Here is a 206,169-nt window from a genome sequence, read left to right as displayed (position 1 = left end):
AATTAATCGGAATACGCTTTACATCTTATTACAATCGATTGATTAATCATTTTATGGTTTGATTTGCTTTAGTATTCAGTGGGAAATATTTCATTCATTTCAATGATATCCTGACCCCGCACAAATCTCCACTTAGACATCTTTGTGCCAAAGGAGTACTAGGTCCGGTAAGGGCCTATTTTGGCCCCAAATTTCAGTTTCATCTAACGAGATATTTAGGACACTTTTTAAACACTTAAGTGTCTATTTCAATTGATTCGATTAGTTTATGTAAAAGATTTTAACTGATTCAGTCATTAAAAACGCTCCGATTGAAGCTTAAATATGAAAAATCTATCAAATATGCCAAAAAACGTCACTTTTCAGATGGTTTTCGTCAAAAATGAAAGTGGCCGCATCCGTGTTCATCCTCAACCTTTATATATGTTATGTATTATCATCAAATACAACTTACATTTCAATATTATGAATGAACACGAATGCGGCCACTTTCATTTAAGACGGAAACTGTCTAAAATTTAACTAAAATGCTATAATTGTGAAGATTTCAGTAATTTAGCATGACTTTATGATGCTAGTACACGATATATGTGCATTGTATTGTCAAAAACAGCACATATTTATGTAGCAGAAGCATTCTACTTTCCAAAAAATAGCTAAAAGATTACATTTTCACAATTTTGCAAAACTGTTTAATTTTGGGGCCAAAAAGGGGTCTTACTAAATCTACTCTTTTCTCCTCATATTGACGTCCTCATCTGGTGCAATTCGAATGGCCCTGGTACAGCTTTCAGATTCTCAGATGCTAACAGAAAGGTTTTTCTACAATATCTTCTTTCAACACTTCATCATCAAGGATTCTCGCTCTTGAATAGTAGTCTTCACAAACGATTTAGCGTTTGTGATGTCCTTTTTCGTTGTCCAAACTAAATCGTTTGCCGTCTTTTTAATTGTCCTACCAACACCATGGGGCGCCCCTTTACCCTGCCAACTTTCATGAAAATTCAAGATAGCATTTAATCTTCGTCTCGACAATATAGACAACATACAATAATGATCCGGGATTTAAGGGGACACAAACCGTTAGATTTAAGGTATTTTTGAATATGCCATGCACTGACTGTAGTATGCTACAATCTTAATATTATTGGTGCAGCTGTTTGTTGATTTCCTAATTTAAGACTCGCTTTCATGTTTGAAATTCATTACATGTATATACATGTAGTTCCCTGTAATGTGATTAGTCTGTCATGATTCGAAAAAAATGAATGTATTTCAAGTAAACTCTCATCACCGTGCATGTACATTGTATATTACTTTTGTAAACGCTAAAATGCATTTCTTAAGGTACATATAAGTAGCATTCAAATTGTATATCAAAGCAGGATTTTGTTATCGCTGGATTAGAAACAAGTTAACATGATGTGAATTTGGGAATAAGTGACTCCTGTTTTCACAAGTTCGCAGTCTATTTCAGCTAGTGCCGATGCTAATACTACATGTATGTATTCAATTTAAAACAACAAAAACAAGATACGATTTGTTTTCCATATTTTTTGTAGATTTTGTTAATGGTTCTCGTCTTAAATTATATTTATACAACTTCTTGAAACGACGCAAAACACAACTTTAAGGATTTCCACCGAACACTTAGGCAACAAAACATTTACAGTTGGATTTTGTGTGCTGCCAGTTTATGTTTTTGTTAAGTTACCTAGAAGATAGTTAAGAAGCGAATATAATTGTCATAGAGTTTTAGTTTTAGTGTACGTACTGGTTCCCAGATATGATCCCTATGTTTCATCTCATAGTGACATAACTTGGGAATGTTACCAGTATAAATGCATATGGTAGGCGGTGGAAATGCATTCCGAGTAAGACATAAAGTAAAGGGAGTGGTAGTGCAGAATTTAGTATAGTAAGTTTAAACTATTAGAAGTTCAGTGCATATAAATTTTGAAAATATGCCAGTGATGTGGCGGGGTTAAACATGTTAGCGGGATCCCAACCAAGGTACAACTTCAAATTGCAGATAATAGACCACGAACTTTACCAACAGACTTAATAAGCAAATTATTTCTATAAAACAATAAAAGAAAATGCAATTCATATTACTACTGGTAGATAAAGACCTGTACAAGAAATTTCCAAGTTGCAGTATGTAAATACATGTATGTATATCCATCACTCCTTTCCGAAAATAAGAAGACCATTTACCAGAGTATGATTATCCATTTTGAAAGTCAGCGCCAATGAATATTTACTTTCTTCAAATGCTTGAGTTCTCTTTTATTCATTTGGTGTCAAAGAAATGTTCTATTCTAAATTTTAAACATTTATCAATGTTTTGTTAACGATTGTCCATGAGATGTTTTGGCGAGTTGTTCTTTGCTATTTATTGAATCTTGTATACACACTTAAGTATTCGGAAAGTTTAAGACTATAAAAACCCTTTTTATTTAATACATTTTAATTTTTCAGTTTCTTTCGACAGTATATTCAGACAAACAATTACTAAAACTGTAAAATGCGTTTTAGAAAGTATCCGTAAACAACAAAAGCAAATATTTGCTATATCAAACAATATATGCTGCAAAAGAGCAAACACTCTGCTAACAGAATTTCAATAGGAAGTCAGAAATATTATATTTAGTAATGCAAGGTATTTTGTATTCCCTAAAGTAATTATTTAAGGCTTTGTGCTGTTTTGTACAGTATATTGATGACTTTCTGTGTTGCTTGTTTGGAATAACCATAGATATAATAGCCTATTATATCTAAGGGATAACTGAGTGACGGCATAAATAAACGTCCCTTTGAATGTTACAAGCAAAATTTTAATACTTTTTCCTTTTCGTAGATATATTAATACGTGATATATTAAATGGGGATATCACATTCCAATGGAAATTGGAAATTAAATAAGAAAACATACAAATGGGTTGTAATGAATTATTTTCACAAATTAAACATTTCACGAATAAAAGAGGAAATCATGTGTCTCCTGTGGACTCCAAATAAAATAAGCTAGCAGAAATGGCAGACTTTGGTAAAGAAAACTCTATGTTTTTGGTATTGGAAATCCCAAAAATTATATTAAAAAGCTGTTGGACAACGTCAATCATGCATGCATGCAGGTTGGGGTTAAATCTGCAGTTTCTATGGAGTTGTGAATTACAAAATGTTCCTTTAAATGAGACGCAGGCGACGACGGAAAAAGTGATCCATATGTGTTGCTAGCAACAAATGAGGTCGTAGGCAAATTAATCATAAGCACTACATTTTGCCTGTAGATCTAGTTCTACAAAAAATATCCTATTTTCTCATTTTATGTAGATTTGCACGTAAGTAATATAAACCTTTTACAGGTCGTCCTGAATTTGCATGAAAAACTTGTCACTGGTATTCATCAGTGCATTAATAAATTAATTATACACCACTTGCATTTTGAGAATCCAGTATATCTTTGTTAAATCTCACCAAATACTTGTATAAAAATAATGCATTAGGTATGCATGATTGCCGATGACACACCTATCCATCAAAGTTTAAATAAGGTACATGTAAACAATTGTAGAAAACTGCCCGGCCTTCAAACAATGAGAACAATCTTGAGAAAGTGCTGTAGGTGGCACAGTAGTATTTGCATTCCAGAATTTAGGTTGCTCTTTTGTGTACCCTACGTAGGTTAATGTATCTAAACAGTGTGAATGGACAAAAAATACAGTATCAACTGAACATACTTTCCCAACTGAGGGATGAATCAGGTGTAGAAAAATATGAATTAATTTTACATACAGATGAAAATGATTTTTTTAAATTTTTTTTAAATTTTTTATTCACTGCACCATAAAAGCCCTAAAAGTACTAGTGGCCTTAGGTTTTTAAAAATAGCAAAAAAAAGTAAACGGTCATGATACATATTCAAATTCATTTCTGAATAGTAAAATGAAAGTACTTCAGTTAACTGTGAATGTAGAATTTTTTGCAGTTTTAGAAAGTGGTGAAAATTCTAAAAAGGCTATCATTATCCCTTATGGGCCAGGAAATACTACCGTGCCACCTGTAACAGTACAACATAAACCCAGCCAATATCCTTTGTTTTTCTATATAATTAAAATCAGTTGTAAATGGCTCAACTCATCAGATCGATACAATCAGAAAAACAACAACACAGACCAAAAGGTGGACATTTTGCTCTGTGTAAACATGTAGTGTCAATGAACATTACTTTATATCAGTGGAAAGCCGATTTTTGAAAAATGTAAATATAGTAAGAACAAAAGGATGGCGGTGTTCAGAAAATTATCAATTGCTTAAAATATCGTTTCATTCGATTTTTCTTTCTATTTCTATTACTTTTCTAAAATAAAGTCATTGATATAAAAGTTAATAACAATCTTTGATTTGTCATATAAATATTGACTATATGAATAACCATGCTTTAACGATGTTATTTTGAATCAAATTGCTTTTATGTTCTTTGTAATATCTTGGATCTTTGTAAGAAGAAATGTTTAACATCATTGATATTTCAATTAAGATTGTTACAGTTTTATGGTTAGAACAATAGTAAATATTTATTTAATCTTGTACCCTTTTGTTCTCGGAACATATTTGCAAAATTACATTGATGGATAATCAATTATTTTTTCTATGAACATTCTTTTTCCCACTTTAGTTCTTCGTGCATTAAAAGAATGCTTTTAATATCTTTACTTAAAAAAAAATATAGACCCCTTTATGTGAGGAATAACAGGGTGCTTAATGTCCTATCATATTAACCCCTTATTTAATGACTGCATATGAATAATAGGCTGCGTAAATGCTTAATGTCCCTATCTGAAAAACGGACTATGGGCCCTTTTATGTGATGAATGTATAAGGGACGACATCAAAAGATCGATGTAGGATAAAAAAAAAAAAAACTTAAATCAAATAGTTTGAAACATTGCTGCAAGTTTGGTTAATCAAAAATCGATTTTATAATATTCCCAAATTAAGTTAAGAAAGGGGGGGTCAGTGAAGAAACTATGTGAATTAAGTTTTCTATCCTACATTGAACTTTTGATGTCGTCCCTAAACAAAATTATCTTTCAATACTAGAAAGTACAGTGCATCTAAAAAAAACAAACATTTCTGATGGTATAGAAAAGAGAATCCTAATTTCTGAATTCTAAAATATCACATCGAATAGCAAGTTATAAAAGGGCCACAAAAATGGTTACTAGTAGTATAAAACCATTCAGACAGGAAAACTAACGGTCTAATTTATATATAAAAAAAACGAAGAACCATCTGAACCATAGTAACAAACAACAACCACTGCACATAAAAAAGTGCAGCGGGTTTAAACATTTTAAAAGGTACCAACCTAAACCTTAACCTGAAACAATAGTGTAATATCACAACATAGAAAGACACACTATGAAATATAAATTTGATCTATGACACAATGTAAATACAAAAAGAAAGAGTTAGAAAGAATAGAAATTTAGTATATTTTAATATCCACAATACCTTTATTGTGTGCTGTGTGTCAGGCAACTTGAAATGCTGATGTCATGGCATTTTTGTAAAACTTCACGGAAAAATTTGTGTACAATTAACCTGTAATTAATAAAAACGTACAACAATTTGATGATATTAATGGAACAGGTTATAACCACATTTTCATCTTTTTTTTTATTATATGATGCTGTTATTTATGTCGTCCAATGAGAAAACTTACAATTTCTTAAAGTTGTTGTCGGTCATGGACGTTTGTATCTAAAAGTCTCTTTGGTTCGGTTTCAATATTAGAATAGAATATTGAGATTAATTCTTTAATCGGGAATTTTGAATTATTTCAATAAAATGTAAATCAGTTTCAAAGTAGAGTAGAAAAAGGAACATTTTAGTTATTTATATAAAAAAAAACCTATTATAACATTGTTATGCATGACCATTGTTATCTACCGCTAATCTTAGACCTACATGTAACAATGTCACCAGCTGCAGATAAATTCCATATACACTGGGGTAAATGTGATCTCCGTAACTGCAGTTACGCATATCCCAAGATGGCGGACGATGATATACTTGTACATAAAAACTGAAGAGACATCTAGGAGGAACAAAAACATGCAGACCAAAAGTTCCCGTTTGAATGGTTTTACACTTCTCATTTTGTGGGCCCTTTATAGCTTGCTGTTCGGTGTGAGCCAAGGCTCCATGTTGAAGACATCACTGCCTCCTATAATGGTTTACTTTTACAAAAAGTAAAATCACAAAAATACTGAACTTAGAGGAAGATCAATTGGGAAAGTCCATAATCACATGGCAAAATCAAATAACAAAACTCATCAAAAACGAATGGACAAAAACTGTCATATTCCTGACTTGGTACAGGCATTTTCAAATGTAGAAAATGGTGGATTAAACCTGGTTCTATAGCGCTAACCCTCTCACTTTAATGACAGTCTCATCAATTTCCGATATTTTTACATTGATGCGTTAAATAAACAGACACAATAAATATAATAGTCAAATTATTTATTACAAATTATTACTTGGATGAAGAGTTGTCTCATTGGCACTCATACCACATCTTCTTATATTTATCTACGAACAGCATTTCCAGTTGAACAAGTTTGTCTGTAATCATTTGAAAATTGTGTCAAATGTCATGCTGATAAACTTCGCACGGAAACTCTACTAATTTTGACACCTTCAAATGATTGCCCGATTAATTTGATTTCCTTTTCCCAGTAATTGCTTCTTCACCATTTCTTAACCAAAACACAGAATTATTAAAAAAGCTATTGTGGTATTCTAAGAATACAATAAATCCATGTCACAGTAAAAGAGCAATGTTATAAATCGAAGTTATTTCATCAAGTACCAATTTTCTTATTGTTACCTCAATATTATTAGAAATCCGTATAATTAGTACTTGTTTACCCATAAATTGATTTCAAAATTAATGTTACATTATCTTGATGTAACCAGTATGATGTTGTCAATATTTAATATATTTGCAATAGTGAACAGAGAAGTTATAGACAGTGCTGTGCGTAGGTTTTGGGTGTTGTGTTTTATCAAAGTATTTATGTAACATCGTGGCATGCAGTGAAATGACCATGGACTTCGTCCTTGCATTGTTTCTTAATGTAGTACTTTTTATGTTTTCTGCTCGAAGAACATGTGCTGGGGCACCATACGGAAGTGCAATATATATTCAATTACAAAGAGACGGTAATTTTGAACATAAAATTTCAAATACATTACCATTAAAATCTACAAAACCTGTGAGTTTAATAAAATGTGCAAGAGATTGTTTGCAAACAGAAAATTGTGAATCCGTATTTTTTCACAACGCTGATAAAGTTTGTAATATGTATTTATCAAGGATGGCAGCAGTTTATAGTGTTTCGAGTGAAAATGGATGGAGATTTTACCATAAAGGCCAAAGTAAGTTTTCTGTTAAAATGAACATTTTTAAATTTATGTTTTCAACATTTCTCTGACAGACGGGTGGCATACATGTGAAGCAGGATCTGTTACCTCCAAGAGCATCTGAGAGCACACATCTATTTTGTGGGTTTCATGGTACTCAACATCAGCCTTTAGTTTTCTATGTAGTAGACTAGTTTGTTTTTTCGTCGTTATTCGTTTCTATAAAGAAATTGTCATTTCTTCTACGAGTCTTGCATGTTCCCTTTTTATCTTCCTCCTCTTTTAACACACAAAAGCAAAGGCTTCAGACAATTACAAGGGGAACAATTGATCGAAAATAGACACACCTTTGAATATTATGATTGTTTAGATCTATTTTGAATATGTTTCATTGACTACGATTGTCATTTTTTCTAGCGAAGGTCAGTGGTTTCTCCGTGCACTCTGACTTCCTCCACCAATAAAAACCGCCTAGAACTTAAGCCTATAGTGCTGAAAGTGGCATTAAACACCATCAATCAATCTGACAGAAAAGTATACTGGTTTTGCAATTGTGAAGCGGGTTATCGATTAATTCGCCACCAGGCTAATTAGCTTAAGGGCTTTAGGTTCGTACGTGAAAGTTGGAACGCGGAAAATGTATATAAATGAAGTTGAATATCATTTAATAAAACGTTATACGCCTTAGATTGGTTGCATCGATCTCATTTCTATCAAACAACAACTGCATAAAACTCAAGTCACGATTAAAAGTAAAAACCAACGCGTTGAAAGTAAAAACCAACGCGTTGAAAGTAAAAACCAACGCCAACGCGTTGAAAGTATAAAACCAACGCGTTGAAAGTATAAAACCAAAGCGTTGAAAGTATAAAACCAACGCGTTGAAAAATGCATACGGTATTTTCATACCACCAATGACACGAACAGCCACTCAGAAAGGAGTCCGTAAATTTTGAAATCATTCAACACGAATTAATCGTCTATATGAAAAGTAAAGATGTTGAATATACATGTATGTCAATGAAATAGAAATCTAAATTGACACAACTATTGATAATAAGCTTTATGAATATTTGGATCTGAGTGTTCCTGTTCAATGAAAATACAGAACAACGATTTGGACGTACGAAATAAATAAAATGACTCTCATTTTGGTTAATTTGGCAAAAAGTGTAAAGACATGATAAATAAAAAGAAGAGGCATCATCTATCATAATTTTAAGGATTTTGTATGTGTATTGTATTCTTGGTCCTTCGAGTAGTGTTTGAAATAACCCTTGATACTGATAATTTAAATATTCTAAGCTCTGTTACATTTGGCAAAAATGTGTTGTCATCTATTGCAAATGTTTTATGTTCATGACTTAAAGTTTGTACATATGTGAACTCGTTCTTGATTCTAGTATGTTGTTTCAAAAGTAATTGTATGTTTATGTATTTTTTTCCTAATTCCAAAGCTCATTGAAACATCATAACAATATGTCAGATTTATATTTATTATATCGAAGCCAGCACATACCCTACAGTGACAGTAGGGCGTATTGCATTTCCGCTAATTTTTCAAAGTCCCAATGCTACGTTTCCGCAAATTTAAAGTATACGTTTCCGCAATTTGCATTTATTACTTTTCCGGAAATATACCTGGTAAATTATAAATAATTGAATATATATTGACTTGAAAAATGTTGCTATGTCCTTATACAGAGACAGGCGAAAGCAGTTTCCAAAATTACCTAAATGTAGATTAGAAATTCACGAGACATTAAGACAAATAGATTTGAACACTAACAGAATTGAAACTTATTTTAACTTTTAAATAGTCAATGATTTTGATTCGGGAATCGTTATACTTTCATGTTTCACCAACTTGGTATGTCTATGTAATGAAATGACTGATATTTTCATAGATGGCACATTTAAATCCTGTCCGAAATTCTTCTACCAACTCAGTTTATTCGATACATGGATGTAAAAATGGTAACTACATTCGTCTTGTATTTGCGTTACTTCCACTTAAATCCGAGGAATGTTACACGAATATGTTGGATCGGCTTATTGATGTGCGCACTACCCGAAGAATAACTTCCCGAGGTAGTTCATAATGACTTTGAATGTGTAATGCATACTGCTGTTACGAAAACACGAATAGTGCCGAGTCTTTTCATGCCCACTTGAACGAGCAGTTTTACGCTAGCCATCCTAACATTTCTGTTTGTTTTTATCGATGTGTTATTGAAACTGCAAACAACATCTTACATAAAGATGAGAACTCTAACTGTAAAAGCACCCGTTTGGAAATATGAAAAGGAGAAGATGAACTTCCTTAAGTTGTTGAACAAAATACAAAACTTGTAAACGGTGAATGTACTACTGTGGACTTTGTGCGGCGTGTTGGCTATAAATATTCTGCCAGAACTGACTTATGAACTCATATCAAGATATTTCTGATTAGTGCTGACTTTTGAACATACGTTTTCATAGATTTAAATGATGAAGTTTACTTGCATGTTATGATGACCTTTGACTTACTTAATATTTATTTTATATTATGGCTTTGCTTTCGATCAACAGGTATTCCTCAATTATTTGCGGAAATGCAATAATTTATTTTTTCGGAATAGTTACTTTTTTTCCGGAAAAGTAAGATATTTATTTGCGGAAACGTAAACTTTTTTTTGCGGAAACGTCATCTTTTTTTTCCGGAAAAGTAATGCCAATTTGCGGAAACGTAAAACGCCGGACAATATATGCCTGTCCGGATAATAACCTTTTACTACAATTTTGAAATTTAACACACTGTATGACATCGGGAAAACAATATAGGTCAACTTATTATTATTCGGGTTTCGAAGATAACGATAATACCACGTGCCTAAATCTTTGTAAACGTGAACACTTTGTCATTGCCAATAAAGTACTGGTCAGTTCGATTTGGATGGTTTTGACATTAGCTCTTTTTAGCTTAAGAGTTTTTTGTTAAAGAGGTATGCCCCGTACTCTAAAATGTATTTTGATATTTCCTGTTGATAGATTAAATATCACTTAACTAAATCTTTTGAGTACAGACAAAAATATGAAGAACAACAAAAAGACAAACAAAATATCACAAAACTTTACAGAGGAACCTTTTGATGACTATGAGATACATGTAACATCAGAAGCAAAATTAGCATGGTTTTCAGTGTTTGACCGATAGATGGGCTTAAGTTGAATACAGTCATGTCGATGTAGTAAGACATTAAACATTTTTAAATCTTCGTGGAATTTAAAAAACACTAACATCAGCTTCTTCGTGATAAAAGAAGGATTTGATTTTTAGTAGCCGATCTTTCAATGAAAATATCAAAATGGACAATTCGTGTATTTTTTTTTAACCACACAGGTGGAGTATCAAATCAAAATCAATTTTACAATCATTAAAAAAAATTTAAACCTTGAAAATATTCAAATACATTTTAATGTGTTTACATACATGGATGTGCCTGATATTTTTTAGGGTAAACAATATAAATCTTTCAATACGCAAAATACATTCTAAACTTGAAAAAAAAATCAAGTGTTTACACATACCTAGAACTATAGCCGAATATGACGCTTCAATATTATTTAGTGTCTACATTTAACTTAATCTGTTCATCCTTTTGAAAAAAAAAGTTATTGAAACAGAAAGCTTTTACACAAAAGTAATATTTGAATGGAATTAAATTTTGCGAAAATGTACAAATACTTAACTTTTAGTTTACCTTAAACTGATTTTGTTTAATTTGATTTTGTTTTTATCGACATTGTATCACTGAATTGCTGGGTCTGATTTAAAATTCTATTGACATTAATGATTTTGAATAAATGTAGTCTCGATTATCCAGACTATTATATATATTATCATATATGTATATGGAGAGTATGACGTTATTGTTCGCAACAAGTAAAGCTTTTAAAAAAAGGCTAGCCGTCTCTTAGCTGATGGAAATGGAAAGTGTTCTCGCTTTGTAGGTTAATTCATTCGGAATCAGTCAGGATTCTACTTCGTCAAAATTATCTTCCCACTACGCCAGTTAATTTTCACAATCGTAGAAATGGAAGCCATTGTAGGGATGACGCGCTGCCAATTTTGCTCTTGAAAACCGATAAATTATCCGCATAGCACCATTACGATCCTTATATGTTAGTTGTATTTTAAAAGACAAATGTATCTACTAGCTAATGAGCATCAGTTAATGATCTTGTCTGCATTGATTCAACTTAGAATTATTGTCTAATACTTTGCCAGGTGGAATTTTTGAAAATTCATAAATATTTAAATAAATTCTAATTTTAAATATTTCGTCGAAGGGCAGACAAAAATTTTTAGTTGTCTTCCCACACAAAAAAATTATAAGTTTTCGAAGATATGCATTTTCATCATCCAACTTGAAAGACTGTCGTCAAGTACTTTTGGTAAAAAAAAAACAGCTATTCGAACACACCTACTCTGTTTTTATGATTCATCAGATAGGTATTTCACTTGACCCATATATTTCATCTTTTAGTACCGTGATTTTTTTAGGTTATAAAGTCAACCTGTAGCTTTGATATTTAAAAATGATAGAATCTGAAGCGAGATGATGTACAGCCCGTAACAGAGAACAAACTTAATTGAGTAGTGACCGAACTATTGGTACTTTAACGTTAAAGAGATTGACAATGCTGACAAACTTTCATGTGTCGATAATCAAGTTTAATACCAATAATATTGAAAATAATTGTAATAATATGAAACAAAATATGTCCATGCACCATTTCGATTGGGCGACAAGTAGTCATTTCTTCAAAGTCAGAACAGAAAAAAAAGATTTATGGAAGGACGTCTTGATATAGTATTATTTCCTTTACAATTTTACCCAAAACTAAAAGAAATATACTGGTAAACAATTAAAAAGGTGTTTGATAGGAATGAAGTCCTTTATTTTTTCGGACTACAATGTGTACCGTATGTTCGATGTACACTTTTTAGTAGTACATAGATGTGCAATAATTCAGCTTCCTGTACCTGTTCATGAAGTTCTAAATTTTGAATGTTGATTTCTTTAAAAAAAAAAAATACCATTTTTTACAATAAAAATCTCAAAATGTCCGTTAACAATGAAAAAGTTTGACCATGAGAAATCACATATCTAAGAAAAGCAGTCGTTTAATTGATTATAAGAAAGTTTCAGTATATCATGTCAAATTTCTTTAATTTGAGAGTTTTCCTTTAGTTACAAATGTAGCTCCATGTCTGATGGTTAAATAAAAATGAATGTCACAGAAAGTGGTGAATTTTTTTCTTGAGTCACATAACAGAAGGGCAGAGACGAATAGACAGAGAACTTATAGATTGATATGTTCTCCGTCCGTGGTATTTTTTTCCAAAAAATCGGAGGTTATGCATTTTTTATATCCAACTTGATAGATACCCATGTCGTCGACTTGATATCTAATTATTGTTCTGCTTACCTATGTAATAGATAACTTGAAACCTTATGCAAATGCGCGTTTATAAAATAGAACACTTCGTAATTGAGAAGAAAATTGTCATTTTATTTGTTTCTATTAACTTTATTTTTTTGTTACTATAGTAAACATTACAGTAAGCATTTATCGCCTTCTCTAACAAAGAGCTTCGATTCGTTTGTTCTATTTCAACCGGGTTTCCGCCTGGAATAGCCTTGCATATCAATCAACAAATTTTACCACACACGTGAGGTCACACTTTATGAAGTAGTATATCGTTTACAAAACTCGAGGAGATTCGGCTATTTATAGATAAAAATGACCTGTTTACCAATATGCACGATTAATGACCAGGCAAAATATAATTTCTAAAATAGAGAGGATAAATCCGATACTCTACGGGATTGAAAGACATTTACTAGGTTTTGATTGTCCCAACCAATCAACGAACTTAAATTATTCACGTCTGGAGTAATATCTTCCTATCAGGTAGTAAGAAGCATTCAGCACGCAGACTGTCCATCGTTCAATTCTTAATAACGAGGAGACGTTGATGAGGAGACGTTGATAAGAACGATAACTCTGGTGCAACAAGACAAGAATAAAATGTTGCTTTTTAAAACCACCATAGCCATCGTTGCGGGTGAATATAAGGCAAATTCAGAGTAAAAATAGGCACATAAGAGATAATAACATGAACATAAACATTCGTTCAATCTTTAAATGTTGGGAACCCGGCATTGACTTGTTCATTTAAATACGGTAACTATTTCTTCAACATGTCTTGGAAAAATTAATAATGACTTTACAAAATCAACATAAATAATAGAAATTATAGTTTAATATTAACTCCTATCATATAGCTAAACAAATCAACAGTTATAATGGTAACGACATCAATAAGCGCGGAAACTTCACAACAAACACAAAACAGAAGCATCAACAACAAAACCACCCCTGGCAGCAGCAACAACAGCGACAGAAAAAAAAAAAACAACAGCAAAACATCATTAGTAGATATTTAATATATATAAGTATATGTTTTTCTAATATTTTCATTTCTGTTTTAGATTTGTGCTCCTTGACAAATGGCTACAAGTATGATGCTAATTTGGATCGGTGTATCAAGGCATACAAGACAGTAAAAACTCACTTGGCATCTTCTAATGCTTGTCAAGCTGATAATGCTGCTTTGGTTAGAATTGATAGTAATGACATGTGGACATTTGTTAAAAATGAATTAGGTTTGTAAATTTTGTAAGATTTTTTTTTTAAAGTTAACAAATGGAGAAACATGTGTTTGCATGTTTAGATTGATTGATCCGGCATTGATTGCTGTTTTTTACTTTATTTCCCCACCAAGTCTGTACATTTTTTATAACCAGCTATTGCGTGGCACCTTTTGGTCATAGCTTGGGGACAACTGTGGTTCCAGTAGGAACCTTAATAATCCAGACTTTGTAAAGAGACTACATTTTATTGATGTTCACTATTCAAGTCAAATATCAAAACTGAGCTGCATTATACATGACAACACGTGCAAGATTACAACTACGGGAAAATCCTGACATATTCATATTGCACATGGTTAAAATAAACAAGATACCGGATACAGAAATACTTGCGGTCAAGCCGCTGACAAGCTTTAATTATAGATCCAAATTTATGAATTAGTAAACGTATTCTTTATCTTTAATCTATCAACATGTGATATTTATTTTACATGAAATAGATGATCGTAACACCAGCAAACTTAAATCTCAAATACCAACGAGAATCTCCTGTTGTTGGTTCCTGAAATTTATCCGTGACTGGGTTTTTGGCAGCTATTAAAGTGTATTTTTTTATGAATCAGGGAACACATATATATCAGATATTCTGAATTGTCTGTTAACTGCAGAAGCGTATTTATACTGCACTCATTCTATTTGAGCAGTCAACATGCGTTGACTGTATATTTCTATGTCATATACAGTCACTGACCTGATATCCCTTTTCCTCATGAATATTTAAAAAGTAGAGCCAGAACCATATAGACAATAACTATTTAGTGTCTTTAAATATCAGCTGTATTTGTACGAGGCTAGGAAACAGGTGTAATGCGAGCTTTAGCGAGCTATTACTCCTATTTTGAGCCGAGTACAGCAGTTATTTAAAGACACTAAACAGTTATTGTCTTTATCCTGCAATTAATTCTTTATTTTGTTTGTGTTTTTTGAAAAACATTTTTAGCATTCATTTTCGATTTGAAATCCATTGAGGCTCGCGTAGTAATAATATAATCACAGATTCAGCTGAAGACGGTTTCGCAAAACAAAAATCTCGAATCGTCAACAATAATACATCGCTCAAGGTGAATAATTATCTATTTTAACATAACAACTAATTTCAACAGTAAAAACAAATAATAAAACATTGTCCAATTTGAAATAGAAGTGTACGAGTTGTCCTACGCTTCATACTTGACATTTTACTAAACACGCATATGCTGAAACTGACATGGTTGATTTTGATACACTCATACATTCAAGTTTTGAAATCGATAATTGTCATCGTAGAAAAGACTGCTGTTCATGTGTGTATGTTATCAGAAAATTTGTGTCATTCTTATTCATGTTATAACTTTAAAGAAATATTTGAAAAAAAAACAGAGCGTATAAATGTTATCGTTAATTCGCATAAGGTCAAACAATACGTCATTGGAACGCGATTGCAATACACATTCTGATGTCACGCAGGTTCATACAATACTAAATCCGGCAGTGGGCGGAGCTTTAACGCGATATATGTATAGTAAACAGATGCAGCATATCGATATAGTAGGATAAATTTAAATATTCATAATGATCTCTTCAACCTCTCCTTGTTTCTAATGTATACAACGAAGCGTAGAATGACTCAAGCTGATTTCTTTTAGAATGGTTTGAAAAACATATTTCACTTGTTAATATTTTTTGTTTAAAACCTATGAATCATTATGTTTTGTGTTTATTGGTGATGTTTTTTTTTAGTCCATACTCAAACGCATTCGTTCACCATGCATCGACTGGTTTCCACAGGGAATGTACATTTCATTATGTTCATTGTGATTTATACTGCACTCGTTCTATTTGAGCAGTCAAAATGCGTTGACCGTATATTTCTATGTCATATACAGTCACTGACCTGATATCACTTTTCCTCATGAATATTTAATTAGAAATTTCCGAAATTTTAATTAATTATTCATACGACCTATTCAACCTGTTCTTGTTTCCAATGTATACAACGACTCAAACTTATTTCTTTTGCATATTTCACTTGTTAATATTTTTGGTTTGCAAACTATAAATTATTATGTTTTATGGTTATTGCTGATATTTTAGTTCATCCTCAAACAAATTCGGTCACCATGTACATTTCATCGTGTTGTATATTTCACCGCCTGCATGATAAGAGGCCTTTTTATAAAAGGGAGAAGTTTCCAATATTTAAGCAAATAATAACATTAACACATGAAACAACAATTGAAAATGTTTTTTTTAAATTGCAGTATTAAGACAATAATAGTGTATTTACTTGACATATCAACGATATAAGAATTCGGCACGAAATGGGGAAAAAGCTCGGCAGATCCTCGTATTTCCCCGTTTCTAAGCCTCAGCCTTATATCGTTGACATGTCAAGTCAATGCACTATTATTGTCTATAGTTATCAAAAGTACCAGGATTATAATTTTATACGCCAGACGCGCGTTTCGTCTACACAAGACTCATCAGTGACGCTCATATCAAAATAGTTTAAAAAAAGCCAAATAAATACAAAGTTGAAGAGCATTGAGGACCCAAAATTCCAAAAAGTTGTGCCAAATATGGCTAAGGTAATCTACTCCTGGGGTAAGAAAATCCTTAGTTTTTCGAAAAATTCAAAGTTTTGTAAACAGAAAATTTATAGAAAAAAAAGACCATATAATTGATATTCATGTCAACACCGAAGTGCTGACTACAGGGCTGGTGATACCCTCGGGGACGAAACGTCCACCAGCAGTCTATGTCTGATTACTGTAGTAAGGTCTGTCTGTTTTCAGTAGTAAGGTCGAGATAATTTTTGTGTTGATTTTGTTTCCTTATGAGGTTTTGAATTATTTTAAAAGTTTCTATTATAAGCTTCAAAGTTACTTCAGTCGGAAATAGTAAATATGTACCGTGTCAAAATAGTTGCTAGCCAAATCTTAATTTATAAAAAAACCCAGATATATCGTAACTCGCTATCTGTTATGAGCATAGACATATTTTAGACCAATAGTGTCACTGTTCTGAGCATATAGATATTTTTCTTAATTCATATTATCCTTTTCATTGACTATTTGATTCTGGATTTTGTATTGCCAAACCATTATGTCACCGTCATTCCCTTTTCGTATAAGATTGTCTGTATACCTGTCTTTGTGGCTATTCATTTACATCGTCTGTAGCCATGGCTTAACCTGCATATTCGAATATGATTTAGTTGAATTTCGTGGAAATCAATTTCTCTAATTTTTTGTACTATTTGTTCTATTTTTTGTGCTATTTTCACATTTTCTGATATTTCTCATCAATAGTAGAAATCTGTTCTAAGCAAATGATTGCTTAAAATTATTACGTTAGATTTTCTTGATTTCTCTTGAATTTCCTCCTGTGGCGTTCTGACAAAAGGCAACCTGATGACGTCCCACTATAACTCGTGTACTTTAGTATTTCTCCACTAGCTCTCAACAGTTATGTTTTTGCAGTAATGGATTATATTATGCAAGACATTCATTCGTCACTATTAAGAAGATTCTAATATTCAGAAAGCATATATTAAATAAAGGAAACAGTAGTATACCGCTGTTCCAAATTCATAAATCGATAGACAAAATCCAATCCGAGTAACAAACTAAAGCTGAAGGAAACGCATCAAATATAAGAAAACTACGATACAACAGAAACACAACATTAAAATGTAACACACACAGAAACGAACTATGATATAACAATGGCCATTTCCCTGACTTGGTACAGGGCATTTTAAGATAAAAATGGTGGGTTGAACCTGGTTTTGTGGCATGCCAAACCTCCCGCATTAATGACAATGTTAATTATAACATTACAAAGACAACATTGCATGACAGGACTACAATAAAAATAAATGAGAGAAAATACAGGATAGAGAAACAAACGATTAATAGCCAACAAAAGGTACTTTGTTAAAAATTTAATACACCATTTAGATATTCTGTAGCATTACCTGATAACAATCTAATAATGAATACTTCTAGAATTGCAAAGATTTCGAAGCCAATTCAATAGTTTATTCTAATAAGCTGAAAATTTCAGTTCAATGATATAGATTGTATTCAGAAACGTTGTCGTTTTTGTTACTTATAGCTGATTAAATTACTCAATATGTGTATGCACTTAAAACTCATTAATGATACATGGACTCTAATTTCGTTCTTCAGACTTGTGTTTTGTCCACAAAAAAAACAGACTGATACTTTTGTTTTATCCTGTACGTTAAGTTAATTTGAAACAAAGATTGATTTTTTGATACCACAAAACAATATAAATTAAAATGTCCATTAGCGATATAATAATTAAATTCAGCGATGTAATTTTGCTCATATGATAATTTTGATGAATTTAAGATGCATTGCTATGCTGTATATGTGTATCTTAATTTATGTGTCTTCTGAAACGCTCATGAATCCTTAGTGACACATCAGTGCCTTGTCGCCTGTATCACACTGATAATCTGCAACTCCTGAAACGGTAACCCATTATTCATCAATCATACAAGGTCATGATTTTTAGACTATTTGTGACGTTTTGAAACTAAATCTGTTGGATATGTGTACTCATAGATACTTTAGCCTGGTAGATATGTTTAATGCAATAGTACTCTTAGGTCGATACTTCGTGTGTTTTTATGTTGGTGTGTTGGTTTGTTGGTTTAGTGGTTCGTAGTTTGTTCTATTGTTGTTGCGTTACACCTGTTGGAGAATAGAGCGCTCACAAAAATGTATAACCCCGCCAAATTCTTTATCTGCCTGTCCAAAACAGGAGCCTGTAATTAAGTTGTTGTCGTTAGTAAATGACTGTCATACTTTAGGTTTATGTCCTCACCGTAGCGTTACCCATGTTCGTCCCGTCTGTCCGTACGTCCAAAAAAAACTTGGTTTCCATTCTTTTCCTTGAGTTTGCCTCAAACAAATGTTGTGAAACTTAAACACAAATCCACAAAAAAAAACCCCAGATCAGGTTCGACATCCCGATCGATTATTGAAAAGATATCTTTGTATTCAAGAAAATATATACTATTCTCCAGAAGTCTTTTGGTGTTTTTTGTCGTTCGATAGCTTTCTAATTGACGTTTTACCCGCATCCTTAAAGCTTAAAGTAAAAAAAATAAAAAAGATAACACTTGGACAAAAACAGAAACGATGTAAAGATAAATAATAGTCAACCAAACAAAACACAGAAAACTAAAGTTTGAGAAACATCCACCCTGCCAAAAAACTTGGTTAATAATGAAGGGTGATCAGTTCGCGCTCCACGAGTCACACTCTCCGTGTCACTACTGATAAAATGTTAAGCTGATAAATGATTTATAGTGATAAGGAATCTAACAATTGCAGACTGTCCAATGCACAGTCTAACCCTAAAACTTCACCAAACGAATGCTTATGAAAACATATTTAATCAAATGTCCAAATACTACACGTGGTAACTTAAATTGTTGTATAGAATAAGAGAAAACATTCAGGTTTTTTTTTTTGCATTTTTGCGCCTGTCCCAAGTCAGGAGCCTCTGGCCTTTGTTTGTCTTGTATTATTTTTATTTTTAGTTTCTTGTGTATAATTTGGAGTTTAGTATGGCGTTCATTATCACTGAACTAGTATATATATTTGTTTAGGGATCAGCTGAAGGACGCTTCCGGGTGCGGGAATTTCTCGCTGCATTGAAGACCTATTGGTGACCTTCTGCTGTTGTCTGTTCTATGGTCGGGTTGTTGTCTCTTTGACACATTCCCCATGCATTTCCATTCACAATTTTAGTTTCAATCATGTTTCTGTCATATTAAGGCCGAATCGTCGCATACAAGATTTGAGTGGCATTTACCAAAAGAATGAATGATTCTACCCATTCCAAAAGGAAAGACTGTATATAATTCGCTAGTCCAAATAATCATGACGTCTTGCAAGTCTTTTTTTTTCTGGATCGCATTTGTATAAGCGTAGGAAGGCGATCTAGAAAATTTTTTAAAAAGCCTTGCAAGACGTCATAATTATTTGGTCTTTTAAGTCGCAAGACACTTGTTATTTTGTAGGGAAAAAATCATGTGTTATATTAGGGTTTATATGATTTTTGTTTCGCAGACAAACATGCCTCTGATCTCATGTCTGTAACTTTTATTATTTTGAATAGATTCAAACCCGGCTTACTATACACAGTATCTTGCTATGTCATACATACATATTCAAGTCTCGAACAAGTCCTAAATATTAAACAACTATTATAATAATATGATTTTGTAATGATGTTGCATCTTTGGAACGTCAATGCGTTTGAAGCTCTGGTTGCTCAAGACGCATTTTACCTAAGAATGGATGTCATAATTTGCGAGATCAAAAGATTTATTTCTGAAAAGGTTTAATTTTCCAAAATATAAAATTTAATGGTTCATAGTAACATCGTACAATATCAATGACTACTAGAAAGAAGATGTTAATCGGATATATAATAATTTTTTTAAATCATACATATTATAATTCCTAGGATAACTTTCATTGACTGATATTATCAATTTATCGAATCACATATTATGAAAGTATAAAAACTGTATAATCAATACTGAATTAGTATGGTTCATGTTATCTTTTTTTAATCTCGGGATACTTGTTCTCGATTATTTCCTTCTTTGCCAATATTTAGTCTTTTTTCTCTTCCTGTTATTTTTATTTGTAGAATTAATACTTCTTTTATATACTTATAATCTGACTTTCTGCTGTCACTTATTTTTAATCTGATCGATGATCGTGTTCATACTGCTCTTGTTGTTGATAGAGACATATTGGATCTTTAATAGCACATGTGTTAAGGGGGATGGATCCTTTGTTTTGTTGCGGTTAAATTTGTGTGGAAAATATTCTTTAAAATATCCCCTCATTTTCATCTGTTTGCTGTATCCTTTAATTTATCGATATTACAATAGAAATAATATGCGCATGTGTGCACAGCAATTACCTAGATACACTCGAAACCAAAAAATAAAAAAATATAAAACGTTCAAGAGCAAAAAGTAAAATCACAAAGATACTAAACTCCGAGGAAAATGTAAGACGGAAAGTCCCTAATCAAATGGCAATATAATCCTGACTTGGTGCATGCATTTTTTTTTATGTAGAAATGGTGGATTAAACCTGGTTTTATATCTAGCTAAACTTCTCACGTGTTTGACAGTCGCATTAAATTCCATTATATTGACAACGATGGGTGAACAAAACAAACAGAAATAATAGGTAAAAAATTTAAAAAAAGAAAAGACCTTCACAATTGATACCGTTTAGGTTCTACTTTTCATGCATGATATGCTATCTTGGGTTTTACTCTATTACATATTAATTTACAAACAAGATGTACTACGTTGTATCTAAAGTGTGGAAATAATAAGCACTGGCTATATAAGCACTGATATTCCTCACTGCAAATGTACCAATGAATCTATTTGTAGTTAAAAATCACCTTTTTTCAAAAAAACTTTCAGATAGTAGATTCGGGATCAAAAACCAAAATTTTAAATCGACAAAGAACATAAACACCCAAATGGCCTAAACCGTTTAAAGGGGGAAATTATGTGTAGTCTGATAACGTAGTTTCATAAACTGGTAATTTACGGGGGGGGGGGGGATACATCATTTACATCATTCATATACAAAAGCAGTGGCTACTGAGTGGACTATTCAATAAGAACTGAACATTCAACACCAGCGACACAGACACAGTGGTACAATGTAGTTTTCTGTGTTTCTGAAATAAACATCTCCACTTAGATTTTGTAAGTCGAAATTTATTTTGATACGCTACTTCCAGAAGAATAGGGGCTGGCTTGCTGAAATATTTGGCTACTAATTGCATAACTATTTAGTTTATTAAAATGTAGTTTTACTAATCTTACCAAATTAGAGATCCTATCTAAGTTTCAAAGCTGGAAATCATTGCATATTGTGGTACATGTATTTTGATTTTCATTTTTCATGAGCATCAAGACATGAGTTTTCGACGAAGCCAGACGTTTTTAACCCTCAAGAGTACACGAGTACACCCCGCATTTTGTCGTGGTTCGTGTTGCAGTGTAGTGCTTTAAGGTGTGCAATTTGTCATTAAGCCTTTTTATACGGCTATCAATGACGGCGTATCATGGGATACATATCGTCCGGCGTAAAAATGTAACACACTCACTTAAGTATGCATTTCTTCAAACCTTTGCATGTATTTAACATTGTGTTTTGGGAAATTTGGTCCGTTTCTGTATGTGTTACATTTTAGTGTTGTGTCGTCGTCCTCCTCTTACATTTAATGCGTTTCCCTCGGTTTTAGTTTGTTACCCCGATTTTGTTTTTTGTCCATGGATTTATGAGTTTTGAACAGCGGTATACTACTGTTGCCTTTATTTACTTTATTTATATTTCATTGTTTCCGTATCCATGTTATGTACTGATAACCAAATAAATGAATTCCTTTTGCATCAAACCTAGAAGAACTGTAAAATAACATCACATGACCCCTTTAAATAAAAGATGTGAAAAACTAGCACAATTTTGTTTTAAAGAATTCGAAAATGTTCTTTAATTAACAGTCTCTTTGCATGTGCATATTAAATTTAACATATCTAGAGAGAACAGAATATGAAAAAAAATTGTACATTGTGTGAGATGAACCTTTTTTTACATTTGCCATTTTATTTAAATATAGCTTGCGACATGTATATAAGCTGATCAAAGATGCGGTATGTTTACTAATTGCTACGTCATTTGGGCTCTGGTGGTGAGCTGTCTTATTGGCAATCGTACCACATCTTCTATTTTTTCAAAACTTGAAATAATACAATACTTTTTGTTTTTCAGCTGCTAAGAATATAGTAGACACTTATGTACAAGGCACAAAAGACGGGCAAGGCATATGGAGGTACGACGATGGTTCACAAATTACATTTATACAATGGGGAGCCAACCAACCTGGAAATGGCGCCTCTGATATACATTTAAATCTTTGGAAAAATCATGGATATCGCTTCCATGACGTAACAGGAAACAACCAATATTGCTTTGTTTGTGAAATAAACATGAAGTAGATTAGTTTATTATATGACTAAGTTTGTGAGTGTTTATTTACGTTCCTCATTCAAAATCTGTAAATGATGATTTCAGATGACCTTTGACATTTTGTTTGCTGCTCGGCTAAGCTAATATATTTGATTATATTTACAAGTGTGGACACAGATGAGTGTGGATAGTATGTTTGGATGTTTGACAGTGTTTTATGATAAATGTAGTTCTATGATTTTTCTATATGTGTTATTAACTGTGTTGCGCGATGACAACCAACCTGAGCATTAGGAGTGTTGTTTATTTTATATTTAGTTTAGTTTTTATGTTCAAGACGGGCATGGAAGAGACACTAATTGCATTAGTTACCAAATGATAATGATAGAATATGTTCCACATCTTTGATTTTGGATACATTTTATAGCTAGGAGAGCAACACATAATAGGTTCAATTTTTCGTGATTTTTTTAAATTGGGAGATGATATCTGAGAACATGATATAAGGAGCCTGTAATTCAGTGGTTGTCGTTTGTTTATGTGTTACATATTCGTTTTTTCTTTATTTTTTGTACATAAATAAGCCTGTTATTTTTCTCCTTTGAATTGTTTTACATTGTCATTTCGAGACCTTTTATAGCTGACTATGCTGTATTAGCTTTGCTCATTGTTGAAGGTTGTGCGGTGACCTGTAATTGTTAATTTCTATGTCATTTTGGTCTGTTGTGGAGAATTGTCTCATTGGCAATCATATCACATCTTTTTTAGCTCACCTGGCCCGAAGGGCCAAGTGAGCTTTTCCCATCACTTGGCGTCCGTCGTCCGTCGTCGTTAACTTTTACAAAAATCTTCTCCTCTGAAATTTTCGGCCAAATTAAACCAAACTTGGCCACAATCATCATTGGGGTATCTAGTTTAAAAAATGTGTGGCGTGACCCGGCCAACCAACCAAGATGGCCGCCATGGCTAAAAATAGAACATAGGGGTAAAATGCAGTTTTTGGCTTATAACTCCAAAACCAAAGCATTTAGAGCAAATCTGACGGGGTAAAATTGTTTATCAGGTCAAGATCTATCTGCCCTCAAATTTTCAGATGAATCGGACAACCCGTTATTGGGTTGCTGCCCCTGAACTGGTAATTTGAGGGAATTTTTGCTGTTTTTGGCTATTATCTTGAATATTATTATAGATAGAGATAAACTGTAAAAAGCAATAATGTTCAGCAAAGTAAGATTTACAAATAAGTCAACGTGACCAAAATGGTCAGTTGACCCCTTTAGGAGTTATTGACCTTTATAGTCCATTTTAAACCATTTTTCGTAAATCTTAGTAATCTTTTACAAAAATCTTCTCCTCTGAAACTACTGGGCTAAATTAATCCAAACTTGGCCACAATCATCTTTGGGATATCTAGTTTAAAAAATGTGTGGCGTGACCCGGCCAACCAACCAAGATGGCCGCCATGGTTAAAAATAGAACATCGGGGTAAAATGCAGTTTTTGGCTTACAACTCAAAAACCAAAGCATTTAGAGCAAATCTGACGCGGTAAAAGTGTTTATCAGGTGAAGATCTATCTGTCCTGAAATTTTCAGATGAATCAGACAACCTGTTGTTGGATTGCTGCCCCTGAATTGGTAATTTTAAGGAAATTTTGCCGTTTTTTGTTATTATCTTGAATATTATTATAGATAGAGATAAACTGTATACAGCAATAATGTTCAGCAAAATAAGATCTACAAATAAGTTTACATGACCAAAATAGTCAATTGACCCCTTAAGGAGTTATTGCCCTTTATAGTTAATTTTTAACATTTTTCATAAATTTTTGTAAATTTTTAGAAAATATTTTCCACTGTAATTACTGGGCCAAGTTCATTATAGATAGAGATAATTGTAGCAACAAGAATGTTCAGTAAAGTAAGATCTACAAACACATCACTATCACCAAAACACAATTATATCATGAATTTATCCGTGTCCATTGTTTAATATGCACAAGACCAAGGTGAGCGACACAGGCACTTTAGAGCCTCTAGTTTATATATCTTTGTGGTAGCTTGTCAGTATCATTAGTAAAACACTTTAAAATGTTGAATTGATCCTCAGATTAGAAGACATTTATTGGTTTATAGTAATGACAATGCCTAACATGATGCTTGGGCCTGATGAGCTAGAAAGTAAGCTTCTGTGCTGTTTTCTATCAATTCTTTGATAATATCTCCTTCAAAGCTGGTGAAAGCAAAACAAAATTTGACCAATATGAAAATGATATCACCGAAAGAACTTTCGTGAGCATGCTTCAAAGACTCATAACTGCTCCAAAAGTTATCTGAAAGAATTTCAAGCAATAATGCTTGTCAAGTGGATATTTTAAACATTTACTTAATATGTCCAAATATCTAAAACGTTATAGTATTCAATATGAAAATGGTATTGCAAAATTATTCTCTTTTCATTTTTTTTTGTTAATATGTGGATACAAATATAAATGATACCAATACAGTATTTGTTGTGGTATGAAAGTGTTACTGTTGTAATTAACATTTACTGTTACAATGTTAATTCACACAAAATAGGCCTTATAAATTTTGGTCTAATTTTTAATATAATTGAATGACCATTTACACTTTACAGGACCGAGTCATCAGTAGGCATTACAGATGTATTAATACAACCTAGCATCATTTTGCTAGTAGCGGGAGTAGCATTGTTGTGTAAATTTGTTCTTTTTTTTTTAAAGTTTGGTCAATGGACAAATAATGTTTGGTTCAAACAAAAAATAAAATGCTTTTATCTCCCTGTTGCTTACATTGTACATAGAAATATTAATAATTTGAGAAATCCTTGTACATGAGAGTTGTCTGTCAAATCTTTATTTCACAAAGAATGAATTGCATAACAATGAACCGAGCTCAAAGCAAAGCACTTTAATAATACACTTAGACAGAGAGCTCAATCCAGGTCCTTCATGAACATCCATCAACCAGAACTATATCTTAATAACATGCCATACTACATGGTTGGATCAGAAGTCCTGAAAAAGACATGATTTTTTTTATCATATTTAAAGTATATATGCATAGGTTAAAACTTTCACAAATTTGTGGTATAATCATTCAGTGTCTGGCAACTATCAATCACTTCATGCACAAATTGATATAGGTTGAGCGTGATTTTTGTCAACTGATGAAGAAACATTCAAAACTATAAAATGTTATCTAAGACTTGTCAGTGTCTATATATAGCTATTCACCATCGCCACTGAATCAGTGATAAATGTACACATATATACATGTAAGACTAAAATTAAAGTACATATATAAGACTAAAACTGACATTCAGCTTTACCTTCATTCCCCAAGTCGTGTTCAAATCTGATTCATGATAAAATAAAATTCCAAAATTACAACCATTGCAATCAAAGGCGATTTACGACCCCCCCCCCCTTGTCTGAAAAAAATGGTTGATTATTTAGAGAACCACTGGAGCATGACCGGAGCGGGCCCTCTCTTAGGCAGTCAGTGGGCCCCCACTTATGAAAATTTCTGGATTCGCCACTGGAAATATCCCTCTAATAGACTAGCGTTAAAATCCCAGTTTTCTAATATGGTAGCTAGGTGGAACCTAAAACTAAAAACTTTGAAAAAAATATTTTAAATATTTCAAATGCATGTACATGTGATAATATAAATTCTCCAAATTTCACTGTATTTTCCCTTTTGATGTTTTTCAACTACAGCCAGTTTGGTGTGGGTTGATGTTTGATGTTTGATTGTTGTACATGTTATATATCGACATAAGATTTGTTTATATAAATAATACTTATTTCCCTAAATTCAAATAAAATAGATGTGAGAAATTAAAGGAAACCATATGCAAATATTAACCAGATGCTATGCAGGGCGCAGCTTTATACGACCGCAGAGGTTGAACCCTGAATGGTTGGGGCAAGTATGGACACAACATTCAAGCTGGATTCAGCTCTAAATTTGGATTGTGATTAAATAGTTGACACAGCATAGGTTTCTGACACAGAATGAATGTGGTCTAATGAACTTAAAATATTTTTTTTGCCTTTGAGCAATTCACTATGCTGTTGAAAATTAATCCCCTCAAAAAAATGTTTGAAGAAATTTTCTTTTTATTTATGAAATCTGAAATGAGAAAAATTTACCCCCCCCCTTTTTTTCACATGCCTCTTTCCCTTTTTCCAAAACTGATCTCAATTCAAATTTCTAATGGAGTTTGCAACAATAACTACTCATTTAAATACATCAAAAAATATTAAAATGTAAATAAAGTGCTTGTTATCACTGAATGGTAAAGATTGTTTTAATTTATCAGTTGGTAGTAAAAGTGAATATACATTGTATATTGTATAAAACAATGATTTAAGTTGATTCAACTACTATTCTGGACAAAGAAAGATAACTCCAATTGAAAATTTCTTGCTATTGCACAATATTGTGCAATTAGATATTTCTTGCTATTGCGCAATTGAAAATATTTGCTATTGCACAATATTGTGCAATTGAAGATTTCTTGCTATTGCGCAATACTGTGCGACTGAAAATTTCTTGCTATTGCACAATACTGTGCAATTGAAGATTTCTTGCTATTGCTGAATACTGTGCAATTGAAAATTTCTTGCTATTGCACAATACTTAATACAATAATTTTGGATCCTGATTTTATTTGATTATATTTAATATATAAGACTAAATTGTCAACTTTTATTTGGAGTCTATTTGATGAAATAACAAGGGAATGTAAGAGGTAGCTTACCTCCGATACATTTCTAGGAATATGATTCTTTAAAAGCAACCGCGTGGAGACCATGTATATTTCATATAGGGTTTGTAGGCGGGTCTTATTTCAATACACAGTTAGTAGTGGTTTCATGTCCCTTTATAAAAACAACACGGTGAGATTTCAACAGAAGAAGAAATTGAGGATGAACAAGTGAAATAATGCTTTACATAGTGTGCTAGTGACCTAATGCAATATATAATTCACCATAATGAAAAAAAACATCACTGAAATCCTGTACTAATCATGTGAAATTCTGAAATTTTGTGTAATGCAATTTTTGCAATTAAAATGAATATTCACCTTAAGTGAAGAATGTTGTTACTATAAACGAATCGGCAGTAATCGTTATTGAAAATACTCAGAACAGTCTGTTTCTCCACAAGAACTATAAGACAATATGCTTATTTCATGGAATTTGAAGAACAATTGGACCTGCCCGAGTGACGCTCAATTGAATAATATCATACAGTGAAGTGAACACTTAATTAATTTATTGATACTGTTCGGGAAAAGTTGTCAATTCCGCTGCGTGTAAAACTTGACACATTGATTTTCGTTTTAACAGAAAATTAAATTATGTACTAAAATGCGGATGTTGTCTAATATAAAATCAGATGTGGTATGATTGCCACTGAGACAAGTCTCCACAACAGACCAAATGACACAGAAATTAACAACAGTTACTATAGATCACCGTACGGCCTTCAACAATGAGCAAAGCCAATACGGCATAGTTAGCTATAAAAGTCCCTGAAATGACAAATGTTAAATAATTCAAACGCAAAAACCAACGGCCTAATTTGTGTACAAAATAATGAACGAAAAACAAATATGTAATACAACAAAAAACGACAACCAAGGAATTACAGGTTCCTGACTTTGGATGCGCAGAAAAAGAATATGGCGGGGGTTAAACTATAATAATAAAATTGCTATTATAAATGAGGGAATATGTCAAAGAGATAACTAACCGACCAAAGAACAGAAAACAACAGAAGGCCAACATTGGATCGCCAACACAGCGAAAAAAAATCCCGCAACCGGAGGCGAGCTAAATCAGTTGACCCCCTAACTGAAAATGTGTACTAGTTCAATGAAAATGGACGCCATACTAAACTCGAAAACATATAAATATCAAATATAGTTTGAAGGTGCTAACCTTCTCCTAACCTGTGACAGTTATAACGGTACAATATAAGAGCTTATTGCATCAAAAAGAAATAAAATTTCCCTGAATGAAAACTACTTCACAAATCATCAATTGTTATGAGCTAAGATAGTACTCAATAATAATTAGATAGACTGGAGGAAAGATGTAAAAAAAAAAAAGTGAACAAATCTTCATATCAAACCTAAATGAATAATGTTATAATCTAATCGATTTACGGGAAATGTAGAGAATACGGTTAGAGTGACATCATCCAAACACACGAACACGTCAAAATACATTAAGACGACAACATGCAGTCTTCAATTAGACAAATGTGTATACAATTTTTAAAACTTGTCCCTTGTCTGAAAAATGTATTAAAAAAAACAATATAAAAATTATGTCATTCCCACCAAATAAAGATATAAAGAAAAATTGGACAATCACTTACAAAGTTCCTGGCTTGAAAAAAAGCTGGTTGATATACATGCAAGTAGTCTATAGAGTAAGCTCTCCCGTTTTAACTTTGATCAAAACCCGATACAAAAAGAGGGTCTAATAATCAGCTAAAAATCATGTGCATGCATTATTGGTAAAATATAATTGCTTGCTGTGCGTCCAGTGGCAAGTATTTAATGTATTTTCAATTAATTCAATCAGTACGTTATGCAACATTAAAACGACCGGTCTGAGATACGGGCTATTCGGACTGTTGCTGGAAAATGAGAGCATGTTGGATTGGGTAGAACTTTTGCTTTGCAACAGTACACGTACAGAATAATAGTTGTCATTAAGCTCTTTAAGTGTAATTTAACAACAATACCTAACTCCGACAAATCAAAAGCTTAAACGTGCAGTAGAGAGATTGGTACTCTAACTTAACATATAAACTGAATTACGGTCACTTATTCATTGGGACGTGGCTATGTATAACATGCCGCAGATCGGTAAGCATACATCAATCAATCTTGTAAGTGGGAGTTTTCAAATTGTCAAAGCTTCAGTTTCAGCTAAAATAATAGTAAACTATTTCTTTTCTGTTTTTAGTGACTTTCGGTTTGTGTTAGGCTCTAGATCAATTGATGTTCTGTGTAAAATATTAGTGTAGAAATTATTCTATATGTTACTTGCATCATCTTAAGGTGGTACCTAACACTACAGGGAGATAACTCTGTAAAATCAGCTAAACGTTTTAATTACGTTACATGTTGTTAAGGGAATATTAAGTTTCTCAATGATCAAAATACGTGTTTGTCAAACTGCTATATAACCTATGCAATTTTTCTGATAAAACGGTTGGTTCAAATTTTTTTAAATTTTTACATTTTTGTCAAAGGGTCAAAGTAAATACTTTGTCAAAATTTCAAGAAAATTAAACGAGCCAAATTAATTTTAGTTAAAGTGTTGGGTACCACCTTAATAATTAATTTGCAGATTATATAATTGATTGAAAACTTGGAGATTGAATTATAGATATCTTGTCATTTGATCTATGGATAGGTAGCTAAGCAGCGGTTTGATATCTGAAGACTGATTGTTTGAATACATTTGAAAGCGCTTGAATTTGTTTCATTACTATTTTTGTTATGGAAACTCATTATTAATTATCGATTCGTTGTTGGATGGTAATGCAAAACATCCAAAGGCAACTTGTTTGTAATTATTAAAGATGAAAACAAATGAAACATTAATTTAAATAAGTTCTGCTAATTCTGACAAGAGGGAACTTCTGATTTGATATGACAGACAGACAATTCCCCTTAAAATTATTTACTTACGGACCCCTAATAATCGGTGTTGTACGTGCAGCGTGCACGACACGCTTTCAACATAAAAGCCGCCTATGTGTTGATGGTGATGTTACATTTTTCTTCTCTACCCATTTGTCCATACAATTCTTTTACCAAACAAAGTTCATTCCTTTTGAAACCGCCCACCTCTTGTGGATTTCATGTTCATTTTGCACTATTCATCTCATGTTCATTGTCTCAAGATACAGTTTTGTTGTGCAGCAGAAGCACCAACAATCCATAATATGTCGATATTTTTTTTTTATTAATTTCCCATTGCAACTAATTCAGACAAAGTTGACCTTAGGTGAATTAGGCTATCATTGGTATGTTCTTTTTGATAAAAAAAAAAAAAAAACCTCTGTGATATCTAAATATGTGTGCATCCTTGGCTTTCAAAGCTTCAGGTTTGAGCGTTACTAATCGAGTTAAATCCAGAAAAAAGGGCCTGGCACGCATTAAATTCATAAAGTGTTATTTGATTTTTTTGGCGAAGTGTTCGAACTGTTTGGCGGTATTCAGGATTTTTAGTAAATAAGTATAAAAAAGAAGATGTGGTACGATTTCCAATGAGACAACTGTCCACAAGAGACAAAAATAACACAGACATTAACAACTATAGGTCACTGTACGGCCTTCAAAAATGAGCAAAGGACCTTATTGAACTGCGAAAAATAAGAAATGCTCGTTTGGCTTAGCGGTATGTTTAAACAAGAGCAACGTCTAATTGGAAAGGGATGCTCAACCCGATTTCTCATATAAGGAACAAATAAATTATGCTCTCCTACAAGTATCAAACCCTCTCGCCAGTCTTTTGGGGATCGTAGGGGGCAGTTTCTTACTAAATGTCATATCCTTCCTATTCTTGTTATTCTAATAGTTTTCCAAATGCTGCACAATGAAAAATATTCATGTATAATATTATATAGCCTTTGACACAGGAAATACAATAATTCTTTTTCAAATAATATTCAAATTTTCAGCTCAGTACGTTTTGTTATGAAAACGATGTGACGTAAGTGAAACCACAAATTAAAAGGGAACGCCTAAAATAGTTATATCCTTTTAATTTTTTCTTTAGAATTTGTAATGTTATAAAATTATATCTACACCCTAATTTTTATGATCTTTTATTTTAAATGTAATATACTAGAAGATTTCACCTTTTCATGTGCTATAATTAATGTTTTGCGGTTGGCTGAACAACAAACATCTCTACCGTTTAACTATATTGACATGAATCAGCTGACTTGCTATACTATTTAATACTATATATCCGTAATGTAACGCTTGAGTGAATACATGTATGAAATACTATAAACGGTATCTAAATGTAGGATAGATGAGGGAAACTGCATATGGAAATGCTGCCGCTAGAGTATCTTTCTAAAGCTCTAAGGACTAAATTGAATCAGAATGAACTGCCGAATTTGAAAAACGGTTAGATAGAAATTGCTAAGCACGTAAAGGGGATGCTGCTTCCGGGATATTGAACATATTCATATTTCTGTCGAGATGTGCCAAAACTGTGCTCACCTTGCTGACTTGGATGCTCCTCCTTGGATGTGTGAGCCAGGAATGAAAAGAATAAAGAAGGAATCTGGTGATAAAGTGAACTGTCAAACATGTGTTCTGGCTGTAAGTAGTTTATCCTGTAGAATATCATGTATATATTACATATATACATATTACATATATACATAGGAATTTTGCTATCAGCTTTGTTTATTCTTTTACTTCCAATTTCTATCATCAAGTAATACATTTGCAAAGGAGACGACGAGATATACCCATGGGACATTTAAACTCGAAAACAAGCTGACAATGCCATGAAAAAAAATGGAGCGACAAAAAAGACACATAACAGTATACAAAACACAATATAGAAAATTTAAATAAATTACCAACGCACATCCAATCAAAAGATTGCAAGTGATCTCAAGTTCTTTAAAAGGGTTAGAAAATCCCGCTGTAGCCCTCTTCACAAAAAATCTTAAGTGTAAAATTTATCGTAAGTCTAAAATATTCCTTAACAATTCAACTAAATAATTTGGAAAAAAAACACCAATCACCGTATCAGTCTATGTTGTCTTATTTTATATTTAATCAAAGACCTGTTTGATTTCCATGATCTATTATAACATTTTGCATCCTAATTTTATAAGGCTTTATAAATATTTTGATATGGGCGTCACTGATGAGTCTTAATTAGACGAAACGCTCGTCTGGCGTACTAAATTATAATCCTGGTACCTTTGATAACTATTAAAAGATATATCTGATTTAAGGTTAGAAACAATATTCTGCGATTTTTACAAAAGTCTACAGAATATATTGAGTAATTTAACTAATTTCAGTTATTGTCCTCGGCAATTTGTAAAATGAATGAGTTTATATTGAGAAATATAAACATTTTGACCACAATATACAAAATATACATATTTTATCTGGAGGTGATTATACATTTCACAATGACAGGTTGAACCTTTGATCTGCATCGTACGTACATATTTGGCCCTGTATCAAATATTTAATGATAATATTTCTTTTTGTTAATCTTCAAAGATATTGCTATTTTTATTATAATAATAGTAAGAACCCCCCCCCCCCCCTAATTCAACATGATTTTTATTCATATTTCATGTCTTTGATTATAATAAGAAATTTAGGTGTCATTTAAAACAAAACAACAAGACAACATATTAAGTCTGAATATATTTCTATAAATTCTAGTAAAAATTGAGAGATTTTCTTTTCTTTTCTGATCTTATGAATGATTAAAACAAATCAATTCTAAGGGAGCAACCATTTAACTTCAAATAGGGGAGGGGGTATGTTTTTTTTTTTTTTGTCTGAATCAGATTGTTTTTTTTTTAGTTTTTCGACGTTGTCAATCAAATTATTTATCATTTTTTTTTAAATTTAACACAATATGTATATATATATATTTTTTTTTTATCAAATTGGGTATCAGAATATTTTATATCCTTTTAAAATTCAATGGTCATTTCCTATAAATGTAAAATTAACAGAATTCTAACAGAAACAGTTCATATTTATCTCCCTTTTATCATCAGTAGGATTGTATATTACGAGCTAGATAAATCGCTATTTATAACTTCATGACGACTCATTTAATAAAATACTGTCGCGTCAGTTTTTGTTACTTTAATAATAACGAATCAAATTACATAATCTGTAAATCATTTTTCACAAGACGGGATATTTATTGCATATATTATGATATAATTCGTCTAAATAACAGCCCAAAAATGTTGATCTGTAAATTTGCGGAAGCAAATTTTTGTTCTTCCCCGGCCAGGATTCGAACTTATACTACTGACATATCGTTGCACCAAATCGCCTTGCACTTTGCTCAGCGCGCAAGATAACTCGAAAATTTAGGATGGACAAAAATCAAGCTTTCGCTGACCGGGTGTAACCTTTCCTCGTAAGTTTTAATCGAAAGCTTGATTTTTGTCGAACCTAGGTGGTCGAGTGGTCTAGCGCGATAAATGATATCTTGCGTTAAACTAGGTTTTTAGTTTTTTCCCTCCCCCTCCAACCCCTCCAAATGAACATACCGACCCTCACTCTTGACTTTTCCGTCGGTTTTGTAACGCTTCAAGAATAATATCTCAAAATTTTAGAACATAATCAACGGTAGATTTCAGTTCAACGTTTGTGTTATTTTTATTTCAAGTATTGAAGCATGCACGTTCGTGTTTTCACCTGAAATATGCCAGAATCAAATTAAAATATATAAAAAAAATCTTGATGTGTATAGTTTTTCTTTACATTTTTTGAAAGTGCATATATACGCATCAACGCAAGATATTATTAGAATGAAATTCAAAACAGTGTGGCTGTGGCCATTGATTGACACATTAAATTCATCCATTGACTGGGACAATTTACGTGACCGTTTGCCTGTAACGACCACTGTTCACGACGTACCTACGATAGACATTTAAACTGTGTCTCCAAAGGTTTCTTAACGCCTTTAATTATAAAATAATTCGAAAAATTAATCAGGAATAACCTTTATGTTTTGATTTATATAATTGATATAAATCAAAACATCGTGTTATTTCTGATTAATTTTTCGAATTACTTTATTAAGGTGTTGAGAACCTTTGGTGACCCCATAGTTTAAGTGTCTTTAAAAAGTACATAGTGAGCAGTGGTCGTTACATACAAACGTTCACCTAAATTGTCCCAGTCAATGGATGAATTTAATGTGTCAAGCAATGGCCACAGCCACACTGTTTTGAATTTCATTCTATCTCTGTCAAAACGTAAAAGCTAAACTTACTTGCAGAATGTCAACCTGTCATTTAAGTAAAAACAGTAGTCTTAATATTTTATTTCAAAAACTTTTATGATGTGAGGTAATAATAATAACAAAAATTGCAAACAACTGACAGAAAAGAGACTAAAAAATATTAAAGCAGTAATTTTGTTTTCAGAATTTAAAGCTTTCGGACCATGTTTTCATAAACGACATTATCAAAACTCACAACGTCTACAGAAGGAAGCATTCGTCGCCACCTTTACGGCATGCTGCTGATTTGACTGCGCACGCTCAGTGGTGGGCGTTGCATTTAGCAGAAAATGACGAATTCCAACACAGTAAATGCATTCTTAAGAACCAGAGAATTGGCGAAAACTTGGCAGTTAAGTTTACCAATGGAGATACATTTTCTGGTATGCTTAGCCTATGATATTAAATATAATGTTTATATCATTAAACTTAAAGAGACTTACATATCCTTTAGTCCGTCAAAAGAGATTCATCTTTTGGAAATTCCACTACTATTTTATATTGAAACATCGTTTTAATCAAAATTGTACCGAGCTATTGCTTGTTCAAATTGAAGATTTTTGTAAATTGATTAGAGAAATGTCTGCAATTTCTTGTAGAAGAAAAAAAATATATTTATGATTTATATTTTAGAGAAATCACTCTTCCCTAGATTGAATTTATATTTGTTTGGCTAATATTTAGAGAATGCCGCTCTTCTCGCACTTAAAAATATCCTTTCAACATCATCTGTTAAGATAACTTAAAGGCTCATTCCGACACTATCCATCTCGACATAACGAAAAAAGAATACCGATGTTGTGCTTCTTTCTGTACCCTTTAGGCTTTATGATACCATTTCCATATTAAGTTTATTTAAGCTGTTTGTGGTAAAACATTTTAATTGAAATGTTCATTTCATTTTGCAACCAGAGAAACATTATAACTCGATACACAGATCACTTTACAACTGGGTGAATTTATTTTCCAAATGCACTTGAGGTAACTTTTGGGATAGTATTTCCTAAGTAAGATTTGGTGGTTGTTGTTTACTTATCGTCCTTTGACAAATATTTAATGACTATCGATGGTGTGATCAAACTTAGAAAAAAACTTTGGCACAGTGTGCTCAGAAATGGGTTGATCGGGTTGAAATGCAAGGACGTTACGCGCGATGTTCGTACATACAAGTGTAACACGACGTCGCGACTTTTTCAGTAAACAAGCTTATCTTTTAAAAAAGTTAAACTTTTCAAGTTACGTTTATGTTATTGACAAATGATTAATGCGTGTTTGTTTATTTGACTGCCTGTGGAAATGAATGGTATTCTGTATGTAACTTTGCGATAGGGTACCTGCGGATCCGCAAAAAGTTCTGCTAGGGTTTTTTAAAAATGTAAATGTACGTTCAGAGCATGCGATATTTAATTTGATTTCCGACATTACGTTGATAAGTATGTAATACTATACATCCCACACACATAACATGGGTTTTACTCCTACATTTGAAAACAATGTTAACCTTCGATGAAATGTTGTTCATAATGTATATTTTACGTGTTTGGCGTTCCTGTTATACTTTAGTCCAAACAAACGATTCAAAAACAACAATTCGAGATCAAAATATCTATATTTGTGTTATATGACATCGTATCGATGCACAGAGAAAAAGGATAATGTAAATTTGAACTCAAATATGTTGACTTCAACATTATAACGTTTTAATATGATAAATGTTCTACTCACTGAGACTTTTTCCAAAAAAAGGGGGACGAAAGATACCAAAGGGACAGTCAAACTCATAAATCTAAAACAAACTGACAACTCCATGGCTAAAAATGAAAAAGACAAACAGAAAAACAATAGTACACACGACACAACATAGAAAACTAAAGAATAAACAACACGAACCCCACCAAAAACTAGGGGTGATCTCAGGTGCTCCGGAAGGGTAAGCAGATCCTGCTCCAACTGTTTTCCCATGTTTTTCTTATATTGTGTTGTTTCATGATTCTGTGGGAGTTGATTGGGTCCTTAACAACAAGCCGTTTAAGTCCGATATATTCTTTATGCGACTATTTTAAGTCATTGATAGTCTGTAATTCGGTGGTTGTCGGTGGATGCTTTCTGTCACATTTGTGTTTTTCGTTTATTGTTTTAGTACCAAGACTAATATAGTTTATGATGTTGGTCTTGTTCATTGTTGAAGGCAGCCTGAGTACATTAATCTATAGTTGCTTACGTAGTTGTCTCATTGACAAACATACCTACCTCCTCGTTTTTCAATACGTTTTGACACAAAGACATCTTTTCACTTTTGTTTTGTTTACGTTTTTAGATGAACAATGCATATGTCAAAATATTACACAACAAACATACATCGACATTACTGACATGGACCAAAACATACATATTATATTATTTAAGGGGGTTCGCGGGTCTAAATCATTTACATAGGATTTCTCTATATTTTTCTATTAATGAACTTTATCTTATAGTTAATAGAAAAATAAAATAAATAAATGGGGTCACCGTTCATCTGCGCTCACAATCTGCCTTCGAAAGAAGCATACATCTTTGTAAAAGTGTTTTTTTTTCTGTTGAACTAATAGGAGAAATAAAGGTAATATCGAAATAAAAAAAAAGAAAGTTATTACAGAAATCGCTCAAATTTTACAATAATTTAGTTTAAGTGCAGCATATATCGAAATTATATTAAAAAATATAGGTCACCGATGAGTTAAAAGAGATATTTCAATTTTAAAGCCAAAAAATGGCAATTTTCCACCAAAGGGAGATAATTTGGAACTTTTTCAATGATGTTTACATTTTAAAACTCATCTGGGGCCAACACGAATTAATTGTTTTGAATGTTTTTTGTACCATATGATAAAGTAACAACTACAAAAGGTAATAAATAAAATTTGTAATGAAAAACAAATGTTTAATTTTTTTCTGAAATTTTTATACCCTCGAGCCTCTTTAACAGTAAATTCTTGAAATATATAATAAGATAAGTGAGTAGTTAAGCCACCAGTGAAGCAGAAAACCACTACTTGACTTCCGTATAAGTCGGAAAATGACACATAACATTATGATTTGTTAGTTTTAATGTTGATATCCAATTTGACGAAAGCTGTACTAGTGTGGTTTTATAAATACTTTTTAGTTTAGTTGTTCTTTGAAATATAATACACACATAAATATATACCCGTTTAAGGAAAAGAAGTCACTGATGATTGGTATAGCGAAATCAACATGCATAGATATGGAAGAGAAACTGACAATTCAAGGACAGGTATGTAATTTAATTAATAAATGGTGTCTCAACTATAAATTAAAATTTTAACCGGTGTATAAAGTAAATCTGTCGCAACTTCTTACGGACCCTAAATTATAAGTGATACATTTTACCAAATATATTTAAGACCTTAATCTTAATACGTAAAAAGGATTTGTTCTACATTTCAGTTTCCTGTTTCCTTTTTCTGTGACAAATATGGAAGAAATTAATGTTTTCCCCTTCACTCATTATCTTGACTTTCATTCATGTTGAGATTTATACAGGTAGAATCGTTTGCACCGCGCTGAAGTACGTCCATTATTCATAGTTCATTATTCATTATTCAATAATGAATAATGAAATAGTTCACTATTCATTATTCAATATTAAAAAATGAATAATGAATAATGAAATAGTTTCTGTTTCATTATTCAAATTGAAGCGATGAATAGTGAAATAAATATAAAAAAAATTGACTGTTGACACTAAAGCTATATTTTGATTCGCAATGACCATAAGAGGGTTTACGGAGGACCTAAATGCCACAACATGCGTAAAAATGAGAAAATATAAAAAAGAAGATGTGGTATGATTGCCAATGAAACAACTATCCACAAAAGACCAAAATGAGACAGACATTAACAACTATAGGTCACCGTACGGCCATCAACAATGAGCAAAGCCCATACCGCATAGTCAGCTATAAAAGGCCCCAATAAGACAATGTTAAACAATTCAAACAAGAAACCTAACGGCCTTATTTATGTAAAAAATGAACGAAAAACAAATATGTAGCACATAAACAACATAAACAAACTACAACCACTAAATTACAGGCTCCTGACTTGGGACAGACACATACATAAATAATGTGGCGGGGTTAAACATGTTAGCAAATTTTGAATAATGAAATGGATATTTTGAATAATGGAATGGACTGGCAGGACCCTTCAGCCTCTTATTACAGATATAAATTATACATCGATCGAAAGCTTATTAAGAGGGGAACAAAAGTTATATAGTCAATATGTTCCGCAACGCATATTAGAGGAGTAACAAATGACTTAAATATCGAAATACGCCTGAACATTGAGAAATAGCCAATTTTGAATAAAGAAATGGATATTTTGAATAATGGAATAGACTGACAGGACCCTTCAGCCCCTAATTTCAGATATATATTTTACCTCGATTGAAAGCTTATTAAGAGAGGAACAAAAGGTATACAGTCAATATGTTCCGCAACGGATATTACAGGAGTAACGAAGGACTTAAATATCGAATTACGCGTGAACATTGAGAAACAGCCAATTTTGAATAATGAAATGGATATTTTGAATAATGGAATGGACTGGTAGGACCCTTCAGCCCCTAACTACAGATATATATTATACATCAATCGAAAGCTTATTGAGAGAGGGACAAAAGGTATATAGTCAGTATGTTCCGCAACGAATATTAGAAGACCTAAATGCTAAAATACGCGTGAAAATTAAGAAATATCCAATTTTGAATAATGAAATGGATATTTTGAATAATGGAATGGACTGCTGCGACCCTTTGGCCCCTAATTATAGATACACATTATACCTCATTCGAAAGCTGATTACAAGAGGAACAAAATGTATGTAGTCAATATGTTCCGCAACGAATATTAGAAGACCTAAATGCCAAAATACGCGTGAAAATTAAGAAATAGCCAATTTTGAATAATGAAATGGATATTTTGAATAATGGAATGGACTGCTGCGACCCTTTAGCCCCTAATTATAGATAAACCTTATACCTCATTCGAAAGCCGATGACAAGAGAAACAAAATGTATATTGTCAATATGTTCCGCAACGAATATTAGAAGACCTAAATGCCAAAATACGCGTGAAAATGAAGAAATAGCCAATTTTGAATAATGAAATGGATATTTTGAATAATGGAATGGACTGCGGCGACCCTTTAACCCCTAATTATAGATAAACCTTCTACCTCATTTAAAAGCTCATTACAAGAGGAACAAAATGTATATAGTCAATATGTTCCGCAACGAATATTAGAAGACCTAAATGCCAAAATACGCGTGAAAATTAAGAAATAGCCAATTTTGAATAATGAAATGGATATTTTGAATAATGGAATGGACTACAGCGACCCTTTAGCCCCTAATTATAGATAAACCTTATACCTCATTCGAAAGCTGATTACAAGAGGAACAAAATATATGTAGTCAATATGTTCCGCAACGAATATTAGAAGACCTAAATGCCAAAATACGCGTGAAAATTAAGAAATAGCCAATTTTGAATAATGAAATGGATATTTTGAATAATGGAATGGACTGCTGCGACCCTTTAGCCCCTAATTATAGATAAACCTTATACCTCATTCGAAAGCTGATTACAAGAGGAACAAAATGTATATAGTCAATATGTTCAGCAACAAATATTTTAAGACCTAAATGCCAAAATACGCGTGAAAATTAAGAAATAGCCAATTTTGAATAATGAAATGGATATTTTGAATAATGGAATGGACTGCGGCGACCCTTTAGCCTCTAATTATAGATAAACTTTGTACCTCATTCGAAAGCTTATTTCGAGAGGAACAAAATGTTTATAGTCAACAAGTTCAGCAACCATATTAGAGAAGTAACGAACGACCTAAATATCGAAATACGCTTGAACATTAAGAAATAGCTTATTTTGAATAATGGAATGGACTACTACAGCCCTTCAGTCCCTAATAAAGGCAAATTTTATACACCAAATTAAAGCTTATTGATAGAGTAATAGACTGAGTATAAACGATATGTGCTGCAATGACCATTAGAGGGGTTACGGGGGACGTAACTGTCAAAATACGCGTGAAAAATAAGAAACAGTCAATTTTGAATAATGAAATGGATATTTTGAATAATGGAATGGATTGCTGCGACCCTTTGGCCCCTAATTATAGATACACATTATACCTCATTCGAAAGCTGATTACAAGAGGAACAAAATGTATGTAGACAATATGTTCCGCAACGAATATTAGAAGACCTAAATGCCAAAATACGCGTGAAAATTAAGAAATAGCCAATTTTGAATAATGAAATGGATATTTTGAATAATGGAATGGACTGCTGCGACCCTTTAGCCCCTAATTATAGATAAACCTTATACCTCATTCGAAAGCCGATGACAAGAGAAACAAAATGTATATTGTCAATATGTTCCGCAACGAATATTAGAAGACCTAAATGCCAAAATACGCGTGAAAATGAAGAAATAGCCAATTTTGAATAATGAAATGGATATTTTGAATAATGGAATGGACTGCGGCGACCCTTTAACCCCTAATTATAGATAAACCTTCTACCTCATTTAAAAGCTCATTACAAGAGGAACAAAATGTATATAGTCAATATGTTCCGCAACGAATATTAGAAGACCTAAATGCCAAAATACGAGTGAAAATTAAGAAATAGCCAATTTTGAATAATGAAATGGATATTTTGAATAATGGAATGGACTACAGCGACCCTTTAGCCCCTAATTATAGATAAACCTTATACCTCATTCGAAAGCTGATTACAAGAGGAACAAAATATATGTAGTCAATATGTTCCGCAACGAATATTAGAAGACCTAAATGCCAAAATACGCGTGAAAATTAAGAAATAGCCAATTTTGAATAATGAAATGGATATTTTGAATAATGGAATGGACTGCTGCGACCCTTTAGCCCCTAATTATAGATAAACCTTATACCTCATTCGAAAGCTGATTACAAGAGGAACAAAATGTATATAGTCAATATGTTCAGCAACAAATATTTTAAGACCTAAATGCCAAAATACGCGTGAAAATTAAGAAATAGCCAATTTTGAATAATGAAATGGATATTTTGAATAATGGAATGTACTGCGGCGACCCTTTAGCCTCTAATTATAGATAAACTTTGTACCTCATTCGAAAGCTTATTTCGAGAGGAACAAAATGTTTATAGTCAACAAGTTCCGCAACCATATTAGAGAAGTAACGAACGACCTAAATATCGAAATACGCTTGAACATTAAGAAATAGCTTATTTTGAATAATGGAATGGACTACTACAGCCCTTCAGTCCCTAATAAAGGCAAATTTTATACACCAAATTAAAGCTTATTGATAGAGGAATCAACTGAGTATACACGATATGTGCCACACTGACCATTAGAGGGGTTACGGAGGACCTAAATGCCAAAATACGCGTGAAAATTAAGAAATAGCCAATTTTGAATAATGAAATGGATATTTTGAATAATGGAATGGACTGCGGCGACCCTTTAGCCTCTAATTATAGATAAACTTTGTACCTCATTCGAAAGCTTATTTCGAGAGGAACAAAATGTTTATAGTCAACAAGTTCAGCAACCATATTAGAGAAGTAACGAACGACCTAAATATCGAAATACGCTTGAACATTAAGAAATAGCTTATTTTGAATAATGGAATGGACTACTACAGCCCTTCAGTCCCTAATAAAGGCAAATTTTATACACCAAATTAAAGCTTATTGATAGAGTAATAGACTGAGTATAAACGATATGTGCTGCAATGACCATTAGAGGGGTTACGGGGGACGTAACTGTCAAAATACGCGTGAAAAATAAGAAACAGTCAATTTTGAATAATGAAATGGATATTTTGAATAATGGAATGGATTGCTGCGACCCTTTGGCCCCTAATTATAGATACACATTATACCTCATTCGAAAGCTGATTACAAGAGGAACAAAATGTATGTAGACAATATGTTCCGCAACGAATATTAGAAGACCTAAATGCCAAAATACGCGTGAAAATTAAGAAATAGCCAATTTTGAATAATGAAATGGATATTTTGAATAATGGAATGGACTGCTGCGACCCTTTAGCCCCTAATTATAGATAAACCTTATACCTCATTCGAAAGCCGATGACAAGAGAAACAAAATGTATATTGTCAATATGTTCCGCAACGAATATTAGAAGACCTAAATGCCAAAATACGCGTGAAAATGAAGAAATAGCCAATTTTGAATAATGAAATGGATATTTTGAATAATGGAATGGACTGCGGCGACCCTTTAACCCCTAATTATAGATAAACCTTCTACCTCATTTAAAAGCTCATTACAAGAGGAACAAAATGTATATAGTCAATATGTTCCGCAACGAATATTAGAAGACCTAAATGCCAAAATACGAGTGAAAATTAAGAAATAGCCAATTTTGAATAATGAAATGGATATTTTGAATAATGGAATGGACTACAGCGACCCTTTAGCCCCTAATTATAGATAAACCTTATACCTCATTCGAAAGCTGATTACAAGAGGAACAAAATATATGTAGTCAATATGTTCCGCAACGAATATTAGAAGACCTAAATGCCAAAATACGCGTGAAAATTAAGAAATAGCCAATTTTGAATAATGAAATGGATATTTTGAATAATGGAATGGACTGCTGCGACCCTTTAGCCCCTAATTATAGATAAACCTTATACCTCATTCGAAAGCTGATTACAAGAGGAACAAAATGTATATAGTCAATATGTTCAGCAACAAATATTTTAAGACCTAAATGCCAAAATACGCGTGAAAATTAAGAAATAGCCAATTTTGAATAATGAAATGGATATTTTGAATAATGGAATGTACTGCGGCGACCCTTTAGCCTCTAATTATAGATAAACTTTGTACCTCATTCGAAAGCTTATTTCGAGAGGAACAAAATGTTTATAGTCAACAAGTTCCGCAACCATATTAGAGAAGTAACGAACGACCTAAATATCGAAATACGCTTGAACATTAAGAAATAGCTTATTTTGAATAATGGAATGGACTACTACAGCCCTTCAGTCCCTAATAAAGGCAAATTTTATACACCAAATTAAAGCTTATTGATAGAGGAATCAACTGAGTATACACGATATGTGCCACACTGACCATTAGAGGGGTTACGGAGGACCTAAATGCCAAAATACGCGTGAAAATTAAGAAATAGCCAATTTTGAATAATGAAATGGATATTTTGAATAATGGAATGGACTGCGGCGACCCTTTAGCCTCTAATTATAGATAAACTTTGTACCTCATTCGAAAGCTTATTTCGAGAGGAACTAAATGTATATAGTCAATATGTTCCGCAAACGAATATTAGAAGACCTAAATGCCAAAATACGCGTGAAAATTAAGTAATAGCCAATTTTGAATAATGAAATGGATATTTTGAATAATGGAATGGACTGCGGCGACCCTTTAGCCTCTAATTATAGATAAACTTTGTACCTCATTCAAAAGCTTATTTCGAGAGCAACAAAATGTTTATAGTCAACAAGTTCCGCAACCATATTAGAGAAGTAACGAACGACCTAAATATCGAAATACGCTTGAACATTAAGAAATAGCTTATTTTGAATAATGGAATGGACTACTACAGCCCTTCAGTCCCTAATAAAGGCAAATTTTATATTCCAAATTTAAGCTTATTGATAGAGGAATAAACTGAGTATAAACAATATGTGCCGCAATGACCATTAGAGGGGTTACGGAGGACCTAAATGCCAAAATACGCATGAAAATTAAGAAATAGCCAATTTTGAATAATGGAATGGACTGCTGCGACCCTTTAGCCCCTTATTATAGATAAACCTTATACCTCATTCTAAAGCTTATTACGAGAGGAAAAGCTGTGTATAGTCAACAAGTTCCGCAACGCATATTAGAGAAGTAACGAACGACCTAAATATCGAAATACGCTTGAACAATAAGAAATAGCTTATGTTGAATAATAGAATGGACTACTGCAACCCTACAGTCCCTAATAAAGGCAAAATTTATACACCAAATAAAAGCTTATTGATAGAGTAATAGACTGAGTATAAACGATATGTGCTGCAATGACCATTAGAGGGGTTACGGGGGACGTAACTGTCAAAATACGCGTGAAAAATAAGAAACAGTCAATTTTGAATAATGAAATGGATATTTTGAATAATGGAATGGACTGCCAGGACCCTTCAGCCCTTAATTACAGACCTACCTTTTACCTCTTTCGAAGCTTATAAAAAGAGGAACAAATGGTATATAGTCAATTTATTCCGCGCAGTAACAAGGGACTAAAAATCGAAATACGCGTGAACATTTTGAGGGTAATTTCTGCTGGGACCGCACCTAAAAATCCGAAAATCTTGCACGCTCGTTGACGAGGTTAAAAGGGCAAAACGTTGTTGGTTGGGTTTGAAGGGGGAAAGTCGGGGTTGGGATCGTGGGGAAATTAATTTTGTGGAAAAAAGAAAATACACCAAAACAAATCAACAGATAGAATAAACACAATGGATTGTAAGATTACAAATATGTCTGATCAGAGAGTTAATGGCGCAAGAGGTAGAAATTTTGGAAAATACTGATGAGGAAACCCTCAAATGGCGAGAAGTAGGTCAGGACTCACCCTGGACTGTCAAAGACATTTAAATTAAAAAAAAACATTAAAAAAAACAGGCGCACAGGGTATGATTACCACGACTTTTATATTTTTGATAAAAATGGTATGATTGGAAGTGTGAGAATATGTTGTTTAGGCCTGAAATTCGGGTTTAAACCATTGAATTAGGGATGGTGGGAAAAACCTAAAAGGAACATTTTGACAGATCCTCGCTGAAACTGGACATGGGTTGCTGCATCTGATCTTTATGGTCGTAGTAGTTTTTGAGGCAAACTCATCATCGATCTGTTCATCATCAGCTAAAGCAGAGCTGACACATTGTACAACCAAGGACTTTTTGGACTGGGCCAATCGCAAAGTATGGTGGTGTTTCTTTTTCTTTTTGGTTACATGCCTAGAAATTAGTGTGAGATCCATTACGGTGGTAGCATTCAAGCAAGATAGAAATCCCAAAGGAAACGTGGCTATAACACCTGTGCCGGTCAAAGCTGAACCCAGGGTACTGCTGTTTAACACCAAACTACCCACAGAACAAGCACCCAGTGTTACAGATACAGCTTTGTCCAGACGTACATAGGCGTTAAAGGTAGTTTGATACCTTCAATTTCTGTATCGAGTTGATTCTACACACATTCGACTATAGTCGCCGGTACCCAGAATCTAAATCGTTCATTTATTTTATAGGAGCATACCGAGGAGGGGAATGTTTTTGAAGAGGCTGTTAGCATCCAAATATAAGATCAGACCAGCTCCGTCGTGGAATTGCTGACCACGCTTCAAGTAGAGTCCATACCCATAGGTAATCCGGGCGTTTGAGATTTGAGATAGAGACCGTTGACACTGGGATTCACTGCGCAAACGCATCCACCACGCTCCAGGTACAATCCAGACCTTAAGACCTTGTTGACGGCTTCACCACCTAAACCGCTCAAGGCTCCAACACCCAAGGCTGGTAGAATGGTCTTTTGCTATCATGGGGAGTGCCCTTATTGCCAGCCCTGCCAACATGGGTAGATATCCACCTACTTGTTTCTTTTACCTTCATTTGGGTGGTACCCAGCTTCCGATTCATTCCACCAGTACCTTTTTGGGAGAGGCTTGGTAATCTTTTGAACCTTCAGAGAGGTGAGCCAGCTTTGCATGTGACAAACGAATGAAGACTTGGCAGCCCGTTGTAGTTTATTATGTTGACCTTTTGTCAAGTTCAAACCATGTTCGTGATAAGTCATTTATTCATACCTCTCGATCGATTTGCCTACCGTCTTAGTCGTTGAGGTATGTTTGCATGCGATTGCTGGTTCGCAAGATCACTGGAAAGTAAACTAGGTTCTTGGGGGTTTGAATGATTTTCATACCAAGACCGTCTGCGGGAAAAAAAGCTGTAGATGGAAGACTGCTGTAATACCATTTACATAACTTCCATGGTTGATATAGTACGGCGGCTTTGTAAAAAATTGGGCACATCCTGCTACAAGCATGAAATTTGGCACAGACCTTCCTAAACTATTTCTCTTTTATTTCAGATAGTGAGGCATTTGAAAAAAATGTCTCACTTCCGGTAAAATCCAAAATGGCGGACATCATACTTTAATTAGCCCAATACCGAAGGCTAGTATGTGAAAAGACGTTATGAACATGCTACTATCATGAAATTTGATACAAACCTTTGTTATGTACTTCTTTGGATATATGATATATATTAGACGTCTTCAAAAAACCTACTTCCCGTAAAATCCAACATGGTGGACATTGTACTAAAATAAGCTTACTTTTAGGAAGGTACTTGAAATGTATTTTAAACTATTGCTACTATCAATATATTGTGCAGGAACCTTTCTTTTCTGCTTGTCATGGATACAATGTATAAGACATATTTCTTTAAAACCCTACTTCCGGATATATCCAATATGGCGGACATAGAAATATTGATAGTATTTCATTTTAATATTTAACTTTTTTCCAAATGTAAAGAAATTTTTTTTTTAGCTGGTCACTAAATTTTTGGCTTTAAGTCATCCTCAAAACCACTAATTTTATTCAGCTTTAATATATGTTTAAATACAAAGTTAACACTTCCGGGGAAAAAACCAATATGGCGTAAATTACAAAGATGAGTACTCAATCCATATCTTCGATGAAGAGTTTTGGATAGATTGATTAAAACAGAATAAAATCACTAAAGTTCTTAAACATCTTAAAAATGACTATTTTATGGTCGCAAATACATGTTTATTCACAATCGGAGAGCTTATTTTCCAAATTTACAAAGATCGTGGTATTTTTTTCTTACATCTATAATGTACAAGCTCCTGATCAGATAAAGAGGCCTCACAAAGAGTTGTCCAAAAGGGTTCCCATGGATCATGTTTTTCCCTTCGCCATTCATAAGCGTCTCGACTAGCATAGAAACAAATACAAAGTTTGTTACTCATTCGCACCCGCCATGGTATAATGCACGTTTTATACTTGGTGAAAAAGACTAGACCAAGTCGTGGGAATAGCCTCCATAAGTATTTCCTATTCCAAAAACACATGTTTTCTTGCTTCGTTAACCCCATCTAATAAGTTTGTTCGATCTTACAACAAAACCACGGATCTTTCTATCAACGACATTGTTAAATCCATATCTGGAGACATTGGGTATAAATTATCATTTTAAATGAGAGAGTCACATCTTCAAAAATCATCCATGTCCCAAACGCAGTTCCTTCTCCAGCAAACTGTAATCTCTCAATGCCTAGTGTATTTGAAAGGTCATGGATAGATATTTATCTGAAGCTTTTCTCACTTCCAAATTCAAGCTAAAGTTCGTCTGCCCCTATTTCACTGAATAGCGAAACAGCAATGACAGCAACATCAGTATCGACTGTTCGAGCCATGACTCAGTTAAAGTCTGTGTTTCACTGCATCAGACACATGCATCTTGATTCAAGTGTCAGCCTCTTCGTGTGAACATGGTGCTAAGCTTGAAACATCATCATGTGGTGGATAACACAAAACATCCTGAGTAAGTGTTGCTACAACTACCTTTTCCTCAAAATCGTTTGAGCAATCTGTTGCGAATGAAAACTTAAAAGTTCTTTCTTATTGTCGTCATCTTTCAGAACACTTTGCCAATTTTCAGGATTTTGTTTGGACTCTGGGTTCGTCTGTGTATTCCCCTTCCCCTAAATGTAGCTCTTGCTTCTTATAAAAAATGCTCCTGATATTATATCTTATCTACCTCGTGATGTATTTCAAGTTTATCACCATGTTCACATTAAGAGGCTGCGATTGAATCATGTTGCATGTGTCTGATGTGATGAAACACGAACTTGCACGAGTCATGATTCGAATAATCGTTTCTGATGATGCTGTCATTACTGTTTCGCTATTCCGTGACAGGGGTAGACGAACTATGGGTTGTGGTTTGGAGGGCAAAAAGCTTTTGATAAATATATATCAATGACCTTTCAAATGCACCTGGCAATGAGTGATTACAAACACTTATTGTGATCCATGTCTATACCGGTTGTGATATAGTTTTCTGATTGCTTGAAAAGGAAAAAAAATGTGGGCGACATTGATGGCAATTTGAAGATGTGAATTTAACATAAAGAATGATGATTGATCAGCATAAATCACCGAGGTTTAACTGTAAGATCACACAAACATATCAGATGAGGTCAACATGGTTAACGATTCAAGAAACTAACTATTTGCGCAAAAGGGAAGACTAATTGAGGGTATTCCCTCAACTTGGTCTAGACTTTTCCAGCATGTAAAACGTGCAATATACTAAGACAGGTGTTTAGGGGGACGAGCTTGGAATTGGCTCTTATGCTACCCAGTTCAGGCGCTAATGGATGGCGAAGGGACAAAAAGGATCACTTATTAATAACTCTTTCTAAGGCCTCATCATTTTGGCAGAAGCTTGTACATTGTGGATGTACTGGGGAATGCGGTTCAATGCAAAAGATTATACACCCTAAGCATCAGAAACAAAAGCCATACAATCTACAGTTTAAGTGGACACATACTTCAACAAGTCAAGCATGACCCGTACCTAGGCCTAAATATTTCGGAAGACCTCAAATGGACCACTCACATAATAAACGTGGCAAAGAAAGGGGAAATTCAATTCAACATTAGGCTTTCAAAGAAGAAACTTGTAATACTGCCAACAAGATTGCAAAAAAAAAAAACAGCTAACATTTCGCTCGTCAGATCAACGATGGAATATGGAGCCATAATATGGGACCCATACACGGTAACAAATATAAATAAGCTAGAAAGGATACAACGTAAAGCGGCAAGATTCATCACCATCTATTACAAGTCAAGAGAGGACGGTTGTGTCTTCAATATGATTGCCAAACTGGAACTACAAGACCTCTTTACAATTGCAAGACGAACAAGCTAGAAGTTGATGTTTATGTACAAAGTGGTTCAGGGGCTGATTCCCGTTATTGAACCAGACGAATTTCTAAAAAAAAAAGCACATCCTAAGAGAAACATAACTGTCAAGAAGTTCGAAGAATACCACGCAACAAATATTGTGGAAAACAAGTTAGAATCACTCTAAGTGTTTTGACATTCCACTTAACAAAACACCACAATACTCAAACTCACTCTTTGAAAAGACAGTGATCGCGTCGAATCAGCTACACAACACTGTAGACTAAGTGCGCGCATCAAGCGTAGAGAGCATCAAATCTGCTCCTAATGCTCGTCAATATATCTGCGCGCTCTCTCAAACCGTTATATTAAATCCAGAATTGGTATCGACAATGTATTCATTTTTTATGGAAATATTCTTTATAAAGCACAAAGGTGTCAGTATTCACCTCAGAAACTAACAAAACCCTTGAATAGACTTATTAAGAAGGGATATAGTTACGATACTGTTGTCAGGTCATTAAAGATTGCATATTTGGCGTTAATATTGATTCACTTGTATGGTCTTTGCATCGGAACTAAGCACATTTATCAAAAAACAGTTGTTGGCATGACACGGGTTATGTTCTTCTCATATATGTAATGATGGTATGATACTAAACCCCTAACGGGAAGGATTGTGCCTGATGTTCATATTATGAAATCATAATCTTTCAGTCAGTTTAATTGAAGATTGGAGCTGGCATGTCAGTTAACTGCTAGTAGTCTGTTGTTATTTCTGTATTATTGTCATTTTGTTCATTTTCTTTGGTTACATCGTCTGATATCAGACTCGAATTTCTCTTGAGCTGAATTTAAATGTGCGTATTGTTATGCGTTTACTTTTCTACATTGGCTCGAGGTATAGGTGTTAGGCTTGTATTATTTTAATTTTAGTTTCTTGTGTACAATTTGGAAATTAGTATGGCGTTCATTATCACTGAACTAGAGTATGTATTTGTTTAGGGGCCAGCTGAAAGACGCCTCCGGGTACAGGAATTTCTCACTACATTGGGGACTTGTTGGTGACCTTCTGCTGTTGTTTTTTCGGTCGGGTTGTTGTCTCTTTGACACATTCCCCATTTCAATTCTCAATTTTATATACAGATACAAATACAGAGGATGTCGCGGTCGTTGTTAATGTGGAAAATCGGGTCTCCTCTGCACTGCTTTGTTTTCATGTGGTGGTGACAATGAATGAATATGTTTTTTTAGCCAAATAGTAGTAATTTGATTTTTTTTTAGTGTTTTAGTAATTTTATTTTGTTTTAATCAATCTATCTAAAACTCTAATTCAAAGATGTGGATTGATGACTCATTTCCTAAATCTACGCCATATGTTTTTTTTTACCGGAAGTGTTATTTAAAAATTTAGATCAGAATAATTTAGTGGTTTTGAGGACAACTAGAAAACAAAGTTTAATGACAAGCAACAAAACCCACAACAAAAGCATTTTCTTTTTATTTTGAAAAAAGTTGAATATTAAAATAGAAAATAAATATTTCTATGTCCGCCATTTTAGATATTACCGGAAGTAAGGTTTTTAAAGAGATATGTCTTATACATTGTATCCACGAGAAGCACAAAAGAAAGGTTTGCTGCACAATGTAATGATAGTAGCAATACATTAAAACACATTTCATTTACCCTCCCTAAAAATAAGCTTATTCTAGTAGTATGTGCGCCATGTTGGACTATACCGGAAGTAGGGTTTTTGAAGACAATTAATCTCTATCATATAGCCAAAGGTAGTAGATAACAAAGGTTGGTACTTAATATTATGTTAGTAGCATGATAATAACACCTTTTCACATATTAGCCTTCGATATAGAGCTGATTTAAGTATGATAACCGCCGTTTTGGATTTTACCGGAAGTGAGACATTTTTTGCAGATGTCTCCGTTTCTGAAATGAAACAGTAATAGTTGAGGAAGGTCTATGCCAAATGTCATGCTTGTAGCAGGATGTGTACAAATCGTCTGAAATATACGTGTAGCCGCCGCACTATTATCACTATTCCCAAGAATGCTGTTGATTCTGATGATATTTACAATGTGCTCCCCTTCTTGTATAGCCGTTTGTGATCAAACCGAACGTGTAGATCTTCATTTTGTGTTTGTTGAGCCGTAGCTGCCGCTGGATTTCATTGTTGATGTCTTTAATGTCATAGTAACATGTGCTCAGTGCGATGGAAAACCAGTTGGTACCATCGCCGGGAGAGTAGCAGAAGGAATTGTTACCTGTATGCATATGAATGTTAGGGATGGAGTTATTGGTTTCCAGGTTCACCAATGCCATCTCGTAGGTCTTGGATTCCTTGAGTTGCAGTGGGGTTGAACCGGGTAAGGATTTGGCTATCGTTTCTAGAAACGATGAAAGAAAACCCATGCTTGGGGTTGGTGTTTTTATCAATTTGCTTGAACCATGTGTTATCGATTTATTTATGGTACACCATTGTCACATACATGTATATTTGCTTCCACTCTTCGATACCGTCATACTTCTAAGTTGTTTAATTACCTTCACCACGATTGCATATACTTCGGCAGGGCGGCTGGTAAAGAGGAGTTATTTGAAGGTGAATTTTATCCATTTTTTTTTTAACTTTTGTACACGACATTCATCTTCTGACCATCGGATTCAAACTGCAGGATTCTGTCGGAAATCACAAGTGCAAATACCTCAGTGTTTGCAGGTACTTTGCGCTCGAACTCGATCAGGATCTGAATGTCAACGCTCGACTCTTTCAACCGCTCGTACTGGTGACTCACATCAATGACAAGAAGTGGGTACAGTTCGACGAAATCGGAGAGGTTAATGTTGAAGTAGTTTTTTAAGAACTCTGCGACTTTCTTGTACACTCTGGCGATCTTTGTTTGTGTGAAACTCGCATTGAAGTCTACCGCCGGGTAGCGTTCTGCGATGAGAGTGACGTAGATAGTTCGCAACTGGCAGTGGTCGAACACGATTGCATTTTGAGTCTGATCGTACTACGATGATGTATCTCGGTTTCTCCCGACCGCTCTTGGCAGATAAACGCCATGGAACTGTAAGTTTGGGGTAACACTTGTAGAATCACACTGTCGTATTCGGAAACCACAATCGATTTTACTCTTGCTCTGGATGGTCTTGTACAACCGCAGTTTTTTTTCATCGGAAGGAAGGAAGGACGTGAGGAACAAACCAAGAGATCTTACTCATGTTGATTTTCGCCACGTCCACAGGTTGATTTTCGCCACGTCGTTGACGGCAGTAGCAGGATGGCATTGTCGTCCGAGTCGCGTACGAGTGACAATTCGTGCTTCGGTAGATGGTTCTTTGTACCAAAGCTAGTTGAATCCTTGGAATTTGGAGAAATTGTTGGGATAAATCAACATTCCCAGCATGATGATGGCAACGACTGGGATCTTCGATCTGCTAGCTTGAGAGCTTGCATTAATTGTAACTGATGGTCTTGAAGAGATACATGATCCCATTAAGAATGAGAGACACTAGATCTGCATAAGCAGATGCACTACCGTCGTTATTGTACAGTCACCCCTCTACCAAGAGATAATTTTCAGCGGGATGGAGGAACAAGTCTTGGGTTTCGATGTTGATTCGGATCTCACCTGGATTATTCAGGTTTGCACCAGCTTGAGGTTCGTATTCGTGACCCTGATATTCTCGGAGACTTTCGTCGAAGGCCAACCCTTCGGTGGTTATAAGGATGTTGGACATTATGTATTTATTTAAAGCGCTGCACGAAGTCGTGGATGGTACCAATGCCAGAACCGGAGATCAGGTTGTTCAACTTGGTTTGATGCGGTTTGCTGCGTTGAACACTGGACTGTTGAGTGGACATTCTGCGGTTACGGGGGCGGGTAACTTTATCAACCACATAGTCGACGGCTTTGGGGTCCCTTTTGCTACACCTTTCAAGGCTGCATTGGTGTTTGCACTCACGGCCTTACTTCCTGTGGTTTTGGTGGCAGATGAAGTAAACATGTGTCCAGCCAAACTGGCGATTGTTTCAAACAGTCCTCTACCACCGTATGCGTACTTTCAGGCGTAACCTTTCTTGATTTGCAACATTTACTTATAGGATGCTATGATGAAGCGCCATATATTCTTCGATGCTGATATGTACTCTTTTTCATAGCATGGAAAATCGATACAATTTCGTTGCGCACACCATTATTTCCTGCTCGGTAAGCTGCAGCACACAGTTCCAAGCGATCGAGAAGCTGCTTGAAGTTGAAAAAAAGCACAGTTTGCAGCTCAATGCTAAACTTATACTTCTGGTAGATGTGGGACACGATTCCCTTCCACTTGTAATTCTTATTCGTCTTCGGGGTTCTTGAAAGGATGGAATTGCCTTTATACATAGTACCGGAACTTTTAAGGATCTCTGCATAGTCATCAGGGTAGTCGAGCTCGAACGATTATGGTTTCTTTTTCACCATGACTTCCCAGAAGCCAAGGGTTCCTTTGTACATGTACTTCACTCTATCCATAAAAACATTATCACCGGCAAAAGTATCTAGTGAGCTTCCGATGAAAATACCAACGTTTTCAGATTGCAATCCAAAGGCGTGGTCGGCGGAAAAAGTCATACTGAGCTGCAAATGCTGCTGTGCTCGAGCTCCGAGGACGGTGTCTGTAGGTGGTGCAATGAGTAGTGGGTCGGCAAACTCTGGCGGTGGTGAAGGGATGGCTGGCTGGCACTGTTGCAGGAAGGTCTGCCATATTTTCTGTGATCTGTGAAGCTGCCTCTCGCTGAGCCTCAACCACAGGCTTGAACACCTTTTAAAGGTCCCGGCTAAGTTCAGTCTTGTCGAGACGATGCTGCATATAACTGGCTTGAATCTTCCGTTTGGTGTCTTGCAACTTACGTCATTCATCTAATAGATCGAATACTGTTGCACACCCCTAAGCGTTTGTGTGAACGCCCTAATTTATGAGTTGCACATGAAGGTATTACACAGATGATACGGATCCCTTTTCGTCGATAGATTCACGTGTCATGGGTATGTGCACTGGTGGCCTCAAATCGTTTTGGCAGGGCATTGGGATTGAGAAAATTGCTCCACCTTACCATAATGGTGGAGGTCCATGCGTTGAAATCACCTCCACCGCTTTAGATCGGGTGAAGGATCACACAACCGCATTTTCAACATATGCTCCTCATATCGACTGGAATCCACTCAAAATTGCATTTGCAGGGCCATTCGAACTTGCAGGGCTGGGTTCCTCTGTGTCCAGATATTCATCATACTTAAAGAAATATTCGAGCTGATCCATTCTTTATCTTATACCGCATAGAACTCATTTAATTTGCATCGATATTTTCCATTTGCCTTGCACCAGCAATGCTTACACAGAGCGTCAAACTGTTTCTTGGTGAGATCGTTGCAGTGATTGCGTCGGATATGGTCGATATTCTTAGCGTTCTGCTGGAAGAGACAGGAGAAGTAGGCATTCTCCCGGATCGACTGGGAAGAAGTTCTGGCACAGGTAGAAACAATCGTCGTTGTCTTCACACGTGTTCTGTTTTTTCAACATCGTCGAACACCATGAGGTTCTTGCGGCTGGGGTCAAGTTCTTGGGGGTTTAGTACATCGCTTCCTTGCTCGAAGAAAAAAGTGTCGATACTCGGGTGTCGTGGTGGTAGTAAGGTGTTGACCATATCGATCAACGAGTAGGGTGACTTGCCCTTGCACTGTAGGAGGTCTCGGATATCTTCTTTGGGGAAGCTTTATTCCAGCGCTTGCTCCAACAGCTGGTAGATAGGTTGGTGAATGGATTATCCGAAGACGAACAATTGATTGTAGTCGGAGCCATCCATCGCGCAGGAATAGGTTGTTTAGCTGCGTCGTCTTACCACAGTCCGACTTCCCAATGATCGACCGTCTTATCGATCATTGAAGTAGGAGGTAGTGATTACTCCTCGTGTGGGCGTTGTCACTGTATGAAATGTCCTTAATTTTCATTTATTAAAATAAAATAGCGATGATTTTCTGTGTGAAAGTAGTAGGAAGACGGACACAGTTAACACCAGCGAGGTAATGACCAGCAACGGGCGACGGTGAAAGGTTGGCAACTGCAAGGTGTGCGATGCCAAGATGTCTCAGTTTGTTGCTACAACCGGTACAGGGTTCATGAACAATCTAATCAACCGACTATCCATGGAAATGCATCTACCCGGACACAACTTCACCAGGCCAGGGACTTAACTTAGAAAGCGACTACTTCCCGACGGCCCCCTGAAGGCTTGGTCAAAACCCATTAATCAAGTTGACGAGGCAGCATATCACCACGATCTTTTTTATGCCCAGTACAAGGATTCATCCGCACACAAGTCCATCGTTCACGAAGCTATGCTACAATGTAGCCTCGCTTAACACTTGGACTGCAGCATCGTCGGACCCATCATCGGTACCAAAGTTGGATTCGGTATGGGTGTTAAAAAAAATGTTTGCTGGACCGATGAGCTAGCTGAGGGGTTCACCAGTTCGATGCTAGTCTCATAAACGCTGTGTAGCGGTGGGTGGTGTGGATGAGACCTGGGCGGACGACCTTTTTGATATGAGTGACTTCTCCAGGGACAACAAGGGAAATAAATTTATCCTGAGCATTATCGATGTATTTTCCAAATATGGCTGGATGATACCACTCAAGAAAAAGAAGGGGTGACGGTGCGGGATGCATTCCAAGCGGTATGCCCAAGCAGCTATCGACAGACAAAGGCACTGAATTTTACAACAAACACGTAAATCAGCTGCTTCAAAAGCATGGTATCGATATCTACTCCACCGGGAACGAAGAGAATTCGAGTATTGTCAAACGTTGGAGCCGCACCATGAAAGATAAAATGTTCAAATACTCTTCAGCCAACTCCACACGCACCTATATCGATGTCCGGGACGATCTTGTTCGCCAGTACAATACCACCAAGCACCGCTATCAAGATGGCCCATGTTGCCGCAAGTCATAAGGAACATGAACCTTTCCCTCCCATACAACCACCGCGAATTTCCGAAGAAAAAAGGTACAATCGAGAAGGGATACACCCCCGCTGGACCGAGGAAGTATTCACCGTTTCCCTTGGTTTGTCAAAGGTCCACTGCGCCTTCTACGATCTTTTCATCCATCTCCTCAAGGGTTTCAACAAAGTCCGTGGCCGCGGTGAAAATCTAGCTTCCCGAGTGAAAGTATCCCTCGTTCTCATCATCCGCTTTACCTGTTGGATTAATATTTACAAAGGTACATACAGTGCATGATCACATTGTTTTGCCCCTTAAAACGCCCAATCGTCTATAACTTCCATCCGTGACATCAGAGAGACCTTAAGGGAGGTGTATGCACGTCCATGCCAATAAGCGGGGTCATATTCCAGGTAGTAAATAAATCTTTAAACGTTTTTTTTCGGCGAATGTACCTCAATTTTATCCGCAATGGCTTTCCTATCTTCCAAAATCTTTTCATGCACCTTCTTTAGCAGTCGATCTATCAACAGCCTGCTAACCCCTTTCAACCCAAGTTGTTTTGCCTGGGTGACAATCTCCTCGTGTGGGGTTTGGGACGACGATGAATTTTAAGATTTGTCTTCGTTTCTATCAACTCTCAACCAACTGATCTTTCCTCAACCGGGATTACCCTCGAAGGTGGTTCATTTTGGCTATACCCCTCAGGGCTTTGACGTTTTCAACTACTAACTCCATGTTCACTATTGGATCAATGTCTTTATCCTAACAAAACAAATCAATTTAGGTCACCCCAAAACCACCATTCCCAATTTACTGGTTTTTAGACCCAGTTTTCGGGCCTACAAAACATATATATTCGAACACTTTCGATCCTACAATCCTTATAAAAAATAAGAAAGTCGTGAAACGTACGCGGTGCGTCATGATTTTTCATCCCATAGCTCACAATTTGCACAGCTCCATCGGTTCTCTCTTTGCCAAGACGGTAGTCAGCTGCTTATTTAATCTCTCACATCCCCATGTGCGAATAGTTTCCGCTTTCCAGCACAAGGTTATAATTTTGCAGTCCTTTACTTCGTGTCGAAGTCTTTAATGTCTTTGACAATCTAGGGTGAGTCCTGCCCTACTTTTCGCAATTTGATAATTTCCTCATCATTGCAGCGCTGTTCTCGATTGGCCTTAACAGCGGCCAGTTTTTTTCAGAATTTCTACCTCTTGCGCCGTATTCTATCTCTGACCAGACATATTTGTAATCTTAAAGTCCATTGTGTTTATTATATCTGTGAATTTCTATTTTTGTGTGTGTGTGTTTATTTCATCCACAAAGAAAAATTTTCCCTCGGATCCAACCTCAAAATGGGGGTGTGGCAGAACTCTCATAATCATGCTACTGTTCATCTCTTAGTAAGCTTACAATTGAGGTATAAGGTATATCTGTAATAAGGGGTCAACGGGTCACATCAGTCCATTCTGTAAGACAAGTGTTCTGTAATTCAAAATATCCATTTCATTATTCAAAATTGACTATTTCTTAATTTTCATGCGTATTTTGGCATTTAGGTCCTCCTTAACCCCTCTAATGGTCATTGCGGCACATATCATTTATACTCAAGTTATTCCTCTATCAATAAGCTTTAATTTGGTATATAAAATTTGCCTTTATAATGGACTGAAGGGCTGTAGTAGTCATTGCCATTATTCAAAATAAGCTATTTCTTAATGTTCAAGCGTATTTCGATATTTAGGTCGTTCGTTACTTCTCTAATATGCGTTGCGGAACTTGTTAACTATATACATATTGTTCCTCTCGTAATAAGCTTTCGAATGAGGTATAAGGTTTATCTATAATTAGGGGATAAAGGGTCGCAGCAGTCCATTCCATTATTCAAAATATCCATTTCATTATTCAAAATTGACTATTTCTTAATTTTCACGCGTATTTTGGCATTTAGGTCTTCTAATATTCGTTGCAGAACATATTGACTATAAACATTTTGCTCCTCTTGTAATCAGCTTTCGAATGAGGTTTAAGGTTTATCTATAATTAAGGGCTAAAGGGTCGCAGCAGTCCATTCCATTATTCAAAATATCCATTTCATTATCCAAAATTGGCTATTTCTTAATTTTCACGCGTATTTCGGCATTTAGGTCTTCTAATATTCGTTGCGGAACATATTGACTATATACATTTTGATCCTCTTGTAATCAGCTTTCGAATGAGGTATAATGTTTATCTATAATTAGGGGCTAAAGGGTCGCAGCAGTCCATTCCATTATTCAAAATATCCATTTTATTATTCAAAATTGGCTATTTCTTCATTTTCACGCGTATTTTGGCATTTAGGTCTTCTAATATTCATTGCAGAACATATTGACAATATACATTTTGTTCCTCTTGTAATCAGCTTTCGAATGAGGTAAAAGGTTTATCTATAATTAGGGGCTAAAGGGTCGCAGCAGTCCATTCCATTATTCAAAATATCCATTTCATTATTCAAAATTGGCTATTTCTTAATTTTTACGCGTATTTTGGCATTTAGGTCTTCTAATAATCGTTGCAGAACATATTGACTACATACATTTTGTTCCTCTTGTAATCAGCTTTCAAATGAGGTATAAGGTTTATCTATAATTAGGGGCTAAAGGGTCGCCGCAGTCGGGTCCATTATTCAAAATATCCATTTCATTATTCAAAATTGGCTATTTCTTAGTTTTCACGCGTATTTTGGCATTTAGGCCTACTAATATTCGTTGCGGAACATATTGACTATCTACATTTTGTTCCTCTTGTAATCAGCTTTCGAATGAGGTATCAGGTTTATCTATAATTAGGGGCTAAAGGGTCGCCGCAGTCCATTCCATTATTCAAAATATCCATTTCATTATTCAAAATTGGCTATTTCTTAATTTTCACGCGTATTTTGGCATTTAGGTCTTCTAATATTCGTTGCGGAACATATTGACTATATTCATGTTGTTCCTCTTGTAATCAGCTTTCGAATGAGGTATAAGGTTTATCTATAATTAGGGGCTAAAGGGTCGCCGCAGTCCATTCCATTATTCAAAATATCCATTTCACTATTCAAAATTGGCTATTTCTTAATTTTCAAGCGTATTTTGGCATTTGGGTCTTCTAATATTCGTTGCGGAAAATATTGACTATATACATTTTGTTCCTCTTGTAATCAGTTTTCGAATGAGGTATAAGGTTTATCTATAATTAGGGGCTAAAGGGTCGCTGCAGTCCATTCCATTATTCAAAATATCCATTTCATTATTAAAAATTGGCTATTTCTTAATTTTCATGCGTATTTTGGCATTTAGGCCTTCTAATATTCGTTGCGGAACATATTGACTATATACATTTTGTTCCTCTTGTAATCAGCTTTCGAATGAGGCATAAGGTTTATCTATAATTAGGGGCCAAAGGGTCGCAGCAGTCCATTCCATTATTCAAAATATCCATTTCATTATTCAAAATTGGCTATTTCTTAATTTTCACGCGTATTTTGGCATTTAGGTCTTCTAATAATCGTTGCGGAACATATTGACTATATACATTTTGTTCCTCTTGTAACCAGCATTCGAATGAGGTAGAATGTTTATCTATAATTAGAGTCTAAAGGGTCGCAGCAGTCCATTCCATTATTCAAAATATCCATTTCATTATTCAAAATTGGCTATTTCTTAATTTTCACGCGTATTTTGGCATTTAGGTCTTCTAATATTCGTTGCGGAACATATTGACTATATACATTTTGTTCTTCTTGTAATCAGCTTTCGAATGAGGCATAAGGTTTATCTATAATTAGGGGCTAAAGGATCGCCGCAGTCCATTCCATTATTCAAAATATCCATTTCATTATTCAAAATTGGCTATTTCTTAATTTTCACGCGTATTTTGGCATTTAAGTCTTCTAATATTCGTTGCGGAACATATTGACTATATACATTTTGTTCCTCTTGTAATCAGCTTTCGAATGAGGTATAAGGTTTATCTATAATTAGGGGCTAAAGGGTCGCCGCAGGGCATTCCATTATTCAAAATATCCATTTCATTATTCCAAATTGGCTATTTCTTAATTTTCACGCGTATTTTGGCTTTTAGGTCTTCTAATATTCGTTGCGGAACATATTCACTATATTCATGTTATTCCTCTTGTAATCAGCTTTCGAATGAGGTATAAGGTTTATCTATAATTAGGGGCTAAAGGGTCGCCGCAGTCCATTCCATTATTCAAAATATCCATTTCATTATTCAAAATTGGCTATTTCTTAATTTTCACGCGTATTTTGGCATTTGGGTCTTCTAATATTCGTTGCGGAACATATTGACTATATACATTTTGTTCCTCTTGTAATCAGTTTTCGAATGAGGTATAAGGTTTATCTATAATTAGGGGCTAAAGGGTCGCCGCAGTCCATTCCATTATTCAAAATATCCATTTCATTATTAAAAATTGGCTATTTCTTAATTTTCATGCGTATTTTGGCATTTAGGCCTTCTAATATTCGTTGCGGAACATATTGACTATATACATTTTGTTCCTCTTGTAATCAGCTTTCGAATGAGGTATAAGGTTTATCTATAATTAGGGACCAAAGGGTCGCAGCAGTCCAATCCATTATTCAAAATATCCATTTCATTATTCAAAATTGGCTATTTCTTAATTTTCACGCGTATTTTGGCATTTAGGTCTTCTAATAATCGTTGCGGAACATATTGACTATCTACATTTTGTTCCTCTTGTAATCAGCTTTCGAATGAGGTATAAGGTTTATCTATAATTAGGGGCTAAAGGGTCGCAGCAGTCCATTCCATTATTCAAAATATCCATTTCATTATTCAAAATTGGCTATTTCTTAATTTTCACGCGTATTTTGGCATTTAGGTCTTCTAATATTCGTTGCAGAACATATTGACTATAAACATTTTGTTCCTCTTGTAATCAGCTTTCGAATGAGGCATAAGGTTTATCTATAATTAGGGACTAAAGGGTCGCCGCAGTCCATTCCATTATTCAAAATATCCATTTCATTATTCAAAATTGGCTATTTCTTAAATTTCACGCGTATTTTGGCATTTAAGTCTTCTAATATTCGTTGCGGAACATATTGACTATATACATTTTGTTCCTCTTGTAATCAGCTTTCGAATGAGGTATAAGGTTTATCTATAATTAGGGGCTAAAGGGTCGCCGCAGGCCATTCCATTATTCAAAATATCCATTTCATTATTCAAAATTGGCTATTTCTTAATTTTCAGGCGTATTTTGGCATTTAGGTCTTCTAATATTCGTTGCGGAACATATTGACTATATTCATGTTGTTCCTCTTGTAATCAGCTTTCGAATGAGGTATAAGGTTTATCTATAATTAGGGGCTAAAGGGTCGCCGCAGTCCATTCCATTATTCAAAATATCCATTTCACTATTCAAAATTGGCTATTTCTTAATTTTCAAGCGTATTTTGGCATTTGGGTCTTCTAATATTCGTTGCGGAAAATATTGACTATATACATTTTGTTCCTCTTGTAATCAGTTTTCGAATGAGGTATAAGGTTTATCTATAATTAGGGGCTAAAGGGTCGCTGCAGTCCATTCCATTATTCAAAATATCCATTTCATTATTAAAAATTGGCTATTTCTTAATTTTCACGCGTATTTTGGCATTTGGGTCTTCTAATATTCGTTGCGGAACATATTGACTATATACATTTTGTTCCTCTTGTAATCAGTTTTCGAATGAGGTATAAGGTTTATCTATAATTAGGGGCTAAAGGGTCGCCGCAGTCCATTCCATTATTCAAAATATCCATTTCATTATTAAAAATTGGCTATTTCTTAATTTTCATGCGTATTTTGGCATTTAGGCCTTCTAATATTCGTTGTGGAACATATTGACTATATACATTTTGTTCCTCTTGTAATCAGCTTTCGAATGAGGTATAAGGTTTATCTATAATTAGGGACCAAAGGGTCGCAGCAGTCCAATCCATTATTCAAAATATCCATTTCATTATTCAAAATTGGCTATTTCTTAATTTTCACGCGTATTTTGGCATTTAGGTCTTCTAATAATCGTTGCGGAACATATTGACTATCTACATTTTGTTCCTCTTGTAATCAGCTTTCGAATGAGGTATAAGGTTTATCTATAATTAGGGGCTAAAGGGTCGCAGCAGTCCATTCCATTATTCAAAATATCCATTTCATTATTCAAAATTGGCTATTTCTTAATTTTCACGCGTATTTTGGCATTTAGGTCTTCTAATATTCGTTGCAGAACATATTGACTATAAACATTTTGTTCCTCTTGTAATCAGCTTTCGAATGAGGCATAAGGTTTATCTATAATTAGGGGCTAAAGGGTCGCCGCAGTCCATTCCATTATTCAAAATATCCATTTCATTATTCAAACTTGGCTATTTCTTAATTTTCACGCGTATTTTGGCATTTAAGTCTTCTAATATTCGTTGCGGAACATATTGACTATATACATTTTGTTCCTCTTGTAATCAGCTTTCGAATGAGGTATAAGGTTTATCTATAATTAGGGGCTAAAGGGTCGCCGCAGGCCATTCCATTATTCAAAATATCCATTTCATTATTCAAAATTGGCTATTTCTTAATTTTCACGCGTATTTTGGCATTTAGGTCTTCTAATATTCGTTGCGGAACATATTGATTATATTCATGTTGTTCCTCTTGTAATCAGCTTTCGAATGAGGTATAAGGTTTATCTATAATTAGGGGCTAAAGGGTCGCCGCAGTCCATTCCATTATTCAAAATATCCATTTCACTATTCAAAATTGGCTATTTCTTAATTTTCACGCGTATTTTGGCATTTGGGTCGTCTAATATTCGTTGCGGAACATATTGACTATATACATTTTGTTCCTTTTGTAATCAGTTTTCGAATGAGGTATAAGGTTTATCTATAATTAGGGGCTAAAGGGTCGCCGCAGTCCATTCCATTATTCAAAATATCCATTTCATTATTAAAAATTGGCTATTTCTTAATTTTCATGCGTATTTTGGCATTTAGGCCTTCTAATATTCGTTGCGGAACATATTGACTATATACATTTTGTTCCTCTTGTAATCAGCTTTCGAATGTGGTATAAGGTTTATCTATAATTAGGGGCCAAGGGGTCGCAGCAGTCCATTCCATTATTCAAAATATCCATTTCATTATTCAAAATTGGCTATTTCTTAATTTTCACGCGTATTTTGGCATTTAGGTCTTCTAATAATCGTTGCGGAACATATTGACTATATACATTTTGTTCCTCTTGTAACCAGCTTTCGAATGAGGTATAAGGTTTATCTATAATTAGGGTCTAAAGGGTCGCAGCAGTCCATTCCATTATTCAAAATATCCATTTCATTATTCAAAATTGGCTATTTCTTAATTTTCACGCGTATTTTGGCATTTAGGTCTTCTAATAATCGTTGCGGAACATATTGACTATATACATTTTGTTCCTCTTGTAACCAGCTTTCGAATGAGGTATAAGGTTTATCTATAATTAGGGTCTAAAGGGTCGCAGCAGTCCATTCCATTATTCAAAATATCCATTTCATTATTCAAAATTGGCTATTTCTTAATTTTCACGCGTATTTTGGCATTTAGGTCTTCTAATATTCGTTGCGGAACATATTGACTATATACATTTTGTTCCTCTTGTAATCAGCTTTCGAATGAGGCATAAGGTTTATCTATAATTAGGGGCTAAAGGGTCGCCGCAGTCCATTCCATTATTCAAAATATCCATTTCATTATTCAAAATTGGTTATTTCTTAATTTTCACGCGTATTTTGGCATTTAAGTCTTCTAATATTCGTTGCGGAACATATTGACTATATACATTTTGTTCCTCTTGTAATCAGCTTTCGAATGAGGTATAAGGTTTATCTATAATTAGGTGCTAAAGGGTCGCCGCAGTCCATTCCATTATTCAAAATATCCATTTCATTATTCAAAATTGGCTATTTCTTAATTTTCACGCGTATTTTGGCTTTTAGGTCTTCTAATATTCGTTGCGGAACATATTGACTATATTCATGTTGTTCCTCTTGTAATCAGCTTTCGAATGAGGTATAAGGTTTATCTATAATTAGGGGCTAAAGGTTCGCCGCAGTCCATTCCATTATTCAAAATATCCATTTCACTATTCAAAATTGGCTATTTCTTAATTTTCACGCGTATTTTGGCATTTGGGTCTTCTAATATTCGTTGCGGAACATATTGACTATATACATTTTGTTCCTCTTGTAATCAGTTTTCGAATGAGGTATAAGGTTTATCTATAATTAGGGGCTAAAGGGTCGCCGCAGTCCATTCCATTATTCAAAATATCCATTTCATTATTAAAAAGAAGCTATTTCTTCATTTTCACGCGTATTTTGGCATTTAGGCCTTCTAATATTCGTTGCAGAACATATTGACTATATAAATTGTGTTCCTCTTGTAATCAGCTTTAGCATGAGGTATAAGGTTTATCTATCATTAGGGGCTAAAGGGTCGCAGCAGTCCATTCCATTATTCAAAATATTCTTTTCATTATTCAAAATTCGCTATTTCTTAATTTTCACGCGTATTTTGGCATTTAGGCCTTCTAATATTCGTTGCGGAACATATTGACTATCTACATTTTGTTCCTTTTTTAATCAGCTTTCGAATGAGGTATCAAGTTTATCTATAATTAAGGGCTAAAGGGTCGCAGCAGTCCATTCCATTTTTCAAAATATCCATTTCATTATTCAAAATTGGTTATTTCTTCATTTTCACGCGTATTTTGGCATTTAGGTCTTCTAATATTCATTGCAGAACATATTGACAATATACATTTTGTTCCTCTTGTAATCAGCTTTCGAATGAGGTATAAGGTTTATCTATAATTAGGGGCTTAAGGGTCGCCGCAGTCCATTCCATTATTCAAAATATCCATTTCATTATTCAAAATTGGCTATTTCTTAATTTTCATGCGTATTTTGGCATTTAGGCCTTCTAATATTCGTTGCGGAACATATTGACTATCTACATTTTGTTCCTCTTGTAATCAGCTTTCGAATGAGGTATAAGGTTTATCTATAATGAAGGGCTAAAGGGTCGCAGCAGTCCATTCCATTATTCAAAATATCCATTTCATTATTCAAAATATGCTATTTCTTAATTTTCACGCGTATTTTGACATTTAGGTCTTCTAATATTCGTTGCAGAACATATTGACTATATACATTTTGTTCCTCTTGCAATCAGCTTTCGAATGAGGCATAAGGTTTATCTATAATTAGGGGCTAAAGGGTCGCCACAGTCCATTCCATTGTTCAAAATATCCATTTCATTATTCAAAATTGGCTATTTCTTAATTTTCACGCGTATTTTGGCATTTAGGTCTTCTAATATTCGTTGTGGAACATATTGACTATATACATTTTGTTCCTCTTGTAATCAGCTTTCGAATGAGGCATAAGGTTTATCTATAATTAGGGGCTAAAGGGTCGCCGCAGTCCATTCCATTATTCAAAATATCCATTTCATTATTCAAAATTGGCTATTTCTTAATTTTCACGCGTATTTTGGCATTTAAGTCTTCTAATATTCGTTGCGGAATATATTGACTATATACATTTTGTTCCTCTTGTAATCAGCTTTCGAATGAGGTATAAGGTTTATCTATAATTAGAGGCTAAAGGGTCGCTGCAGGCCATTCCATTATTCAAAATATCCATTTCATTATTCAAAATTGGCTATTTCTTAATTTTCACGCGTATTTTGGCATTTAGGTCTTCTAATATTCGTTGCGGAACATATTGACTATATACATTTTGTTCCTCTTGTAATCAGCTTTCGAATGACGTATAAGGTTTATCTATAATTAGGGGCTAAAGGGTCGCCGCAGTCCTTTCCATTATACAAAATATCCATTTCATTATTCAAAATTGGCTATTTCTTAATTTTCATGCGTATTTTGGCATTTAGGCCTTCTAATATTCGTTGCGGAACATATTGACTATATACATTTTGTTCCTCTTGTAATCAGCTTTCGAATGAGGTATAAGGTTTATCTATAATTTGGGGCCAAAGGGTCACAGCAGTCCATTCCATTATTCAAAATATCCATTTCATTCAAAATTGGCTATTTCTTAATTTTCACGCGTATTTTGGCATTTAGGTCTTCTAATATTCGTTGCGGAACATATTGACTATATACATTTTGTTCCTCTTGTAATCAGCTTTCGAATGAGGTATAAGGTTTATCTATAATTAGGGTCTAAAGGGTCGCCGCAGTCCATTCCATTATTCAAAATATCCATTTCATTATTCAAAATTGGCTATTTCTCAATGTTCAGGCGTATTTCGATATGTAAGTCCTTCGTTACTCCTGTAATATGCGTAGCAGAACATACTGACTATATACATTTTGTCCCTCTCTCAATAAGCTTTCGATTGATGTATAATATATATCTGTAGTTAGGGACTGAAGGGTCCTGCCAGTCCTTTCCATTATTCAAAATATCCATTTCATTATTCAAAATTGGCTATTTCTCAATGTTCACGCGTAATTCGATATTTAAGTCCTTCGTTACTCCTGTAATTTCCGTTGCGGAACATATTGACTGTATACCCTTTGTTCCTCTCTTAATAAGCTTTCGATCGAGGTAAAATATATATCTGAAATTACGGGCTGAAGGGTCCTGTCAGTCTATTCCATTATTCAAAATATCCATTTCATTATTCAAAATTGGCTATTTCTCAATGTTCAGGCGTATTTCGATATTTAAGTCATTCGTTACTCCTCTAATATGCGTTGCGGAACATATTGACTATATAACTTTTTTTCTTCTCTTAATAAGCTTTCGATCGATGTATAATATATATCTGTAATAAGAGGCTGAAGGGTCCTGTCAGTCTATTCCATTATTCAAAATATCCATTTCATTATTCAAAATTTGCTAACATGTTTAACCCCGCCACATTATTTATGTATGTGTCTGTCCCAAGTCAGGAGCCTGTAATTTAGTGGTTGTAGTTTGTTTATGTTGTTTATGTGCTACATATTTGTTTTTCGTTCATTTTTTACATAAATAAGGTCGTTAGGTTTCTTGTTTGAATTTTTTTACATTGTCTTATTGGGGCCTTTTATAGCTGACTATGCGGTATGGGCTTTGCTCATTGTTGAAGGCCGTACGGTGACATATAGTTGTTAATGTCTGTGTCATTTTGGTCCTTTGTGGATAGTTGTTTCATTGGCAATCATACCACATCTTCTTTTTTATATTTCCTCATTTTTACGCATGTTGTGGCATTTAGGTCCTCCGTAAACCCTCTTATGGTCATTGCGAATCAAAATATAGCTTTAGTGTCAACAGTCATTTTTTTTTATATTTAATTTGAATAATGAAACATAAACTATTTCATTATTCATTATTCATTTTTTAATATTGAATAATGAATAGTGAACTATTTCATTATTCATTATTGATTAATGAATAATGAACTATGAATAATGGACGATAATCGGTACTTATCAGGTGTGATTTACCAGTCAAACAATCGTTTTGTATTTATAGCAAACTAAAAATATCGATTCAAATGTATTACTATTTATATCATACCATATTATGTTTATATAATATATTTGACAAGTCAAAGTAAAGTCAACATAAAATTTAAAAAAAGATCATTTGAAAAACAGCAAATTACAAAGTTGTTTTTAAAAATCAATGATGTTTTTATTTGTGTTTGTTCATACATTACATAATTCGATACATTTGTCTTAGTATACAATGTTTTTGTTACTTTATAGACCTTGTAATGGATTTCATTTAAAATACTTTATTAAAATACGTTATTTCCCTTTGTACAGATGTTATAGATCTATTTAGAAGTTTCCTAGTTATACAAATTGAAATATAACAAAACAATTTGATAAGCATTCGACGACATGAATGATGAAATATCACTTGCATAACATATACATGCATTATTAACGTTTTGAAAAAAATACTGCAGATTGGTCCTTCTATAACGCAGTTCTTGTTTCGGTTTTACATGGGTACGAAAACAAATTGTAAAAGCCTATTTACACCCTACATCTTAGTGCATGGGTTGTATCTTTTTTTTTGTTAGCTTTACCGTTGTCAATTTTATAAAGGGTTAAGTCCTGATGTATTTTGCTAATACAAATGCACATCGAATTAGGTTTTATTGCTAAGCCAGTTTAAGATTTTATCTGTATATTGCTAGGACATTTCAGTCAGGTTGTATGGAAGGAGTCCAGAGAAGTTGGAGTAGGGAGAGCAAGGACGAACGATGGGAAGGTGGTGGTTGTTACAAACTACAGACCTGCTGGAAACAGACCTGGGGCTTACTCAACTAATGTTCTTCCACCCTCGGACACATCAAAATATGAACAAACAGGTACATATAGATATACATATTTTCCTGCATTGTCAAAGGTAGAGCAGTTCTAGTAAGCGATCGAATTCGTTAACTACTGCGTCCGTCGATCAGTCCGTTCGAAAGAAACATTTCAAAGATTTATTGGCTTCTATAAAAGGAACCATTGCTCAAAATGTACATGGATATATGCCATTTCAGAGTGTTCATCGAAAAATTTATTGACTAAGCAATACCCGGAATTTAACAATGTATAAAGTAAATCACAAAAATACTGAACTCCTAGGAAAATCAAAAACGGAAAGTCCCTAATCAAATGGCAAACTCAAAAGCTAAAAAACATCAAACGAATGGACAACGGCCATATTCCTGACTTGGTACAGGCATTTTCCTGTGTATAAAATGTTGTATTAAACCTGGTTTTAAAGCTAGCTAAACCTCTCACTTGTATGACAGTGGCGTATTTTACATCAAAGTCCATTTTGTTAAAAAATTTTAAAAGATTTCCTTCAAAGCAAAATATCACGGAAACATGTTGAATTTGAAAATGTGTCTTCAAACACAATGTATGAAAATAAGAGTCAATAGTAGTGTACCGGTGTTCATATCTCGTTAATCCATATAAATATACAAATCAAGAAAGATAATTAAGGAAATTGCAATAACTCCTAACAGAGCAAAACATATGCGTCGACATTGTAAACGTTCCTTGGTACAATTTAGGACACACATCCGCAATGCCATTCCTAACTTTGTTGAAATTTTAAAATAGGTGGTAAATTTGCAGATCTGATGATTGTTCCTATATCTTAAGATCTATGAACACGAGAGTATGTCTCTCGTAAGTAATCATTGACCATTGTATTGGTCAACCAAGTTAATTTGTTAAATATATTTTTAAACTGTATAAACTCTCACATACATATATATTTTAATCTGATTTAATTGCGTTTTGATTTTTTATAAGTCATATATAGACTGAGAAGACAAGCTTTTAGTTATCTCACTGACTTATTAATTGCACTCGTTTATGTTGTCCCTCTCAAATTATTTGTATGTCAAGACATTTTGATCATAAGGAAACTGGAAATAAAAAATGTTAATATCAGGTACTAATTCCTGTCTTACAGTATGATCTGATTTCCCTCTTCTAAAAGTCATGACCAATCTTAGATAATACTTAAAATAAGTTTTCACTGGAATTATTTGGTAATTTTAGAAAGTGTTATTTTGATATGTAAATATTTGGTCCCAAGGTACAAAGCAAAATTTAAAAAGAGGATAAAAAAGAAATAATATGTCTTCCTATACTACCCTATGGAACACTTTTTTTGAATATATATAGTCACTCATGTTAACCTTACCTCTAAAAATCTTGCAGCGCTAGCATATCATAAAGTCAATAGTAGTTATCGCACCGAATCAAATACATTCTTTGTAACTCATATTGTTTTTTTTTATGAGTCTTTTTCAAAAGAAAGTAATTTTATCAATAAGTGCGCAATGGATGGGAATATTAATAGTCCCAGGCAATGGCAAAGAAGTTTCCAAAGATTGACGACTCGGTCATATGATATCGTTCAAGGTAACAATCTTGGCACAGTTGACTAAAAGATGTAAACTTTCTTTCTTTTTTTTTTGCACTTCAATGTTTCAGTTGTTTCGTTGTTCTTCTCTTATAGTTGATGTGTTTACCTCAGTTTTAGTTTGTAACCCGGATTTGTGTTCTTTCAATAGATTTGTGACTTTCGAACAGCGTTGCCTTTATTTAAGGTGTTCTTCTTGATGCTTAGTATTTCTCTTTTTAGTCGACCACAGGTTTTTGTTGGCATTCGTGTTTTAAGAGATGTGATTTTCTTTTAATGTTTGTCTTTTCGTCGGTTTTCTTCGACTGATGTTCTCTGATTGCTTACTTGTAACCTTTCGTCATTTCGGTTTGATTTAATTTCATTTCCATGCTTTGAAATCTCAGTACCTTTTTAAGTATCACTAGCATAGAAACTTTTTTTTATCTTTCACATTAACAACTGCATGTATATTTTGAAAATGAGACGTTGCAAAATAGATTTTTCATTATTGCCTTTTCCCCCTACAAATTAAGTTATAAACTGATCAAATATGACCTTTGCATCATCTAAACATAATTAAAAACAATTATTGTTAGAGATAAACTCGATTGTTCTTTGAAATTTCTGTTAATCGAAGTAAAACGCTATTTTCATGCATTCATGTATGTATTTCTAGATTAACATTAAGCTTACAGGAACGCTGAGAGTCATCTTCTGTTTTCAGCCTTATGCTTAAATATGAAAAAAAAACTATTGTTTTGAAGAGAAATAAAATAAAATTCAAACGTATACACATACTAGTTTACAAAAAATAATATTATGTACATCTTCGTGTGTTCAAGTGCTTACTTTATTAAGATTTCCGGTTTCCTATTTAGCATGGTTAAATGTGTATATTAATAGATGAACTTTTATTATTCCACCATATTTAAATAATGTAACTATTAACCCGACACACATATTAGGTGTGCAAATATTTACGTATTTGATTATGTGCCATAAAAGAAAAATCTTCATAAATGGTAGAATTCACAGTGTCACATTTACAGTATCACTGTAACGTAATCGGAGTAAATGGTTAATGAGGATTATACCCTGTTTTATAATGTGTCAAACAAATGAAAAGTAACCCGTCCAAATACTAGTAGACAATTGTAAAGGAAACTAAGGTTAATTTGCTGCATAGTATAAACTTGTGTGTGTAAATTATTCGACATGGCCTCCAAACCTAAGAAATCAAGGTCCAAAAGACGTCACTCCGATGATGAAAGTGATCAGATTACAGGGGCTAAGAAAAAGAAAATTGAAGAAGATACATCGATCTTAGGTGGTATAAGTTCAATCATGGCCTCCATTGGTGAGTTTCTTCTGTTAATACAACTATAAAGTTGAAATTAAGTCGCCTTGAGCACTGAAAGAGATTTTGGTCGCCTTATGTCTTAGAAACAGAATAGCGTGCTTAAACGCCGTTTAAAAAAAAGGTTAAATATTAGGCGGAACAAAGAAAAAGAACAGTCAGATGCTATCTAGATAGAACACGCATTTGCTTAGACTTAATTGAAGTACGTGTCTACTTTTCATATGACAAATATTTACCGATTTTATTTTGTAAATTTGGTAAAAAGTACGATAAACAATTCTGTACATAATGCATGCGCTCCATCCAATAGTAAATGAAACTTGGTCTTAAACGGCAATTTTGTTCTAACATCATCTTGATAGTATAAACCTAAAAACGTTAAGCCTTGGTTTGGAGTTAAATATTTTTTTCATGGTTGTTTCAGTACTGTTCAGATGTTTTGCTTACAGGTCTATATTGATTATAAGCGATTTGTCTAAAAAAAAAAAGTAAAATTATAAAAATACTGAACTCCGAACACAACGGAACAGAATTTAATATACCGCAGTAGATAAATCTAAAATAAGAGATACACTTTGACAACAACAATGATCGGGTAGTCAAATTCTACTAAAACAACTTAAAAACCTAAAATCGGTTGTAAACTTTTTATATGAGTTATTGCATTAGAAACGATATCCTTTTGAATTTTTGACAAAAACTAAAGTTAATGGAGATAATTTTTAAACAGCCAGAATGATCAGCAAGACACGATCTGCAGCTATCTGAACATGACAGAAATCAACAGTCGGCCATGAAATGACAACTTTCAAACATTTTCCAGTTTTTTTTGCTATTTTCTTAAAAACGATAAAAGTTATAAAAAAAAATACCAAGTCAGGAATTGTTTTCATTCGTTCCGTTGATTGACATAGTGTAACGTTTGATTTCGTCATGTTTTGTGGGATTTCCATTTTTGAATTTCGATTTTCGTTATACTTTTTCGTTTACCATATTTTATAGATATCCGAACATTTTCTCTTTTATTTTATGGGAATAAAAAGAAAACTTCTGTTGCCCATAACATTATTTTTATTTTATAGAATTAAGAAGTTTTTCGGCCTTTAGAAGTTTCATTTTATAGGAATATATTAAACGAAAAAAATCTGTTGCAAATAGCAAAGCCGATTTAGGATAAATGACACTCTTTTCCTCATTATCATGTCGAATTTTGATGAATATGTAACTAATTAGCTATAAACTAAAATAAAATTCTAATTAAATAATGTATATGCTATTTGAATTCCAATGATAAAAAAAACATAAAACCGATCTGATAACAACTAAATGGAGGAAACTGAACGTGAAAAAACATATGGGCAAGTTTATGTTTTTATGTAACGGAAAAATCTAATTCAAACGACATATGCTTTGGTTTCTATCAAAATTCAAACGTTTTAATAATTCGTATTAAATCGTATATACGATTAAAAAAAGATAAATGTATAAAAATTTCTTCCGTTGGGTACAATGTTTTGACCCGGCTTGTCAGTCCGCCAGTCCTGTTTTTGTCTTCACAAATCCTCTGAAACCGAACAACAGTATTTTATTATACATACTATGTAAATTATCACGATTCAACTTTTTTATATTATGAGTTAAGCCCATTTGAACTAAGAGTTCATGCATAGATCTACTACAAAAACAGTTTTTCATCGCAACTCATCTGAAAAAGTTAAATAACAAAAATATCGAACTCCAAGGAAAATTCTAATTGGAAAGTCCCTAAATGGCAAAATCAAAAGCACAAACACATCAAACGAATTGAAAACAACGTTCATATTCCTGACTTGGTACAGACATTTTCTTATTTAGAAAATGGTGAATTAATCATGTTTTCATACCTAGCTTAACATCTTACTTGTATGACAGTTACATAAAACTTCATTATTTAGACAACCATGTGACCATGTTAACAAAAACAAACAGACTTGAAGTAAAAGTGTAAAAAAAGGGGAACAGAAGTCAACATGTAGAATCCACTCAACAAAATATCATATCACTTTGTAGATAATAAGGACTTACTACGTAGATGTGCAGTTCAACAGTAAATTATTCTTCAATTTATTCTAGAAATTATTCCCCTTTGAAGTTAGAACTTATGACTAGTTAAACTGTTGCAACCGTTTGTTATCGCATCTCCTCTGAAACCACTAAATGTAATTTCAAGAATCTTTGTAGATAATATGGACAAAATATGTAGATATGCATATCCACAATAAATCACTTTTGTAGTCTTTGAACTTAGGAATTTGGTGAGATTTTTTGGCACAGTGACATTGTGTGACTGTGGGATATGTGAACGTACTTATTTAGGTTCTTTAATTTTGAATAAAACGAGGAATTATTATTTGGTCTTTTAAACTTTTGGTCAGATAACGTCTAATGACTCTACAAAAACTTACGAAAGTTGATAAAAAGATGTGAGAATTTGAAATCAACGATAAGGTATACGATATGGTCATTATTATGGTCTCGTGAAATCAAAAGGCACGACGTTTAAAAGTTCTACAATAGAGATACGAAATAGCATACAAACATGTTCAATATATATCAGTCGGTCAGAATGAATATTACATTCGTAATTCATATTTGCCTAACCTTTTTCAATCCGGCAAATCCACACGGTGTCTTATTTTCATACATGTATGAGTGATAATGCTAAAACTTACATCTGGGAATGTTGGAAAGTTGTCATTTTTTTCGAGCAAACTTTACAAATGATCATTCTTGCCAATGTAATCATCTTCATCATTTCCGGTGATTTTAAACATGCCGTGGAAGACCCTCATGGGAAGTCATTGTCGTTAAAACTAATCTCCGTCTTGTTCCGATAATCTTAATTATGAAAAGTCTAGTTAATATACGATCTTGTTTACAAAACAGAAGAATTACACGTCATCAACGCGATTCTGCGATCAGTGGCAATTCCTTGTGGTACATGTGGTACTAACTATTTTCGAAACAGAATGTGACCTACTCAATTAGACCATTTACCGGGTTTGTACAGCATCAGCAACCAGACGGGTACTTAATTTTGAGAAGGATCTGCTTAAGCACCTGAGTTTTTTTTGGTGGGGTTCTTGTTGCTCAGTCTTTAGTTTCTGTGTTTTATTTTATGAACTGATGACTGATGAGTTTGGATGTCCCTTAGGTATCTGTCGCCTCTCGTTTTGAAAAAAATTATTTAAAATTGCATTTTTGGGGGGAATGTATTGCAGAAGCTGTGGTTGGACATCACTAGCGTTTTACTGTTTTAGAATTATTGTTCTGTTTAATTCATTTGGTCAAACACAATCTATGGTGTATTTCTCAGAAAGTTTATATTGTTGCTTGAGCAAGTAACAATCAGTCAGTCAACGTGACTGAGACAGTCAGTCTTAGATTTGTTGAAGCTTTCATTGGATTTATCGTGAGCCATCTTAACTCAACTGTAGTTTAATGTCTTTCCTCATTGTGCTGAGGTCTACAATAATTTCATAATTGTCAGCACGATTTGAAAGGAAAAAAACCTATGGTTAAATTTAAACACATTTTTGGTAATCTTTAATATACTGGTAAACTATAAGTACTTGAATTAAAGTATGATACTTTAAAATTGATTTTCTCAAATATATATCATATTATGAAATGTAATTAAAATATACAATGACGTTAATTTTCGATTACCAATAAGTAATGGTTTGGTGACGTGTTTGTTGTTTGTATTTACCGTGTATTGTAATATTTCAAATAATTGATAAAAAGAATTACCTATCCATCCCATGAGATATAATTGTACATAGAAATGCGTTGGTGTTGTTAGATGTTACCCGGAATTTAACTGTTTGTATTTAAATCGCCAGTGATCATAATTTATTGGCCTTTAGTATTACATTTGGTCACTGTACGCAAGTTGGTAAGTTCATGTAATATTTTTTTTCTTTCAACGCCTCAATTCATTGGCGTATTTTTTTTACCAGCTTCAATTGTCCAGGCTAATTTACTTAGTATGGTCATACGTTTAGGTTGAAAACTTCACTTTTTTATTATTATTATTAAAATTGAAAATTGAGATGGATAAAGTGTCAAAGAGACAACACCTCGACCAAATTTAAAATTTTTAAGACTTGGTTAACCTCAAAGTTAGCGTTATACAATGGAAAATGTATATAAGCAATTGTTGCATTATTTTTCATTGATATATCAAGATGAGAATTGTCAAAATGGTTTATTTCGCAATGCTTTAAATCATTATCATGAAAATATACTGACAACAATATAAACGTTGCAACACATTGTTACATTAGGACGGGAATGGATACATTTATTCAGTACTTTGTTTCGAGCATTTTTTTTTTAAGAAGTATTATTACAATGAGATCTGCATTCAAATTTTATGCGTAAATGAATGGTATTTGTTTAAACATGATACAAGAAACAGAAAATTCAGATACCTTAGAAAAGTTAACTAAATGGGTAATGACAGCCCCGAGCAGTGACGCGTACCTCACAAAAGTAGTACTGCCTTTTATTTTACTTTTGATAATAATTGAAAAGTTTAATACATTTTTTTAATGTGTATTTTTAGCAATTGATTTATATCCGTTTTATAAATATAATTTTCGACATTTAAATATATGAGGGCATTTCATTGACCAAATAAAAAAATATATAAGATCATTCACGAATATGAAAAGGGACAATTTGATAGAATATTATACTTGTTAACCGAAGAAATTAAAATTTGAATACATTTTGTAAATTTCAATTAATTCGTTTTTCATTGTAAATACAACTTGCATGTAGATAACGGTTTACCTAAACGACATCAAAATATAAAATTAATCAAACAAAAGCTGTATTTTTCAATGAAGTCAATATTCCATTGTAAATAGGAGTTGATGGTATGTAGTGTATTGACCATATAGTATTTCTCCAAAGATCAATAGATAATAATTATTACCTGTAATATACATATAACCTGACCATACGTGATATTGTCGTAAATATTGTCTTCTCCATTGTGTACCCGCAACGATTTTATTAGCTATTGAAATATTTGATCACTTAAGAATCGGATTTTATGACCTTAAAAATATATTTTTAAATTCGACGTTGGTCAGGTGAGTTAAAATAGAAGAAATATATTATGAAACCTTTTGGAGAACAAAATAATTTAAAAAATGTTAACCTATTAAGCGAAATTAAAATGTTAATGAGAAGTTGTTTTTAAGCCTTTTTCACTTCATGTCGTTACGTTGAAAGTTTTAATCCTGAAATATCATAAACTATAAATTTGTACTTACCATATGTTGAAACAAACGTTAAAAAACGTTCTTTGTTTGGATGTACATATATCATAACAACTTTATGGCGAAATACAAGTATGACGATTTAGGTGGTACTCAAAGAACATGCTGGTCATATCCAAGGGTTTTCAATTCAGATTTGTGTTTTATCCGTTTATTTTTATACGCCAGTCAAAATTTTGACGGGACGTATTATGGTATACAAATGTCCGGTGTCCGTCCGTCCGTCCGTCCGTCTTTCTGTCCGTCTGTCCGGCGTAAACATGTCGCGCCGTTTCTTGAGAACGACTTATCTAAATTTCATGAAACTTAATATAGTTGTTTTTTATGATGGTCAAATGATCTGTATACTTTTTGGTGAAAATAAGATTTAAACTTTTTGAGTTACGGCACTTTGTAACTAAAACAGGGGTGTGTTTTTTTTCACATGTCGCACTGTATCTCAAAAACGATTCTTGATTATTGCTTAAAACTTTACACACTTCTTAGTTATATTAATCTTAATTTCTGTATACTTTTTGATGATGATTCAAAATTTCATTTTTGAGTTATTGAGTATTTTGTAAAAAAGGGGGAGGGTTTTTTTACATGTCGCGCCGTATCTCAAAAACGATTTATGATTATTGCTTAAAACTTTACACACTTCTTTGTTATATTAATCTTAATATCTGTCTACTTTTTGGTGATGATTCAAAATTTCATTTTTGAGTTATTGAGTATTTTGTAAAAAAGGGGGAGGGTTTTTTACATGTCGCGCCGTATCTCAAAAACGATTTATGATTATTGCTTAAAACTTTACACACTTCTTTGTTATATTAATCCAAAGATCACATGTCCCGCCGTGTCTCAAAAGCAAGAAATGGTACTTGCTTAAAACTTTCTCAGAAACTGTTTATGATTATTGCATAAAACTTCCACACAAGACGTCGGGCGTATCATGCGCTCATGGCGCAGCTGTTTATTTACTTTCCTCTGTGTTCTGTCTCTATTTTTCCATTTCGTTGTAATTTATCTCGATAATTCATGTGTGTTGTGTTTCTTTTGTTTCATTGTTCTCCTCTTGTATTTGATGGTCCGAGAACACAATTAATTCGTAGTGCATTTCTTTTAGAACATAAATGAAAATTAAAAAAATCCCACCTGCGCTTTCTCAATGAAATTTTTACAGTGTGTTGTACTACTTTTGGGACAAGTTATATCAAAATTATAGAAAACTTCATCGCCTCTAACTCAAAATATGGACAATTTTGTGTTTAGGGTGTCTTGAAATCTTTTGACAGCTTCCGAAGTGCTAATTTTTAACCTTTTTCAGCTGGACCAAATCACTACTTTCCTGTAAAATTCTGGACCCAAATATTTTTACAGTGTAATTTCACCCCACTACTTACAATTTGAGGCATTAAACATGGAGAAATAAATTTGGAAGGGGTTTAAAAATTATTGGCAAGTAACCCACTGTTAACAATAGGGACTATATTCGTGAACAACGAAAATCAAGGGACGACAATTGTGGTCTCGGACCTAATAGGATAGAAAGAGTTGACAAATCTTAAAAAAACTTGGTATGACCAAAGCTTAATAAATTATAACACTGCTTGCAAAGTTTCATAACAATAGGATATATATTATAGACAATATGTTAAATTCTATACTCATCTTTGCGTGTTAAATTTTGACGTTAAAATTGAATAATTTCAACTATCAACATTTTGGGCTTTGAAAATTAAAATATTGCCAAAAAATACTTTTTAAATGCTCTAATATATCATTTATTATGTACTTAAAGCAATAGAGTACTCATTTGATTTATCAGACTTAGCATAATTATTCAAAAGTCAAATTTATATTAGCCTGGGCCTAAAAATTGAGGTTTTTCAATGAAAGGGGGCCTTACATGAAGATGTAATTTTTTCCAGCAATTTTAAATTTGTGAAGCTTTTTGGTTATAAATAATCCTTACATATGTATTGAATGTACTTTAAATGGAAAGAAAAGTCACAAATAACACATCATATTAGTTTAAAAGGGTCTTAAGCCAAGTAAGACTGGAAAAAAATAAGGGTCAATTTAGGCCGTGCCACATATTTACATTAAAAAATGCATATTGAGGCTATAAGAAATAAAAAATTGTGTCTTTTTTATCATTTCTATACTCATGTGACATGATACAACAAATCTGAGCACAGAAAGACTCTTGCAATTAACTTTTCTTACAGACAGTATGGTCTGATACAAAGAATTTTGCCTTTTTAATGAAAAACTTGAATGCAATTTTAGTCTCAACAGGCTTATATTTAAACCACTTGCTATCCTACAGAAGAAAAGAAAGATATTATGTGAGATGGAACAGGTACAATAGACATTGTAAAGTGCTTTTGATACAAATTTAGTGAGATCTTGATTGTGGACTTCAAATTTTATGTACCAAGAACCCCACTTTTGACTTCATCTAAACAGGGCGTTAGACAAGGGTCATTTATACAACACATTTTGTACATATTGTCTGAGATAATCTTCTTTTCTGTAGATTCTGAGTTCATAAACAAGTAAAAGAACTAGATAAAGGCATAGAAACACAAGTATTGACATATGAAAACCTTTCAGATAGAAAGTCAGGATGCCATGTTTGCATCAATATTGAAAAAGCCTTAAAATGCCTATTTTGACCATAAAATGCTAAAATTGGTCATTTTTGCAGAAATTCTATAAAATAAAAGTTTAAATCCTTTAGTTTCATGCTATTTGACAAATTGACACCACCAAATCATTTAGGGAAGTTGCCAAAGTACAGATTCTATATTTACAGACTTCACCTCTTAGGTCCGAGAACACAATTAATTCGTAGTGCATTTCTTTTAGAACATAAATGAAAATTAAAAAAATCCCACCTGCGCTTTCTCAATGAAATTTTTACAGTGTGTTGTACTACTTTTGGGACAAGTTATATCAAAATTATAGAAAACTTCATCGCCTCTAACTCAAAATATGGACAATTTTGTGTTTAGGGTGTCTTGAAATCTTTTGACAGCTTCCGAAGTGCTAATTTTTAACCTTTTTCAGCTGGACCAAATCACTACTTTCCTGTAAAATTCTGGACCCAAATATTTTTACAGTGTAATTTCACCCCACTACTTACAATTTGAGGCATTAAACATGGAGAAATAAATTTGGAAGGGGTTTAAAAATTATTGGCAAGTAACCCACTGTTAACAATAGGGACTATATTCGTGAACAACGAAAATCAAGGGACGACAATTGTGGTCTCGGACCTGATGTGTTTCCCTCAGTTTTGGTTTGTAACCCGGATTTGTTTCCTTCTCAGTCGATTTATGAATTTCGAACAGCGGTATACTACTGTCGCCTTTATTTAGTTACATTCGTCATAACCAAAAAGGCACATATTATCGCCTATTTGGTCGTTTTCCAGACTCTTAGAATTTGGAAGGAATTATGAAACAATTTTCTTTTTTTATTAAATAGTTTTAATAACGTCCGGTTTTTGATTGATGTAAGTGACACACGCTCAAACACAATTGTAAAAAGGATTTATAAGTATCACATTTTAGTGGTACTGTAAACAAGGACGAATTTAAGTGTCATCTTCTGTATCACATGATAGTTTTATGCAATGCAGAAGTATTTTAAGATCCACCCAAAGTCATATATTTCCCTATAAAGATATTTACTGATATCATTTGCAGGTATGTACATGAACATTTTTTTCAAGTGAAATCTGATCCATTTAGATGATAAAATATGGTATATCAAATTTTACCATCTTTGTGAATCTGTAATATAAAAATATAAAGTAATAGTTAATTTCCGTGACTTAATAAAAGTAGGTGATTTTCGAACAGGAAAAACTGTTTTCCTTGTACTTAAGTATTGGTACTGTATTTATTAAATGTACAAATAAACTTAAATTTATATTCTATAAGTGCTAAATGTTTCTTTATTAAGGCAAACGATTAAATATGTTTGGAAGAAGCGGAGGTGGAGGTGAATCTAGGTCTACTAAAACATTCACAGAAACAACAGGCTCAGGTGCAAACAAAGTAACAAAAACAGTGGTCGAAGAAACAATCATAAAAGCCGATGGCAGTAAAACAACAAACCGGAAAGAAACCATAACACATGGCGGTTCATCAAACTCTTCGACACCAGCATTACAAAGTTCAAGTTTTCCATCTCATGATGACTCCAAAAAGAAGGAAAAGGACAAAGGAGGCGTATTGGGGGTAGGTCAATTTTTTGGGGGTAAAATTAGAAAAAAAGTCTGGCATAGTAACTATAACAAAAGTACAGATTTAAATCGGCGTAGAATAATGATAAGCAATGCTGACAGGAAAGAAAGATTAAGTACCAGGAAAGCGTAAGAATCTTCAGTAAAAAAGCGTTAACTTATTTGACGTTGTGTTAATTCTTTTATTAATGTTTATAAAAATGAGCTGGTAATTACTTAGGAATTCAGTAGGAAACTAGATGAAGTACACATGATAAAGAATAATCAATTTTGTTCAATAGCATTGTATACTCATCTTGTGACTTTGTTTAAAAGTTATGTTTTTGCATAGGTTTTTATCTATATGTTCTTTACTTAAGTATTTCTCTGTCTTGGACATGGGATACCTGTTTTTCAAGGGATAACCTATGGTGTGTGTTTCACTTTCTGCAATTGTATGCTGAGGCTTTTTGTGGATTCCTTTTACTTCTTTTGCAGCAACAATCATGCAAAAAACACTTCAATACCAGGCTCATAACCATGTACGCCGGATGCGCGTTTTGTCGTCAAAAGACACACCATATTATATTGTCCTCGTTTCCTTTTCACCAGCATGTCATTATTTTCTCTTGTGTGTCGCTTGTAACACACATCCTTCTTCTTAATCTAGCCTCTTCGTTTTCATGCTGTTTTTTCTCCAAAGCTCACAGTTCATCCATTCAAGTCTTTTATTTTATGTTGTCTAAGCAATTATTAGCCTTATAACATATTCCTTGATTGATCTTTTTAATTCTGAAAAAAATAATAGATGATAAGTTTGGAAATGAATAGAAAACAAATCTTGTGACATTTTATGATTTGTCACATACAAACAAGTTACTTCATAGTCACGAGTCATCTATGTCTCATCAGCATTACATTTGTACTTGTTTTAAAAATCTCATCAAAGGATACAAGGATTGTAATTTTGTACGACACTCAAATCAAAACGGCTAAAAAAGCAACATAAAGCCAAAATTGAAGTGCATTAAGGATCTTAAATTAAGTTAAGTAGTCTTCTTTGATGTATTTTTTCTTTCTTTTGGAAGGTCTACGCCTTAAGTAATATAAAGATGATACTTGTGTGCTATTTCTAAATAGTAGTACATGTATATATGAATAAACCTGTGTATTACTGGATGAGATAATGCGATACATTCACTGTGTTAATTATGAAGTGTGCAGTAAATTAATAATGTCTACGGACAATATAGATTTCCCAGAGCAGCATACGCACTGTATAACATGGTAATATGATCAATATCAAATGGTATTAGGGAGAAAAGTAGAATACAAAAAATAATAAATAAAATGGTATACGCAAAATAAATGAAAATATCGGTGATGTGATATAAAGCTGCTATATGCTATAAATAAAGGCATCAGTAGTATACCGCTGTTTAAAAGTCATATTCGATTTAACTACAACAAATTCAGGTCACAAACCAAATCTAAATGAAACACCAACTTTAAGAGAAAAACACCAGAAAAATAGAATCACTGAACTGCTATAAAAAAAACAAACGTCAACATACATAAAAACGTACTTCTTTAGTATTTGATAACAACTGCCATATTCCTGAATTGGTGCAGGTTATTTTAAGAAACATGCATGTTTTCAGATGGGACAAATTCATATTCATTCACCTACTCATATACATTAAAATGGAAAACTCTGTAAAACACATACAAGAACAGTGTCTACCATTTACTCTGGTAGGCTTTCATATATTATTCGAAAACAATTCCTGTTCTAACTCTCATTATATAACTTAATGCCCGCTTTTACTCGATATAACAGATATATTATGTATATCGGCAAGTGTATGCCAATATTCTCAACCTTTCAACCGTTTGCATTCTACGACGCTACCTTCTGCAAAATTGAGTTTGTACTTAATTTTGAATGGGGATTGATTGATTGATTGATTGTTGGTGTTTTAACACCACTTATAAGAGCCACTATTGTGCTTTTTCGTGGCGGTTAGTTTTTGTGGGTGAGGAAACCGGAGTGCCCGGAAAAAACACCGACTTTCGATAGAAATCCTAGTCAATTAAGATTGGAGTCGAGTGTACCCGCACGAGTGGGGTTCGAACTCACAATCTCAGTGTTGGCTAGAGAATACAAGAGCAGAACTACTTACACCACCTGGCAACAAAGCCCCTCGAATGGGGAAATTAAGAACATAACATATTGCATATACAACTGTTGTTTGTGGTTACCTTTATTTTGGACACGTAGATGTCGTTTGGTTACTGTTGCGGTGTAAATGGTACATAAGCTACAGATATGCCAACTGAGTGCAGCAAAATTGGTTGATTTCACTTCGAATTGTAATACTAAGTATACCCCATTCCTTGTTTGCCTCTGGCATGGATGAATTTAAACGTATTTGGTACCTTTGATAATTATTTGGGTGTCGAAATGTACTTATGTATTGTTGATATATGTATTTCTCTATCCTGAAAGTTCTTGTATTTATTTACACTGTAGTCATGTCATGTAATGTTGACATGTTAGTGTTATATTTATCATTGCCATATAAGGGCGAGGTTTGGTAAGCCACAAAACCAGATTCAACCCACCATTTTTTTTCTTAAAATGTCCTGTACCAAGTCAGGAAAATGGCAGTTGTTATCTTACAGTTCGTTTCTGTGTCTATTCCATTGTCATTTGTTTATTGTTGCATTTCAGTGTTTCTGTTGTTTCGTTGTTCACCTCTTATAGTTGAGGTGTTTCCCTCGGTTTTAGTATGTAACCCGAATTTGTTTTCGCTCAATCGATTTATGACTTTCGAACAGCGGTATACTACTGTTGCCTTTATTTTGACAGCTCTTTGGACATGTTTGTTTTAGAGGCTGTTCACCTTCGTTCGTGATATGTTAGTTGTTCAAACTATTTAGATTTGAACAGAACGGATAATTCGTGTATAGACGAGGCAAGCATTTGGTTTTCTTATAGGATTTATCATATAAATTAAAAAAAAATATAAGCGACAAAACATATAGACAAACTAAAGCAGGAAATGCTCTAGATGAGAAATACTACAGGCAGTTTAGCGCAGACTCACAAACAAATGCATCAATATATAAATACAGGTAAAATGAACAATATCAAACAAACTAAGGGAGCAACAATTTAACTTCGAAAAGGGGGGAATGGGAGGTATCACGGCTTTTTTTAAGGGTAAGAATATTTCTTTAAGTTTTTCGACGCTATCAACAAATTATTTTTTTCAAAGAAACACTATTAGGTAGGAGGAATCTGAATTCATAATATGTTTTTGTCATCTGCTTGACTATAATATTTCTTTTCATCAAAAAAACATAACAAGAGCTGGAATTATTCATAAAATACCTAATGTACACGTTTGGTCAGATCATATATTTTTACAATTTATTTTATTTTATCCGGATGTAAGTTGAGGTAACTAGGCTAGGATTCTTTAAATTGGCTGACATAACATAGTTGCAATGTATCTGTCGTGTCTGGACTAATCTACCCACGCAAACATTTTATGTTTACCAAGAATAAATAAATAAAATCCTTTTATTTTGATTATTGTTCTGTTAGTTAGGTTCAGTAGAATACTATTGAACGTAAACCCATTCTGACCATAACACTATCTGATTAAATTGATCCATAGATAACCTAAATTGGGTAAATGAAATTCGCAAGGAGAAGATAAAAGCATTAACGTGCCATTTATAAACTGATGTTAAAACAGCAAATGTTTGAACATATTTTATAGTCCAATTTACTGCCCCGGTCAGTTGATCTATTGTGTTAGATGAGGATATTTACTTAGTGGTACACCCAAGGTTTATCATCTTAAAATCAATACGTGTTTGATTTGAGGGTTGTTGTAAATACGTTTAGGTTGTGATGAATATTTGGGACACGTATTGCAATAAAACTGATGTATATCTCTTGTAATTTGCAAGATTAGTTCCATCAAAACGTTTACTTTAATCTTATTATAAAATATGTTTAATTTTTTCAATGTTTAAATTTTTGTCGCTTAAATTTAACATTATTTTTAAATAATTATAGATTGTTAACAAATAGCTTCTAACTATTGTTACAAAATTATCCACATTATAGAAAAAAAGAACTGTTACAAAATTATCCATTGTGTAGAAAAAAATGCTCAAATGATCGATTCCATCAAATGTGCATGTAGTTAATAAATATATACGTGTATGACTGTCTGAAATCGATATAACACAAGTTAAATTAAAAAAAATGAAATGTAATTATATTCTATTTTCTCTTACTAAACATGCATGAACTATTTGCAACTGGACATTAAGCAAGCAACAATTAATCAATCGAGTTGTAATAAGTTGTTAAGCATATACAAACTCATTGAAACTCGTGCGTCCGAACTATGTTTATTATATTTTTCGAGAATGTAATTTGTTATTATGTCATCAATACAACAAATATTTTAATAGTCTTTTGGAAAGTTTAATTAAAAAATGGACTGTCATCTGCCGACATTCAGTCATATTGAATTCCAAAGATCGAATTCAGCTGATATTATCAGATATTGACAAATTAACGCCCACTTAACAAACCTGTCAACAAGTTTTATATAACTGATAACATAACTCAACGAGGTCTTAGAAGGTCGGATTTTGATTTTATAACTTTCAATGACATTGTAAATACACCTTCTTGAACGAAAACGAAATTGACAAGTGCTGTCGTGCCATAAATTAATAAATCTTACATTTCATTAATGGTATTAAATAACCCTGTTGTAAAACAGGTTTAAAGTTCATAACAAATATGTGTTTTTAATAAAAAGGATATTACAATACATTGGGCAACTGTGTTAAATAAGAAGGAGTAAGACATTTTAAAACATAGCTCTTAATGTTTCTACGTTTGACTTTAAAATATGTTTTAGGGGCCAGCTGAAGGACGCCTCCGGGTGCGGGAATTTCTCGCTACATTGAAGACCTGTTGGCGACCTGAACGCTTCTGCTGTTGTTTTTTTTTCTATGGTCGGGTTGTTGTCTCTTTGGCACATTCCCCATTTCCATTCTCAATTTTATTTGTCGATTGGACATGGATCCCATTTATATTATGATTAATATGACTTGAAATGGAAACAAAAAATCGGGATTCCTCAAAATAAGTCAGAAACAACTCATATCAAAAACAATCATCAAGTTACACACGTATGCACTAAACAGAAATAAAATAATAAGCTCAGAAAATGATCAAAACTATTCAGCAATTCAAACAACTGAATTTTCTTTTCTGAATACAAGACGGTAACAATTATTTGTCAAGATATAACACCCAACTCCTGAATAGGGTGGGGGTATACTTCAATCACCATGTCCATCTGTCCGTCCGTTTGTCCAATAACTTATTTTCACAAAATTACTTCAATGATTTAGTCAGATGCTTGACAGTGATTAATAATAACGTGTGATAGCTTTTCAAATATGTAGAACATATACGCCTTGCTTGCCAGTATTTTGAATGTGTTGAATGAGTTTAATTTCAATGTTCAACATTCAACAAGAATGACTGTTACTATAAACCTGACAGTGACGCCCTTCGGATCTGTCAAATACTTACTATCTGCATTTCCGATACTTTGAATCATGCGCGCGACGTTTTTGATAGAATATATTTTCAAAGTGTAATCTACATCTTTACCTTGAAACAATTACAGACATCATTAATTTCAGAATAAATTTAAAATGATGTTTGAAATAGTATACATGTTGTAATATGCCTAATAAATAAAACTTTTGATCGACATATGATAACAATCTTTATATAAGTTACTTCAAGTGAGTGTTTTATCAATTTGCTCTAGGTATCAATAGTTCACACGCCATTTTTTAAACAAAAATTACGTAATATAATTGAATGATGACAATCGCGTCTGTGAAATGGATTTCATCGTCTGCATGTTCAGCTACTGTCGCGTTCTCATGCTGATTAGTTTCAAGCATCACTTTCGACAATATAAAGATTTCAAGTTTTGAAATATTTTGTAAATATCTCATTAAAAACTCTAACAAAGATACATATCTTTTATACAGTTTCCCGTTGCTTTGAAGGTCCAGGTCATAAAAAAAATCTTTTGAATTTAATTCGATAGTACTATGCATTGACAAAAAGTTTCTCAAGAGTCATTATCCGTATGTTGTATTAATTACCCTAAGTGTGGCAACAATTAGAGAAGTATATTATGTCTAATTGAGAGTGCAGTATGTGCAACTAAGTAATGGGTTTAACATACAACTCCTACAAATAATGTCCTCAAGATGCAGATAATAATTCGACTTATCTGGTTGCATTTTTACGTCATTTTTACCTCTTTCATGATATCATCAGCAGCTGAATGAAATCTTTCAACATCACATAGTTTTGATCTATGTTGCACATCTTTAATAATATATATCAGTCATCTAATGGAAACAAATGTTTTTGATAACACCATCGATCGAAACGCTGATGATTTTGTCAAAGCCTAATTCACTACGCTATTTTGCCGATAAGACAGTTAAATTGCCATTTTGCACTTTTTGGATATTACTAGTAGCAGATATATTACTCACAGTGAGAGAAATTATATAAACTTGTGGTATACATTTATTAAATTACAAAATTTAATTACGTTTATGCGGGCAGGAAACATATATCAACTTTTACATAGTTGATCGATTCAAAAAATTAACATATGCGGAACGGTTATGACATTTTCCAACATATGTTACATTATTATTGTGTTATGAATGGTGGTTTGATCTAGTTTATATATATTTTACATTTTTATAAAAACAATCATGGGTTGTTGTTGTTCACAGTTTTTCGGCAAAGGAAAGGATAAAAGAAGCAGTTCATCCGACTCATCACCAGAAACATCTAGAAAGCCACAAAATTTAAAAGCATTTATAGATGACGCTGTTAAAACTCACAATGACTTGCGTAAAAAGCACGGTGTTCCTTCAGTGAAACATGCAAAAGACCTCAGCGACTATGCTCAGAAATGGGCAGAACACATGGCGGCAACATCATCGTTCGGACACAGCTCATGTACTTTGAAATCGGACCGACTAGGAGAAAATATTGCATGTAGGTCTGGATCCGGGACTGTAGATTATACAGGTAAGACATTTCTTTTTAATATGAATATAATGGGAGATAGTCAGTAGTACATATCATTTATTCGACTGAAAAGTGGTAGCACAAAGAAGTTCTTAACTTTATAAAGATAGCAAACATTAGATATAAGACGACGCCTTTTGGAAAAAATCTAACTTGGAGATCAAATTAAGAGTGGAGCGGTACAAAATGAAGTATTGGGAACTCAAAAAGTTTCAATGCTATCCATTTATCTGAAGGTCCGAATAACAATATAATGTCCGGTTGAAATGAAGACTTTTGAAGTCCTTTATTGGGTTAAAAGATATGTTAATGGTAAAAGCTGACTGAAAGGTGTATGATCTATTGCAATTGAAATTGTCTGCTCAAACACTTTATTTAAGGCTCTTTATTTAAAGCCCCGGTCGTTACAGAATACAGGATGTAAATACAAGCACGTATTACTGGTGTTGTTAACGTTCTGACGATGCAAGAAATATTTGCAAATGGACATTAAGACACAAAATTATTGATATCATTTAGCATCAACGTAAAAACTCAGTCATACTTTAAGTTTTGTAATTTGTGCAATCTGTTGTTGACGGTATATCTTTGATAGCCTTTGTTAAATTTATATATAGTATTCCAACCTGAATTTTTTTAAAGATCGGGATAATTAGGTGATGGGCATCACCTGTCTTTTGTCTAAGATCGTATGTTGAACTGATTCTTCCAACCAGCTTTTATCACTCTGTGGATAACCTTTGCTAACGTTGTTCAAAGCATGATATGTTAACGAGATTAATCTTTTGACTATTTGAACATTTTTATCATTTTACACATACATCAAACATATATATCTTTAATTGTTATTTCTTAAAGAGTTCACCAATCCATCAGTTTGGCATAACAACTGTGTTGTGAAAATTCTAATGTCAAACATGTTATTCATTTTAATTTATGAACCTAATTAATAGAAAATATTTCAAACAACCCTATGCTAATTAGATCTAAGTAATATTTACAATGTTGTAGTAATATTGTGTTTATGCATCGTAATATCGATGTTTTTTTTCCATTCGTGATACTGACAAATTTAGAGAAATAACCCGACAGAAAAATACCTTAAGAAATATTCAGCGTTCATAACTGGATATCGACCCATATCTTTTAGCTTATATCTATAGGATGGACATTAAATGCAACATAACTGCACATTGATTTTCTAATATTTAGTGCCATCATCCTAATATTCGTTGTAACCCGGAGATACATGTGTATAAATTTAGCATAGTTAACTGTACTCCTTTCGACTGAACATGATGCATAAATATGCAGTCACGCCTGTTTAGAAGGATATTGTTAAATGCAAAAGTGCAATAAAAAGACGCTATAAAATATCAATAGAAATGCTTAACTGAATCAAAAGACATATTAACAAAAAAGGTGAACATCCACGGAACGAAGAAATTTGATCTATGACACAATTAATAAAACAAGGGGGTTAGATGTAAAACAATATAAGCTTTATTCACGTTTACTCATGGTCTCTAAAATGAAATCTTTACGTGGTCCATAAGTAGCCTGTTGCAATGCAGATTATTTGTCCGCCATGTCAAATATATCCTCATTTTCTAGTGGTTATTTAAAGGAGTAGGTTCACTAAGACCCCTTTTTGGCCCCGAAATATAGCAGTTTTAGAAAATTGTGAAAATGTAATCTTTAAGCTATATTTTGGAAAGTAAAATGCTTCTGCTACATAAATATGAGCTGTTTTTGACGATAAAATGCACAAATATCGCGTTCTAGCATCATTAAGTCATGCTAAATTACTGAAATCTTCAAAATTTTAGCATTTTGGTCAATTTTTAGACGCTTTCTGTCTAAAATGAAAGTGGCCGCATTCGTGTTCATTCATAATATTGAAATGTAAGTTGTATTTGATGATAATACAAAACATATATAAAGGTTGAGGATGAACACGGATGCGGCCACATTCATTTTTGACAAAAACAATCTAAAAAGTGACGTTTTTTGGCATATTTGATAGATTTTTCATATTTAAGCTTGAATCAGAGCGTTTTTAATGACTAAATCAGTTAAAATCTTTCACATAAACTAATCGAATCAATTGAAATAGACACTGACGTGTTTAAAAAGTGTCCAAAAACGTTCGTTAGATGAACCTGAAATTTGAGGCCAAAATCGGCCCTTACCGGACCTACTCCTTTCCCGTCTATCCTCCCAGTTGTTCCACCTATGAAATTAATTGTTGTTTGAAAGTCGTCCTGAATATATATGCATCACATATTTGAAAACTAGTTTTAGAAATTTAGATCATGAAGATTGAATCAATAAATTCATGTTAATGTTCAGTGGCAAATACTACATACAGGATAGTCGGAACAAATTTCAATTAATGAATGGCTATTATTTATTTTGAATTTATTGAACCATAAAACTAATTTTTGACTCTTCACATTGAATAATCCGCGAAGCGAAGCGGATTATGTAAAATGTGAAGAGTCAAAAATAAGTTTTATGGTTCAATAAAATCAAAATAAATTATTGCCATTCATTATAAATAAATTTCTATCAAAAATAAGGCTCAAAGAACTTTTTATATTATATATATATTAACAATAACAACGTACACACATGTTGTCGTATGAATACACAACGTCAGAGTGGGCGTGTCGCCATAAAAATTGACAACATTGAAAATAAAACTAATAATTTTAACCAATCAGAAGACACCAAATTTATTTATTTGGATATGAAGGATATGAAGAAATACGCAGATTTGTAAATAGGGTGCTACGCAGAACAAGACCGTTGGTTTTCCTGTTTGAATTGTTTAACTTGTAACTTTTGGACCCTTTGTTATTTACAGCTTGCTTATTGTTGTGAGCAAACAAAGGCTCCGTGTTTTAATGGCGGTACTTTGGTCTAGAATTGTTCACTTTTTATACAATGTGACTCGGATGAAGAATTTTTCATTGGCACTCATGCCACGTCTTCTTATTCATATATGCATGTTTTTGCTAACATAAAAGTCCCCGTAAAATATAACGGTTTTATATTCCCTTTGGAACTTTTCTTTTCGTACTTTGAGATTACTAGTAATAACAGTATTCACCTGTGACATACTTTTTATATTTTAGGTAAAGAAGTATCAGACTACTGGTATAGTGAAATCAAAGATCATACTTTTGGAACAGAGCCCAGAACTACTGGAACAGGTGGGTTAATTAAAACTTGCATTGCTTTCGATAATTGACAACCTTAGTCCGGCGATAACATCGGTATTAAAAAAAAATGAAAAACAACACGTTAAAAATTGCATGCATCTGGATTTATCTGCATTAAGAACGCTTAAAGCCAAATGTTTGAAAGCCAATATACGAATGAATATAGACATTATAGCGTTTTGCTTTATTCAAAAACTTGTCTTGTAGATGATAAAAGAAAGTTACGATAAAAGCAGTTTTCTGGCTTCTACAATTGTCAAAACATAGGAACTAATATTCAATCCATTCAAATGTATTCAAATTTTATTAAATGATTTAATCTTGTCACTTTATTTTGAGGGAGAAATTCATATATGATAGATTACTAAAACATTATTACATGTGAATCATAAAGGCCAAAAAAGAGGCAAACGATACCAATGATACATTCAAACTCATTAGCCGAAAACAATTATAGCCGACAATGACAATGGCAAAAAAAAAAAAAATAGACAAACATCAGAATAAAAAACACAACAATAAAAAAAATAGCTAAAGACTGGGCAACAACAAATCTACCAAAATTGCGGTGATCTCAGGTGCTGCTGAAGGGTAAACAAATCCTGCTCCACGTGTGTCGTGTTGCTCATGTATACGCAAAAAATAGCCTTCTGACTCTTGTCCGAAGTTAAAGTATTGAACATATTTTTGTTTGAGGTTACACATGAATTCAACTTGCTTGTCTTGGTACACGTATCTACATATTTTGATTGTCCAATGTGGGTTTTTTTTTAAACCAAGAAACAGATGGCAGTCAAAATAATGAATACCATGTCCTTTCTTTCATGTTGTTCACATTTTTAATCCAACGCGTCGAGATACAAATAAAAAAAATGTTAGAATCTACTGAAACGAATGCTGTGTTTTGATATCTATCAATACACAATATTTTTTAAATGGGGATGTTGCAAAACTGCTCATCATGATTGTCAAGGGCGTAATATTATTCTGAAAGAGCTGTTGTGGTATTTTGCAAGTTGCCCGTATTGATTTCGGGGAATTTTTTTTTTATTTAAACAGCCGCTCAAAATTATTATAAAATGTATCAACGATTTTACAAATAAGAAGTGTTGTTTATATTTATTTTCTAATTCAGGTCATTTCACACAAGTAGTATGGAAGGAAACAAAAGAAGTAGGGTTTGGAAAAGCCAAAAGTTCAGGAGGTCGCGTGTTTGTTGTCGGTAGCTACAGACCAGCGGGCAATATGGTCGGAAACTATAAAGACAACGTACCAGCTCCAAAGAAGTGAAGTGCTCTTTATTTATCTTCAAATGGAACTATTTTTTATGACAAATAAGTTACATTCCAATCTGTCGCCACTTCCCTAGTGAATAATTTTACATTCTGCGAAAAGTTCGGAAACTTTTATGTTTGGCATTCCAATTTTATCACATCTATAGACGCATTTCCAAACCGCATTAATTGTTTGTTTTTACTAAAAAAAAATGATTGTGTTCTCTTGAAATATTTCAAATGCAATTTCAAAATGAATATTGTTTTCATTGTATGTTTAAACTATGCGACATGTATGTTGTTAATCAATTTTTAACCTCTTTATGACTTGATTCAATTGTACCCGTTAAAATGTAGAGAAATTGAGTTTATAGCAATTAAGATTGTATGATTTATGCATGTATAAACGTCCTTCATTTTAATGCAAATCATGTGAAATTGATGACAATCCTAGCACGTGTACCTGTTAATGTATCAGATGTGTTTATTATGTTTTTTTATTTTATTTTCGATGTTTATGTGCCATAGATATCATCAAACTCCGAAACAGTGGTTAAACCGTTAATGCTACGCTACAAAGCAACGTCCCCTCGGAAATTGAGATATTACATGACTGATAGTTCAGTGTTATATGAAAGTGCAAATTTATAACATATAGTGAAATATATATAAAATAAAAAATCAATAAAAATCAATAATATTCACATTTATTTACTTTCTTGAAATCGTTCTGAACCAATCAGAATAGGAATACTTCACTGCTCTATTCTATATATTATAATAGATTCTAATATGACATGCTTCTTTCGCTTTATGAATAAACCCATGCTCTAAATCCAATATTTTTTTTTTGCACACGCGTATATTGACTACTACAGAATAATGAATTTTATCAAATTGACATGCATTTAATACCGCAGTCCCACTAGGCCACGATCGCACTACGATCTGTGAAAAAAATGCAAATTTTGATGATCGTGGTACGATCGTGTAGGTCGCAGTAAGGTCGTACCACGGTCGTGGTGAGGTCTTCAAGATCGTGAAGAGCGTGGCCAACTTTGAACATGTTCAAAACAATCGTGGTGCGGTCGTGCCGAAATTAGGTCGTAGTAGAAGCGTAGTGAGAGCGCACTAAGATCGTAGTAAGATCGCAAAGGTCGCTGTACAATCGTAGCGAGAGCGTAGCGAAAGCGTGATTCTATTCGGAGAGATTGCGCTACGATCTCACAGCGACGTTATCACGACCTTACTACGACCATCACGTTCTCACCGCGACCCAACTACGTTTCCACTACGACTTTACCACGCTCTTCACGACCATAGTACGATTCTAGCACGCCCTTGCCGTCCTCATCACGCTCTTCTCACGACCTTACTACGTTCACTCTACGACCATCATTTTTATTGTCATTTTCACATAAAATATATAAAAAAAACTCCCTAGATTTTGTTTGTCTGAATGTATTTATCCATTTGCTCTAACGGCTCAACCATGCTTCTCGTTTTTATATAGAATAGACCGTTGGTTTTTCCCGTTTAAATGGTTTAAAATTAGTTTTTTGGGGGCCCTTTATAGCGTGCTGTTCGGTGTGAGCCAAGGCTCCGTATTGAAGGCCGTACCTTGGCCTATAATGGTTTACTTTTATAGATATTTACGTTGATGGAGAGTTGTCTCATTGGCACTCATACCACATCTTTCTACATATATTGACACATCTGTGTCATCTCTGCTATCGTTCTCTAAAATATCGTCATTTGAGCTTTATGGACCAGAAATAGGTTGTAATTTAGGTTTGATTGGTCGTTCCGACATCTCTTGATGACAAGTATTATACTACTTATGTGTATAGTATCAGTTTAATTGAAGTCTGGAGCTGGCATGTCCGTTAACTGCTAGTAGTCTGTTGTTATTTATGTATTATTGTCATTTTGTTTATTTTCTTTAGTCACATCTTCTGACATCAGACTCGCTCTTCTCTTGAACTGAATTTTAATGTGCGTATTATTCTGCGTTTACTTTTCTTCATTGGCTAGAGGTATAGGGGGAGGGTTGAGATCTCACAAACATGTTTAACCCCACTATTTTTGCGCCTGTCCCAAGTCAAGAGACTATGGTCTTTGTTAGTGTTGTACTATTTTTGATTTTAGTTTCTTGTGTACTATTTGGAGTTTAGTATGGCGTTCATACTTTGCTCCCTCTGCCTCTACATCAACCCCTACCACCACGCCCACGTGTTCTAGTAGATTTTGGTGGCATGAATGTATTGTTTCCGAGAAATCTCCGTTTTAATCAGAAAACTATATTGATATGAAACACGATATTGACGGTATTGTTGAGAACGGAGTAAGATCGTGGTTTGAACGTAGTATAATCGTTAATGCTGAGAACGTAGTTATATCGCGGTATGAACGTAGTATAATCGTGGTAAGAACGTGCTATAATCGCAGTAGAAGCGTGGTAAGATCGTGTTGCAATCGGATAACTCGTGGTATGGTCGTAGTGAGAACGTGATGAGCGTAGAACGACCTTGAAAAGCGTAGTAAGATCGCAGAATAAGCGCGGTGAGAACGCGATATAATCGTAGCGGGATTGTTGTAGAAGCGTAATGAGGACCTAGATGCATCGTGAAAGCAACGAAAATTTACATTTTCATGTCGCTCATACCGCGACCTCACCACGATCTGAATTTATTTTAGATCGCGGTGAGCGTGGTGCGATCGTGGTCTAGTGGGACTGGGGCTTAATATATTTCATTAACTTAAACTCTTAAATGATGCACATGTTGTTACTATTAATTTATTTATTATGACTGTAATGTGTTACATTCCGAAATTGACATATTTGACCTAGATATGACAACCGTTCATGCTGGCTGTTCAAAAACTCCACCCTCTGATTAATCACAGTGCCAGCTGTTTGCTTCTTTACAAACAAAAAACGGAGGTTCATGGAAGAGCCTACACAATCGCTTTACCCTTATACGGTCTTATACACATCGCACATAGAAATTACCTTAATTGTCAAAATCAGAATCGAAATAATTGATGCAAGCTATACTTTATTGTAGTTTTAACATGGATAGGCATTATATTCGTGTTATTTTCGCCATCACTATCGCTCAGGCAAAAATAATCATGAATATAATTTCTACCCACGTTAAACTACAATAAAGTATAGCTTGCATCAATTATTTCTTAAACCGACAATGGACATTTTAGCGAAATTACAAGAGCGATAAAAAAAAGTTTAGGACCTTTCAGCGACGAGAACGTTTTGATGAAAATTTAAAAAAGCATCTTCCTCCAAGTCAATTTTTTTTAAAGTAAACTATTATAGTACGGTCTCCAACAAGGAGCATTGGCTCACACCATGGAGAAAGCTATAAAGGGCCCCAAAGATGACAAGTGTAAACCCACTCAAACAGGAAAACCAACTGTCTAATCTAAATATAAAAAAAAAAACGAGAAACGAGAAACACTTATGAACCACATCGACAAACGATTTATGTATAAAAGAATAAAAAAAAAAGGACAAATTTGAGCTACTCATGTATTCCCACATACAAAACATAGTATTTGAAAAGGATTTTTGCGAATCACAAGCCAATCGGGGGACTTACCTTGTTTATTGTGGATACCTAAGCTTCACAAAATTCCGTATAAACAACGGTTCATTGCCGGATCATCTGTATGTTAGACGAAATAATTGTTCATTAGATTGACAAAATGTATGTCCTTAATGAAAGAGAGTCTTCAGAAATACTGTGAAACTGTTCAATCGCGCAGTGATATTAACCATATCTCGATTCTAAAAAAAACACTCTATAAAGAACTTCTGTATATTTCTAAATCTCTATCGTTCTCTGAAAAAGTTTCTACCAAAACTTTTGATTTTTTTCAAACCTGTATATCACCATTCTCCATGTGAAATTGAAAAATCGTCTGACAGAAATAATCCGTAATGCTTTTAAACATAAAAATGGTATCATAAACTATAATTAAATGTATTACTTTGAGATGTCATACAGCTTATTTTGTTTAAATAGTGAACAGAAAGGTAAAACATGTTATACAGAGGAACAAGTGATCATTATGCTGGAATTTCTTATTGACAACATATTTGTTGAATTTGCTGGTAGAATTTTTTAACAAATTGTCGGCATTCCTATGGGAGCAAATTGTGTGCCTCTTCTTATTTTTATATGATTCGGCGTTCCTTTAGACATTTGTCAAAAACAAGAAGACCAAAGATTCCAAAGATTCAAAATCATTTATGTTTAGACTTATTCCCCGAATTTGATACAAACGGCCATCTCAGTACCATTATCTATGACAATCGAGACAATTTTAATTTTGAAATTATCGATTTTCACAACCGTACGCGTAGTAGAAATATACCATTTCACCTGCATATGGTGCATACATTTCCCAATTCATTCGGTATCCAAGAGCTCGTAGCTGCTACTAAGACTTCGTAAAACATCACCAGTGTCTTTCTCTAAAAAAGTTCATCTAAATATATCATGAACTTGTTGGTAAATCTTCCGTATCAACTTCACAAATAATATACGATGGTCTTTAAGTATAGCTTCTAGGTACTGATGATGTATATCATCTTAATTGGTCCGAGACCACAATTGTCGTCCCTCGAATATAGTTCCTAGTGTTGACAGTGGGTTACTTGCCAATTTTTTTAATACCCCTTCCAAATTTATTTCACCATGTGGTATGCCTCAAATTGCAAGAAAGGGGCTGAAATTTCACTGTTAACAATATTTGGGTCCAGAATTTTAAAGGAAAATAGTGATTTGGTCCAGCTAAAAAAGGTTAAAAATTAGCACTTCGGAAGCTGTCAAAAGATTTCAAGACCCCCTAAACACAAAGTTGTCCATATTTTTAGTTAGAGACGATGAAGTTTTCTATAGTTTTGATATAATTTGTCCCAAAGTAGTACAACACACTGTAAACATTTTATTGAAAAAGCGCAGGTGGGATTTTTTTAATTTTCATTTATGTTCTAAAAGAAATGCACTACGAAATAATTGTGGTCTCGGACCAATTACATCAAATTAATCTTTTACTTTTCTAGTCTGTGTTGGTAATATACATTTGACGTGGCTCGGTACTTATACATCTCGTCATGTGTTTATGTGCTTTATGGTAAATTTTTGTGTTCTTTTCTTTTGTTTTTTTTTTTTTTGCTGATTTGATTTGTCTGTATATCTTTTTGTTTTTTTCTGTTTTGACATATGTGTTTGGTGTTGTAGTGATTAAGCTTTTATTTCGACCAGTAAACATATGTAAATAATTTTGTACGTAATGAAAAAAAAACTGTCTTGCATTAAAAGCAGCCACATCGTCGATTATAGACATCTTAACTGAAATAAACTCGTCATAGATACTAGGATTGAAATGTTTAATTTGCAACAGACGCCCGTTTTGTCAACAAAATTAGAAAGATCATATCATTGGGAACATGTGTATTAAGTTTCAAGTTGATAGGACTTCAACTTCATCAAAAACTACCTTAACCAAAAACTTTAACATGAAGCGGGACGAACGGAGGAACGAACGGACCCACAGACCAGAAAACATAATGCGCCTCTACTATCGTAGGTGGGCATAAAAAGGACAAATAAAGTACGAAGTTTAAGAGCATTCCGAACCAACAATTCCCATTTTTCTCCAAAAACAGCTAAATGTGACATTCAAATTGACGGGATTATATTTTTATCGAAATAGCTGCTCTCCTTTATCCGGGCATGCATGGAATGGCAACGCCAAAGTTATTCTTTTATAGAAGTCTATGAAACAAAACCAGTCTACCGAAGACAATTAACTAGTTGAGGGAATTTATAACTCTGCCAAAAAACAAACTTTGGTCTTGAAATTCAGCAGCCTAGACCAATTAATGGACATAATTGATTACTATATGGTACAGGAATGAATCTTTGCACAGCATAAGAAATGATGCTAATACACTTTTTTTTACATAGAGCCACGAAAAGAAATCCAAAGGACTGCCAAATTAAAGATTGCCAACATAAGGTATTGGAAACACACACCATACATTTGATGGTGTCTGCCAATATACAAGTTTAGTAAAAGTTTAATTATGGTATCAAATGAAAGCCCAGTACCTTTATGTCGGACAATTTTTTTTTTTTTCATGGCTCTATATCTGAAAGCCAAAGTCATTTAATCTTTCACTGTGCCAAGTTTCAACCTTTAAACATAAATTGATCATTTATTTGGATATCCGCATGACTTTTGTAGAGATCGCTTGTCCTACGTTGTTTTTACTTCTTCATTATAGATTATAAAATTGTCCTTTTCTATCTCCTTTCATGAACAAACAGACGGTGCATTAGTTCTTAGTTTTACATACATGGTATCATATATTTTCATCAATGTAGGCATAAAAAAAAATATAGACCGGTGTGATTCATATATAATGAGAGCGAAAGCCATCTGGTCCATTTGAAAACATTTTTTTTTCAGCTGTACCCTGATATAATTGTTTTTACATACCCTCACATTTTAATCTAACATTATTCTTACAAACCTGTGCACGAAGGTTGGTACTTGTTTTAAAAAAATGAACCAAACAATATCACGTGCCATTTTCTGGATAAACATTATAATAACTGAACAGTGATAAGCAATCAAACAGCATATATTGACATTATAAAATTATTAAATGGTATGTTAAAAACGTATTTCTAAATTAACTTCAGTTCGGAAAACAAATTCAAAGCCAAAGTTTGGGAAATCCAAGGAGTAAAAATATAGTTTTCTTTATTAGTAATGGCTTTACTGAGTGAACAAAAACAGAAACCGTACTACACATCAGTAAGCGAGAAGATTGCTGGCTGTCTCGTCACGTTAAATGGTACTGATGTTTAGTTTGAAAAAAAGACGGAATATATTATAGGAACATTCAAAACTCGTCAGTTGAAGAGATCCAAAACTGACAACACCATGACATACAAAACCAAACTGAAAACATAACATTCCACCGAATAGAAAATGAAGACGACTCCTGGATTAATTAGCATCATATGCTATCTATCCCATATATACTAATTGCTTATTTGATACATTGTTTGTTACGTATATATATATGCAGACATATAGCTGTTTATGTTGGCAAAAGAGGTGCTAATTAATAAGAAAAATCAACAGATAACCAAAATAAGTTACCAGATTTATCAAATCTAGTCGACAAACAAGAAGTTACATGCATAATTAGGTAATTAGGATGGTTCAAACTTGCTGGTACGTTAAAAGACTATTTTACCCAAATCGGTCTATCATGTTTCATGATTAAGATATTTTGTATGAAATGAAAATCTCTACTCAAAGGTAGCAAAATAAATAAACCAGTATCGAAGTAAAAATTTATGTTCAAAATGAATAAAAACAAATTAAAAATGTCCTTACTTAATATGTAAATATAAACATATGTGTCTCCTATATCATCCAGCTATATCTATTGTACTATTAGAGTTCCTTTCCCGCGCTCAAGGACAATGTCAAAGTTGGCAATGTCAATACAGTCAGTGGCATTGTTGGTGTGACAATAATGTTGTGTTTGTATTATAAGATCCTTCTTGTCCGATGAACAGATATAACAAGAATCGTTGTTTCCGAGATAAGTATCGCCAGCAAAATACATCTGAGTCACGAGACTTTTATGTCCACGTCTTCCAAACACTTTAAAATGCAAATGAGCAGGACGATATAGTATTTCATCGACACCGATTGAATATCGTCCAGGGTGAATGGTAGAAACTTCATAGTAACCATGTTTGTCTGTTTTGAAATGTCCTCTGCAATCTGTGGACATCATATAATTTCCATCATGATCTGCTTGCCAGATTTCTATTCTCACGTGAGGAATCGGAGTTTTACAGTCCTGTTTGTACACGTGACCATGAACAAGAAGCGTCTTCAAGCGATCCTTTTCCGGATCTCCGGTACAAAATTGTTGTAGTTTTGGAGGTTTTGGAAAATAGTATGGTCCAATAATATCTGGAGGTGTTGGCTTGCATTCATCACTAGAAACCAATGTAGTTATTCCAATTAGACAAACAAACTTGATGATAAAATGGAAATTCATTGTGCAGTTCAATCAATATTTTGTACAAAAACTAAGAGATCTTGCTTTTTTTCAAACTTCCAAAACAAAACCAATGTCCATTCGGAATATGTTTATTCTTGAGAGTCTATTCTGTACATGTTTTACTTGAGAATGTTAGACAAAAACAAAACAGTTCCCACAACATGTGGATTATTATTAACAATTTTTATTAATCTGTTAACCGTGTATTTTATTTGGAATCTTTTCAAAGAACGGTGCGAGATGAAATCAGATAACCTTGTTACGTCAGAAGTCGCTGACCTTGAACCCAGATTAAAATGCGCTGAATCAATTATCAAAGACCGCTTCTAGAAACTATGAGTCTAAATGATATTTGCATCTTCAAAATACATAAAAGAAGTTCACCAAAATTTAAATAAGGTGTCCAAATAATACTCGGATTTCACAGATTATCATTGCCCCCACCCCCGCCGCAATAAAAAAAATTCCCACACACATGGAAAAAACAAAATAAAAAAACATATTTGAATACATATAGCGCTCATAAACTTGTCTTCAAATAACACCTTGCATTTATGAAATAAATATAAAAAATAGCAGTCAATAAAACAGCAAACACTTCCCTACTTCTGCTATTTAGTAGACATTAAAATGAATGTAGGATACATTACTAGTAGTTGAACCTTGATTACCAAAACAATCACGAACAATCGACTACTCCGGAAAAAAAGACTAACTTAATTGGTAGCACAAAAGACTTTATACGATATTATGTCGTAAAGGTAAAACGAAGAATAAAAAACACCGCCTATTCCTTGTTTCCAACGGGATGACCAGTAACTGTATAATACGGAAATTAAATACAGCACATAGTTTGTAAGTAGGTTCCTCTATTTCTGTATTCTTCATGATTTTAGAGAAGTTTTCTCTATTCATTATATGTTTTACCAATTATCCTCTTTTGTTTATAAACTAGCGCCGCATTATTCTCTAATTTTATGGAGTTTTTTTACCCAATTATTCTCTATTTGTTTTGGCTGATTATTCTGTACATTAACCCATTATTCTTTTTTTCTGTTTACTCCATCATAAGAACCCAAAGGGGGGGGGGGGGGGGGGGCTGGGGGGCCAGGGCCCACCTTTCGTGGGAAAAATTTGGTTGATTATATAGGGAATCACTGAAGCATGACTGGAGCGGGCCCCCTCCTTAGGTCAGTCAGCGGGCCCCCCTTAGGGAAAGTTCTGGATCCGCTACTGGGACCTTGTACCGTCTGTACCGATAATAAATGCAATATTAAAAACATCTTTTTCTATATGAATAAAATTCCGCTTTGTAAATAAGGGACTTATCATTTTTTTTACCTGGTCATTTTGAAATCAAACATACAAATTTCTTGATCCCCCCATAATATTTCACTATTTTTATTTGATCCCCCTGGTAAAAACATTAAAAACATTCATTTTGACCCCCCCCCCCCCCCCCCCTCTAGTAAACATGCCAAACTTTAGCATGCAAACACTTATCATGTTATTTCACGAAAATGTTAAAAATGAAATATTTTCAGTGAATTTAGTCCAAAAACATATTTAAGGAAAAATTGTCTTGAAATAGGGCTCTTCCATGAATATACGTAAGCCAGTGCTTTGAGTACATAGATTTCCTTTTAATTTATACTTTATTTCCCTCAAACTTTTAAGCTGATTAACAGAAGATTTGGCAGTAATGCTTGTTGATTTAGTGATCAAAGTGAGTGAAATACATGTATAACCACTGAATTATTCGGATTATGAAGCACGTATGCAGCTACCTACATCACCAAAGTCTTGTGATTTCTTAACTAATTGTATATGAATGGGGTTAAAAATATGTTTCGATTTGACTGTTGTAATGTTCTTCTTGATATTTTGTCTCTTGAATATGGGAAATTTTCCACATACAGAAAAAAAACTTGATCCCCCCTGTATTTTGACAAGCCCCTCAGACCCCTAAGTTCCTAACGTCAATAACAAAATGTGGTCAAGTATGATTTGCTCTTCCAGAACATGCATCAATGTTAAATGTTGGTAGCTTTTTGCACTCTCCTTTTTGTTTTAATTGTGAAGTACATTGCTATGTTTTGCTGATTAGATGCACACAATTGCATGCAATGAAGGTTAATGCTTGTTATGCTTTTTATTACTGTATCTATGCAATTCCTGAACTTAAACTATGAGCTTAAAATCATCGTTTGTTGATTGATTGTTGTTTGCTAAACATCCAGTGGCAAATATCTCACGCATATTAAAGAAGATACACCTTGTATGGCAAGCGAGAGTACTAAATGTATTTATCACCTTTTTGCTTAATTGGTTTGTATACTTGGTTACATCTTGATATTTGAATAAGTTACTTTTCATGACAATGATTTGGAATGTCAGTTTGGAACGTGGACGGGCTGGAGGAGTGCATTGAATATGTTCACAAGAAATAAAAAATGAAAAGCTAGAACTATTTCGAAGGGTTGTAATAGCCTTAATTTCGGTAAAATATATCACATCAGTCATTCAGAAAAGTTAACCATATATGCTTAGTTTGTTGTTTTCTCCCACGTTTGTTATTTTTGGCTTTCCAAAGTTGTGTTGTCGAGCCCACCTATGAAGATTACTTGAAGCAACATGTGTTTTGTGGACGGAAACCAAAAACATTTTTCTCTGTTTCAACGATTAAAATAATGCATTAAAGTAGTTTAACATTAATTGATTAAACGTGTAGACTTGATATCACTACATTAATGATAAATTCAAATGTTAAGGAAATCAACAATTATGCAACAAAGTTTTGAATAAAATGTTAACTTTAATTTTAATATTATATTGTTGTATGCATGAAAAGCCACCAAATCGACTTTAGAGTCATTCCAATGTGTATTTATGTATCGGATTTGATAGACTGCATCAAGATAAGTCTAGAAAATCTAAAAGTTGTTCAAGAAGAAGATTTGTTTGGTGTAGGAAATTTAATACATGTATTACAAATTTTCTGTAGGACCGGGGTTTGTATGCAGCGATTGACAAAACCACGAAATAAAATATCCAAGAAATTGCTAGTTTTACTCAATGTACGAAAATGTGACTCACGAGGTATAAGGGGAGGGCTGAGAGCTTACAAACATGTTAACCCCTGCTGCATTTTTGTGCCCGTCCCAAGCCAGGAACCTCAGGTCTTTGTTAGTCTTGTATGTTGTTGTTTTTTTGTGTTGTTCCTTTAAAGGATTATATTTTTTTAACGTGTTATCCATTATTGTTGAACTATAATACATGTTTGTTTAAAGGATAGCTGAAGCCCGCATCAGGGTGCTAGATGTTTTTGTCGTGTTGTAGACCCATTGGTGGCGTTGGGTTGTTTTCTGCTCTGTGGTCGGGTTGTGGTCTCTTTGACACGTTTCCACACTCTAATTCAACAACAGTATCGAATGCCGCTGTATTGGCAAGGAGCCAGTTGTTTTATATATTAAAAATTCAATTACACACTATTTACAAAGAGAGACTTTGCTGACAATAAATTTTATTACAAGTCTTTTATTGATGTCCTTTTACTCTTCAGCTGAAAGAAAAAAGAAATACAATTAATAAAGAAAACCGAGTGTAAGTAAACACAACCAATATAAATTGTAAGCACCAGTTTCGTTAGAATAAAATTAAAAAGAATGGTACTTAGGATGCATTTGTGAAAAACGTAATAAACAACAAACATAAATCATGTCATATGCACTTAACTATAGTACATATTTTTATTTAGGGATCAGCTGAAGCCCACCTCAGGGTGTGGAATTTTCTTGCTGCTTTGGAGACCCATTGGTGGACTTTAGCTGTTATCTGCTCTTTGATCGAGTCGTTGTCTCTTTAACATATTCCCCATTTCCATTCTCAATGTAATGTTGTCACAATGAAATTTTAAAAAAAATCCCACAGTTGTTATTCTTACGCTCATGTTAAATTTTATAAAAAAAATATTTACAAAGTTGAAACATTAGGTACACTTAAAATAGGTTTAACAGATCTGAAATCCAAATAGGCGCGCATGAAAAGAAACGCGCTAAAGAAATTTACGATAGTTGTTCGACGTATTGTATTACATACCATTTTTTCGTTCCACAAGGCCTGCATACTTGTATCTTTAGCCTACATCTGGCTGTTTCGGTATCGAAGGTTAAAAATTTAGGACAACGTTTGATGTAGGTTTTATCCTTTTTACAGTAGAAAAATTGTTGACAACTTCCGCCTTGAAGTGGATAAAACCCTTCCGGTTTACCTTCACAGCCTGGTTTCATTCCACCGTCTTTCTGAGGAACATCAAATACATTCTTACATCCCTCTTTTGTAGCGATCTTTTTACCATTTTTATCGGATCCACAAAATCCTGTTTTCACAAGATGTTCGTCTTTGCATACCATATACCACGGAGATCGCGGTCTTTTAAGATGTGGTTGAAACCCATTTGACTTCTTTTCACAGCTTGGATATGCCATCTCACAAGACGTAAAAAGGGATTTCATCGTTTTGTATCTGTTATATTGACCTGTATAGGAAATTGTTATTTAATAACATAATTGTCATTCAATAAAAAGTCTCATTTCAGAGGCTGTGGAATCATTTCATTTTCGTACGTATCAAATTTCATGGATTGACTTCTTTTCACAGCTTGGATAATGCCATCTCACAAGATGTAAAAGGGGATTTCATCGTTTTGTATCTGTTATATTGACCTGTATAGGAAATTGTTATTAAATAACATTCAATAAAAAGTTTCATTTCAGAGAGTGGAATCATTTCATTTTCGTACGTATCAATTTTCATGGATTGATGAATTCTTGGTTCTCCTGTAGCAACGAAATCCATGCACAAAAATTGGTATCAAACGAATAATGATTACTCCATAAGTAGAAAAAAGGGAAAAATTGTTTGACAAAATTAAATTTCAGTTTTAGTTAATAACTATAAAAGGGTCAATTCAATATACTTTTAATGTTAAGTTTGTGTTTGAGGTTTGAATTTTGTATTTAATCAGTACTTGTCGAGAAAAAAATCCGTTTAAGTATCCTTATTTAGTTCTATGCTCTATCAATATATTTATGTACGTGGCGGAAGAATTTTATCGTATGATAATTCTATTGATATACAAATAGAATTGTAACCGGTTTGATGAACCTGAGTGTATTTAAATAAGGTGGACTCGATTTGAAATTATCGATAAGGCGTTGACCATTTGCATGTACACACGCAGTTTTTGTTAGTTATACTTAAGCACATATATATTCGAAAACAGTATTAAATACTTTTTGTCACATATTTTGTTTGTTTTTTGTAGAATGTTGAGTGCAACCTTTTTTTAGTTTATTTAAACAAAGGATTATCACGGGTGTCATTCGGTTTATCGAGAGAAATGATCGTGAAAGAATATCTAACGGCGGTCAAGTATTGAGAGACGATCGTGAAAGTTCTGGTAACGGATCGTGAAAGACATTTAATCGAGAGGACATATGAAAGATCAGTAAATATTCTAATTTAATTAATTACACAGACAAATTAACGACACAATAAAACTGTCTGTCAATATGTCGATTTTAAGAGTAATTTATACGGAGATCTATTATGTGAATATTTGATTAATTCAAGTTGTTGTATATTAAATGGACGAAATTGTGTTAAAAATAACTATACGTATGTCTCTCAGCTTGGTTCATCTGTGGTGGATTACTGCATCGTTCCTTATGAATCTCTTAATCTGTTTGAAAGTTTTGAAGTTATTACTATGTCAGAATTATTAGAAAAGCACAAATTATTAGAATATGCCGATCCACGCGTGTCGAAACCGGACCACTCAATGTTGATATGGAATATAAATATTGATAAAATGGTGCGAGGAAATATGAATGAAGAAATTAATACTTGTGAATATAAAAAGTACGATCTTAATAATATTCCCAGCTCATTCTTAGCAACACATTTACATAAAATAGAAGATTTAATTTCATCATTGGAAGTGCAAAGTGCAAATTGTTCTGAAATTGATCAAATTTATAGTGATTTTGTGAATTTATTGAAAGTCGAAATGACGGAAAATTTAAGCTATAAAGTGTTTAAAATGTCATCCGGGTTATTAAGCAACAAAAGACGACGAATTAAAAAACCGTGGTGGACAGATAAACTCACACAACTATGGAATAATGTCTGTGTCGCAGAGAAAGCCATGCTTGGGAGTAAATCTGATTCAAGAAAGCGTCAGTGTCGAATTGAATTCATTGATAAAAGGAAAACATTCGACCGTGAAGCACAGAGGGCGAAACGAACACATTGGAGAAAACAAATGGTTGAAATAGACGACATGGAAACGACTAATCATAGCGAATTTTGGAAAAAAAATCGGACGTATTGGTGTTGGTACAGAACGAAGAAAACTTATACCTATGTCGGTTCAATTGCCGGACGGAACCATAGCCCATGGTCGTGAAGCAGTGGTTTCGGAATGGAAACGTGCGTATTGTAGTTTGCTAAACCCAGAAACTGTCAATTCAGAATACGTAATGGACCAAAGACTTGATACCGAGATTGAAATGAATAATGAAATCACAAGTTTTGAAGTAGTGAACGCTGTGCGTAGCCTAAAGCGTAACAAAGCCGTTGGCGTGGACGAAATACCGGCAGAAATCCTTAAAGTCCCAAGTTTACTGAACTTTTTACACAAACTTTTTAACAAGTGTTTTTCGAGTGGAATTATCCCTACAACGTGGACAAAGGGAATTATAAACCCAATCCCGAAATCGTCAACATCAAATCCGAAAGACCCAATGAGCTACCGAGGTATAACGTTGGTACCAGTGTGCTATAAACTATACTGTCATATACTTAATAACAGGCTAGTAAAATGGGAGAACGAAAATGACATTCTTCATGACAGTCAAAACGGATTCCGGAAAGGGCGCAGTACAATTGATCACATTAAATCGTTAACATCAATAATCGAGACTAGGAAATTGAAACGTTTATCGACTTTCGTGGCTTTTATTGATTTTCGTAAGGCATATGACGGGATAAATCGAGCGATGTTATTCCAGAAACTATTCGACCTTGGTATATGTGGGAATATTTATAACGCTATTTTGTCTCTGTATAAGTTCGTGGAATGCTGTGTTCGCATTAATGGACATCAGACAGATTGGTTTAACGTTCAATGTGGTCTTAAACAAGGCTGTTTATTGTCGCCATTATTTTTCAACTTGTATATAAACGGATTAGCTACGTATATTGATTCACTAGATATTGGCATTGACATCGATGGGGAAAAGGTGTCCATGTTACTTTATGCCGATGATTTAGTGTTTTTATCAAACACAGAAACAGAGCTACAAACACTACTTGATGCATTGGATTTATGGTGTACCGATAACAAGATGACAATAAACGACAATAAGTCAAATATAGTCCACTTTCGGCCAAATTCGTTCCCGAGAAGTCAAACAATCTTTCACTGCGGAAACCACATTTTACAGACAGTAGAACGTTACACATATTTAGGCTTAGTTTTTACAGAACACTTGGACTATAACGTCATGGCAAAATACGTTGCAGCAGCAGCTAGTCGAGCACTTGGACTTGTAATATCGAAATACAAGGGACTGGGAGGTTTACCTTTTGGAACTTTTACAAAGCTGTACGACTCTATGGTTTGGAGTACTATTAGTTACGGTGCGGCAGTATGGGGAGATATGTCATTCTCGTGTATAAATGCAGTTCAAAACAAAGCAATCCGTTTTTTCATGGGAGTTGTTCGTTATACCCCAAACGTTGCAGTAAATGGAGATTCGGGATGGACACCACCGTTTGTGAAACAATGGCGGGTAATCATAAACTATTGGAATCGGCTACGATATATGGATGAGAATAGAATAAATAAGAAAATAGACAATTGGGCAGAGCAGAATTTCAGACGTCATCGAGTGTGCAAAAATTCAAACTTTAGAATTTATAGTCTATTCGAATCATGTGGTATAGCGAACTTGTTTAATGACACTGATATTGATAAACAGCAAGTTAACAATGCTATACATGTAAAACTTATGTCCGACTTTAAACAGAAATGGAATGAAGATTTGCATAAAGACACTACCAGACGAAATGGACCAGGAGGTAACAAACTACGTACATATAGAACATTTAAACAGGATGTATATACAGAACTTTACCTAGATAAACTTATAATACCGTCGCACAGAAGAGCATACTCTCAGTTTCGCTGTGGTGTTGCCCCAATACGTGTGGAGACGGGACGCTACGAGAGTCTTCCAATAGATCAAAGAACTTGTTTTGTTTGTGACGATAAAATTGAAAACGAGGAGCATGTATTGACTGAATGTCCGTTATACGACGATCTTAGAGACGAACTGTATAAGTTTTTAAACTTTGAAAACGAAAATTTTAGTCTATTGCCGAATTCTTTGAAACTTTCATTTATTTTAGCGAGTGATAATATTAATGTGATACAAAAATGTGCCAAAACCTGCAAGCTTATTTTAGACCGTAGACGACGTTTTTTATACCGATAATTGATGTAAATATGTTTTATGATTTAACTTTTGTTTTATAATTGCTTTTTGAAAATTTGTAAATACTAGTTCCTTTTAATCCGTCTCTCATAATTCTTTTAGAATGGCATTAATAATTTTAAAAAGGTTTACTTTTATAATGTGAAATGTGTATAATGTATTATTGATGGTGAGACGTTAATAAATTATTATTGTATTGTATTGTATTGTCAAAATGGTTTAACATTATGATCAGTATGTGAGAATATCCAATTTCAAAAGTACATAGTTTTTACAAAACAACAAAAGGCAGATTGCTTCTCGACATTTCTTTTTTTTATTTTTATTCAACAACAAATTGCACTTTCTGCTGTTAACAATATACCTCACCAGTCCAGCATACCAGTGAAGAGTCCCTGTTTGTTAATACCAGAAATCCAGGGTTGTTTTCTGGTAAGCATCAATATATTAAATCAACATTGGTATTATAATCTAACAGCTAAGTTATAAAATAATCAGCAATGAAATAATAAACAAGTAAATATCAGCGAGATTTATTTGTTTACCTATACATATAAATAGGAAAAAATACTATTTGGATATCATCTAGCAATATAAATGATTTTTGAGTATAGTTTCCGGAAACTTTCCATATTTTCTCCGTTAACGTGTGCATTGTTTTTCTATCGAATAACTTCCTGGTTTGAAACAAAATTGTCACACCGGTTTATGCGACTTTAAAAATAGAACAAACAGATGTGATATAGCATTATAACAGGTATGTCTAAATCAAAATTTATCAATAGTGTAAAGAAGATCAAGAGTAAGACTGGTTTCTTTTTCAAATCTTCTTTTTGTAACGGTAAATTGATATAAATAGCCTCGATATTAATCTTAACATGTGGCGGTGAACAGTAAAATTTATATTACTTCATCAGTTCCTGATGTGTAATTTTAAAAATTTATATCTTTAATTAAGTTCTTTCATTTATTTTTGCTAGATCATATATTTCTCAAACAAACAAAAAATTATTTCAACAATTTGAAAGCTTTTTCTAGGAAACAATTACAATGTGTAGTCTTACATTTTGCCTGTAATTTGTAACTATACATAAATTCTGCTTTAAATACAGCATAAACATTTATAGCTTCTGTTTTCTGTTCAGACATGTAGTAAGCTTTATATATACAAAACATTATTAATGTAATCAAATAATTTATTTCATAATATTGTTCATCATTAATTTTATAACCAAATACTAGATTTTTCAATGTTAGAATATTATTATCAATATTCAGTTTTCCAAAAAGATTTTTAATTTTACTAAAGAAGTCATCAAGAAAATGACATTTCAGAAACATGTGATCATAATCTTCAGTGGTATTGCAAAAATTACAATTTGAAGTATTGCAGATATTCCACTGTTTTAATAAAGTTTTACAAGGTAGAATAAAGTGTAACAATTTCCAACGAAACACTTTATACTTATTTTCTTTCAAATAATGGTGAACAAATTTCAATATATTACAGACTGAACTCTTAATATACTCAATATTTAACACTGTTTTCCATCGGTTAAAACCAACAGGAATTTGAATCTCATTCTGAATGAATGTGTTATAAATTTTTTTTGTTTCTAACTTGTCTAATGTTTCTGTATAATTACAATTTCTCTTAATAAATAAAACATAATCTGTTTTTACTTGAGTTTTCTTTGAATTTTCTTGTCTTAAAATGTTTATCCATTCTTTTGGTAAAGCTTTCTTCAATTGAGAAAATTCTGACAACCAATTACATTTAATATTGAGTTTTTGTAAAATATATTTCTCTGATATGTTACCATTTTCATCTATAATGTCATTTACATATATGATTTTGCTATTTATCCAGTTTTGAAATATAAGGCTTTTTTTTTTAATCTTGATAAATTGATTTCCCCAGATTACTTGTTGTCGAATAGTTCTAAAGTTTTCTGGTTGCTCTATTTTTTTTGTTTTTTACCCATGCTTTTAATATATTCAAATAAAATTCTGGCAGCTTATTTAAACCAGGAATTGAGTTAATACCATCAATGTTCATATGAAAGATAAGGAAATTCTTGCCAAATTTATTAAAATAAAATAATGGTATTACTTTCCAGTTGGCAAAATCTCCATATATTAATCTTTTAATCCACCCAATTTTTAAAGATTCTATGTATTTATCTATGTCAATCATTTTTAAACCACCATCTAGCAATTCATAGCTTAATACATTACGTTTAACTTTTTCTGTTTTGCTTTTCCATAAGAATTGAAATACAATTTTTTTAAATTTATCAATATATTCTTTTTCTATGTGAGAAACAGATGCTAAAAAAGTAATATTGGGTAAAATCAGTGATTTAATAACTGTTATTTTTCCCAATAAGGTTAGATTTCTTTTCTCCCAGTTTTTAATTATCTTCTCAGATTTTTCTAATTGTTTTTCAGCATTGAGCTTTTGACAATCATTTTTATTACAACCAAAAAAAACTCCTAAACATTTTACTGGTTTGTTTGTAAAGTTAATGTTTTCATATTTTTCTTTACAATGTTTGTGTTTTCCTAACCATATGCCTTCTGTTTTTGATCTGTTTAATTTAAGTCCTGATAATGTGCCAAAGATTTCAATCATATTTAAAACTTTTGAAATGTCTTTTTGTGATTTTAGAAAAAGTGTTGTATCGTCTGCAAGTTGGCTGACTTTTAATGAATGTGTTTTCCCATCTATCTTAATTTCAAAGCCTTTAATGTTATGGTCTTGCCTTATGTTACAGGCTAATATCTCTACTGCAATAACAAAAATTAATGCACTGCACGGACACCCTTGTCGTATACCGCGTTGAATGTTTATTGGTTCAGATATCCATCCATTATTTATTACTGAGCTTTTTATATCTGTATATAAAGTTTTAATCCATTTAAGCATAGAGTTTTGGAATCCAAATTTTTTTAAAGCTGAAAACATAAAATCCCATTCTAAAGAGTCAAATGCTTTAGAGAAATCTAAAAAAAGTAGTGCCCCCTCTATGTTAAATCTTTCTGCATAATCAATTATATCTTGGATTTGTCTAATATTATAACCTATATATCTATTTTTAACATAACCATTTTGATCCTTATGTATAATATTTGGAAGTATATTTTTAATGCGTTGAGCCAATGAATATGCAATTAATTTTGTATCAATATTTAATAAAGTTATGGGTCTATAATTATTTAAGCAAAGTGGATCATTCTTTTTATGTATTAGAGAAATAACTCCTAGTTTTTGAGAACTTGTTAACTCCCCTTTTTTATATGAATAATTAAATGTAGATACAGCAAATTCTTTTAAATCATTCCAAAAAGTCCTATAGAACTCAACACTAAGTCCATCAATTCCAGGTGATTTATTAAGTTTCATCTTGAATAACGAACTAGTACATTCTTCAATGGTTAACGTACCTTCCATTATCTCACTCTCTTGTTTATTTAATTTATGATCAATATTTATATCATTAATATATTTATCTATGGATTTTACATTTGGACATGTGCTATTATAAATATTTTGATAGAATTCTTTTTCTATTTGTAAAATTTTAGAAGACTCTGTATGTATATCTCCTTTTTCATCTTTTAAAGCAGTTATAGTCTTTCTGGTCTGTCTAGCTTTTTCTAGTCCCAAAAAAAATTTAGTATTTTTCTCTCCTTCTTCTACCCATTTAATCCTTGACCTTATTTGAGCTCCTTTACTTTTTATTTCATAAATTTTTCTTAGTTTACATTCATTATAAGTTAATTCTTCTTGATAATGTTTAATAACATCATCTTTACAGTTTCTGTTTATATTTTCATTTAATTTTTTTATCTTATTTTCCAATATATGTATTTCACTTTTATTTTTATTTGCATTTCTTTTACAGTATGCAACAGTATGTTCTCGAACTTCAATTTTGAACAGATCCCATTGATGGCCTATTTTATCAGTAAGTTTTGTTTTATTTTTATATTTCATGATAAGACCTTTTATTATATTTTTATACTCTGTATTATCTAAGATACTGTTATTAATTTTAAAATAACCTTTCCCTTTTGATTGTGATCTCCCTTTTACCTTTAAAGATATAGCTTGGTGATCTGTATGTGAAATAAGTGCAGGTCTTATATCTGTTGAATAAATATGTGACCTTATTTCTGGACAAACAAGAAAGTAGTCTATGCGTGAAGCTTCGTTTATCTTATTTTTCCGTCTCCATGTAAATTGTATATTATTTCTATGTATGTCTCTCCAAATATCTATCAGTTTGTGTGTTTTGATTAACCCCTTTAAACTGTTGACTGGTTTTTGTTTTCTTTTATTATTTCTGTTGTTTTTTTTGTTGTCAATATTAGATAATGTATCATTCATATCTCCCCCTACTATGACCATACCTAAACTGTTTTTCTGTATCATGTCATTTACTTTTTTGAAGAAAACATTCCTATTTTTAGGTAGATTTGGTGCATAAATATTAACTAGAGTATATATACTTTCTGAAATTTCTATGTTAATCAAAATTACGCGTCCCTCCTCATCTTGAAATTTATCAATTAATTGATAATCAGTGTGATCACTTATAAAAATAGATACCCCTCTTGATTGAGAATTTCCATAACTGTGGTATGTATCACCTTTGAATTCATTTTTAAATTTTTCCTCTAAAGTAGAAGTAAAATGACTCTCTTGTACAAATAAAATATTACAATTCTGATACTTCATCCACATATGAAGCCTTTGTCTTTTATCTTTTGAACCAAGACCTTGGCAGTTTAATGAACATATATGTATTGTTTCACTCATTGTTTACCATAGATTTCTAGTTAAAAAAAGTAAAGTTTCTTATATATAATATAACCATAATTTGTTTACAACATGGTATATACAGCTAGTATTAATATTAATATACACATTGTACATAACATTGCCAATAGTGCTTACAGTAATATTGCAAATAATCATTTTAACATTTATAGTATGATAACTACATTGTTTACTTTTTATTTCATTGTCTATTTTCAGACCGCATATGGCCTTGACATTACTCAGACACTGACCCAGATTCTGATTAGCAAATTGAAGTGGTATGTCTGAACACCAGATGTTATTAAAAGAAAAGTTAAACAATTTCAGTGATGGTTTTGTGATATACCATATTCCAAATATTAGCCAGAATAGAAATGTATCATTATTGGATTTACCTGTGAATGTTATAAAAACGTGGATGGCTATACATTTAGTGTCATGTTCTAAAAATAGATTTGGATTTTCCTTTTCTATACATTGAAAACAAGTGTGAAGAATATTACCACTCTGGATTATAAACGTGGCATAAATGACTGATGGATTTTTTTTCACATGGAGAAAAAAAATGTTGGATATAGATATGTGTATTTCTTGCAATTTCAATATCAATGATGTGGTTTTTACCAAAGATACATTCAAATTCTAATGTTCTATTTATAGCGTACCATACTAACAGGTGATTGTTTGAAACATAAACATTTTTTATGATAAACATATATTTGACATTCAAATAGTCATAATCTTTTGAAAGTATGCAATCTTGCATTGCATCACAATCATTTTTTGTTTTTTTTTAATTAATAAAATAAAAATAATAAATTCTATGTACATATATTTATATTTGAGCATTGTAGTGTTTTAATTATTTAACAATTGCATTGTAATGGATTTACATATCGTACTGGCCCTACGGTTTAAATGTCTTTTGTGCAGGACCTGTACGTTCTTGATACTCTTCTGTTGGGGTTGTTGCATTTCTCTTATCGGTTTTATTTCTTGGAGTTTGGTTCGTTCCTTGGAAATATTGGCTTATATCTCCTAGTGTTTTCTTCTGATTATTAGTCAGTTTTTTTTTCTTCTTTTTTTTGTGCGAACCATCTATTGGAGTGTTGGTGTTTATAGCTTCCAATCCTGAGTCATGATTGTTCATGTATGTTTTGTTGTTGTCTGCACTTTTGTTGGTAGAAGTGTCTGTTTGATCATTACTGAGTGGAGCTATAGCTGATACTGTTTGACTGTCATTGGGGATTGGTTGCAGTATTGATTGTGATGTCTGCACCGAGTCTTCTGTTTCTGACTTATCCTCATCTGAATTGTCGTCTTCTGTGTCGTCACTTTCACTTAGATGCGAATTACACTCTGCTTGTCTGTGTCCTTGTTTGTTACAATGAAGACAAACCCAGTCATTTGGACACTGCGAAAATTTGTGACCTTTCTTTAGGCATTTATTGCATGAGATTTCAGCTTGATTGTGGTTTTCTTGTCCTTGGTGAATAACTGTTGCTCTGTATTTACCAATAAGGACAGATCTCGGTAAAGCTTTACTTAAAGGAGCTACCATTGCGATTCTGTCTCCAGTTTGGCAATTTGATAACAGGCCATCTACTCGCAATCGTTCTCTGTACATTTTAATAACCTCGCATCCGTGGTATTCTAAGCTTCGTTCAATCTGTCCGTCCTCAGCGGAACAGGGCACATTTTTTACACGTACTTTCAGGTAAGTTGGTCTTTCATTAACAATTATCCTTGGGTTTCTACTGTAAACCTGGATATATTTATTCCGAATTGTTATGCCAGACGTAATGAGGGATTCTCTGTCGATATCAGAATCAAAATAGATTCTCCACAAACCTCGAACACGCTGCAACCCTTTGAGATGACTGGCTGGGCATATTGTAGCGTCAATGGTTTTGTACAGTTCTATGTGTGTTAGAAACTGGTCTCTGCTTGGTTTAGTGTTGCCAAACAAGTCAGTTTCTAATATGAAAACTGGTTTTACATCCTCAACATCATAATTGTTTTTTGTGTTTTGTTTTTGCAATATAGAAGAGTAAGTCTCGATGGTGTCCGCCATATTGTTTTTGTCATTGGTTTGGTTTACCTCTGAATTTTCAATGACATAAAAAATGTAAACAAACACGATTTTTTTCACAAATTCGACTAGATAAACTACTTTTATCCGAGTAAGGGCATTCTATTTGAATTAATCAAATGGTTCTCATAGTTATTTTGTATAAATATAATCTGAAACTTGGTAAATAAAGAACTATTTACACAAAATTGATTTTTCGGATCGTGAAAGATGACGTACCGCATTTTTGAAAATCGTGCAAACGAAGACGTTCAAATTAGTCTTCAATTATATGATAAAATAATATTTGTTAATGGTATTGAGAAAAGCTAGATAGGTCAACATCCTCAATAGGTTTAAGCATTTCAAAGTATTAATATTTTCAGAAAATGAAAAGAAAAAGAAATAACAATACGGCAATAATAAAAGACAATGGGTGACAAAACGCCGAAAAAACAATCCAGTGTTGTTGTTATGATTGTAAGGTGTACATTTTCGACTTCTGCAAGGTTTCAACTAACATCGAACTCATTATCATGCATCATTCGGCAATGGTTGTTTTATGTTGTTTGTCCTTTTGGATATATACCTGAATGCTATAGCGCCAAGGTATTTCGTGTATGGTATACATGTCTATCTGCATGTTTCATATATGACAATGGTGATGTCAATTATATTTGATATATTGAATGATAGTAAGATGTTTATGTCTGGCTGTCGGTCAGGGTTCATATACGTTTGACCTTATGTTCCGAATTAATTGGCCAAGCATAACTTTTACATTTGTCAGTTTCTAAGGCACTGTAAGGATCGGAACACATTTATTTGGTGTACGGGATATTTGAAGAGATCTGTATGGCATGGTTCATCTGACCTTGACCTCTTTTTATGAACCAATGACAATCTTAAGCGCATTTGACACTTCTAGTAAAACCCTTGATATTATAGACGTTAAAAAAATATACTATCATAAGTAAAGCAGACATTACAGCATTTGCGATCTGGTATTCTACAGTCTGTAGTATATAGTTAAAGCAATCCACATCTGCGTTGTGTAAAAAGAACTTAAAAAAGTACTGTTGCACAAAATGTTGGTTATCGTTCAATCTCAAATTACACATGAAAGATGCCGTTTTTGCTGTAATTTTTTGTTTGATGGATAACATTTTGGTTAAACGTTGCATATCCTTATTATTGGCTAAATAGTGTCGGTCGGCCTGAATTGCACTAGATCGATTCACAGAGCTGAATCTTTCACACTTATTTAGACACGGTTTTTTTTAACTTTCGAGGTAAAGTGTTGAATAGAAAAAAAAAATTAATAGCTTTAATGTTCATCCTTATCAAAATAGTTACAGGCTTCAACCAGATGTAAGTTTATCAAATGGTAAAAGAAATACTGATTTCTGATTACTAGTATTAAGTCTGGTCACGCATTTTCTTTCACGATCACAATAATACGTTGCCTGATCTTTCACGATCAAGTTTGATGGAAATTCAACAAATTCAAGGTTTTCATAAACAAATTAACGCTTTTAAGGGAAGAACATACTTTAATTTTACTGTACTATCAGATACACCAAAGAACAAATTTCAAATATATCATGATATTCTGAAATATGACCATTATAGGTACAAAAAGTGTGTTATTTGTAATTAATTTCATAGACACGTATTGCGCCTTTTGTGTTTTTTCAAAAAGTACTTCATATTTTCTTTATCTTCTTTCACAGTTATGTTGAGGAAGTTAAACCATTTTGACAGACATATTTTATTGTTCGGATTTTTTCCGTGTTTTGAAAATTAAGCGATTTTTTCAAAGATTCTGAACTAGAATGTACATTAAATGTCTTTCACGATCCGTTACCAGAACTTTCACGATCGTCTCTCAATACTTGACCGCCGTTAGATATTCTTTCACGATCATTTCTCTCGATAAACCGAATGACACCCGTGATTATTCTGTGATGTGGACTGAATTTAGACAATTACAAACTTTTGTAATTTGTTTTCATTGGATAAACATGTATTGCAATTATCTGATATTATATATATAAAAAAAAAAGAATGGTCATCGTGCCTGACAAGTTCTAAAACTAGTGTTTTAGTTATTTATATTATGAATGAGATAAGAAACAGATTGGGCCGAGGTATATAGAAATTATATAGTCTAGTATATAAATAATTTATGTTCGTTTGAACGGAGAATTTAGAAAATAAAAAAGATTACAAATGTAAATGACCTCCATGGCTTTAACAACTTTTCTTTGCATTCTATCATACACGTGAACTTTCTTTTTACGATATTTCTTTTGTCCAGCTACAAGTGGTTAATTTATGCATTGCAAAACTTTCTTAATTAGAAAGAAGTCATTCTATGTTGACTCTGGAAGACTAACAGAATAAGACTCATGAACGATATATCACACAAAGTAATGGGAATAATCATTGGTGTTTGGTAAAGTGTATCCCCTATAGTTTGTCATCTTTTTGCTATTTTTTGGGGGGTCCTTAGCAAGGCAAAATGTCTATGCCTATCCAATAAACTTTCGTGTTCTAGTGGCAGTCCATATTTCCCCAACCTTTATTCTGAATGCCATCTTACGGTACAGGAACTACCTATTGTAATTTTTGATATTTTTTGTTCGTTCTAAACATGCATGAAATATTTGCCACTGGACGTTAAGCAAACGTCAATTAATCAATCAATTAATCAACGATCGAGATGTAAAATTACCATACTTACATTTAGACTTGAGATTTTTTCTGTTGCCACATTTAACCGTATGAAAGTCTTCACACGACTGTTTTTCAACATCAAACTGTAAAGGATAGCTGCATTCTTTTTTCACTGGTTCCCCCGTCTTGTCACCACAGTCGAAGTAAGTCTGGCAGTACTCTTTATCAGGAAGTCGAGTAAATTTAGGTGACACAGCACAAAGTTCTACTGGTGATGGCACTGCAAAATGATTCAAATGAAAAAGATGGAGTAAAATTGTGCCGTAAAAATAATTTGATAAAGTAATTGCGTTTGTTCAAAGTCAAAGTCTATCCAACCTTATCGGAAGCATACTGTAAATAGAAATTTCATTAGTATGTTTGTTGAACGTCCAAATCAGATTTTAAATAAAAATACAGAAAACTGAAATATGCGAGCCATGTCGGAATTGTCGATCAGATGAAGAGGCTGTTGTCTGATGGGTTACAAATTACTGGAACTATACCCATTTGATACTGGAATTAATTGCAAGTTATTTTATCGCAAAATGTTATGACGGCGTTGTTTTCAAATCCATAAAAAGCGTTTTGTCCACATTCTGTTCAGGAGAGTTCACTGGACCCATAACATTTTCAGCATGAATGTGTAGCTCATTTTATACATCTTTTACAAAAGAAAACTAGTATCATTATATTGTAAATGGAATTTTTTTATATGTAGGTATTTAGAAAAAAAATCTGGTTATGCTTACCTATTTCACAGTATCTGCCTGTATATGGCACCTGGCACTGACAGTCAAATTCTTTTGGTTTGGTTCCTGGCACGCATGTCCCACCATGCCTGCACGGATTTCTACTAAGTCCACACGTTTCTGGAATTAAAGATAAAACATTTTAACTTGAACAACAATACATGTACGGAAAAAGACTGTGCCATGATTTTAAAAGCAAAGACATCGGCAGATCTAACAAAGAGTGATTCCGGCAACTCGAAACAGTCTTTGATAAGTCATAACCAGAAGTCCATTTCGTTTATCCTTATCCTGGTATGATATATGAATCTATTATTGTTCTCGTTGTATATATACCTGTCTGTACCAAAAAAAAAAACAGAAACCTCGTCAGTTGCTGAGCCTTATAGAGAATGGTGAAAAATAAAAAAACTGATATAAAATCCTCTTAAACTAACCGAAATAGTTATTGAAGTTCCAAATTATAATTATATATTCAAACATAACTTATTTACTAGAACATTGTAGAACTTTAAGGTCGAAATACTTGAAGCTTCTTTTCATGGTATATGCAATCAGTGTATTCAAAATACAACTCAAAACACTCACTCTTTACATGCTTAACTGTGCAAATGTTTAGTGAAGAACCCTCGGGAACACATCGTGCACCTCTCCCTACAACGGATCCTTCTGGGCAATCTGTAAGTTTCATTGCAGACATTCCTGGTCTTCGACACATCCATACTGTTCTACAATCATCACTAATAACTATCCTATAGGCATTTTTACTGTTACAATTTGGCGATCCGTTAATTAATGAAAAGAAACTAAGAAAAAACACAAAAATAATTTTAAGAGAATCCATTTTGATTTTCCTCTTCACGTCCGCTTCAGCCCCTATAGATTTTTTTTTGGAATGGAAAACATATTGTTTGTCCTTTTGGAAACACGTCAGAAGGAAATTCGAAACTACCTGTGTAACATTTGGTGTAACTTAATATGATGTCGTATACAACAATATTTTCTGAAATTACGTAGAATTTTTCAATGTATGGAATTATGGTTGTAGTTTTGATTTTATAATTTGGATATATGTTGAGAATGTTATAAATCAAATATGATAATTTGAGTCAAATTGGTAACCATGAATTTGACAGCCAATGTTTCTTCAACACAGGATAAATTCCTCTTAGAAATAGATAGCATTCTTTAGTTAGCTTGTCGTTTGTAGAGTTAATTCTTCAATTATATATTTCAATCATTGAAATATTCGTCGAAACTAACACTAAAGTTTGAGACTAGTATTACTTAGCTTCAAGTCATCACAACACTAATTTGAATTCATTAATGACTTGCTCTTCTTCTTCCAAATACTGCCCACATTCAACATGATGAATATTCTAACAAATTACGCATGATTAAAAACAGGATAAAAGCAAATTGTTCTCTTGATTTAGTTAGTGGTTTTGTCCTGTTCCGGCGGTTTGAGCTTCTTGTTGGTTTTTGTAGATATTTATTCTTGTCCATGGATCTGTTTAAAATGATGAAGGTTGTTTATGTCCTTATAACTTTTTGTACTTGCTAATCGACAGAACGGGACAATCCACCAATTTTATCTCGGCACCTGGATGTTGCTTAAATTTTCTTTCGTATTATCTTAATATGGTATTTACAGTTTTACTCATTGGCCTTGAAATTTTACTCAGATATGACTCAGTAGAAACAAAATATTTGGTATTTTTACCATTAATCAAGTGTGATATTCTATTTATTTAGGAAATGTATTGGACTATGAAGTATGTTTACTTAAATAATTTTTTTTAATGTATGACAAGTGTACAGAAAACGCAGTTTTGAAAAACGGAATGTCAAGAAAAGTCCGTCGTTGACTCGAAAATTTGTGTCACCAGGTTACTTCCGGATCCACTTTCACTTTGACGAAAAACATCAACAACATTTTCATCACTTTAGCACGACATGGTAACCTTATTCAAGTTTATTTTACCCGAATTTACTATTTTTGTGTTGAGTAACTGCGCGAGTAAGCAAATAGTAAAACGGGCTCCGGATTCGAAGATTAGATCAATATAATTTGAACAAAATTATTCAAATTTGGTTCGTTTGATAAATTATTTACGAGACAATTTTTACAACGTATTATAAACGATCGGAATATTCTACTGATTGATGTAAAAGACCACTTTCGAATTAACTTTTGTCCTTCACCTGAAAAAAAATCGTCAATTAAGCGCATTTTTATGAAGTCATTTAGCAAATGGAGGGGATCGCCTGCATCCTTGCTCTATAAACGTACTTCAAGCGTCTCATCGTGATCTCATTGTGCAGGATAACCTGAAAATAATATTTGTCCTGTGGGTACTTAATCAAAATTCCCTAATGATAGAAGTGCTGATTGTCAATTGTAAGAATTTAATTTACAGAATAATTGGTGCGTAATTATCATGATTATAGCATCATATTTTTCTAACCACACGCTCAACTTTGGAATAGTCCTATGATCATGATGATATAAGACTTCTGAGGTTCATAACATTTACATTGAATGTTTTTTATCAGATATTTTATTTTACTATTAATCATGTTAATGTTGAACCCCAGCATGCCCAGTTGATGGCCTTCAACAGTTGCCTGCTCTTGTTGTCTCTTTGACACATTCCCCATTTCCATTCTCAATTTTATATAAAACATCTGGGGAGCACTGAGAAATGCATATTTATAGATTTGGTTTCTTCCATCATTTGTCCATAGATAATGAAAATAATCATGACTACATGTGTTTATTAATATGACTATAAATCCGGTTCATTCAAGGATAGAGTTGAGATAATGTATTATAAGATTGTTAGAATCAGAAATATTTGAGTAACTGGACTCGGAACTCATCATTTCAAAGAAATCAATAAAATTCCTAAGACACATCCTAAAAATATCTCAGTATTGAAAATAAAGAACCCTGCAAACATTATATTATTGATCAGTTGATAAAATAATACTTTCATATACATGATATATATCATGTATATACAAAGTGGAAACCATATTTCAGTTACTTTATCAACAGAAATTATGCCAGGATTATTTTTTTTTTGCAGTTTAATTTTTTTATAAATTTTCATGATGATTGCATTTTAGAATAATGGGGAAAGATGTAACAGAAAAATTGAAAAAATACATTAAAGAAGATCGACCTGGCAAATTCAAGTCATATGTGAGAAAACACAGAGTAGATGTTTGTGAAATACGTCTTGCTAAAGATCAGTCTTTGTTGCATTACAGCTGTAAATATGGACAAGATGTAATATTCAGGTGAGACTTTTGATTATAAAATAGAAGATGTGGTATGATATAGGTCACTGTACAGCCTTCAACAATGAGCAAAGCCCATACTGTATAGTCAGCTATAAAAGGCCCCAAAATGAGCATAGTTTACACAATTCCTTGCATATCATTTAAATGTGTACAATATCCTTGGACTATTCAATGCTATATCACAGAAATGAAGGTTCATAATTCAGCAGATTGGCACATGCTATATGTATAAAATATAGTTGCATAGATTAATGTTAAACATAATGTTGTTATTCTAAAAAGGTACACTGTAACTATATAATCAATTAAACACCCTGTTCTTGCTTTTAACACACTGAAATGGTAAGATTTTTATAATTCAGGCAAAAGTTTTTGTTTTTTCGTTTGAAGCCAATTGAAATAAAGTTTTGTTTATTGCCTCAACTGCGACAAAAGTCACAGAAAGCAAGATATATAGGAACTGCCTTTCCAGCAATGGCAGTGTCATCCATGTCATCAATTGTTTAGTTTTCTCATTAAATTAGTTTAATAGGAAGTACTTGTTATAGATCAATTATATTTTGTGCGAAGTTACAGTACTCTCAGTTCATTTCAGTTTGATGACAATTTTGAGGCTCTACCCCATGGTCATGGCCATGACGGCCATGGTCATGGCCATGACGGCCATGGTCATGGCCATGGTCCAGTGATTTAAATCTATTTGAAAAAAAAATTTGTCATTTTCTATACTTTTGATGTAATCCCATACATATATGAAAGTATGTACAAAATATATCTTTGAAAAGGTAAGTGGATGCACATAGGTCTGTAAAAACCAAGTTAAGGGAGAAAGAAGGAGCTAAATTTAAAAAAAAGAGGAAAAGACTACTACACAGAAAACTACCAATTAAACAACATAAACCCCACCATAAACACAAAGTCCTTAGATGAATAAATCTTTATCACTATAACAAGTCATTTAGAATAAACTTGGCTCCAGTAGCAATTAGCAATGACCATTGTATGGTGGTTTTTTTTTTATCCATATGGTAATGGTATAAGTGTTGATACATGTACATGTATACATACTTATTGTTATTTGCATTTCAAAATTATTTTTACACTTCTATTTTTCGTTGCCAGATACTTAATTACAAAGGACATAGATGTGACACTACAGGACATTAATGGAAATACAGCTTTACACTTAGCCTTAAAACGTGCTTTGAAATCAACAGCAAATACAGGTATAATATATACATCCCAGTGTTAACAGCTAAAAAAGAGAGGCAAAAGATACCAATTCAACAAGACATTCAAACTCATGCATATAAGTGGAAAATACACTGACGAGGCCATGTGTAATCAAGGAAAAAGATCGACAGACAAACAACAGTACACAAAACACAACAAAGAAAACTAAAGACTGAGCAACATTAACCCCATCTAAAACTGTGGGTGATATCAGGTGCTCTGGAAGGGTAAGCTGATCCTGCTTCATATGTGGCACCTGTTGTGTTAGTATAAACCTGATAATAAGTCTTATTGCGGTAGGTCACATATGGGGTTAAGGAGACTGGATTGTAGTTATGACAAATGAAACGTATCAACTATCATATGTGAAAGGGGATATTTCATATTGGTCAACCAACTCGTGATGGCATCCGTAAAAGTTACATAGGGATTATTTCTACTTCATGACTTGCAACTCTTTATTTAATATAAAGCTTCCTTGTAAAGCATGTTCTGGTAATGCAAAATATTTTTAAAGTAGATATTTATGATTTCAAATTTGTGTCCAGAAAATTTCTGGACCTTAAATTGAACAAAACAAATTAACAAAATCTTTTGAAAAAAACCCCACAAGGAATAAATGATCACAATAACTGAAAGAAAATAAGTTTCATAGAAGTTTTTTCCATGTACATGTAATTATTTATAATTTCAGTGTATACCTCTATTATTTTACCACTGATTGAAAAATGTCCAAGTTTATTGGAAGTAGAAAATGAAGATGGGATATCATGTAGATCTTTGTTGGACAATCTTGTAAAGAAAAAGCAGCATCATGAACAAGAGGATCAGGTTTGATATTTTTTCACCATTTTTCTTTGTAAAAAATTTCTTGTTCAACAAAAAAGAAACATGCTTACTTTAGTTCTTGGGGTAAAAATTGCAGTAACTGTAATGAAAACCCTTATGTGGTTTTTAATTTCAAATTTCAAAACATGTGTATTGTGCATTGATCATAATATTCTTTACATTCTATCCATGAATTTTTCTAGAAAATTGTTGATGAAATTATACTATAACCATACTTGTCCATGAAGCTTGAATATCAATAATGTTCTTATTGAGGTAAAATTGGAGTTATCTTCCTTTGTTCATAACTGCTGTTGAACCACTTGCAATTATTGTTTTGACATCCATTATGTCCAATGCTTTATACAATACAATGTTTATTTTTTTGTTTCCACTGCTAAATTTAAACAGTTTTCACCCTTCTTTACTTACAAGCACATTAATTATTTGTTTGCAAATGAACAAAACTGTTTGATAAGTTGATATAATCCTCCCCAAACACATAATACATACATGGCCACTGATAAAATAAATAAAAAGGATTACAGTCAGAACCAAATATGTTTGGTGAGTACAACAGATCATACTCAACCACTAACAATACATTTATTTGAAAAAAGAACAAGTAAAGACAAACAACTATGGACAACAGATAGATTGATTTGGTACAGGGACAAACTGCTTAGGGTTCAACCAGTTTTTTTCTGCATACAACTTACCAGCCTAACCAAGGGATAGGATTGATTAAATTATAATTATATTGCAAAAATAGTTGATTAAATTGCCATTACAATTACACCATTTTTAGCAACATATTCAACACTTTTGTTTATTTGCAAATAATTGTTTTGAAAATATTTTTTTTTCAGTTACAGTTACATTTTGAAAATTACTTTATTTATCATGTTCATTTCAGTTATTTACAAGATACTTGTTCTATTTCGAACAGTATTACTTCTCTGAAATTACTACTGTAAATTCAGAAATTATTGTTTGAATTTATTATTGTGATTTTGAAAGAATGGACATCAATGCAGGATTAATTATTGCTATTTCAACCTGCATACAGATATTGGGGCATTGACTTTCCTTCATATTGTTTGTTTTCATTTGTCACACAAAAATCCAAAAACCCTTTTGCTATTCGGAAAATCAGTCCCCCTTGACCCGAGAATCTGTCCCGCTTGAACTTTTTACGTCATACAACAATCACTTTTCTATTGTGGCATCAGATATTTTCTATTATGACATCAAAATTTGATTGGAACTTTTGTGATTTCAAGTCATGGCGGACAAATAGCAATAAGGTGTATTAAAAGAATTATTTGTAGATCCTAGATATTTTATTGTTTAACTAGAGAAGTTTAATCACAAAGCTTACAATCATATACTTGATTTCTTAAAATTACATTGCAAATTTTGTAGCCATCATTTTACAAATCAGAGGACGAGAATGAGGCTGACGACTGGGAAGATAAACTAGCAGACGAACTAAGAAATGAACATGATGACTTTTCAGGCAGATATCACAGTGGTATGTAATATTTCAGATTGAGATTTGTTTTTTGTAGACACTGTTCAAATTTATAAACAAAAGTTATCTCCCTTATTGTTAAATTCAGAAATGGTCTTAATTTATTGTTTTCATTAACTACTTTAAAAATATCTGGGTAATCAATGTGGTACATAACACTTGAGGGAGATAACTCTGTAAATATCAGCTGAAGGTTTCAATTAAGGAAATATTAAGCTTCTCAACGATTAAAATAAGTGTTTGTCAAACTGCTAAATATCCAGTGAAATTTTTCTGGTAAAGTGTGTGGTTCAAGTCTTTTGAAATTTTTATGTATTTGTCCAAGGCGCAAAGTAAACATTTTGTTAATTTTTTATAAAGATTAAACCAGACAAATTAGTTTTATTTAAGGTGTTCAGTACCACCTAAGTTAGGAAAAAACCTATTTTCATTGTTTTTGACATTTTGTTTAAAAAATCAATTTACCCTCCTGGTTTGTGATGCAATTTTAGTAATTCTAGGCATCATGCAATCATAAATAAATAGTTCAAAATGGTGTCTACATTTCAAGGAAGCAATTAATTTGCAGTTTCTTTATCAGAAGGACTATTGATCAGTTGATAGTTTCATTGTTAATCATAACCGAAATGAAAATAAAAATCACACCATTGATAGAATTTCCATTGTTTATGATATTATTAACCTATCGTAATATTTAAGTGTATGCTTTTGAAATATTACCCAGAGGGCATAAGATTCTGAAACAACACATTCAGTATTTACTAATATCAGACCTCTATGCTAGTAACTTTATTAGGATGCAATATTTGTATCTGACTATATATAAGAACATGGAGAATTCACTAAGGTGTTACCACAAAGGAAAATATATTTTAGTATACTAATTGTATTTTAATCATCAAATGGTATTGATAGAATTGCAATTTGAAACAGAAATAATAGAAAGACAAGTCTGTTCAATTTTTTTTGTTTTGAAATAAAATATACAGAAAATGTTTGAAAAATGTGCATTTTTTGTTCTCTGTTCTGTTCTGACATAGAATTTTGATATAACTTAATGCAATGTAGATCTTTTCTTTGGAGGTGTCACTTTTACCATTCTAGAGTAATGCTCCTTAACAAATTTAAGATTTGTATCGTTTTTGTTCTCTAACTTTAGTTTGCCACAACCAAATGCACTTATGCACAATGCCAAGTACCACAAAACAAGTATGAATTGGGGTAGTGTCACTTTGAAGGTCTTAAGGTATGTCCCTTTATAATGTTGTATGAAAACAGAGGTATCATCTGTGTCCAATCAACACATTCTCAATTCATTTTTAATCTAATATCCATGACATCAATTCCGTATGAAAGACAGGAGCATTCTTATTTTATGTACTTCAATTGAAAAAAAGATAGATATCAAAGATTCAAAATTTTATGTACAATTATTTCTTATTGATAATATCCAATTAAATTTTGTATATGATATTTTTTTCATAGATAAAAATGAAGACTCTTATGCAGAAGGTTATGATGACTGGGCAGACAGACTAAGACATGAATATCACATGAAGCATAGATATGGTGGACATCATCCTAAAAAACAAAGGGAGGCAACTTCATCCAGTCAATCCAAAGAACAAAAAGATAGTAAAGAAAAGCTTGAAGATATTAGAAAGAAAATGAGACAAAAATATGAAGAAAATCAGAAAAGAGATAGAGAGAACAGATTATTAATTAAAAGTAAAAACTACCTGAAAAATATCACAGGTATAGAACTGATGTCAAATGAAGGTGAAATAAAGTTTAATGATGTGCCCTGGCCTTTCAACAGTGATGTTAAAGAGATAAAAAATGTCATGTTTCATTCCGCATTATCGTCAGGTGATAAATATAAGAAACGTTTACGTGAGGAACAAGTTCGATGGCATCCAGATAAATTTCTACAGAAACATGGTAAAAAATTACATGAAAAAGACAAAAATAAAATCATGGAAAGAGTGAAGGAAATATCCCAGGAACTTAATAGACTTATTGCTTTATTATGATTTAAGATGGTGGAAATCTATAGACAAAAAGTAAATTGATACCTGATGTTTTCCAAGTGAGAGGGCAGAACGATTGTTTTACTTTTTACCTTAAGCTCAAAGGAGTATGTTCGATAAGGTCCTAAAATGGCCTACTTTTTTAGCGTAAATTTCAAATTTGGATTTATTGACCAATATCACGATAAATTATAGCTAATACATTGACTAGATAGGATATAAGCCATTTTGCTTAAAATTTTACGTTTCTGCGTTTCATTATGACGTCACAAGTTGTACTCATATTGATTTTTCACGAAAAAATCAATGAAAATGGGTAAATTTCAAAAGATTATTTGACAGGAAACATAGAGCCAATACGTCGACAACAAAGATCTTTTAAAATAATGTTTGTGAAGACATTTAAAATGTCTTATTTGAATATTAAGCTTGTCGACGCCTGCGCTCTATGTTTCCTGGTCCTTTATTTGGTTGAAATCCCGCTGATTTTGTCAAATTTCACCAAAATCCCTTATCTTGACCGTTTTGGAATGTAAAACTCGTTGTGTTAGAATTAAACTTTGACAAAAACAGCTCTGTTTAACTTTTTCACATGTCTTTAAGGCAACTTAAAACAATTATTGTCTTGTAACCATGAACTTTATAATTGGGGCCAAATATGGCACTTATCGAACTTACTCCTTTGAAAAATATCTGTTTGAAAACTATAGATATTATATTATGCATATTGTGACCGTTAAAATGATTTAAAATCTACTAATCTGAACAGTGAAATTGCAAGTCAGGACAGTGCATACAATCCCATTGAAAGTCTAGTAATTATGTAGTTAAAAACATCAATGTTTTTGATTATTTGGAAACTTGTTACAGTTAACCCACAATATCTTTTGAAAGTTGATGGTAAAATAAAACCATTTTTTAAATGAAATTACCTATGGGATGTGTTAAGAAAAATAAATAGAACATATAACAAAATTAAAGTTGACAGTTGGCTTTTTTTTAATAAAATGAAAGAATTTGATCATACTTTACAATCTCTTAGTATGTATTGTGATATCAATCTGTTAAAAAATATAACAAAAAGTGATAAGTCTCCATCTTTTATTGAAACTATGGGTTGTGGAAAAATGACAATTTTTGTATGAATTATATTTGAAAAACATCATTATGTGAATAGAATTGAGAAATGAAATAATAAAAAATAGCTCTTAAATAATTATTTCAGAATATCTAACATTTTTATCTAAAAAGATAAATTGATCAAATTGTTAGCAGTACAATATCTGTTAATCCTGAAAATTTCAGAAAATTTTGTCAACTTATTCTCCCTGTAAATATCATTTTCCACATTTTGTAGCTGTTATTGTGAAAACTAAAGTAACTATGTTAAAGATGTAAACTGCAAAAATTGTCAGCATGACAAGAAATATCTCTTTCATATTTTTGACAACCTGTTTTTGATTCATTGACCCTGAAATGTAAATTTTATTGGCTTTTTTTGGCATTTTGTTTGGAAAAAAAAAATATGATTTAATTTTAAATGAGACACTTCTCTACCAGACACCAAATGACTTTAAAGTTTACAACTATAAGCCACTGTATGGTCTCCAATAATGAGAAAAATCTGTACCACAAGGCACATAGTAAGCTAGGAACTTAACAGACTTAACAATTTAATCTAACTATAGATAGTAGAAATCTAGACAAGGAAGTTAATTGATACCTAATGTTTTCAAAGTGAAAGGGCAGAACCCCTGTTTTACTTTTACCTTAAGCTCAAATTTGAAAATAAGATCTGTTGTAAACTATATCTATTATATTGAGACAATTAAAATGATTTAAAACCTGCTTATCATTACAGTGAAATTTTTAAGTCTGTACAATGCATAAAATCATAATGAAAGTCTAGAAATTATGTAGTTAAAACATTGTTTTCAATTATTTGGAATCATGTAAGTTTGCACTACACTATTTTTTAAAGGTGATGGTAAAATATGTCAAAATTTTTTAAATAAAATTACCTATTGGATGTGTTCAGACAAATCAATTGAACATATCAAAGTGAAAGATGACCGGTTTTTTTAATAAGATGATAGAATATGACCATACTTTGCAACAATTTGTATATATATTATTATTGTGATCTGTTAAAAAAATATTATCAAAATGATAGATCTTCAAGCTACATGTAGTGAAAAGATGATTAATTATTATGTTTGGATTATATTAAAAAAACATCATTTTGTGAATAAAAGGTAAACTAAATAAAAGAAATCAAAAATCAGAAAAGAGAAGATAGCTCTTACAGAATTCTTTCAGTATATCAGAAGAATAGATAAAATGAACCAATTATTACAAGATCTATTTAATCTGAAAATTTTGTTTATAACTTATTTTCCTTGAAATTACCATTTTCCCCATTTTTCGCTGTTATTGAAAAAAACTAAAGTTTAAAAGTGTGAACAGCAAAAATTATCAGCATAAGGGACGACATCAAAAGTTCAATGAAGGATAAAAAACTTAATTCAAATAGTTTTTTCACTGACCCCCCTACCCCCCTATTAACTTAATTTGGGAAAAATTGATTGACCCATATGGATATATGTAAAAATCAATGTCGGATAACCAAATCTTGCAGCAGTTCAACCCCCCCACCCCCAAACTATTTGAATTAAGTTTTTTATCTTACATTGATCTTTTGATGTCGTCCCTAACAAGACATTTCAGCTTTCTTATTTTTGACAACCTTTTTTTTAGATTTATTGACCTTGAAATGTTAACTTTATTGTGTTTTTGTTGCAGTATGTTTGAAAATAAGATTTCATATGATTTCAAATAAGACACCTCTCTACCAAAGACCAAATGACTTAAAAATTTATAACCATAAGCCACTTTATGAACTCCAACAATGAGAAAAATCTTATAACGTTTTTCTGCCAGTTAACATTACATTCACTCTGTGGTTAAAGTTTTTGAAATTTAATAGTATCAAGAAGCAGTTTTTCATAAATGTAACCTACCTAATTAGACTTATAAAGGGGTTTTTACTAGCATGAGCAACCTGACAGGTGTCACATGTAAAGCACAATCTGCTTACTCTTCCAGAGCACTTGAGATCACCCCCAGTTTTCTTGTGTCTCATCTTGCTTAGCCTTCAGTTTTCTAGGTTATGTTTTGTGTACTATTGTTTGTCTGGTGGTCTTTTTATGTCCCACCTAGGGGCATTATGGTCTGTGCATCAACTTTTCCATTCGTTTGTCTGTCTGGCCTGCTTCAGGTTTAATTTGTTAAAACTTTTGGTCAAGGTAATTTTTTATGAAGTTGAAGTCTAATCAACTAAAAACATAGTACACATATTCCCTATGATATGATCTTTCTAATTTGAATGCCAAATTAGAGTGTGACCCAAATTTCATGGTCATCTGAGTAAATGATAGTGCGAGTGGGGCATCATTCTTGTTCTATTTTAGCCATGGCTATGTAAGTTTATAATCTCTAATGAGTTTGAATGTCCCTCTGGTGTCTGTCGCCTTTCTATTTCAAGGGTCAGTCACTTTTTTTCACAATTCATATCGTTTGTTCGCTACCTTGAAATGATATATCCTATTGTGTGCATTGAATCATGCATGAATATGCATGATATAATTGTCACTGGAAGATAAACAAACAATAATAAACTATCAATGAATAGCGTTTCAGACGCACCGAGTTTAAACACTCTGTTATTTTAACTATCCTTAACTAAATCGATACTATTGAGATTTCCAAAGAGTTTATCAAAGAGTTTTTATTTATCACTTTGACAGCATACAATGTAATAGGAAGCAAATATAACATATCAATGATATATTATAGATAATTTTTCATTAAAGATAATTTGAAGTTTGAAGTAAAATTTATGTACATTCTAGTATAGTAGTTGCACTTGTCCAGAGTTAAATGAACGTGTATAAGATTTGATAGAACGTATGTACAAATTTAGCCATTGGGGTTTATGATGTAAGTAAACACTCCGTTCAAAATATTGAATGACCTTGTTGCGCAAACCCCATTATACATATTAGGAGGTAAAGAGTTAAAATAAGGGTTACACAGCAGTCACTTCAAAGATTCGAAATTAAAGTACCGACTTTAATTACTTTATTTGATTAATGGGATAATTTCTCCGGGTACTGTTAAGTTGGTGTACTATTTGTGTATTCAAACAGAACATAACTTTGTGTTTTTAGCTCACTTTTATAAAGGAAATGTGAGCTTTGGATATCACTTGGCGTCCGTCGTCGTTGTCGTCGTCCGTCCAGTGTAAACTATTCCAAACATATTCTCTGAAACTACTTAACCAATTTCAACCCACACTTTAGCTGAATGATCCTAAGGGTATCTAGAACAAAGTTTGTGTTTTATTTCCTGTCTCGTAAAAAAAAACATGGCCGCCATGGCTAAAAATGGAACATATGAGTCAAATGCAGTTTTTGGCTCAAATCTGACGTGGGGTAAAAGTATTCATTAGGTCAAGTTCTATCAGCCCTGAAATTTTCTTTTCAGATGAATCTAACAACACATTATGGATTGCTGTCACTAAATTGCATGGTAGTTTCAAGGAAATTTTGCAGTTTTTAATTAAATATTGTCTTGAATATTATTTAAGATAAAGATAAAACCATGTTCCATCATCTAAGTGAAAAATCTACAAATAACTTTATATGACCAAAATTGTCCATGGCCCCTCAATGAGGCGCACTACGTTTGAGCGCATTAGTTATAATTAGGTATAACTACCATTTAAGGACAAATTTACACAATTTGTTTATCATGTTGTCTAACTTTAAAATATCTTCTCCGCTGAAACTGCTGAATCAATTCCAGCCAAAATTGGACTGAATGAGTTTTAGAGTATCTAGTATGAATTGTATTTCCTTATGCGTCATGAAACATAGCCACTATGGCTAAAATTGAACATACATGTATGGATAGAATGCAATAATTGCTTTTGAAGAAAATATCAAAGATTTAAAGTAATTTTAAATGGAATTTTTTTAAGCCACTCATTCATGTATATTGAAAAGCAAAAAAAATATTATTGTTGAAATTTTTAAGCAAAATTAAACAGGTGAGGATGCATGCTCTTGAGAGCCTCTTGTTCTGTTAAAGGATAATTTCAGAAACACCAATAGTATATGATATAAGTCACAAGAACGAAAGTTACAAAAGTCACTTGGGATCTTCGTTCACCTAAGTCTTCATCCAACCTCTCACTAAACCAAGTCAAGTCGAGCCATACCCAAACAACACCAACAAGTTCAATTACAATGTTGATAGATACGAACATGAATATTAATCTTCAAAGTACAACTAAATTCTTAAAATTACGACTAATCTTAAAAGTACAACTAATATTAAAAGTAGAACTCATCAAGTAAAAATAATCTTTCTAGTTCAACTGTTCATAAAGTACAACTATAATAACGTACAACTATTCACAAAGTACAACTAATCTTAAAAGTTAAACAATCTTTATATTATCGTTTGTACACATGTACTTAGTATGTATACATGAACTAGCTTCAAGCCAATCTGAACTATACATGTTAGCTTAAGCTGATTGACATTATCACTTACAAAGATCGAACAATGAACCAAACAGATTTTCACCTGACAGGAAATATTGTGTACGGATATAACTGGCATAAGAGTTCAACATTCTAAAGAAGACAAATTTTACAGTAGGTTACAGCTTAACATTATATAGCATGGTATTTTGCTATTCAGAAAGATTATACCTTATTACAAGGGTATTAGACAAATCATGGGCGGATTCAATCATTTCTAAAAGGGGTAACCCAACAGAGGATTAAAATGGGGAGGGGAATTCCAACGATATGTCACTATTTACATGAGTTAGCCATGGAAAAAGGGAGGTTCCAACACTCGGTACTCCCCCCTCTTTTTTGGGATCCGCGACTTGGTATTGAGGTCAATAATTTGTGTATTCAATTTATTACACATCTTACTGAATACACAAAATCTCGACAGGACCGCGTAGTTGTACAATCAGTGTTATAATTAATCATCTGATATAAGCTGGTAATGAAGGTCTATCTGAGTTACAGTTATCCATAATAACTTTGTTGAAGCAATTTTATTTCACTTTTACTGTTAACAATTAAATATGTTTACACTAACCAGACGACGGTACGCCTGGCCACCTAAATTTTTTTTTTAAAGTTTCACTGAACTCCGAAATTAATGATGTAATTTAGGCTATTGGATATTTAAAGCTACACTAAAATGAAAAGAAATCTTAATTGATGAGGTAAGCACATTTTTTGTTTCACACATTATGTATACTACTTCTTTTGTTGTTTTTTTTATGTTGAAAAAGACTTTCAGGTCTTCTGAAATGCAATTCCACTGGCTGTTCAAGTTTAAACAAAGACCATTTCCAATTACTCAGAACCAGAGTGAGAAGAGACCCATTTCTGAAACAACCAGAGATGGCATGGTGATGCATGCTCACTTAAATGCACCAACACCGGAAAACAACCCTATCACATCAAAGGGAGAAGATTAAAGAGACAGAAAACAGCAACTCAGTCATATCCAACAAAGGTCAATGAAGGTGAATCCAAATGTCCATCTGGACCTACACAACCGCATCAGAGTACATCCCATGTCTTCACAATACAAATTTGAATCCAATCCAAATAACAACCCAGGAGAAAAATGTAGTTCCGACTCCAAATATGGTTCAAGAATCCAAGAACTGTTTATTTTTATATCACGCTCAAATCCATCAAGACTCTCCAGACAGAACATTACTTGACCTAGAAAATTAGTCTCCCACAATAGCAACATGCACTATTGAAGGGGTCAAATCAAACAGTAATTTAAATACCTTAACGACCATGTAAAAAGTTTGATATCATATGCCTTCAGGAATATTGGCTCTATACCTTCCAACAACATGAACAAGACCAATATCTACCAAAAAACACTCAACTGCTCGTAGTGATGACTCTGTTAATGATGTTTCATCTATAAATCTACCTATATGTAAAGGAGGGGTCTCAATATCATGGTCTACAAATGTCTCAATATCATGGCCTACAAATATCTCACATCTAGTAGAGAAGTTAAATGATGGAAATGAAAGTCGTGTAGCTATTGAAATGAATACAGAAACAAAACTCTTCATCATCTGTACCTACTTTTCATCTCACAATCCCTCAGTACACTTCATTGGTGAGTGTTCAAACTGCCTTTATATTCTTTTCAACATCATATTTGAATTATCGATACACATACAATTAATATCGCAGGAGACTTTAATGCCACACTACTATCCTCTAGGTCATACAACAAGCATGATGAACAATTTTTAACTGAAATCCACTATAGGAATAACAGTCTACTTTTTATCCATCACAATGGTAACTCTCAGTCTTAAATCGACTACATCTTATCAACCCCAAGTGAAATCTTTGATCAATATGAAATGGATCCGGTCAACACATCCAGTCACACTTGTGTCAGTGCAAATATAAAAATCAATTTTCAAAGGGAACATACCATCTCCCAAAAAAGTGGCAAAATATAAAAAAAAAAAAAGAAAAAAAACAGTGGTCAAATGTCAATACCCAAGCATACCAACATGAACTTTTCAATTTAAAAGCTGATCTAACAACATCAATGTATGTTAAAAAAAAGCAGACGCTACTACTGTTCCAGCAAAAATGATAAATTACAGGGCCTTTAGTGGAAGGCTTCTTCATCTGTACCCCCTAATAAAAGCAACTAAAACAAAACATAAGGAATGGGTCGATAAAGGAAAACCAAATGATATTTCCAAAACATCAATTATAAAAGCTCAAGAGAACTCAGAAAACAGATGATAAAAGAAAAAATATGAAGATCGACAAAAAAATATATTCAGAAATTATGCACAACCCGTTAATGAAGAGATTTTATCAAATTATCAATAGAAATATAGGCCAATCCAAAACCTCAACAACCTCAATTAGAAAAGGAACCAATTGTGATATTTCTGATCTGAAAAAAAAACCAAGCTACACGCTTTTCACAATATATGGAAGACCTATTTGTACCAAAAGATAACAGTTACAAGAATACATTTCTAGAATTAAGTACTGTCAGAACAAACGCCATTGACCTTATATATGAAAATATGAACATTGAATTAGAACCACTATCAGAAACTGAAATTTTTGAAGCTATAGGAAAACTAAACACGGGCATAGCAGATTTATTACACATTAAGCTACAATATTAAAGGGGCATTAGCTGTCAAATTCATGTTCACCGATTCTAATCAAATTCTCATATTTGATTTATAACAATGAAAAACATTTATCATAACTATTAAAAGTCTAAATAAAACAATAAACAAGGCACAGGCATGAAAATACGTAGCTTCGTTTCGTGTGTAATTGAGTCTAGACGCTATCTAATTATTTATCGAGTTGACCTCTATAGTCATCCGATGACCATATAAGCGATGTAAACATAAATATAGATATAAATAGATAAAGCAAACACGTGCTGTTGAATTATTCTAGGTCTATTTAATTTCATATTACAGATAAAAGATAAATGTTTATCATCGTTTTTACCTGTATTAGAAAGTTTATTTGTGGATCGAATCAGTCAATCAAATGATTTACCTGTGTTTCACTTTCAATGTTGACATTCTCTTCCTTTAAATAACTTAACACATAAATGTGTTATCCATCTCAAGCTGAGGGGTTAAATTAAAGTACACATGAATACGGATTCAATGAGGTCGAATTATTCACTTGCAGGTGAATAATTCATAATCAATGTTTTATGCTTATTTTGACAAAATTGAACCTTATTGGCTACTAAAAAGGAATCACTATTTCACTATTTGTATTTCATTAATGTTTGAGCCAAAAAAATAATATATTAGTTTTTTTCATATATCTCGTAGATAGTGTCCCTTTAAACTGATTGCACTGATATTAAGATTTATACTGCACTCGTACCTCTATTTGAGCAGTCAAAATACGTTGAATGTATATTTCTATATCATATACAGTCACTGACCCGATACCACTTTTTCTCATGAATATTTAAATAGAAGTTGCCGAAATTATATTTAATTATTCATACGACCTCTTCAACCTTTTCTTGTTTCCAATGTATATTTCTCCGCCTGCATGATATGAGGACTCTTTAAAGGGGTATTCATCACAATATTTAAATCAAATACATAAAATTAACAGTTGAACAACAATTGAAAATGTTTTTTTCTTAGATTGCAGTATAAAGACAATATATCAACGATATAAGAATTCAGCCCGAAAAGTGAAAAAAGCTAAGCAGATGATCGCATTTCCCCGTTTCTAAGCCTCATCTTAATATCGTTGATATGTCAAGTCAATGCACTATTATTGTCTATAAATATGTGTTACCGGTTAAGATTTATATATTATACCCGTGACTTGAACCTTTAGTAGATATCGTTTAGATTTATCTTAAGGTGACCCATTCACATAGATGAATAAATTAAACAAGCAAATACATAGAAGTACTTAAAAAGTTAAACGTGCATCAAACGACTTCGATCATTCGTTGATACAATATTTCTGTATATACTTCCATTCATGTATTTTCAAAACATTAATTTAACGCTAAGGTGATACCAAATACCTTGACTAAAACTGATTTGGCTCGTTTAACCTTTGATAAAAAATTATAAAATCTTAAAACGTGAATCATTTGGTGAGAGGAAGTGTTCTGAAATAAACTTGATTTAACCGTTGTGGTACCTTTCCAAGATTTTGTCCTTTATTTTGTTTTTTAAATGCTTACACAGATTTTTTTTCTGATTGCATATGTATCAAAAGAGGGACGAAAGATACCTAAGGGACAGTCAAACTCATAAATCTAAAACAAACTGACAACGCCATGGCTAAATATGAATAAGACAAACAAAAAAACAATAGTACACATGACACAACATAGAAAACTAAAGAATAAACAACACGAACCCCACCAAAAACTAGGGGTGATCTCAGGTGCTCCGGAAGGGTAAGCAGATCCTGCTCCACATGTGGCACCCGTCGTGTTGCTTATGTGATTACAAATCCGGTAAATAGTCTAATTCGGTAGGTCACATTCATGAAAGGGAAGGGGATTGTAGTTACGACGTAAGGAACATATCCGATATCATTTGTGAAACGGTTATTCCATAACGGTCAACCAACTCGTGATGGCGTCCGTAAAATTTACGGAGGGATGATTTCAACTTCACCATTTGGAACTCTTGGTTTAATAGCTTCCTTGTGAGCAGCAACCCTCTATCAAGAAAATCATGATAGGAAACGCAAGCACGGGAATATCGTATCAATTGGGAGATATATACCCAAATAAAGGCAACAGAAGTATACTGCTTTTCAAAAGACAAAAATAAAGGCAGCAGTAGTATACCGCTGTTCAAAACTCGTAAATCGATGGACAAAACACAAAATCGGGGTAACAAACTAAAACTGAGGGAAACGCATTAAATATAAGAGGAGAACAACGACACAACATTAAAATGTAACACACACAGAAACGGACTTAGCATTAGACAAAATCCTATGAGAATAACAAATATAACATCAAAACCAAATACATGAATTTGGGATAGAAAAGTCCGTGACACGTCTTATAGTAATGTGAATTCACACTCAAATATAAGAGAAAACAAACGACACAACGTTAAAATGTATCACACACAGAAAAGAACTCATAAATCGATTCAGAGAAACTATTTTCGGGTTATAAACTAAAACCTAGGGAAACACATAAATGTTAAGAGGGAAACAACGAACAAACGACAATGCAACATAAATAGAAAATAAATATTAGATAAGAATTGCAATATTCCTGACTTGGTACAGGACATTTAAAAAAATGGTAGGTTGACCTGGTTTTGTGGCTAGCCAAACCTCTGCGCTTAATGCCAATTTAAAACACACCGCTAAAATGACAACATTGCCTGACGGGAATTTAAATCGTTTAAATCAATGCAAGAACGCCAAAAAAAGTATTTTACACACGGTTTATGTAAAGTTAAATTTAAAGTTATTTTGAGGATTTTAACACTGGTTAAAATTCAGATAAATTACACGACGAAAAGCGCAAATGTAATACCGTTTGTTAAAGCAATACTAAAAAAAATGTGTATTTTCATTAAACTAAATAGTATACATATACCTTATTTTCAAGTTTTCTATATAGAAATCACAAATACACGGTGACTTACGATATCAGTGTATATGTTCATACGACAAACATTTTAAAAAACCAGGTTGAATCCACCGTGTTCTACTTTAGATGCATGCACTAAGTCAGGAATATGACATTTGTCGTCGTTTGATGTGTTAGAGTTTTTGATTTTGCCATTTAAGTAACTTTCCGTTTTAAATTTTCCTCGGAGTCCAGTTTTGTTTTGTAATTTTAATGTTTGTTATGTTATATCCTATATATGAAACAAATGTTTCTTGCTTAAGGGGAACTTTGCCTAATAGAATATCATAAAATGAATAGAATCATAAAATCCTGAAATTGATTATAAGCCTGGTACTTTACTATTTACTTCGAACTGTTGACAAAAATATAGAATAATAGAATATAAAATGAATAGAAATCATAAAATCCTGAAAATTATTATAAGCCTAGTACTTTACTATTTACTTCGAACTGTTGACAAAAATATCAAAATTTCACGAAATTTGAACCGCACAATTTACAGGAATAATTTCATTTGATACAAAGCATTTTGACGAAGGCTTATTTTGATCATTGAGAAAACTTGATTTCTCTTTACTAACAGTATATATGTGATTATGAAAGAGTTAACCTCTTATGTGCTCTGTACACCCATTTACGAGGAAACAGTTTGGTTAACAAATGTATCAATGTTCCTTGGAATGCTATTGTCTTCAACTGATTGATAATTAATTATTAACAGGCTTCCTTCCCGTATTAACTAAACAAGAACATACAAATAATATAAAGTTAAATGATTGGAAATATGATAGCATTCTAACTATAAATATATTATTTTTACTTCAGAATCCTAATTTGAGATGAGTCTTGATAATAACCTTGAGAGTAAATATGACGATCCCTACCAGGTTCCAATTATGGTAGCAAACGAGAAAAATTTAAAAGGTTATGGAACAATCGTGACAGATTTTGAAAAAGAAAAGGTTGAAATTGCTCCATGGCCAGTTAGTGGAAAGCGAAAGTTACATCCCGGTACTGGGTCACTAGGCGGAACAAGAAGCGGCGAATTCATTTGTAAATGGGAGGGAGACGCCTGTCAAGCTATTAACAAAGGTGTTGACGATACTGTATATATCACCGGTCGTTTGCCAACTGGTATCCAAATTCAGAACCGCACGCATCTGTTGGTTCGGGAAGCCAATTACCATCCAGATGGAGGTCAGGTGTTCTTCCCACGTGATAAAGACCCATTCATCGCCTTGTTGGCACTTCCTGGTGACGATGTTAAGCCAGAGGATTTTGTTGCATTTTATTTTGACGGATCATTTGGAATACAAATGTATACACATATTTGGCATCAAGCTGTTATTCCAATAAATGACCGATCTGTATTTTTAACAAAACAAGCTGCTAGTTACGCATGCGTTGATGTAGATACAATTGATAAATTTGGGAAATATTTGTCAGTTCCAATGAAATTGTAGCTCAAATTCTTATGTACGAATTTTCTGCTTAACATTATGTTAAACTTTTGTATTTACTTATATCTTTGTGTGACCTTATAGGTTAAGACATTTTTAAGAAAGACAGCCTCTGTGAGTGCTATTTAAAAATATATGATCATATATATATAGTAAAAATACAACATTATCGCTTTGTCTAAAGTGTACCGGCAAAAATAGTATCAAATACCCGGTACTGCGAGACACCACTAACGACAAATGTAGTATTTCTATTAATTTATTTATTATTTGTATGTACATGTAATTGAGGAATTAAAATACACATAACAGCATTTTCAATTTAGAGATGTTATATTGTCGATATCCGTAAATAGTTATTAAAAATACCAGACTTATAATTTAATACGCCAGACGCGCGTTTCGTCTACATAAGACTCGTCAGTGACGCTCAGATCAAAATAGTTATAAAGCAAAACAAGTTCAAAGTCGAAGAGCATTGAGGACCCAAAATTCAAAAAAGTTGTACCAGATACGGATAAGGTAATCTATATGCCTGGGATAAGAAATCCTTCGTATTTCGAAAAATTCATACTTATGTAAACGGGAAATCTAAAAAAAAATACCATTTAATTGATATTCATGTCAAAATCAAAGCGCTGACTTCTGGGCTGGTGATAACATCGAGGACGAAACGTCCGCCAGCAGTGGCATCGACTTGTTGGTGGAATAGTTATCAAAGGTACCTGGCTTATAATTCAATACGATATACCTATTACTGAATTTTGCTTACGTTTTGTCTGCTTGTTTTGTTCACACATCGTTGTCAATATAATAGAATGCTGTGCGACTGTCTACAAGTGAGAGGTTTGGCTGGCTATAAAATCAAATTAGATCCACAACTATCTTAATAAGAAAATGCCTATGCCAAGTCAGTAATTGATTTTATGATTTTATTAAGCATTTAAGTTTTGTCAGTCTCCAAGTTAACGACACATTGTATGTACTTAAATATATTAATCAACAAAAGTAACGATAAAGTAGCTTGAACTCCATTTTATTACTTCATATATATTATTTATATGGAGGACTGTTAAATTATCAAATGAAAATATTTCTTTGCAAAGCGAATGCATTTGATTCAGAAAAACTTTCCATGTTAGCAATTAAATGAGAAAATAATGTGTTAAAGAACACAGGTGGCAAATTTATTTTGAATAAAATGCCAAACCAATATGACTTTTAATTGATTTTAAAAATGAATAAACTACTTTCGAAATCAATTGGAATAAATGCATATCGCAGTTATTCAAGAAAACTCAAATCTTTAAATATATAAGATTTGCATTTTTCACATTGGTACCACGTACCTATTTGATTATAAACGGAAACTCTGTGATGAGAAGGGAAATCAGTTTTTACTTTTTTTGTTTTATTTTCAGAAGAGCTCGTTATTTTATGTAACTGAACTTAAAATTAAATCAAAGCGCTGTAAGCGCTGAAGGCAGTTAACCAAAAACCAAGGCAACCGTAATTATGAAAACTGTGGCAATGTTGCCTCAACATTAAACATTCATATATAGTACATTCATGTTTATCTAATGATTTATTTATTAAGGCAAATAATTTATATGTTATCATGGTTTCAAAAGCAATGTATATATCAATGTATATTTTTTATGGTGAGTCTGCAGTGGTACAAGTTCCCAATGATTGCAGTTGTTCTACTTGGTAGTTAACCTTGGTTTTATTTGACTGCTAGAAGTTCAATTTGACGTAGTATGAACATGTAATAGTATGAATGGACTGGTTTCCCTGGAAAGAAAACTGAGTGTGTGTTCTATAGTACAAAAGTTATGAGACACGAATCAGACAAATGTTCACTACAACAGGGATCAAAGATGAGGTCTGACTGACTTGCCCATAGTAAATGTAAATGATTTGTTATTTTGTCCCATACATATGAATATATATAATTTAGGGGTAGGGATCTCAACGGTTTTCAAGTTCTCAAACAGGTTGGGGTAGGCAGAGGATTTAGGGGGCAGGGGGCCCGCCCCCCCCCCCTTTTTGGGAAAAAATTTGGTTGCTTATATAGGTAATCACTGAAGCATGACTGGAGCGAGCCCCTCTTAGGTCAGTCAGTGGGCCCCACTTATGAATATTTCTGGATCCGCCACTGGGGGTAGGGTGACCCTAGGGACTTCCCCTACATTTCATTTTATTTGTTATATTGTCCCATACATGAATATATATGGTTTAGGGGTGGGGATCTCATTGGTTTCCAAGTTCTCAAACAGGAAGGGTAGGGTGACCCAAGGCACTCCCTCTATATTTCATTTAATTAGTTATATTGATCCATACATGAATATATATTGTTTTGGTGTGGGGATCTCGACCGTTTCCAAGTTCTCAAACAGGAGGGTTGGGATGACCACAGGGACTTCCCTTATATTTCATTTGATTTGTTATATTGTCCCATACATGAGTATATATGGTTTAGGGGTAAGGATCTTGACCATTTCCAAGTTCTCAAACAGGAGCGTGAACAGTGACCTCAGGGACTCCCCCTATCTTTCATCTGATTTGTTATATTGTTATACATGAATATATATGGTTTAGGGATGGGGATCTCGACCATTTTTAAATTCTAAAACAGGAGGGGTGGGGTGACCCCTAGCGACTCTTCCTATATTTCATTTGATTTTTCATATTGTCACAAACATGAATATATATGGTTAAGGGGTGTGGATCTCGACCGTTTCCAAGTTCTCAAACAGGGAGGGTGGGGTAACTCCAGGGACTTCCCCTATATTTCATTTTTTATTTATTATATTTTCCTATACTTGAATATATGCAGGGGCGGATTTAGACGGGGGAGGGTTGCGGGCTTGCACCCCCCTTAAATTTGCAAAGCATGGGTTGTTTCTCAGCTTAATAAAGAAAATTCCGATAATTTTACCTCAATTTTTTTTTAGCCTCGCTCTGCTCAGCAAAAATTTAAGTTGCGCCCCTCCTAACCTAAAATCCTGTATCTGCCCCACATATGGTTTAGGGGTGGGGAGCTCGACCGTTTCCACAGTGGCAGATCCAGGGGGGGTTCCGGGGGTTGGAACCCCTCCCTTTTTTTGGCCGATCAATGCATTTGAATGGGAGCATATAGTTGGAACCCCCCCCCCCCCCTTTTTAAAATGGCTGGATCCGCCATTGTTCCAAATTATCAAACAGGAGAGGGTAGAGTGGCCTAAAGAATGCCATCATATGATTTACTTACATTAAGGTATATATAATATAGTTGCATTATTTGTGAAAATAAAGAATGAAACTTTCAGCTACCTTAATTGACCCTTCAAAATTGAGAAAAAACAAATAGCCCCTCGAAATTGCAGTAATATGTTTACACTTTAAAAGCATCTCACATGCATTATCATGATTTATCATTTATAAAGAAAATTTAGACTGTAACCATGAACATGTATATTGTTAGATATACTGTTCCCAGCTGTCACGTTGTATTGGATTTTTAAATTAAAATTTATCAAAAAGTAATTTTTAGTTTTTGAATAAAATATGTTTCTGCTGTTTCTTTCTTTTACATATATCTTTTGGTTTACAATACTAGTGTTAATATTCATTTACCATGCATAGATGTATTTTTTCACCTGCTTGGATTTATTTTGTAAATGATCGTCAAACCCGGAATTACCCTTATCCGCTTCCGGAATCGGATCCGATTTTGTAAAATTTTGTCTTCACGGCCGCCATTGTTATGTGTTTACAATGTTGTTTTTGTCAATCAGATACGATTTTACTCGAATTTATACAATATTTGTCGGTAATTTTCTGTATAAAGCTAGCGGTTGATCAAAATAAACATCGCCGTCATGAATAATAATGATAAAAATAAGTTTTTAGCTCGTTTAATTGGAGACTTTGGTGAACATGGTGAAAAGGTTTGCAAAGTAATGTCTTATTTTCTTTCAAATGTAAGGCGATTACGTCGGGCGTAGCTAGAAACCAACTATCCTAGTCGAAATTCCGCTTGCAAAAGTGGAAGGTCTCGGACCACCGCTAGTTTGCACACCTGCCTCCAAATTGAAAAGCTACGAAAATTTCTTTTTCTAATTTGAAATTGCCGCCAACAGCATGAACAGTTGAATTATATAATAGACTACTGACGTAGTTGTACTACGTATTGATGACAAACAATATTCCTACGACTTTTGTCATTTAGGAAATCTAAACTGCTTGTCTTAAGAAATTTTCGGCGATTAAATATTTCATACAATTGTTCTTTGACATCTTAGCTAAAAGCACAAGTCATAATGAACTACACAAGGATTTTTAATAAGCACTACTTCCTATGTGTAACTTTAAAACTTTTGGATAAATCGACGATCATTTAAAGGGAAACTTCGCAAAAAAATCAAAAATTGATATTATGTTTATTCTGTATAAAAATGCTCAAATTCATAGGTATTAAAGTTTTATTCTACTAGATAAGAGATCACCATCGATTTTAAATTTAGAGTATCAATTCTCTCCGGTCGGCCATTTTGTCACCTTGTCCGATTTGCAGTCGCGATATGTCTAAGGACCAGAACTACAGTAACCCGATGTAGTCGTAATTGCGTGTCGATATCTCGTCAATCGTACATTTGTTTTATCCGACTAGTTAACTTGATACGGAAAATTTTCTTTTTTTTTTAATAACCATGATCTGTTATTTTAAGACTGATAATATAGGAATTAGTGAAAAAGTCAAAATTTCAAATCATAAATAAGTCTTCCGTGAAACTTGAATTGTTTTCGGCAATCTAATTAGTTCATAATTCTTTTATGTAATAAACTTTATTCAAATAAATTAGGATCTTCGCTCCACTGATCACCCGCATGGCTAAAGGTATTACTCCCAAAGGTATTGTAGGGGGTGTGAGGTGACACGTCCAGGTATTCAAGCGATTTCCTGTCGAGTTTGCAAATTCATGCATCGTTTCACTTCTTAGTGTATTGATAAGTGTACACGGCCGATAACTTATAACTTTCCATTTTGAACTATAAGGTGTATAATATACATCTCTATCTTGCGTGTCCGAAAGTGATATAATATATATAGTCATTACTAAACATATACGCTTGTTTATGAATAAGTTAACATTTCTGGTTAAAAGAAAATTATTTATAAAAATATAAATAATACCAAAAAAAACAACAGATGTGATGAAATAAAAAAAAAAATCCAAGAGTAAATTTGGTAAAATGTAATATATACTCGTTGTCAATGGTGAAGGACAGATTGGAACATACCAGAAATATATTGATTTTAAAAAAGGTACGCACTTGTCGACCATTCGTATATACGCCTGGATTATAAGTTACGGAACTATAGCGCAAATTAAAATATATACATTTATACATAGAACATAAGAAAGAATAATATATTTTGCGTAAATTAGGGTAAAAGTTTTGTAAAATGAAAAGTCCACATATGCCAACAGTAAGTAATCATCAAATGTCGATAGATTATTGTATACCAAACGAAGAAGGAGAAGAAGAAGAGATTTAAACACAGGTCGATATATAACTTTATTTGGCTCATCGAAGTTATGGACATTTATAATTCAATTAGATTGTTCTCGAAAAAAGGACGAAATTCGTCTTCGTCACAATTGTTCCAAAATGCATGTAATATATACGCCACTGGAAGTACACTTATACCGAGGGATGTGAATATTTGAATGTAGGACAGAGAGTCACAGGACAAAAAGTCACAGACAAAAAGTCACGGACAAAAAGTCACAATTCATTTTTTCTGATTATTTTCTTTGAAGAAAAACCGCTTATTTCTACAAAAATATTTTTGTATTTTTCTTGAACTATTGTATATAAACCAACTTTGTAAACAAAATTTATCAAAAAAATATCTAAGATGATAAAATAATTGTTAAAAAAACAAAATGTCAAAGTGGCTTGGCACTTAAATGGCTTCATGATGCCAAGAAATATATCTTTTGCATGATTAAAATTAAATAAATCTTGATTTTTCAAGTACAATGACACATTTCCTAAACTTTGATATGAATATATGTATTAAATAGTAGATATTTCAAGATATTTCTCTTATATATTCAAACAATTGTCAACAAATTATTTGTGACTTTTTGTCCTGTGACTTTTTGTCCTACCAAATTTGTGACTTTATGTCCTGTGACTTTTTGTCCTGTGACTTTCTGTCCGTTTACCGAATATTTTCCGGGAAAACTATAGAGTATCAAAGTTTCAAATCAATTTCGGGATGTATTTTCTCTCTAGATATTCAATGACAGCAATTTAAAGAAACTGCTTGTCCGCTTTAGTGGTATTCTTGCCAGTTGAAACAGACTTATAATTACATTAAAAAATAGGGAAGGATGACATTAAATTCGTTGTCTTTTTTTATACATCGTTGGTCAAATAGCTAAAGTATTATATAGTTACGGTGTGAGACGAAGAGTATTTTAAGAAGGACATATTCCCGATTATGTATAAATTTTGTTGATGTTTTTCACACTTGAAAAGCATATCTGTTCGTAATTTGTCGATTCCATTCCAATTAGATCCTTTAATTTCCTGTCAATTTTTTTAAACATTTTTCTTTTTAAATATCTGAAGTCTTCATGTGTTGTCAAAATTCAAATTATAGATTTATCAGCAGTTTGAATCGTGTAATATTAGTGACTGGTATAATGACACGAACATTCACAAAACTACGGTGTTAGCGAAAATAGAAGATAAACTTTTAACCGATTTTAGAAATAAGTGGACGGAAGATCTACATGGAGTTTCTGCAAGACCAAGGATTTGTATTGTATATACAAATCCTTGGCAAGACGTATGGATGGTGGTAGTAACAAATTAAGGACATATAGAACATTTAAAACCGAAATTAGTTGTGAACTTTATTTAAAAACACTATTATCTCCTGCTAAACGTAGAGCATATTAGCAATTCAGATGTGGGGTTGCACCCATACGAATCGAAACCGGGCGCTTCGAACGTTTACCAATGCATGAACGGACTTGCTTTATGTGTGAAACTAAAACTGAAACTGAGGAACATGTTATAATTGAATGTCCACTTTATGACGATTTAAGGAACGAACTTTATGAATATATAAACAGTGTAGATGAGAACTTTAACATGTTTGACGAACCGTGAGAAACTGTCTTTTGTGTTGGGATGCCAAAACGTTAATGTTATTTACAAATGTGCCAAAACCTGCAAATCTATTTTAGACAGAAGGAGACGTTTTTTATATCGATAAATTTTTTTAGACTGTTAAATTTTTGTAATTTGTTTTAGAAATTTGAATAAGTGCATGTACATAGTTTTATAAAGTCCTTTTATTGTTTGATGAAATTTTACTTTTTGTCTCTCATAATTCTTTTAAGAATGGCATTAATATATATTTATGTTTTATTTATGTTTTATGATATATGTAAATATTGTATTGTGTATATTAATGGTGAGACGTTAATAAACTATCTATCTATCTATCTGTCAGATTTAAAATATTTTGATGAGCACATTAATTTCTAAATAGGTAATTAAAGATCACTTTGGATGGACTAAAATATATAATTGCAACTGTTAATGATCTGTTTGAAATATTTAAGGCTGCCGATCCTTATTTGAAATAGTACAATTTTTAGTTCATAAACTCGTGTTTAGAAGGCTATTTTTATTTATAAATTCTTCAATTAAAATAATTCAGTGTTTTATCGTTACTAAAGTAATCAAAAGTCATAATTCATTAAAAAGTGATCTTATGCAAAATATAAAAATATACAACAGCTATCCAGTTATTGTGCGATCTTATTATTCCCGTTAATTAATTTTAATTTATTTTTTTACATTCATGTGTCTGAAATTTTGTCGGAGTCCCGTTTACAATTATGTTGTTCACACCTGAATGCCAGTGAACCGTGACGCCAAGATTTCACTGAATGAGGATCAAAGGATTAGACATAATGCTAATCTTTTAATTACCTTGAGTTAACCTACGCATTCAACATTCTTTAGGTGTCACAAAACAATACACATTTTATTTCCACCGTACAAGCAAGTGAAAATGTTTGCTGTAATGAAGCAAAAACGTCAGAATACAAACATGTATTTTTAATACACTATTGATCATGTCAATTTCATATGTTTGTTTAAAGTATTTGTACAAAACAAATCATAAAAATGTTCTATGTATGAATTAATTTTATTATTAAAATTCGTTTTAAAATATCCACACGATCTAATTTTAAAAGTTGCATGGCTATCACTTATTTTTCGTTGGTTAATAGCTACACCAAAAGTCGTCGATGCGCTTTAAATCGCGTAATTAGATTGTTAACGAACAAGACTTAAATGAGATATTTTCACTCCCGGCATGCATCAAAGACTTAAACTACGTCACATAAGTCAGGAAGCTTCAAGAAATAAAATTAATAATTCCCAATTTTCTTCTTTATTAGATTTCATATCAAAATAAAACTTGGTGAATATGTTTTTTATGGTATTATGAACATAATAAGATGAAAAGTGAAAAATCGCGAATTATCCCTTTAAGGTTTTTCTGGTCAATTTTTTTTTGTAATCCAGAATAAAAAGTATTAAAAAAGTGTACAATTAGTTATATATAACATAGTAACAAGCTAGATAATAACAATGGCAAGTATTTCAGGATTTATTGGGTAGAACACAAATCTAGGGTGCTCGCATAATGCAGCTTAACTGCATAAAAAAACGTTTTATTATAATTGTTTAATATTTTTTTAAATGTTATTGAAGGTATTAATGCAGACAAAAAGAACATATAGCATACGATTATTGTTGTGAAATGTATCATAGCATTTATATTCAAACATCAGCTAATTTCACTACTTGTCCATTTAGTTCGCCAGTCTCCGATTTATACTGTACTTACATATGATAAATAGACTAATCAATAATCAAATATACCAACTTCACCTGCATTAGGGATATATATTTTTTTTACTGTTAAGTGCTTTTAGGTGATATCCATTTGACATGGCTCTGTACTTATGCATCACGTCATTGTGTTATTGTTCTATGATAATTTTTGTATTCTTGTCTGTCATGTTTGCTAATACAATGTGTTTGGTCTATGTGCCTTTTTGTGTTTCTTTGTTACATATGACGTGTCTCTGTTCATCACGTCATTGTGTTATTGTGCAATTGTAAATTTTTGTTTATATATTTGTTTGTTTTTACAGTGATTAAGATATTAACACAATGTTGACTGCTGTGCCGGTATTTTTTTACATTACTATTACATCTGTTTGTTTTGTTCTAACATTGTTGTGTATATAATGGAATTTTATGTGACTGTCATACAAGTGAGAGGTTAAGCTAGCTATAAAACCAGGTTTAATTAGGTACATATATGTTATACTAGTATAAGTAAGGCACTTGGTTTATGCATGGGGCAAATAATTAAAGTTTTTAGCGGAGTTGATTCCTAAAGGGCCAAATTAGTGATGAATATATATAAAAGTATATAAAGTTTTAATTCAATTATGATTTATGTTTCATTCAACCACAGGCATTGCTACACAATATTTCCCAAGAGTTTATTTAAAAAAAATGTTATAACAGGAAACAAATAGGTTGAGAATAATGTTGATATGAGCACTAAATCCTTAATTTTACATCATGAGTTCAAATGTTGAGTTCTGAAAGAAATCAGGGGTAATTAAATTATTCAAATTACTCTGAACTCATTATGTGTGACTTTGAGGATTTTGTTCACAGACACATTTATTAGCAAAAGTTGAAATGTAGGGCAGATAGTTACATCAGGATTATTTTAATTGTCAGGCCAAAGAAATTTGCAAGAAGGTATCAGGTTGGATGTTTACTCAGGTTTAAACACACATTTCCCTACAACATAACAGACTAACACTTACCAAAGAAAAGATACAGTATAAACAACAGAAAATTAAAATAAGATTAGTACAACATCACATCAAATATAAATTAATTTATCCTAAAAATATTAACAAAGAATCAAAACACCATGCAAACATGGAACAAATGACAGTTGAAAATATTCAGGACCATTTCTGAGAATTTTGTATAAACCACCATTTTCTACATAAGAAAATTCTTTACCAAGTCAGGAATATGACAGTTGTTATCCATTCATTTGATGTGTTTGGGATTTTGATTTTGCTATTTGATTAAGGACTTTCCTTTTTGAATTTTCCTGGGAGTACAGTATTTTTGTGATTTTACTTTTTAAGAAAAAGATTAAAAGATATAAATCTGATTACAATTATTTTTGTTTATGAGTTAATTTTATAATCTCATTTTTTAAAGTGTTATGACATTTATCATAATTATCTTAATATTCTTCCTAATTATATTTATTGTTTTATTATAATATTTTGTCCTTCACAAATTTCAAAATTAATATCTTTATAACATTTGTCTCTTTTGTTATCATATATTTAATTTTTGTTATAATATTTTTCCTTTTTTAAAATCTCAATATTGAATCACTTTTCAATCAAAAATATGTATTCTCTATAATATTTAACAGATAAATTACTGGTTAATAATATGCCTAAATTTTAAAAACAACAATTTGCTATGTTCATATATGCATGTAATTAAAAGTGGACAAACTAGGATGACACCATATAAAATGGTTATCTACTGAAAAAATCGCAATAATTAAAACTCGCATTTTGAAATTTTTTATATGAATCAAACAGGATTTTTTTTAATATCGCAAAAATTAAAATCACATTTTAGTCTAAAATGACAAAATTGCAATAACAATTACACACAATAATTTCTGAACTTACAGTATAAAAAAGGTAAAGAACAAAACATTCTGAAAAGTCATTTTCCTTACAAAATTAATATAGTTCTCTAAATTAAAATTAAAAATATAGAAAATAAGTAAGAGAATACTTAGGCTCCATGAAAACAGTCTGACCAATTAAGACAGAATAGCAGTTTAATAGGTTTATAAATGTTTTAGGAGGAATATCTATAAATCTTATTTATAAATCAACTGTAATCTGGAATCATCTGAGAATCACACTAATATTTCATATTACCTAGCATTGCCCAGTATCACTCACTAAACCCAGTAAAACCAAGGTTTTCCAAGTATTTCTCACTTGGCATTGCAATACTCATAAAACCTAGGTGTTTGCCAACCCTAGATGACCCCCAGTTTGCATATGACATTTTAAAGGGATATAGCTCAAGAACAATGCAAGTTATGTCGTAATAACATTTGGTTGTGGCAAACTTAAGTGAGAGGGTGGAAATGAAAAATTCAGCAATTTTTCAATTTATAAAAGGGCATTCCTCTAGAACAGCAAACGTGATCCCATCAAAATTCAATCTTGATTTGATTTTTGTTGTAACAGGCATTGTGTATAAGTTTTATAACATTTGGTTGAGGCAAACTAAAGTTAGAGAACAGAAACGATGTAACATCCTAGCATAGGGCAGCTTAACTGCCCCAAAAATGTAGAACAATATAATATTCAACAGATATTGCATCCAATTCAAGTCAATTTGAATCTCTTTCATTTCAATTTTAAAATTTATGTAAATAATTTCCATTACATATCACAATGTCAATATAAAAAAAACTTTAACAAAATCATATTTATTAAAATATGTAATAGGGCTATAAGATGTAACATACATAAATAACACATTGAGCCTAACATATCTTGATAGTAACATCAAATGTTACCATGATACATCAATTTACAAAATTGGAACATTTACGCAACCTTACAAAGCACTTTGTAAAAATCAATTTGAATATGTAGTAAAATTCCAATGAAGATGTTTTTGATTGGTCAACAATTATCAATGTCAATGTTTTCAGAATCATGATTGACCAACCATTTTACTGTCACTGTTATCTGAATTATGATTGGTCAACCATTGTCACTGTCACTGTTTGCTGCATCACTTTGTTTATTTTCATCTGAGTCATATCCAGCTTTCTTTGCTTTAGTTTTTTCAATCTTTGACATTAATTCTGCAAAAAATAAAATTCTAATATGACGTGCTGCATTCTCTTTGTGAATAAACCCATGCTCTAAATCCAATAAAATTTGTTTGCACATGCCTATATTGACTACTGCAGAATAATGATTTTTTTTTTTCATTTTGGCATGCATTTAATAAATCTAATTTACTTAAAACACTTCCAACCTCTCAAATGATGCACATGTTGTTACTAGTTCATTTATTATGACTGTAAAGTGTTGCAAGTCGAAATTGACATATTTGACCTAGATACATCAGTTCATGCTGGCTGTTCAAACTCCTCCCTCAGAAAAATCCCATTGCCAGTTGTTTGATTGTTTAAAAACAAAAAAGGGAAGTTCATGGAAGAGCCTACACAATCGCTCCACACCTATACACATCGGACATAGAAATTACTTTTAATTGTTCTAATCAGAATCAAAATAATTGATGCAAGTTATACTTTATTTTAGTTTTAACATGGGTAGGCATTATATTCGTGTAATTTTAGCCCTCACGATCGCTCGGGCAAAAATAATCACGAATACAATGCCTACCCCTGTTAAAACTACAATAAAGTATAGCTTGCATCAATTATTTCTTTAATAATGTGTTAACAAATATTATGTTTATGAACAAAATGTTTTATGAATATAATGCCTACCCATGTTAAAACTACAATAAAGTATAGCTTGCATCAATTATTTCTTTAATAATGTGTTAACAAATATTATGTTTATGAACAAAATGTTTTATGAATATAATGCCTACCCATGTTAAAACTACAATAAAGTATAGCATGCATCAATTATTTCTTTAATAATGTGTTAACAAATATTATGTTTATGAACAAAACGTTTTATTTCTTTTACTGTATTTTATCCTTGCCCCTTCAAAATATATCATTTCAGGGCTTTTTATGTGTCAATCCATATGTCAGTCACAGCAGTGCAACACTAAATTGTGTGGTTATTCAATCACACAATATCATGATGAAGTCAAAAGATAACAAAACAAGAATGTATCCCAAGTACACGGATCATTTTACATATTCAGTGGACCGTGAAATTTGGGTCAATACTTTAATTTGGCATTAAAATTAGAAAGATCATATCATAGGGAACATGTGTACCAAGTTTAAAGTTGATTGGACTTCAACTGCATCAAAGAATACCTTGATCAAAAACTTTAACCTGAAGCGGGACGAACTGATGCATGCACAGACAGACGCACGTACGGACTCACAGACCAGAAAACATAACGCCCCTCTTCTATCGTAGGTGGGGCATAAAAATATGGAGGCTTGAATGACAAGCTTAGTTTTTAAAATATTTTTAGCAAATAATTCTAATATTTTTTAATATTCTATTCAAAAGCTGTCATAGGTCAGTTCAAACCAATATCCAATACATCATGCATATGTACATAATGAATCTACATCAAGAAATAATCAAATTGTGACCTGACCTCGTTTCAATGAACATAACAAAAACAACAAACAACACAAAGTTGAGGTAAAACAGATTTCCCCTGTCATGGTATAAGAGTAATGTTTTTTGACAAGCCAAACAGTCAAAAACATATTTAAAGGGAAAACAGGTGAGATGTTTTATAAATTGATCTTTTATTTTTGTCCATCTGATGAGTTAAGCCTTCTTCAACGATTTTTATAGTTCGTTCTTATGTTGTACTGTTATACCACTGTCCCAGGTTAGGGGGGAGGGTTGGGATCCCGCTAACATGTTTAACCCCGCCACATTATTTATGTATGTGCCCGTCCCAAGTCAGGAGCCTGTAAATCAGTGGTTGTCGTTTGTTTCTGTGTTACATACTTGTTTTTCGTTCATTTTTTTTTTTTTTTTTTTTTTTACATAAATAAGGCCGTTAGTTTTCTCGTTTGAATTGTTTTACATTGGTATGGGCTTTGCTCATTGTTGAAGGTCGTACGGTGACCTACAGTTGTTAATATCTGTGTCATTTTGGTCTTTTGTGGATAGTTGTCTCATTGGCATTCATACCACAACTTCTTTTTTATATTTACACTATGTTAAATCTAAAACCTTCCTGTTTTCTTGTAATTATGTAATTTTGTATTATTTTAGACCAAAAATGAAAAATTAAACTTAAAACTATGTTATCAAAGTTTTTACCTTTTGCTGGATTAAAGACTCCATTTGTCTGTTCATTACACACAAAACATCTCTTTGACTTTTTATAATGAGATAATGCACATTTTTCACAAAAATAATGTTGACACCTGTAATAAAAAGTTGAAATGTCAAACAAAAATACAGACTTAAGTGTTTCTCGTTTTTCGTTATATAGATTAGACCGTTGTTTTTCCTGTTTGAATGGTTTTACACTAGTCATTTTTGTGGCCCTTTATAGCTTGCTGTTCTGAGTGAGTCAAAGCTCTGTGTTGAAGGCTGTACCTTGACCTATAATGGTTTACTTTTGTAAATTGTTACTTGGATGGAGAGTTGTCTTATTGGCACTCATATCACGTCTTCCTATATCTAATTAATCTTTATATGGGTTTCTGTAAAACTTTACGTTCTGTTGTCACAAACTTTTGTATATACAGTCGAACCTCGTTGTGTCTAAGTCGAAGGGACCAGACGAAAGTATTCTACTCATCCGAGGTTCGACTCGTCCGAGGTCAAGTGTGACGTCATATATTTGAAATATATGAAATACCAATATGTGATTTCTGTAAACTAGATGCATGTTTATTGATCATTGTGCTTTTTTCGATATGATAATATATGATTGTGTATTTATGTGTCGTATTTTTAAAGATTCAACACACAACATTCACAAATAAAATCAATACACACATATTTACAAAGGTCAGTCACTATAGAATATGGAATCACTCGCGAAAATATTTTCATAACTAATCTTTAAAGAATGTGAACAGTGTTCATAGATTAAAAAGACCGACTCATAATAATTAATAAAATATTTTAATACTTTTAATTATTGTTCTTATTCTAATGGTTAATTTAATCTCAGCTTGGGTCATTAAAATTCGTTTCGTTTTTATACCAAGTGAAATAAGTTCAGCACATTCAAGTTCCGCTTGGACGATCAACAAAGGTGTTGATTAGCGGTCATCATAAACATGTCATTTAACTGTTTTACAAACAAGTATGTTTAAACAGCGTTAATCACTTATGGAAATGAATAGGTTAAACAAGAAAAACGTCCGTTATGAATTTTATTTTTAGAGTTTTTATTTCTTTCGATTTTTATTGTAATTTTGAACTTCGAGACATCGGGGTCAATTTACATCAATTTTACATCAGCGGGACTTATGAATACCTCGACTTAAACGAAAATTTGAATCATCCGAGTTCAACTCATCAGAGGTTAAAATGCATTGATCAAACGGGAATTATGCCGGGACCAAGAAATTACTTTGACTCATCCGAGTTTTCGACACAACCGAGTTCGACACAACGAGGTTCGACTGTATTATATAATAATGTTTCAAGACTGTTTTCAAGTGATATTAAACTTAAAAAGATGTTGATGTACTGTTAATTCAGAAATTACTGTGACTATTTTATCAGGGTGAAAAATGTAACAGGGTTAGAATCGCAATAATTTACTTTTAAAGTCATAAGAAACCTCAAATAATTAAAAAATAATGTATATGTTTTTTTATAACTCAATGGAAAGTTTTCATTATAAAACTTATGTACATATACTTTTTTTCTGTAGAAAATTCTTTAAGTTATTCATATATAGAAGAATGTAACTTTATCTAATTGCTTCCATCCCGGAAGCAATTCCCCCGACATATTTTGCGTATGCAAAGTGACCTCAGTGTGACCCATCTCCTTAAAATCGGGTGATCCCAATATGCATGGATGTCCTTACAATAAACTATTATCTAAATTTACATGTTAAACACGTGCTCAATTTCCATGCTTTTTTGTTGATTTTTTGTTGATTGTTGACAAACAGGTGATAATCATTAAACTTCGGCTTCAAAACATGAACTTTAATTACCTGCCATATTTTCACAACAACACTGACTGATTGAAAAAAAAATTGATGATTCTATGAAATTTATGCGAAAAAAATGATAAATTCGTGCACAGAAGACTAAGTTTAAGATGTTTGTATGCATTGGTTTAAGAATTGGAAAAACATTATTTTTCAGCGGTCACTCGTTTCTTATGACTTTATTTTTTTTTATGAATTAAACTGGATTTTTCTTAATATCGCAAAAATTCAAATCAAATTTTTATCTTAAATGACAAAATTGCAACAATCAATAATAAATGCATGCACTAATTTCTGAATGTACAGTACTGTAAAGTGGACATTAAGGAAAGAAGAAAATAGAAAATTTAGATTTTATAGATACAGATCCTTCTTCTGTTGAAAATGAGTTATGATATCCTTCAGCTCAAGATAGATAAAGGTAACATTTTCAACAAGTGAGCTTTAGCTTTATTTAATATTTGGCTATTTGAAATTTTCTGTTTCTCTAATGATTTTTATCCTTCCTTTTCAAAGATTTTCAGAAACTTGTGTTATTTGTAATGTCATCAGGGATGGTCACCTTTTTTCATGATGTCAGAAAAGAAAATTCATAAGAAACCAAGAAAATTTGATGTCAATTAAATTTCAACCAATTATTTGCTGAGAACAGAAATTTTACTATTGAGGAGAAATGTTTTTCTCACACAAATCAAGAAATGTATAAATAGCACAAAAATTAAAGAAAGAATATTTATCCTCACAAATGCTAATGTCATTTCTACAACTCTCTAATCTTATCTTGAAACTTACTTTGTTTTTATAGGATTTGTGAAAAATTCTCTACAAATAAAACATTTGAAAGGTAAATCTTCTTCATCAGAACTGATTTCATAATTTACGGCATCTGAAAAATAAATGTATGTATACTGTAATACATCTGTTATTCACACATAGAAATGGAAACAAAAGGATATATGGAGTATTCAATTAACCATTTCTGAATCTAATGCATTGTGGGTAAAACATACACCAAAATATTTTGATTAGTTTAGGAACAATATAACGTAACGTCATTGGGCAAAAATCCATTGTTTGTAAACTAAAATTTCAAGAAAAATCAACTTATCCATAGGCCTTTATGTTCTGAAATGACGAATGTATGACACAAATTATCTACACTGATTGACAAATCCCCTGGCAAAGGGACATCAAGGCCTTCAAAAGAGAACAAAAGTTACATCCGATTTGCAATTTCAAGATATAGACTTCCTATACCTTAGATTAACATTTGTTCATCTATAAATTACAATCAAAATCCAATGAAATATTAAACACCTTGAAAGCAACCCTGTATAACAGATATTCCAAGTCTTATATATGCCTAAAAAATCATAACTAGACTATATCCTCTAAAACAAAATTATTATATCGCTTATATAATCCAAACTGTCCTAACAAAAACAAAAAAACATCTTAAATATTCCATATTAATAATATGTTCATGTCCATGTCCATAAAATAATAAAAGCCATATGAATGAACTATTCCTTAATCATTAAAATTCTACATAAAAAAATATTTATATCCCTAAAATATTGTACATTATATATTTAATATGAATAATTTAACAGTATTTCATTATCACAGATTTTCAAAAAAGTAAACATAGTTTATTCTAATTTTATACAGTGGGTTCCTTATTATTTTTTGTTGGTACCAATTTACATGGTTTGAGGAAAACTGTCAGTTAACTGCTAGTAGTCTGTTGTTATTGATGTATTATTGTCATTTTGTTTATTTTCTTTGGTTACATCTTCTGACATCAGACTCAGACTTCTCTTGAACTGAATTTTAAATGTGCGTATTGTTATGCGTTTACTTTTCTACATTGTTTAGAGGTATAGGGGAAGGGTTGAGATCTCATAAACATGTTTAACCCTGCTGCATTTTTGCGCCTGTCCCAAGTCAGGAGCCTCTGGCCTTAGTTAGTCTTGTATTAGTTTAATTTTAGTTTCTTGTGTACAATTTGGAAATTAGTATGGCGATCATTATCACTGAACTAGTATATATTTGTTTAGGGGCCAGCTGAAGGACGCCTCTGGTTGCGGGAATTTCTCGCAACATTGAAGACCTGTTGGTGACCTTCTGCTGTTGTTATTTCTATGGTCGGGTTGTTGTCTCTTTGACACATTCCCCATTTCCATTCTCAATTTTATTGCATATTCATGGATATATAATTTTGTGGTTTTGGTAAAGTCTGCATACATTCCTTTAGGCAATTTGCAATTTTTTTGAATATCTAAATTCATGGTTCCCCTGTACCTAGAAAATTGGAATCCATCGAATAATAATGAAACCACAATATTCTTTTCTTACCTCTTGCACCATATCTTCCTTCATCCATTTCTCTTTCTAACTGCCAGCCATGTTTATAATCACTTCTGTCATGAAGAAACTTACAACTGTCTGAAAATATATTTAGCTAGCTATAAAACCAGATTTAATTCACCATTTTCTACAGAAAATGACTGTACAAAGTCGGGATTGTGACAGTTGTTTTTCATTTCATTTGATGTGTTTGAACTTTGATTTCGCTATTTAATAATTTGATAATACTAAATGTCAACTACAGTGAAACCTGATTAAACCGAACCCTGAATAAACCGGAAACCTGTCTAATCCAAACCTGTTCTGCAGATAAATCATATCACATTTTATGCATTGTGAACCTGATGAAACCGAATACCTGTCAACACCGAACAAAATCTCAAGTCCTGAAAGGGTTCGGTTTAGTCAGGTTTTACTGTAGTATTTGAATCTGCAATCAGAGTCTCAGACACATTTAAAGTTTTTCTAGTTATGGAATGTAAAGGCCAAGGAAATACTTTTGTGTGTGTTGCTCAATACTAACTAGGATGCATACTTACATCCAGTTCAAGGAAATTAACTATAAGAAATTAGAACTCACAAATAAAATAAAACAGAAATTCAAATAATGTGTGAAAAGAAGGTCACAGTGACATGGTTTTCGAGGAAAGTTGCTATACTTACAAAAAAAAAGATGCACCCTTTTTTCCATTTTATGTTATAGTACGTTTAATAATCTGTACTCAGACATAAAACTCACTAAATCTCTATAAGGCATTATTTGAAGGTCAGAGTGACATTTTTGGTTGAAGCTATTATTCTCTTTGCAATGCAGCCTCCAACAAAAATGTATGACTGTAATTTCTTAGTAACTGAGAAGTGTCTTGGTTGTGAAACCAAATGTTATCATTAAAATGCAAAATGTAGGTAAAACAATTGACTGAATGAAATAGATGGATATAAGAGCCTTAAATTTAGTTTTATTAGTTTTATATGAAACATTTTGATTTTAATTCCTTTAACTATATTCTTTAAGGCAACAAAGCATGCAGACCTTACCTCCAAACCCACAAAACCCTGTTTCTTTATAATCTTTACATATATCTGGTTGGTAGTCCCATCTCACTGTGGCCCTCAAGTGGGCAGGGGCTCTTATTGGTCCTTTCCTACAATGAGATTAAATACAAATATATGAAATATGAAATGTCTGATATATCAATTACAGTACATGGCACAGAGACTGCAGTAATCTGTTTCTTTAAGGTGGTACCCAACACTTTAACTAAAATTAATTTGGCTTGTTTAATTTTCATAAAATTTTGACAAAGTATTTACTTTGACCCTTTGACAAAAATATAAAATTTTCAAAAAATTTGAACCAACCGTTTTATCAGAAAAAATTACACTGGTTATATAACAGTTTGACAAACACTTATTTTGATCATTGAGAAGCTTAATATTCCCTTTAAAACACAACGTAATTAAAACGTTTAGCTGATTTTACAGAGTTATCTCCCTGTAGTGTTAGGTACCACCTTAAAATCTTTTCAGATTGATGTTTCGTAATCCATTTGTGATGTGGCCCTTATGTTTCTGGTGCCCTTTTCTGTTAAACAAATAGAGTTTGAATACATAATCACTAGTTTTTTGTTTTACCTGATATGGCCCCAAGTAGTTAGATTACCTGACATGGCCACTAGTACTAGCAGTTAGTTTAACTTGTTATGGCCACTAGGAGTTAGTTTTAACTGAAATGACCTCTTAGTAGGAGTGAGTATACCAGATATAGCATCTAGTACTTGTAGTTTGTTTAACCTGTTAAGGCCCCTAAGACTTAGATTACCTGTTATGGCCACAAGGATTTAGTTTTACCTGACATGGCCACTAGAAGCATTCCCTTGTGCTGTGTCTTTTTTCTCAATATATTTGGCATAGTTGTTAATTCCTCTGTATATCTTATCATCTTCTTTATCATTCAGTTCCTATAAAATAACAAAGACATAGTAAAATAAGACTTTTTGTGGTTAATTAATGTTGTTAACATTCATATCAAAATTCCTACAAAACTAATGTAAAGCAATGAAAGTAATGAGAAAAGCTAGGTTATGGTGAAGTGTCGCGGCAAATATCTCATGCATATCATCCAATAACATGTTGGCATGATTTGAAAAATGTACCCTAATGATTAAGTTGATTTTTGGCATGTTAGTTCACACTGTAAAAGTCCACAGAAAGATATGTCACCCTAATGATTAGGGCCTTATTGAACACATTGTTTATAGTGGAAGACAGTCTTTGCCACCTTACAAATCCCTAGATATTATGAAGTCTGTAGCTAATATGGCTTAAATAATACTGCAAATTCAGAAATTATTGCGCTGTTTTTACTATTACGAAAAATGAGACAGGACTCGGGTTATAATTACAATAATTTAATCTCGCATTTTAATATTTTAAATATGAATTATACAGAATTTTTCTCATTATTGCAAAAATTAAAATCATATTTTAGTGTAAAATGACAAATTCTCAATAATAAGTGCATGCAATAATTTTTTATTTACAATGACATACTTTACTGAGCTGTGCAGATCTTTCAAAAATAGCTTGGGCATCAACACTCAAATCTGTGTCTATTTCAACTGTGGCTGTAGCACCCATGTCTCCTGGGCCTTCACTTTTCTACAAAAATAAAATGTAAATCAATTAAGTTATTACAAAACAATTTGAATGTATACAAAAAAATAACTAGATGGATCAATGTGACAAACCCTACCACCCTGTTTTAGTCTTATCCCAAAGATTGGTCAATGAGATCAAAATATAAACTGATGTTTTATTCATTAATTTATTAAACATAATTTGCATATATATACAAAAATATTGACTCAAAATATCAGCAGAAATAATAAATCAGTCTGGACAATAGATATAAGAAGATGTGGTATGAGTGCCAGTGAGACAACTCTCCATCCAAGTCATAATTTGTAGAGTATACCATATATGCATTCTAGGTCAAAGTACGGTCTTCGACATTGAGCCTTGACTCACAACAAACAGCAAGATATAAAGGCCCCCCAAAATGACTAGTGAATCAAAGTGCTTGTAAGCACTGAGGGTAAAGATTTCTTCGAAATTATCATTGGCAAGTGAAAATAAATATTGCATTGGTTGTAGTTGATTAAACAGCAATTCTAGACAAAGGAAGATAACTCCATTTTTTTAAGATGGCTTTAACAATGATCATGACTTCATTTATATTTTTGGAACAGATATAAGATTCCTGCACCTTGCAAAAGTAATGTAATTTTCTTGACAAGTGTAACATCATTTCGTGCTTTGAATATCTGAGCATATATTGCATCAATAAATTTGTGCAAATGTTCATGGATAGGATGTATAGAATGTTATGATCAATGCACTATATTTTGTGTAGCAAACAAGGTAGTGAAAAGTCTTGGAAGATAAAGATATCAAGTCAGTCCCATAAAGTTTTGATTGCATTTCATGCAATCTTTACCTAAAAACCATTCAAACGGGAAAACCAACAGTCTAATATATGTAAAAAAAAATAGAAACAAGAAACACTTATGAACCATATCAACAAACAACAACTACCTTGGTACTGAATATCAGATTCCTGACTTAGGACAGGTGCAAACAAATTTAAACGATTTTATAAGTACCAACCTTCACCCTTATCATAATCATTAGGTTAGGGAAACAGCAAAATTCTTTAAACTAATCTATCAACGAACTAATGATAAACAGAAGTCCATGATAAATAATGCTACATTCATTTTGTATTCTATCAGCATTGATCAGAGAAGAAAACATCTCTTTAAAAAAATGATTTTTAAAAACAATTTATTTAATGTAAAATGTTTGTTCAATTTTTTTGCTTTTCTGGACTAATAATAGACAGAATTCATTATAAATAATGCTACATTCATTTTGTATATTATCACAGAAGAAAACATCTCTTTTAAAAATTTATTTTCAAAAAGAATTAAAAAGAATTTATTTTTAAAATATAAACTGTTAGTTCAGTTTTGTACTTACCCCAGTACCTGATGATTTGTAGCTGAGAGACATTTTGGACCCTTTTTCTTCTTCTTTATCACTTTCACTGGAATAATCAACATTATCTCTAACTATTTTTCTGGTCTATAAAAAAGATATAACAACTGAAAAAGTTTTGGAAAATAAAACATATTTATTTTCTCTCAAACACTTTCAAACATTATTCGGATCAAAGAGTTAATTTTTGTAAACTTGTACAAAAATGAAGTTGTCAAAAATAATGATCATTGTCTCATTGGTTTTTCATGCTATTGAGAATGCATTGCGACGTCACAATTTTGATTGAAAAAGCATACATACGATGTAGTACAAATTCTTATGATGTACACACACATATGATCTGACCATGAGGACAAATCATTTGAAATCACTTAACATTTAGTCTTTATCTAAATCAAAAATTAAATCAGGTTTCGTATTTTCATCTGCAATAAATCTTGAAAAAAAATTTCATTTGTATGTTAATACTGTCATGACTGTAACTATTTAAGAATTTAACTAATGATTTCAATCCTAGTAGCCAATGCTTCTGTATTAGCAGATTTGTCAATAACTTTCCCATCCATATATTATTTGATTGTATTAAAACTAAAGTTTTGAACTCTAATCTGCTCTAAAATATTTCTGACTGCTGATGGGATTGATGAAACCCTTTCTGTTTCTCTGTTTTGCATAGTTTGTATTTTGGGTTTTTACCATTTTATGTCTCAAGCATACTTGATGAAAGGTATTCCATAAACATGTGTTATGGATGTAATACTTACAGATTGTTTTAATGGATTTATGTGTCTTTCTTTCTTTCCTTTCTTTACAACAACATTGCCATCATCACTACTGCTGTCCTTTTTATCTTCTGAAATCGAAAATATTTCATGTAAAGGTGATAACATTGTTTTATAACCTGTATTCAGTATAATCAGTAAATAGTTATCAAAGGTACCAGGATTATAATTTATTACGCCAGACGCGTGATTCGTCTACATAAGACTCATCAGTGACGCTCAGATCAAAATAGTTGTAAAGCCAAACAAGTATAAAGTTGAAGAGCATTGAGGACCCAAAATTCCAAAAAGTTGTGCCAAATACGGCTAAATATTTATGATATACCCTGTTTTACATAAACATGAAGGCTTTTGAACAATAATTCTTTACAATTTACAAATCTACAGATCTACAAGTCCTCGAATGCAATTGGTCTTTTAGCATTTTGAATGCCATTTTGATTTGTCCATTGACCATGTTACCAAAACTATTTTTGCATTTTGTCTTTTAGATATGCATAAGTGTGTTGTACATGCATATGTAAGTGATAAATATTTATGTTTTATATGTGCTTTGAGTGTTTCAAATGTGCTATGTGTACTTTAGATGTGCTTGATGAAAATGGCAATGCATGTTGTCTAATAGATGTGCCTTAAAAATTTTGTTCTTGCTATATACGATTGCTAAATTTGCTTTGTATGTGATACTTCATCTTTGATAGCCAAGAGTTACGATCCACTCCTGTTCTCTTCACCCTTGGTGGATTGCGATAAAATTTCAGAGACACAAAGTAAGGATTTTTATTGGTTGCAGTCGAAACTCGCTGAATCCAATCAAAAAGTGCCTACAACATGATCACGTGTAAATGTAGAAAATGTTTGTAAACAATTGCCACGTGTTTATTGTGCAACAAGTTTTTACATTCTACATGTATAAACAAACGACTATATTTAGTGACAATTTTAATGTTTTTAATCAATTAGTAGAAGTTCCTGTGTATGTTTCATGCACAAATGCATGAATGTTGATGATGTATATTTTCGTTTTCGGCTTTATCAAGTGTGTAGAATCTAGACGCTACGGTGTTTTTATCTCCAAAAAGAGTTCAAGTGCCACCATTAGTCAAGAATAATGTATTCGGAAGGGGCGTGACTTTAATCTTCGGATAGATGGCGCAACATTGTTTTCACAAATGTTGGCTTAATCTGCCAAGGGTGAAGAGAACGGGAGTGGATCGTTACACCCTTGGCTAGCGAAGATGGTGATACATTGATATTTGTGAATTTAATATGCAATTTATGTGTTTTAAATGTGAATCATCCTCTGTAACATCAATAAATAAATAAATTATAAATATTACTAAATGATAAAAGCAGTGATATGTTTTTTCACATCTACAGGAATATTAATCTATTTGTAAACCTAATGTTTTCTTTATTAAAAATTGAAGATAAGTCACATTGTCGACAATCATCAGAAACAGAAACATGATCAGATACATATATATATATATTTAACTATACTTCATGTACTTATAGTTTCTTAAGAATTGTAGTCAAATTAAAAAAGAACATACTAACATTAGTTGTTAGTAATACACATATATTGATAAAAAATTAAACAATTAGTGAAGTAAGAATAAGTCTGCTTGTAGAATGTTAGGCCTTTTCCATACACGTGACGTATCACCATTCACTGGTCAGGAATTGAGCATCAAAATCTTTTTTTTATTTCAAACATTTTATTCTTATATCATGTTATGCATGTGGATTTTTACCTTTAATAAAATTCAAACATGAATATAATCCGTTGAATAATTAAAAAGTACATAAATTGAAAATATACATTTGTATCTTCAGGTCTTTTCAGGTCCTACCGTCCATTTTCAGGTCTTCAGTGTAGCCTGCAGTTACTGGGTATTTGTTTAATTACAATTTCATATAATCACTGATGATTACAGGTTATTATAATTATAAGTCAATATTTCTGGACATCCCCTTCTTTATTTTAATCTTTTTTTATTAAAATACTGAAACAGAGCGATGTACTTGTTATATATATATTTCGAACCATATATTTTAAATATATATATAACATTTGTGCCGAAATGACTACATTGGATGCCAATTTAACTAGATGCCGATTAAACCATGTGTCGGTTTGGCCATACTAGGTGCAAATTTGACAAGATGCTGATTTTACTAGGTGTCGATTCGAATAGAATTCAATGGGGGTCAATATCCTATATAGAGGGGGGATAGAACCTTTATTGGGGCTGTGGGATCAGGTGTTTTTAAGCTTGGGATTTCGGGATTGACCCTTTCAGGATCTCTTCTTTTTTTTCGAATTTCAGGATGTCTGGATTTAAATTTATTTAAATTCGAGACCTCAGGATTTTGTGTTTTTAAGCCCGGGATTTCGGGATCAGGACCCCTCCTACCCTGTATCAGGTCCATTCGCACCCTGCACGTTCGTATCACCAAGGAAAAATGAGGTATTTTTCCTTGGCAATATTTTTGAATAGTTTTGTATAAATAAATCATTATTTTCTTTATTTCTTAAAGGATGAATTAAAGTGTTAGAATGTCAACATGTCAAAACTAAGTAAAGGCAAAATGCAAATAATTCACATTTCAAAGAAAACATAATTAGACTGTCTTTCTTAATTCTGGATTAGGGATTAAGGTAAACTTGAGGTAAAGCTATTAGCACCTTCAAAATATTACAATAAGACTGTAATTAGCTATTTCCTATTTAAGATAAAATACAATAGAAGTGTTATATTTTAGTTACATAATTTTATACTTTAACTATAGATGATAATTGATAAAAAAAGGTATCTAAGGGACCATATGTTCAATAGTAAGGTTTAAAATAATTACACTCCCCTTTTCGGGAGTTATGTATTTTGATTGGTCAAGTAACTTTGATATACATTAAATGATTATTGAGATTTAGGAGAGATGCGTTTTAGAAAGGGACTTGGATATATTAACTTTATGTAATTTAGAGGATTGGATAATTATAGGCTTTGTCACATTATGGTGACTTAGTTGCATATTCGTATACATGTATTACTTGTGTTGTAAATATGAATGCTTTATCTATTCGAAAATAATTAATATACAATCATCGAACTTAGTGTTTTATTGACTTCTTGTGCGTTATATAAAGAAAACCAGACAATGCGTTACCTATGCTCTACCATCACTATTCAGAGTTAGTTCCCCTACAAAATAATATGATACGAACTGGGTCGCAGAATGTCAGCTAGTTCCCCCGCATATTGACATGCGATCCAGTCCGGTCATATTCGCACCTCGCACATTTGCACCCAAAGTCCGCTCGCACCCAATTTTAAAGCAAATTCTAGTTGAATAATTAGAAAATCATGATTGTTGTTTAAATTGCTTTGATGTAAATACTGCATCTATTAAGCTTGCTATGATTAAAAAATTGAATATTTCAAATGATTACTGTGACTGCTTGAAAAAAAACTTTGTCAGAATCTCACTTTATTTTGAAACAATGAAATAAAGTTATAGCAATACAGTAATCAAAACATGATTATAATTAAGAGTTATTCAACACAACAAAATAAATATTAAAAGAATATACAAAAGAAAACAATTTTTGCGACAAGAAAGTTAACATTGATTGAAAAAAATTGAAACATTTATTTACATGATCATGATGATATTTTATCATTTATTAGTATAACAGCCAGTATTACGTATATCCTGTTGTATTATGAGATTACTTTTCCTTTTGTTTTAGAACAATAATAATATATTTATCTTATAATTTGTTTTTTTAAAAACCCTCTTTGTACAATATATATTTAGCTTGCAAAATGAATTATTTGTGCATCATTGTGCTGAAAAAACAGACACAAATTGTAAAATACAAAGAACTGATCATGAAATCAAACAAGAGGAAAACATACATTGTAATTAAAATGTGAATACTTTTCATCATTTTATTTAGTGTATTGCCTCATTTAACGATATTTATCATGTTTATGCATATTGATTGAAGATTAAAGGAAACTAATCATGCTAATGACAATCTTGAGTTTTCAAAAGGTGTTCACTATTTACCTTGATTGTATATTCTGGCGCGTGTAATTGTATAGTCTGACACGCGTACAAAGTTGAATGTGTTAATTGGATGTTATTGTAGCAATAAAACAAGGGACACGCGCCTCATTATCTCATTTGATTTTCTACATTGTGTATAACCTTTGGGTGAAGCCACAGCTAACGTTCATCCTATCAGGGAAAATGAATTGTACAGTTATAAAGGAAATAATATTTCATGTTTTTATTTCAATAAATCCTTCATAGGAAAGGTGAAAAATCTTTGTTTTTATTTTCATTTTATAGCGTGTGCATTTCCTTTGCCCTTTCAAATATTTAATTTCTTCATCTATCAATATAATAATAACAACTACACAATCCCTTCCTCACAAATGTTTAATCTCTTCATCTATCAATATAATAATAAAAAAAGTCAATTTATTTCTGCCTGTATATTAAAAAAGACGAAATGCATATTTTTTTATATTTTATAAAGAAAAAAAGTTTTCTTGTTGCTAAATAGCTTCTTGTCGCTTATCAGTGGGACCCCCATAAAAAACGTTGACAGAATCTCACTTTATTTAGAAACTGAATATTATTTTTTTTTTAGATACACAATCTTAAACCAAGGGTCCGGAAACGGTCATATATGCCAGACATGACCGATTCGGAAACTCAAAAGTCCTAAATCATTTATTGGGATTTAGGTCAAATTTTATTTTTCAACAGAAATAATTTCGGTCATTTCGTTGAGATCGAGTTTCAAAATTGCCATATTGAACACACGTTTTAGTTTTCTTATCGATTTTATGTAATTAAACTGCCACTCCAGTAAAGTGTTATAATCCTGAGGGCCCTCCTAATAACTATATTAATGCCTCGGGGAGCTATTGGCTAATGATCGCTAATCTCTTTACCTGTGTTTTTAATTCACACTGGACTATTAATCACAAGCTCCAAATTATAAAGAAATTAAAATTATACCAACTGTTATTTAATTACTTTCCAGCTAAGACAATTATCAATTATGATTAAAATTTAATTAAAACTTGATTTAATTTACGTAGAAAAAAGATTTTTTTCACTACTAACACACGTGCTTTGTTTATCTATGTAATACGCATGCCTGAAATTCTCTTCCGCAGATTTGACACTAAATCGTAAATTTAAAATTGCTTCATGCTAAATAAAGCAAGTGCAACTATTTTCATTAATATTCTTACATTATTAAAGGTAAAACATCAAAAAGCCGATGTTTTCCTGTGAATTTGATCAACAAAACTAATCCGGGAAATGAGTCCGGAATTGTTCGTTTTAGTATTATCGCATTACATCCGGTTTTAATTTCGACTTCAGAATTGAAAGAAACGTAAGCCATGACTGAGAAAATTATCATTTTGAGTCATTAAAATCATTTTATTTTTAAACTGTTGCCTTCCCTTAATTGCTCTTGATCGATTTTAGGAAAATGGTAGGATAAATCATGAAGTAAATGCGATGCAACAGTGAAACAAGTTCGTTGATGCTACGAGTATGAGCATACTCATGCAGTAATCAGATTTTGACAATGTTTTTGAAAAGAGGCACCAACTTTTAAGTTATATGAAAATGACCGAAATTAGGTGAAAAAATTTCCGGATCCTTGTCTTAAACATAATTAAGATTTATTCAACACCAAAAAAACGTTGTCTCAATTTATTTTTGAGACAATGACAACAAATTATATTTAAAGGAATACACTTGCCAAACGTGTAGGGTGCGGACAGACTTTAGGTGCGAATGTGTAGGGTGGGAAAGTGAAATTTGCGAACAAGACTGGGCGAGAACGTGACTAGGCGCGAACAGACCCAGATTCCTTCTACCCTCCCCCCTATATAGCCCCTGTGTTTGTGCCACATTTTAGTACGTGTTGCCATGCCTTATTAAAAATGTACCTCGGTCAACACTTTTACACCACATGGAATTTACAACAAGAAGCGTTCAATTTTATAATATCTAGTCTTGTTTATCATGTAATTATGTAATGTACATGGACGTCTGAAAAACGTCAAAATAATAAACCATAATTTTTTTGTTTGGCTGTATGATCTCAAAATAAATTTATTTCCCTAACACAATGAGCACGTATTAATAAATGTATGTTATACCATCAGATTCAGATGTTTTTCGTTTCCTAGTTGTCTGATTTTTCCTGCTTTTCTTAAAAAATACGCAGGATTTTTGTGATGATCCATCGTCCGACATTTTGGACTGTTTTCCGACGCGTAAAAATAACGAACTCTGCGATTGGAAAATAAATGAATTGAAACTTCAGTGTCCAATCAAATTACCCGTTATAGATATTGCTTCTATTTTCCGCATAAACAACAACAAATACACGTGGTAAAAAAGGTAAAATTTAAATATTGAAAATCAAAGTATAAACAGGAGCAAATAGGGAGATATACTGTTCCAAGGCATAAAGTAGTACTATTTTTACCTTGGACAAATGCAAAAAGTTCCCAAAAATTCGAACCTTATAAAAAAATGTTTTCGTTTAGTTTAAACATATTTCATGTATTAGTTTATAGTGGATTGGGAAGCAAGTTTTGCAACTTATATTAATCCCTTTCCACTTTGCCGGTGCGTGTGCTGCCTTGTAGCAGCATTAGCCTGCTCTTTTTCGAAATCTACAAGGGTGTCTTTAACTTGCAAGAGATATATGGCTCCCTCTGAACACGTCCAGCCAGCCATTTATCATCCTCATTTGACGGACTATCATCGTTTCCTCAAGACCATACTTGCAAATGATGCCAAGGGAGAGCCCTAAATTCACAGGCGCTTGGGTATTGGATACAGATATTTTTTTGTTGTTGATTCAAATATTCAATTTTCTATATTTATAATACATATCTATCACTTCTGTGCATGTTTCACCTGGTATCAGGTTCGTTTGCGCCCAATACACTTTCGCACCCGACACGTTTACACCTCGCACTTTTGCACCCAAGGTCTGTTCGCACTCTACACGTTCGCGCCCAATTTTAATTCAAATTCCAGTTGAATAATTGGAAAATCATGATTGTTGTTATAAATTGCTTTGGTGTAAGTAAAACATTCAAGATTTTAAATGAAAAACACAAAAGATAATTGTTTTTAACAGCTTGGTCCCTTTGATCTGAAACAATAAAATATAGCAATACACTATTATAACCAAAACATGATAAAATTTATTCAACACACAAAAAAAAACATAGTCAGAATCTCACTTTATTTTGAAACAAGTCAATGAAACAAAATTATAGCAATACACTAACCAAAACATGATTAAGAGCTATTCAACACAAAATAAAACGTTGACAATCCCACTTTATTTAGAAAGGATTAATTTTTTTTTTTTAACAATACACTATCCAAAACATGATTAAGATTTATACTACATGTACAAAATGTACAAAAAAAAAATGCTGTCTCACTTTATTTTGAGACAATGACAACAAATATAAGAATACACTTGCCAAAACTTGATTACAAAGCTATAGTTATTAAACACAAAACCAATTAAAATTGGGGGCGAACATGTAGGGTGCGAACAGACTTTGGGTGCGAACATGTAGGGCGAGAAAGTGAAAGGGGGCGAACATGAGTGGGTGCGAACGTGAATGGGCGCAAACGGACTCGAATTCGTCTCACCTAGTTTCTAGTGATTTAAACAACTCAGAGAAAATACCTAATTTTACTATCCATACTAATTCAGTACCTGAAATTTTCATCCCGGAACAGGAATCGAACCAGGAACCTTTGTGTTAGTAGTCCGATGCACTATAACCACTACACCATGGCTCTCATCAAGAATGTTTTAAACATTGTTGTTTAAGCAGTAAACAGGTAAAAGAATTAAGATATCCCTAAATATCCAAAGGCACTTGGGACAATACATTTTTTTGCCATCCCCCTTTTTTACAAAATCGTTATTTTATTATAAAGTCTATTTAATAAAAACAAGAAATGAGAAACACCTATGAATTTCCACATCAATTACCACTGAACAACAGGAGTTAGTTTCACAAAAAAATTTACGACTAAGTCCGATGTATCCTAATTATACTGAATTGTTTACTACTTTCGATCAATCTTAATCATAAGTTTTTTGTGTAACGGACTCCAGGTCCGGGACTTAGGACAGGTGCAAACAAATGCAGCACATTTGTAAAATATGTGTCAAACAGTTTTATGAGTTACATGTATATATTTTTCAGTTTCAAAAATGGATTTAGAAAATGTTTGTGTGGTTTTACCTGCCAGTGGATGTGGTGTAAGAATGGAAATGGACACACCTAAACAATATTGCAAAGTCCTAAACAGACCTCTTATACTCTACACAATACATAGTTTTCATAGGTATATGTTTGTGCTATGTTAGAATGGAAATAAATACACCAAAACAACACTGTAAATTACAAAACAGACCTCTATTACCATGATTACACCACACAATACACAGATTTCATAGATATATGTAAAAATGGAAATGCATGGACACTCCAAATATTGTAAAAGATTTTTTATACTCAGATTTTACCCAACATGAATTTAGACAAACCGATGAATATTTGAATGGTTAATTAAAGTTAGGAATTATGGCAAGCCCAGAGGATTAGCATTGAACAAGTTGAATATCTTCAAATTTTACCTTACAAAAGCAAGCTATGAATTCGAGGCATTTTATAATTCTGCAAGGTGAATGTGCTATTCAATGAATTATGTGCTATTTAAATTTCAGTCTTTTTTCCAATTTTCAGACTAAGCTGGATAAAAATGATTGTCGTTGTGGTTGATGTGAGTTATCTGGAGTTCATGCAGAGTTTACTAACAAAATATAAATTTACTAAAGTGAAGTTAGTTACTGGATCTCCAACAAGACACAGGTCAATTTATAATGGTGTCAAAGCACTGGAAACAGGTACATTTTATGTTGCATAACTTGATTTTTTAAGTGAATGTATGAATGAATCTGTTTCCTCAATGTTTACGAAGATTTTGCATACAAAAAAAGGCATGTAGAAAAAAGTGCTTATTAACACAAAAAAAACAAAATATCATACAATTTCAAATCAGTTGAGATATGTACACAATAACAGAGCACTTTATGGGAAATATAAAAAAGAAGAAAAATTGGAACAAGTTTTAATCAATCAACGTTTTTTTAAAACTAAAAGTCACTTAAGGGTTTTCAGTAACATTGAAAAAAACCTTGTATCTCATCTTTATAAATATTACTTATAGAGAATTATTCAGTGTTAAAATCTTTTTAAGTAACTGATACCATTGAGATTATATATGTTTGATGTCTCAGTGACCCTAATTTTGGTTCTTTATTTTTAGATATTCATCTCTAGTTGTGTATCTTTCAGTTTGTAAACCTGATGATGTGGTTCTCATCCACGATGCTGTCAGAATGTTTACAGATGAAAAAACCATAACACAGATTGCCATGGCAGCAAAGGAACACCAGGTTTAAAATTAACAAGATTTTCTGTTTTATAAAATCAGATTGTGAAATATGAAATATTTATTTAATATGCAAAATCTTTGTTTTGACATGGCTTAAAAAAACTATATTTTCACAAGCTTTGTTTATTTATATACATCAAAGTAGGGAGATCCCAGAAATTTTGTTCTGAAGTGAATGAAAATGACAAGTTTGTTAAGGTGGTACCAAACACCTTCACTAAAATTAATTTGGCTTGTTTAATTTTCATAAAATTTTGACAAGGTATTTACTTTGACCCTTTGACAAAAATATAAAAATTTCAAAAAATTTGAAACAACCATTTTATCAGAAAAAGTTAAAACTGGTTATATAGCAGTTTGACAAACACTAATTTTCATCATTGAGAAGCTTAATATTCCCTTAACATGCTTAACAACACAAGTTATTAAAACGTTTAGCTGATTTTACAGAGTTATCTCCCTGTAGTGTTAGGTACTACTTTAAACAAAGTGTAAAAGTACTTGTAGATTGTGTTATTTTATTGAACCATTCTGCACCATCCAGATATTTTAAAATATATTGAGCACAAACTGAATATAGAACATAGAAAATTCAACAGCATACAATACATTATATAGATAAAGGTCGTAATCACAGCCTGTCATACTATAGTATACACCAGGGTTACCACTGGATAATTTATGTAATACACATACACTTAAACATACGCTATGCTCGTCAGATAACACCCTCATTATAATAAATGTAAATTAAATCAATAGGTATAGACCTTATGTTTTGGAAAATCATATTTTAGATGCATAAGTGCATAATGATGACTCTCTGTTAATTAAGCTTCTATAGCATATGTTTAAACTACTGACATACTTACACTGAGAACTGATGTTGAATTAATTTTTTGTTTACATGTATATTATCTTTTACCTGTTAAAATTATGTCAATTATTCAGGCATCGGGTGTTTACAGACCATTGATATCAACAGTTATTGCCCCTGATTCTGATGGATGTTTAGAGGAGTCATTAGACAGACACAAATACAGAGCTAGTGAAATGCCTCAAGGATTTCATTATAGTGTTATATCCACAGCTTATCAGAAGGTTAGTATTGTTTGCATCTGGATTTTTTTTCATATTATTTTTTCAATATTTATGTCAGATTATTGAAGTTTTGTTAAAAAATCTTTTTAGTGATCATGTGATATTTTTACAACTGTTTGAACAAACCAATGAAACTTAGTCTGGTCTTTAGCAAACTAGGGGTGGTCTTATTGCAAACCAGGGGGGCTCAGTTGTTACTTCTGTAACCACTAGCCAGTCAACACTGAGGTTGTGAGTTTGAACCCTGCTTGTGTGGGTGCATTCAACTCCAATCTTCATTGACATGGATTGTCAGTTTTCATATCGAAGGTCATGGTTTTTTCTGGGCACTCCAGTTTCCTCCACCAATAAAAAATGTCCGCCATGATATAGCCTAACTGCCCTGCTTAAAAGTGGCATTTAAACACCAAAAATCAATCAATCAATCATATATAGATACAAGACGATGTGGTAACTCTCTGTCCAAGTCATAATTTGTAAAAGTTAACCATTATAGGTCAAAGTACAGTCTTCAACACTGAGCCTTGGCTCACAATGAACAGCAAGCTATAAAGGGCATGTTTTGTTTGATAAACATTTGATTATTAAAAAAATTACAAAAAAAACCCAAACCACTTGACCTTTATTTCACTCTAGAGTTGTAGCTTCATACCAATGTACATAGAGTAAACTTCCCCAAATGACAAATATATACAGGGTATTGAAAATGATATTTATAAGAATAGCTGTCTTAATAAAAATATATGTGGGATATAAATAGATGGTCATTTAGAAGTATGCTCAAAGTTGTATCTAGAACGAAACAAATGGTTACCGTCGGCTGCTATCTTCTCTTTTGTTGGGTTGTTGTCTCTTTGACATATTCCCCATTTCCATTCTCAATTTAATTAATATTACAAAAAGATATGTCAACTGAATAATGATACTAAATAATTAATCTTTGCAGGCGACAGATTATGATTTTGATTATGGTACAGAATGCCTGCTCTTAGCATCCAAGTATTCTGGAGTTAAAGCTAGACTGGTGGAAGGATCAAGTAATTTATGGAAAGTTAGTTTACATCAGTTGTATCTTCTGCATTAAGCATTATTTATTTAATTTTGTAAAACTTATTTTATCAAATATATTTAGCTTCCAAGTCTTGCAAAGAAATATTGTGATTATGATCCTAAATGAATTTTCTTTTCCCTTCATCATTTGATACAAGTTTCATATTTGAATGAAGAAATACCCTTTTTTAAAATCTATCCTTTCATTTTATACAATATTAAGAACCAAATTGAGTTTTTGTGCATCAGACTGTCCAAGAGACATCTCTGTGTGAAGACTTATTCTTTTACCAAACATAGGAACAAATTTAGAAAATGAGGGGATGCCAGAAATCAGTAGATTCCAAAACGGTCATATATTCCAGACATTTAAAAATTGACCAGACATTTTCTGCCTGAGAAAGGCATGAAACCAACCCCTACTTTAAGTTTTAAAGGCTGTTTTATAAAAAGACAGATATTTTAACATAATTAAGAAAAAAAAATGTAAAAAAAACCGTTTGACCAGGAGTATATTGAACTTTTTTTCCTCACTTTTGACAAAAATTTTGGTATTAAATGTGTTCTCCAAACTTTTTTTTATTGGAAAGAAATTACAAAAAAAATAAATCATTTAAGAATTGAATGCTTCTTCTTGTAAATTTATTGGGGTGTAAAAGGGTTGACCGAAGTACATTTTGTATGAAGCGCGGAAGCGCTTCATTCTAAAAATGTATGCACGGTCAACGCTTTTACAACCCTATAAAGTTACAAAAAGAAGCATTCAATACTTATAATTACATTTTTTAGCTAGGATCATGAAAACACGATTTTTATCAAGTTTTATTTAATTCACCTGTGCACTTTATTGCGGGACCTCGTGTCATTATGCATGATTAATTTTATTGTCTAATGCAATTGTTTACGGAATAACATGTGATGTGCAGTTAGCCAATCAGAATAATGTATTATAATGAAACCTACATCTAATGTAATTATTATACTTTAAAAGAACAAATTGTACAACCTTTGAAATTGTGAAATAAACACTAAAAATTCTGTGTTATCAATTCTATTAATCTTTTACAAGATTACACACAAAATAGAACGGTCTGGATTATTTTTCTTTTCTCCATGAATTAATAGTGATTATACTGTAAACTTATTCTTTGCAGGTTACTCACAAGAAGGATATATATGCTGCAGAAGGAGTTCTGAAAGGTATTGATACATGTAATGTAAAAAATGTAAAATTCTTTTACATCATTGGCTAGTCAGGAGCTGCTAGCACACCTCTCCTTTAAAAGTTTGTACATGTATAGCTTAAGATAGGCTATAGGTTTTGCTCATTGTTGAAAGCCGTACAGTGCTGGATGGTTGTTTGCATTCTTGTCCTATAGTCTGTATAGTGGTGAATAGTTTAGGTTTATTTTTGCAATCATATAAATGTGAAACCTATCTTATTTATATTTATGCTGTTATAAAATGCTTGTAGCTGTTTATGACTATTGTCAAGAAGTTAATTAAAAAAAAAGACATCTGTTTTTTCATGATTCATATGTAATGAATGAAAACAGATCACTATTAAAGTATTTATTAAAGAAATATGATTTTATCTTTTTTTTTCTTCAGAATCTGACATTTCTGTATGTTTGAAATGTGAAGACGTTCGTTTAAGAGAGTCACTGACTAAACAATTACAGCAAAAAAAATTAAAGGTGAGATCATAAAGTAATTTAAATATTGTTCATGCTGTGTAGATGAAGTTACGGGTTTCATTTGAACTCTGGTAGATAGTTGTCTTATTGGCAAATCTCATCATTTTTATATAGTGATTATGAGGGATGTAAAGGGGGCTATCTACACTACAGAACTTGAAATTAAATTGCCATTTCACGATGAATGAACAACTAAAAATTGATTGCACGTTAATCTTTTTACCGATTTCACGAAACACCATGAATAACCAACCTTTTTCATGGCTGCACTTGAAATAAAAATGGCAAAACACGTTGTACGAAAATAACCCTTTACCACCCTCGTTTATGAATAACTTTAAGCAAAAGTCTATCAATGAGCAAAAACCCTACAAAACAAGTTAGCAAAAATAAAACTAGGTGTCTAGAGGTGACTTGGTCTTCATTTCATTGATTTATTTGTCTGCTTTATTTCTATGTATTGTGGATGTGTAATGATTTGGATGACTGCTGTTGTCATTGATGATTTGAATAATTTGACTGAAAAAAGCAAGATTTGACATTTTTTGCAATAATAAAAACATCACAATAATTTCTGAATTTGCAAAATTTTTTTAATATAAATGCTATACAATTTATTTTCCAAAAATAGCAACACATTTAATTTAGGGGGAGATAACTCAAATGAAAATTTTAAAAGAAATTATCTGACAATCAAAACCTTGTTGATAATTGTATAAAAGCGTCTCTTTCATTTGTAAAAACAACTAAATGCTATCAAGAGCCTGTGTTACTTACCTTGGTAAATTTGTTCTATGTGCATATTAAACAAGGACACTCAAACATTGTTGATGAGAATAGAATTCATGACAAAAATCTCTGTTTTGTTTTGTTGATCTTGTAATTGATCATTTAGTCTGTTTAGTTTCTCTCAATTATCTTTAGTTTTTGCACGAAACACAACAAGAACAAACAAATCCAGGGGTTTATCTTGGTATTTTGAGAATTTTTAACACGATTTTTAATGAAATTGTGAAAAACAACCAATAAACCAGATGTTAGTTTAAGTGTGATTAATTCATTAAATCTTTTCTTTTTTAGTGAAAATAAATTAGGATACTTACAAGGCACTCAAGTTTATTTTATTGTCAAAATATAGATTTCTTAAAGAACACAGGTGATAAATATTTACTCCCCCCCCCCTCCAGCCATTGATTTTCAATGTTGTTTTGTCAGTCAATATATGTTTTTACTCGGATTTGCACATTACTTGTTCCCTATATTTGGCATAAAGCTAGCGGTTGAACAAAATAAACATTTCTGTCATAAATAATAAGGATGAAAATGAATTTTGTGATCGTTGGGGAATTTTGCTCCCAAAATTTGGGAAAATGTAGGGTTTATGCGGTTGGGAATGGGTCTGAATAACCGTCCCTGTGTATGCTAGAAAAATCCATGAAATCCTTATTTAAGTGCAATCACTCCTATTAAGCCTGACAGTCTACTAACTATTTCACCTAAGTTTTACTTGTTAGTAGATCATGACTTGCTGATCATTATTGTGATTTAAAGTGTCTATTTATATATCTATTATAATTTTTATCAAGTAAGGCAAAAGGCAAAATCCAAAAAAAAATTGGTGAAAATTATCTTAAAGGTCAATTACTCCAATAAGGAATGGTCAGACATTTCCTGCATATTGTCTTAATTGTACATCTTGTCTTGCTGATAATTTTTGCTAATCTATGTGTCTATCTATATATTAGACAAAAACACAAATATGGGTAAAAATCGCGGTCAAAGAGCAATGACGTAAAGGAGTCGACGAAAGATTTTGACCATGATAGACTTGTTCCGAGATGCTGATATTTATTTCAGTTTAAAGTTTTCCTCTATTTATTTGTTTTCAAGATAATAGGCAAACATGATAAAAAGGTAAGATTATTCATTTAGGGCAATAACTCCTATAAGAAGTCTTCTGACAGTTTTTGGAAAGATTGGAACTTGTTCTAAATCTTTCCTTAGGCACTGGCCTCCCTAACAATAGGACAGGTTAGCTACTAAACAAGAATGTGTCCAAAGTACACGGATGCCCCACTCCCACTATCATTTTCCATGTTCAATGGACCGTGAAATTGGATAAAAAATATAATTAGGCATTAAAATTAGAAAGATAATATCATAGAGAGCATGTGTACTAAGTTTCAAGTTGATTGGACTTCAACTTCATCAAAAACTACCTTGACCAAAAACTTTAACCTGAAACATGCACTTTCATTTTCTATGTTCAGTGGACCGTGAAATTGGGGTCAAAAGTTTAATTTGGCTTTAAAATTAGAAAGATCATATCATAAGGAACATGTGTACTAAGTTTCAAGTTGATTGGACTTCAACTTCATCAAAAACTACCTTGACCAAAAACTTTAACCTGAAGCGGGACAGACGGACGAACGAACAGACGAAAGAACAGACGGACGGACGAACGAACGAACGGACGCACAGACCAGAAAACATAATGCCCCTCTACTATCGTAGGTGGGGCATAAAAAATGTATTACTGCATGTATTCACACTGAAATATAGTTCCCTATAGTTCTCATGTATATGCACATAATACACATATAAACTGTGAAAAATAGGTATATTTTTGGAGCAGTTCATTCAAGAATGTATGTAGTTCAGGTGTGTTGATGTGCAGGCTTTTTTTAAGGATTTTGATTAGGTAATTGAGTATTGATACAATACTAGTATGATTGACAACTGTCATCACCAAACAATCAAGGACAAGGTGGACCTTAAATTACAATGCCCCACCTCATAAACTGTCAATCAAGTTGACCACATTACTTATCAACATCAGTGTTACATAATTGTACAGACCCAATAAATATCTCAATACACAAATATTTGACCTGAATACACAAATGTATATATTAGATGTTTGATATATAAGGATGATAGATTTATTTGTTGCCTATTACTTTTTATCTACATTACATAAAGTGATTTATAAATTATGTCTGAAAGATAAATGATTAATTAAGGATTAACACAATCTTTAAAAAAAAATTAAATATAAATATAAATATGAATATATAAAAGGTATTCAAGTTAGGCCTATAATTTACTTGATAAATTTCCAATAATCATCTGTAATCAATCAACAATTTAGGTTAGTTCACCTTTTTTTTTTATCAGAAATTGGCTTGAAACAGTTTTAAAATTTTAAAACTTATATTTATAACAAACCATTTTTTTTATTAAATTATTCCCCATCAATCATTATGTCTATTTTAGTCATTTGAATTTTTATAAGGAGTGAATATATATTTTTGCTATCAAGAAAAATCTGCATTTCAATAAAATAAGTTTTTTAAATTTGTTTACGTTGAAAAAGTACATTTTCAATGCTCTGTGCTGAATAAATACTTTATAAATTGATCAAAAGGCACTCTACAACTTTTAATCTTCAATGTAATATAACCTACGTTTCAACTAACAAAATGCCCCAAAACAACATTTTTAGATTACATTTGTTGACACTTTAAAGTTCTTAGAGGTTGGTCTAGAACTTATGTCTTACAACCTGTACAAGGAATTGGTAACATTTACTAGAAAAATTTTTGATTTTGATTTTTTTTTTTTTAAATATGTTCAAAACAGGCAACATTATTTGGATAAGATATAAACTGCAGTTTAAATAAAATTGTGCAAATTAAGAGACCCATATTATTTAATTTGAGCTCATTTTATCTTCATACTGGAAAAGCACTTTTATTCCTGCTAAAACCCTGCTGTTTATGCAATTTTCAGCAATACCGTTTTATTAATGTTCTTTTGTCCCCACCACACCTTGATATGAAATTATTCAAACTACTCTTTCAATCTTTCCACAGGTGCTATCCAGCACTTTGATTACATTTATTAACATTTGGTCAACTTGACCAATTGGGCCAGTTGAGCTAAATAATTGCCCTGGAGCGTAGAAACAGTCCTTGCGTGTTGGGCAATTCTACAAACTTGTTTTCATGGCTTAAGCAAATATAGGAACAGCTCCAAGAATAATAATAATGAAATCCACTTTTGATTTGTAGAACAAGTGAAAAAAAATAATTCATTAAAATACAATATGTATATGTAGACAATATAAGATAGGTCATTAAACAGAAACCCAACACCTAACTCTGTATCTCATTAAAATATATTTTATTGTGTTATGTGTTTATTTAATATGTACAGGTATTTTTAGGTACATCAGCCACAAGAAGACCAAAACAAAGAAAACAGTATAGAACCCTCAGTTTTTATTCATGTGATGGATTGCAATGAAAATTTAACACAACATATGATGGCATGTTCTGATGAGTTTATCAGCCATTGTAATAATTCTGCCCACTATTTACTGGACAGAGTATTGATGTTAGTTGTGAGAGAAATCCCATGTGAAAGTTATCATCTCACGATTATAAGATTGATGCAAAACCTCAAGAAAAAACATCAAGACAAAGAAACACTTGTTTTCTGTGTTGTTTATCAGGTAATTATCGAGATGCAATTTTCTAACACAATCAGAGAGAAACATAACTAACTTGTTTAATCTTTAAATAAAAAATAAAAAAATGCTTTTCAAATACTTTGAAAAATGATGTCTGCCAATATCAAGAAGTGAAAGATATATGTTTGTCATCAATTTAAGGTAGTACCCAACACCTTGACTAAAATTAATATGGCTCGTTTAATTTTCATATTTTTTACAAAATATTTACTTTGACCCTTTGACAAAAATATAGAATTTAAAAAAAAATTGAACCAACTATTTCATCAGAAAAATTTCATTGAATATTATAGCAGTTTGACAAACGCTAATTTTGATCATTCGGAAGCTTAATATTCCTTAACAATACAACGTGATTAAAACATTAAGCTGATTTTACAGAGTTATCTCCCTGTAGTGTTAGGTACCACCTTAAAACAAATAATAAAATAAAGATTTGACATATTGTTGGTTGCAATGCCAATTTATATGTTAAGAATGTAACATAAAGTGTTTTTCGTCTTCCCTATTGATTGCAATGTAACATTCCTGTAACTAGGCCAAGGCCGTAACTAGACCTTTTATTTTAGTGAGGCAAAATAATTGAGCCGAGCGAAGCGAGGCGAAATTTTTTTGCGAGAGTATGAAATGAATGGTGCAAAATCATGCATTCTAGGCATTTCAAGAGAGCTTGACAATGTTTTAAATTTTGACACTTTTTATATAAATTTTTCATATTTAGAAAAATTTACTAACACTAAATTTTAACAATTTTATTTAAATTTAAATGTCAGATAAACATTCAAATATCAATTTGAGTCTGTCGCCAGAACTTCGAACAAACATCGCTTCAGTAGAGTTTGCCAATTTTTCTATGGCCGGTTTCGTCAAATGGTTTCAGAATATTTTGTCTGCTGACATCCTTATCGCGATGAACATTGAGCATGGCAAGACAGCACAATATTTCGCCACTCATGCATGCCCTTTCCCAAGTTTTCAATCGTTTCAGAGCAGACTGTGTTTTTAGCGGTAGCACGCTATCATCAACATAATGATCGACGTCTTTTTCTGATTCTTTCTCCATTACCAATTCGGTAGCAGCATGCATCGGTAGTAACAGTAGTTGTTAATGTCTGTGTCATTTTGGTCTTTTGTGGATAGTTGTCTCATTGGCAATCATACCACATCTTCTTTTTTATAGTGTCGGTAAAAACTTGAGGAATTTAGCTTTCCTGTTAGCATCATCATACTGTCGCTGTTACAAAATATTAAACTCGCATTTATGCTGACAAAGAGTAACCAAACTAAGGATAGAATGGGATAAGAGACATGAATATGATTCTATCTGGAGTTAATTTACTTGTATGATATGGGTACAGGGGAATTGGAATGGAGTTTTCACCGTTTACATGTAGGTCTCTGGAAATAGTCGGTGGTAAGATATGTTAGTTCCAAAATCTATAAATTTAGGGGTTAGTGGTTGGGGGTGTCCGATTCCGAAATCCCGAATATAAAAACAAGAAATTCCGTAGTCCCGAATAAGTAAAGACAAAATCCCGTTTTAAAGGTACTACCGTTCCTCAATAAAATCAAATTGGAATACGGGATGTTCTTTCAATTTTTAAGGTTGAAGAAACATGGATAAAAATTAATCCATGCATGTTTCATATTATTTATGTTTTGTTTATCTGTAAACAGAGAACAAGTAAAGTTGGTGAAACGGAGAAAGGAATATGCAGACAGGACTGTCCCCTTGCAATGCCCAGTACTTGATTTGTCAGGCTGTCAGCTTACTTATTGTTTTTGGATTAGTTCCAATGAAGTTATATTCAATACTCAGATTCTGTTAACAAACAGCATTAGTTTACTAGAATTATTCCTTATTTACCTTTAGTATCGCTTTTATTTTTTTCTTCAAGAGCCTGTTTTTTAACCAGCGATCGCGCCACAATGATTATCGTTACTAGGTTGATGTAATCGAGAGACATCACCCGTTTGGATGCTGAGTTATATCCAGAAATAATCACGGTGGGTATGGTTGTCCTGCGAGAGAATGTTCTGTGCTGGTGATTCGGTCCTGACGGGTGCTGGTGATCAATGAAAAAATGTAAACAAAGACGAAAATAATGATTTTTGACGTTTTCACTCATAAAAAATAGAAGAAAACAGTTGAGATTTTTCAATTTTGCTTCTTATGGGTTCATATGTAAACCATTAAAAAGTTGACCCTCTAAACTGTTTCAGTAAGCGTAACACAAAAATGCTCATTTTCAGAAAATCTCGAACTGAAAAAATAAAACAAAAATGCTCATAGAGTCCGCTTTCTATACCGCAATCCACACGACAAAACTATTTTGTGAAAAAAACATTGCAATTTATTAAAATTTAGCATTTTTTCAATTTATTCATGTCCTGATACTGTGCTGGTGGGTCCTGTCATTGTGCTGGTGGGTCCTGATACGGTGCTGGTGATTTTGGATAAGAAGTTGCTCATATTTGAAACAAATGTTACAAAATCAATAAAATTGGGCAGATAATTATTGTCAATAGGATCTATGACTCCTATTTTAGCTCTTGTGCATCCATTTGGCTGTTTAATATGTGTTTTCAAATGATCGTTACTTGTATTACACAATTACATAACAGGGCAACCTCTTTCGTCCAATATGAGATAATAATATATACTATCTGAAATAAAAATAGTTTTATTAAGATAATTAAATGCCCCTTACATTGATGCTTCAACATTGATCAAAGCCCATGCTGCATAGACATGTTTGTTAGCGCTCCGCATACCCCTCCCCACTTACTCAACCCCCCCCCCCCCATTTCCTCCTTCATTGTTACAGTGGTGTAGCAAAACAACAATTTATCACAAAAATAATAACACAAAGACACACATTATTGAACAACAAATGCTCACAGGTACTGAAAGCTAGTTCAAAGCCGCATTTTCAACTAATAGATAAACCATGTTCTCATATGCAAAAATCCCAATCGTGTCGATTAAAAAAGTCTCAAAATTTAAGTTCACATTTTAATGTTTGATTAAGCAGAACTATAATTAAAAGTGTGCAGTGAATCTTGTGCTCACAATAGTTATTGTCATAATTATGTTTACATAAGACTTATAAAGGAATTAAGAAGGTACCAAGAAATATTTTACAGTTCAATTTAATGATCATGAATGGAAGGAAATGGTACGGAAGTTTACATAGGACAAAAAAAAATTGATAGTATTTTTTGGCGAAAGACTTAAACGCTTCTTTGCATTATATAGTAAAACTCTTCTTTAAAAGCATGCAAAAAATAACTTTGATTGACTTGCTTGCTATGTTTGCTACAAGGATATTTTCAAACAATAGGTAGGCGGAGTTTCAATACATACTGGGATTTGATTGGACAAATACAAACTGACAGGAATTGAAGTTAATGTTTATTGTCCAAACAAATTCTAGTGTATAGTAAACATACTACTTACCTGTCGTTTACAACCATCCAAACAATCATAGCAAGCAATTTAATCAAGGTTTGCTTTGCATGTATTTATAGAAGAGCTGTAAATTCTAAAAAAAAAAAAAAATCTTGTTGTCGTAGATGGTTAAATCCTCAACAAAATATCATTAACTTTGTTGGAACGAATAAAGGTTTTAAATCAAATTTCCGTGGACTTTTTAGCTTCCACCCTGACGAGGCATGTTAGCTGTTCGTATGCTGTTGCACCTGACGCACTGAAACTTTCACATTTCCATCTTCTTTTCTGAAATATTTTACCCAGCTCATACTTGACAGGATTGTTATTCTAGTAAAAGGTGTAACCAATGAATTGAACACAAGTTAAAAATTCCACAATACTATTTAATTCATTTTATGTGTCAATTTGTTCGGAAAAAAATCGAAAAGAAGAGAGTTTTTTAATGTCATGGTTATCTGTCGCTATCTAGATATATGCTTAGCATTTATTTCAGATGACATGGACTCCTCACCCAGGTGACCCTGCTGCCTTTCATAACTTTATCCGTATACAATTATTTTAAAATAGATAACCAAAGGCTGCAACTCGTATTTTTGTATTTAAATGATTCGTTGTAACGAGAATATTTGTGGTGAATGGAAACTGTGAGGGTCAAAATCTTAAATTGCTTATAAATGTTGCTGGACCCAGTTTCGTTATCTGATCTGAATTTTCTAAAATGTGCAAGGAAGATAGACATTTTGATTTTTTTTACTCGGTAAGTTTGCCCCAATCGCTTGAACTTTTGCAATATTACAGCCAATTTCAATGAGTGTGTAGACAAAGGGATTACTTTGGTTATCTTGCTTGCTGAACAGAAAAGTCATTGTAAGTTATGTAAACTACCCTACTTTAAGAGTGGACTAGTCCGACAAATGACACATCTTTCTGTCTGTAGGACCAGGCTACTTCGAAAGGAGGGTACTTTACCTTACCTAACAATGACCTCACGGTTTAGCTAACAAGCTATTTTGGAATTTTGAAATGAAAAAGCTAAGAAATCTTAGTTTTGTTAGTGTGTACTAGGTTTTCGAAAAAAATACCTGATAACCCTTCAGACAAAAAGAAATGTTGAAAATATCTCACAGATACAGCAAGTGATTCTTAATAGCTATAAGATACATTTTTCTTTTAAAATACAACTTTTAAATCTTACGGGAAACTATTCCAAGCTTAAAACTTTCACTGTAACCTCGTATTAACTTATCCCCCCTCCTCCCCCCTCCCCCGAAAAAAACCCCCAAAACCAGCAAACCCGCAATACTATTGTCATTCTTATAGTCAGCACTCAATTGATCACAAACAAATGTGTTTAAAGCTGCTAAAGACATATGATTCAAACGCCCAGTAAGTCCTTTGTTCGATATTTTTGCTCTCCATTTTTATGCAAAACATTTGCATTTTTATTTTATCGGTTATTGTTGAAGGTCGTACGATGACGTATGGTTGTTAACACATACTTTCTTTGGTTTCTTATGGAAATTTTTCCATTGACAACAAACATACCACATCATCTGCATTATATAAGTATTGTATAAATTACAACGTATTTTGGTAATCTTGCAAAATGATCGTAATCCCGAAAATCGTTAACATATTTTCTTATCTTAAAAGGGGCAAGAAGGGTTCCATCAACAGGCCAATAAATAAAATTACAGTTAATTTAAAAAAAAAAATTAAAAAAAATAGGTGTATTTTTTCTCTCATAATAACAGTAAACAGATTCACAACAATGTCAATTTCAAGAAAGCAGACAACAGTTAATTAGTCAATAACAATGCAGCATCAATGATCTTGAATATATGCTTGTTTTAACTAAAATATAAAGGCACAGAACCAGGACATTGGAGCACAGTACCAGGACCGTTTTTCTTATCACCAGCACAGCGTCAGGACAATTCCGTTTAACGAACTTGTACGACTTTTGCAATATAGTATTGTTGTAATATATTTTGCATAGTACTTATGACGCATCAGAGAAAAATTAAGCAACAAAACAGTCGTTTTATTGCCGTTCTGATACAATGTAAACAAACCCACCAGCACAGAATCAGGACCCACCAGCACCTGACAGGACCAAATCACCAGCACAGTACGTTCTCTCGCAGGACAACCATACCCACCGTGAATAATAATTTAAAAGGAATGATGACAAGTTATGGAAATTAAGGTTGAGACAGAACAACAAATGACAATTATATTTCATATTTAATTACCATAAAAACAATCAGTCTCGAAATTTTAGTGAGGCAATTGCCTCACTTGCCTCATTGGTAGTTACGGCCTTGTAGGCAAGGTTTTTTTAATTTGTTGGTTTACTTATCCGCCAACTTAAACTTGGCTGAATTTTAGAAAAATAAAAATTGAAATTTCATGCTCTTTTTTCATTTCTTCTGATCTTCCAAATTCATAATTCCTGAAATATAAACTAAAATAATTTGTAAAATCATTACTCTCAAATTATGTACATTATTGTATTATTTTTATACATAAACAGAAATGGTCGCAGCCCCCAATCTAAAAACAATCTGATGCATTTGTGTTCTAAAAATGTACATATATTTTCTAAATTTCTTTTAATATAAATTAGTTCTTTAATATGTTCAATTTTTTTTTTTTGCAGAATGATTCTCAAACTGAACAACTGACAGAAATGGTTACTAGTGTTGTGTGGAACAGGGACCCAGTCTTATCTGGACAAGTTTTATTTGTTTCTTAACATTTTCTTTTTAAATTATATATGTTTTTCAAATGGTATTGTTTTTGGGGATTTTCAGACGAATGTTTAAATACCACTTGACAAATTAGTTTTACAATTGAGCACAGTGTAAATGAACCATTACAATACAAGTAAAGTAGCATTTTTATGCCCCTGCCTTTGGGGAGGGGCATTAAGTTCTACTCTTGTCTGCATTGTTCTTATTTCATGAAATTGGTTTGCCTCCTTGAACTTTAGTTTGCCCCAACTAAATTTTATGAAACTTAAACCCCATGTTACCACAAAATACAGATTATGTATGAATTTGGTAAGCATCTCTTTTACTGTTCTGGAGTTATATTCCTTTATAACATCATGTTTCATGCAATTGGGGGCATTATTTGTGTATTGAAATAATGATTTATGAAGGTATAGAATTGTTTTCATTATTTCAGTAGATTCTGTGTTTTTTTTTTTTTAGATATATTTACATATATGCTAAGTTGCTTTAATGATTTATATATTTATAACTTTGTTGATGTGCAATATAGACACTTATTTATGGAACACTGTATGCACAAAAGTACTCAAAAGTATCTTTGTTCATTTCAAAGTTAGTTTAAGTAGTATAATATCTAGTAATTTTTTATATTCATTTTTTAGATTTGTTTATTTTTTACTTGATCTCTGTACATGTATATAAATGTGACTGTATTTTGTATATGTCTAAGTGAAAGAATATTTTTAAACAAAGCATTATTGTATTGTATAGGTCTTTTACGCTTTTTGTGTGTTGAGCTGATCTCATTATAAAAGTAAGATCTACAAACACATCACCAACACCAAAAACACAATTTTGTCATGAATCCATCTGTGTCCTTTGTTTAATATGCACATAGACCAAGGTGAGTGACACAGGCTCTTTAGAGTCTCTAGTTTTTATGCCCCACCTACGATAGTAGAGGGGCATTATGTTTTCTGGTCTGTGCCTCCGTCCGTCTGTGCGTCCATTCGTCCGTTCGCTTCAGGTTAAAGTTTTTGGTCAAGGTAGTTTTGGAAGAAGTTGAAGTCTAATCAACTTGAAACTTAGTACACATGTTCCCTATAATATGATCTTTCTAATTTTAATTCCAAATTAAAGTTTTGACCCCAATTTCATGGTCCACTGAACATAGAAAATAATAGTGCAAGTTTCAGGTTAAAGTTTTTGGTCAAGGTAGTTTTTGAAGAAGTTGAAGTCCAATCAACTTCAAACTTAGTACACATGTTCCCTATGATATGATCTTTCTAATTTAATTGCCAAATTAGAGTTTTGACCCCAATTTCACGGTCTACTGAACATAGAAAATGATAATGCGAGTGGGGCATCCGTGTACTATGGACACATTCTTGTTTTTTATTTTCTTTAAGCATATTATAAAACCTATCTTCTTATATTTTATTTCAAAATTCTATCTCATAGATTTCTTCTTATAAATAAAAATGTGTTTTTTCATTAACAATCTTTGCAAATTGTAGCTTAAAAAATATCAGGGTGACCAATACTTTTTATTATATTTTTGAAAAAAGCATTGTAAAATCTTCATTTTGGCAAAGTATAAGAAAATTCTATCTGAGGGAATATATACCGATGATTGACCTTAAGCAAAATGTAAGTAGAGAAAAGTGATACATTTCATACTTGAAATAATTTTGGCCTTTCCATTATGAACCCTACAACAAATTTTTTACGCTATCTTGTTTGGGGGTCCAGATTTGCAAATTTCATTCAATTAATGATACCCAAACAAGTGATTCAGACCTGTTGGTGCTGCAGTAGGTTGTACTATGTTATTAACAGCTGGTTCCAAGCATTTACATTTAACATATGATAATGTGCAATAAATATACTTTTGGTATTGTATTGCTGTTATTAAAACAATGCCTTCTACCTGTATCATTAAAGACCACAGCATACATGATCTAATTACCCAAGCTGTTTTAAATGAATTGGTGGTGAAAATTTCACTGTTTTTTAGTTCCAGTAAATTGTTGGTGCAGATTCCACTAGTTTTTAATGAGTTGGTGGTGAAGAATTCCTGTGTCTATAGTGGTACCTGACAGTAAATTTTGGTCAACATCATGAAATATAGTACATTGTAGTTTATATCATCATTCTTGCATGTGAGAGGGCTCATACAAGTGAGAGGTTTAGCTAGCTATAAAACCAGGTTTTATTCACCATTTTCTACATAAGAAAATGCTTGTACCAAGTCTGTATATAGTTATATACATATCAGAGCGCTCAGTAACGGTTACTAGAAATTCAGATATACTTAAACAGGTACTTAATTTATATTGGAGATTAAATCAATATATGCCATCCTTTTTAGATTTCGTTCAGTTTTTTATTATTAAAAATTTTCTGTCAAAAGGTGTACTTCTAGCTATAGGACCAGTAGTACTTCACCTTTCATTTGATTACCTATATTTATTCTATATACATTGATATTTACATCTATGTGTAGGAACATTTTTGTTTTTAAAAGTATGTATTAAATTCTGGTATGTTCTTCAGTTTGTGGTGTTAAGGCTTACAAAGTCTATCCGAATGATTTGCCCTATATAGATATAGGAAGATGTGGTGTGAGTGCCAATGAGACAACTCTCCATCCAAATAACAATTTATAAAAGTAAACCATTAAAGGTAAATGTACGGCCTTCAACACAGAGGCTTGGCTCACACCAAACAACAAGCTATAAAGGGCCCCAAAATTACTAGTGTAAAGCCATTCAAACGGTAAAACCAATGGTCTTATTTGTGCCAAGTTATAAAAACATTATCTTGGAATGCCCTGTAGTTTTCTGAATGTTTGTAATGTAATTTTTTTCAAAATTGTGATTTTCAGTCTAAATGATGACAGTAAATGTTTGATTTCTTTGCCAGATCTCTTTTTATTGAGATAACTTTATTGTTTTGTTCTTCAGTTAACAGTTGTGGCATGATCTTTTGTTTGCATAGAGTGGTAGTTTTTTTTTATGCCCCACCTACGATAGTAGAGGGGCATTATGTTTTCTGGTCTGTGCGTCCGTTCGTTCGTTCGTTCGTCCGTCCGTCTGTTCGTTCGTTCGTCTGTTCGTTCGTCCGTCTGTCCCGCTTCAGGTTAAAGTTTTTGGTCGAGGTAGTTTTTGATGAAGTTGAAGTCCAATCGACTTCAAACTTGGTACACATGTTCCCTATGATATGATCTTTCTAATTTTAATGCCAAATAAGAGATTTTACCCCAATTTCACGGTCCACTGAACATAGAAAATGATAGTGCGAGTGGGGCATTCGTGTACTGAGGACACATTCTTGTTTAAACTTGCAGTGAGGTGACTGTTTTGCCCTGTGTTGAAGGACTTACTGTGAATTTTAGATGAAGAACAGCAATAATACCCCTGTTCCTTTGCTTTGTGTGTTTAAATGAACTAATAAATAATTGAGATCTGCAATTTTATTCAATAACATCGCCACAAAATACATGTTATGTAATAATGTACAATGAAAATTAAAAAAAAAAGCCCTGCTCAACTTATAAGGTTTGGAAAACCTAACCATGTATTGACCTCATGGTCAAATATCAAAATCATATCAAGGTTATGATTGTATGCAACATTCCTATACACACACATGTGAATTATCATAAGCTTACATGTTAGCAAAGGTTAGTCAAAAGATCAAAATTTCTGACCTTCAACATCTGTATGTGAGTTTTTCTCCCTTTGATGAAAGGTGACACATAGTTTAGACAAAAACTTGTCAGGCTTTTATCAGTTTATAGTGATTCTCAACCATATTTGTTTGTTGAGTTTTTATGTGGGGTAATGTTCCTTGAAGATTCCAATCGTTTTGTATTTCGATTCTTGTGGCCAAATGTCTCTGGTTTAACAAATTTTGACTGAAATTGTATCTGACTAGCTATTTTGGCCAGTTCCAAACCATTAGTTTCACAGAGATTTTGAAAATTTGAACTTTGTTGAATCAATTCAATGTGTGCAGGATCAATACTTGGTAACAATTGGAAATGATTCAGAGCCATCCATATATGCATGATGGCTGATTTATTGAAATGATACCCTAAACCCGAGTTGTCCCACAAATATGTAGGATTAGGACCACTAGTTAACAAAATATCATGTTTGCTGTCATACATATAAATATAGTAAGTTGAAGGAGTCAATAGTAGAGACGGTATCAACGAAATGTCTGGAATTTCTAATTCTGGTTTTCGAATTATTAATGCAGATGTGTAGAGTGAAGCTGTAATGGTTTGAGATATAATTTCACTTGCAATTCTTTCCTTTTTAAGCAAAATGTTAAGGTTTTGATTTGTTTCAAGTTCACATATTTCCAATGCTCTTTTCTCATTTTCTAAATTATACACCTCCTCTTTTGCTTCTTCTTCCTGTTCAAAATCCTGCTCCACCATAACAGTGTTGGGAAATAAAACAACATCTGGATATCCATACCACATTTTAGAGTTACCTGAAAAAATGCCAAATTATACAAAATTAAAAAATTAGAACAATGATTATAGGTCACAAATCCATTCAAATCAACAAACTGGTATAGATTTATATAAAGCACATTCTGATCACTTATTACAAAAGCTATAAGCTAAGACAAATATGAAATCATTCCAGTTTAGACAAGAAACAAACAAAAGTCAATACTAGAGGTTTAGGTGAGCTAGTATTGCTACCTGACATAAATAAGCTTTCTTAACAATGTCTGCACCAAATCTCATTATTATTTGTTTATAAGAAGAGATGCACATCTTCAATATATATTGCAATCAGTGAGCAAATTTTCAATGATGAGAACTGAAACTGTTCAATAACAGATTACACAAACTTGCCATCCTTAGTAGTGAAGATGGACAGACAAACAGATTGGAGTAGATACATTTGTAACAGTCTTTCTATTCTGAAAATTGAAACACCAAATTAATACCATGAATACTATGTTGTTCATAAAATTTTCAAAGCTGACAATTCAGTTAATTACTGTAATTTAATTAAGAAGATGTGGTATGAGTGCTGATAAGACAACTCTCCATCCAAGTCACAATGTATGAAAAGTTTGGTTGATTATAATTAGATAGGGAATCACTGAAGCATGACAGTAACGAGCCCCCTTTTATATCAGTCAGTGCCCCTCTCCCCCGGCCCCTAATAAAAAGTTCTGGATCAAACCACTGCGAAGTGCAGTCTTCAACACTGAGCATTGACTCTCATTGCACAGCATGCTATAAACATGATAAAGGGCCCAAAATAATGCATATAATTAAGCTACATGTAACTTTACCTATACTTGTCTTTCCATAGTTGATTTTTTTACGACAAGATCTGGACCAACAAGGACAATATGTAACCTTGTCTTGATATTGCTTATCAATTATGTAATCAGGTCCATGTACCAAGGGTGATAAGAGATGATTTGTGAGCAGAGCTGCCAAATAACTCTCTTTGTCATCTAGGACTGTTGTTCCTTCATACTTATCTTTTAGTGCCATTTCATGATTTCCTAAAATTAAACAAATTAAAATTACATTGTGCATATAAGATCTACATTTGTATTAATGATCAAATATATAATACACAGTGCCCTTACAATTTTGGTCATTGCAATAAAGTGCCCTTTCAGACAACTAGTAACCTTCTGAAGTAATGTTGTCAGAGGGTTTCATATTAAAAAGTTAAATATTAAATCTTATTGGATTTCAGAAACTAAGATTTTAAAATATTTTAATACATATGTACATCAGGAAATTGGTTTGTTATAAATTACTTACGCTTTTGACTCGGTTATAATTGTAAATGTAGAACATGTACCTTGTAGTATGTATAAAAAAACTTCTCTTTCAGGTACATGTAACATACATGTATATACATGTATACTTCATTGTTCAGGTACATGTAACATACATGTATACTTCATTGTACATGTTGTAAGTGAATATCATATGAAAAAGTTTGTTTTTTACTCAATTTTTACAACCTGTTGTAATCATAGACATCTTTCTTTTATTACCCCTCATTTCTGGAAGCTAAGTTTCAACAGGCCCAATAAATGGTGGCATCATTTCCCTTTCTGCACTCAGGACTTGGTCAACTCTTTGATGAACATGATTAACAATGATTAAGGCATACTTTAAATCTGTAGCTGTGCAAGTGTTAAATTTGACAACTGCACTACTACAGAATTTGATAATGTTATACTTTGACTCATATTGTATTCATTAGAATCAAGACTCAATTATTCCAACTACATGTACATGTATAAGGCTAGCACAATCTCTCTACTTCATCAAGATTTCTGATCTTACATTTTATTATTATGGAATCAAAAAGGGGGAGGGGTGATAATGTAGTTTCAGCATAGATAACATTTACAATGACATGTCAATTGGTCTGAGTTTACTCTGACGTCTAATGGTGAAACAGCCATTCTAATGCAACAACGTTTGTAACGTTCATTTTGATTGGATAACGTCACTTATTTACATTTTTGTACATAGCATCAATTCACAATTGCATGATGCTATGGGACGTATGCGCAAGCGCAGACGGCATATGACAGATTTTAAATAAATGTTTTAACGTTGTTTTCTGTCAGTTTCAATAGAATGGAGATAACAATATTGTATTTTAAGCTTCAACGGCATCAATTGGGGATTTGATGGTCGCAAATACCCGTTTACTGTCTCCACTAACACGTCGGCAGTAAACTTAATTTGCGACCATCAAATCCCCAATTGTTACCGTCTGAGCTTAAAATACAATACAGTTATCTCCTAATTGGACATCAGAGTAATCTTGGACTACATGATCATGTACTTGTCAATGTGAATAGTAAATTGATAACAGGCGACGGACATTAGGTGATTGCAGCAGCCAGGTGACCTAATATATCAAAGAACATGGAACATACTCATATTTCGTGTGAAGGAAAGCAGAGCATACAATGAACTGAAAAAGTCTTGATTTTCTTTATTCTGGGGGTTTATGTTGAATTCTCCTCTGACAAATGTTTCCAACTTCTCTACCCCATGATGAAACAATGTTTTTAGGTCAATTGTAGGTACAATTTCTTTGCCAGTTGATGGATCAGTAAAGTAAAATTCATCGTGGTCTATCCGTGCGTTGGTGAATGATTCTCCAAAGACACAGCTCTTCAGATAGAGTGGTCGAAACTCCAAATCCGTGTAATCATTTAAAAAAGACTCAATCTCATTAGGTTCCCCATTTGAGAACAATTTAACCGACGGGTAAAAACGACGTACATTTAAAATACGTCGCAAATGTCCAGAAAGCCTAGTAGTAAACAAAGCTGTCATAATTTCTTCTATTTGTAATCATTGTTATTGTGGCGAAGCAAGACATCTCGGCACAGAAGCTGTTAACTCGTACCAATGCGAAGTCGTACCACGGCAACCTCGTACCTTTAAAAATGTATGCATTTAATTTTGAAAATCTTTATGAAGTATTATTTAATTGACAAAAATATAGTAATACTTGATTTTTTTGTTGATTCTTTACGGATGACATCAAAAGATTGTTGTAGGATAAAAAACTTAAATCAAATAGTTTGGGGGTGGAAAAAACTATGTGAATAAAGCTTTTTATCCTACATTGAACTTTTGATGTCGTCCCATATACATGTGTGTTGATGAAGTTGTGGCCAATACAGCCTTTAAATGAAACTTACTTGTTATTCTTTGTCATTATGCCTACCAATCAGGATACCAATTAAAAGACACATCACTAAAAAAAAAATATGCATTTAATTTAATGCAAGAGAATATAATCTTCTATGATGATGAGAAAGAAAAGAACCAAGTGAGCTTTTCTCATCACTTACCGTCCGTCATGATATCCCACTTTGTCCGTAAACTTTTACAAAAACCTTCTCTTTGAAACTACTGGGCCAAATAAAACCAAACTTGGCCTAAATCATCTTTAGGGCATCTAGTTCTAAAATGTATCTGATGACCCCACCCATCAACCAAGATGGCTGCCATGGCTAAAAGTAGAACATGAGGTAAAATGGAGTTTTGGCTTGTTTTTTTTTAAAACTAAAGCATTAAGAGCAAATCTGACTGAGTCAAAATGTTCATCAGGTGATGATCTATCTGCCCTGAAAATTTCAGATGCATCAGACAACCTGTTGTTGGGTTGCTGTTCCTGAATTTTTTTTGCAAGTATCTCATCTTGCCCTTTTTTTTACTCAAACCTCCTGTCCTGCCTATTTTTTTTCAAATTTCATCCTATACCCCAATCCCTCATACAAATCAAATAGTAGTTCTCTAGAGTAAGCTCTACAAATAAGTCCACATGACCCATTGGTCCCAAATTGTCAATTGACCCCATAAAGAGTTATTGCCCTTTATAGTCAATTTACACAATTTTTCATAATTTTAGTAATTTTTACAAAAATTGGCCTAAATCATCTCTAGGTAACTTGTTAAATAAATGTGTCTGATGACCCCAGCCATTAACCAATTTAAAGATGGCTACCTTGGCTAAAAATAGAACATTGGGGTAAAATGTATTTTTTTGCTTATTTCTCTGAACTAAAGCATTTAGAGAAAATTTGAAGGATATAAATTGTTCATCAGGTCAAGATTTTTCTGCCATGAAATTTTCAGACGCATCAAATAACCCCTTGCTGGGTTTCTGTTCCTAATTGGTAATATTCAGGAAATGTTGCAGTTTTGCAGAGGCAGATTTACTGCCGTCCCCCTTTTCTGGGAAAAATTTGGTTGATTTAATAGGGAAACACTGGAGCATGACTGGATCGGGCCCATTCTTAGGCAGTCAGTGGTGCCCTATTTACAAAAATTTCTGGATCCGCCACTGTATTGTAATAGATAGAGATAAATTGTAAACAGCAAAATTGTTCAGCAAAGTAAGCTCTACAAATTAGTCAACATGATGACATTTGTATATTCTCAGTTATTGCCCTTTAAAGTCAATTTATCACAATTTTTTGTAAATTTGTATACTTACAAAAATCTTTTCCTCTGAAACTACTTGGCCAAGTTCATTACAGATAGAGATGATTGTAAACAGCATGAATGTTCAGTAAAGTAAGATCTACAAACAAGTCACCAAAACAGAGAATTTTGGCATGAATTCTATTCTGGTCTACAATGCCAGTCCTTTGTTTAATATGCACCTTTCAATTAATATTTTATAGTGTGTCTTTCTATGTTGTGCTGTTACACTATTGTTTCAGATAAGGGTAAAAGTTGGTACCTATTTAAATGTTAAAACCTGCTGCATTTGTTTGCACCTGTCGTAAGTTAAAGAGTCTGGTGTTCAGTAGTTGTCGTTTGTTGATGTGATTCAAATTGACAAGTGTTTCTCATTTCTTATATAGATTACAGACTGTTGGTTTTCCGGTTTGAACCGTTTTACACTAGACATTTTTTGGGGCTCTTTAAAGCTAGCTGTTCAATATAAGCCAAGGCTTCGTGTCAAAGACTGTACTTTGACCTATAAAGGTTTACTAATTGTGATTTGGATGGAGAGTTGTCTCATTGGCACTCATACCACATCTTCTTATATCTACATAGACCAAGATGAGCAACATTTAATAATAATGCATTAACATATAATAATAATGCATTAATAAGTACTTGTGTGGAATAAAACCTTTGCTTATTAAATTGTAATAGCTATTCGAGCTATGTTATATATATTAATAATGCATTAGTAAGTACTTGGTTGGAATAAAACATGTTAAAAATATTTCTATTTTTTCTACTCGGCTAGTGAAAATTGAAACCCCTTCTATAGACTGCAGATTTTTAATCTACTCTATAGTTTACATTGTATATATGCAGTTATAATGCTTTCCCTCATGAAATGTACATTTGACATTCATTTAAAGGAAATAAAGGGATTCAATTTCCCATATCAGATTTGCTTCTGTATTCAATTTTCCGTATGACACCTGGACGCTTTAAAATAAGTTTATATTGTCCATGGACAGTATTTGCTATGAATTAATGTCCGGCAGACATCATTTTATGGGGAACATCATAACATTCTACATGATCGTCAGTTTGCAAGTATTTCCACTTAAACTGGAGGCAGGGCCTTTTAAAACTTGCAGTGCTATCAGTCTGCGTCATTAGCCACTAGTCCAATGCCCTAGACTAGTAAAATTTTATTTGGACTAGTAAGTTTTTGCAAAAGTTTATTCAAACACATAAGAAAAGTGTTGGAATATTGCTCTTTGGATAGTAGTCAGGAAAGATTTTGGTGCAGACAGTGTTTTAGCTCTGTATTGAATTCCTCACTGTCACTGAATCTATGCATATAGCATTCAAATATGAGGAGCGTAACATATTTCTGAACTGTCAAATTCATATTTCACCGGTCTAAACACTTTTCTGATATGACAAACAATCGTTAGGTTACATTTCTAGAGCACCTGCGATCACCCCCAGTTTTTGGTTGGGTTCATGTTTCTTAGTCTTTAGTTTATTGTGTTGTGTCTTGTATAAAATCATTTGTCTGTTTGTCTTTCAGTTTTAGTCATGGCGTTGTTAGTTTATTTCCGATCTATGTCCCTCTGATATCTTTCGCCGCTCTTTCAAATATTTTTTTCATAAATGAACTAATACATAATTGAGTTCAGCAATTTTATTCAACAACATCACAATAAGTACTCAATGATACAAGTAATAATATAAAATAAATATCATTAACAGTACAAGTTCATTTTTTTCTACAAGTCTTTTCTCATTTCACTCAATCAATAGAAACTGAACCACACTAATCTTTTCACATCTTGGTTCAATGATTAAAGTTAATGACTAATTGTTCAACTGTTATTAAATCAATGCTATATGGAACACCAATGCCAATAGAAACCCAGGATAAATACAGTATTGAAGTTATTCACCATTCAAAGGTTCATTAATTTTATATGAATTTGGTTAAATATACTTACCATGAAATTACATTTATATTATATAGAATATGTTTGCTTTCACAACATGTTCTCATCGCAATTAACTAGGTGATTAAAAATTACATCCATGAGATGTACTCACCTACCTCATAGTTCACCTGTGTAACATACAATAGCTTTAGTTTTAATTTTTGCGTTCAAGAGAACGCATGTTTCTCGTCGGCAAGGATTTTTAACAGTTTACTGTTGAAAATCCTTATGTTTTATAAAAGACATTATTTGTTTTCGGAATATCGGTATACGATTAATTTAATGTGAATCAGAATACAGCGCTTCTGCCAAGTTTCTGATATGCACGTTTTCGTCATTTTTACAGCTTACGAGTCTGGAAATACGACGACATAGAAGATGACCTTTGTTTAGCCGCCATTTTCAAACATTAAATCGGGTCCGAGGAAAGGCAGAATTTAGCTGTCAAAATCGGACATGTTACGTGAGTGCTACGTTTTTAAAAAGATATATATTTAAACGGATGTTTATTTCTTTTTTTCACGCTCAGCTGACCGGATTTTTCACTGCATTAGAGCAATGCTACGAAACGGGTCGAGTGTAAAGTTTGGATAAAGTCGATTGTTTACAATTTGCAGTCTGTACACGAGACTGTGTAAACACATCACTATGTTAAAATCAGAATAGGTATTTTGACCAGATCTGATTGTTTTTCATGTGGAAAACGTCCGTATGGGAGCGTATACCACTATTGTCACTAGAACCTCAATTGGTTCGATTGTTTACAATTTGCAGTCTGTTACGTGTACACCTGGTACACGAGACTGTGTAAACACATAACTATTAAATCAGAATAGGTATTTTGACCAGATCTGATTATTTTAATGTGGATAACGTCCGTATGGGAGCGTATACCACTATTGTGACTAGAACCTCAATTGGTTCAATAAATTTCAATCAGAAAAGGGAATCTGACCATTTCTGATTGTTTTATTTGGAAAACGTTCCATACAGGGAGCGTAGACCAACAGTGATACTGTTTTTAACAGTTGATAAATACATCACAATGATTATCAGAATAGGGATTTTGCCCACATCTGATGATGTTTATTTGGTTAACCTTCCATTCAGGGAACATAAACCATATTTATTGAAAATAAAACGTGCTCAATGGATCACTATAGACTTAAAATAGAATAGGGATTTTGCCCAAGTCTATTTGATTAATGTTGACATGTTTCATACAGGAAACATAGAAACTAGAACAACATGCATGATTTAGAATCTATAAGTTGCATTCATTCTAATAAAATACAGATTTGATATCTTACATAAAATTAAATCATAACTATTTATAAATTGCACATTGATATTTATGGAGCATAGAATTGCACGTGGATGATTGTTGCAAATAAAATAAATTAGAATCAGACTGGTGAATTTAAGTCCAGGTCTATCTGACTTTTCTAGACATCCTTCCACCCAGGGAACATTATGTCTACTTTTATTATATTTTAAAACAACACAAGCATAGCTAATATTTGGTTGCACATTGTTTTTTGTGATGAACCAACAGTTTAGTCAATTAACATATTTGCTCATATTGATAATATATTGAACAAGTGTCTGGAAATAGTCAAGACAGATATTAAAGACACTAAAATGATACATTGTTATCTATTACAATACAAATGTGATTGTAGTTTAAGCATACCAATACATACTTCTTTTAAATATGTCCAGTTTAAATCAGGACAGTAATTCTTAGAAGCCTGAAATATTTTTCCAGAACAGCAAATTGCTGTAAATATTTAATTATTTTTTTTACTGATAAATAATTCTCCAATGCTCTAACAGACATGGAGACAGTAAGAATGGAGCACTGTTCTAAATACAGTTGATAACTTGTGACAACTTTTTTTACTAATATTAAATTTCATGGTCAGTTTACTTATGACAAGAAGAACATGAATATTATAAGTATGAACTGCTATAACCAATTGTTTGTTTTTGTCGGCAGTAAGGAAACAAAGGCTTTTATATGTTTTTATGTAAACATTAGATTGTCTATTGAATAAAGAGTTTAGGGGATGCCATGATGCATTTCACAAAGACTCATTCAAGGTAATGGCTTATATATTGATTACATAATTCAGAGTGTACATTGCCAATGCATTTATTAAATATAATATGTACTAATTCTGTTTTGTTTTGAGTACACAAAAAAGAGGTGATAACGTAAGACTTAAGAGACTATCTTACCCTCACTATATGGGAATCACTGTCAAATTATACATATATCTTCCAATCATGAAAGCAAAAGGAGTTTGGATGCTCATTTAAAGATAGAAAATTATGCCTTAATTTACATCTTAAGTTTTCTAAGCAATGCCAACAGATGGGAAAGTTTCTGCTATAAGGATTAATTCATTGGGTCTGTTTTATTCTTAATGTGAGATTGGTAGAACCCAACAGTTTATGCAATGGCTACACATTGTTTTTCCTAGAGTTAAATATTGATTCAGAATTCTGAAGTATAGAGGACTCAATTATGCTGATTTATAGAAACAAGATTATCATTAATTTAGATCTTGTAAAAAAATTAGTAAAATATTGGTAAATAAATAAATAAGATTTAAAGCATTGTGGATGCAGGATTTATTTAAAATGCTAGACATGGTCTAGGAAATTGAAGTAGTTCTCAAGATTTGAAACTATCTATTATACAGCTCTTTATATAAACCTTTTATTTAGTCAGTCTTTACGAGATGCAGAAAAAAAGAAGAGGGTTTTTTTTTTGGAGTAACACATGATGTACCAATATAAACATATAATATATATACATTTCAATTGGTTCTCAAATTTTAGCACCAGTGTAGAAGCAGTTAATCTAACAGCAAAATGTAGGAAAAGCAATTTATTTAAAAGACTGATTAATAGTTAGCAAATAGCTTTCAATAGTCTAAGAATAGTACATGGAAGTAAAATATAGTATGATAATTCCATGATTATATCAAATCAAATGCGAGACATTTTCTTAATATTATACCTAAATATTAAAATGTGACTGTTTATTTTTATTTTTGCTCATTATAAGCATAAAGTTACAAAAATCTAGTCTGGTCAAAGTCAAGTTGTGTATTATCTATATGCAGGAAGGTTTCCAAATGCAATGTGTGATTTTAACCTCGGAATTGATGGTAATTATTCACTTTTCAATTTCCATATTACCAGCCAGAATAATATAAATATATAGCATAGAGTTAGTATCTTATGCAAGAATATGCTACACAAAATTGAAATGTGTTTATTTTAAACAATTACTTTGAATTTTGATTCAATATTGTTTTGAAAGATGTGATTATTTAAATCACATTAATTTTGTTTTTGCCAAATCTGGGGACAAATGCAAAATTCTTCTGAGTGACTAAGTTAACCAAATGACTGGGTTGAAGTCACAAAATACTACCAAAAGCTGTTTGGTTGATATATATTGAATCATATCAGAATGTATAGGATTCAGATGAGGTGAACCAAGACAGAAATAAAACAAGAGGCTGTCACAACGACAGCAAACCGGATTTATTAATATTTATTTGTGTCCTGGCAATATCACAAGAACCATTACTGATGAATGGTGAAAGTGAAAATCGTCAATATCAAATTTGACCTCCATTTTGTCATCAGTATCAACATCTTAAAATTTGAAAAGCTTAGATTGAATGGTTCATGAGTAAATGCAACAACGTGAATTGAAACGCCATTTCACAATCTTTCAAGAACCATAACTCCTGAACGGTAAAAGTCAAAATCGTCATTATTGAACTTGACCTCTAATTTGCCATCAGTAACAACATATAAAAATTTCAAAAGCTTTGGTTGAATGGTTCATGAGAAAATGCATGGACACGACTGGAAACACCATTTTTCAATCTTTCAAGAACCATAACTCCTGAACGGTAAAAGTCAAAATCGTCATTATTGAACTTGACCTCTATTTTGTCATCAGTAACAACATATTAAAATTTGGGAAGCTTTGGTAAAACAGTTCATGCATAAATGCATGGACACGACTGGAAACACCATTTTTCAATCTTTCAAGAACCATAACTCCTGAACGGTAAAAGTCAAAATCGCCATTATTGAACTTGACCTTCATTTTGTCATCAGTAACAACATATTAAAATTTGGGAAGCTTAGGTAGAACAGTTCATGCGTGAATGCACGGACACAACTGGAAACTCCATTTTTCAATCTTTCAAGAACCATAACTCCTGAACGGTAAAAGTCAAAATCGCCATTATTGAACTTGACCTTCATTTAGTTGTTAGTAACAACATATTAAAATTTAAAAAGCTTTGGTTGAACGGTTCATGAGTTAATGCACGGACAACATTTGATGACGCCCGCCCGCCCGCCCGCCCGCCCGCCGTACATCCCCAAATCAATAACCGACATTTTTGTCACAAAAATCCGGTTAATGAGCATTTTTGATAGTGAAACCATTTCTGAAATAACTAAGAACACTTAAGGATACTGCAAGTTAGTACAAGTGTTTTCCATATTGCCAAACAAGTTTTTTTTTTTTCTTTAAATACAACTATAGAACTATATTTGACAAGTTGCATTTTAGTATTTCTGATAGCGAAATAATTTCTGAAATTAATATAAACAATTGTCAAGAGCAACATACAAGAGTTGTTCATTATGTCAAATTTGTGTTTCTTTAAATTTGGAACTGTACATGGCAAGATATTCTAGAAAGTTAACCGTTGTGAAATGTTAATTAGAAATATCAAAACATTTTATTTTAGACAGATTTTTCATAGCTGGAGAAAATCATCTGTTAGCATTCTTTTTGGACTTATAAGGACAACAATCATGGCTTTAATTCAGCTCAACATCCAAATGTTCTGTGGAAGCAGTATACAATGTATCAATGGAAACATGTATACTGAAACTTTTCCACTGATTTGTCCATTTCTGTATTTTTACACTTGAGTAGTCCAATACAAAACAAAATATTGTTCATGGTTGAAATGGTAAACATTGTATTCAAAGGTTCTACCACTCATAGAAATTTTATCAGATTTTTTTAAAAATTTAGTCAGTTTAGAGAA

The 206,169-nt window shown here is 32.6% G+C and overlaps 5 protein-coding genes and 4 long non-coding RNA genes across 11 annotated transcripts; 6 read left to right on the top strand and 3 right to left on the bottom strand.

Annotated features, from left to right (window-relative positions):
• The first annotated feature begins 7,039 nt into the window (after nucleotides 1-7,039).
• Nucleotides 7,040-23,838, top strand: LOC143063529 (uncharacterized). The gene is made up of 3 exons (XR_012975033.1): nucleotides 7,040-7,452; nucleotides 13,980-14,153; nucleotides 23,039-23,838. It is a non-coding gene; the product is annotated as an uncharacterized LOC143063529 (long non-coding RNA).
• Nucleotides 23,839-32,322: 8,484 nt separating this feature from the next.
• On the top strand, nucleotides 32,323-94,681 carry LOC143063528 (uncharacterized). The gene is made up of 8 exons (XM_076235728.1): nucleotides 32,323-32,627; nucleotides 35,459-35,696; nucleotides 38,513-38,590; nucleotides 69,664-69,837; nucleotides 82,035-82,312; nucleotides 89,176-89,476; nucleotides 92,617-92,694; nucleotides 93,839-94,681. Exons 1-8 carry the CDS (start codon nucleotides 32,505-32,507, stop codon nucleotides 93,991-93,993), a joined length of 1,425 nt encoding a protein of 474 aa, XP_076091843.1. The 5' UTR covers nucleotides 32,323-32,504; the 3' UTR covers nucleotides 93,994-94,681.
• A 10,924-nt stretch (nucleotides 94,682-105,605) lies between these two features.
• LOC143063527 (uncharacterized) lies at nucleotides 105,606-121,926 on the bottom strand. Of its 2 annotated transcripts, XM_076235725.1 has the most exons (5): nucleotides 121,621-121,926; nucleotides 121,033-121,152; nucleotides 120,309-120,521; nucleotides 106,201-106,639; nucleotides 105,606-105,664 (listed from the first exon to the last, which is right to left on the bottom strand). In XM_076235725.1, the coding sequence occupies exons 1-5, from the start codon at nucleotides 121,874-121,876 to the stop codon at nucleotides 105,661-105,663; spliced, it is 1,032 nt and encodes a 343-aa protein (XP_076091840.1). In that variant the 5' UTR covers nucleotides 121,877-121,926; the 3' UTR covers nucleotides 105,606-105,660. The 2 variants fall into 2 exon arrangements, with proteins under 2 accessions (XP_076091840.1, XP_076091842.1); XM_076235727.1 differs by lacking the exons at nucleotides 105,606-105,664; nucleotides 106,201-106,639 and adding an exon at nucleotides 106,744-106,826.
• LOC143063526 (uncharacterized) lies at nucleotides 111,168-116,297 on the top strand. The gene is made up of 3 exons (XR_012975032.1): nucleotides 111,168-111,420; nucleotides 114,572-114,634; nucleotides 115,708-116,297. It is a non-coding gene; the product is annotated as an uncharacterized LOC143063526 (long non-coding RNA).
• A 930-nt stretch (nucleotides 121,927-122,856) lies between the features above and the next one.
• On the top strand, nucleotides 122,857-132,038 carry LOC143063525 (NF-kappa-B inhibitor-like protein 1). Its single transcript, XM_076235724.1, has 6 exons — nucleotides 122,857-122,991; nucleotides 124,165-124,338; nucleotides 125,464-125,567; nucleotides 126,269-126,405; nucleotides 127,828-127,936; nucleotides 129,422-132,038. The coding sequence occupies exons 2-6, from the start codon at nucleotides 124,169-124,171 to the stop codon at nucleotides 129,967-129,969; spliced, it is 1,068 nt and encodes a 355-aa protein (XP_076091839.1). The 5' UTR covers nucleotides 122,857-122,991; nucleotides 124,165-124,168; the 3' UTR covers nucleotides 129,970-132,038.
• Nucleotides 132,039-135,562: 3,524 nt separating this feature from the next.
• On the top strand, nucleotides 135,563-142,754 carry LOC143063524 (uncharacterized). Its single transcript, XR_012975031.1, has 2 exons — nucleotides 135,563-135,689; nucleotides 142,069-142,754. It is a non-coding gene; the product is annotated as an uncharacterized LOC143063524 (long non-coding RNA).
• An 11,595-nt stretch (nucleotides 142,755-154,349) lies between these two features.
• Nucleotides 154,350-172,305, bottom strand: LOC143063523 (E3 ubiquitin-protein ligase RNF113A-like). The gene is made up of 10 exons (XM_076235723.1): nucleotides 172,174-172,305; nucleotides 165,950-166,038; nucleotides 165,165-165,269; nucleotides 163,677-163,784; nucleotides 162,975-163,084; nucleotides 162,162-162,268; nucleotides 161,112-161,201; nucleotides 159,546-159,639; nucleotides 156,890-156,996; nucleotides 154,350-154,749 (listed from the first exon to the last, which is right to left on the bottom strand). Exons 1-10 carry the CDS (start codon nucleotides 172,268-172,270, stop codon nucleotides 154,646-154,648), a joined length of 1,011 nt encoding a protein of 336 aa, XP_076091838.1. The 5' UTR covers nucleotides 172,271-172,305; the 3' UTR covers nucleotides 154,350-154,645.
• A 37-nt stretch (nucleotides 172,306-172,342) lies between these two features.
• Nucleotides 172,343-191,979, top strand: LOC143063522 (D-ribitol-5-phosphate cytidylyltransferase-like). Of its 2 annotated transcripts, none has more exons than XM_076235721.1 (10): nucleotides 172,343-172,417; nucleotides 174,265-174,406; nucleotides 174,808-174,968; nucleotides 175,420-175,520; nucleotides 176,471-176,620; nucleotides 177,567-177,671; nucleotides 178,825-178,870; nucleotides 179,282-179,367; nucleotides 183,596-183,883; nucleotides 190,018-191,979. In XM_076235721.1, exons 2-10 carry the CDS (start codon nucleotides 174,273-174,275, stop codon nucleotides 190,111-190,113), a joined length of 1,167 nt encoding a protein of 388 aa, XP_076091836.1. In that variant the 5' UTR covers nucleotides 172,343-172,417; nucleotides 174,265-174,272; the 3' UTR covers nucleotides 190,114-191,979. The 2 variants fall into 2 exon arrangements, with proteins under 2 accessions (XP_076091836.1, XP_076091837.1); XM_076235722.1 differs by lacking the exon at nucleotides 172,343-172,417 and adding an exon at nucleotides 173,465-173,893.
• A 2,457-nt stretch (nucleotides 191,980-194,436) lies between these two features.
• Nucleotides 194,437-197,503, bottom strand: LOC143063519 (uncharacterized). The gene is made up of 3 exons (XR_012975030.1): nucleotides 197,048-197,503; nucleotides 195,422-195,640; nucleotides 194,437-194,599 (listed from the first exon to the last, which is right to left on the bottom strand). It is a non-coding gene; the product is annotated as an uncharacterized LOC143063519 (long non-coding RNA).
• Nucleotides 197,504-206,169: the final 8,666 nt, after the last annotated feature.

Source organism: Mytilus galloprovincialis, chromosome 2 (assembly GCF_965363235.1).
Source record: "Mytilus galloprovincialis chromosome 2, xbMytGall1.hap1.1, whole genome shotgun sequence".
Taxonomy (NCBI): Eukaryota; Metazoa; Mollusca; class Bivalvia; order Mytilida; family Mytilidae; genus Mytilus; species Mytilus galloprovincialis.
This window is presented reverse-complemented; position numbering and strand designations above follow the sequence as displayed.

What these genes read in the sequence shown, in the direction of transcription:
- LOC143063528 (XM_076235728.1), top strand. Translation starts at nt 32,505, where the DNA reads ATGTGCCAAAACTGTGCTCACCTTGCTGACTTGGATGCTCCTCCTTGG. An exon ending in GTCAAACATGTGTTCTGGCT is followed by an intron (nt 32,628 to 35,458) that starts GTAAGTAGTTTA and finishes TTTTGTTTTCAG; the next exon opens with AATTTAAAGCTTTCGGACCA. An exon ending in CGGGACTGTAGATTATACAG is followed by an intron (nt 89,477 to 92,616) that starts GTAAGACATTTC and finishes TTTATATTTTAG; the next exon opens with GTAAAGAAGTATCAGACTAC.
- LOC143063527 (XM_076235725.1), bottom strand. Translation starts at nt 121,876, where the DNA reads ATGGATTCTCTTAAAATTATTTTTGTGTTTTTTCTTAGTTTCTTTTCA. An exon ending in CACAGTTAAGCATGTAAAGA is followed by an intron (nt 121,153 to 121,620) that starts GTGAGTGTTTTG and finishes CTTTAATTCCAG; the next exon opens with AAACGTGTGGACTTAGTAGA. An exon ending in AAAAAATCTCAAGTCTAAAT is followed by an intron (nt 106,640 to 120,308) that starts GTAAGTATGGTA and finishes TTTCCTATACAG; the next exon opens with GTCAATATAACAGATACAAA.
- LOC143063525 (XM_076235724.1), top strand. Translation starts at nt 124,169, where the DNA reads ATGGGGAAAGATGTAACAGAAAAATTGAAAAAATACATTAAAGAAGAT. An exon ending in GGACAAGATGTAATATTCAG is followed by an intron (nt 124,339 to 125,463) that starts GTGAGACTTTTG and finishes TTTCGTTGCCAG; the next exon opens with ATACTTAATTACAAAGGACA. An exon ending in ATCATGAACAAGAGGATCAG is followed by an intron (nt 126,406 to 127,827) that starts GTTTGATATTTT and finishes CAAATTTTGTAG; the next exon opens with CCATCATTTTACAAATCAGA.
- LOC143063523 (XM_076235723.1), bottom strand. Translation starts at nt 172,270, where the DNA reads ATGTCGGACGATGGATCATCACAAAAATCCTGCGTATTTTTTAAGAAA. An exon ending in AGGGTTTTGTGGGTTTGGAG is followed by an intron (nt 161,202 to 162,161) that starts GTAAGGTCTGCA and finishes ATATATTTTCAG; the next exon opens with ACAGTTGTAAGTTTCTTCAT. An exon ending in ACAAATCCTATAAAAACAAA is followed by an intron (nt 156,997 to 159,545) that starts GTAAGTTTCAAG and finishes TTTTTATTACAG; the next exon opens with GTGTCAACATTATTTTTGTG.
- LOC143063522 (XM_076235721.1), top strand. Translation starts at nt 174,273, where the DNA reads ATGGATTTAGAAAATGTTTGTGTGGTTTTACCTGCCAGTGGATGTGGT. An exon ending in GATCAAGTAATTTATGGAAA is followed by an intron (nt 177,672 to 178,824) that starts GTTAGTTTACAT and finishes TATTCTTTGCAG; the next exon opens with GTTACTCACAAGAAGGATAT. An exon ending in TTTTCTGTGTTGTTTATCAG is followed by an intron (nt 183,884 to 190,017) that starts GTAATTATCGAG and finishes TTTTTTTTGCAG; the next exon opens with AATGATTCTCAAACTGAACA.